Source organism: Carettochelys insculpta, chromosome 15, assembly GCF_033958435.1.
Source record: "Carettochelys insculpta isolate YL-2023 chromosome 15, ASM3395843v1, whole genome shotgun sequence".
Lineage (NCBI taxonomy): Eukaryota > Metazoa > Chordata > Testudines > Carettochelyidae > Carettochelys > Carettochelys insculpta.
Window position 1 is genome coordinate 19,805,331 of NC_134151.1, and position 288,358 is coordinate 20,093,688.

General features: G+C 44.0%; 5 protein-coding genes across 8 annotated transcripts; 4 read left to right on the plus strand and 1 right to left on the minus strand.

Annotated features, from left to right (window-relative positions):
* Window positions 1-660: 660 nt before the first annotated feature.
* Window positions 661-58,063, plus strand: LARS1 (leucyl-tRNA synthetase 1). Its single transcript, XM_075009489.1, has 32 exons — window positions 661-757; window positions 4,729-4,847; window positions 11,745-11,832; window positions 13,294-13,374; window positions 14,780-14,920; window positions 16,096-16,257; window positions 18,470-18,582; window positions 19,031-19,094; window positions 19,647-19,714; window positions 23,353-23,578; window positions 25,694-25,781; window positions 25,883-25,959; window positions 27,249-27,302; window positions 32,205-32,345; window positions 33,333-33,410; window positions 34,152-34,237; window positions 34,324-34,389; window positions 34,493-34,575; window positions 36,737-36,875; window positions 38,368-38,580; window positions 39,302-39,359; window positions 40,469-40,532; window positions 41,222-41,405; window positions 41,664-41,754; window positions 43,047-43,187; window positions 45,252-45,392; window positions 45,492-45,602; window positions 47,023-47,133; window positions 50,259-50,363; window positions 51,835-51,930; window positions 53,650-53,782; window positions 56,619-58,063. The coding sequence occupies exons 1-32, from the start codon at window positions 755-757 to the stop codon at window positions 56,822-56,824; spliced, it is 3,531 nt and encodes a 1,176-aa protein (XP_074865590.1). The 5' UTR covers window positions 661-754; the 3' UTR covers window positions 56,825-58,063.
* Window positions 58,064-64,046: 5,983 nt separating this feature from the next.
* On the plus strand, window positions 64,047-77,867 carry PLAC8L1 (PLAC8 like 1). The gene is made up of 4 exons (XM_075010000.1): window positions 64,047-64,171; window positions 68,142-68,275; window positions 76,307-76,443; window positions 77,706-77,867. Exons 1-4 carry the CDS (start codon window positions 64,047-64,049, stop codon window positions 77,847-77,849), a joined length of 540 nt encoding a protein of 179 aa, XP_074866101.1. The 3' UTR covers window positions 77,850-77,867.
* Window positions 77,868-80,977: 3,110 nt separating this feature from the next.
* Window positions 80,978-173,555, minus strand: SH3RF2 (SH3 domain containing ring finger 2). Its single transcript, XM_075009730.1, has 10 exons — window positions 173,175-173,555; window positions 133,443-133,712; window positions 130,048-130,143; window positions 126,566-126,892; window positions 107,339-107,433; window positions 104,625-104,795; window positions 96,255-96,487; window positions 93,092-93,459; window positions 91,659-91,964; window positions 80,978-81,027 (listed from the first exon to the last, which is right to left on the minus strand). The coding sequence occupies exons 1-9, from the start codon at window positions 173,553-173,555 to the stop codon at window positions 91,662-91,664; spliced, it is 2,244 nt and encodes a 747-aa protein (XP_074865831.1). The 3' UTR covers window positions 80,978-81,027; window positions 91,659-91,661.
* Window positions 156,093-208,300, plus strand: GRXCR2 (glutaredoxin and cysteine rich domain containing 2). Of its 2 annotated transcripts, XM_075009731.1 has the most exons (3): window positions 201,314-201,658; window positions 205,842-206,066; window positions 208,121-208,300. In XM_075009731.1, the coding sequence occupies exons 1-3, from the start codon at window positions 201,314-201,316 to the stop codon at window positions 208,298-208,300; spliced, it is 750 nt and encodes a 249-aa protein (XP_074865832.1). The 2 variants fall into 2 exon arrangements, 1 of the variants encoding a protein (XP_074865832.1); XR_012647616.1 differs by lacking the exons at window positions 201,314-201,658; window positions 208,121-208,300 and adding an exon at window positions 156,093-156,835 and having other exon boundaries at window positions 205,842-205,960.
* A 4,992-nt stretch (window positions 208,301-213,292) lies between these two features.
* PRELID2 (PRELI domain containing 2) lies at window positions 213,293-269,895 on the plus strand. Of its 3 annotated transcripts, none has more exons than XM_075009875.1 (7): window positions 213,293-213,414; window positions 233,905-233,962; window positions 236,317-236,390; window positions 238,814-238,974; window positions 258,304-258,409; window positions 266,200-266,265; window positions 266,778-269,895. In XM_075009875.1, exons 1-6 carry the CDS (start codon window positions 213,340-213,342, stop codon window positions 266,254-266,256), a joined length of 531 nt encoding a protein of 176 aa, XP_074865976.1. In that variant the 5' UTR covers window positions 213,293-213,339; the 3' UTR covers window positions 266,257-266,265; window positions 266,778-269,895. The 3 variants fall into 3 exon arrangements, with proteins under 3 accessions (XP_074865976.1, XP_074865975.1, XP_074865977.1); XM_075009874.1 differs by lacking the exon at window positions 213,293-213,414 and adding an exon at window positions 232,768-233,361; XM_075009876.1 differs by lacking the exons at window positions 213,293-213,414; window positions 266,200-266,265; window positions 266,778-269,895 and adding exons at window positions 232,768-233,361; window positions 259,880-259,986.
* The last annotated feature ends 18,463 nt before the right edge of the window (window positions 269,896-288,358 follow it).

Here is a 288,358-nt window from a genome sequence, read left to right on the forward strand (position 1 = left end):
AGATGTGTGCCGGTGCTTCAAAGTTTAAAACTTCGAAGTTCCCACAAGGGGGGATTTGCTTAATAAAGTGCTGCCTATGCACAGCAACACCTTATTAGTAAACTCCCAACACCCTAATTATCATCCGTCCTTCAAAGACAGGTGATAGCGTGCACAAGCTCAAGGACTAAGACCCACTCCCTTAGGTGATGTGAGACTCCCGGAATCCAGGTTTTATACAGCTGTGAGGGAGGGGTGCAAAGGAAGAGGAAAAAAAGGGGTGATTACCTATCACAAGTAGGACCAGTAGGTGAAGCAAATTAAGTTGAATCGGATGTGTCCCATTCCTAAGAATATAAAATTTCCCTTGGAATGACTAAGATAGTTGACGTCTCTGAAAAGGCCTATTTTAAAGATGGATTTAATTTAAATCAGAAGGGTTAATTTGGTAACTTGGTCCCCTATCTTTGTGGGGTTGGTCCAGCCCACCGATCAGCATCATGGGACATGTAGTCCCACGGAGTGGCCTGTGGGAGCTACACGTCAGCCAGCTATGCGCCGGCCGACGCGGTCCTTTCTGGGAATTGTAGTATACTAGGTGCTCCTGAGCATTGCACTGGTAGTGTGGAGAACTACATTTCCCGCCAGGCCTGGCGGCTTTTCTCTTGGCCTTGTGCTTGCCGCAGTGTGGCTGGGTTCTTGTAGCCGGTTCGGCTTGGAAAGGGTTGTAGGGGCTGGCTGGGGCCTTGGGACGCCGGTTGCAAAGGAGAGAACGATGGTGAGACTGGGGCTGTGTCAGCGAGGTAACGGGTGAGCGGGTGGGTGGTTGCTGAGCGCTGGTCGGAGAGCTGGAGACTAGGGGGATGTGCATTGCTCCCTAGGGCGGGAGGCTGGGGATGTGCTTTGGCCCCCGCAAGGCGGGAAGCTGGGGCTGTAGGGGAGGGGCTGTGCATTGCTCCTCTCCCCTGGTGCGGGAGGCTGGGGCTGTAGAGGAGCTGTGGATTGCTCCCCTCCCGGGGGGTGGGGAGGCTGGGGTTGTAGGGGAGGGGCTTTTATTGTCCCACCTGGAAAGGCTTTGGACTGCAAGCTCCTCATATTGCATAAATGGGGTGGGAAGAGTGCCCTAGACACGAGGACAGCCATTGGAGTCTAATGCCCTCTGTGTATCTAAATGGGTGTTCCTGTGCATGCTACATTTCCTGCCATGCCTTCTGTCAAAGGATTTTAAAACCATTTTCTAGGATTGAGTCACTCAACTTCACAAGGTTTTGTGAAGCTGTCATTGTCCCCCTTTTTTTTTTTTTTTTTTTTTACAAAAGAGCAAAAAGAGGTGCTGTGAGATCAAGTGACACACCCAGTTTTACATGGTGGTGGGCAGTAGCAGAGTCTGAGATAGAGCCTACATTGATGCTCAGTTAAGTGCTTTAACCAGCGTATAAGGTGCATGCTATTCATTGCCTTTGCCCTGCGAAAGTGACACATGCACTTAAGGAGCTCTTCCCTTTTAGTCTGTCCTGCCAGAGGATTCTTCTTGTACAGTGTAGTGACACTTATGTCATGGTCTTAAAACAGTATCAAAAGCTGTTAGGATTGGTTTGGTCAGTGTCTTGTGAAAAGCAGGACAATTTGAGTGAGAATTGGCCCTCTCTCTTGTTTGGCATGTTTACCTAGTTTTAAATTTTGGCAATTATAAACATATTTCTAACAAATTTTAAAAGTAGGGATTTGGTTTCTCTCTTCTAATGGTGACAGCTTGTCATTCTCAGGAGTTCTCAGCCTTTTTCTTTCTGAGTTTCCCCCAACATTCCCATTATCCAACAATAACTGGTTTTCTTGATTAAAAACCAGGGCAATTGCCTGGTGCCTCGTGCCATAGGGGCTGCTGCAAAGCTATTGTGTACAGGCTTTGGCTTCTCCCCTGTGTGGTGGGGCTCAAATCCTTGGGCCTCATCCTCACATGGTAGGGCTTAAGCTTTCTGCCCCTGAGCCCCAGTGAGTTTAACACTGCTCCTTCTTGGTAGGACCCCTGAAACTGTCTTATGGCCCCTAGGCAATGTTTCCTCTAACCATTTCCATTCTTATGTATATTTTACCACCCATGTAAGAATAATTTTTTTACATGCTCCAAGTAATGTGTGACTGTAATGCCAGTAAAAACAAAACCTAGCTGCGGGGGCTGGGGGTGCGCTCTGCTAATCAGCTGGGCTGCATTTGTAATTCTCCCGAGTAGCCGCACAAGCACACAGCTTTCAGGGAACACTGCCCCGGGCAGGTGGTTGACAACAACTGGTGTAAGATCCAGCCACTAAGATGATGATCACAATATCACTGTCCATTGCCCTGAAAGCTGAAAAATATTGAGAGACTGAGTATCCATTTTAATCTCAAACATATTGTCAGAATAATTGTGTATCTAGTATGACAGAACAAGAAGATGATGTCAGTAGTTGGGGTAGTTTTAAATTTTTTCATCAGGTTATATAACGCCTTTCGCATGGTTTACAGTCACTCTGTTCCTTTTAATGGTCCCCTTTGTTTCAGAGGTCCCTAAACTGTAGGGTGTGCTCTCTAGGGGGATTCAGAGGAATGTCCTAGGAGCATGGTGAGACCATTGAACGATGGGAAGGGCACAGTACCCAGCTCCACCTGCAACCCCAGATCTCAGGCCTGTACCTGCCTCTGCCCCTGGCACCAGCACTCAGCTGCAGCCCCTGACTGTGATTCAGGCCCCAGCCCTGTCCCCATCTGTGGTTTGCTTACCCCATCTGCATTTTCTCTCCTCTTGGGAGCCATGGCCCAGCTTTTGGCGAAGAGGAAGGTGGTGTAGAGCACTGACAACAGGGGTAAGAAGGGGTGCAATCCTTGAATTATCCTTTAGCATATGTGGTAGCTATTTATGCTAAACTAACTGTTCAGCCTTGTGTATAGCTGTGACACTTTACCTTTCCCAGACTTGAGGAAGACATCTGTGTAGTTCCTCTCTCTCTTGCTCCTGGAGGGGGGGAAAAAAAGCCAATAAAAGAGAGAGATTGTTTGCTTCTATGCATGTGATGAATAATCCCATTGACTTTAGTATTCATGATGTTGGACAATACACAATGAGTGTGTTTACGTGAACTAACATCAAAGTTAGGCACTACATCGAAGTAGTCTGCAGAGATTCTACATGTTTTCTCTTACTTTGAAGTTAACTTCAAAGTAAGGGAGCCCAACTTCAAAGTCCTTACTCCATTCCTGTAGTAGCAGTTGTAATAATCTTGCCATTGTACTTACGACTGTGCAAAAAGGATAAATAAAAACATTGGATGAGCATAAAATAAATCCATTTTTTAATTCATAAAAAGATTGCAAAATACTGAATTAATGTACTCTCTGAAAGAGCTCTGCGTACCCTCAGAGGTACATATACACCTGGTTGAGAACTATTGATGTAACTCATAAATTGACAACGAAGTAACTGTCCAGGCAAAAGCTGCAGCCATGATGTACTCAGAATTTCTTTGAGGCACACAGTGGCAAGGCCTTTTATATGCTACCGATGGCTACATCAAGCCTTCTGTCTTGGAAGAAGACTACTATTCTTCTATTTAGATTTTTGGTCTTACCATATAATGAAATCTTAGGGATGCAGCCGTATGTGGATCAACTATTATCACAATATTAACACCCTGAAGCTCAGTCAGGCACTGTGGTTGTCACTCATTAAGGTAAAGTCAGAGCATCAATGGAGAGCAGAAATATTTTAAATTCAGTAGAAAACCCAATTTAAAAGTATGATATTAAAGAGCTGGTAAGGTCAATCAGCAAGGCATAAAGTGGAAATCAACTTCAATCAGTTTGGGGAGAATGTTAATGGACTTGGAGTAACTGTTACAGTCTATTGCCCAAATGATTCTGTTGGGCCAGTGCTTTCACATCTTAGAATTCGCACTGGTGATGATAAAGTGCCAAGAGATTATACTTCATGCTTTATCACTCCTGCAATAACACTTTCAGCCAAAGACTATGTGCTGAATTTGTCTCCATCCTTTAAATCCATGCAAAATAAACCAACCTGTATTTTAATTTTTAAAGTTCCTAACTTCTTGGCTTCAGGGAGCACAACTTGAACCAAATCAGTTATAGAATGGTTTTCTTTGTTTTTTTTCCCCCACTTAATGTTGGGGGTGGGAACTGTAACGCCAAGTCAGTGGTAATAATTTGTGAAGTAAAAACAGATAATTTAGCAGTACGGGTCCAGAATGGGAGGCTTAGTTGTAAGTGGCTTCCTGAGACTTTTGGCTCTAATACAGAGACAGAGTGCAGTAGTTGTCTGAGCAAATGGCAGTGAGTCAGGAATTTAGGTGTTCCAACTTAATGCAAATTACTCGTCTTTGTTTGATATCCAAGAAACTGAGGTAGAAAAGTTAATGGTACTTCCTTTTAGGTAGAGAATTTGAGGATTGTTAGTATTTATAGTAATCCTCTGCAGCTGTGCAGTTTTATCCGAGTCCTAAACCCTTCACAATTTTCACTGAATTTCAAACAGGAGATGCTAGTTTTAACCACTTTAAAAAACTTGGGGGAATTGGGAGACGTATCAGCTTTTATTAGATAGCAATTTTGTGTCATCCACAATAAAGACTGGAAATCTGAGATAAAATTGTAGAGTCCAAATTACAAATGCATGCAGAACTGTGAAGGCAGAAATGTAGTAAATAGTTGGCTAACTGGCTAGATGTGTTTTTTTTTTTTTCTTGCATTGAATAGGAACGGAAAGGGACAGCAAAAGTGGACTTTCTGAAGAAAATTGAAAAAGAAATCCAGCGAAAATGGGATGATGAACGAGTGTTTGAAGTTAATGCAGCTGATGTTGGGAGCCAGACAAGGTAACACTTTTTGGGGTAGATGAGAAGTTTCGAAATAGGGATGGTTGGAATTTCTTGAATGGAAATTTTTTGGGTTGAAAACTTCAGTTTGTTTCCTCCATTCTCCATTCAACTGTTTTTACATTTTCTGAAATATTTTGATGTTTCTACATAACGTGGGAATTCCCATTGGTGGCAAGCATTAAAGTATTATGTTACTCTGTATCTGCAAACACAATGAGAAGTCCTGTGGCATCTGACGAAGTGGGTCTTTGCCCACGAAAGCTTATGCTCCAATAAATCTGTTAGTCTATAAGTTGCCACAGGACTTCTTGTTGTCGTTGCTGACGGTTTGTAAAGCTGACTTACTAGTGAGTGGAAAGAGATTTCTTCTATTTCCTTTATAACATCAGGGAAGACCCTCTCTGTGACTTAGTATACTTTGTGATCCCAGTAAACATTTGTTGTTCTTCAAATTTCATTGTGGGGTGGTGTGCAGTTTGTGCAAATTACTCCACAAATCAGATAATTGTTGATCCAAAAGGTGCAAACAATCTCTGAATGCTCAGAGAACTAGTGCAGCAAATGTATTATTTTCCTTGTTCACAGTTCAGGAGGATACACCAGCATTTACAAACCTCTTTCTTTGATATTCATGATGTTACCTACCTAAAATGTCATGGACTAAAATCCAGGGGTATTTTTTTTTTTTAAGTTTCAAACCTCAAAGGAAAGAAATAGGTCAGCACTCTGTGATAAACAGTTATACAATAGTAAAATCTTTGATCTGAAATTCCATGGAGCACTATGGTAATATGCAGTCATTCTATTTGGAAATGGAGTAAAAGCTGCTTTGCCAAATTAAGCTGTTTATAGTTCTGGCTAGCATGCAGTTCTCTTTTATTTTGGGGTTTAAGGTCCTATGACTTCAAACACTTGGCATTGTTTGTAGGTGTAACTAGCTAGAGCAGGGGACAGCAACCTGTGGCTCTTCAAGGAGTCATTTGCGGCTCTGGACGCTGCTGCTACTGACTCCTTTGTGGCTCCCTGCCCTGCTGCCACTGAAACAGTAGAACAAAATTTAATTGGTTTAATGGCTGGCAGGCCAGCGGGAGGGATCTGGACATTAAACCAATTAAATTTAGTTCCACTGTTTCAGTGGCAGCAGGGCAGGGAGCCACAGAGAGCCCCTCACTCACCCTGTTACTCGCTCCTTCAAGCTACACAGGTGCCACATGTGGAGCTGCCATGGCCTCTGCTTCCTGGCAGCTCCATGCTGGGCTGGTTCCACCTGTCCTCAGCATCAACGTGGGGCTGGATTCAGAGAGGGGCTTTGAGGCTATGGCCTCAGATTGTGGGAGTCTGGGCTGTAGCTGGTACAACTCCTGTGTTCTAGGACAGCCCTTCTGTGGGTAGGGGAAGGCAGGGTGGCATGCTGCTGTTCCCTCTCTCTCAGTGGAGCTCTTTCCCTGAGAAGGGAAGCCCCATTAGCCAAGCAGCTACATCCCTCTGATAGGCATGTTTCAGCTGAAGCCTCACCAGCAGAACCCCTCCACGCCAACCTTCTTCCCTCTGGGCATATGTGGCCACCTGGCATAGGCTCCCCAGCCAGCGCCAAAGATGGGTTAGTCCTGGGGGCTGGTTTGAGGCTGATGTGGGTTAAGCCTGGGAATGGGGCGGGGGGCGGGTTTGGGGCTGAGAGGGGTTCAGGCTGGGGAAAGGGGGGCAGGTATGTTGGATGGGGGTAAAACTTGCGGATGGGGGGGTGGATTTGGGGGCTGAGGTGGGTAAAACCTGGAGATGGGGGGAGGTAGGTTTGGAGGCTGAGGGGTAGAGCCTGGGAATGGGGTGTGTGTGTGGAGCATTGATGCAAACATTGCTCCTTCCTTCTTAAGAGCCTGTCCCCAGGTGCAGTGTTTTCCTTGTCCTCATTTGCTCTCTAATCCGGGGTAAAAGTAATGTAAACTTTCTAACCAATACAAATCATTGTGTGTGCGCTGCTCTTAAAATAGGGGTTACAAAAAGTGTGTTATTTATTAAGGACTATCTTGTATTCATATGCATTGTGGCTCTTACGTATTGATTTTGTAATCAAATTTGCAAAAATGGCTCTTCTCGCTATTTTCGTTGCAGACCCCTGAGCTAGAGCTACCCAATAACAGAGAGTTTCCAGGTTACTGGTGCATTTTGGGAAGGCCTCTACAAGCTCTACAGGTGGTCCTTTGATAGTCAAATTAGAAGTCACCCAACTAGGGTTTGCCTTACATTTGTTCTGAGCCTTGGTTCTTATAGATCATCAGGGAAGTAAATTACGAACATGAGGGCCTTCTGCTCAGACCTCAGCTTCCATTCCTGGATTCAGTCCCAGAAACTGACAGCAGGAACATCCCTCTGTGTCTTCAATGCTACAATAAAAGATAAGGTTTCAGAGACAGATATTAATAGATTATAAGGCAAAAATGAACCACTGTGATAATGACTTGTTGCATAACATGTGCGATAGGACTTCCCTGAAATAATTCTTGTTTAAAAAAAAAAATTCCAGTCTCAATTTGAAAAATTATTGAAAATCAACATTAACTGTTCAGAGAGTCCCTCAGCCAGTGCTTAAAACTTGGATGCCAGTTAGGAGCACATGCTGATTTAAAAATCTCTAACAGCTGCTGTTTAACATGCTCTTAAGTTATTGTTGCAATGGAAAGTGATAGTACTACATCATCAGGCTTTTTTCCAAATACAGAACAGAAATATTTATTGAATATGTCTGCTTTTCCTTATTGCTGTCGGGGTTTCTCTTAGCGGACAGATTTTAGATGTGATTAAAATGAAACCCTCCACATGGAGGACGTGAACCTCTGAATGCACAGATTCCAGGACCCGCCCAAAACCTTGCTGCCACCCCGGTATGCTCTGGTCCCCACTAAGGCCTCCTGGAAAGAAGTGGCTGGCAGAGACAACGAGACCAGGACAAGGGTTAAAGTTAAAACAAAGTAACTAAAATTTTATTGGAGGAACACCATCTAATTTAAAATGTGTCAACTCTAAGCGACTAACTTATAAACTTACAATAAACATTGTGTCCTTGCTGATTCCTGACAGATGTCTTTAGACTTTATTTAACCGGAAGGCAGAAAATTGGTTAGGAGAATAGATTCAGGTAAGTATATTTAGGATTAGGGTTTTAAATCCCCGCTGTGCCCTTTAGAAAGGAGGGGTGAGGTCGCTAATGTCACCCCCTACCGGGGAGACAGGGTGCTAGCCTGCCTCAAAGGGTTAGGGCTAGGAGGCTGTCAGGGCTGTCCCTCTTTTCTTTGGGGGGCCCCCGCTACTCCAGTAAGCCTAACTAGAGGATACCTGGGAGGCAATATGCTCTTCCTCAGGTCCCTTAGGGTGAACAGCAATTGGGGAGGCAGGGTGGCTATGCCTACACCTGCAATATATTTTTATATAGAGATGGGATAGGCAAAAGGGGATAAGGGAGGTTGAACCTTCACCTTATTTTTAGACAACAATTACAATAACTAAGAGTCTAATAAATACTAATAATACTAATTATTAAACAAATGTATACCCAATAAATATTAACAAAATTATTAATTAAATGTGCTTTTAAAATATCTGAAGTAATATCCCAGCCTGGGCTTTCTGGCCCGGCCTCAGGGGTCAGGCCCCCAGGTACTGCCCCTCTCCCGTCAGGGAGGGTACACAGCAGGGGAGCTACCCCTGCTCCCTCACTGAGGGTCCTGCTATCCCAGGCTAGTCTGAGAGAAAATGTCTATGAGCTCCACGTAAATACGCGGGCTGGTGAATAAAATTACGTGTCAAGTCCGGTAGTAGTTGTCACAATCAGGTAAGTTGAGGTCCAGTCCGGTGAAGTCGTAGGTAGCAGCTAGTGAAGACAAGATGGCGGCCTCAGGTTCGGTGACCGGGTACGCAGTACCCACCGTGAGGTGGGCCAGTTCACCACGCGGTCACTTCCCCGTGAGGCCGCTTGCTGCTCCTGGCGGTGGTGAGGGGAAACGCTGCTGGCGTGCGATGGTGCCGCGGTGACAGGGCGACGCTGCGTGATTTAGCTCTGCTGAGGTGAGATCAGCTCTGCTCCGACGAATCTTTGCAAAGCCTTCACCACCTGAGCGGCTGGCCTGAGGACTGGTGGACGCCACAAGTGGCCAGCATCTCCCTGTGTAGGGTGCACAGTTTGTACTGTGCTCCCAAGGGCCGCAGAGCCCTCCACAGCGCCTGCTTTTATTCTGTGTTCTCATGTATTATTCATGATTTAATTAGCATACTAAAATTCCATTAACCTGTTTTCAGTCAGGTCCTCCTGGGCTTAGAAGTTTCCAGAAATCTGGAGCCTCGCCCAATAGCAGGCCTGGAATTCAAATACCTGACTATGAATTATTCATGAGTTCAGGTTACCGGGGAAACCAACTGACAAAAAGTGACCGTTGATGCTGCTGCTAAATGGCAGCCTGTGACACTTTGGATTTTGCATGTGCCTGCACTGATTTTATATGGCCAAAGGCTTGTATTCCCTGGCCCACGGGGACGATTATGCCTAGGGGATGGTAAAAATCCCTGACAATTGCTTTTGATAATTCTCCCATTTTCTTATAGTAATGGACCAATACTATTGTTCTTAATATAATTTAACCCCCCCAAAACCACCTTATTGTCCTTAATTCTGCTGACTATGCATTTTCCATTGCGCCCTTTTGGTTTTTTTAGTAGATTAATTTTGATGATACCTTGTTTCTAATTGACCTTAGTTGCTATCAGTGCTCCCTTTTTTCCATTTGTTATATGTTGTAGTTTTATTATTTTATAGTTGTTTTCACTTACCCTCTAGGTCTGGTTGGATTTTTAACCAAAGTAGCCTTATTTCTTTGTTGTGACTTTGTGGGCATTCAGTAAAATGTTTTTAAACGGTTCCCAACTATCACCTATAGTTTTGTGTTTAAATTCTTTCCCATAGCCAATTTGGGTCATAATTGTTTTCAGCTTTGTAAAACTGGCTTTTTTAAAATACCCAGTGTATAAAATTATTAGTGTGGCTTTTATTCTTTTTGCACAGAACAAAAAAACAAGTCTTGCTGCATAAGTACAAGGAATCCACTAACTTCAGTTCTCTGAGCAGTGCCTCTTCATCTGCCAAGATGAAGTTTAATTATGTAATTCACCCATGTTAAATGTCACATTTTTTGAGCTAGGTGACAGGCCACCTCCTTGTCCCAGAGAGTTCAGAGCTTTAAAGTCTATAACTCTTTGAATTGCACCTATGAGCACTGGAGGCGTATCAGCAGAACATGTTTGTGCTTCTACCCTGTTCTCTGTTGATGAGAACAGGGTAGTTAGGAGAGACTGAGTTGTGTTTCCAGCTCTGCTTCTGACTCTGGATGGGATTTTGAAAAGTGTTAAAGTGACTGAAGAGCATAATTCTCAGTGAACAGCAGTGAACTACTGCTTCTAAATTGTGTAGGTATTTGAGAGAAATCCTTACTTTAATCTTTCTGTCACCATCAGTAAAAACAGGGTAAGTACCCATTTCACAGGGCTGCTGAAGCTTAAGCATCAGATGTGTTTTAAGATCCCTCAGGTGAAAAGCACCACAAACATATTAAGTGCTTTGTAAATCTGATGGTAAGAGAGCGCTAGCTGATAACAGCTAAGAGTCCCTAGATTTGAAGCTGGGTGGGCTGAAAGCAGAATGTAGGAGATATGAGATGTGTCCCTCAGGTGCAGAATCTGCTTCCTTTCCACTGGTTCAAAAAAAGCCTGTTAACTGAGTCGTAGATCTTAAAACATATCTCATCAGTTTATAATAGGCATCACAGCAACTTTTACGTCTTCTAGTTCTTTAAATGTATTGCAATAATTGTGACTGTTCTCATTTGAATTATAGAGAGTATTGTGTGGGACTTAACACCCTTACTTTTTCTTTAGTAAGGTGACTTACGCAGATTGTCTTCTTGTGGCTCTGAGGAGGGAGGCAGTTCTGTTGTCTTTCCGTACACGTTTAAATGTTTTCAAATTATTGTACATGAGCTCAGACAATGAGGTGGGTACAAATAAATTCACTATGAAGAATTGATAATATGACTCATACGGTGAGTGGCTGCATTCTACACTAGTTGAAGCTTGAGCATGAGCGCAGCTGCACCTACTACATTGAAGTGGTTTCCATTATAATACAGGGTTTATTGTTTCAGTGGCTCTCAATATCCTCACTATATAAAATTGTTTCAGCACCCCTGGTTCTGGGTGGTCCTCTGGATCAGCCATAAGCAATGACAGTTGTAGTAGTAGCTTGTCATAAATGCATGATAGGAAATAGCTGCTTCTCCATGGCTTTTATTTAGACCTCTTTCTTTCAGAAAACAGCCTTGATGATACTTTGTGTATTTACTCATTTAATGCATATAGCCATCATTGTTCAGTGTAGTTACTCTTACAATCTGAGAACAGAAATCCATGGCTTACGAAGCTTGAGAGAAAGAATCTCTAAACAACATTGTCAACATTACGTATTTATAACACATGTTCATAGGTTATGAGAATGAAGTGGTGGGTGGAGGAGGACTGAAAGCAAGGCAGAGGGAAAAAATGAATTTTCTAATGCTCCCAAAGTCTAGACATTATTTTGGTAGTTTTGATATGCCAGTTTCTAATTATAGCAATACATAATACTTGTTAGGAGAGTATTCAGTTTGTTTATGAAGAACTTCAACGTATAACCAAAAAGATGATGTTACTGTGGACACTTATGTTATCATAGCTGTGGGTCTTTCATGGTGAAACATGCTTGTTTCATAGATTAAATTTTTTAAAACTGTAGATGGTGCTAGCCTATTATTCTGAATTTCACTTTAAAAGCTAGTTATGGTAGTGTTTTTAATCATCTCTTTAATCCTTCCTCAGTAAAGGGAAGTACTTTGTCACCTTTCCATACCCATATATGAATGGTCGCCTTCACCTGGGACACACCTTTTCTTTATCTAAATGTGAGGTAAGAATTTGACTTTGCTACTCGTTTTTTATTTTAATACCTTCTGGGAACAAATGTTAAGCCACCAGAATGCCTCACTTAATATTCTCTTGTCTAAGCATTAACAAAGTGTTGATGCAGAGCTTTTTCTTTTTTCTGAATTGTAATGTCTTTGTTCTTATGTAAGGTGACACCAGTATAGCCACCAAAAGTAAACTGTTTTTAATCGTAGCAGATTGTGAGATGTTGGACCTTAAAACCAGATAATCCTGATTATACCATCTTGTATTTGTTGTACTCCTATTTCAAATTCATCATGATTTTAACAGCTGCTTTCTCGCACAAGTTAGAGGATTAACCTCAACACATCCTTCTTTTGTGCAAGCTCTGACACACGCATCCAAGTATATTTAAATTCAAACAGCTGTGCATGCACAGAAATCACAATCTGTGTGCATATGTGTTTGTGCACACAGTTGTTCATATTCAAAAGTAGGCCATTTTCTGAAAATTTTATAACTAGAAGGATGGTATAAAGCAATGATTTCTAGTTATGCTGGATTTCATAGTAGCATCTGCTGAAATCATACTGGATTTCAAGCATGGATGGCATAAAAGGTCACCATAATCACACCTGACATTTTCTCAGGGTTCGATGCTTGTGACTTTCTGGGCTAGAGAGAAATGATCCGTCATATGGAAAAGCTGAGAATTCCAACTTTCCTAATGGTACATAATATGAATTCTGTCTCTGAAGTTCTGATATATCTCACCTTAACTACCATTTAATTCTTCAGTGTAGGAGTGGCTCTTTGGCACTGTTCCTGGCTAAAGAGAGCATGTGATTCATTAGTATAATATTCATTGTTACCTACTTGATACTACGTTTTCCCCCCCCCTTTTTTTTTAGTCTGTGCCATTTACATACGAGCATTCCAAGGCTAATTGCTATCCCCTCTCCTTAATCTGAATATTTGTGAAGAGGAGTATTAATCTAGATCATTGTAATAATTTTGTAGCATTTTGCTGCTTATTTAGTAAAACTAGATTGTGTTATACTTTTTTATAATCTTCCTCATATACTGCGTGTTGGAGTCAACATTTTTATATATTGTTATTATGACACAGTTACACATTCTTTTCATCTTTGGAGACTCATTGCTTTACAAAGATCAATCAATCAGGTCTTGTGGGATCTGTCATATAAATATCGATCTCGCTTTTCAGGTGTGGAACCTGAGGTAGAGACTGAATGAATTGCTCAAGGTTTCATAGCAAGTCAGATGCAGTGATGGGAATATAGCTCTGATTTATATTCCTTCACTCAGATGATTAGCTAGTGTTCACTGCTTTGTGTAATTTTGACTGCAGAATGAATCTGAGTCAGATATTAAGGTCATGGTGTGTTGAATCACCTGCTATGCCTTTTTGCAATTATTGGTTCATATTTTTGATGGATGTCTTTTTTTAAACTTCCTGTAGTTTGCAGTTGGGTATCAAAGGCTAAAAGGAAAGAATTGCCTGTTCCCATTTGGCCTTCATTGTACTGGCATGCCTATTAAGGTAAGACTGCTTCAGGTTATTGAGGTCTCTTCAGCATATACTTAGGTGACATTTTCAGTTAGCCCTACACTGCATATTCAAACCATTGGTTGAAGTTATTGAAGAATTCATAGGTGCAGTTTGATCTGAAACCTGTCTGTTTTTTAAAGGATTTTTGCAGTATGAAAGCATGGCTGAATTTGAACAGAAACATGATACTCTTATCTCAAGCCAGTGTGTTCAGATCATATTTACACCTTTTTCACACGCGCATTGGTGTATTGCATCCCCCATCATAGTAGATACATACAGAATGCTCAGTACTTGGATTCGGACAATTCTGGGATGATATTAGTGTTTTAGATTATAGTGGATAGGATTAGATCAATGCCATGGTTGTTGTTCTTGGTACATTTAGGATGGAATTGATTTTCATATTATTCTCCAGTATATGCAGACAGGGAACTGATGGGGTATATCTTTGCTCTGATACCTCTTTCATATCTAGCATTCTAACATCTGGAACTCTCAAATAACCAGCATTTTAACCATAAGTAAATTTTAGTTATGTTTTCCATAAGTCCAGTACAGTGTAAGTAAATACAAATACATACAGCAAATACAAGTCTCAGTGTGGTGTTGGTAAATAAAGTACTCTGCATACATTTTTGTTTGTTTCTTAATATCTAATCTCTTTTCTTTAGTGATCTGCATTGCTAGGTATACCTCTCTATTATCTAGAATATTTGACTATCCAGCAACCACCAGGTCCTGGGGCCGCCCGATATGAAAGAGTTTACTATATACTAATTAAAGGCCACCATCAGGTTTATTATATACAGACACCTGAAGAATGACTGCTTCCAAGATCTTCTAATTGGAGTCATTTTGGTATATTTTATGTCACCAGTGCATGAAGGCATGGGAAACCTTTGATTTTTCAATAGTCTATTTTTATATTCTAAAATTACTTCATAGCTGCAAAACTTACAAGCAAACTGTCTTTGCTACATAGCTAACATTACCTATGCTTCTAGCAATATGATAACGATGAGCGGTGATTAATATATTTTTATTGATTACTGGTTAATAAGCTGTCCTGATTCTGACTGTGACTTTTCTATCTCCATCACAGAATAACATAGAAAGCGGCGGAGATTTTTTTCAGTTACTAGGCAGTAGTCAAAGTGGTGAATTAGTGGGGAATTATTGAACTAGAAGCCAGGACACCTGCAACTTGTCATGAATTTCCAGAAATGGTTCACATTGCTTTAGTTTAAAGAGAGATAAAAAACCGAGTCCTGAGAGAGGTTATATTGATGATAATTTCTTTCCAGTTCATAAATAATTGGTTAAAAAAATTAAAAATTGTTCCAGCTTTAGCAACTGAGCAGTTCTGATGGGTTACCAATGCCTATTTATTTAGGCATGTGCAGATAAGCTGAAAAGAGAAATGGAATTATATGGCTGCCCACCTGAGTTCCCTGATGAGGAGGAGGAAGAGGAAGAAATGGCTGCTCAAAGAGAGGAGGAAGTGGTCATCAGAGACAAGGCAAAAGGCAAAAAGGTATCTATCAAACCTTTCTGAAAGTATTTTTATAAATATTAAGGGTACATGGCATGTATGTGTATCCACATGAAATGTAAACATGCATATTTTAGTGTACCTTTTTTTAAGGTATGTTTTTGCTTTAATGTTGGCTTTGAAAATATGCTTTACCTATGATCTTCAGAATCTCGTTAGAATGCATCAAAGCATTGGAATGATGAACTTCTTTGACTCTTCAGTGGTTATCTGAGGGGAGTAGGGTCTGCCCCCTTGCTTGGGGTGTTGAAAAGATCACTGGACAAAGCACATGAAAACATACTGTGGGAAACAATCCTGCTCTGTCAGTGTGATGTGTTAGATAACCTAATTGGTAGTTCCGTCTCCAGTTTTTCTGATCACTCTTTGGACTAAACTGAGAGTCAAACCCTGGCTGGAGATACTAAGTACAACCATATTCAAAAGAATGGTTTATAAGAGAAATAATTATGGAGATTTATTAATTTGATCAGATATCAAAAATATAAGGGGAAGAGGGAACTTGCAGGTGGCTTGAGGGGTTAAATCTTGTTCCACAGAGAGTAATTTGTCTGTTAAATAACTTGTGAAATTTGTGAGCAAAGCACTTGGGATACAGTTGGTTCTCTCCATGTATGTGTATTTTTGAAAAATAGATCTTATCTAATTTGGCCTCTGCCAAGCAAATTATTTGGTTTGTTTCTCCACCATTTTCCTTCTTAAATTTCACCTATTTGTTCCTGGTATGTGCGAGCAGAAGAGATGATCAGTCAGAATGTTTCAGTGCAGAGCTGTTTAACATTATCCTGCATAAGTATCTCTTTACTAGACTAAGACCTCACCTGTATCAACCACTGTTTGCTAATTGCCCACACAGCATGCCCTGATTTCTGAATGTATTTAAACTGGTCTGAACTTTATTCTGCTGCATGTTTGAGTATACAAATGTGAATGTGAGGCATGTAATATGTACCAGCACCCATGGCATTGTAGCCTCATTAAACTGGAGAAAGTCAGCCAAAATATCAGTACTAGTTTGCATTTCAGTGGCTGGAAGGTGTTATGTTAGGACTGAATAATTCCCTGCAGGAGGAGGAGAAACAGTGAGAAATGCTTGAGTGTTCCTTTATTCACTATACTTTATTTATTTATTTTTATTTTTATTTTTTTTAAATAAGAGTAAAGCAGCTGCCAAGACTGGCTCTTCCAAGTACCAGTGGGGGATCATGAAGTCTTTGGGTCTCCCTGATGAAGAAATAGTGAGGTTTTCAGAGGCTGAGCATTGGCTTGATTACTTCCCACCCCTTGCTCTTCAGGACCTAAAAAGCATGGGGCTGAAGGTACATGTTTAAAATCTAAACTGCTGTTACAAACATGGATTTTCTACCTCGTTGTATAGCAAGACAGAAGTAGAAGCCAGGAATCTTGACTCGCAACTCTTGCTCTAATACCAGACAATACCCTTCTTTAACTAGTGCTACTTGACTGCTTTTTGTTTTGATAGTGTATAGGCTAGCACGGCTTCCTCTCTGTTACTAGCATTAACAGGAGTTGATGTTCAGTGAGAGGGATACTAACATCAAATATATAGAAGTGTGTTTATTGAGAGTGAAGAGCTTTGTTGTTAAAAATTAGCAGTAAGGCTTTGATAGATACTGGGAAAAGCAATGAAATGAAATTACTGCAAAACTTTGGAAAGGACACAAGTCTAACTTGTGAGCAAAGAGACCTTGCGTACTAATGCAACATAATATAATGTTTTTTTAAAGGATGGAGATTTTTGCAAAATTGCAGTATGGTTTCATACCTCTATGTATGGTCCCAGGAGATATGTCAAAGTTAGCCTTGCAGTTATTGCCATATCACACGGTCAATTCTGTGTCAAGTTGCTCTGAAGTGATGGAATTATTTCATGTTTAGGACCCTGGCTTATTAGTGACTTAATAATGGTGCAAGTAATTCATAGGTTCTGTCCTGCTATCCATGACTTCCTACTTGTTCAAATCCTGCTCTAGTGGTTGATGGCCAATAGTTGTTGCTATCTCACTTCTGTGCATTGATGTGTTACTACAGGTTGAACTTCTCTAGTCTGGCACTTTCTCATATGGCAACATCCATGATCCAGCTTGATTTTATTTAGCCAGATGACCACTTTTCATGCGTATGGCCAAGTTTCCCATGGTCCCATAAAGTTTGTTTACAGCCAACAGTCCTGGCTCTGTGTTCTGTGCTACTATTTAGCTGTAATTTACTCCTCAACATCTTCTAAGAACCCATTGGCTACGTCTACACTAGGCTATGTCTACAAGCAAATGGCTATTTCGAAGTTTAGTAATGAAGCGCTCAAATACATATTCAGCACCTCATTAGAATGCCAGTAGCTGCAGCACTTCGAAATTGATGCAGCTCACCCAGATGGGGCTCCTTTTTGAAAGGACCCCGGCAACTTCAAAATCCCCTTATTCCCATCTGCTGTTAGGAATAAGGGGATTTTGAAGTTGCCAGGGTCCTTTCAAAAAGGAGCCCAGTCTGGATGAGCTGCATCAATTTCGAAGTGCTGCAGCTACTGGCATTCTAATGAGGTGCTGAATATGTATTTGAGCACTTCATTAATAAACTTCGAAATGGCCATATGTATGGCTCTTTTGAAGTTTTGGGTTAGTGTAGACAAGGCCATTAAGTAGTGGAAGAATTGGTAATGTTGCTAGATAATATTGACCTTCTGTGGTTTAGCAAATTTTCTTGTTTGGCACTGGTCTGGTCCCAAGTGTGCTGGACTAGAGAGGTTCAAACAGCAGAAATAAAGCAGTTCCTTTAGGCAGTCTCTGAAGAAAATCTAAGGACAGAGTGTATATTGAAGACAGAGCTGCCTCAATAACCCTCAAGGGAGTCACCGCCACTCCACTGTCAGCTGATTATCTTTGTAATTGGTTAGGAAACTCTGTTTGCTTCTCCTAGCTGCACCTATTATTTTTTTTTAAATGCCATCTCCCTAAGTTTCAGTGATGGAAGTTTTGCTTGTCCATATATGCCTCTCTAGGCATGTCTGTACTGTATAACTTTTATCCAATCCAATCTTTTTTTTTCTTTCAAGATTTTGGGGTGAAAGATACTACATATCATTTACATATGATGCCCTTCATCAGCAGTCCCCCTGTAGGGTGTAACACGGGGTCCAGGTAGAGAACCTGTGGAAAATAAACTAAACATGCGGAGGAGAAAAGGAATCCAGAGGATAAAGGATATCAGAGAAATGCCTCCACCCCCTTGGTCTTACAAAAAGTGCTACAGAGCACACAGAAAGCATGATCCAGGCATTTTAAGGTCTCTTTTTTTGAAAGATCCATGGCAATCAACTGCATAGACTTTGTATATACATACAGGTGTGAAATAATCAAGGTTGGGTTTATTTATTTAGTTATTTCATATAGGTACTTTGTAGGGCTTGCATGAGTATAGCAAGTGAGTGATACAAAACAAGTATTCTGTATGCTAAGATTCACAGAAATTTTTGGCTGGGTTTGCTTACCTGTTACTTGCATATCTTTTCAGGTGGATTGGAGACGTTCCTTCATTACTACCAGTGTTAACCCTTATTATGACTCATTTGTGCGGTGGCAATTTTTAACGCTGAAGGAAAGAAATAAAGTTAAATTTGGGAAACGGTAGACATCTTCTCTTGAACTTGCTATGTCTGTACTTTAAAATCCTAACAAAAAGGTTAATGTACCTGCTTTACAAAGTTGGGTATAATATTGTGTGTGTCTGACTTACTTGTAATCACTTTGTAATTGTATACAGACTCACCCCTGCATGCCCTCTGAATGCAAATGTCCCACCAAACTTAGTGGGGCTACTAAGCTTGACCAGCTCTTCAGTCTAAAGCCCCAGTTTGGAGGGGTGAGGTTTTTAAAAGCTTGAAATATTAACATAACTTTGTTTCTGTTGGTGTAAGTGGTACGATTCTCATTGCTTAACTCTGCTACTGTTAACATCAATCGAAGTATTATTGAAAAGACCACCCAGAGTTCTTTGTGCCAAGGACCTTATCCTTTTCCTTGTTGGTAGATTTGCCAAACACTCCCTTAAATAATAATGTACTGTGTTTTTTAGGTATACAGTTTATTCTCCAAAAGATGGACAACCTTGCATGGATCATGACAGACAAACTGGAGAGGTAACGAGTTCCATTTTGACACAGTTTCTTTGTACATTGTTCATTATTTAAAAGTTACAAAGAAACATGCTCTATGATGATGATTTATTAAATATATTTTCAAGTTGACTTAACTGATCTCAGGCCATCAATACATGAGAAGCTTGGATGCCTCTAGAGGAAAAAAATTAAGACACAAACAGTGGTCAGTGTTAACTTTAGCCAGTTTCCTCTGATTGATAAGCCAACAGTTCATGTCATGATTTTCACTAGAGCATGGTTCAAGGCCCAGTGAAGTCCAATTTCTTTACTTTAGTGCTGTAATATAATAGCTTAGATAAGTAAATTATTTCATCAGTAGCAATAAATAGGATGCTGTTCTGCAGCCTGTTTCCTGCCAGGCTTGCACTGACATCAGTGAAAGTCTAGTTTATTTAGGGACTCCAGTATCAGACATGTACATAGTATTTGAATTGTGCTATTACAAATGTAGAATTGATTTTTGGGAAATGGTGCTTTTGTTGCATGAGTAGACTTTTATATTGACTGCTGGTTAATGTGTATGACTCTTAGGGTGTTGGACCTCAAGAATATACATTAATTAAAATGAAGGTGGTAGAGCCATATCCTGCAAAGCTAAGGTAGGTCTCATAAATTCATGGGTTGTCAGGCTAAAAGAAACCATTTGATAATCTACTCTTACCACCTTTTATAATACAGAATTTTAACCATTATTCTGCATTGAGCCTAATAGTTGATTAAAACATACCTTCCTGAAAGGCACTGTCTACTTTATAAATGTATTTTAGAAAGGGATCCAGTATCCCTTTCTTTTTCTTTGCTTAAAAGTAGGTCAGGAAAACCTTTTTAAGTTGAACTCAGAAGCCATTTTAAATGTATACGTAAAATGAGTAATGGAAAATATGTAGCACAGACATTTACAAGTAAAATATAATTGTGGAGTATTACTTTTTTTTATGTACCTCTCAAGTCCAGGATATTTTTTTAAGTGCACTTCCCATAGACTCATCCACTTTAAGAGCATTAACCACCAAAGTGACCATCTGGTTAGACCACCTGCACATCACAGGCCCCAGAACTTCAACCACCCTCCCCTGTAGTAGATCTACAACCTCTGACTGACTTACTGAAGTTGTCAAATCATGATTGAAAGGCATCAATTATAGAGAAACTTCCATTTGCTTTAGTTGAAACTGGCAAGTGACCTTTGTGTTATACTGCAGAAGAGGGTGAAAACCCACTAGGGTGTCTACTAGTCTGACCTGGCTAAAATTCTTTCCTGACCTAAATGGGACCATCCCTTGGACTCTAAGCATGTTGGCAAGACCCACCACCTAAACACCTCAGTAAGAATTCTTTGTAACTCAAAGTCATCCTCCTCTAAGCTGCATCTACTCTACAGTGATCTTTCAAAAGACAATCTTTGTGAAGATCGTCTTTCTAAAGCGTAACAGCAATGAAGAGTCCTGTGGCACCTTATAGACTAACAGAAAAGTTTTGAGCATGAGCTTTCGTGAGCACAGACTCACTTCTTCAGATGCTGGTCTTGAAAACCTGCAGGGCCAGGTATAAATAAGCCAGAGCAAGGGTGGGGATAACAAAGTTAGCTCAGTCAGCAAGGGTGAGGCTTACTACCAGCAGTTGATCTGGAGGTGTGAACACCAAGGGAGGGGAAGCTGCTTCTGTATGTAGCCAGCCATTCGCAGTCTTTGTTTAAGCCAGAGCTGAGGGCGTCGAATTTGCAGATGAATTGTAGCTCAGAAATTTCTCTTTGGAGTCTGGTCCTGAAATTTCTTTGCTGTAGGATAGCTACTTTTAAGTCTGCTACTGTGTGGCCTGGGAGATTGAAGTGCTCTCCTATGGATTTTTGTATATTGCCATTTCTGATATCTGATTTGTGTGCATTTATTCTTTTACGTAGAATACGTAACAGTCTCTACATAGAGAGCATTCGCACAGCCCCCGCTCTTTCAAAAGAATGGGCCAAGAATAGAAAAATCTGGCACCATAAGAGGACTGCTCTTTTGAAAAGAGGGCCTGCAGAGTGTCTACACATGCTGTTTTGGTTTTGGTGTCTTGTTTGTTTTGTTTTGTTTTTTTCAAAAGAAGGTTTTGAAAGGAGGCACTCTTCCAGATCTGGGAATGGAAGAGGGCTTTTGGAAGAAGAGCCTCATTTCTTTTGATTTCAGATCAAAAGAACACATTTTGATGTGTCTGGGTGCTCTGCGTGTTCTTTCAAAAAAGAGCCTGATTTGTCCGAACGAACTTGCTAGTGTAGATGTGGCCCTACTGTGTCATCTCTGACTGTTGGATACTTGCCAGTAGCAGGTCCCAGATTGCTTGCAGTGCCATGTTGCCGATCATACTGTCCCTTCAATAAAGTTATCAAACTCAGTCAAAAATCAGGTTAAGTTTTTTGCCCTTGTTACTTCTCTTAGAAGTCCGTTCCAGAACTTCATTCCTCTGGTGGTAGGAAATCTTTTCTCTGTACTTGTTGATGGCCAGTTCCTCTTGTTCTTATGTCAGCATTAGCACTTACTTTAAATAACTTCTCTCCTTCCTTTCCCCTTTGGGGTATTTGTAGAGAGCAATCATATCTCCCCTCAGCCTTCTTTTGGTTAGGTTTAACAAGCCAAGTTGTTTGAGTATCTTCTAATAAGGTAGGTATTCCATTGCTCTGGGAGTTCTAGTCGTCATTTGCTGCACCTTTTACAGTTTCAAATCATCTTTGTTGAACCCAAGAGGTCAGAGCTGCGCACAGCATTCCGAATGAACTGTCACCAGTGCCTTGTATAATGGCAATAATACTTCCCTTTCTTTACCGGAAATACCTTGCCTGATGCATCCTGGGATTTCATTAGTCCTATTCACAGCTGCATCATACTGAAAGTTCATAGCCATCCTGTGATCAACTGATACATCCAGGTCTTTCTCCTCTTCTGTCTCTTCTAACTTGTAAGTCTGTAGTTTATAGCAAAGATTCTTTTTGTCAGTCACAAACTGCATGACTTTGGACTATTAAATTCCATTACTTCAGTTGTTTAAGTCTTCTAGATCTTCTTGAGAGATAGTCCAGTCCTCCTCCCACCTTTGTGTAATTTGCAAATTTTAATAGCATATTTCCATTTCTTGTGCCGTGGTCTTGAATGAAAATGTTAAATACAATTGGTCCCAAAACCAACCTATGAGTAACTCACCCAGTAACTTTTCCTCCTCTCCAACAGGTTAACTTTCAGTGTGACCTCTTGTTCATCTTTTTAATTCTCACATGAATACCCATCTTCTCCAGTTCTAATTTTCCAATTCTCCAATTTTAATTCTCACAGTATTATCCACCTTCTTCCTCAGAGGAAGAAGGGCCTTCTGGAAGGAGGGTTTCCTTCTGGAAGATCCCCATGGGCCATGCGTCTGCACATGTGTTTTGGAGTCCGGAAGACCTTCTTCCGGACTCTGAATCACGTGCCCATATGCTGGTGAGGTGTGGGAAATTTACATCCATGCCTTATTAACATCTTCCGGACGGCTCATTACCACGCCACTTCCAGAAGAAGTGGCATGTGTGGACACAGCCAGGTTGTTCCAAGACCTTGCATACAATTGAAGTCCAGCTAAGGGGCCTGTAGTTTGTTGGATCAATTCTCATCTCATGGCTGTGTAGACATATCTTTTTCAACATGCCAGAATGTGTCTCTGTGTGTGCTCCTTTACATCTTGTGACTTAAGTGACAGTTTAATTTTCTTTATTTCCTGTAGCCAATATTTACCTTTAGTCAGAAGACAAAAATGCTTCCTCCAAGATTTTTCAAAGTTGATTACTTGAGATTCTTTAAAGGGGCCTGATTTTCACAAAGTGCCAAATATCCACCACCTGAAAAATCAATCTTCTTTTAAAGTGTCATAAGTTGGGCGCCCAGCTTGTGAAAGTCTTGGTTGTTGTCTTGAACTAATGGATTTATAAAACATACTGGTTGGCGTATTTTAAAATAGGTAAACCTCATTGCACGAGGAATAGTGCCTATTTTGAAATCGGGGCTGTGTAGGCCGGGAATAGAGCCTATTTCAAAATAAGCCATAGTGTGTCCAATAGCTCTATTTCTAAATAGGCCCTATGGTGTGTAAACATTGTATTTTGAAATAGCCAAGTGCTCTTTCGAAATGCATTTTGATGCCTTGTGGAACTCTGGGCAAGGGCTAGGTTATGAATAATAAGGTTCTGTAGTAACCAGAAATTTCTCATTTTAATGTGCCCTGTTTTTAGTGGCCTTAAAGGAAAAAATATCTTCTTGGTGGCAGCTACTCTCAGACCAGAGACCATGTATGGACAGACTAACTGTTGGGTTCGCCCAGATATGAAGTACATTGGCTTCGAGACTGTGAATGGGGATGTTTTTATCTGCACCCAAAGAGCTGCCAGGAACATGTCCTACCAGGGCTTTACAAAAGATAATGGAGTGGTACCTGTTGTCAAGGAACTGATGGGAGAGGTGAGCATCTTGCAGTTTATAGGCCAAGTTATGTAGTCCTGCAGGAGAGGTGCTTTGGGGACGCTTGAATCTACTGGAAGCTGTTTGGTGATTCTGATCTAGAGTAGTGCAGCTGTTCAATTTATAGTCAACTGTGTTAATGGGCCATTATTCTCAAATAAGATTGTGGCAACAGGTAAAATGTATTGCAGTATGTGAAGCGGTGACTCATTATTTTTACCATGAAGAACTAATGATTTGAGTTACATTAGTTCAGGACCTTCCTCTACCCTATGTGAGAATACCTGTTTTCTTTGACTGCTCCATGTGTTTAATGTTCTGCAATGCTTGGGTCAGGTATTCAGTATGTTCAGTTTCACAAGCGTTAAATAAAAATGCTGACCCACTGGCATTTATTCAACTTAACAATGCGGTGTTGGGTGTGCCATTAGACATCATTGTCTACCTAGAATGCCACCTGCTAGAACCTGATACACAGGATCTCCTGACAGTGTTCTTTGTATTAGTAAGTCACATGAAGGACAGAAGGTGGAATGTTCTCTTCCATCATGTTGAAGATAGAATCCATATAAATTGCAGGTGGGGGAAGACTGTTATGACACCTACCTATTCCATCCCTTTGTTAATGCATGTGCGGCTCTGAGAGTACAAGTGCTTTTACAGTCTGTCATTCAGTCTAGCTATATGTTTCTCAATTCCTTCCTCCATTTTCTTTGGAAGGCTATTTTTTCTGTCTAATAGTTCTCAGGAACTTTTTTCTGATATTCAGCCTGAGCCCTTTTTCACCTACATTGGGGTGGCCAACCTGCAGCTGTTGAGCCACGTGCGGCTCTTTGAGCTATTAAACGTAGCTCCTCCTTGGGGCTGCATGCTGTGAGTGATGTCCTCCATTTTTCCTTGGTGGGGGAAACACACGACAGTGGTGGTGGCTCCACTGAGTCAACAGCATCGAGTCTGAGTGGAGGGGAGGGGGCTGGAAGTGCCTTGCTCTGAGGGAGGGGAGGGCATTGAGTTGGAGTGTGTGTGGTGGTGGGGTGCCTGGCTGTGGGAGGGGAGGGCAATTGGGTTATAGTTGGGAGCTGCGGGTGACTGGTTCTGGAAGAGGAGAGGAGGATAGGGTTAGAGCCAGGAAGCTGGCGGTACTTAGCTGTGGTGGAAGGGGAGAGCATTGAGTTAGAGCTGGGAGGGTGTTGTGGGGGTCCCTGGCTCTGGGAGAAGAGAGGGGCATTGGGTTAGAGCAGGGGACTGGGGTTGCCTGGCTCTGTGGGACGGGATGGGTATTGAGTTAGAGTGGAGGGGCTGGGGGTGTCTTATGTCTGGGGGAGGGGAGAGGAATTGGTTGGAGGGGCTGGGGGTACCTGGCTCTGTGGGAGAGGGAGGACATTGAGCCAGGTATTTTGTATTTATTTTTATGCAGTGCTTTTATTGTATTTAAAAAGGAAAAAACAAGAGGAGCTGGTACTCAGTTGGCTCCCTGCCCTCCTCCGTCCCCAGCCAAACCCATGGCTGGGGCTGTCGAGGTGTGGCAAGTACCAGCACAAAAAAACCCCACTGTTTTTATGTATCTATTTTTAATTTTATGTATCTATATATCTATCTGTAGATTAATAGATATATAAAAATAAATATACATGGCTCTTTGCACTCTATCCGCTGCTATTTTGGCTCTTCATCTCTAACTAGTTGGCTACCCCTGACCTACACGTACACCACTAAACCATTCCATTTTGTCCTTTTTGTTCACACTTTTCAGTTATTTGGAGAGAGTCTCTCCCCACTCAACCACCACTTTATTTTGTGTGTCTGGAAACTGGGTATATTTATCTGTGCTGGCTCCAATTCTAACTTTTTTTTTTGTTTCTTTTCTCTGAATTCCTTCTAGAATATGGTACTTCATTTCCTAGTCATAAGTAAAACAGTACAGAGAATGGTTTTGATTACTTTGCAAAAAAAAATGGCTTCTGCAGTTTGTATTGTCATAAACTTTCAATGTATTTATCTGTTTGCATTATGTGGGGAACGCCAAGTAGTTTGAAGGACTAGCAGCTCAGTAAGTTCACACTCAGCCACGCTAAGACGGGGTTCTTTGTTCTAATATTTCTCCTCCTTGTACAGGAGATTCTTGGAGCTGCACTCTCTGCCCCTTTAACTTCCTACAAAGTTATCTATGCTCTTCCCATGCTCACAATTAAGGAAGATAAAGGTAACATTACAACATTGTCTTCTTGCACAAGCCAGTTTATTATATCCTATGTTTCATAATGTATATTAATTGATTTTTGTTACCTGCTTCATTTTTGGAAGGCACGGGAGTAGTCACAAGTGTCCCATCTGATGCTCCTGATGACATTGCAGCCTTGAGAGATTTGAAGAAAAAACAGGTCAGCCTCTCATTCAGCTCTGTCATGCTCATAGTTCTTTATGCATGTTCAGAGTCACAAAAATAAGTTACATTAATAAATAAAATGGAGATGATATTTTTTTAAATTTATGAAACATCTATAAATAGCCTCTAAATTTATGTGCAGACTAAATTTACAGTGTTGCAGACTATAATTTGGAATCCACTCATAAACAATATTGTAGAATCTGTTTTTCAGCATCCATTTTCTTGCAGACTTTGGAAATAATTTTGTGCCAGAATCTCATCGCTTTTATTATTAAATAGTTGGGCTTGACAAGACTCTTGATGTGGAAATCAGTGACCAGGCTGGAGGGTGATTTCTCTGGTATCGTCGCTTGGCCATTGGTCACTAGGCTGAGACTACTGTGCTTCTTGCACATGAGCCATGTTGCAGCCATTTGATTTTTATGGTACCAAAAGTGTGCTGTTTGTTTCAAAAATGAGTGAGACTGATCCCTGCTCTGAAGAGCCAAAAGTCTAGGCATGCATGTTTTGTAAATAGTGTGGTACCTGAGCACCTAACAAATGGTAATGTAGTTATCCTCACAACACTCTTGTGTGGTACTGAAGTAGTATTCTCCCCATTTTATAACTGAGGAAATTGAGCCATGTAGGGATGAATGATTTGACTGAGACTGCCTGGAAGTTGATGGCAAAATTGGGGAATTGATCCCAGATTACTTAAGTCCCAAGTAGCGGTGGGCAAATAAGGTTGAGAACATATCGTGTAACATAAAACATAGTTCATTCAGAAGGACACTGTGAAAGTGAATAAGGAAAAGTTATTTACAAGAACTAGGGGTCACAATAAAATTAATAGGTAGCAGGTTTAAAACAAATATAAGCAAGTACTATTTCATGCTGTGCACTGTCAATCTGTGGAATTCCTTGTCAGAGGATGTTGTGAAGACCAGGACTTTAACAGGGTTCAAAAAAGAACTAGATAAATTTCTGGAGGACAGCTCCATCAATGGCTATTAGCCAGGATGGGCAGGAAAGATGTCTGCAGCCTCTGTCTGTCAGAAGCTGGAAATACGTGACAGGGGATGGATCACTTGATGATTACCTGTTTTATTCGTTTCCTCTGAGGCACTTGTCATTGACCACTGGGGGAAGATAGGATACTGCTCTAGATGAACATTTGGTTTGACTCACTATGGCCATTATGTTGACACTCTTTGTTTTTTCTTTAATGAAATTACACACTATGAAAAATCATAAGTTAAACCCCTGTTTTATGGAATATTTTTTAAACATCTTCTGTAGGCACTACGAGTGAAATATGGAATTAAAGATGAAATGGTCCTGCCTTTTGAACCGGTGAGTGTAGCCAAGTGTATGTCTCAAATATTCATGACTTTGTGGATCTTGAGCTTGCATATCTTTCAGAAACTTCAGGAGAACTTTCCATCATAGCTGTGAAACGTCAGTTGTTAGACTGTGGCCTTGAAGGAGCTAAGCTCCATTATGTTGAATTTTTTTACACAATACTATTTGTGTAGCAAGTGCTACTTTGAAGCTGCAGTTTAGAGATTGAGTCTGTTGTGGGTTAAAAATGTTTTGAGATAACCATCATTTAATAGAGTATATTATCTGTTCCATGCAATGTGCTTTAGCTTTGCTAATTCTGTTAGTGCTAATGGAATTATGGTGATTCAACCATGTATATTATTTTGAGTGTAGGTTACAGCTAAATACATTTCAGATTTTCTTCATTGCTCCTACTATCTTCTGTTAGCTGCTTACTGCTCCTTGTCTGTCTCATGCACAGGGGAAAACTGGGTTTATTGCTTGCAGATGTGCAGTGAGGGGTCACTCTGGGGAATGCCAGAAATTCCTCATGAGCTTAGTGGCATTGAATTGAATTTTTGTACAGTCCCACCATATGTGATTAGAGAAAGATTCTGGGAAGCAGCAGGCAACATGTAAAAGAGCAGGAATGCAAAGACTGCTTTAAGTCTGACAGCTGCTTTTCATAGGTGTTTTCTCTATATTATCACTTGCTGGCTGTGTCTACATGTGTCAGATCTTCCGGAAGAGAGCATCTACACACCAAGTGGCATCTGAAAGAGCTGTCTGGTCTTCCAGAAGATCACGTCCACACATGTGTGCACACTCTTCTGGAAGAACAGGGCAGGAAATGCCTCAGAGAGGGTCACCAGGCTGGAGAGCACTTCTGAGCCACTGGGCATGCAGCCTGTTAAAGGGACCCCCCCTCAATAGCCCCTCCCTGCACTAGCTGCTGAGGCCCGTTGTGCTGCTCCCAGCATAGCTCACCATCCTGCTGCTCTTGCAGTAGCCCGTGTGCTGGCCGTGGACCCCCAGGTCCTTCAGCAGCACAGGCTCGCCCGGACAAGGGTGCTGGGGAGCCTCCTGGCCGCCCTCCTCAGCCTGCTGCACAAACGCAGCATGAGCACTGGGTGCTCTGATTCACCCCTGGCCCTGCTGGGTCTCCGACAGCCCGTTCCCACATCTTGTCCCACGCCACCAGCAGCAACTGGTGGGACCGGGTGGTCATGACACAGTGGGACGACGAACGGTGGCAGCGGAACCTGCACATGGTGAAGGGTACATTCAGTGAGATCTGTGCCTGGCTGGCCCCCCTGCTTTGCCACCAGGATACAGGGATGCGACCAGCCCTCCCATTGGAGAAGCGCCTGGACATCACTATCTGGATAGCTACTGCTCCGTGGGGCAGCAGTTTGGGGTGAACAAGTCCATTGTCGGGGCTGTTGTACTGGAGGTAAGCCACGTGCTGGGCCCCGGCCTGGCTTGAGAAGCGGGGAGGGAGGGTGTTGGGCCAAGGGGACCCAGGGGACCTGGTGGGAGGAACACTCAGATGGGGGCAGGGGGCCCACCATGGGACCTCGATACCCCACCCATACACAAGTCTGCTTCTGCAGGGGCACCCTGCTGGGGGGGGCATAGAGAGGGAGGAGGGAAAGGGTGGCAGGGGACCCGCCCGGGGTATCCCTGGGCACACCCACAAGCGTGCATGCTCTCTGTCCCCTACAGGTCGTGAGGGCTATCAACGACATGCTTGTGTGGTGGCTCGTGTGTCTCAGGGACCTCGATGCAGCTGTGGTGGGCTTTATGGAACACGGCTTCTCCCAGTGCTTCGGGGCATTGGATGGCACCCACATCCCCATCAGGGCCCTGGCCTGCCACGCCAACCAATATGTCAACTGCCATGGGTACCATTCGATCATGCTCCAGGTGGTGGTGGATGCTTGGGGCAGGTTGACCGATGGCTACGTTGACTGGCCCGGCTGGGCACACGGTGCCCACATCTTTCAGAACTCCTCACTGTGCCACTGGATGGAGGTGGGCACATACATTGCCCAACGGGACCTCGTCATTAGCTATGTCGCCATCCCATTATGCCTGGTAGCTGATGCGGCGTACCCCCTGCAGCCATGGCTACAGCGCCACTACACAGGGCAGCTGACCCCATCACAGGAGCTCTTTGACGCCTGACTCAGACGTGTCTGCAACACAGTGGAATGTGCCTTCAGGTGCCTAAAGGCACAGTTCAGAGGCCTCTTCACATGCCTTGCTGTGGAAGTGGAGAATTTCTCAAAGCTCGCGGCCACCTGCTGCACTCACCACAATCTCATTGAGGCGTGTGAGTGGACACAGCACCAGGGCGGGCTGGTTCCACCGCCACAGGAGTATGTGCAGCCACCTTTGGCCTCTAGCTGGCAGCTCCACTGGCACAGGGTCCTCATCCGAGAGGCTCTCAGGGAGGTCTTTACCCATGGAAACCCCTGAGCCAGGCCCCCAACACAGGTCCCCCTCCACCTCACAATGACCAGGGATGCCAAACAAAACTGTGTTGTAAATATCTAACTCAAGTAACGTGTATATATAAACAATATAAAAGTACTTCAACATAATGCAAGGGAGTGGGGTCAACTATCTACAAGGGTGGGGCGTCTGGGCAGCAGAGGCATGATAACTGAGTATGGAAGGGGAGGGGAGGGCCCCATACTTGAGGGGGATGGGGTGGAGGGCTGTGAACCCTGGCACCCACGGCTGCCTCTCCAGCTCTGGGTGCATGAACCCTGTTGGGGTGGGGAGCACGGAGAGGTGGTGATGAGCAGCCAGTGGCATGTCCTCAGTGTGGGGGGATGGTTCCTAGGGCAGGGGACCCACCACAGGGCCTACCGTGGCCAGCAGAGAGGCCCCCAGGTCTCGAAGGGCTACTGTGGGAAGACCCCAGGGAAGGAGTGCAGCGAGGGCCTTGGGGCAGGGGTGGCTCGGGCCTTGGGGAGTCGGGGGGATAGGGGAATGGCAGGGGGGCAGTGAAGAGTGCCACAAAGGCCCTGCACACCTGGAGGAGCATCCCTTCCACCTCCCCACCTGTGTCCTGGAGCCTCTTCGCCACATCATTTTGGTGCCGGAGGGTGGCTGTATATGCTGCTGCCTCCTCCGCCAGCGGACCCTTTACATCTCCTGGGCTGTGGCTGTGCACGTGGGTCGTGCCCTGCCTGGGGGACTGCCAGCACCTCTGGTCTGTACACTGCCAGCTGGCCCCAGGCTGCTCCGGTGCCTCTCCTGTCCCCGGGTTGGAGCTGTTATAAGACAAGGGGGTGGGGGGGAGATGGGGGGATTAGGGCTCCAGCCAAGCCCCTTGTGGCAGTCCCCTGGCCCCCGGGCACCTCCCCCTGGGCCGGAGCCAGGAGGCCCTTATACCGCAGGCCCTGGCACAGTGGCCTGGGCAACCCCTCCCCTTAGGGATGCTGCCACCTGTGAAGGGCCCTGCCCAGGAATGGGTCACTGGGTGAGAGGGGTGCAGTTGGGCACAGGTAGGCTGGGCATGGCTGTGCACCCTGGGTTCCCCCCTGCTCGGACCTGTGTGTGCAGGGGCTCCCAGGTTGTGTATGTGCAGGGTACACTGCAGCTTGCCTGTGGCCCCAGGGTGCACTCTAGTGTGGGGCATCAGGAGTGGTGGCGGTGGGGTGCCCCCACTGGGGAATGCCCTGTGCTGCGTGCTTACCTGGCGTGACCTCGTATATGTCCGGGGATGTCCAGCTGGACATGACCCAGGTGCTCGGCCCTGAGGCCAGGGCTATCACCAGGGCTCCCTTGGGGTGGAGTTGTCTGAGGGTCCCTGGGGCTGGCTGGTGGTCTCGCCCTCCTCCTCGGCCTCTTCGGAAAAGCTGCTGTCCTCCCACTTCCATGCGGCAGGGGGGTCTGTGGCTGCCATGTCCACAAAGTGGCATGTTGGCGAGGTGTCATCACCCTCCAGGATATCCTGCAGCTCCCTGTAAGAGGAACACCTGGCTGAGCCGGCCCATGAGTGACGTCTGCTGTCCCTGGCCTGTGCATATCCCTAGCACAGTTCCTTGATCTTGCACCGGACCTGGTCTGCGGTCTGTGCAGGATGGCCACGGGCGGCCAGGGCTGTGGCCAGTTGGGTGCAGGTGGAGGCGTTTCACCGGTGCCCTGACATGTCCCTCAGGACATCTTCCTCACACCAGAGTGCGAAGAGGTCTCGCAGCTGTGGCTCTGTCAAGGCAGGGGCTCTCTTCTTACGGGGCCCTTCCCCCTCCAGGCTGCCCTGGGGGACACCGGGGGGCTGGTTGCTGGCCGTTGAGTCTGGGGTCACGGTAGGCTGGGTGTTGCAGTCCAGCATGTGCTGCCAGCCTCACAGCCCCTGCTTCCTTCTCCTTTCTAGGTCCTTGCAGCATTAATTGCCACTGGAAGCGGGCACCATAGCGCCTCCAGGAGCTTGCTAGATTGTCTCCTGGCTCTGGCAGGGAGCTGCCATGGTGGACCGCTTCTTCTGGAAGAAGAGTTATGAGAGTTCACGTGTGCTTTCTTCTGGAAGAATCTTCTGGAAGAAAGTGTTATTCCCCTAACAAAAGCAGTGTTAGGGATCTGGAAGAAGTGGTGGTTTCTTCCGGAAGAGCACCTTACATGTGTGGATGCTCCCTAGATCTTCTGGAAGAAGTCTGTGCAAATCTTACAAGTATAAGGCTCATGAATTTTCACATAATTTTTAGATATTTGCCTTTCTTCCTCCCCTCCAAATCTCTGGTTTCAGTTCCCATGTTGGTTGCTGGATTTTGAGCATGGAAGAAAAATGCACTTAGCTCCGCATTTTCTTCAGTGTACAATTTCCACTGAAGGCTGCGAAATTCAAGAGAATTCACTGCAAGACTTGTATTGCATTCACACAATTTGAAACAAATCCTGACAATACCTTGCTACTCCCAGGTGCCCATCATTGAAATCCCAGGCTACGGCAGCCTTTCTGCTCCATTGGTCTGTGACCAGTTGAAAATCCAGAGCCAGAATGACAAAGAGAAACTTACAGAGGCTAAAGAGAGAGTGTACCTGAAAGGATTTTATGAGGGGGTAAGTATCTAGGTTTTCCTAAGTGTACTGTAACAGTTTTTATACTGAAGTTAAGAAGTCTTTGTAAGAGGGCAGATGGATTAATAAATCCTGTGACGGTACAGGTTGAACGTCTAGTCTGGTGCTCTCTGGTCCATCATGATTTTAGTTAGTTGGATGTCCACTATTATGAGTGTGGCCAAGTTTCCTGCAGTCCCATAAAGTTTATGGCCACCAGTCCTGCCTCTCAGTGTTCTGGGCTGTTATTTAGCTCTAATTTACGCCTAAACATCTTGTAAGAGCCCAGTAAGCAGTGGAAGTGTTGTTAACACTGCTATACAATATTGACCTCTCATAGTTCAGGAAATTCTCTAGCTGAGTAGCAGTCAGGTCCCGAGGGTTCTGAACTAGAGTGGTTAAACCTGTATATGGATATTTTAGGTGAGGGGAGTTGGGTTCATTGGGGTCTTTTCATGGCCCACATTTTAAGACGCTTCCCATTCAGTGAGCCTGTGTATGTGCTGAAGGGATACTGTAGAATGACAGCTGGGAGGTTGGAGATGCCTTATCTCAAGATAAGGCCCTCAGGATGGCTACTGGATGCACCTTTCGCAGGAAACAGACCAAATCATTCCAAATGCTGACTTGAGGAGGCTGATAGAAAATGACAGAAGGGTGGTTCTTTCCCATTTCAGGTTCAGTGGGTTCTGTTACAATGCCTTAAGCATGGATCCATCTAAACTATTCGGAATTCAAAGATCAGTTTCTTTTGTGCTGATGGTGTTCATGTCCAGCAAGGCCTCTGAATGTGAATAAGTAAAATGTATAAGTATATGTGTGGGAGTTAAAGGACATCTTTTTTTTTTAAGGTGAATTTTTAGCATCTCATTTTTAAGGTACATCACAATTCCAGTTTTTATTTTCTCTCGTAGCTCAGAGCTCGTAGTTTTTGCTTAAAACTTAGTATTTTTTAAAAACCTAACTTCTGCAATGGTCTCTCCATTACAGGTAATGTTGGTGGATGAGTACAAGGGGCAGAAAGTCCAGAATGTCAAGAAGCTTATACAGAAGAAGATGGTGGGCAATGTATGTGATAGTTTATATGCTGTTTTCCAGAATAATCCTCTGTCTTTCCCATAGCAGGACAGTTAAAAGTATATTGGTATGTTTCCATAGAAGCATTGTCGTAGATGCTTTTTGGACAGAGCAGTAACAATAGAATATAAAGTGATGCCAAAACAAAACATCTTATTCTTAGATAAAGAGAAGTTTGTTGTGTTTGATGGACCAAGTAGAAAAAAGATATGTCTTGTGCCTTAGTCACTGCCCACAGAATCATGGAGATAATATGGGAAAGGCTTCAGTTATTTAGTCTATTTCTCTTTTCTAGTGCAGGATCATTCCTTTCAGTTTGTAGTGTGGTGCTCTTATCTTATTTCTGTGATGCAAGGTACGGATGCAGAGTTAAACCTAATCACTCACTTCTTTCCCAGTCCCCATTTTTGTCTAGCTCTTGAGGATTTTGTGACGTTAGTTTTAAACATGAAGATTTTGTTCTTCTGTAGCAACTTTTAAATGAGTCTCTCTCACTTTGCAGCCTTATATAAAATAAGCTTCCATGTCCTCTTTGATACAGTTTTTAATGTTTTATAGTTTCAAATATCAAATCAGGAGGAGGTTGAGGCATGTCCAAGGCATCACAGTAAATTGCTGTCTGAATTGGCATTATTAATTAGGGATTTATTATTGCTAAACTGTTTTGATATAATACCTCTGTACTATAACTCCTTTAAAGGTATAAACTGTACCTCTTCTGTTTTATCTCAGGGTGAAGCAATGATTTATATGGAACCTGAAAAACAAGTTATCTCGAGGTCCATGGATGAGTGCGTGGTGGCTCTTTGTGACCAGTGGTGAGTGAAGTGAAATCACGTAACTCGTCCCTCTGCTGAGCCCTTGTGTGAACTTCTTGATTTTAATTATTTTGCTTCACCTTAAGGTACCTAGACTATGGCGAAGTAAACTGGAAGAAGCAGGCATCTGACTGCTTGAAGAATCTAGAGACGTAAGTAATGGGAAGGAGAATGGATAAAGTAGGACGGGACATGGTGTGTGCTAACAACGTAACCCTGAGAGACCAAGGATTAATAATAATCTTTTCCATATAGGTTTTGTGACGAGACCAGAAGGAATTTTGAGGCTACTCTGGGCTGGCTGCAGGAGCATGCCTGTTCAAGAACATATGGCTTAGGTAGGCAAAACATATAGCTTTTTCTCATGTGCTGTTTGAGGAGAGTAACCTCATCCATTCATGCTTTTTCTGGTGAGGGTCACAGCAGTAGCATGGAGGTTAGGGAGGACCAGACCTCCCTTTCTCCTGCAACAGGCCCTAGCTCCTCCTTGGGAATCCTTATTGTTCCCATGCCAGTCACGAGATATAATCCCTGTAGCATGTCCTAGGTTGGTTTCGGGGCCTACTCCCAGTGAGACATACCTGGTAGAATTTCAAAGGAAACTTCTTAGAGGGCATCCTTACCAGGTGTCCAAAGTACCTCAACTGGTCTTCTCAATCCAGAAGAGTAGCGGCTTTCCTCCAAGGTGCTTGCAAATAGTTGATCCCCTCAGAGTAAGCCTGATCATGCTGCAGAAAAACTTCATTTCTACTACTTGTACCCACGATCTTGTCCTTTCAGTCATTAACCAAAGTTCATGACCATAGGTGTGGATGGGTATGTAGGCCAACCTACAGACCCAGAGCTTTGTCCAAGAACTCAGCTCCTGCTTCACCAGCACAGATTGGTACAGTGTCTGCATCACTGCCAGTGCTGAACCAATCCTGTGATCAAGTTCATGGTCTCACTTTCCATCACTTCTGAATGAGACCCTTAAGTACTTGAACTTTTCCACTAAGGGCAGCTACTCCACTCTCACCTGGAGAGGACAGTCTACTTTCTTCCAGGAGAGGACCATATCTGCCACCAACCCGCCCCCCCCCCCCAATTACCGTTAAATATTGTATTAGATGTAAAATGTCTAGACAAACTGGTCATTTTAAATCTAATACACTGTCTAATTGAGTGTGTGTGTCAGAGGGGGTGGAATATTAAGTAAATAGAATAGAATTAACTCATGAGAATTTGACCTAGGACATCAAGGCTACGTCTACACGTGCAGCCAACATCGAAATAGCTTATTTCGATGTTGCGACATCGAAATAGTCTATTTCGATGAATAACGTCTACACGTCCTCCAGGGCCAGCAACGTCGATGTTCAACTTCGACGTTGCTCAGCCCAACATCGAAATAGGCGCAGCGAGGGAACGTCTACACATCAAAGTAGCACACATCGAAATAGGGATGCCAGGCACAGCTGCAGACAGGGTCACAGGGCGGACTCAACAGCCAGCCGCTCCCTTAAAGGGCCCCTCCCAGACACAGTTGCACTAAACAACACAAGATCCACAGAGCTGACAACTGGTTGCAGACCCTGTGCCTGCAGCATAGATCCCCAGCTGCCGCAGAAGCAGCCAGAAGCCCTGGGCTAAGGGCTGCTGCCCACGGTGACCATAGAGCCCCGCAGGGGCTGGAGAGAGAGCATCTCTCAAGCCCCCAGCTGATGGCCGCCATGGAGGACCCAGCAATTTCGACGTTGCGGGACGCGGATCGTCTACACGGTCCCTACTTCGACGTTGAACGTCGAAGTAGGGCGCTATTCCTATCTCCTCATGAGGTTAGCGACTTCGACGTCTCGCCGCCTAACGTCGAAGTTAACTTCGAAATAGCGCCCGATGCGTGTAGACGCGACGGGCGCTATTTCGAAGTTGGTGCTGCTACTTCGAAGTAGTGTGCACGTGTAGACGCAGCTCAAAAATGATACCTTTCTTGTGACTTCAATTGCTAAGGAGCTGTTTTATTGTTTTTATGGAAAGAAAGCAATAAAGCACCCCCATCTCCATGCACGACCTGTTTGCTCAAAGATGGCATGGAAGGAACCAGTACCATTACCTGCAGCATCCGGGGGTTTTCTTCTCAGGTCTCTCATCCAGAACCAACTTGTCTTTATTCATGGAACAGGCAAAGCAAACGATAAAAGGAACATGTGCTTCAATTTAAATATTAGAAGCTGGCTGGCTGTTGCTTTGAAAAGCTAAGAACGGTCCCCTGAAAGGATTTCCTCTGTCTGCCGAGATTATCAGTAGCAAAAAACTGCAGCTGCAACTGCTGCATTTTCCTGAGTGAGATTCTCAGAAGTGCTGAAGTGACTTAAGAGCACAAGTCCAACTGAAAGCTGGTAGGATTTTTTGCTACTGATCACTAGGGCACTTTTGAAAATCATATCATAAGTTGTAAACCCTGCAAATACAAATTCTGACCTGTGTCTGGTTCTGAGCATCCTTTTTTGGGCCTTGTAGGTACTCGTTTGCCTTGGGATGAACAGTGGCTGATAGAATCTCTCTCTGATTCCACTGTTTACATGGCCTTTTACACAGTTGCTCATTTTCTGCAAGGAGGTAATTTGTGTGGACAAGGAGACTCTCCACTGGGCATCAGGTGAGTGGGACAGCTTGGTAGAGATGGGTGTATTTCTATATATATTTCTGCTCTGACTCCCTCCAAAGGCTCAACATGTAGACTGACTCTTCAGATCTGTGCTTAGACCATTACATGTAAATAGAAGCGTAGATAAAGGCAGAGCCCCAGTTTCGCAAAGTTTTTAGACTGGTAGTGTTGGAGAAATGGGGAAGGACAGAAGTGAGTTCCACCAAGGCCTGCTAAAGGAGGTCTGTATGCAAAGTAGCCTTTTTTTTTTTTTTTTTTTGGTGAGCACTTTCTGCTTTCAAATAGAAACTGATATTTTGGAAACTGACTGATTACACTGTGGCTCTTTCAAGTACTTCTGTGTTACTTGCCAAAAATATGCTCTGTAACCTCTTACAACCTCAGCAAAGTGCAACTTGTCCTCTTCAATATGGCTGTTTCTGGGTCTTGAGTGAACAGGGACACAGGTCTTGGTCTTGATCACAAGTGAAGTCACACTAGTGATGGCAGTCGTCTTGGCAGCTTGGATTTTTACTATGCTGCATTAGCCAGTATTTATTTGGAAGGCTTCTAGATTTTATTTTCCTTCTCACTTGAATCTGAAGGGTGTTTGATATACCAAGGGTTGGTTTCACTTTTGGGGTCTGGCTCATTTGGTAAGGGTTCTGTGAAAAGAAACTGCTCAGATTCTGGCTCTGGGTTTTCAGAATAGTAATTGGGACACAAAGGATGCCCGGAGAGGTTAGGGAAGAAGAGACAGAATCAAGTTTCCAGGTCATTAAAGTGTTTGTATCCCTCTCACTTTGCAGGAGTTGAAGGGCACTGGGAGGTAGGGAGGGGCATGGCTGAGACAGGACATCCTGAGTTCTGAGCCTTGATCTGACACCAGTAGTCCTCTGTGACCATAGGCAAGGCATCTCTGAGTACATCTGCACTGCAAGAAAACCCCCACAGCAGTGAGTCTCAGAGCCTGAGTTAGATGACCATCTGTGCACCAGGTTTCAGAGATCAAGTTCCAGCCTCTGGGAATGTCTACACTGGTCTTTTGAGTCCTGTAGCCTGAGACCAAGTCAGCTGATTTGGACTCTGACACTTGCTGCTACAGGGTGTGAGTATTTTTAATGTAGCTGTACCCTCTGAGTCTCATTTTTGTCACTTTAAAATGGGCATAAGTAATTAGCTCATTGGGGCTGTTGTGAGAATTAGTTACTGCTTGTAATCACTTTGAATTAGTAAAGTGCCAAGTTTTTAAATTCAAGGGAGGTAGGTCTCATATTCTGGTTTTTTAAAAATTAAAATAAACATCCTGATTTTCAGAGATGAAAAAAGTACCCAGAAAGTTACTTGATACTCAAGTACCCCCAAGTGAAAGCAGCTGCACTTTCACTCAAGTAACTCTTCGGGTACTTTTTCTACCTCTGCTGATTTTTAAAGATAAAAATAAAAGTGTATGTGTTCTTTGGTAGTCTTAATACTTTATTAATTTGTCACTGTTCCTGTGCAGAGCACATCAGATGTCCAAAGAAGTCTGGGATTACATCTTCTTCAAGACTGCTCCATTTCCCAAGACACAGATTCCAAAGGAAAAGTTAGACAAGCTCAAGGAGGAATTTGAATTTTGGTACCCTGTGGATCTAAGAGTCTCTGGCAAAGATCTTGTCCCAAACCATCTATCATATTACCTGTATAACCATGTAGCCATGTGGCCAGATCAAAGGTAAGTTTGAAAATTATGTCAAGCGAGCATGGAAATGGGGCTAGAGTGTTCATAGTTTTGGCACCTTAGTCAATGGCTTTTGTCAGGTTGATCTGTATCTGGGACTTGGCTGATAGTATGTGCTTTTGTTAGTGGGCATAGTTACAAGTATGTGTGCAAATCATCAAAGTCACTGGCTCTCATGCTGTGATATGTGAGCTTAGGTCCCCTTCATTGGCTTCTAAACAATTCTTTAAGAAAGTGATATGTGAACCAATAAAGTTTAGGACCTACTGATCAAGATTAAAGCAAGAATGGGGCAAATTTCCTTTCCCAAGCATTCTTACAACTCATATGCTTCCATTGTCAGCAGGGTGGGTGAAACAACTGGCTTTATCCATTGCTATTGTCCCTAATTATCACTGGTACTAAATTAAATTAAAAATGTAATTGGAGAGGAGAAGGTGATCGTAAGCAGAGTGCCATTTTTTTAAAAAGTTCTGTAGTGCATTTTTTGGATTGTAGCAGCAATAAGGATTAGCAACCCTACGGTAGCTCTTTGAAGATAAAATGATAACATTAATCCTAAAGATACCCGAGTAGATGCCTTTTTTGAAGGTTTCACTAAAAAAACCATGTGCCTTCCAAAAAGAGATTACTAGACTCTTGTTCTTTTTCAAAGAAAAAAGTAATCATTTTTTAAAACAGAAGTGTACTCTGTATTTTGTGTCTTCAACTGCAGAGACAAATGGCCTGTAGCTGTGAGAGCAAATGGACATCTCCTCCTGAATTCTGAGAAGGTACAGTTGTTTTTCATCTGTGATATTCTTGTGATTTTTAGGATGGCTAGAAGCTCCTGGGCCTGCTTCAAAAAGTCTACCAGAAGATTAAGGAGAGCAGTATTTAGCATGCTGATTACCTCCTTCCATTAAATGCCTTAATTACCCATCTTCCAAAGCAGGAGCCTACCTGCCTTCCATTTCATCTGTCTAGGTTTTCTACCTTAGTGTCTGACCACTTAGTGGTCCTCCATAGATCATCTGTTTACCTCATCTGCTAATGTTTTGTAAGCATACCTGAGAGATCTGCTTACGTCTCCTTTATGGGCATGTTCCTGATGTCGGAATCTTAATTATAGTACCACAAAGTACTATATTTTGAAGTCGGGGGGAAAGGAGGAAGTTCATACAGATGAAATTTGTTTTACACAGTGTAGTTAGTACAAATGAATTAAATGTGCGTTAGCCTAAGGGCTTGACTGTCAGACACACCAATGTGACATAGGTTGTGTCTACAGTTCTGTCAGGATTGTGACTGCAGCATGTGTAGAAATACTCGAGCTAACTTTGGAATAATAATAGTAATACAGGCTGTATCAAGCACTGTCTGTCTCCAGCCAGGTCCTGAGGTATGTATTTGGGAGGCTAGCCTGTGCTGCTGCCCTGGGTTCACTGCTGCTGTTAGAGCTAGCTAGATTCAAGATAGCTCATTGTGTCTGCATGTGCTTCAGGCACATCTGTTTGTATTGTAGATTGAGGCTGTGTTTACACTACAGAGCCTGTGCTTGCATAGCCCCCATATGTAGATACAGCATATGCTGTCAGGGGGAGGAGTCCCACCAGTGTGGAGACACCCTTTCTACAAACAGTGTTTGCTATGTTGACAGAAGCCCTTTTTGGAAGACAAGAGACTGAACTGAGGCAGACTTTGGGCCTTTTGCATGGTAATGTAGAGAGCTAAGTCCCAAGCAAGCCACAGCAATCTCTCTTGTTAGCAATGATGCATGGACTTGCACCATCATAGTCTATTAGGCAGGGAACAGTTGTTTTATTTGTGTCATTCCCCTTCTATTTATCAGACTGAACAGCCTGAACATGTCAGAATTTCTTTCGTTTGTCTTCTCTTTCAGATGTCTAAATCTACAGGCAACTTCCTCACTCTGAGCCAAGCTGTTGACAAGTTTTCTGCAGATGGTAAGCACGTGCAAACTTGCATTTGTTTCAGTGATGCTAAGTTCTCAAGCATGTTGTGCCCTCTGCCAAGGAGTGATGAACTCATTTCAGCTTTGATATTTGAATTGTAAAACAGACAATGATTGTTGGCTGTTCTTTTCTGTAAGTAATCACCAAGATCCTGCATCTGTATGACTGCAGAGTACATGTTAATCCTGGCATCAGATGATGAACTGTGTGTCAGGAGGAAGGATCCTGTTTCATCAAATGCAGGGTTCTTTGGCCCCTCTTTTTGGCAATTCCATGTCCCCTTCTGAGGTCCAGAGCCTAAACAGCGATGGAGGAAAGTGCATAATTTTGCTGCTGTACTAGACTCTCATTCTTTTGTCCCCTCCCAAACCCCTCTCATTTTGGACATGGCCAAAACCAAGACCATTCTTGCCTCTTGGAGACACAATGGTTTTTGTCCCTTTCCCTCCTGTCACTAGGTGGTACACCGCCCTCCTGACACCAATCCACTGAATCCCTTTTGGGGCACCGCTTTCGCTTACACTGACTGCATGCAGCTTAACTGACTGAGTACTTGTTCTTCTAGTTTAGTGTTCTGTCTGCATTTTGATGGCCCTTCGCATGACCTGTTGGGATTCACATTTGATCTCCCTACATGCAGCTGCAGATATACTAGTTAATCCTGTCTCTCATTCCTGTAGGCATGCGTCTGGCACTGGCCGATGCTGGCGACACAGTTGAGGATGCCAACTTCGTGGAAGCCATGGCAGATGCTGGTATTCTCCGACTCTATACCTGGGTGGAGTGGGTGAAGGAAATGATTGCAAACAGGGACAGTTTAAGAAGTGGGCCTGCCAGTACCTTCAATGACAGAGTCTTTGCCAGGTACCTCTCAGAACAGAGACTTGTGTAGTTTATAGCTTTCTCATGTGACTAATTTGCACATTTTTTTATGAAGGTATTTCTGCCAAATAATGAATCCTTTTTTTGAAAGAATTGTTTGGTTATCTTTCAGACTAGTATGTTTCTGTTGGATCAATATCATTTATAATATTTCTTTACCATTATGTTTAATTATTACTGTGATTATTATTTGAGTAGGACTCTGTGATGCTAATGTCTTCTCTTCCCTTTTCTTCCTAGTGAAATGAATGCAGGCATAATAACAACTGATCAAAATTATGAGAAGATGATGTTCAAGGAAGCTCTGAAAACTGGCTTCTTTGAATTTCAGGTAGGAGGTGACTCTTTCGGGGGGGCAAGAAATCAGATCCTTATATTTTTTACTTCCTGTGGATTTTTCTTTTGATTCTGATGTCTCTGTTTGCTATTTCATTATACACTTGAATCAGGCTCTGTATTGTACTAAGAAGCAGAAATAGCTAAATTGATTAAGGATCTGAGGTCATGGTGGTCTTATCCAGGAAAGCTCATTACCTAATACAGTAAACTCTTGCATATCTGGCATTCTGCTATCCGGAACTCTCAAACAACTGGCATTTTAACAATAAGTAAACTTCAATTATGTTGCCATAAGTACAGTATAGTGAAAGTAAATACAAAAAAATACAGTTGAAGTTTTCAGTGTACAATACTGCTGTTGGTAAATAAAGTTCTCTGCATACTTTTTTATTTCTTAATATTGAATCTTATTTTTCTTTAGTGTTATGCATTTCTAGGTATACCTCTCTCTTATCCAGAATATTTGAACATCTGGCAACCTCCCAGTCCCGGGGCTCCCAGATATAAAAGAGTTTACTGTAAATAAAATTGTTAGTCTTTAAGGTGATACAGGACTGCCTTTTCTTTTCTGTTTTTTTTTTTTTGTGAAGCTACATAATAACACTGTTACCCCTCTCAGAAAGCAGCTATGATTTTGCAAATAAGAGCCTCTGATCTTAGTGGAGCAAAATGCAGTAGAAAAGGGCAAATTATTAAAAAGAGTTTTTTTTCCCTTCCCTCAGCTTGTTTTAAATAAGAATAATATGTGAGATATACAGAAAATACATCAACAGAACTGTTTGGAAATGGAATGGTTTTCAATATATTTCATAAGATATATGCATTTCTCTTAAGTTTCTGCAAAACCCTCTGATTTCACTTAATAATAAACAGAGAATACTTTACAGGATTTATTTGCGTTTCAGGAATATGATTAGGCAGGCTGAACAGCGTGTAGAATGCTTGATCATATTGAGTGCTTTTTTTCTTTTTATTTAATGGTACCTTTTATATAGGCAATCCAGAAAGATAGCACCTAATATACAATTACAGTTATCCTTGACTTTTATGTCCGTGTCTATAAATGCCTTTTGAAAGAGCCATAATAATGTAAAACCATAATGCCCTATTGGCAGAAGCTTGTACTCTTCCATTTCCATCTGTTTAAGAAAATAGAGTCCTTTTAATAATCCATTATAGGATTCTAAGTAGTGTACATTTTAAAGCAAAGAAATTGGCCTTTTAAGAAGTATTTCTTAGGTGACTGGAATTTTGAATAGTGACTGTGTTTGGCTGTGTTTTTAGGCGGCAAAAGATAAGTACCGAGAATTAACAATAGAAGGAATGCACAAGGATTTGGTTTTCCAGTTCATTGAAGCTCAGACTTTGCTGCTGGCTCCAATCTGCCCTCATCTATGTGAACATGTGTGGACACTCTTGGGAAAGGTACTAGTATGTATAACTCAAGAATGCTTCTCTGAGACTCTGCTTTTGGCTCAGGTTAATCATAGTAACCAGACATGCTTAGATGGCATTTTTTTAAAGAAAAGTCAGCGCAAAATCTAGGGCAAGAGAAAAATTAATATGCATCATGAATCACTTAACTTTGACAGCATCATCGATCTATTTGAATTGAAGGTACTGCCCCAGTTTCAGTTGTTCGTATTTAAATTTTAGGTGAAGTGTAGATTTGTGTTGCTTTTGTTATGCGCTTAATATCTGAGAAATTTGATGTTGGAGAATTCAGGCTGTAGCATGATCTATAGATTATAAGAATTTCCAGTTATCACTTTGAGGTTTGACAGGTTCTTGTCCTGTGATCAATACCAGTATTAAAATTATTATATAGTTGGAAATCCTGATATGCACTTTTGCAATAGTCACTCTATAGAATCTTGTCTGTATTTACAAAGAGTTTATTAATATATTTATCGCAGTCACAAACACTAACTCAGAAAGGCCTTTACTACACATGCCACTTTCTCCCAAAAATTTTCAGGAAGAAGGGGCCTCTGGAAGGAGGACTTCCCCCGGGGGCTGTGCTTATTATTATTATTATTATTATTAACCTTATTAATTAACATCTGTGAATACTAAGTGAAATAGAAGGTTAAGAATAAGATAGAAAATACCTAATTTCCTCTACATAAATCCATGGTATGCCCACACTTTGAATACAGTGTGAACATGGGGTCACCTCATCTCAAAAAAGATATCTTGGCTTTGGAAAATGTTCAGAAAAGGGCAACAGAAATTATTAGGGTTTGAAATTGCTGCCATTGAGGACAGATTAAAAAGACTGACACTCTTCAGTTTAGGGCAGAGGAGAAAAGTGGGTCACTCCCCGGGGGCTGCGCTTCTGCACATTGTTTTGGAGTCCGGAAGACTGTCTTCTGGACTCCGAATCATGTGACCTTATGCTAATGAGGCACAAAGAATTTGCATCTGTGTCTCATTAGCATATTTTGGGCTGTGTATTAGCATGCCACTTTTGGAGAAAGTGGCATGTGTAGAAATGGCCAAAGAGAGAGAGAATACAGAAAGTACATCGGAGCATCCATACTTACACCCATTCCTTGCAGAACAACTGGAAATGTGAAACATTAGTTTCCTCTTCTTTACCCATGGCCATTGTTTTTACCTCCCAAGAGCTATATACGCTCTCCAAAAGCTGGTGTTAGCTTGTGTTTCTGTGATTGGCTGATGTCATTATGTATAAAATCCCTCTCACACTCTACTTCCAATTCCCCTAAACTTAGGGGTTGCTTTTGGACTCGTTATTTATGCCAGAGTTCATAGAAATTGGCTTTAAGACACTGCAGAAGCCTGTATGTTCCTTGCATTACTGCTGAATATAAAAAAAATAAGGTAGCTGAATGGGCTAAAAGTGTGTGTGTGTCTTTAGTAAAATGCGGTATTTGTTAAAATTCTCACATCAATATTAATTTTATAATTGGTAGCCTGTAGATGGAGTCTTTATCCAAAGTTTGCTGACCTCAATAGAAGGACTTGTATTGACTGCAGTGGCACTTTGAGACTTGTGCTCAATACCTTGATGTCTTCCATATATAGTTGAAGGAATTGTGTGACCAAGAGTGTGACAGTGTGAAGTTTGTATGTATGACAGTGTTTGCAAGGATGTTGTGCTAATATACATAATCTTAATTTAGTCATTTTGTATGCCTGAGTGCTATGAGGGGACCTAAAATTAATGAAGTTCATTCACTTAGTCATACTGCCAATATCAGCACTTGTGTAGGTAATTTAACAATTATAGAAGTAAATTACAAGTTTGCAGATGAGTGTTAATAAACTTTCACAGATGCATGCTAATTAGAAGTATATTTCTCTACGTCACAGATGAATTATATAGGGTTAATGAGTTGGTAGTTTTTAAACGCTTCACGTTTCTCCTTTCTGTTCCATTACCAATTAAAATACAATAGAGAGAGAAGCCAACAGAATTTCTTGTCCATTAATCCCAGTGTCTGTCATTTTCATTGTTGACAGCCTGACTCCATCATGAAAGCTTCATGGCCAGTAGTAGGCCCAGTGGATGAAGTATTGGTTCGATCTTCTCATTACCTCATGGAGGCAGCCCATGATCTCCGACTGCGTCTCAAGAGCCACATGACACCTGCTAAAGGAAAGGTAAATATACAAAGTCACTTCTCCAAAAGTGTTTGTGCAAAGTTAGTAGATTCAGGGATTCTTATGAGATGATGGATGTTTCCCCTCTTCTTTCTTTAGAAGGGTAGTAAGGAGCTGCCCCAGAAGCCATCCCATTGCACCATCTATGTGGCAAAGAACTACCCACTTTGGCAATACACCACCCTGTCAGTTCTGCGCAAACACTATCAGGTGATATTCTTTTGTTGACACTTGTTGCCGTTTTTCTGTCCACAAAATAAAAGTTAATTTAGTTAACATGGCAATGAGTTACTTGAATGTAAGGAGAAATAATTGTAACATGTTTTATTATGCTTTTATAACTCTTAATTGGATTCCAGTGTTCAGTAAAAATGGCTTTTGGCATGTAATTGAGTCCGCAATATTACCTCATTATTTTTGACATCTTTAAAATAAAGAACAGCCAGCATTCCATTACTTTTAGTCTTTTTCACATGTATAGATCAGTAAAACATTTCTCTCCCCCAATAATGTTTCTAAATAAATACTGGCTATTGTCACTCATTCTGCCTTATTGTAAGAGGAGACTTAGAAGCATCAGTCCTGCTTCTCGGTGGATACAGTATTCAGCATCTTTTCAGGAAATTTTCTGAAATGCAGTCAGTTCTTCTATCTTGTAAATAATAAAAGTGCAAGGAAGTCTGGCTTAGAAGCAGCAGAACGTGCCTTGCTGAGCTGCTGGAACTGATCCTGTAATTGTTATGGTGCATGAACAATTGTTCTACTCATCCTTGAGAAGTCAATATCATAATTGATAGATAGTAGAGTTGTGGGTTTCCCTCCCCATCTGTAATACCAGGATTATATTTTACATATTGTGGGAAATAAACAAATGCTGGTATTCTAAGGGTAAACCAAACTGGAATAAATTCTACATTTTCTTTACATCAGGGTCGAAATCTACCATTGAATCCAGAGGTACAATGGTTACTGCTGACAGTAAAAGTTGCGGAGCAAATATTGTAGTGTGGAATTTGAATCTTAAAAATTAGCGACTAAACATTCTACAGCTTCATGTCTGCTTCAAAGAGGGTCTTATTACACAAAATAAAAACATACTGTGGTGAAAATCCAGACATATCTAATATTATGGATTTATGCTTGGTGCCTTATAGTGAACAAAAACATGAAGTAACATTTTCAAAACTGCCTACATCTCATTTTTGAAGTGATTTGACAATGGGACTCAGACTTTGAAGTCACTGAGATGGTCTGAAAATATCTATAGCCCAGCCTTAATGCCTGTGAGGCTGGGACTAGACAGGATGCTTGGAGAGACAAGTGATGGGAGTGAGGAATGTATATCATAAGCATATGGGTTGCCTGGTGGCATACAGTCATTTGTTCTTCAAGCCTTTTTTTTTAAGGTTTACTTTTTCAGAATTGTTCCAAGGGACTTGTAAGATCATTCCCCAAAGGATCTTGGGATCAGGTGCATTTTAAGGTGTGATTGGATACTGTCAGTCAAGGGAAGGTGTTACAGGCATGGGGGGAGTGTGAAAGAAGGTGCAGAAGTAAATGGTAAATCCCGGTGGCATGTGCTAATATTTGCTGTGCAGCATTTAATTTGTTTGTTTTTTCCATGGTGTAGCTCAATGGCGGACAATTGCCAGATAACAAAGTAATTGCCAGTGAACTGAACACCTTGCCAGAGCTGAAGAAATATATGAAGAGGGTTATGCCTTTTGTTGCCTTGATTAAGGTAGGTGTCAGCAAATGGAACCAAGACAAGGGCAAGGTTTCAGTCAGGAATAAGAGAATTATTTGAAATATAGGCAGAGTTTTTGGATGGTTAGAGCACAGGTCTGGGTATTTGGATCCTTCTAATCTATTCATGGCTCTGCCATTTGGGTGGGTCATTTGGCCTGTCGCAGGTCAGTTCATCTGTAAAACAGATGATATATCCCCAAGAAAAAGAATTGTGGCTTTTTGTTGTTTATAAAGCACTTTGAGACCCTTGGATAAAAGGTTCTGTGAGGTACCTTCAGTATGCAGTGGCCGATGTGAAATAAGCACTGGTGGCACTCTGTAGCTTGTAACTAATACAAATTTGTATAATTTGTGACACAATGTTCAAGTGTATCTCTCCTGCATACATCAAATGCATCATTTCTTCTGAGAACACAAACAAGATGGGGATTTTCAAAATCATCTTAACAGAATTCTTAATATAATTTAGATGTTTGGCATAGATCTAGCATTAGTTATTGGTTGCTGAGTTTTTAAGAATACAACAGGGCATTTGTGAGCTGGATTATTAGTCACTGTGTGTTACCAACTCTCACAATTTTATCATGAGTCTCAAAAGACTTGGGGATTTTCTCAAGGTCCCAGGTGTTTGTCATGCAGTCTTCATGACAGTCAGAAGTTACCATAAGTTTCCATCCCTCATGGTGGCACAGAAAAGCCTAAATATAAGGACTGTGAATGGTCAAAAATCAGAATCCAACATTGGGATCATCCACATCATTTTCTCCCAATCCCACATTTATTATTATGTCGTGATTTTTAAGTCAGTTTCATGATTTTGGGGACCTGACTCATGATTTTTGAAAGTTTGAGTTTAGAATGCTGCTCATGAAGAGAGGAAGCTAAGTAATGGGCTTGTCAAAATGTTACTTTTTTACCTAGACTAGAAATTAACTTGATTTTTTAAACACATGTAAGCAACAAATTCTCTTAATAGATGAATGAGTTTTACTGCAGTATACAAATGCCGGCTCATTCTCCTCTTGTGTGCCAGCACTGGTCTGATTACTCCCTTATGCTGAAGAACACAATGTTCGAAAAAATAGAATGGATAAGACCAGCTATAACATTCCCTGCTTGACTATTCTTATGGGCTAATATCTTCTTCATTAAAACGTGCCAAGGGATATGATGTCCTTTTAAGGTTAAGCTAGCTTAATTCCTTTATCCCGTGAATAAAACATGCCATATGACTGTTAGTTAGTTTATAAGGTGCCACAGGACTTCTTGTATGGGGTGTGTTTCCTATAGTGAAACAAGCCTATATTTAAAGATCCTATATGATGCCAGGATGCTGGCACTAACTAGATAGCTTGCTTTCCTCATGATCCTTGGTCATACTCACCACTTCACCTCCCTATGCATAAGACTTACCAAACAGTCTCAGCATGTATGTTTTGAAGCAACAATCGATAGTAGTTGCATAATGAGGTCTAGAAACATCCAGCCTAGATTTTTATTCCCTAGGCCAGTGGTTCTCAACCAGTGGTAAATGCATACAGACATCGTCCGGGGTGCGTCAAGTCATCTAGCTATTTGCCTAGTTTTACAATAGGCTGCAATAAATGCACTAGTGAAATCAGCGCAGCAGACTAAAATTTTATACAGAAAGTGGATTATTTATACTGCTGTATATACTTATACAATGAAATATGAGTACAATATCTATCTTCCAGTTCATTTTTCATAAATATATGGTAAAAATGGGAAAATAAGCAACTTTTCAATAGTAGTGTGCTGTGACACTTGTATTTCTATGTCTTATTTTGTAAGGAAGTAGCTTTAAGACTAGGTCCACACTGGCTGTGGAAGATTGAACACTTATATTCGGTCTTCTGAGACACCATTTTGCACATTCACGAAGCAGTGCGTTCCGGGCTCAGTGTTGACACAGACCTTCTTGTGAGCTGCAAGGATTAAGGAATGGTGGCAGGAGGAACGCTCCTGTTGACATTCTGTAGTGAAGACAGCGACCAATGTCGACGACTGCAAAATCGATTTTAGGTACACAGTTGGTGTACCTAAAATTGCGTAGCAGCCATCAACATTCCCGTTAAGCGTACACTTTGCCTAGGTGAGGTAAAACTTGGGAGTTAGCAGGACAGATCTGATTCATGACACGGGTAAAATAGTCTGCAAAGATTGAGAACCTCTGGGCCAGCAAGCTGTGCTGAGAAGCAGACTACTCAGCAACTTCAGTATGCAAAAGATGTGTTTTGTTATTCTTTCATTAGAGACATTTTCTAATTTACAAAGTGAACCAAGTCATTGATGACTTAAGCTTCTTGCCTATTAAAAAATCATGTATAAAACCCAGTTATCAATAAATCAGGAAGCCACTGCTGTCTGAAATCTGATTGTGTGGTAACACAGCTCAGTTTATGAAAGCAGGAGAGGGGCTGGAGTCTTAGCTCTGAAAGAAAAGTTCTGTTCTTATTAGAAATTTCATAAACAGGAGATGACATTCTGGCACTTTTTGAAGTCAGTGGAAAAAACCCCATTGGTTTCAGCATGGCCTTAATTTCATCTGTTTGCACTAAATTAAATATTGGAGTTTTGAGTTAACTGTACTTTAATATACAAATTAATTTATTTCCATGAAGAACTTATTGTACAAGTACTTTGGACAGGTCCAGTTTCTGCCTGCCTGTTCTGATTCAAACTAGGTTCTCAGACTGACTGGACTTCCTGCTATGAAGCTTATTGAGAGAGTTCTACAGTTTGCACATTGTAAAGAGAGTGAAATGTTCACAGCGGTTTCTCTACACTTTTAGAATTCTGTGTTAAAATGCAGTGTCACTTTTACAAGCACATTCAGCTGTACGAATGTTGGCTCTGAGGTTCTCTTCCCCTTCTGCCAGTGTCAGTATTCACTGCAGAAACAGCCAGCCATTTCACTGTCATTTGTAACTACTGTACTATAGTGTGTGGCAAAATTGGTGCTAGGAAACAGTTCTAACAATGAACAGACTGGTCTACTCAGGACTGATGCATTTAGAGTGCATTGCTTCGCAGTGTCATCTTAATTTACAGCCTTGGAGAATTTTAATGCAAATTTCTGTTATTTTGATTTGACAGGAAAATCTGGAGAAAAAGGGCCCGCGTGTTCTTGATCTGGAGCTGGAATTTGATGAACGGGCTGTGCTCATGGAGAATATAGTCTATTTGACAAATTCCCTGGAGGTTAGTCTTTATTTGGAGGCATATTTTCATTTGATTTTTCATTGATGTAGCTGGAGGTCCAGCACTTGTTGCGATTTCAACCCTACCTAAATAGCAATAGCTCAGTGTTTGAGCATTGGCCTGCTAAACCCAGGATTGTGAGTTCAATCCTTGAGGAGGCCATTTAGGGATCTGAAGCAAATAAATTAAACAAAAAAAAAAATCTTTCAGGGATGTAGCTTGGTCCTGTCAAGAGGGTGGGGGACTGAACATGATGACCTTTTGAAGTCCCTTCCAGTTCTATAAGATGTGTATTTCCATATATCATATATTAATTTCTAACTTTGGGCTCCGCTGAAAAGTGTCATGGTCTCAGCAACACTCATGCACACTAACACAACTCTCCCCCCGAGAGTATGCTTTAATTGAGAAAGTCTTATCATGAGCACACCTGATAATCCCAAGGATAACCTGGCTGTGAAGGCCCAGTTCTCTATGGCATTATGACATAAAGTTCCTGGCATAAGCCTCTTCACTGGGGGTTGGTGGAAGGCATCAGATAATATTCTGGCTTCCTCAAAAATGAGGTAATCAGCATCTCAGATGTTCCATTCTAAGACAATACCAGTGGGTGTGGTCAGAATTCTTATGCTGTTACACCTTTTGATATAGCCCTGGCATCTATACGTTGTCTCCTAAAAGGAATAATCTCCATGTCATGGCATTTAGAGCTAGAACTTGGTGCATGCTGCTTTTCCAGTGCATATTGATGCTAATTTGAGTGTGATTATGCTCTTTCATGTGATGGCCAGACTTCAGCTCTAAGGACAGGGCTATAATCAGGGGAAAGCCTGGAGACAGTTACAGGAAATCTCTTTATTTCAGGATTTCTGATCTCATGGTATTTAGATTGAGAGCAACTGAATACCTCCCTTTATAGTATGTAATGTATACAATCAGTGATCCTAAATACATTTTGAATTCAATTCTCTGAGCAAAGCACCTTGCTTACAAATTGTTTGCTGCTCCTATTGTTCCTTGTTTGCCTTTTGTCAAGGGGATTGCCTTCCTCTATACCAGTGGTCGTGCCAAGAATAGCATGTGAGCTGATTTTCATCAGCCTGCGAGGCGGGAACTCAGCCTCACCCTTCCTCTCCCATGCGGCCATGGGGGCATTGCTCAAAGCCATGCTGTCTGTGGATTAACAAAAGACCCGGTAATGCTACAAGCCACCACCTAAACAGTAGAGCTCTGCATCTTTATTTATTAATGAAGCTATTGTAATTAGGATAATTAGTGACTTTAAAAAAAGTATCACTGGCACTCAAATCATACACGGAGGTCAAAAGGTCAACTTTTGGCACTCTGCTTTGGAAAGGTTGATGACCCCAGTTCGTTATTACAAAAACAGTTCTGTTTCAGTGGCCTGGTACCTCCCATTAATTCAGAGGGATGATAGTACTTTTATTTTTTCTTTCCCAATGCACCAAAGCTGGATCATATTGAAGTGAAATTTGCTTCTGAAGCAGACGACAAAATAAAAGAAGAATGCTGTCCTGGAAAACCTTTTTCTGTGTTCAGAATGGAAGTAAGTTTATAAATCGAGAGGCATTGCGCATATAGGGTACATCACTAACTGATTTTAAAAAAATAAAATGACTTTCAATTTGAGATGTGTTCCTCTCAGAAAATATGCACACAGGAAGAAGGCTAGGTGACTCACTGTACTGGTGACTGGATATGCTGGCTCATGTTACGCTTAAAATTTTTAGTGACTAAATTGTCATATTCTTGCTATCCAGGATCTTGTGATATATGAATGTGTTCTCAGTCCAGTTCCCAGTGGATATATTTGCACATCAGAAACATCCATCCTCCTGCTTGCACCTTGGTGGGTGTTTCTGCTGGAGAAGCCTCAGAATGGATGTGTGTGGAGACTAAACTACCTTTTTGTGTTTATAAGTGGGCCCTTTTTTTAAGGGCCTAGGCATCTTGTCAGGGTAAATTTGGGGTTTGAAGTTGTGTGATCAGTAGACCTCTCCTTCTGTTATTCCAACACCTCTCATAAATGCTGAATTAACTTAAAGAAGTGGTGCTGGCTTTGTTTTTATATGTAGAATTTCACATGACTGTATCTTAAGTTTACTTTTTAGTACAGGTTGAAACTCTTTTGTCTGGCACCCTCGAGATCGGACCAGTGCCAAATGAGAGATTTGCCAGACCATAGGAGGTCGATATTGTTTAGAAGTATTACCAATACTTCTCCTGCTTACTGGGCTATTAGAAGACATTCAGTGGTAAATTTACAGCTAAATAGCAGCACAGAACACTGAGAGCCAGGCCTGGTGGGTAGAAACAAACTTTATGGGACCAAGGGAAACCTGGCCATGCCCATGATAAGGGCCAGGTTTCTGTTTCTTTCTGTTTGAACTTTCATGGCTTTTCGTGGTGGTTGTCTGGCTAACTAAAATCATGCCGGATGTTACCATATGAGTGGGTTCCAGATTAGAGAGGTTCAACCTGTAGAATCTCCCTACCTTACTCTAACTGGGAGATTTATTGCATGTGATTGAATTTGGAGAATCCCCTCACACAGAGGCACCTGAATTACACATTACAGAGGGATGGATGGTCTTGCAGCTAAAGCATAGGGCTGAGACTTGGGAGTACAGAGCCCTGGGTACTATTCCTTGGTCTGCCATGGACCCTGTGTGAGTTTGAACAAATCTCAGTTCACCCCTCTGTCTGTAAATAGAGTTATTACTCATCCTACCTTCAGAGTCTGGAAGGGAGTTTGAGCTTCACAAGCAAAGTGCTATTCTTTATTATCTGATGCATCTCAAAGTGCATTGTGATGTTGATTACAAATTAGCAGATAACTGCAATAATGTGCTACTGTACTGCCTTGCATTTTGTGAAAACAACAAAGGCGTGTAAATTCAGACCTCATTACACGTCTCTGTAGTGAAATCCTTTGAGAAGTAGAGTGAGTTATAAGGTATGTAGTTCAGTGAAGTACACTAATGCTATCTTATAAATCTTTTAAGTAGTTATAATTAATGTGGCTTCTTGGTTATCTTAAATGCAAAACAGTTGAGTGTATTGAATGTTGGGTGTAAAAAAGCAATCAGCTATAGTATTTTTTTTAAGCCTGTGATGATGCTTACATCCATCTTCTGATGTTCAGTATTCCCAAATGAAAAGTTGTTGTGTGCTGGATATCTGTTTCCTTGCCAATTGCATGCTTCCACTACGATTCTACCCACAAGAAGCATAGTTCTGTTAAAATTGTTCTACTTTCTTACAGCCCAGTGTGTCTCTATACTTGGTGAACCCCCAACCATCCAATGGGCACTTCTCTACGAAAATTGAGGTCAGGCAAGGAGATGGTAGAGATGCAATAATCAGGCGTTTAATGAAGGTGGACAGAGGAATCAAAGGTAAATCCTTCTTTGGAAGTCTAGTAATCACATTTCAACTCTGCACTCTCAGGACAATTGTGCAGTTTCTAGAATTCCCTGAAGACACTGGGAAACAGAGGAGGCAGCTTGGCATGTCTTCCTTGTCATCAGGAATCTCTTTATGAACTTTGGCCTGCTGTAATAATTGTATAGTAAGATGCAAAGAGCTCTGTACTCAGTGAATGACCCCAGAATAAAGCACGGTGCATGCTCCTTTTGACAAGTAAACTTAACAGAAGTGAAGCGTTATTGGTAGAATGTGCCTCTGATATGAACCCTTATTAATCACTGTCTTCCCTCCTTGGTTAGTCCTTTACTCTCTGCCAAAAGAGGCACCTCTCTGTCAGTGATCTGCACAGTGGATATGTCCTTGTGTCACGAATCCCCAAGAGCATGGCTTAATGGTCCAATAGTAGGCTATCTGGAGCTTCTTGCAGGAGGATGAGGGCCTCCTAGGTTAGATTACTGACTAAAGTTGCCAGGTTGCAAATTATTTTCAGTTTAGATGTTTAAAATGAATTCATTGCATATTGGTGCCTGACTTTCCAAATACTCTTTACACCCCATATCTTACCAATACCCATTCTACAGACAGTCTTTAGGGTGGCAGTTCTTTGGTACCACACATCTGAAATCTCTGTTAAGATAGTTGACGTACAGGCCAAACAATGCCAACTCCAGTAACATGATTTATAATGAGAACACTTAGCTTCTAAGAATCTAGATAGAAGCCATTAGTTCATTTCAAATAGGGACCCCTAAAAAGTTGCCTAGTGATCTGTCAGTTGCTATTGATCTCTGCTAGATTGGAACTTGTATTGGCATACTGAGCCTTTCACATTTAGGTCACAAGTCTCCTAAGCTGTTCATTACTTCATTCACTAAATGCCTTAAGTTTTAAATTTCAAACTCTATAGTGTTAAAAGAAATTAAGGATAAGTAACAAGAGAATCTTTCTGAGAGCATTTAGAGTTCATGGACAATAATGAACTGCAGTGTGGTGGCATTAAAGCAAATGTATTTTGTCACCTAGGAGCCAGATTCTTCATATAAATGGCTATAAATTCTGTTCCACCCTCCTTAGAATGTCTTAAGAGGTAGCTGTGTCATGTAAACAGCAGCAGCTAAAATGCAGGTACTGCAACCATCCTGTTGCAACTGAGGGTGGCTTTCATCAATGAAAGCTGGGTCATGGTAAAGTTAACATACATGTTAAACAAAACCAGAAGGCCCACAGATTCTGTGAAAATCTGAATCTGTCCATCTTGAACTCCCATTGTATTTTACTCGTGGGATTTCCAATACAGAGAAATTATCGCCGAAGTAACTTACACAGATTTTCTCTTGGCAACTTCCATCGTTGCTGCTGATGTTCCTCTGATTCAGTGTCCATTTTTACTACTTTGTCTAGCCATATAGTCTTGTTTCCTGTTTGACTTGTGCCTTATGTTGCAATATGGCACCCCCATAGTAAGTGCCAGAATGGCAGCCTGTGTAAGTGACAAGGAAGAGAGGAAACTCTCTGGTCTTCTACCAGCTCTGCTAATGACTCGCTATATGGCCTTGAGCAAATTCCTTAGCACTTTTGAGGTACAGAGAGGCTATCTGTACAATGGGGATAATGGCTGTTTGCCACTGGTACCATAAGGATTGATTTAATTAATATTTACAGGGCTTTGACAATATAAAATGCTTTGTAAATAGTATAATTTCAGTGGACATTTGGGAGACATTTTTAGAGGTTACATTTGCCTTTTTATTTTCAGTTAAAACAAGTTTTTTGTCTTTTTTTCCCCCCCCCCCCAGCTTACATTGATAAAGTGATTTTGTTTAGCAGTTTCTAGCTTCTTCCTCATTCACTTCCTAAAGGATGCCTTATTGGAGAATATAGTGGCCATGATGCATGTTGTTGCCAAATTGTTACATTTCAGGCTAGTGTGTTGAGGGAAAACAGTTTTCTTAAAGGGACAGCAGCTTTTTTTTTGCATAGAGAATTTTGCTAGTTCCAGAGCCAGACAAAGAAACTAAAAGCAGTGCAAACTGGCAACCAGAAATGAAGGGAAAACTGGAATTACAAGCCTGTAACACCATGGATACTTCTGTTTCCATGTGGTTTTAACAGCTTGCATTTGTAGTAAAGCTTATCTCAGGAATAAACACAATTTTATATTGATGCACTGGGAAACCGTACTTTTTAAAAAATGCTCTAAAGAAGGAAGATGTGGCAAAGTGGAAACAGAAAGGAAAATACATTTTGGACTCATACACACCATTAACTAGAGTTCTTCAGACTAGCCGTGTTGAAAGGAATGGGAATAATTGACAGTAAATCAATGATTCTTCCAAATTGTTGTTTCTGGGCCATATCACTGTTAAGCAGGCACCTGAGGAGGTTTCTGTCTGATGAAGGGTATTGGTGTGAGAGAGATTTATTTGCCAGTTAAATTCTGGGTTCATTAGTAAAGCTCTTGAGATGTGAAGTGTTGGTAGTCTGCAATAGCAGCTGAAAAAGCTGGTAGCGTCATTCAGTTCTGAGCTGTGGGCATCAGGACTTCTGGATTCTGTTCACAGTTCTGCTAGCAGCTTGCTTTGTGACCAGGTTTTATAAATGTTTTCCCCTTTGGCAAAATGGTCATAATACTTACTGCATACAGCTGTGGAAGATTAACTGGCATTGTAAGGTGCACTGTGTATTTTGAAGAAAGGTGTCTCAGAAGATCCCATTATTAAAGACATCCAGTCTGGTTAGTTTGTTTGAAACACAAACTTTTGTATAGACACCTGTGACCAAAGACTTGTTAACTCTTTTTTGTAGAGCTCTCCAAAGTAAAACTAATGCGATTTGATGATCCTGTGCTGGGCCCCCGACGTGTTCCGGTGCTCGGAAAAGAAGATGCAGAGAAAACTCCCATATTAGAGCAAGCTGTGTTCCACATTGACCTGGCTGAGAAACGGGTTCGCATCACTGAGAATGGGCTGACAGCAGATATCGGCAACACAATTGTCTATCTAGTTCATTAAATTGTAGACTATACCAGTTTGACTCTGGGTTAATATAACCTTTTAAAACTCCCGAGTGGCTTTGAAAACATCTGTAATGGACCAAGATAACTGTCATTTCTTAAAAGAAATCTAACTTTTTAGGCCCCCAAAATCTTTTAAACATGCATATAATAAACAGTTTCTTCCTTCCTCTTGGCTCTTCTTGAAAGAAATAATTTTTCAAAATGCTGAGACAGCAAATTCACCTTTTTCAAGAGGTGGTAGCTTTTTTTTGTACTAGACAAAGCTTTATATGGTATTTATATGATATTAGTCTGATCAGCTAGGTTTTGATTTCCTTATGGAGAAGACGATCAGGTTTCTTATGGATAGAAAGTGTAAAAAATTACACTTACTTACATTGTCTCACTTTTTCAAAGTCTATGGTGGGATTTAAACATAACCCATGGATTTTTATATGGTGGCTGAGAAGGAATTTTAGTGCAGATCCCTCAAAAAAAGCATATATGGAGGTTTTCCATAGTGACTATAAAATATAATAGGCAAATAAAGATATTAAATATTGAGATGTACCTCAAGCAAGGTGCTGCTAGCTAAGGCCTTGGACTTTGCTATGTTTGTAAAATTGTTTGTAGAACTGTTTTTAAGCAGAGAGATGAAGTATCCTTTTTCCTAAACACTTTGTGTTTGAACTTCCATGGCTTTCAGTGCTTTCAGGATTGCTGAATTTTTTTTTTTTTGTTAAAATGAGTTGTTCTAACATAGCTCTCTAACAGTGTTATATAAAGTGTGTTCAGCTCATGTAGTGAGAAGGCTTGAAGATCAACACAATTTGTTTCAGAAATCTTATACATAAAAAGTTTGCCTGTGCCGATTTTATATTTAAAGGTCACTGATCTCAGGCAGAAATGGGATAGTTTGTCCTGTACAATCTTTGAGTTTCACAACTTCTGATACTGCCCTTTGCTGGGCAAGTTAACAAGGGAAGATCAAATTTATAATGGGTGGGAAAAAAGGGGAATAGTGCACTAGTAGAAGACAATCATAATGAGTTAGATATTGGTGTGTCTTTTTCTGGTCTCCCCTTTCATGTTCCCAATTTGTGACGTATATTTTAATGTCTGAAATGTGCCCTCTCATCATGGCAGTGTGCATATACAAGTGTAATTAGACATATGTGATATGTCTTTATTCAGAGAACTAAAGCAATGTACCAATAAATCTTCACCAATGTAAACAAATATTTCTTTGCCCCTAATCCTTCCACAGCCCCATAGTTGAGGGCTACCCATTGGGCATACCTTAGCTTGAGTTCCCCCCTTGAATTCTGCTATCTCTGTGGAATTTGAGAAGATTGGCTCTACTTCATCTACCCTAAGTTTTATACGACAAAGCTTTGGATTGTAACTGGCAGGAGCTAGTACTACTGTTTGAGAACAGATGCTACTACTTCCCTCTGCCCATCCCTAGCTGATATAGCAGCAGGGAGTAACAAATATCTGCTGACACAGGTGAATGCTATAGATCTCCTCTTTACAAATCACTTCTACTCATAGGCACTGAGTTCTTCCACAGCCCGGGGGTGCTCATCTCACTTCTCCTGCTTCCACTCCATCCCTTCCTCCAAGCCTCTGGCCTCTTGCCCCACCTCTTCGCTGCCTCCTCTCACAAGTGTACTGTGTACCCATTCCTCTCTTTTCCTTCTGGAGCCTCCTGAACACCACCTGTTTTGTGTCAGGGAAGGAGGAGTAGGTTAGCAGACAAACAGTGGCTGGAAGCACGGGGGACAGGTGCAGAGCAGGAGCTTGGTTGATGGTGGGTGCTGAGCATCTGCTAATTTTTCCCTATGGGTTCTTCCACCCTGGAGCACCCACCAAGTCAGTGCCTGTGGTCCAACTTGTAAGGTCACAGGCTAAAGATTCTCTAGAACCTAAGTCAGTGAGACCAGTTAAAACTACTCTATATTCTATGTTCATCTCTTTGTACTAGTGCCTGTATTGTCTACGAACCATGACGTGAAAGATCGCATGGTTTCCAAGTGCTCAGAACTAAAGCTGTGCAACGAACTGAGGTTTTTTTCAGTTTTCTGGCTGTTCTAAATATTTTTCATTTCCAGTTGATCCAAAATGAAAAATCTTCCATGAACTGGAAAATTGAAGAAATCTTTGTTTTAGGTCAAGGACATGTTTTGTTCAATCCGCAGCCAAATGTTTCATTTTGGCTTTTTTTTAACTTGGACAATCAACCTATGTTGAATTGAAAAATCAAATAATTTTTGTTTCAAAGATGTTTAAACAAACTATTCTGATTTTAAAATTTCTAGGGAGAAAAAGGCATTTTCAGCCAAATCAGTTTGGCACAATCCACAAAAGGTCTTGGCTTGACCAAATTTTCATTGTTTTGCTACAGTCAGAGGTTGAAGAACTCCACCCTGCTCTGTTTGGAATTGTTCTGAACATGGCAGCACATGGAGGACTGAAGAAGTATGGTCCTTACTGCTGCTGTGTCGCAAGTCTTCAAGAACTCACATGGAATATATATGAAATATTTAAAAGTAAGCAATAATAGAAGCCATTCCCATTTTCTGCCCAGTATATGGCTGCCTCCTGCCTTGGGCAGAGTGGCAGCAATCGTCTCGTTCAATAACTTATTAGCCAGTGTGAAAAAGGTGGCTGAGGTTCCTCTCTCTCCTTTTTCTCTGGGCTTTGATTTGTTTCTCTTTAGACAACCAGGCTGCCTCCTGATGCCTCTTTAACTAGGGCTTGTCAGTAAGAAAATGAGTATTTTAACTGTGCAATTACAGAGCTGGCTGAATGCCTGTCATCACAGTGGTAGGAGACTGCTCTGAAGTGTGTATCTGCTGGAGAGGGAATTACAGCTATCAGGGCAGAAAGTTATAAATATGCAGCGAGATTCACACGATGAATGCCCTCTGCTTGTGCACTGTTACAAACCACTAACAATAAGACTTGAATTTTTTGGCCAGCCATGGGAATCAGTGTTCAGAAGACACCATGCTTCGACGGAATTATTCTCAGGGAAAAAAGAAATAGGTGTGTTCATAAAAGCAGGAGGATCAATGATGCAGGAAGTACATGTACTGTATATTGTAGGCGCAGATGTGTAAATACATGTGTATACTGCTGAGTAAGATCTCTGGTGACCTCGTTATCAACAAATTTGAGGTCATCTATACAATCTTCTGCTTTTGGTACTATCACTTATCTTCTCCCTGACATTGTGACCTCACTGAGTTTGAGATCCTATTTTCTTCTGGTCTGCCTCTTTGTTTTTGTCACCATGCTATGTGGCTTAGGGCAGCGTATATAGTGAAGTGCTGCTGGTAGAGAGGCTAGTACAAACTGAGAGTAAGTGCAAAAAGGCGCCTTAAAAGGTAAAATAGTTGGGAATGACAATTAATAAGGGAGCCAGGGAACATGAAAGCTGGTGAGATGGTGAGAATGTTGGGCCTTCTGGGGCTGAGGCATAAAACCCACTTCTGGTACCTTCTGTTGCTCAGGCTGTCACTTCTGCTATTCTTCTGCTTGCCTTCTCAGTTGCCTTCTTTCAGAAGTTTCCCACTGTGCCAATCTCTCGCCTCACCTAGAACCTAGAGTTAGACCAATGAATATCTAGTAAACATAACTAGACAGATCTCACTAGTTACAAACAAGCAGGAAAAACTTTCAAGCTTGCTACACAGACCTGCAGTGCATAATTTCATCTTTTTGTCGTGCTCTAGCTCACATCTTGTCAGTCCATCTGTAAGCTTCCATGACCAGCCCCTGGCTCCGTGTGTTAGCATTGATCACTTTTGCTCTCCAGGCTCAGGTGTTAAGTCTTGAGTATCTTTGAGCACTTTGCTGCTTCTGTTAGCACAAGACTCAGTAAATGTTGCATAGTCAAGTTACCATCTTTGCTTTAAATTCATTGTCCTTGTGAAATACAATCTGTAATTCATGGCCTCCTAATTTCACCTGGGTGTATGTTGAACACTGCAATGGGCTTGTTACACATTTAGAAGAATTCTTAGGAGTCCGTGTAAAGGGCTCTTGAATAAACAGGCCTTGCATATCACAACCAATTTGGTCTTTCAGAGGAGTTACCTCTGACACTTTTTCAATGGATGTTCTTACAATCATTCCCCTCTCTGTAGTCTCTGGGAAAGCAACCTACTTAAAGAGAACATTTGTAGGAAGTTAATGTTCACTTCCACTTCTCAGCCTTTGCTGGCTTAATCACCACATAAAATCATCTTTTTAGCCTCAGTATTATTTTTTCAGCTGAAGGGAATAAGGGGATTTTGAAATGTGTGGGGTCCCTTTGAAAAGGACCCCCCATGTAGCCGAGCTGTGCTGCACTGCGCTGCGAGCGTTCAATAGTGGTGCTTTCGAAGCACCATGGCTGGAAGCGTACTAATGAGGTGCTGAATATCCAATGCAGCACCTCATTAGTAATCTTTGAAATGGCCATTAGCATGGATATTTCGAAGATTTGTGACAGTGTAGACATGGCCATAGTGTGGACTGACACCCAGATAAACATGGCAAACTGAACTTGACCCAAAAGTTTCTAACAGTGAAACTTGTTTCTTGACCCTCCTCATTTAACAGCTTGTGTTTGTGTTAAAGCTTATTTCAAGACCAAAAATGATCTTAGGCTGAAGTAGCACAGTGAGATAGTGCTTTGGTTTGTTTTTTAAAGAAGGCATCTAAGAGGACAGTAGTTTTTCAAGCGAAGCAAAAAACTGAAACAAATGCCTCACATTTGCTCGAGGATCCTGCAGTCCAGAGAAACCAGTGGTTTTTAATTCATGAGAAGCAATTGATAACTAACCTGATTATTTTTCCTAGTCTTCTCTAGTTTTGTTTGTTTCCAGGAGATGTCACTGTTATGCAGCTCTGTGTACTGTTTCTGTCTGATAAAAACTAATGTTACTGTTGGATTCTCCATTTTAGTAACAGAGCTCTGTCCCTTCTTCAGAGCCACATTAGAAAAAGTTTAGTGAGGTGAGCTTTAACAGGGAATTGCTTTTAAAAAAAAAAAAAAGATTGCGAAGAGCACGTTTTGCCCATATTTATTTATAATGTTTCCCAATGGTCTGGAGCAGACTGACAATTAAGGCTGGGCTACTAACATGCTTTGAGGCCTTGGGCAAATTCACTTAATTTCTCTGTGCCTCAATTTCTCTATCTTTAGCTGTAATATTAAAATAATTCCTTTATCTCAGTGGTTTTGTGAAGCTTCATTAATGTTTCTGAAACTTTTGAAATCCTCTGATAAATGTGCAAATTATTATGGCTATATGACTTAAAGGCATCGCAGATTGGATGAAATCACAAGTTGTGCATACATTTCAGCAATCTAAACATAATCTCAGTGTGGAAAATAAATTTCCTTTTTCTCTGTAGCTGTCTCCAAAGTGAAACAAAGGGGGCTTTTGACCTTCCCTCCCTGACATCGGGTGCCCATTTTAGAAGATTCAAGGAACATTCCACTTTCAGCTCAAACAATCTGCAAAGCTCCTGCTGAAAAGTAATATCACTATGGGGAGTGTGGGAGGACCGCTGTAATGGAGGCAAGAAACCAAACCCTTTGGCTGTGTCTACACTAGCGAGTTTTGTCACCAAAACTCTCCGCATGTCCACACACAAAATGCATTTTGTCAACAGTCTGTCAACAAAAGTTGGCACTTCTGCTGACAACCTTCTGCCTCTCCCGGATGAGGAAAAGCACCTTTGTTGACAGATTCTGTGAACAAAAAAGCCATGTGGACACTTCAGGAGGCCTTCTGTCAACAGACAGGGCTTCAAGGACAATGAGCAGCCCTGTCTGCTGTGCTTCTGGTGGCCTGTTTTGTCAAGAGCACAGCTGGGCAGTCCAGCTGCTCTCCGCCGTCAGAGCAGTTCACTTTCGATCCGCCTGGCAGTCTGTCTGCTCTGTTGACAGAGTGGATTGCTCTCTTGATTTGCTCTAGTGTATGGCCACACTCTGTCGACAGATGGTTGTTTTTTTTTTGAAGATCTCTTCTAACAGAAATATCTAATGGCAGATTCTTCTAGTGTAGCCATAGCCTGAGTGTGTGAACTGTTGGCCTCTGAGGTGTGTGCTTGACCAATTTATGTCTGATAAAAGCTAGTGAGAAGATAAAAGGATTTGTTAATATGTTATATTCCTGTATTAGCAAAGCTTTGGGGTGACTTTGCCTTACTTGGAGAAAGTGGATTAGGCAAGTTTAAACAGAGAACAGCTTGAATTCCTGGCTGCCCTACACAGGCATTAAATCTGTTTGCACTTAATTCTGCCTGTTCCTGATTTAACTCTGTCCTTCAGACTTGATTGTGTAGAATGATCTGTTTTCAGAGCTGTCAGCCAGGATTAAACGAGCTTTTTCTCTCTTCCCTTCCTTCCATCGTCTCCAAGCCTTACACCTGATCTACAGTTTGAAATCAGTGAACTTAAGTTAATTTACCCCGGGTTAGGCATTGCTAGTCTTATGGAAGAATTCTCCCACTGATCCAGCTAACATCTTTTCAGGAGATGTAGTACCACACCAACAGAACCTACCCTTTGGTGTAGACAGCATCTTTACTGAAACTCTACAATGGTATAACTGCTGCATTTTCATTGTAGACATGCCTTTGGCAACTGTCTTCTCATATTGCTTTTGGACAATCATTGAAAGATTTCTTTAAATGCTTCTGAATAAGTTACCGCTTGTTGTATACAATAACTGTTAGATGGTCTAGTGTGAAAGACTATGGGAAAGATACTAATAGTTCTGGATCTGCTATTTATACCACCTTACACTTGTTAGCTGGAACTATTGGTCCATTCTCAACTGAATCAAGTTTGTAGAGAAAATATTTATGGGTACTGAGTAGCAACTCAATCAAGGGTAACCAGATTATCTTCCATCACTTTAAACTTCAGGTCTGTGCCTTCAGCCATTCATCATTTTAAAGGACTCTCTCATCCTCAGCAGACTTGCTTTAGAGGCAGAAGGGCTGTCTTCAGATTTCATGTAAAGACTTGTGCATGGGGGTATAGATGCATATGACTTCTTGGGGAGGACTGGGTTTCACTTTATAATCTGGAGGTTGTTTCAGATCTTGGTACCTCATTGTGACATCAGGCCTGAGCAAGCAGTTATGTCATCAGCATTCAGCTGTGAATGTTCTTGAGGAACTTTTAAATCTAACAGATGAGAATTTTTCTCTCTCCTTCCCCTCACACATAAATGAACCAGTTGGGAAGTCGCTGCTTCATTGTGACTGAAGAGACCTCATTGCCTGAGATCCAAGCTCCGCTTATCCTTTCCCTGATAACACCTGACGATGGGACCTTTTCTCTCTCAGCTCTAGGGTAAGAAATGAAGGGAGATGCCGGCCTTTAACTTCATCGTTGGCTTTACCAATAATATGGGTGCAGGGGATTTTAGCTGCGATGAGAAGTGTATGCTTACTGTGATATGGTGCTGTGTACAGGATTCAGTTAGGCCCAAGTCTAAGAAGAATCCTGCTTCTTCAGTCTCTTTTGGATTTCAGCTGGGAAACTGATTGGTCCTTTTAGATTTCCATGACCAATGAAGAGAGAATTAGTGACTGCATGGTCACCAACAAAGCACCCAGAATCCAAATTCTGATTAAACCACTCATGAATATTGTTCAGCAGTGTCTTTTGGGATAGAAAGATAGCTTGACCTTTGCTGGATTTATTCTCCACTGAGAGTAGGTACAACTTCAAATCATTAACTAAATGTTAATGATAGACACAAATCAGTTGCTGAGCGGGAATGGATTCCCCTTAGGCGCCAGCCAGGAGTGAGCCCATTTGCACACACTCATTTTTAATTTTTATGTAGTGCTTGGCACTTTCATGTGGCTCTGTGTTAATACTGGCCAGTTCTCAAATTACCTATCAAAACAAAAAAGCAGTCCAGTAGCACTTTACAGACTAACAGAATAATTTATTAGGTGATGAGCTTTCGTGGGACAGACCCACTTCTTCAGATCATAGCCACACCAGAACAGGCTCAATATTTAAGGCACAGAGAACCAAAAATAGTAATCAAGGTTGACAAATCAGAAAAGTGTTATCAAGGTGAGCAAATAGAGAGTAGAGGGGCAGAAGGCGAGGGCAGGAGTCAAGAATTAGATCAAGCCAAGTATGCAAAAGAGCTGCTATAATGACCTAAAAAATTCCCATCCCGGTTCAAACTATGTGTTAATGTGTTGAATTTGAATATAAAAGAGTTCAGCAGCCTCTCTTTCCAAAGTAGTGTGAAAATTCCTCTTCAGTAAGATGTAAACCATCAGGTCATTAACAGAATGGCCCACTCCATTAAAATGCTGGCTGCCGGATCTGTGGATTAGGAGTGTTTTTATGTCTGTTGTGTGCCCATTGATTCTTTGTCTAAGAGACTTCCCTGATTTAGCACAGCATGAGGACTGCTGTGTTCTTCCACTGCTGGAGAAAAGGGGTGGAAAAAATAGTTTCCAAAAAATAGTAAAGTGAAGATTTAACTGTTGTGATTTACTGAGGTAGCATTGCCATAAGAAGCACAAAAGAAAAAATATAAGACAGTTCAGCAAAAAGCAGTGTTGCTTCACCAGAAGTCCACAGAAACTAGTCAGCCTCTCAATTCCTTTTTATTAAGGTTCTTGCTCATTCAGTTTCAAGGCAAGTGGAACAACAATATTGAATCTAGGGAAGTTTAAGCACTGAGTGGAGCATTTTAATAAATAAGATGGTTTTAAAAAAATCCATGCAGGTCTGTTGCTGCCAGCTCTTAGTTTTTAAATGAGGATTGAACAAACCAACCTGGCTTAACTCTCCATTTATAGAAAATAAACTTGGAGTCTGATAGCCAGACTCTGGTCCCCATTCTCACCCCCGTTTGTTCTGCTACCATGTTTTACAGGCCGAGGTGGAAAGGTGTTGTGTTAGCTCTGCACTGACTGACCCCAGTGCAGCAGCCAGTGCAGCAGCTGCTTAGTGATGGTTTACATGGTCATATTTTCATAGAATTTAGGTCCAGGAAGGACCATTAGATCATCTAGTCTGACCTCCAGGTTAATACAGTCCACGTATTTTCATCCAGATGCTCGTATGTAAAGGCTAATATTCTGGGGCATATTAACAGTCATCTCATATGTAAGATACAAAAGGAATTGTCCTGCTTTACTTGGCATTGGTGCGGCCTCAGCTGAAGTAGCGTGTTCCATTCTGGCACCAGGCTTTAGAAATTGAGGAGAGCAGCAAAAATGATAAAAGGTTTAGAAAACCTGACCATAGAGGAAGGATTTAAAAAATCTAGAGACTGAGGCAGGACCTGCTAAATCTTTAGGTATGTTAATGGCTGTTACAAGGAGGACAGTAGACAGTTCTCCAGGTCCACCGAAAGTAGGGCAAGAAGTAATGAGCTTAATCTTTTAGCGAGGGAGATTTAGGTTAGATACTGTGAAAAACTTTCCAGATATGAGGGTGTATCTACACTAGGAACTAACTTTGAAGTTAACTTCAAAGTTAGGCACAATTTCCAAGTAGCCTGCAGAGAGCCTGCACATGAGTAAGGGAGCCCACCTTCTAAGTCCTTACTCCATTCCTGGCAAAGGAGTAGTGCCCTACTTTGAAGTTTAACTTCTAAGTAGGGTATGTGTGGACGCTCAATTTCGAAGTCTGTTATTTCGAAGTTGTACTTAGAAGTAAGCAACTTTGAAATTATTTTTGTAGTGTAGAAATGGCGTAAGGGTAGTTAACCTCTGGAACAGGCTTTCAAGGGATGCCATCGAATCTCTGTCATTGGAGGTTTTTAAAACAGGCTGGGTAAATACCTGTCAGCTGGGGCGCTGTTGGCCCTGCCTTAGTGCTGAAGTGGGGCTCTGAGGACCTCTCAAGGTCCATTCTAGCCCTATGTTTCTATGATTATATGAATTAAGATTGAGCTCAACAATTTTAATTTAACGTAAGCATGTCAATCCTCAACAAACTAAACAACTGTGTGCCATTGGCAGAGAACAGTAGAGCCCCAGGTACCACCCTGAGGCCCCTGCCAGGCTAGGGAATAGATCAGGTAACGGCAAGACAGAATTGACAATCTTGGTTGGAGAAAGAGGTAAAGCTTCTCCAAGGTGCCAGCCAGTCTGATATAGGGTGGGGAATGGGATGAGGATTGGGGGGAACTCTTTTCCTGTTCTCAAATCTGAGACTCAGTATGACCCCGAGCACATCAGCCAGGTATTTTAAAAAAGAGGATTATTTATGCCACCTAAGAACAACCTGATTTACCATCCTTGCTCCAGCGGAGACCAATCTCTGGTGCCTTGAAAGAAGGGGGAAGAAAATTCCACCACCTTATACGACATCTGTTCAACTGTGTACCGGAGAAAAAAGTCGTTCCTGACCCTGCAGGTGATTGGAGGAATCTCTGAAGCATGAGATCTGATTTCTTGCTCCTTTCTCCATGTTTCAGCATCCTTGATGTAAGAAGCAGGACTTAGACTATAGCATGGGGGATGCAGTTAGGAAGGGAACTGGCTGTAGCACAGAGCACTTCCCTGCAGATAACTGTGGAGATGCTGCCTTAATTTACCCCGAAGTTTGCATCATTTGCTGTAGCGTAGTCTGTATGGGACAAAGGGGGATTAAAGATACCTTGGCATGCCTGACTCTCATTTATGCCCAGGTTGCATTTTCTGGGGTGTCCCTCTTTGAAGATGCAGCCTTAGATATGCCACCAGAACAGTTGCTCATAATACTACTTTGCAAAAAACGTTGGGGCTGTCTGAGAAACCAAGCTTTGTGCTGTGTTGGAAAAGGAAAGAGTGACGATACATTTCAGCATGCAAATGAAATCATTGAACTCAGAGAAAATCAGTATTAGTAGCTTAGTCCTTGAAAATCCCCTGTGGTGAAATCATGAATGATTTCATACATTCATCAAAAGGATGAAAGGTGTGTGCTAGGAACAGATTTCCAGCCCTAACTTTCAAGTGGGAAATTGCGGTGATTTGGCTGGTGGATGCTGAAACCAGCATGAATATAGTATATTTGCTCTTGAAGTACTTGGTTTCTGATAATTTCTTTGTTTGCTAGAGACTGATGGCATGGTGGTCTGCTATATTTTCTGCCTCTGTGAGGCTAGAGAGCAGCAGCAACAGAAGCAGAGAGAAACAAAACTGCAAAAGAGAACAGCCATAAACAAAGCAAATTGGTAGTACTAAAATAAATTCTACTTTTTTTTTTGTCAAACTTGGGATTGCTTTGTTTATGAGCAGCCTCAGTGCTAAAAGCCAGACTCCCGTTTTTATTTCATTGCTTGTTTTTCAATCAGGAGCAAAAAGCCAACAGAGCCTGTGACAACTCAGCCAACTCGTGGGGTTCACATGTCCACCATCATGGCAGTCATACGGACAGGAGGAAACTGGACCACTGGCCTCTTTGATATCTGCAGTGACAAGAGTGTTTGTAAGAGTTAGCAGTGTTGATCATTGCTTTAACTCCTCCTTTGGGGAAGAACCCACGTAACATGGGGAGGAAAACAAAATGAGACTCTTAGAGTCGGGGTGGGGGTGGGGGGTATTTGACCATATTAGTGTGTAATTTAAAAAACAAGAAGCAGTTGCTTGTCGTTTTTATAGACCAGTTACCAGACACCTGAGACTGAAAGTCAAACCATTCATCATGGCTGGTTTTGGGGTAAAGAAATTAGTATTACAGAGAATCCCTCTAGATCTACAGTCAAATGATATAAACAAATGATGCTTGTGGAAGCGTCATTCTATTTTGGGTGTATTTTATTATCCCATTTTGCCAGTGGGGAAACTGTGGGATCAAGAGGTTAAGTGTCTTACTGAAGCTAGCACAGTGGTAGAGTCAGGAATAGACAATTCTCCTGATTCCAAGGCAGGTGCTCAAAGCTTTAGAATGCCAGTCACAAATGCCTTAGTTGTTCCATGTCTGTTTCTTTCTGGCTCTCCATGTAAATGACCGTCTAACAGAACAAAGTATTAACCTGCATAATGCAAGAACTCCATATGGATTTTGCAAATAATCTTTCTTACACAACCCTTTTGTTTATCTGGTGTTGGTGTATATGTAAAACTTTAATTCAGTGTGCGTTGGTGATACATTAAACCCTCAAAATGTACTATTTCAAGTTGTGTTTAACTCCATTAACGTGAGTTAAGCACAACTCAAATCCTGCTCTCCTCCAGCCCTGGCTCACCCCCCACTCCTGGCTCACCACCCTTACCCTGATTCAACCTCCTCCCTCCCCCCCATGGCCTGGTTCACCACCCCCCAAAAACAGCTTCATTTCAACCCCCCTGCATGCGGCTCTGGCTTACCCCACTCCAGTTCACACACTGCCCTGTGCAGTGCAGGCTCCCTGCCCCCCACAGCCCTAACCCACCCCAGGCTTAACCCCCCTGCCCCACTCCAATGGCCCCAACCCACTACCAGGCTTAAACCTTGCAAATGTTCCCCCCACCCTCCAGCCCCAGGACTTACCTTCCAAAAGAAGCTCCAGGTGCTCTTGCTGCTTCTCTGGCTGCAGAATGTGCATTCTGCCGGGGAAAATAGGTGCCTCCCAACTTAGACAAGGGTGTGTGGGGACACGATTCTCACCTAACTCAAGAGACTACTGTATTGATACAGATACTCTCCCTCTCAGGGATGTCCTCTTTTTATGAAAGTTCAAATATGATAACCCTTAGCTGACTTGCATTTCCCAGTTGTGTGCCTCTCCTGACCAAGGGAAACCCATCCTATCATATTGCATGGTGATTTATGATATGGGCAAACGATGGGATCAACTTGCGATCTCTGTGCTTTTACTTGTGACACTGATTACCACAACTGCTCTTCGTTCTGGAATGGTCTTTAATTGGAATGGCTAGTATTTCCATTGCATGGAGGAAGAAGTGTCCTATAGCAGGTTTGAGCAAAATGAGGTCTTGTTTATTTTCTTGCTCTGGGGGCTGAATTAAACCACATCAGTACTTGAGAGAACAAGGGAAGCTCAGTCTGAAAATCTAGATATCTCCTGCCAAATCACTTTGCTCTTGTGCATTAGGGAGTTTCTTGTGGCCATATTGTTTCACAAAATAGTTTGTAGTTTCCAGAGCCAACTCACTCAGTACTGGCTGCAGCCTTAATGCCAAGGCACCCTCCAACACCCCTTCCGCCATCTGCTCTTCTTCCAAAGCGGCAAAAGAGCTTTACATATGTGATTGCTTCCTGCAAAGAGGTTCTGGAATTTAGAGAACAATCCTTGTGAAAAGAAAGTTGATCCTGAAAAGTGTTATTTGAAGAGCAGTTACTCTCACCAACAGGAGGCCTGATATTCCCTCAGATGACTAGAATGTACTAGGAGAGATGCATGTCACTGAATTACCAGTTAAACAAATTTTGAACAGCAGCTCAGAGAGGTAGGAGGATACAGTGGCTAAGGCATTAGCTTCAGACTTAGGAGAGTTGAGTTTAAGTCCTAGCTTCCCCTCTCCCACTTAGCCTTCCTGTGTGAGCTTGAGCTATTCACTTACGCTAGGGCTACACTACAGCGATACTTCAAAAGAAGTTCTCTGGGAGGATCTCTTCTGAAAAAAAAACCTTCTTTTGAAAGATTGCAACCACACACAAAAAAAGTGGAACAAAAAATCAATCCACTCTTTGGATAGATAGTGGCCACACGCTGTCTGCTCTTTTGAAAGAATGGGTCAGGAAACGCTGCACATTGAAAAATCTGGCACCACGCAGGACTGCTCTTTTTTAAAAAAGGGCTCCCGAGGCGTCTATACATTTTTTTTCCAAAACGAAAAAGCAGTAAAGTAGCACTTTAAAGACTAACAAAATAATTTATTAGGTGATGAGCTTTCGTGGGACAGACCCACTTCTTCTGATCATAGCCACACCAGAACAGGCTCAATATTTAAGGCACAGAGAACCAAAAGTAGTAATCAAGGTTGACAAATCAGAAAGAAATTATGAAGGTGAGCAAATCAGAAAGCAGAGGGGTGGATGGGGGGAGTCAAGAATTAGATGAAACCAAGTATGCAAAAGAGCCCTTATAGTGTCCCAGAAAATTTGCATCCCAGTTCAAACCATGTGTTAATGTGTTGAATTTGAATATGAAAGAGAGTTCAGCAGTCTCTCTTTTCAAAGCAGAGTGAAAATTCTTCAATAAGACTCAAACTCTTATCTTTCAGAAAAAGGCGCTTTTCCTCATCTAGGAGCAGAAGAGGGCCTCCAGAAAACATTCTGCGTTCTTCTGATTTAATATCGAAAGAATGCATTTTGTGTGTGGATGCTCCACAGGCTTTTTCAAAAGAGCCCTGGCTTTTTATAAAAACAAAACAGAACAAACCTCGCTGGTGTAGACATAGTCTTAACGTGTGTCTGCACTGCAAAAACAAAAAAACCCTATCCCCCAGAGCCTGGGTCAGTAGGCTCTAGCTTAGTTTATGAGGCTAAAAATAAAAGTGTAGCTGTTGGGGTGTTCTTATCTTCCTTCTCCATGAGCAGATGAGTCAACAGCCTTTCCTGACCCTGGGGGTAGGGAGAGGGCAGGACAGTCCTGGAAGTGGCGGAGCCTTGGTGGAAAGAGCTAGGCCAGGGGCTGCCAGCCTTCTATGCTGCCTGACTATGAAGTGCCCCTCCTTTGCTCCCCCAGACCTCAGCACTGCCTGGAGCATGCTGCACAGTGCTCTGGTGGCAATTTAAAGGGCTGGGTGCTCCAGGTGCTGCTGCTGAGAGCCCTAGGCTCTTTGGAATCACTGGGCCCCAGGGAAGTTGTTCCCGTTGCCTAACCCCCTCCCCCGATCAATGGCCCTGTCCATGAAGTTTCAGAGTTCTGGCTCTAGTCTGTGCATGAACATCTGCACTGCCATTGTGAACACATTAATCTGACTCCAGCTAGCCTGAGTCAATAGGCCTGGTCTCTGAGACTGTGCGCAGTGGGGTTGCAGTGTAGATATACCCTTAGCTGCTGTGGATATCTCTGCATTGCTGCTGGGAGCAGGTTTCCCAGCTGGGTAGACCATTGAGCAAGCACGCTAAAAGCAGCAGAATGGGCACTGTGGTACGGGGAGTATTTCGGACCTGCAGCCAGAGTCCAAGCTCACCTGAATCCCTGAGGCTACGCTTCGGTGTCCAACCCAACCTGCTGCTTGAGCCACTACATCTGTGCTGCTTTTCTTAGCACACGAACTTGGATGGAGTTTGTCTACCTATCTGGGACATACGCTGCTATGTAGACATACTCTCTGCATCTCAGATCCCCGTCCGTAAAACAGGGATCCTAGCATGGCCATTCTTTGGGAGGATAAATATATTACAAACTGTGAGGTGCCCAGATACTCTGGTGATTGGGGCCAGACAAGTACCTTTAATGGGACAGATTTTGATAAAAAACACAAATGAATTGATAAAGGTCAGTTCACCAGAACTGAAAAGCTAGTTCAATTGTGTGATTCCTCCTCCCCACCCCACCCCGCCCCATGGAAGGATGCGGGGACTGTTGAGTGGTTAAGTTGCATGACTTGGGAATCATGAATTCTGACTCTGCTGTGGCATGATCATAAGCTCAGGCAAGTTGCTTAACTTCAGTGTCCCTCAGGTTCTCCACTGACAAAGTGTTGATGATATCGTTAGCTCTTGGTGGCATTAGACTAAATTCCTTAGTGTCTATGAAGGGTTTAGATGGCCTTAGGTAGGAGGAGTGGAATGTATTAATTTCTATCTGAAAACTGATCTTTGAACATGCCTAATAATGCTGCTATTTTTTTCAGTTAGAGAGAATAAATTTACTTGTATGGTGACTCATCCAGAAAGAGCACTGGGAGTTCCCAGTGCTTCTGAGGAGTTGATATGATAGGCAATAAAGCCAGAATTACAGGCCCCGTGCCTGTTCTCCCTTACTTTAGTTTAATTAAATAACAGAAAAGTGAAAATTCATTATTTCCAAGTTTCCATTTTCTTGGGACTTGTCTCCTTCTGAACATGTGGAAAATGTCAGGACAGTCCAGAGCTTCTAGTTTGTGTGAGCCTATAGGCTTGAATGTGGTGGGAGTAAGACATTTAAGCAAATATACTCTCTTGCCTCTTTACTCCCTTATTTCTTTTGGTCATAAATTATGTTAACTGAGCAATAGAATACATAAAGCCCCTGTACTGCAGCTGTGTTAAATTCTGGCTGCCAAACAAACTCCTTTTTGCTCTAGCCACTTACAATGGCACAACTTTGAGCCATCATGCTGGGAAATTTCAATGCAGTGGAGCTAGACCGCTGAATAGTATTTGGACCATCATCATCCATGGAGGTTAGCTGGAATAAGTGTATGCTCAGAACCAAAAAGGATTAGGCCAATGGTAGTTCCCCATTTGTCTTCATCCCCAGTGTTACAATGAGAGTTTGCATTATCTCCTTTGGTGTATGACATGAAAAATGTACCATTCCTAAATGGCTTCCTGCCATCCCTGATCAAGAGAGAGTATGTTCATATACACAACTGTATTTTTTAAACCACTTGCGTGAGTATAAGCAGTTGCTAAAAATTAAATAAGTAAATGAGCCTGCCTTCTGTCTTTTAGGCCGCGTCTACACGTGCACGCTACTTCGAAGTAGCGGTGCCAACTTCGAAATAGCGCCCGTCATGGCTACATGTGTTGGCTGCTATTTTGAAGTTGAAATCAACGTTAGGCGGCGAGACGTCGAAGTCGCTAACCCCATGAGGGGATGGGAATAGCGCCCTACTTTGAAGTTGAATGTCGAAGTAGGGCACGTGTAGCCGATCCGCGTCCCACAACATCGAAATAGTCCACCATGGCGGCCATCAGCTGAGGGGTTGAGAGACGTGCTCTCTCCAGCCCCTGCGGGGCTCTGTGGTCACTGTGTGCAGCAGCCCTTAGCCCAGGCTTCTGCGGCAGCTGGGGATCCATGCTGCATGCACAGGGTCTGCAACCAGTTGTCGGCTCTGTGGATCTTGTGCTGTTTAGTGCAAGTGTGTCTGGGAGCGGCCCTTTAAGGGAGCGGCTTGCTGTTGAGTCCGCCCTGTGACCCTGTCTGCAGCTGTTCCGGGCACCCTTATTTTGATGTGTGCTACTTTGGCGTGTAGACGTTCCCTCGCAGGGCCTATTTCTATGTGGTGCTGCGCAACGTCGATGTTGAACATTGATGTTGCCAGCCCTGGAGGACGTGTAGATGTTATTTCGATGTAGCGTGCACGTGTAGACGTAGCCTTAGTTTGACACACCACGGAATCTTGAACATGCATTGTTTTCCCTCCACTCTTTAAAAAGAAATTGTTTCTTTGCCTTATTTCTAATCCTTTAAACAGAAGGTAAATGACCAATAGCAGTGTTTCTTTGTATCTTTTGAGATTTTGTTTCCTTCCTAGCACTTCAGGTTTTCTTGTCTTTATTTTCTCTCACTTGTCATTTTCTTCCAGGTTGCTTTTGTACTTTTATCTGCTTTTGGTAACATGTCAATAGTAGCATATTATCACTATTAATTTGCAGGAAGAATACAATCTGGAGGAAAGCCAGACTGAAAGGCTCACTCTGAGCCATTTCTCTGAATTTTGTTCTGTACACAATCCTAAAGGTCAGGTCTGCTTGTTTTATGGAAAAAGGTCCATAATGCCAGTTGGAGGAATAAACAGGCATATGTACATGTTTGCAATTCCTCCACAAACCAATGAACTTAAATTGACAGTGGAGCAGCTGGAACAATACTGCTGTTATGCATGTTGTTAGAAAGCTGCTACTGATTTGACTTACTTGTCTGAAGGTAGCCCAGATAAGCTTTCGATGCAGGTATGAGGTCAAACTATCTGCTCATTTACACCGGTCAACTCGACTAAAATCAGTGGACTGTTATGCCGAGGGGGCGGGGCTTTTCAATTTCAATTTCTGGCTGGGTTGATTGGGCCATATAAATGGGTAGCAAGACCTAGCTGGCATCACTAGTGACTCAGCTGAAGATAGATCTGGGGATTAAAGTTTTGCTCTCAGCCACTTGCTGAAAGTTTCCTTCTGGATGAATAACTTTGTTTAATGTTTCCTGCTGTGTAACTTGGTACCGTTTTGCATTAATTCATTGTCTTAGCGAGTACCTTGTTCCCAGGTGACATGAATTGAGGGCTGCGGCTATATTATTTCTTTCAGCTTTTTTCATCTCCAGTGTCTAATATTTAAAATAATGACAAATTTAGGCTTCCACTGAGATTAATTCAAAAATTTCCCCAAAAGGGGCAACGGACCACAATTAACAGAAGAGAAACTAGTATATTTGGTTGAAAAATACTGTATCTAGTTCCACCAAAGAATTAAACAAATGATTCCATGCAGTGGTCTTTGGTGCTGTAGCTCTGTTATAGAGACAAAAGCTAGCCTAGAGGCTTTTACTGATCTGAGAACAAAAAACATGGCATGAAGCTCTGATAACTATGCTGTTGAATTTACCTTTTCAAGAATTCTAAAAAAGGAGAAACAGATGAATGTAATTGGGATGCAGTGCTGCCTGGGAAGCTGTGCTGCCTGGGAAGATGATATGAATACAATATATTTTAAGTTTTGCTCATTCCTCTTGTTGGTCATAGAGTGACACTTCTGCAGAGTTCGGCCCCATTTTCATTACAGGGGATCGCTGTGTTGTAGCTGCATCTTCTGACTATGTTGACTATGTAGTATACAAAAAGGCCTTTAGTGTTAGAAAAGTGTTATATAGACTACTTTTGTTAGGGTGGGTAATCTGTTGCAGAGCTGCCTGTGGTACTTTAGCCCACTGACTAAGATCCCTCTCCTTACTGATCAGCAAAACCATAGCAGCACTGGCTAGTAATGGTTGGTTGAAAATCGCATAGGTCATAGATCTGTAAATATTAGAACTATAAATGACCTGCTGGACCAGTAGTGCAATGATGGTCCAACTGTGACATAGGAGACTCACCGTGATGTTCTTCAGAAAGCTACATTTGGAGAGCGAAGCACTAGAGCAGGGGAGCACAAAGTGTGGGGCAGGCAATTTCGTAAGAGGGGCTCAGCACGATCAGCTGCTCAGTCTCAGGCTCATCCATCTCCTTAAAAATGTTGAACTATATTACTGTTTTTATGTACGTGTAGTCACATTTATATACCGATTTGATGCTTATTCTATTACATATGCTAAAAGGGTTTTTCCCCCCCCATATGATCATAACTGAAATTTCCATTGGTTTGGGTTACATTGGACAGGGTACACTCCCTGCACTAGAATATTGGGAAGATGGTCTGGGACACATATATGTTCTCCACAGAAGGAAGTCATTGGAAAGCCATCATCTCTTTGCCAGTTTAGGGTTTGCTGGAATTCTGCCAAGTTCCATTTCAAATGCTGTCATCCCACAGGGGACAAGGCTATTAGAACCAAATGAAGACTCCCAGTTTATTTTCAAACTGACGTTTGCCTCTTGTTCAGAGTAAACCTACAGCACTCCTGTGACTCTTTTTTACCAACAGGTGTCTGTGGTGCTTTGTGTAGCCCATGTCTAGAATGCAACCTTGCAAGGCACTATGGGGAGTGCCCGTGTTTCCCATTGCTGCTGGGTTCTACCTTGGCATTGAGAGTTGGCACCAGAGAGAAATACAAGATACGAGTAAGTCTGTGTGTGTGTGGGTTAGTGGGGAGGGAGGGTTTTTTTTGTACAGCTTACATAATGCTAAGAGGCATGTTCCTCCTGTTCCCAAAAGAGCCCACAGTATAAGCTTAATTTCTGTAGACGTTGGCAGATGGGATGAGCAAGCTAGGGTGTGCCACTGAATATTGATATTGTAGAAATTATGCAAATGTAAAAAGTTCATTGGGGGCTGATCCTGAGAACAAGAACCTCAGCACCTCACTGCCTTCCTCCTCCTCTGTTTTCAGCCAGGGTTTGAACAGGGTCTTTTAGCCAAACTCCTTTGTGATCTGAGAATCTGTTTTTCAGATGCCTTAATGCATTTTAAAGCAGAACTAATGCATTAAACTTACAGAATGCCCTTTCTTTTTGTACGGAGGCAAAGGCAGCATTTGATTTATAATAGAGTGCCAACGCCAAGCAACCACTCATGTTTTTTAAAGTGCTTTGGAGGAGCAGCACTGGAGGAGGCTGGGTGGGAATTGTTTTTGGTGCTGTAAATTTACATAGCTAGAACTGATGCTCTAAAATATTCATTGCTATGTAATCAGTATGGCAGAGAGCAAAGAACATTGTTCACACCAGTGGAGAGACACATAAAGGCCTGATGAGGTAGTGAATATCCTTAAATCTTATTGGCTTTAATGGGAGTTGTGGGTGCTGAGCACCTTGCAAGATTCTGGCCTGGGGGGAACAGTGTAGGAGCAGATGCAGGGTTTGGGAGGGAGTTGGGGTCTGGTGCCAGGGGCTAGATCTGGCTGGGAGGTGCTTACCTAAGCAGCTCCTGGCCAGCAGCAATTATAGACAGGCTTCCCTGCTTGTCAGCAGCCCCAGCCCACTGGCTGTTCCATGTAGCCCTCTGTGCTGGGGAGGGCGTTGCATGCTGCCTCCACCCACAGCAACCTCTCTCAGCTCTGATTGGCCAGAAAACAGCCAATGGGAACTGAGAAATTGGGATGTGCTGCCCCACCCCTAGCAAAATCTCTCAGCTCCCGTTGGCTGGTTTCTGGACAATAGGAGCTGAGAGATTTTGGTGGGGGCGGGGGCAGCATGTGATGCTCTCCCCATTCTGCAGCTGTAGGGGTGGGCTGGGCCACATTAAAATTCTTGGCGGGCTGGATTTAGCCCACGGTCCGTATCTTGCTTGCCTCTGCTGTAGGATAATCAGACACACATAGAGAGGTGGCAAAGCTGCTTCATAATCATTCTGTTTGTGTTAAGTGATCTTCTTGCCTTCCCAGGGAACCCTGTGTGAAGACTGGCTGGCAGTTCATTGCTGCTGGCCCTTTGCCATTTGCCAAGTGGCCCGAGAGCTGAAGAGGAGGGCTAAGACCCCGATCTGTGAAATAAACACTGCTCCTACTGCCAAAGATACTTTAGTTTAGAAATTTCCAGCCAGAAAACTTGATTCGTGATACTTCCCCCATTCTGCCAATTTGAAATGCCTTATTTTTAGAAGTAAAACGTGTTTGTGTCTTACAGCAAAGGCTCTTGAATACTCCTGTGAGGTTGGGCGTTATATCAGGGTTTAACATGTAGAACTGCCTCAGTGGCCCAGTTCCATGGTGCAGCCATGTCAATGTGATTCAGTGATTTTGGACCTGCTGTGACATATGCTGCCGTGATGACCTCTCTCAGTCTGGGTCCTGGGATCTGAAATCTTCCATCGGGGCATTTTGCATGCAGTTCCTTTGCAAAGCAGCAGCAGTACCAGAACCACTGGAAATGAAAAGGCTACAGGGAAATGACAATACAAGATGCACCTCCCTTATCTGGCATGCTTGGGACCTGCCAGTTGAGGGGATATCCAGGGCTCCTGCAACTAGACAGCCCTGTACTCCAGGGCTGCTGCAGCTGCAGCCTCCAGCCTTCCACCCCTGGGATTCTGGCTCCAACCCAGGCTCCTGGGGGCTGCCAGGAGGCTTCAGGCAGCTCCTGCCCCGCCACAAGTCAGGCAGGGGCTCTGGCTTCCAGCTCTGAGGTGCCACAGGGCAGGCGAGGGCTGCAGCTCCCAGCCTCAGCAGCCTCCCAAGCCCTTGATGCTGTGTGACAGGCAGAGGTTTGGGCTTCCAGCCCTGTGGCAGCCTCCAGGCCCCTGCTGATGTGGGGCAGGCAGGGGCTTGGGCTCCCAGTCCTGTGCTGCTGTGATGCTGATAGGGGCTGCAGCTTCCAGTTCCAGCAGTCTCCTGGACTGTGCTGCTATGGGGCTCCTACTATTGCACTGTCTGCTCCTCTGTTTTCTGCTAACATCCATGGTCCTACTGGACTTTGGATGTTGCCAGAGGAGAGAGTACTGGATTTTAGAGGTTCAACCTGTACATTTAAGAGAGGAAACATGATATTGAGGGCAGGACACAAAACCAGAAATGGAAAGAAATGGATTATTTCTCCAGCAACTTAAGTGTGACCCAAGGAGCAATTTTTGACTCCATTTCCCAAACATGAGACTAATAATAACTCACCCTATGAAAAGCACTTTGAGATCCTTGGAGGAAACCTCGTCAGTACTAAGTATTATTAATATCATGCTTGTAGGCCACTGAAGTTTTGCAGCAGGCATAGAATGGCAATAGATCTCACTTTATTCAGGTGCCAAAATGGTGTTGGGTGGAGGGAGGCAGCCAGAGTAGTTTTCACTAGAGTCCCAAACTCAAACCATGGTCCCTGAGTAGCTGGAAAGGGATGACCAAACTTGGCGTAGCTCTGCTAAGCCCCTGAAGCAAAGTAATCCCTTTCATGCAATCAATGGGAAAGGAATTCTATTAGTAGAATTCAGTTTATATAAAGGAAAATAAATGTTGTTTTATTGTTTCATGCAAAAAACAGCTTTCATGGCAACACAATCTTTTACAGAATGGAATCAAAGGCCTATTTGGCACTGAAAACTTGACAAACATCTATACTCTCCGTCCACTAACCTCCACCATGTTAATGAACCATTTTTTCCAGTGCACTCATTCTGAATCCCAGTCTGTCAATTACATTTCCAGTATAGGAGATGCAGTAGTCCATTCAAGTCAAGGTATCTCTATTAGTTTACAGAAAACAAACTTAAACATTAGAGTTATAAACTTAAGCAAGTAAATTTGTAGTAACTTAGAGCATTCTAAAACCATAGCCTTTCAACTGATGAAATACAAAATAAATACCTCATTGGTTAATACAAAACAAAAGATGATGATACATTTTGTTCATCAACATTTCACTTCCTCTGCTTGAGGAAAGTGAGATAAATCTAAAAACAGTTTAAAGATGAACATGTGGCTGAACTTATACAGCAGTCATTTTTAAACAGACCAAAATTATACATTCTGTCCACCTCCCCAAAGTCCTCCCATCCCATCACAAAATTAAGGAAGAAAATATATCCTACTATTTCTATTAAAAACCAAAATATTTTTATTCTATTTCTTTAGCACAGCATGGCTGTAGCATTGCACTGTAAGAGCAATTGGTTTCAATGTAGGCATAACTGGGTGACATTCCAGGCCTCTGCTAATAGGTCAGATTAGATGATCTAAAGGTTCCTTATGACCTTAAAACATATAAATTTTGGGCAGAGACTTGGTCTAGATACACCTATTTTTTCCTAAAAATGCTCTAACACATCTGACATGTCTGATGCACCTCAGACGCATGTTGAAGTGGGACTTTGCTTATGAAATCTTATGCTCCCAAAAAAATCTGTTAGTCTATAAGGTGCTGCAAGATTTCTTGTTGTTTTTGTGAATACAGACTAACACAGCCACCCCATGATACTTATGTTTTCCATGTTTGTTTTTTTTTTTTGTTTGTTTTTTTTTACTAAAGTTGACCCTTTTTATGCTTGTCAGGAGCCACACCAAACAGTGGTTTCTGCCATCACTGAAATTTAAAAACCAACCAAAAATAAAGTGTCATTTACAAAATGAAATTCAGAGTAAATGACTTGTGTAGGTCCTCACTGAAGTTTGTGGCTAAGCTCACTTGCTTAGCTGGACAGGATCAGGCCAAAACATGGACCACTTTGGGAGTTCTAAAATGTTACTTTTTTTAAAACAGCTGAGGTATTGATACAAAACAAGTATCTCTAAAAGCCATTGTGTATGAAGGAGAAAAAAACAACTTTCCATGGGTTTTATATGATTTAAATATTTATGCACACAAACTGTAATGACTCAATTTAGTAAATGATACACATTATAAATATACAGATGAAATCACTTACTTATGTGTGTAATTTCTGGAGCAAATCCAGCATTACTGCTTTCCTGAATTAGGCATAGGTTGGGGAGAGATATGGGAGTATAAATCCACAATCATGTTCTTAAAATTCTGGGCCCTGAGTACCTCAATGGCTTCTGTAATTTAAAATGGCTTTTCATGTGGTAACTCCCATGGATGGTTTCATCACTGAGAATTGCTGGAGGGCAATGTGCCGTGGATACATCATCCTCTGTGCCTCCACCGAGCTATGGGGAGAGATGGTATATCCTGCGCTACCAGAAAATCCTCCTTTATATTGAGGGGTACTTCCAGGGCAGGAAAGGTTGTTTCAGTAGTTTGCAGTCTCTTTGTGCCAGCCTGGAAGAATAAAGGGTCCACAGTGAATCCAAGAAGCTGGCCCAGTATTTCTAGCACAACAGTGACACATTTGCCTGTAGTAACATCAAGAGATTTTGTACAATAGGCAAGTGGTGTTGATTTGGCCTCACTCATTATACTCATTCTTTCTTCTTCATATCCTTCAACTACATACATTTGATGCTTCTGTTGGGTTCTACAGCTAAAAAATACTTGATATAAAGCTAACAAATAAAAAAGAGCTTAAACTGCTGAGCCCCATGCTGAAAAAACTACTCAAAGCCAGGAAAATTCAGAGGAAAGAATGAAAAACATAGGCTGATACCAGTCTTATTTTGCATTATACCTCTTTCTATTAGCAGTTGTTTATTATAGGGTATGGTAAGCTAAGGGCTGTCTATCCTCCAAATTTTAAGCCTTTAACCTGGATTTTGTAGATTTAGGTCAGATCTTTCTTTCCCCCCACAGTTTATGAAAAATGTAACAAGCTCAGGGCAGAACATGAAACACAGGGAAACAAGTGACCTATTTAAATAACTCATGACTCAAAACACAGAATGGATTTGCTGTCTAAATGCATTAAAGCTAATTGCTCTTCCTAATGTTAGTTTTAGAAAATGACCTTGCCAATTCAGGGCAAAATATTGGGTGCAGAATATTTCTTGTCATTAGGTCATGATGTGTAAATGGACTAGTATGCCCCTGTTAGCTAATATTGTTGCGCTGCATAAACACCCTAAAGGACAAGGAATGTTTGTGAACTTTGTTGCTTGTTCTGATGCAAAAGATTCCTCTTGTTTTTTTGTTCTGAGCATGCTTGGAGATGGATATTCAACAAATGTTTAATGTCCTCATATATTTACAATACAGCCCTACCAACTATGAATATTTGTCACTAGTCACCACCTAATTTTCCTTCGCATCTGACACTGTTTCTTCTGTACACTGCTTTCCCAGACTCTACCTGTCTCTCCAGTATCAACCCAGCTGGGTTGTATCTGAAAGAAGAAGCCAAGCATGAGAGGGAAGGAGATCAGCATTTTGCATTTGTACACATTTTTCTCAACTTTAACTAGCTTATCACACAAATTATGTTTGGTGTTTTTCACAAAGCCCCAGCTTCTGGAGTCAAGTGATGGAGACTAAGCTTTCATTTATTAGAAGTATCCTGCTCTACTTTTTGTGGCAAAAAATCTTGAAAATGTAAATCTTGAAGGCTCAAAACCAAGATGGCAAATAAAAGAATCCCAACTTATGTCACCCATGATTTGCATATACATACCTCATTAGCTCTTCTCAGCGCTCAATAAACATATGATTCTGAATCTACTCTCCACACAACTGATCACCCTCCTTGAGTGTGACCCAGCTATAATCCCAGCTCAAGTGATAAAATTCTCCATTAGGCTCCCCTATCATGGGGCAGCTACCATCCCTCTGCAGCTCCCTCCTCTTGTCTCAACTACAGTTGTCAAGCACATGCTAGAAGGCAGTGACAGCAACAGAGTAAAGGAAGGGATTGCCTGTAAAGTAGTCCTGCAAAATCCTATTCAGGGTATATCATGTTTTCAATCAGGAGCATGTGAGGGAATTTAAATTTCACTGCTTTTAGAAAGGCATGTTTTGTTCTTCTGCCACATCCCCAGAGCTGGAGGAGCTGTCTGCTCCCACCGTTGCCCTGGAGCTAGAGGAGTTCTCTGTCCCTCCTACCCCCAAGTGATCAGTGGAGGAGGGGGTCTGTGCCCTTGCTTGCCCTCCTTTGTGCATGCCCTCTTTTTGAGGGGTAAGGTACTCCTTTTTTGGTCATTATCTTCCTTGTGGTGATAAGTGAGAGAGCAGATTTGACTGGTAAATTCTCCCATCAGTATTACAAGGCTGAATGGTTGCCTCTTTGCGCAGACTGAGTGTAATCACTTCAGCCTAAGGGCATGGTTGTAGTCTTCAAGAGAAACTTGTGGAAACTATTGGCTAAAATGTTCTGGTTCTTGCTTTCTCTCTCTCTCTCTCCTTCCTTTTTTTGCCTTTTCTCTTCAGGAAACATGACTGCAGTTCAAGCTCAAGGGGTTAGGTTACTTATTGAAGGACTTCTAGGTCCTTGAGCAACTAGGCAGGCAATTAAAGCAGAGCTGATGAATGTTCTGATCTGAACTCCAATTTATTAACTAATCATATAAAATGAGCTGATACTGTGAGTGGAGGAAAAGCCCCATTCACGAACTCGAGAGGTTTGTTAATGCTCCCTCTGTCCCCAGTGTACTACTTTATGCATTATTCCAAGGCTCCTTACAATGCATGTCTGACAATCAAGGCACTGAGTTGATGGTGGGAGGCTCTGTGCGACCAGTCTGCTCATGTACATTCAGGTTGGTAGATAGAGAGCAATATATTTTCATTATCCAAGCCCATTAAGCTGCAGTGCATCTGGAAAGATATTCTGATGATGCTAACATTTTTTTTTCCTTTGCATCTTGTACTTTGGCTGAAAATCTGTGATTAAAATGGAAGGCAATGGAGTTAGCAAGGCAGCAAGTTTTGATCTTGCTATTGTAAGAACTGAGTGCTACAGAGACCTCCTGTGCTTCCTCTGGGGTGGGAAAGAAGACACTAACAGGCAGAGGTGGTAGGCCACAATGCCAGGTCTAGCAACACTAGATCTGGAGAACTGGTACGATGTGGATCTTTGATGGAGGGAGAAGGAGGACTTGCCCAACTCCATGTAATACCTCAACAACTATAAAAACCCACCCACATCTGTACCCAACAAATCCAAAGAATAGCATTGCTGGAATAACTCTCAGGGTGGAAATACTGTTCTGGAATAAAAGTAATTTGTTTTGTATTTCAGAATGAACTGTCAACATGCACAGCTGTCCAGCACAGCTACAACAGAGGAGTCTATTCTGCAGTGGCTGTGTTGCCAATCAATTTCCCTGTGCAGACAAGTCCTGAGACAGTTTGGCTCCTGGCCTGCTCCTGAGGCAGTGCAGCAAAATACTTCTCAAGATTCAGCAGCAAGCTATGGCTCTGACCTTCATGGGGCCTTCTTTTAGCTTGTTTTTCTGGAGTAGAAAGAAGAGGCCACGCTATACAGCAAAGACCCAACTAAGAAGGCCTGGGTGGCTAAAGATATATAATATATTTTGTAACACTTCCACAATAACATTAGATATGGGGTGGATATTAAACAGGAAGGTGGGAGTATTTTGGAGCTGGAAGGGGTTGGACAAAGACAACAGAGCAGGTCTTTAGAACTGTCGCTTTAAAATACATCCACCCCCACTTTGATCTCCTCACATCAGTATCTCTATATATATCTTGGTTATATTTAGGATACCTGTCACCATGGCATCAAAGCACTGAAACACCATGCACAAATCACTGATTGTGATATCTACTGGCCCAAAATAACTACATGTTATTTTACCAAAGTGCCAATTTCCCTGTCACTGCTCAGGACTCCAAGCCTGTGTGCGTATGTAAGCAAAAAACTCTCTCCTTTTTGATCATTAATGTTTTCACAATGCAATGGGAACAAGGTCCAAGGTCTCAAATGTTTTGATCACGTTACACATATGGCATTTGTTTAGGTGTATGCATCATTCCTTATTCAGTATCGTATAATGAATAGTCTTGGACAATGGATAATGACTTTGTAAACTCGTGTGTCCACAGGTGATAGGAAATCTCACTGAATCTCACCCACCTATGGGGAGAGGTTTACTCCTTACCCCCCCATAAAAGGGAAGCTCCTGAACAGAAGCTAATACAAGCTGAATCTGGCTAGTGTTATGTATGGTTTGGAGGAAGGACTTTTACTACATTGATTTGATTTTCAGAAGTGCAGAGCACCTGCAGCTCTCACTGATAGCTGTGAAACCTCCAGGTGCTCCACGTCTCTGAAAAACAGTCCATGAAAATATTCATTTACCCATTTTCAAGCCTTGGCATGGATGGCAGGAGTCAGGCAAGGGAGGAGAGGGCTACTTAGCTTCACTTCAATTGCACAGATTTCTAGCTGGGCACCTAGCTTTGTATCCCCAAAATGAACCATTTTCTGCTACTAATACTTAATCATTTCCATAACCTTTCTGCCTGAATGGAGTCTCTTGTGGGAAAATCTTCCCCAGTTACAGATTAACCTTACAAGGTGACTTTACCTCAGCATATGTTTGTGTCTGAAGACACCAGCGAATTAGCATATTGCTTCCTTTCTAATCTTCTTCCTTAAATCTTCCCTTGCGTGCAGATTACGGCTCAGTTTCCAAAATGACTAATGAGCTTTCCTTATCTCTTCTGAGGTTCTGAAGTTCCAACACCACAGCCTTCCCAGCCATGGGATAACTTCCAGTAATCAGACAGGATCTTTACTGGAGCTGCTGGAGGCTTCCCAATCCATCACATCAGGCTGCTGATGAATGTGGGGTGTCAGGGATCATGCTCAAGGCAAAACTGGAATTGACACCCTCGGGTCTGACTGGGGTTTTTTAGCTGAACTGTCTGGAAAGGTTTTGGCCACCAGTAACTTTCCATATAGAATCATTCGGTCCATCTAATGCAAAGCTTTAATATGTGTGTGTGCGCCACACACATTAATCCCACTAAAACAAGGAGGAGTCTTGTGGCATCTTAAAGACTAATGAAATTATTTGGGCATAATCTTTTGTGGGCAAAAACCCTCTTTATCAGATGCATCTGAAGAAGTGGGCTTTTTGCCCATGAAAGCTTATGCCCCCCAAAATAAGAAGAAGTTGTGTAGCACCTTAGAAATTAACAAATGTATTAGGTCATGAACTTTAATGGGTAAGGCCCACTTCTAGTTTCAAAGGGGCCACAGGACTCTTGGCTGTTTTGGCAGATACAAACTAATGTGGCTACCCCTGTGAAACTAATGCCACTATTTCATGTCTAAGTGCTCCCTTTACAATATTCCACCTTGTTGCAGCACATGCATTCACCCTTTTAGAAACCTAGTCTCCCCGTCTTTGAAGGACATAGCTTTCTCTCTTGCTCTTTTATGTCCTCATAGGCACCTGAGGAAGAATTGAGTGAATTTCATGCATTGGAGGAGAACCGAAATTGCTGCTCCAAGTCTTGCGGGACTGGCAAGCAAGCAGGAGTTTAACTCCCCACTTTGCAAAGAATAGTTGCCTTTGTGTTCTGTGAAAATCTTAACTTCTCAGGCTGGTACATGTCTCAGAATTCTCATGCCCGCTCCTGGGATCCTGAAAGGGAGAAGCTTTTGCTAATTAACGGCAAGCGAGTGGTTACGTTCCTGTAGAACTTTAAGGTAAATGCTTTAGGTCACTGCTGGCAGGGCCATGGGCCACATATAGTTCAGAACAACCACACTTCTGGCTCTACAAATGGTCAAGATAAGCCAATCACACTAGACTTAGTTCTGATGTGCTCATAGGAATGGGCAAAATAGTTGTTTTTTCCCCAGAGGTGTAAATGGCAAAAGTCCTTGTAGCGAGGTGCTGTGGCCTCCCCCCGACTCAGAGGCGGAGGAGGCCACTCAGAGACCCTTGTGGGCGGGCCCTGAGCCAGAACATCTGTGCCCTGCCCCCAGAGGGCAGCACCTGAGGCCAGAAAGGCCAGGGGTGGGGCTCAAGGCCCATTAAATGACTGGCCTCCAAGCAGGGCAGAGGGCTCTGACCTGGCTCCTGGGCGTCAAGACCGGGGAACCCGGTGCCAACTGGCAGGCCAGTGAGAGCTGCCCACCAGCTGCCCAGACCAGCCTAGGCAGCCACAGACCAACCTGCCGTTGGGCCAATACCCCGACTTCCCTAATCTACTGGGGCCTTCGTGCTTGCAGCGGGCCCCCTCCCCCGAGGCCCTGCTGGGGCTGGAGAGCCCACCTGTGACCAGTTACCCTGGGGGCCCAGGTGAGCATGGTCCTGAAGTCCTGCGTGACACTAGTGGCATTGAGGCCTCCGACTGTCTGGAGCCCATGGTCCTGCTCCCAGTGGACTACCCCAATGACATCGAGATGTCTGACTGGCTAGACCTGCCGAGTGCTACCTACCCAGAGGAGACCCACCTGCCTGGACTTGCTAACCAATCCGACTGAGACCCCGCACTGATGGAGGTGGAGGTAGGAAGTCGCCCGGGGGATGCTCTACCTGAGCCCATGGTGGTGTGTTGCAGCCTGGATCCCCACTACCAAGCTGAAGGTGAGAGCGATCGTTAGGGTCCTGGGCTGGGACGCAGCAGAGTGGGAGGGCCTGCGTCCCCCTACTCCACCTCTCTGGAGAGGCAGCCCCTTGCCTCTCCCGAGCCATCCTGTTTTGGTGGCTAGCTGCTTACCTGCTGCCCCGCCCAGAACTGAGGGCCAGGCTCTCTAATTGCGGGTTTGCCTCAAACCATCCCTTAAAGGGGGTAAGGACCCAGGGTTGGCCGGACGCAGAGGGGGCAAGCTGTGATGGCCCATGCCGCACAGAGGGGGGGACTGCCATGGGCCGAGGGTGCTACAGTCCCCCATTAGCTTCCTCTCTGATTTGAACTCAAGCTTCCACTTTCTACTATTTTCCACCACTTCAGCATTTGCCAGGGAGTCCATCTGCTTAATTAATTCTCCTCCTGGGTGATTTTCCCCAGTCACCTCTGCAGGTCAGGGCTCTGACATAAGCTGCTTTAGATGAGTCTTGGGAGGAGTCAGCTGCTAGAATCTGTTAGTCCATCAGCTGATTTCAGAATGGGTCCTAGAAAGCCACCTAGCCTTTTGGCAGTATGCTTTAAATCATCAGTGTGAGGTAGGACGTGAGCAGGCAGACCTGCCCAGCTATAGGTGTAAACGTCTAAAACATCTGATCTGGGCCACACCTATTAAGCTTTCCTGTTTCTGAGTGCATTTGGCAAAATCTAGTGCTTTTGGGTGCAATTTTTTTTTAAAAAAAGAGGTTATGAATCTTTAGCTAAGCATATATTGTCTCTAAAACGCTGCTTAGGCCAGGCCTACGCTATGGGGAAAAACAGACTGAAGATACGCAACTGCAGCTTTGTGAATTGTGTAGCTGGAGCCGATGTGTCCCAAATTGATTTTTCCTGCTGTCCCCACAGCAGGAGGTCAACTTCCCTTACTCCTTGCAATGGTGGAGCCTTGACGGTTTGATTTAATGCTAAATTGAACCCTGGAAGATGAACTGCCACAATGTGGATTTTCTGGTAAATGTAGATGTACCATTAGTCATGGATTGGAGGGACAGTTTTTAGCAACACCAAACAGCTTGATTTTTCCATCCATTTGCATCTTGGCTTGTCCTTTATGTCTGTGCCAATTGAGGCTACGTTGCTACTGTATGTGCCTACAGTCTCAAGTGGGTACATACTGGAGGTGGCCTCTTGATGTGGCTATAGCTTGGTTGCACAGTAGCTTGACTGGATAGAGTGCAGGTATGTCTCCACAGGCTGGCAACCATGCTCCTAGCTCCCAGAGTAAACATACCCTAAATGACAGCACACTGCACAAGGCAGTGGCAAATCGAGCTTTTTATCTAGGCCATTGGTGTCCTCTGGCCACTGACTGTTTACATTTGTGAAAGCAGATACCAGCTGCTAGCACATGTGCAGTGTGCTGAGCTACAAAACCCAGGGTTTACTGGTCACTGGAACAGTTTTTACAGAAGGAGTGGTGAAACCCAATGGACCGAACTGTAAACCCTGTGTATAGCACATACCACTTCAAACCAGGGGATGCAACAGCAACCCTAATTCCAGTACCTCTGTCTTAACCTAGCTTTTTCAAACAGACACTGGGCAGTCCCATTAGCTCTGTTATTTACAATGACATAGACCTGATGCAGTAGAGGGCATAGGAAGAGAGAGAAACTTGTTTTTCAGTGCTCTGCTTAGTCTCAACTAATAGGGTTTAGGGTGAGACCTTGGCTGTGTCTACACTACCTCCCTACTACGAAGGGAGGATGGAAAGTAAGGTGTCGGGAGATTATTAATGAAATGCTGTACTGCATATGCAGCATTTCAGTAAGCTAATTCTCCCCTGCAGCAACTTCAAAGTGTTAAACTTTGAAGTGCTGGTTTGCATGTAGCTGCAGCTAATCCACCAGTACTTCGAAGTCCCTTTACTCCAGGCACTTGCAAGTACCGGCCGGTGAGCTGTGGCTACATGCGAGCCGGCACTTCGAAGTTTAACACTTTGAAGTTGCCGTGGGGGAGAATTAGCTTCATGAAGTGCTGCATATGCGGCGCAGCACTTCATTAATAATCTCCCAACACTTTATTTACCATGCTCCCTTTGAAGTACGGAGCTAGTGTAGACAAGCCCCTTGTGAAGGTAGGGTGGGGGCAGCAGAGCAGATTGTCTTGCATTGGGTTTCTTGCTCTGTTTTCTGAAGCTGGTGGTGTCATACGCTGTTTACTGGACTAGGTGTACCAGAGATCCCAGCTGGCAATCTCTCTGTCCTGAAGGTAATCTGTTGCATTAGAATTCTGCAGACCAATATCTGTATTTAGCATTCATTGTGTTTAGTTTTAGGCAAATACTGTTTTTTGTATTATTTTTTTAAAACCTTGACAGGTTATATCTGGTTTAGTGTAAATGAATGAATTCTAATTACTGCGCTATGAAAGAGACAGGACTGTCAGACACTTTGGGTATGTCTACACTAGCACCCCCCTTTTGAAAGGGGGATGCTAATGAGACACTTCAGGATATGCTAATGAGGCACTGCAATGAATATTTGGTTATAGGAACAAGGGGATTTCGAAGTGTGTGTGTCCTTTCAAAAAGGACCCTGTGTAGCTGAGCTGCGCTATCGAAAGTGGCACTTTCGAAGTGTCATGGCCGCCATTATGCTAATGGGATGATGCATATTCATTGCAATGCCTCATTAGCATATTCTGAAGTGTCTCATTAGTGTCCCCCTTTTGAAAGGGGGGTGCTAGTGTAGACACAGCCTTTGTGGCACCAGGTGTCTCTGCTTCCAGACCTTATGAGTACACTGGGCTGGGCCAGAGGGATAGACTAAGCAGGCTGGGATGAGAAAGATTGAGTAGGGTCATTCCTGTTCTGGCTCTCTGGAGAGCAAAAAAGGTTTCATATCGTCTGACTAGTTGGACTCACTTGTGGAACTTTGTCTCATATAATTTACACTGCTAGAAGCTGCAGGAGATTTCCAAATAGTTTTAAGGAGCTGGGGCTTGTGCACTTGGAGTGGCAGGATCTGCCACTGTGATGTTTTGAGAAGCCTTGGTGTGTAGCACAGTGATAAGTGTGATGTGATAGATGTTACACGGTTTTCATTTCAGTATGTGAAAATGAAAGAGATACCATGGACCAATAGATGGCTCCATGGAGACTGTCCCAGTGATCTAGAAACCTTTCAGTGACCTATTGAGATAATTTGACTGGTTTTGTGCAATTAGCCAAGAACGTTTGGTAGTAACATTGGTTTGTGTTTTATCTTTTGGTGTCTGAGCCGGTGCAGAACCCATTGTCTGGAGATCTAATGCTCCAGCTGGAAAGGGAATGGATGGTGTTTGCACTGGCACTAGAAACAAAAGTACACACAAACAAGCCACCCTGTTGTTTTCATTTGCTAAGCAGCAGCCACAGAGGAAGGGCTGACACACTTTCCGCTTCTGTGTATCGTTTCTGTGGCTGAGAGTAAAAGATCAGCTGAAGGTGGGGATTGAGAGAGAGAAGGAAATGTATACATCTTGGAGAGGTGCAACTCTCCATCATATTGTTTGGAAAAATATTTCACAAATTTAACATGGATCCAGATTTTAAAACATCCGTTTAGGGTGTTTCCAAAACCAATGTATAAATAAGGGAAAATAGTACTGCAGTTGAATCACAGGCATCTAGGAGGTACTGCTTGTACGGTCCACAAACAAACAAAAAATCCAACCAACCAGCAGAAAAAAGATACGTCTCATATGACCGCAAGGACTCAATGACTGTCACAAACAGCTGCAGCTTAGTGCTGACTCCAGGGCAGGTTATCTCCCCAGAAAATTACCTCTTCTCCTATGCTCAAAAACCTGAAGCAAAAACCCTTCAAAGGGGAACTTGAAAATTCATCCAGGAACTTCCTGAATTTGATTTATGGGTTCTTTATCCTATAGAGCTGGGAAAGGTAATGAAAAAGAGTTTTGATCTCTGTGGGCTTTCATAGCAGAGAGGAAACCAAAAAAGTTTAACTATTTCTGATACACACATACTTCTTCCCTCTTCCACTCAGGATACAAGATAGTGGAGGACACCAGAAAACACTGGAAGGATCCACAGACCCATTCCATGTTGGTCTGTGGTGCCTGTATTGACTCACTGAGGCAGTGTGGGCTGGTGACATTCAATGGATTGCCACTGTGGCTTGCAGGATGTGGGTCATCTGCATTGACAATGAGACTCTATTGTAAAATTAGAGAGAGGTGCTGACCCCATCTCTGATCCCTAAGTTACTGGCTGGTCACCTGCAGATGTCATGAGTGTCTGAAGGAAGCCTTTCTCCCCACAGAACTGGGAGGTGCTAAATTCCTAATGGGATCACTGGCTCTCGTAAGGAGAAAAGGGGGTGGTGCTAATTTAGTGTGAGGTGTGTGGGGAGCTTGTTTTATCACGGAGGAGAAAACCCCATGGGAAAATGAAAGCAAGTAAATGAAAAAAAAACCTTTCAGTTCTCGGAAAAGCTGCTATAGTTCTTTTTGGTGGGGAAGGTCAGTTGTCCTGTCAGGGCTGATAGATCCAGTGATGATGTCTTTGGGTGTAGCGTCCTCCTCAGGTACATTGGGCTGGAACTGATTCGTTGTGAATAGAAACCTGCCACTTCAGGGCTCAGGGTGTTTGGCTCTAGCTGGGCTTCCTCTGGGGCTGCTCCCTGCTCATTTTTGCCCCCTGGGTGCTTTGGCGATGTCTGCGAGCTGTGCCGCTTGGACGGAGGTGGGCTGTAGTTTTGAAATCTCACCGTTTTCACTTGCTGAAATGAGAACAGAGCCTAGAGTTACTACTGGCAAAACACAGTGAGGCTCTTTCATTTGGTCAGCTGTAGCATTGTGCTGCTAGGATGGAGCCCAGACATTTTCCCAGCAGGAGGCTAGGTACATAACAGAGGGTGTATTAGAGTGCCTCACACCTGACATGGTGTGCAGCAATGGAGTGGCTAGAAGCTTTACAATGTGTGTACTGTGCAAGATGGGGAGCATCAGAAGAGTATAGAGGGTACCAGAATAACTGGATATCAAACAATAGCAGCAATACGAGACCCCAGAGGCAAGACTGGCGATAGGATGGGTTAAAGTGGAGGAGAACACAGGAGAGAGGCTCTGGTATGGTGGAGAGCCCTCTGTCCTGCTGGGCCATTCACTCAGAATAGATGGGCATGTTCAGAACCTGATTTCCATCCTTTGGCTCTTTCACCTGGGACTCTGGAAAGATGGTTCTCTAGCTAATGTCCTAGCCAGATATTCCTGGGCAGGCATCATTTTGTGGGACTTGTTTGGCCTTTACACAGTTATTCTGCTGGTGGCACATATGGGGAAAGTTGTCACCAGGGTAGTTTCACTCCTTGAATGAAACCACTTGGGATTTTTTACAGCAGGTATCAATGGGAAAACACCCAATCTGTTCGGCAGCAACACAATTACATGCAAGCAGAGGGAGCCAGCCAGGAGCTGCAGAAGCCTTGGCCTGACATTGAGTTCTAATAGCCATATTCAGGGCACCTTACTCATTTCTCTCTCAAACCCTCAGGGGCTTCGGGTTAAGGTCTAGGTGAAAATGTGGGGATTTGGCCATAAATGAGCAGGAGCTTTTGCAGACAGAGGACACCGTAATATTTATGCCCTCCGACTGGTTCCTTCCTAGCAACAATAAACTTGAGGATGTGGGAGAAGAAGCAAAATCCTGAGAACTTTACCCAGGCAGAAATCCCAGTCAATCGCACTGGGAGTCCTCGCCTGAATGTAAATTAAGGGTCTCCTGGGAGCTGAACCCTGGCAAAAATTCAGCTGAAATTTTAGGTCATTCCCAGAAGGATTTCCCAGATTTCCCAGAGTTGGAGAGTCCAAGTGTCCCCCTCGTTGCAGTGACTCAGCCTGACTCTACCTTTTCCGTGTTGTTCCGGGAGGTATCTGGTTTCACCAGGATGGAGGGCGGAGCAGATGAAGGTGGCTTTGGAGCTGGCTCACTTTGTGCTGGGGTTTCTTTGGCATCTGGGATCACTGAACTACACACAGAGGGAGGTCTGCTTTCAATTCCCCGTGGCACAAGCAGCAGTGAAGCATCGTGGGAAGAACTTGGCCTGGCTCCTGGGTCTGCTGTGCCAGCTCCGGCAGAGGTGCCATGTGGCTGAGAGGAGACATGCTGGTATAGCTGAAGCTGCTGGGGCCTCACTGTGAGAGATGGTGTGCGACTGAGGGAGCCGACAACCTGAGAGAGAGTGGTGGGTTGCACAGGCCTCTGCAGTGATCCATCTGGGGAGCAATACCATTTTAAAGTCAATAGGCAATGAAGGTTAAAAATAAGTAAATAGGTGCCAATGGGCAAACATGAAAATTTTAAGCAGAAGAATCAGAAGAGAGAGGAACACTTGTATTCCGTCCTCTTCCACCACCTCCTGTCGGCTGCTGAGACTGTCCACTGTCTGACTGAATTCCTACAGCCCAGCAGGGGTCTTTGCATGATTGGGGCACAAGATAAATCACAGATGAGCAAAAATGATTTTGGCCGCTCTCTGCAATTCCACAGTGGTTCCCTACACAGACTTTGCAGGTAAGAGGTAATGCTTTGATCTGAGAATGTCAGAGCTTAATGAATTCATTTCCCCAGCACGCCTTTGTTTTTTTTTACAGCACCCAACTTAACAGGGCCTCAGTTTGACTGGGGTGTCAGCATGCTGAGTCAATACAAATAGTAAGGTGTGCTACTAGATAAGTACTATTGTCCATCATTTTCCAACCATAAGGAAATGAGGCACTGAGATGATATCACTTGCTCTAGGCAACACAATGAGTCTATGATGGAGTCAGGAATAGAACTAAGTAGCCTGAGTCCAGAGACTTCTGCTTTAACCACTGGGATATACTCCCCCGCTTTGTCAGTTCATATAGCTGAACTCAGCCATGGAGTTTAAAAATAACAAAGCCCACAATGCTTCTGGCAGCAATGCATAGGACAAGCCTGTCTTTTCTTAGTCCTCCAGTATGCTGCAGAACCATTAAACCTCTAAAACTATCTCTGGCCTTGAGCCATGTTAAAAAAGCATCTCAATATTGAATTTCCATGTCAGATGGCTGCATGAACAGGTGAGGCAATGACATGTCACACACAGATTTGCCACAAAATTTTAAGCCCTTCCCCTAGACACATTGAAATAGGTGGGTAGAACCATAACCTAGAAGGATTTTATGCTATCAGGTGCTAGGGTCCACCAGCAATGTGGTATGTATCCTCAGCTGCAGCTGACTTTACAGAAGTGGCCTCACACACCCTTTTTTTTGGCAGTCAGTTACTAACCCTAAGCATGATCCCTCTAACTGAGTCCTCAATAGCTGGCCTCTCCGCTGTGTGACACATGTTGTGTGCATATGACAGGCTATTCCATCTGAATGTTTACTTTTCAGGTGGCACATTCTTTATTCCTTTTGCAATTTCCTTCTGCTTGAAAAATTGATTTTAAACAGTGCCACAGCGGGGGAATGAGTCCTTTAAGTTAAAACAGCTTGTTAGATAAATCCAATCTTGAACCTAAAAAGGCTGGCCCTGCGATTTGCGAATGAACCTCACACCTGCCAGTGAGTGTCCATAGCTCAAGCAGCAGTTCAGGCTGAAACTACTGAAAAATGCATTACTGAGTTGCTCAAATGTAGCTGGAGATTTATTCTTTGGCAGTCTGTGCTGTCTGAAATAAACCTTGTCAATCTAGTGGAAAGAATTGAGCACGCTGACAGCTGTATAAGCCCCTGGAAAGGGTCTTTTTGTGTGGTGAGCCAGGAATTTGGCTTAGCAGGAGCAGGGGGCAAAGATGGTCTTGTGACTAAGGCAGAGCTAAGAACAGGAGTTTGATTGTCATTTCCACTATAGACTTCTACTATGTCCTTATTCACCCTATATTTCTTTTCCTGTCTTAAAATGAGTGCAGTAATATTTTCCTATCTCATGCAGGCTTCAGTAATCTGCAATGGGTGGTGCTTAGCTATTATAGTAATGCCAATAAATAAGTCTTACACTTCTATAGCACCATTAGCCTAAAGAAGTGTCAATATGCCAACTGGACTGATATGCAAACACTTTGCTGCTTTCTGCTCCAATCAACCTCCTAAGGAAATATTAGGGGGCTAGTACATGGATCAAACACATACTCTGACACAGAAGGGGACATTTAACCCTCTGCTGGCATCCAAAAATCTGGTAGAGAGTTGGCCACTGCTGTCAAATGTACCCCTGATTAAGTTATTCTCAGAATTTCATCTGCAGTTTTGTGCAGGTACCAGATTAGAGGCCACACTGAAGCTCTTTGAACTATGGAAGCTTTACATTCTTAAGGAGTCAAATTGATCTCTTTGTAACTCTCCTGACTCTAGCCCTAGGGCCTCAGTATTTAAGGGCTCCTGCAAACACCACCTCCTCACACTTTAAGCACCATGGATATCAGTTAATTAACAAGGAGGGACGAGGAGTGGGGAATGACAGTGCAGCTCCAGTCAGTAAATGTTAAGCAGGCCATTAAATCCTGTCTCCTGACAGACCACCCTCTCCTCCCCACAGTCCAGCCTCCTGCAGGTTTTACACAAGGCTAAGGTCTGGCCTACATCTAAAGGTGGGATTGACAGCGCTCTGGCACTCCGGCATATGACATATCCACCCACTTGGACTGTCAGAGCTCTGCTGATCCAACCCTGGGGGAGATGCAGCCAGTTGACAGAAGAGTGCCGCCATTGACCTAGTTACTGTTACTAGGGGAGGTGGAGTTCCTATAGCAATGGGGAAAAACTTCTCCCATCACTGTAAGCTGCTTCGGTACTACAGGGTTACAGCAGCATTGCCACAGCTAATCGACTGTAGTGCCAGGTAGCCATTGCTCCTGTAGACTCCCACCCCAGCTAGATGCAGTGTATAATGCTGTCAGCTCTGGGAGCTGTAGCATGTGATTTCAGTCAGAGTGTGTTAATTAAAGGCTCCCAGTACCATTTGCCCACCTGAGAACACACACACACACACACAGACCCACCTATCTGTCCCTCCCAGAGACCTTCCTGCCAGAACTTACTCTTCCTCATACTGCCACGTCCTCGCCTCAGGGATGTTTGTCCTGAGGTGGCCGCCATAGCTACGTTTCTCAGAGGTGAGTTTAGCGCTGTGGGCATGAAGGCTGACTTCAAAGGCCTGCTTTGCTTTGGGCCATTCTCTGAGACGCTCCCCTGGGAGGAGAGGGAGGCTGTTGATAATGTCCAAGAGGCATACAGGGAAGGCATCCTGGATTCAGAGAAATTGGACGACTTCCTGCTTATACAAATTGAAAAGGGGTAAAGGAGGGGCAGAGAGGAGAAAGAGAGAGGGAGAGAATTAATTAAATATAGCTACAGAAAGGCACAGTTCAAATCCAAATCTTCAGTCCTGCAGACACGGTAAGGGTTTTGTTTTTTGTTTTCTGTTTTTAAAGAAAAGGACCATTTGCAAAATAGTGGCTCCAAATCAGAATTTTTAAGCACCAGCCCCCTATCCAACACACCATTTAAAGTTCAGCAAATTAGAAAAAGAAAATCCTTCTGGAATCCATACAGTTACGCTTTCTTGTTCCATTAGGGTATGTCTACACAGCGGCCTTATTTCGAGAAGAGCTATTCTGGAATAGCTTATTTTGAAATAACACTTCTACACACAACAGCTCTGTCCACACTAGCCTACTCCTTTTGGAAGGGGCATGTTAATGACGGATTTTGGAAGATGCTCATAAGTGCAGCCATGAATATGCTGTGCCTCATTAGCATAATGGTGGTGGCATGCGATTCAAAAATGCTGCTTTTGAAATGCACGCCACCTGTGTAGCCGGGGGCCTTTCAAAAAGATCCTCTGATTTCAAAAGCCCCTTCTTCCCAAAACCAAATGGGAATGTGGAAGAAATGAAGCTTCACTCTGTGTTTAACTAGAAACTGTTAGAATATACAAGCAGCTGCAGGGGAGATCACCAGCTGACAGAGTTTCCCCGAGCCAGTTATAGATATTTCCTCAAATACAAATTTGGACAGATGTCTATATTTTTAAAAGAAAAGAAAACAATAGTCACATGACATAGTAACAGATAAGTTTCAAAGCTTACTATCCTAATTAATGGGAGTTGGTACTGCTAGGGTCTGGCTTATCTCAAAGCTGCTTGACGTTATCAGTATGCTAGAAGCATCTGCCTCTCATCTCTCATCTCTGCATATTTTCAGCATAACAACCATCACTCCTTTCAGGCCAGGCTACAGCTTGACCAAACTTTTGCTAGGTCTCTGGTCTTTTGCTTCCACAGGAAGAAGGGGCTTTTGAAATCAGGGGTGCTTTCGAAAGGCCCCCACCCGGCCACATGGGCAGCGTGCATTTTGCAAGTAGCATTTTTGAATTGTGCGTGGCTGCCATTATGCTAATGAGGCAATTCATATTCACGGCAGTGCCTCATTAACATATTCTGAAATCCCTCAATAACATGCCCCTTCTGTATGGGTGGGGTAGTGTGGCCATGGCCAAAATGTATTTTGTAAAAGCACTTAGCTATTTTGAAATAGAGAATCTACATATAATAGAGCCTATTTTGAATCAAAGCCATTGGATGCACTATAGCTTATTTCGAAATAGGCTCTACCAGTGTCTTAACAGCCCCTATTTCGAAATAGCTATTTCAGAATAGGTGCTATTCCTCTTTGACTACATCTACACTTACTGGAGAAGATCAACTGCTCCGGTTCGATCTTCTGGGGTGCCATTTTGCACATGCACGAAATGGCACATTCCAGAGTCAACGTTGACCCTGGAATTCCTCCTGAGCTGTATGGTAGGAAGGGAGGTTGATGGGAGGAGCGCGCCTGTTCACCTTGTGCCGTGAAGACAGGCATGGAAGTCGACAGCTACAAGTTGATATTTGGTACACAACTGGCGTACCAAAAATTGCGTAATAGCTGTCGACCTTCAAGGTAAGTCTAGACACAGCCACAGAATAAGGTTTACCAATTTTGAAATAAGCCAACTGCTATTTTGAAATTATTTTGAAACAGCAGTTGTGTTATGTAAATGCTACAATAGTTATTTTTAAATAACTTTGCTGTGCAGACATACTCTTATCTAAAATGCTCTCAGCCCATATTCTCCTGCCACTCCCACACACCCACTCTGTACCTGGGCCTTCTCAGATATGACTTAGAACCCTTTGTAACCGTTCTTATGGGGTGCCAAAAGACAGGAACTTTTAGGTACTACTGTTCTACCAGAAGACCAGCTGGGGACATGCCAGACATTGTGTACATCTGCAGCATTTTCCCCACTCGCTAATGCATTAGGCAACTCAGAAGCCATCAAAATCTTACAGATGATGTCAGGTGTCTCATGTAAATACTCTTCATTAGATCTGCACTCAGCCCATGAGGTTAGAGAAAGAAAGCTTTTGTGCTGTGGTTCATTTAAAATGCTGTATTCTGCTCCAATCTGCATGCCTCCGAAGGGAAAGGTGACTGTTTTCATTTCAGGGTTACTGTAAAAATTCCATGAAGGAAAAAAAAATGCTGTTTTTGCTCATTCAGCCATTGTCCTGCAGTGAATGAGCTGGGCAAGTGAGTGCATTGGTTCACAGACATCACACTTTTGGCTTTCATACAGATCGTACAGCTTTCACCAGGAAATACTAAGGTTGCGCATGAACCTTAAGGCAAAAGTTGTGGCAGCTTTTGCGCTCCTTGACCTTTTGACTCCACGTACCCAGGTGCTGTTTGGGCCTCATTGTGAGCAGGTGTCACTCCCTGTTATTGCTCTCATCTGCTTTCCTTGCAGAGGGCATGCTGGCTTCTTCATCTAGATCTCTCACATTGCCATAAAGGCCTTTGCTCTCTCACATCAGTGTGATGCTCAAATAATCCCACCAAATGCTCCTAATTCAGAGGGAAAATTGTCCAGGGTGAAGGCTGTCTGCTAATTGCCTCTGAAAGGGGAAAGACACCTCTTTCTGACTCTTCTTTTTCCCTTCCCAGGGCTTTCTTGGCTGGTGGAAGAATGATTTATGGGTTAATAATGGAGCGGTGATTCATCAAAATAACTGGTGTGTCAATTTATTATGAGGCAATGTCCAAAGGAGGATACAGAACAGCAGCTCCAAAATTGGGGCTTATGGCTGAGGTGAGTTTAGGGTAGTCAGGCTTTGTGTTGGATTGTTTGTTTGGTCTGTTTATCACAGAGGTGGGGCCAGGCTGTTATTACAGGCTGTATGGCGGAGAAATGATCCAGAAAGATGGAGAATAATCACTGGCTCCGTTTAAATCAGGGAAGATGTTTGTGGGGCTAATGCTGGAATCAGAGTGACAGCATCATCCTCAGTTTGAATTGAGCAATTTAACACAGGGAGGTAAAGTAGGGAAAGTAAAGGAAGCCAGAATGTATCTGTCAATGTCAGAGATAAGGTAGAGGGAGGTAGGCCACCATTAGGCTATGTCAGTGTGCTAAAACCTGAGTTCCCCGATAAGTATTCACATAGTCCAAACCAAGGTGCACTCCCATAGCTGAACAGCTGATTGCTCCTTCACCCAAAACATAGCACCCTGTTCTCACCTCTTCGCATCCTGGGACACTGGTTAGAAGTGACTCACGGGGCAGAGAGCTGTCTGCAAATCTGCCACCCTGGAGTTTGTAATGTGTCTGGGACTTTCCAGGACTTTGCAGTCTCTGGGGCATACCATTTGCACAGGACTTCATGGGCATACATTAGCACAGAACTCAGCTTCTGCTATTGCTAAAGCACAGGCATCTTGGGCAGCAGGAGATGCTTCTGTTATTGATTTATCAGAATTCTGTCTTGTCTGTGCCCAGAAACTGGAAAGCAACAAGAGAACACACACCTAGAGCTGGTCTCACCTACGTTTAACGAGCAGTCAGTGGAGAGGTACTCAGTGTCTGGCAAGGTTTCTGAGATAGGCCATGACATCCTTTGGAAACTGGGAAGTCCAGGGCAGATGGGCTGCCTCGCTAGGGTTAAACCCCCATTAGACTCATTTTCCCAGGAAGGTGTGCAGGGATTTTGAACTCAGCATAAAGGGTGTCAGAAGCTGGGAAGTAGAAGCAGTTAGGCCATGTGAACCTTCCAGGACTACCTGTGGTATTTGAAAAGTAGGGGCGACAGTGAGGGGAAATCTAGAGGTCTCATTCCCCATTGCTCTGCACCAGATATGGCATTTACACCTGTGTAAAATGCTCCTAGATCAGGATGGGAGAGTTACTCCACTTTGTATTTGGGTAAATGACTGTGCACAGTGCAGGACAATGGAGCATCAGGCTCTGTGTTACACAGCTCATGCTCTGGAAAGGATGAACTTTCTCACTGGACCCACTGATACACTGAAGATGGGGAGAACTTTTCTTTGCAGAGTTACTCCTAGCACTACTGTGGGGCAGCCCATCCTGTGCCAGGTTTCCTTTCTAAGCGCTGACAAACCACATCTCAAGGGGCTGTCTATCAATATCCATAAATTAATCAATCATGTATAAGGCATTGCCAAGGCGATCATAGTCCTCTCCATGTCCATCTGGGGGGCGTACCATGCCCCTCACTGAAATGCTCCAAAAGCAGTAGTCACCGACAAGTTGATAAGACTCTCCTGGCCGATCCTGGCTTTTAGCTCAAGCTGTGGAGGCTCATGTGCTAAGCTCCAGAGGTTCCAGGTTAGGTTCTGTCTAGTGGTGTTTACACAAGCACTGTCCCTGTGGCTCCCATTGTCTGAGAACGGGGAATCATGGCCAATGGGGGCAGTGGAGGTGGTGCCTGCAGAGAGGGGAAATACGCAGAGCCACATGACCAGTCTCTTTTGGCAGTGGGGTCCCAAGGGAAGTGCCATCCCCTTCAGTGGGCAGGTTCTGAGTGGCTCTGCAGCATAAAGACCAGGAGTAGCATGAGTATAGCATGACCAGCTATGTTGGAATTTTTTCCTCTTCCACAAGCCAACTTGCAGCCTCCCAGACCTAGCTCCCCTGCCCGTCTTGTGCATCCCAGCCCGCATCCCACCCATAAGCCTGCATCTCATACCACCTCCTGCACCCCATACACCTTCCTGGAGCAAGCACCCTGCACCCCCTACCTGCTGCACCAGTCCTGACTCTCCCTCCCAGAGCCAGTGCCCCTTACCCCCTATGGCACCCTGTACCTCCTGCACTAGCCCTGACTCCCTCTCCCAGAGCCAGTATTCCCTCCTGGACTCCAACACACAGCACCAGTCCCAAACCCTCTTCTGCACCCAAACACCCTTCCAGAACTTGCAACCCTCATCCCCCACCCCAGCTCCCTGCCCTGGGCTCAGCCCAGAGCCCCCTCCCATCCTGCAAACCCTTTGGCCCTAGCACAGAGGCTGCTTCCCCTTCTGAACCCCAACCCTTTGCCCCAGCCCAGTGACATGTGGGGGTGGAGGAGAGTGAGCAAGGGAAATAGAGGGAGATGTGGTGAGCAACATGGGGCTTGGGGAAGGGACAAGGCCATTGGAAAGGGGTGGGGCAGATTGCCCTTAAATTCAAAAACCGATCTTGGGCATAAAAAGGTTGGATACCACTGTCCTAGAGCGACTCCATTAGCCAATCCTGCAGTCCAAGCCAGGCAGAATTGAGGAGCAGCAAACCTATAGGCCTAGACCCTTCAAGCAGGACAGGGCCGTATGCAGGTAATGGCTTAGTCTTGCAGTCAGAGCAGTAGGGAGCTTGTCTGTCTGAGGCCCTCATTCAGGACAGGGCAGCAATCAGTTAAGGGGCTCCAACCTATGCTTGGGCAGAGCAACACAGCAATTTGTGGGAGTTTAGCTCTCTGGTGGGCATCAGGAAAACCCTCTGGCATCCCAGCTTGGCCTGGCAGCAGAGCAATGCAGGCCTCCTGGCTTAAGGGTGGGGAGGGTGCCACCCCCTATCATGGGAGGTTAGGAGAATACAGCCCCATCCCAGCCCACGGCCCTAACAGTGCCAGAGCGGTCCACTACTGAGCCAAGGGGAAATATGGCCAAAACATGCCAGCACACTTGTATTCAGTAACACAGCTGAACCCTATTCAGCTTCCCTGGGCTCCTTCCTACACTCCCTTGCTGGGGGCATTTGGGTTAGGGGATTGTCGTTTGACTCACTGGGGTAAATGGCTAGTGTCAGTCCCAACAGCGCCCATGTTTCCAGCGTCTGGCAGATCTGGCAGTTATGCCAGGTCTCTGGCACTGTACTAGCTCCCATCTGCTCCAAGCACCAGCAGTGCAGGGGGACATCCTGCTCCTTTGGTAGCTCTCCTCAGACAGAGCTGGATGCTCAGCCTTTTACATTTCTACTTCCCGTCCTGACTCTCTGCTTCCGGTAGGTCAGCTGTCAGTATCCTGGTTCTGCCCACCAGGGGACAGTTGTGAGTCTCTCCCGGTCCACGCCCCCTCACTACAGGTATCTATCATCATAGAACCAAACACTTTGCAATCCTTCCCATATTTATCCTCATAATACCTCCCTGGAGCAGGAAAGTGCCAATTTGCTTGCATTTTATGGCTACTGCTACATGCTCCAGTGCTCTTCCCAGTACGATTTTGAATACGCGAATGATGGAATTATTCCGCAAACCAATAGACATCCTGCTAACTGTCCTCCCCATCTCTGATGCTCAAGTTGCATTTTCATGTGCATTATTTCATAGAATTAGCTCAACGAATTCCGTTTCCACCATAGCATTTGCTCTCTTAAGGGACGGGGAGTGACAGGACTGTTGCATCTGTAAACAAGGGGCTGGGCTGCTTGGATGTGATCACATGTGAAAGGAAAGTTGGTTGGTTTGGAAATTATCCTCACAGATCCTCAGCTCTTCATATCTCTCTCCCACTTAACTCTGATGTCTGTCATGTGTAAGAAAGAAAAGAAGCTGAAGCAACCTACAATGATTTTTTTCAGCAGCGACATCTCTGCTTAAAGAAAAACACCACAATGTTGGCGATTTGCCCTTGTTTAGGGAGCATGCTATTTGTGGAAACAGTTTAATCATCTTTCTGCTTCATCCCTGTTAATTGTCTACTTATCCTGAAGCACCACAGAGGGATTAAGAATGCATATATGTTGTCTCCTCCAAGCTGTGGCAGGAAGGGTGCTGGAGCAGGCTGGGGTGTGAGGTCTGGGTGAGGAGGAGTGCAAGTGTGGGCTAGAGGTGTGGGGTCTTGATGGGAGGTCAGCTACAGGAGTGGGTAGAGGAGAGGGAGGTGGAGATCCAGGAGGGAGGTCAGATGCAGGAATGGGGTGGAGGTGAGCAGTCTGGGCAGGATATAGGGTGAAGGAAGGGCCTGTTGGTGGGGATTCAGGATCTGGATGGGAGGTTGGAGGCAGGAGCAGGCTGGCTACATGGGATGGGGCAGAGGGTGCAGGAGCAGGCTGGGGGTTGGGTACAGGATCTGAGAAGAAGGTGAGGTATCCGAGCAGGCTGGGAGAGAGGATGTGGGTCAGGGCAGGAGGAGGGATGCAGGAGCAGGCTGAGGGTGGGGTGCAGGGTGTGGGCATGTGTGTGTGAGGGGAATGAGGGTGGCACTCCCCAGGGGCACATGGCTCTCCTTGGCCACATTCCCAGCCAATAGAAGTGAAGGGGGAAAAGCCTCCAGGTGAGAAGTTCCCAGTGCTGCTGTTCCCCCAGCTGGCAGGAGGGGGCAAGAGGGAGAGGCACCCTACAGAGTCACCCCTACCAGGCAGAGCCTGTGGATCTGATCCAGCCCCAGCTTGCCTGGATCCAACCTGGGAGGCTTAGGGCTCCATTTCCCCGACAGCAGGGAGCAGGTGCCGGCATTTCAGGAAGGCCCCAGGCCTGGAGCACCAGTGTGGTGTCCATGCTGCAGGTGAGGACCGAGCTGTGGGTTGGATCTGGCCTGCAGGCTCAGCCTGGCATGAGGAGGAAGTGGTTCTGCATGCTGCCCCTCCCTCCCCTGCTGACAGTGGGCTGTAGGTCCCTGCCCTTGCCTTCAAGACCTGGAGTAGACTAAGCAGGACTGGAAAGGGTTTCTGAGTACATTACACCATTGACATTTCAGATTCAAAAGAGATAACGGAAGGACGTTGCTATACTGCTCATCTGTTCATCTCTGGTTCACACAGCAGCTCGCATGAGAGCACTGGTCCAGCCAACGGGATATGTTCCTGCTGGAGGTGGCCAGCACCTCATCTTCTGAGGTGCAGTGGCACTGTGCAGAAGGGGATAATGTGAAATGAGATCCTGTTATTCTGGAGAGATGGCAGTAGGACATCACGCCAGACACCCAAGGTACTGACAGCCACGATCAATATTCACAGGGACACCTCATTGCCCTGGAGTAAGGCACTGGTCTTCTTGCAGTATATCCCCACTATGATGAGCGGATGTCATGTCACTCACTGTCCCGCCCCCTCTATAAATACGTTATTTCACACAAGGAAATCAGACCTGAAAAGGGGGACGACATAGTTGCTAGGGAAGATCCCAACTCTTCCAGTGACCAGTGACATCCCCTTGAGCCAGCCTTCATGGTACTTCCCGAAAACACGAACACCTTCTCCCTTCTGCAACTCCAGCTCCTCTGGTCCACGGGCAGTGTAGGAGTGTAGAGCAACACACCTGGTGAAACACAGGAGATTAGAGAAGTGTACACACATACCTTGGAAAAGTTGTCTCCCCAACATGCCATCAGGATAGAAGGTGACAGGGCAATCCTGTTTCTAATCGCTCTGGGAGCTGATGCTGTTGGTTGTATGCGAGCAGAGGTTATTGCCTGAAGCATCTTCAGATGGCACTCACATCTATATCTCGCTGCTGTCGTGAATGTGGAGAGGTTTTGCAGGAAGGAGATTGCTTATGTCTTAAGGCCAGGGGGGATATGAATAAGAGAAAAGCTACCAAGAATGACGAACGAGCCAGGCTTTGTCAACTTTTTTGACCCAGAGCTGTCAGTCCCAGCCAAAAGGAACCAGCTAGTATGTGTGCAGGGAGGGTGTGGTTTATGTTCTCAGACAGTAAATACTCTGCTGAAATAACTGATTAGGTACAGAGTTAAGCCTCTTCTGAGGCAGAGCAGCTCTAGAGTGCACCACTCAAAAGGTTGTGTCCAGCAGCACTGAGAGGCACCATGGGTTCCGGGGCAGGTATAAGTGGGGCCCAAATCTGCACCCCAGAAAGGGCAGGGCCAATGACGGAAGAGGCCACTAGGTTTTTTGGTCCTCAGCACTGGCCTGACCATGGCACTAGACTCCCCTTTCTCATGACTGTGTGCAGCAGCACTACCTTGGCAACTCAAAGAGGTCTGGGGGAATTTTCTTCATTTACCTCCCCACATTGGTGGGTCTGGCTGTGTCAAGGAGGCATTGTACCTTTGGAAGGCACAATGGGATCCATGTGTGGGCAACACCCAGGACTTATTAACCTGGGTGTACTTCGTGCTGAATGGGTTGGGGTTATAATTCCTCCCAGGCACATCCAAAAGGGCTGTGGGCTCCACAGAAAGCACTAGCCAGAGCGCCCCATTTGCTTCGCTTTCCCCAATATCTACTGCAAAGTTATGGCTATCTTCCATACAAGTATTTGGGGCCACCCTACCCTGTCCCACTCCTGCTTAGGAAACCTGTTCAGAGAGCTGTGGTTTTTAAAATAAACAAACAAACAAACAAACTACAATTCGAAGTGTGTAACGAGATTGCTTGGTCTCAGCTGGGGGCCTCGTGAGACTGAGTGGCAAAAACTAAAGAAAACAAAACTTCAAAAAATCTGCTCCACATGGTTTTTAATTTTATTTTTTTCTGAGGGCCTTACTGGTCTCCTAGCAGATCCATTTAGTCTAATTGCATTGGATTTTTTGTGTTTGTGGGATGTGGTCCATTGTCAAATATTAATGTGAGGAGCACATGCTACAGTGATTATCATCCCCTCAAAACCAACTATTTTATAAAAAGTAGATTGTCAAGGACTTTCGGCTAGTTTTTATAAGCAATTGTTCTCTCTCTGTTGTTCATAACATCCCTTTATAAGGTCCCTTAATAGAAGGAAAAATCCTTTTATACATGTGCAGATGGGGCTAAATTCAGACCTGCTCTAATTCCCCAGGGGTTTATTTTGTTGACAGCAGCACAACTCTTAGGCAGTTGCTTGCAAGCAAGCTAGTTTGTTACTGTAGAATCTGAGCAGTGTGGGTGTCTCTTACTAACACTTAAGACAGACCCTAATTCTGCAAGTTCATCCACAGATGCTTAATTTCAACCCCTTTAATACTTCAATTTCAGGTGAAGGATTACTCCTGGATCTAAAGCAATTCATGTGATCTTTAAAGGATCAGGGCCCATATATATAACTTTATGGATGAATGCAGCTGGTAAAGTTATGTATGAGAATAATGCAAGGTCATGACCTTATTTATATGTATTTATCTTTTCAGGAGCTAGATTTTTATTATATAAGTACTCTTAAGCAGTTGGCTGAATTCAGTCTGGTTTGTTTTTGTAGGGTTGCTCATCATGAGAGCTAGGCAGCCAACTCTTGCCCAGAAGACAGAGAAACAAAAAGCTGCAATATATACTTGCAAAGTTTAACTCTCCATGCATTATTGTTTGAATGGTTTGTTCTGAAAATCAATTAACTTTTAAACGGGTCCTTAATAATTAAAATAACTAGTTACATTTAGAGAGAATTTCAGTTTATGTAAGAAAAATGGCTTGAGAATGTAGAAATGCCCCAGTAATTCAATGGTCAGTGGAAAGAGTGAAACAGTCAGAAAGGTACAAAAACTGCTGCATGTTAGGATTGTATGAACGGAACAAAAGTAGTTAGAGTATATGAAAAGCTGCTAATATTCTAGCTATATGTTTCTATTGCTCTGTATCCTTTCACTTCCTTTAGTCAGGCTGTGAGTGCAAACATTTTATTTGGGCTCAGTGGTCTGGTGGTCAGAATGCATAAGGAAGAACTAGGAATCCAAAGAATCCAAACTCTTAATCCAGTTTTAGCTCCTTACTGGTGCCTGACCTAAGGAAATCTCTTAGTGTCCATTCTGCCTTGGCTGGATAAACCCGAAGCAGCCCCCACTGAAAATTAGATGCCATACATCTGACATAGGATTTTTCCAGTTGAGCTTCCCACCAGAAAAGTGACACAGTTTCAATGCTGATACATACATATTAGCTGATATGTGTTGCTGAAGATGTGGGAGGGAGACGATGGCCGTTGAGTGCCCCAGGGATCCTGGTGCAGTGTAATATGAAGCACTGACCTACAAAGGAAGCAAAGTAAATAGAATAAAATGACCTTGAGTTCAGGCTCCCTCCACCATTGGAACCCCACTCTGAAGGGTGTAAAACAATCCACAAATACTTGCTGTCAAAGCAAGGAAAAATACCCTGTTCAGCAAAAATGTTCTGTTGCTTCATTATTCCCATGGTTTTGAATATCAATGAACAGTTTGTGTAGTGGGGTGAGGACAGATGAAGTCAACCCCAGTTCAGTAGTGATTGTCCCCATATTTTGAGGTGCTCGTTGTCTTAATTAATTTCCTACTGGACAGATTATCTACCTTCCAAACCTCTGATCTTCACACAAGCGATGCTCAGTGGCAACATTGCTGCCCGTCATAGCAGAGCCATCCAAAGGCCGTGTTGATGTTGGAAACTTAAATTACGCCCCATTCAGCTCCCAGGGTGACCCTTCTATATCAACACTGATGCTCACAGGTGAGTCAGTGAGTAGGAAGCTTGCACAGCTATTGCCCATGCTATAATCTTTCTGTGAAGAAAAATGGGTCCAATTCTGAGGGTTATCAGCCTGGCACGTTCCACCAGGACCCCCTGCACTCACACAGGCCCTGATAATCCCATGGCTGACACTGGTTTCACAGCTGTGTTTCTCCACTGACTTCAGGGGAGCTAATTCTCATGCACACTGGTGTAAATAAGAGGAAAATCAATTCCCTATACTTCAATATGGAGGGATAGGATTTTGCCTAGATTTGGAATCCAATACATCATTTTTGGTTCAGTTCTCCAATTTATGAATGGAGCTTGTTCTGTACTTTATCACTACTGCTGCATGGCACAGAAAAATGGCCAGGTAGTTACTTTCCTATTGCTGGCAAGGTGCCAAGCTACAGGCTTATTAGCAGGGCTGATCTTGTGTTTGTGGAGATTTTCAGAACACTGATTAAACAGGATAAACATCACCTAACTGCCATGACTTTCAGATGTTACCTCTGAGCCCTAAATCCCCTAACTCTGCAATCATGGATGCTAATATAATGATGAGACCTGTTTGAGTGTGGTAGAGTTCATGTTTTTTGTTTCTTTTGTTTTTTCTCTTTCCTTCTGGATTATTCTACTGTAGGGCAAGTCTTTGATTCGCTTGTTGGGATTGATCTCCATTCCAGGCATGAAACCTAGAAGGGAAGAGGAGTTGCTAGAGTTTGGCAAAAAGTAATGTAAATTCACAACTAGGGAGAGAATGTCACCTCTGTCAAGTGACCAGGACTGTGTAATTATAATTTCATTTACTAAAGGTCAACCGAGCGTCTGGCTCTATATATTACACAAATAAGAAGACAGTAATAGCATCAGGAATTTTGCAGCAATAATAATAATACAAAATTATTGTTACCTGATATTTGTATTGTGCAAGGGATCCTAGGGGATCTAAAAGCATTTCATGCATATAACAACCTCCACTGACAGGCAGCCACTTCTGGGGTGGAAAGTGATAACTCGCTGGCAGACAGCATGCTGCAGAATAGGTAGTGGAGTCTTTCGGAGTTCATAATTCCACAAATGATGCAACTATTGTTCAGGGAACACTTTGTTTCTGCCTTGTTCCAATGTGCCAGTTGTCCTAATGCCCAATTTACAATTGTACTATGCAAGGGTGAGGGGCCTGAATTTGTGACTGTTGTCAAAGCAGTTGGTGGTGGTGATGTTTAATATGTGTCTCTGCAAGAGCTGCTGATGAGGCAAATGTTACTGCTTAGAGATTTCCAAACACTGCTGCTGCTTTCCCCACTTTGCTGTTGGACTGACAGATTCATCACACATGGGACTAGCATTCCTGGAGACTGTACTTCTGCATATCAACTGTTAGGAGATGGGCCAGTGTCCATGCTGTAAGTGAAAAGTAGTTCAGGAGGATGGCCGGAAGAAATCTTTACAAATCAAAGATTTCACCAGCTGTCGTCAGAGTTGCCACCAGCGTGGTGCTCTGCTCTCTCCAATGTATCACTCGGCTGCGTGCGTGTGTTCCCTCTGTGTGCTGCCCCAGCTCTGCAGATAGCTGACACAGCAGACTCGAAGAGAACCCCCAATGATCACAGAGTCTAGTAAGGTGCGAAGGCATGTCGGCCAGGTTTATTGCCGTATTGGATACCGTAGTAGTTCCCTGTAGATTTCTTAGTCTAAGTCAGGGCATACTACAAATATGCACCCACGGTCAATGGACTCGGCTCAGTCAGTGGCAGGACTTTCCACTGCCCCCTCGGCTGGACCCAGACCACATCCCAAGATTACATTCTTATACACAGGTACAAACAACTTACACATCACTCCTGACGTATTGAGGTACACCCTTCTACGTAATCAGGTGCCGCCTCTCACCTTGTACATGGTGGTTTGAACAAAACAACTCTATCCATCATATTACCCTTCTGCCCCTGTCATTGGGATGGGTCGGCTTGTTCTTCCTTATCTGTAGAATGTTCCAGGGTCGGGTGTTCTGGTACCGTGTTCCTGTTTCAATATGCTAGGTAGATATGTTTATGCAACATCAACCCTCTTCTTGTCAACTTCTGTGAGCAATGCATTCCTTTAGCTCACAGCTGCACTTTGCTTTCTGTTAGCAAAGTTTTGACCATTACTTTGGTTCAGGCCTAAGGCCTCATACTAGGCCTGTACTTACTACACCAGCTATTAGACTGATTTGACCTCCATCATCACAGAATCTCAGTGCCTCTCAGTCTCTAACATATTTATTCTTGCAACACCCATGTGCCATATAGGTATGCTGTTGTTCCCGTTACAGATGGGGAACTGAAGCCCAGAGAAGTGATTGTAGCACAGAGGCATAGAGAAACAAACTTTAATTTAGCTACCTCATTTCCCAGTAGCACAAAAGACAGAGCAGCACAGAGTAACTCCCTGAGTAACTAACCAGTGGCATGTAATGACCATACTGCTACCTCTTCACTGTCATAAGTACCTTACCAAACTATATTAAAGTTAGCAGAAGCACATCTGCAGGGACTGCAATTACAGCCCTGATTGCACTGCTGATATGCTAATGTGCCTGCAAACATTCGGAAAGTCTGTGCTGAAGAAGAGTTTCTCAGATCTGGGCCTAGAGCACTAACTTCACCTCCAAGTTTTGCCTTGTGTTTTATTACTCAATGAATTACCATCTCTCCCCCAGTTCTTGAAGAAAAAAGTCAGAGATTAAAGGGATATAAGCCCTTTAGCCAGAAAGGGTTGAACCTTTAAAAGTAATTTATGATCAGTTTTCCTCTTTCTGTAATGTCTTCGTTGTGTCTCTTTGGTGAATAGAAATATATTTATCTTAGCACGAGTCCTGAATAGTGTTAGGCCCCCTCCAGTTTGTGGCATTAAAAATATCTCTGGTTCTCCACTCTGTTTTTTTGTCTCTAGCCTGCTAACATGAGAAATCCTGAGATTGTCATATGCGAAGGAATGCAGTGGGATTCAAAAACGTGCATTAGAGGTAAGGTTGCTAAACTATTGAAGTACTTAGCAGCCCACATATTTCTTGGGGTAAAGCATTTTGTAATCGACGTGGTTAAGGCAGGTGTATTCCCACGCATCCATTATCTGTAATTCTTGAATTTGCCACCCTCACATCACCACACAACAACTAAAAAAATGATGCCCTCTTCCCATGGTAAATCCCTCAGTATTCAGCCTTTAAAGATTATTCAGTAAACAACATAGTAATCCTCTTGTGTCATACATTGCACAGGAGGGTTTTGAATCGTGGAGAAAGATAGGCAGATATTGGCCCCTTTTGAGAAGTATGTCAAGGTATGTTGATTGAAGAGTTAATATAGAGCCAAGTTTGCTCAAATGATAGTACATTTTGCTGTTTCTGAGCTGTTTTGTTCTATGCATTCTGAATGTTTTTATCAGAGAGCTCTGGATATCTCTCCTGTTATGGGCATGAATTTTGTGGCAGACCACAGGCAGCATTAGCAGAATTGACATCAGAGCTGGCACTAGAGCCGGTTGGGAATTTGCCCCCCACATCCCCATTGGAAAATTTTGACTTTTTTGAAAAAAAAAATTGCTGCAGTACCTCATGGTAGTTTTTAGTTCAGTTTTGCTGCAGTGCCTCATGGTTGCATTCTCCTTTGTTAGAGTTGGCTGCATTACCAAACAACATCACTCACTATATACCATAGTTTCCTTTTTTGCTGGCGGAGTGGTGCATCATGGGAGGCCCTGGCCTTGGTGCATCATGGGAGATGTAGTGTGGCTGGCGAGTCAACCCCATAGAGGAGAATGGAAACATATGGCAACCACACTGTAACTCTCATCAGGCATCACAGTAACATATCTTAACGGAAAATATTTTGTTTTTTTCTTCTGGCACAAGCTGCAAACTTTAGATTGTTGAGCATTTATTTATTTATTTATGACAAAAGAACTGGTATTTTCCTCAAAGCAGACATTTTTGGTGGGGAAAAAAGTGTTTACTTGCTAATCCAATTTTTTGGGAGGAAGAAACTATTTCAGCAATTTTTGGATGAGCTGTAATGGCTACACTTGTCTGCAGCTTCAGCAAAGAAACAAAGGATTAAGTGGGACAAGGAGAAGGAAACCTCTCTCCTGCAAAGGTGGTCCCTCTGCACCTTTGTAACACCTTGCTTTGGAGGCTCTCCAAGTGTTTTACAGTCACAGACAGATTAATGAAGTCTCACATCAGCCTGAGAGGCAGGGAGATTTTGTTCTCTCTCTTGTGCAGATGGGGAAGCTGAGGTCCATTGCATAGAGTGGTGGTGGAGAAGCTAGCATTGCTTCACATGGCACTGGATCTGCTCTGTGCATTTGGGGGGAGGGTTCTTTCTCCTGGGCTGTCAATTTCAAAGCCTTTCACAGGGACACAATTCATTTCAGAAAGAATAATAAAGAAGTTTGTGCTCTTGACCCTGAGCATACAAGGGTCTCATTTACTTAAGACACTCGTCTGTGATTCTTAAGCTTCACATAAGATGTTGCTCAGGAAGCTTTTTGTGATCCAGACCTCATATATAACAGCAGGACAGCAGAGCAGCAAACTAAAAAAGGTGATTTCACGTCTTTTTTTTTTTCTACCCTCCCAATTTCTACCTATGAAGTTAAGCTTTGTTTTTCCTCTCACGCTCTTTGTATTTGCAACACAGCATGCTTCAGAGATAGAGCTCTTGTGCTCCTGGTGGCTGGCATTCAAGTTGGCACACAGCACACAGCATCCTGGCACTTCTTCAAAGTCAGGACACAAGTAGCAGAGGGGAGGCGATAGGCAACCTTCATTAAAGAGTTTTAATTATAGCCTCCTTTTGCAGCTTTATAACTTGGTTGTAAACATTTACGCTGGGCTGAAACTAATACAAAGATCAGTTCATCTCACCACTGAAACTGAACCACTTGCAAACTGAAAAACAGAAGTCATATTGCACCATTGATGTGGCATGGTTTTTTTTCAGGAGGGCTAGTGAAAAATAGCTTCTGCAATTCTGCTGACATGGGAGAGTTTAGGTTTCCAGCATGCCTTTAAGCCTTTAATAAATTTGCTAGGCCACCTGGGCTCATGTTCTACTCTTGAGAAAAAGGTCAGAGGATCTTTAATGCTGCAAGTGGCCAGAGCTTCATCTAATCTCAAAAATAACAATTTCTTAGGAACATACCCAGGGCACTTGTTGAGTACTGACTTAAACGGAAGCACTGCTTACTGAGCTACCTACTCCATTCCCTGTAGCACATTAACCCTGGTTTTCAGTTCCTCTGTTCTGAGTTTTGGGTCTTGAGCAGAGTATATGTGTGTGTGGGCTGAAGGGTAGGAAGGGGTAGGTGCGAGGAACACAGCTAGCTGTAAGTCATCCTTTCTCTCTTTTTTTTTACTGAAGGCCTCGGGCAACTGCTCTGCCAAGCTGTCTCCAGCTGTTCTGTTTTATGACAGTTTCTCAGGTTTTCGACATTAGTTTTAGTTCTGGCCTGGACCGAAAGGAAAACCCTTTTGAAAATATTTTTGCAAAACAGAATTGACAAAACATCTGTGACTGGACTGAAAAGGTCAGGCTTTAATCTTTTTCTCTCTCAAGTCCACCGTGGACCTGAGAAACCATCCCATAGAATCCTATGTATGTTAATATTCTGGTTTTGACAAATGACTTCTTTTGAGGGGAAAAAAAAAAGTTTAAACAAAAAGTTTCCAACCAGCTGTAGGTAGAGAGCAGCCTCAGGGCTGTTGTAATCCTTTGTATGTTTGCTACCATAGGTCCCCTTTGCACCCTCGAAAACAGGATTTAATCGTGTCCTTTGCTGGCCCTCAGCCCATGTTGTCTCTTCAGCTCCTCTCATCTGTCCACAACATGCTATCCACACTGGGTGCTGATTTAAAGCCCTTATCAGGAGGTTCAGGAGGCCTTTTTAGCAGGTCATACTTGCTGGGGGCTCTTTCTGCCAATTTCCAACATAAAGTGGTCTTAGTGTAACTAAAGCCCTACATATTTGTATTACCAGTGATATAAAAGGTGGATGCTGCCATCACATTTCTTGAGCTCCCCTCTTTTCATTGACCTACTTGGCTAGCAGTGAAGGATAGTTGTGGTCTCTAGCTGAGTGCTCCCTGATGCTGCTACCACCAGACTTGCAAAGATAGGCTTGGCTGGGATCTGGAAATGAGCATTGTAGTTGAAGAAGAGATTCCTGTAGTTTCTTGTATTTTCTTGTGAGAGTGGGAGGGAAGGGCCAAGACCAGTTTCTGAGCAATGGCTTTTCTCAGTTTGGTGGATTTCACAACAGGCGGTGATGCTTACCACACGCCCAGGCAAAGTGGGCCAGAGTCTTTTACAACTGGCTTTGGCTCCCAGAGGGTGTGTGGCTTGGCAAGTGTAAAAGGAAAGGAGAGTGTTGCAGTGTGCCAACAATTACGAGTAATGGGAGGGGAGCTGATATGTGTGCCAGCTTCTCCCAGATCATTTCCGTGTATGGACTGAAATGAGTCTGACATGATTTTCCACAGAAAAGGTGTCAACGAGTCAGGTACAGCAGATTTTTGGTTAGTTGTATAGGTATCCAGTGGGGACTTTCAAATATAAGTTACTTTGTTGGTATGCCCCATGTTGTATCATCCCCACCACACCCCATCTTTGCTCTCAAGATACACATTTTTACTTAAAAGTGATTGGGATTAGGGACTGATCCTCTTCACACTATTCCAGCATCATCCAATCCCAGGGAGGCACCAAGGCAGTAATGGAGACAGACGGAATGACGAGGGATTTTTCTCTCATGCCTTTAATTTGGATTGAAATGCTCTTCCACCTCCATAATCCATCTGTTTATCAAGACAGGGAGTGAAAAGAGTATCTTTTCGGGGACTGAGAGTTTCCTTCTGAGCCATACTGTGGTTCTACTTGTTTATGAGGAGACACTACTAACGAATCTAGTAACCTTTCAATTTAAGGCAAATGGAGTATAATAAGACCTGTCCAAAAGGAAAAAAAAAAAAAAAAGGTGAGGAGAGAGGAAATCCCCGAATTTAGTGGAAAAAAGCAACAAATTTTTGTGAAGGTTTTCATTAACAATTTTCCTATTTTTAGACCACTTCAAACAATCATTTTTAATATTTATCTAAAGGATGGTGTCCTTGAGGGGGAAAAAGATATGATATGGTATATTTTTCCTTTACTCATATCTGGTTCTTTTCCCCCTTTATACTCTGCCCTGTTCCAAAATTGTTACAGAGATTGAGACCTTTCCCTCTGTGATCCCAGTCTCTGCTAACCCCTGGGAGCCTGACCACAGTCTAGCCTTTTAGTTTAAGATTCACAAGCCCACTATCTGGACTTCTGCTTGTGACTGTGTATAATATTAGATCGTTACCTCAAAGGCCAGCTTTCGCCAGAGAGCATATTTAGGACAACTTGTTCCTGCCTAGGATTGAGCAACTGCCCTGAAAGAGAAGAACTGTGAGCAACAGGGCTGGGAGATGCTGATGAGGGAAGTTTCTTTCACTGAAGGGAGAAAAGCTGCCTGTTGTAAGGCGTGGTGCCTCATGGCACTGAGTGCTCCTGGTATCTTTGTATTTCAAATGGGTGCCTCAGTGCAGACTTTCCCTTGCCCCCAGCAAGGGAGTATGTCTATCATGATGCATATCTCTCCAGCAGGCAACTCAGGCTGTTAGTGCTGATCATAACACTTTCACCCACTGCGTTTCAGATGGTGAATTTTTGCTTCATCTAAATAAACCCATCCTTCTTTTTTGATAGTAGGTTATGTAAGAACACCCACACTAGGGCAGACCAAAGGTCCATCCAGCGCAGTATCCCATTTTCCAACTGTGGCCAATGCCAGGTTCCCCGGGGGAATGAACTGACCAGACCAGATCAAGTGATCCATCCTGTCACTCATTTCCAGAGTTTTCTGGACTCATTGGAGGAAAACAGCTAGAAACTTCCAGCAGCAGTGAAAGAGGGAGAGATGAATTCCGTTCTGTCTTCTATCCTTTCTCCATCTTGTCTATCTGTAATATACTTACAGTCTGTCCACCTTTTAGGAGCTACGGCTTCTATCCAGGCTCTAACTCATCAGCTCACATTAGCCTCCCTTGGCACTCTACTCCAAGCAGCCCTTACCTCTTATTAAAGCCTTTCCTGACACAAAGCCAGACAACAAACTGACTCGAATGGCAGAACTTTTGAAAATCCCTCTGAGGTTCTTTATTGCTTACAATAGGGTATCAAGCGACTCACAACGTATCTATCCCCATCCATAGCTCAGCACCACTAGGTACAAAGACTTGGCAGTGGATTGAACAATATGGCAACTTCTAACAGGAAGCAAATGGCTGGTTCAAGGAGATGACACTTGAGATTCCTAGGTCAAAATAAGAGCTCTAAACTGTGCACTTAGACCTTTTTCTAGTTCCTGTAAATACGTAAGTTCCAATAACTTGCAGTACAGAAGACAGAGGTGATCAAATAATTGAAGCTGAAAACCTGTAAACAAAAATCTATTTGTTTTGAACCAAAATTGTGGGTTTTTTTTTGTTTTTTGTTTTTTATTCACTGGAAATAATGATGTTTGGATGTCAGACATTTGGGTAGAATAAAATTGACATTTTGAAATGAAACTGTATGTTTCTAAATGAAATGCCAGCATAGTTAGTTTAGAAAAGCCAGAATGAAGCATTTTTGGCTTATTTATTTATTTATTTATTTATTTTTATTCAGCCACAATGATTTGTTGAATTTGAACAGATTTATGAATGGTTTCAGTCACCGCCAAACTGCATTTTTGGGCTAATTTACTATTTGCTCTCAAAATCTCACCCATCTCTAACATTGGTGCCATCGAGGCATTTGACAGATTTGTAAGTGACTCCTTTACATGCAAAACAAAAAGCAGTCAAGTAGCACTTTAAAGACTAACAAAATGGTTTATTAGGTGAGCTTTCGTGGGACAGACCCACTTCTTCAGACCATATCCAGACCGGAACAGACTCAATATTTAAGACACAGAGAACCAAAAACAGTAAGCAAGGAGGACAAATCAGAAAAAGATAATCAAGGTGAGCAAATCAGAGAGTGGAGGGGTGGGGGGGAAGGTCAAGAATTAGATTGAGCCAAGTATGCAGACGAGCCCCTATAGTGACTCAGAAAGTTCCCATCACGATTTAAACCATGTGTTAATGTGCCGAATTTGAATATAAAAGCCAGCTCAGATGTTTCTCTTTCCAAAACGGTGCGATAATTCCTTTTCTGTAACACACATACCTTTAGGTCATTGACAGAATGCCCCATTCCATTAAAATGTTGAATAACTGGTTTGTGGATCTGGAGTGTTTTGATGTCTGTTTTGTGCCCATTGACCCTTTGTCTAAGGGAGTTAGAAGTCTGTCCAATATACAAAGCATCTGGGCATTGTTGGCACATGATGGTATATATGATGTTAGTAGAGGAGCATGAGAAAGTGCCCGTGATTCTGTGAGTAACCTGGTTAGGTCCAGTGATGGTATTTCCAGAGAAGATATGTGGACAAAGCTGGCAGTGGGCTTTGTTGCAGGGAAAGGTTCCAGGACTGGTATTCCTTGGGTATAGAGTGTGGCTGTTAGTGAGGATCCTCATGAGGTTGGGAGGTTGTCTGTAGGAGAGAACAGGCATGTCACCCAGGGCCTTCTGGAGTGTGGCATCCTGATTAAGGATAGGTTGTAGGTCTTTAATTGAGTCTGTTCTGGTCTGGCTATGGTCTGAAGAAGTGGGTCTGTCCCACGAAAGCTCACCTAATAAACCATTTTGCTAGTCTTTAAAGTGCAACTTGACTGCTTTTTGTTTTGATAGTGTATAGACTAACACGGCTTCCTCTTTGTTACTTTACATGCAGTGATTCCCAATCCAGAGGTGATGAGACAAGATGTATAATTTATAGGTTTTTTTTCCAGGGAGTGGGGCAGGTGCTGTCTGTAGAAAGGAGTAGATTAGATCAGTTTAAAGTCACCCATGGCTTTGATTCCTAAGGTTATGTCTAGATTGCAGGCTTCTGTTGACAAAACTTCTGTCGACATAAGTTTTGTCAAGAGAGCACGTGTCCAGACTGCAGATCTCTCAGAAGAGATCTTCTGGCTGGGAGCGTTCTGTTGGCATCCCTGCACACCTCATTCCACGAGGAAGAGGCATGTCTTGACAGGTGTTTTTTTTCTGACAATTGGCACCCTGTGGACAGGCCAAATGTTGGAAAAGCCTCTACTGACAGAACTGTCGGTAAAAGATATGCAAATCGTGCACCATGATTTGTGTATCTTCTGCCAACAGTTCCCCACAGTCTAGACACAGTCTTTGCCTGAAAATAGGCTTGTCGTCTAATGCAAGTTCATCTCCCCATCCACCACACACTGACCCCTGGATTTCTATTGCACCTTTATTTTAAGGAACTCAAGTACCTTACAAACCTTAATCAACCCTCAAGCACCCACGCAAGGCAGGGCAATATTATTATCCTCATTTTACATGTGAAGAGAGCTATAGACTTGAGAGTGTATGGTGGTGGAGAGGATTACGCTGCCATACACAGTGTTGGACCTGCCCTGTGCATCTGGGGATTCATTCACTTGGGCCAGCACATAGAAAAAATTTACATCCAACAGCAATATTGTATAGTAATAAAAGAATATATATGCTGCTACCTCATCTCCTTCCTGGAGATCATGAGAAATGTTGATCGTTGTGAGGCTACCTCAGCTGCATTGCACCTAGCCAAATACACTTCTAACAAAATGGAGTGAGGTTTTTTTTTGAAAATTCTAGTGTTTTTCACATACAATGCATATAACAGTTACAGGATTTCCCTAATATCTTCTCGTCTATTTTATATAATATATACAGTAAGAGCATAGCCCCACTAATTTTTTAGTTCCAATTAAAGCAAGAGGGTATGCTTTCGCAATGCCAACAGGTGGAACCAAATTTGGACCTCTGGAGTTTAATGCATGAGCCTCTACCACTTAAACTATAGGTTCTCAGCTAGGGCTATAGAGCAGAACTCATTATTTCTCTCTGAAAGAGGTCTAAGTGCCACTACATTGGAGAGTGAACCACACCCTGTAGGTGTATGAGTTACACTTTTATGGCCAGGTCTACAGTTGGCATGGAAGATCGAATGCTTAGGTTCGATCTTCCGAAGTGCTGTTTTGAACATGCATGAAACGGCGCATTCCAGGGTCAACGTCAACCTTGGAACTCCTTGCAAGCAGCAAGGATTAAGGAATGTCGGCGGGAGGAGCACTTCTGTTGACATTCTGCAGTGAGGACAAGGACCAGTGTCAATGGCAACAAAATTCATTTTAGGTATGCAGTTGGCGAACCTAATACTGTGCAGCAGCCGTTGACATCCCCAGTAAGTGTAGATGTAGCCTATATCTTCACTGCAAAACTAGCTATATTTTTTTTCAGTGAAATAGCTGTCTCAAGTTACCTACCTGGATGTACAGATAGACTTGGTTTTGCACTGAAGACAAAGCTGCAGTTTAGACTGTGTTAAAAAAAAAAGAGCTGGTGAAAGGGAAAATTAACCTGCTTGCGAAGAAACCTTCTGAAGCAGCAAATAAAAGTCTTGACAGATGGATCTCAGGCTTGCAATCAAGCACAACAATCCAAGGCAGGCACCCATCCAAGGCAGACTGTCACCAGCCTCTAAGAATGAACTGGGGAAATTGACAGGCCACTAGAAAGCAAATAACCTAAGCCACATGTCAGCCCAGGAATGCTTCAAGTCAAGCACCTTTTTGACCTTAATGCTTCCATTTCAGTAAGTGATCCTCTAAAATGTTGGGGAGGAAGGGGATTCTGAGCAAGAGTTTGGGTCCATCCTAAGTGAATAAATTTCAAGACTTAGCAGCTCTACTGTTATCTGTCACTTAAAACATGGATCAGAACAGTCTCAGGTTTGTGCAAAGTTTGCATCCCAGTCAGATTTTGACTTTGGTGATGGGGGCTAATTTTGTGTCCTCTTTTGGCATATTGAAATTCCAAACAAAATATTTCACCTGGTTCCCCATGGCCAACTGAACAAATATTCATGGACTACTAATGCCTGGGGCTGCCAATACAGATGGGATGGAGGATGCTAAGGAAGTCTATTAGAATTTCCTGTAGAGTACCCCACAAGCACAGGGTTCCCTGTAAGCTGAGAGCATGGGTGGACACCCAGGAGACATTCAGGTGCTGTGCAGCTGATTGGCGGAGTGCCCATAACATCCACAGCTGGCAGCATGTGTTTCTATTGGTGGTGCACATCTATACATGCCTTGGTGCACATAACATTTATTGCACCCCTGGATGGAAAAAGTTAGAGGGAACCCTACAAGGAAGTGGGGCCTGTTTTAATTTTGTTGGATTTACCTTTAGGAGAAGTATCTAGGCTCCTTGTTTTGATGGAGCCCAGTACTTGACATGATGCCAGTGCTGCTGTTTAGTGTGTGAACTCTTGATGAAAGTACTTTTGGTTTATTTCACAGCAACTTGCACAGAGATGATGTTGCAACGTACAAACTGGTGGTTTGGGTTTTTTTTTTTTTTGGTTCTAATGTTAAAATTCAGCCAATTAGAATAGACCATACCATTTGTAAAATGTCATCTCTAATTGGAATAAATCTGTGCCCTGTTTTAGGGGCAGCTCCTCGTACATGTCATCAGGTCTTGCCTGTAGCCTTGGTGTGACATCACTTATCTCAAATAGTGGGCTGGGAATACAGGGAGCATTGTATTAGGCAGTGTTCCAGTGTTTGCTTAGGCTCTCTGCATTCATATTTGGGGCATTTGTTGGTTGTATTGTCACCAGTCTTTGCTATGCCAGCTCCAGTTCAGTTCAGAGTACCTAGTGTTTTCTCTCAAGGTCAGTGCCTAGCTGAAGTTGTTCTAATAGGAATTGGTTGTCCGGGATCACTGGCATCTCTAGCCATTTTTTTTGTATGGCATCCTTCCACAGTGATATTCTGGAGAAAGGGATTTTCAGAGGCAAAGCTTCTTTTGGTTGGTGGAATATGTCTATGCAGTGGACGTGCTGGATCATGCATCTGTTCTGGTCTCTCCTTTCTGTTGAAGGCATTGTGCCTCACAGATGCCTGTGTAATCCTTGAAAGGTAATATAGGCACTGTGTATGTGTGTGTGTGTGTGTGTGTGTGTGGCGGGGGGAGTGTTTCAGTTTCTGTGATGATCCTACGGGATTCATTGAGTTCAGTATCAGTTTTGTGTACATGGTTTGTCTGTGACCAGAATGGGGCATGCTACTCTGCAATGGAATCACACAGGGTGAGTGAGACTCTGCTCACAGTACTTCAGGGTCAGCTTCCCATTTTGTGTTGGCTGTTTCTGGAATACAGTTCCTAGAGTTCACTTTTTTCGGCTTCTTGATTACTTCTTCCAATATTGAATATTTACTGAATCAGGTGAACTAGAGAGGAAGGTTTAAAGGACTGTTGACCTCTGAATAGTGACAACATAAACAATGGCTCCTTCTAAATCCACCAGTATGCTGAGAAAATTACCTGATCACTTTACTGGTAGAAATATGATTTTACATCACTCAGCATATCCAGGAAGGACTTCCCTGGGAGTTCAGTTCCTTTTGGGGCAACATCAACAGACTGGCTTATTGAGTTTCAGTCAATTCCACCTCTGCAAACCTATTGCAGGGCCTCATAGCTGCATAGATTAATTGGCTTTCAGATCTCTTATTACTGATTATATGCAAAAGGGAAAGAACCTTGCATGGGTCTCAGATCCCAGGTTGAGTTTGTAGGAGAATCCCCACTCACCCATTTCTTTATTGCAAACAGAATATGCAATGAAGTATGCAATAAACACCTTCTCCCAACCATATGCTGCCTTTTGTTCACAGTCAGCTGTCGGGACACAGTCTCACTTTAGAAGATGCACTGATGACCACCATTTCAAAAGTATTTGCTCAACATACTGATCTAACCATCAAATTTTATCTACAACTTTCACTGTCACAATTCATGACATTGACACAAATAGAGGAAATATGCTAGTAAAATTTGCGAAAGACACAAAGTTGGGGGTATTGCCAATATGGAGGAGGATTGGATAATCATACAAGAAGATAAGGAGGACCTTGGGGTCTATTACAGGAGTGGGTCAGTAAGGTGGGTGAAGTTCTGTGGCCTGCCATGTGCAGGAGGTCACAGTAGATGGTTCCTTCTGGCCTTGAAAAGTTATGAATCTGTCTATAAAACTTTGAATTTGTATTATATCCAGGTGGCTTATCTACCATAATAGTCTACCAGACATGAAAGTCCTTGCTGGGAAGCTCTTTCTGGAACAAAATTACTTATCCCTTTTGCAGCTGTCAAGTGTAGTTAATATCAGAGATCAGTCAGCAATGAAACAGTGGATGCAGAACTAGAAAGCCAACACTAACTGCAATTTCAGATCTGAGTGCATAGGCAGATCCAAACTTTGCACCTCAGACTTGTTCCAGCAAATGTCACAGCCCCAAACCCAGAAAGGAGCTAAAGAAACAAAACCCACAACCTTTCTCTTAAACTCTCCTTTCTAAAACAAACACCAATCAAACTGACCTGCTAGGAATTAAGGCTGATTTAGAAAAAAGCCAATACAGAGCCGTTACAAGGCAGCAAGGTAACATATGTGGTCTATGGCTTATGCTTTTCACAGTAGCTCACAGTGAGACATTCTTCAGTGAAATGACACTGGATTTATAAGCTGTGATACAATTTCAGTTGAATTATGATCCAACTGCAAAGCTTTACTTTCTCTCAGAAAAACATCTCTAGCATCCAAAGCACTGCGGAAGGTGATGCGAAGCACAAAATGCCTGCTGTTTTTTCTTGCATAGCCACTGCACTACCAAGAACTGGTTCAATGCTTATCTGGGGCTACCTTGATTATGAAACATGCCATATAAATCTTAACAGCCCCTTTTTCTTCTCAGATGATCCATAAACAAGCAGGGTGGTGACCTTTCACCAGAGAGTGAGGGTTTTGGGACATCTGGCCTCCTTAAAAAGTAGAGGTCTTATTCTGAAAAGTATACTTTAATAACACTGTTATATCATTACAATCCAAAACTTAGTCTGTCTTGGGACAATCTTAGGGTAAGGTGTGTAAGGTGGCAAGGCTTTCTAGGCTATGTCTACAGGGCAGGCACTATCTTTGGATATGACAGCATCCTGAAATAGCTGCCTGCTTCTAAGAAATGCACACATTCTCTTTCAGGGCAGGTTTTGAGATAACAGGTGCGCTACTCCAGCATCCCTGAACTCCTCCTTGCAATATCATCAACAACCATGGGCTCAGCGCTCATTGGTGTCTGCCTCCCTCTCTATTTCCTTCCATTTTCCCCTGTCCAGTGTGGAGTGGCTTAGTTTCTGTAGACTAGCTCCACACCAATCTACTATATCATCTACCCATTGTCTGTAGGGTCTGCCTTTCCTCATTAGCAATATGTCAGCCTCCAAGTCATAGTTTCCTACTAGATTTTAGCTAGTAAGATACAGGATTTCATACTTTCTCCAGCTTGTATAGTGAAAAAGGGTAGTTAGTTTGTCTACACAGCAAATAAAAAAAAACAATGGTATTTGGAGATAGGAAATAGGAAGGAAGATCAGTGTAGATGGGATCGAACTAGAGAACATAGAGAAGTTCACATATCTGGGGAGCAACATAACATATGATCTAAACTGTAAGAAGGAAATTGTGACTAGAATAGTGAAAGCAAGAGCGGGTTTGAAGGTGATGGATAAGATCTGGAAAAGCAAAGCCATTAGCTTAGGAATGAAGCTGAGCGTCTTGAAGACGTGTGTATTCAGCAGCATGTTGTACGGATGTGAGATGGGTGATAACGAAAGATTCGAAAAGAAGAATATTAGCATTTGAGAGGAGTTGTTATAGAAAGATGCTGAGAATAGGATGGATGCAGAAGGTCACCAACGAGAAATTATATAGGAAAATACAGCTGAAAGAGAACCTACTGCAGAAGGTTATACAACAGAAGTTACAGCTATTTGGGCATATGTGCAGAATGAATGATGAACAAAAAATCAAGACTCTGGTATTCAGCCGAATGGATGATTCAAATAGGAGAGGCAGACCCCACAGAGAATGGGTAGATGATATAGCAGATTGGTGTGGAGCTAGCATAAAGAAACTAAGCCACTCCGTGCTGGACATGGAAAGGTGGAAGGAAATAGCAAGAGAGGCATCAGACACCAACACACACTGAGCCCCTGGTTGTTGTTGGTGATGACGATGATATGCAGCAAATCAGTGTGTGGCAAACCAGGGTGTGAATATATTCTAGTTCCGTGGTGACCAATCAGTTCTGAGCAAATTAGCTGCATTAGTCTGAAAATATATTTAGTGTTCAAGACAATTAGTCACACTCTACCAGATAAATACCCACATGTGGCTAGTGTGGTGGACACCATGACTGTTGGTGCACTAACAGGCTATCTGGATGCTGCCACAACACATAAAAGTTCCATTTGTGTTTCAATCTCCTGATTCAAACAGGGGTACATCCAACAAGAGTTTGTGAAAACCCACTGCAGAATATTTAGTGTAGTGTCCACACAGTGAGTTAGAGAGTGCGCTAGTAGGGTGGGTCTACACAGCAAAGTTATTTTGAAATAACGACTGCTATTTCGAAATAACTTCGCTAGCACCCACACAATGCAATTGCTATTTTGAAATATCTCTCCCTTCCTTAAAGGTTCATAACATTCTATTAGCTTTTTGACTGCCACTGCACAGTGAGTGGATGTTTTCAGAGAATCATCAACAATGACTCCAAGATCTCTTACTTGAGTAGTAACTGTTAATTTAGAACCCATCATTTTATATATTTAGATGGGATTATATCTTCCAGTGTGCATTACTTTGCATTTATCAACACTGAATGTCATCAACCATTTTGTTGCCCAGTAACCCAGTTTTGCGAGATCCTTTTGTAGCTCTTCTCAGTCTGTTTTGGATATAACTACCCTGAGTAGTTTATATCATCTGCAGATTTTGCGACCTTCCTGTTTACCTTTTTTCCTAGATAATCTATGAATATGTTGAATAGTCCTGGTCCCAGGACAGACCCCTAAGGGATACCACTATTAACTTCTTTCCATTCTGAAAAATGACCATTTATTCCTACCCTTTGTTTCTTCTCATTTAACCAGTTACTGGACCTTTCCTCTTATCTCATGACAGATTGTCAAATGCTTTTTGAAAATCTAAGTACACTGTATCTACTGGATGCACCTTGTCCACAAGCTTGTCAGTCCCCTCGAAGAATTCTAGAAGATTGCAGATGCATGACTTCATTTCACAGAATCCATGCTGACTTTTTCCCAACAAATTATGTTCATCTGTATGTCTGACAATTCTGTTCTTTACAATATTTTCAACCAGTTTGCTTGGTTCTGAAGTCAGGGTTACCTGACTGTAATTGCCAGGATCACTTCTGGAGCCCTTTTTAAAAACTGGTGGCACATTAGTTATCCTCCAGTCATTTGGTACAAAAGCTGATTAAAATGACAGACATTTCAGTGAATAAATACATAAAAAGAGTTTACATTTGATGTTAAGGCAGAGACATGAGAGGAGCCCACTAAAACAATTACCCCCTAGAAGACCCCAAAGGATCGGCAGCTTTTTCATTAACCTAGCTGGGCTTTCAACTCTTCATTAAACATGCTAATTTGAGTTCTGACTTTTCAGGGTCTACCTCTCTGGGACTAACCTCCAAGTAAAGAAATTCTAGGGGAAAAATCCTGGCCTCTTTCAAGTTAAGGGCAAAACTTCAGTGGTCCAGAATATCATCATAGCAGTTCAGGCAGAAAAGGGAACACAGAAAGCAAGCTCTTAAATGGGTCAACAGTAACATTTATGCAAGCGCGTACCAATTCTTGCAACCTGAGGCTGTATGACTGTCTAGAAACATCAGTGAAATATCAGCTCGGAACTCTACCCATCAGTATTTTTTAATTTTACCTTCTATTTTACTTATGCACATGCATATTGGTATGGTACACATTTCTCTGCAAATAAACTGGGGCTTAGTTTGTTGCCTAAGGACTGCACTTTCCATGACAGACTTTTCAAAGTGGAAAGTCTTTTATTTGTTAAGAAAACCCTCTTTCTTCTGCCTCTGCAGCCTGCTAAAACAATGTAGGCATTGTGATCATTTAATCTCTCCTTTTATGAGTCACATTGACTCTCGTGACTCAGGAGCAGAGCTTTCAATTTCTAAAGGAGGGAGGAAGTCCCTGACTTCATAGATGACATACTGTCTTGTAGGCATTGCTAGTGCTGGTGTTTCATCTCCCTGTCCTTCTGGCTTTTTTAAAAACACGAATCCCTTAAAAGGAGTCTTTTTATGTTTTATCATCTTCCAGTAGTAGTCAAAAAAGGATCTGAGTTCCGCTAAGCTGTGGCAGGGAGTTTAAACCATTACAGATATAAATCTTCAGAAGTCTTAAAGTGCTGTCTAACGCTAATTTGAGCTTTGGCTTTTCATGTTGCTATCTGCACAGAGGAAAAAAATATTTTCACCTAGAATTTACTCTTCCATCTCTTATTTGAGCAAACAATATGCGTGCTCCACAATCAACAATGTGAATGGCTTTTATTTACCTGGACAGGGGTGCCATAGGGGAATTCCACTTTCTCACTGTTCTGGGTTGCCACAATTGGGTTACTGGAGCTGATGAGCACCGGTGAGCTAATTTCCAGGGTCTGCCGCTCTGCAGGTGAATGGACTATCCTGTTGAGGGTATTCAAGGCAGTCGTGATGGAGAATGGCCTCAGGCTCTTCCTCTTAGGTTCTGACCCCCTGCGGAAGGTTGGTGACTCTGTGCTTTTCACTCTGGGAGAGGCTGACCGTAAGGGTGATGAATATTTCAATGTGGAGGATCGGTGGCTTTTCTTTGCCTGTAGAAGTTGTCTTGCAGTCATGTTTGGCTGGGGCAGAAAGAAGAGAAGTATGATGGCACCATCTCATTCGTGAAGCTTTGCATAGACTCTAAACCTAGTGAGCATAGACCCACATTTTATATCTCCTCCTAACAAGGAGCAGAGCTGAGTGCAGGTCTACACTATGAGGAAATATTGCCTATGGTGTGCAACTCCAGATAGGTGAATAGAGTAGCTGGAGTCAACGAACATAAGGTCAAGTTGCCCTGTGGTTTCGACTGTAGAGGGTTGATGGGAGAAACTCTCCTGTTGACTTCTCTTACACTTCTCATTCCATCAGAGTACCAGGGTTGAAAAGAGTGATCAATGGTTGATTTAATGAATCTTTACTAGACCCGCTAAATTAACCCCTGGTGAATTGATAACCACAGTGCCAATCTTCGGGACGGGGCTGGGATTGGATCACCTCTCCCCTAGCTGTGGCAGGTTTGGTGCTGGACTAGGATGGGACCGGACCAGGGCTGTTTCTCCTCTGGCTGCATGTAGGTTCTCTTCGCACCTGTGCAGCACTAAATAGGCCACTGTATGGCTGCTCAGCTTACAGGGAACTTAAGGGCAGAATCAGACACTCAGTTTGTATAGCAACTAAGGACATGTCAACAAATTTAGTGGTGCAGAGGCATGGGGGAAGACTCTCCATGTTGACGGGAGAGAGCTCTCCTGTCGGCAAAATAAAATCACTCCATGAACAGAAGCTCTCCTGCCAACTGCCCAGTTCATACCTGTGCTTATGTTGGTGTAACCTCCGTCGCTCAGGGTAGTTTATTCACGCCCTGGGCAATGTAAGTTCTGCTGCTATAAACTACAGCGGAGAAATAGCATCTCTTTCAACTGGGTTTCTTTAAAACTGCTGAGCATGTCAATATTAATAGTAAAGGGCGTGAGGTGCCAATTTTTCTTATCACAATGGCTGCCAGAGAAATTAATCATGATTTACTGCTCACATTAAAGAATTGCCAAACTATGAGATTCTCACCCACTCTTTTGAAGCGGTATGTCTAATGCCTAGGATGAAAAATAATCAATCTAGCATGGAATAAGTAATTGCCCCTATGGTATCATCATTTCAGAGCATAAGTTGTTTTCATATTCACTCCTCCTCAATCCTAGACACTTTATTGAAATAAAGTTTAAAATAGGTTGTCTCGTGTATGTGTGCGTGCACATGAGATATATGTTAGACTTATCTTTAAGTACTTACAGAAATAACAGAGTTATAGATAATATTGCTATTTGTGTCAGTAATTAAAAATGAGTCTAAAACCAAAACAATTTATTTGAATTACCTTAACACTAGGGCTATGTCTAGACTAGAGGGATTTGTCGGCAGAAGTTCTAGTCAGAATATATCTTCCAACAAAACATCTGTTGACAGATCACAGCCAGACCACAGGGCACATCGAAAGAGTGATCTGCTCTGTCGACAGAACGTGTCCAGCTTGCCCAGCTGCTATCTCAGCAAACCAGCTGACTGGAAGCACTGCGGGTAGGGTTGCTCGGTGTCCTGGAAGCCCCTTCTGTTGACAGAAGGCCCCCCTGGAATGTCCAGACCAGCTTTATGTTGTCAGATCTCTATGGACAGAGGCAGTCTTCCTAGTGGCGAGTGGGGCACAGCTGTTGGCAAAAGGGCTGCCTTCTGTTAACTTAGTGTCGGCAGAACACCCATAGGAATCTGGACGCTCTGCACGTTTTGTTAACAAAACAGCTGTTTTGCTGACAAAACCCTTTAGTCTAGACATAGCCTATGCGACTACTTAAAGCAGAAACTAGCTCCATGTAATTTGCCAAGGGCCATAATTGATTTATTCCAGCTAATGCCAGATTAAGTGATTACTTGAGTTGAAATTATTGTAGGAAATGGAGACCTTTTAAAAGATCCATTAGAAGATTAAGATTTTTACTAGTGTCTGTCTATAAAGTATTTGTGGAATATGTACTGTCTTCTGTAATTTATTTAATATTATCTCCATTTGTATCTTGGTATTTTGATTTGTGTGTGCCATTTACAGTTGATAGCCCACATTAAACTTTACGGATATCATTGATGACTAAATCAGTATTAAATAAAAAATGTTGTGAAGAGGGAAACACTAGCTGACCAGGAAGATTGAGAATACAATACACAGCCCTCTCTAACGCTCTACGTTGAATTTCAGGGTGGTTGGTAGTGACTTAAGGCTGTTACTTTCTGAAGAATATTTTGTGCTATATGGAAAATCAGTGGGTTGATCTCACTGCAGTTTTTAATGGAAATAGAAACCACTGTTTGAAAATGTAGAAGAAGAATTCAAAATATTTAATACATTTCAACTGGCACTCTATTGTTTAACAGTGCTTGTTAAAATTGTTTTAATTTTTTAAATTGTGATTAATTTTTTGAATTAACCATGTGAGTTTAATATGACTAGTCAGCAGCTCAACTATTTTGCCAAAAATTTATCAAGGAATGAAAATAGCATTTTTTGGATTTTTTTTGACAAACAATATATTTGAAACAAAATTTTGAGAAATATTTGAAAATGTCATTTTGATGGTGGTAGGGGAGCAACACTCTTACATTTCTCCCACTGGACATAATTAGAGGGACAATAAAATCAAATAACTTGTCTCCCTTAAAATAAAAACAAACACAAAACAAAATATAATGAATAATTTTGAAGAATTTCACTTTTTTCAATTTTTGATCAAAAATGAAATTTTTTGAACATTTTTTAATGAAAGTGTTCAGCTTGATTGAAAGGGTTCCCCCCATCAAAACAGAATATTAGTGCAAATTTTTCAACTGCCACTAATTATTAACATCACGAAACCCATCATAGCTCATGTCACCCACACCTTTATTTATAGTGTCAGCAAAATGCCGAAGACAGAATAGGACATGAAGACTGAATTACGCCTTCATTGGTAGTTGTGGTCCCTCCCAATCATAGTGACAGGGCAGTGTCTGAGAGTATTTCCCTGGCTGCACCCATCTTGCTTCACTTCTAAAGTCACTTAAATGAGATTGACACAAACCAGAAAATTCCTTCTAGAATCATGAATCACATGTGGAGCTTTGTTCAGAATGCTTGGAGTGAATACAGGTTTCAGCTGGGTACAGTGGTAATGGATTAAATAAGTGGTTTTGAATGTGCTGTACGTACCTCCACAAACAAGATGGGGAAGATCCCTGTTTTATCACCTAACTTGCCTTCTGCCCAATTTTCATCAAGTCTGCTAATCACGGTGATGATATCACCCTGCAAAGCAGAAGTACATTGTTAGCAACCTTCCAACTGGGACAGGCAGATAGTGAGGGTGAAGATGGGTTTGACCTGTAATTGATGCAAAGCAAAATCATTAAGCTGCCTGACTGGCATATCCCTTGCAGAGAACACAGGTCTTCAGTAAAGCTCTTTGGCTCATGCTAGGTCCATATCTGCTCAGCTCGATGCTTAGCATGCATTTAACTGCACTTTAAATGCTTTGCTAAATCAGGACCATGAAGCATCAAATAATGGAATATGCCTGAAAAGCAAGTGAGCTTATGACTTTTTAAAAGGTTTCTTTCATGTGGAAATTCTTCTTTAATTACCATTCACAAATAAAATAACGAAAACAGTATTTCAGATATGCACCAAATTTAAACCATTAGACATTTCCAGTCAATTGGCTCTCCACTGTTAAGAAACTCATAGAAAACAATAATTCAAGGGTTGAAATACCCTAATATTAGTGGACCAGCAGTACTTCAAATAGAAGAAACGAAATGTTACTCAGTTTTAATATATTTGTATTTGAGCTATTCAAAATGCTTGCAGGGAGCGCACAAAAAGAAAAAAAAAATCCAAAGGTGTCCTGCACTTTGGACAGAAGAATCCTAAACACTGTTACAGGCTGGGAACTGACTGGCTAAGTAGCAGTGCAGCAAAAAAGGACCTGGGGATTGCAGTGGATGAGAAGCTGGATATGAGTCAACAGTGTGCCTTTGTAGCCAAGAAGGCTGGCGGCATATTAGGGTGCATTAGGAGAAGCATTTCCAGCAGATCTAGAGAAGTTCCCCCTTTATTCGCTCTCCCCTCCACATACACACTATAGAAAGGATGTAGATGCATTGGAGAAGGTCCAGCGAAGGACAACCAAAATGATTAGGGAACTGGAACATACGACCTATGAGGAGAGACTGAAGAATTTGGGCTTATTTAGTTTGCAGAAGAGAAGAGTGAGGGGCGATATGATAGCAGCCTTCAACTTCCTGAAGGGGTGCTCTAAAGAGGATGGAGAGAGGCTGTTCTCAGTAGTGACGGGTGGCAGAACAAAGAGCAATGGCCTAAAGTTACAGTGGGGGAGACCTACGTTGGATGTTAGGGGAAAAAAATTGACTAGGAGGGTGGTGAAGCACTAGAATGCATTACCTGGAGGGGTGATGGAATCTCCATCCCTAGAGGTTTTTAAGTCCCAGCTTGATGAAGTCCTAGCTGAGATGATTTACTTAGGGCTGGTCCTGCTTTGAGTGGGGGCATGGACTCGATGACTTCCTGAGTTCTCTTCCAGCCCTATAAGTCTATGATTCAAAAATGCATGAGACCAAACTCACATATTTTTTTCCTTTGGATTAATTTGAATAGTTGTAGAGTAAAAAAATTGATCTCAAATTCCGATTGAGAGCAGAGTGGTCTTGGCCAAATTCTCCTCCAGCCTGAATCACTTGCATGTCTGCAAAATGGGTAGATGAGGATTCCATTACAGTTTGGTAGAACTTCGGTTTCCTTTTGTGAAGGTGTAAATGAATCCACAAGATGAAGGAGAGGGGAGAATCAGGCCCCCTTTCCAGATGTTGTTAAGAAGAATAGATTACAATTTGATAGAACTTGCCATCTGGACTGTGACTCTTAAATTGCCGTATAGCAATATCTCAGGCCAGATTGTGGTTCATACTGTTATCACCTGGAAAGGTCTTATCATAGCTGCAGTTCCTAGGGTATGCTGATTAGTAGCACCCACTGATATGCAAATAACCTCAAAAGGGGAAAAGAGCAGCAGAGAGGAGGTTATGTGGGATATGCTGAGCTCTGAATCCTCCAGCCAAGGTTGGGTACACAGAGAAAGCTTCATGGACCTTTTGCAATCTGACAGGTGATATTAAAGAGAATCACTGCAGCAGTGAGAGCATACAACGTGAGCTGTCTCACTAGCATTGTAAGGCATGGGTATGTGAGTGAGTGTGCTGGCCCCTCTTCGAAGAAGCATCTGCCTGTTTTATATGTAGGATAACGCTCCGTGTGCTAACAGAGCTGTAGGTGTGGAAATGAGTGCTGTCTCCAAAAGCAAATAAATAGAATGAGTAAGCAGTGAAACAAAGACAAATAAAGCAAAAAAGCAAACAAAACCAGACGGCATGAAAGAGAGGAATGGATCTGCAGTTAAAAAAATTGTTGGCTCCCCCTTTCCCCGTGTTATTGTTAGCAATATTAGAAACCACACTTCAAAGTGACAATGCAAAGTGAGCAGCAGCAGCAGCAGATGCTTAAGTGAGAACTTACAGTACTTTCTCTTCTGGTTGTGCTTCATCCCAGTTTAAAATAACAGCAGATTTTTGGATATTTGGACTCTCTCTTCCTCAGCCTTCCCCACACCTAGCACCAATCTATCAAACCGCCAAACTTTGTCCTTAAACGACTTTAGGGTATTGCTTGTTTTTCTTACTGATTTGCAATGGCACTAAGGGCTGCATTGTCAAGTGAAAAGAAAAACGTTTACTGTCTCTGTTAGGACATTGTTGCCTGTAGGCATTGGTTTCTCAGCTAAATTTAATATGCTTCACCTAGTTTTGACATAGTAGGAAGTGTTGACGTTGCTGTGAAGCAGAGTTACCTTGAAAAATATCTCCTCTAAAAAGAATACATGCAAGTCCTGTAATTTCAGTGGAATACCCTGAGAGATTGCAAATGTCTCTAGAACCATTCTCAACTCATGCACATTCCAAAAGGACTAGTTGAATGTACTGAAGGTGCATAGACCTCTGTCCTCTTATCCGAAAGGCATTCTCCTTTTATTCTATAACAAAGCATCTTTCAAGGCAATCCGAACCAGAGTTTGGGAATACAGCAGCTAATTAGCTGATTAACTAGGAGCAATGCCAGACATTAAAGCAAGGGACTGAACATCAGACTTCTGGATTCTGTTTCCATCTCTGTCAAATTTTCACTCATTTTCTAAATATCAGTGTGTGTCCTTGGGGGAAGTCCTTTAGATGGAACTTTCAACCATTGACTTAAATGCCTGGTAATAGTTGGGTTAACACTGATCACATCTGAAAGCCCCCAACCTCTCCACTTTGCTTTATCCAGGAGTAAAACAGTGATGATACTTACACTGACTTATCCTATTGAGGTGCTGGGAACTTTAATTCTTGTTTGTATAGAGCATTGAGATCTTTAGATGAAAGGAGCTATTGACCTGCAAGGTTCCATGATGCTGAAGATGGGTTAAGAAACTGGTTAAGAAACTACCCAGCTGTTAAAATACATGCCCCTGATTGGTGGACAGGCAACCTTACCTTACGAAATGTCAGGCAGTCCTTATTTTCATTTTTATCTCTCTCTCTCAGATCAAAGTTGTAAAGTGCTCTGCACAGAGGTGGCGGCAGTGGCAGTTGTTTGATAACCTGCACTGAACTGCTTGGGAAGACCCCACTGACCCCATTGATCTCTCCCAGGTACCATTTTTCATCCAGCTGCCGGAGCAATAGGATGATATCGCCTTTATTGAACCTCAGTTCACCAGGGTTTTGTCCTCTGTAGCTGTACACGGCCCTGGCCCGGGGAACCTGCCGAGTAAGAAAAATAAATTAGCTTTTACTCATGACCTGCTGACACAGAGCTCTGATCGTTGTTGTGCTAGCTAGGCCCACCAACCAGCATGGGGAGGATGCGGTTGCTCTGGGGCCCAGTCTTTCCAGGGGGCCTGGTGGCCAGAGCTCCAAGCCCCTTTGAAGTGCTGGTAGGACTGTGCTGCCACTCTGCGCAGCTGGGGTGCGGGGTGGGGCAGCTCTGCAGTCTTGGCAGTGTTAAGGATGACTCCCCTTGGTGCTGTCCCTTCTGTGGCAATGGAGCTAGGCCCCCCTCCCACTTTGTCCTGAGGCCCACTGTGGCTGGATGGATAACCCTCTGATTCAGTTTGGCAATGACAACTTTCCTAACCGAGCAGACACTAAGCAGTTCAGATTTCTTTCAGTGTAAATGACTATGGAACGGATGATAGAATGGGGTCCTTTGCAAATGGGAGGGTGAACTGTTTTTCAAATCCTTGCATTTCCCACATCCCAGGGGAGTGCCCTGAACACTAAACTATAGAGCCTCTTTTTTGCCCAGTAACTATTACCTATTTAAACAGCTCCAGCAGAAGGGAGACCCACCTCAGAATAACCAACAGACTGAAAAGTGGGAGACAGAAGTTCCAGGCCCTCTGCTGAACTAGGCAGAACAGGGATTTGAATCAGGGGTTCACTTTCCCCAGGTGAACCTCCTAACTATTGTGCTACTGACTATTCTAAGAATCCCTCTTCCCAGCCACAACGAAAAACTTCAAAACAGCTTAGTTTCATTGCCTGATGCAGCATGGGAACTTTCAAAATCTCCAAAATTTTTGCAGGGAAAAGAAAATTGTTTCTCACCCAGCCCTAATTTTTTTCTGCTGTTTAGATGTTAGCTGCATGCCTCGGAGCCACCATGATATATTGTGTCTATGACCCACAATGAATCTGTGGGATATTTTTGACTTTTTCATTCTTTGCATTGTTGGAAATGAGATGCTCCTACAAGTTCAGAGTTCTTAGTGAATTGCATATCATTATTGCAAGAGGCATAACAATTGCTGTGAAGGTAACTGAGAATATGCCACTGGGAACTGAATAATTACAAATAAAATGTATTAAAGGAAATACATCTTTAAGCATGTGGAACCCACTGCTGCAAGATGTTATGAGGCAAACGGTGCTGTAGGATTAGCAATTTATGAGAAAAAGAAGACTAACATCAGGAGTTACATGAGCTAGGATCAACTTTATCAAATATATCAACCCTCCTTTTTAACTGTCTCAGGTTAGAAAGAAATTTCTCCCAGTGGCATACTGTTGCAAAATTGCCTAGACTAGGGTTTTTTTCACATATGTATATAACCTTTGGGTTCAGCCACTATTGCAAATTGGACATGAGACTAGATGGACCACTACAGGTTGAACTATTATAATCAGGCACCTCAGGACCTGACTGGTGCCAGACAAGAGAATTGGCCAGACCGCAGGAGATCAATATTGTCTAGCAGCATTACCAACACATCCACTGCTTAATGGGCTCTTAGAAGCATTCAAGAGTAAATTACAGCTATATAACAGCACAGAACACTGAGAGCTAGGACTGGTGGCTGGAAACAAATTTAATGTGACCATAGGAAACTTGGCCACACCCATGATAAGTGATCATCCAGCTAAATAAAATGATGCTGGATTACGGATGTTGCCAGATGAGAGAGTTCCTGATTAGAGAGGTTCAAATTGTCATCTGATATAGCATGACAATTCTTGAATTAAATAGCACCAAGATGCTGTACTAAAACTGCATTATTAAATAAATGTTTTGTGAGTCAAAACAAGAACATTCAATAAGGCTGCTGCTTCAAACAACACATTTGCCTCTGTGCTTAGCTACTGCAGAGGTCTATTGGCAGTGCTCTTTATTGTAGGTATTACAACTTTTCAGGATGCTAAGGCATATGGATTGAAATTCACACCCATTCAAGGAGCCTATACTCTAGTTAGGTCAGATGACCTTCATGGGGGTGGGGGTTGAGGGAAGTATTTTGCGGTTTGAATACAAGCTTTAACCCTTACTGCACTTCCAACTTTGCAGTTAGTTTTACACTACAATCAATCGTAAATGTAAGTGAAACCCAGACTCCACCAGTGTCATGTGGAGTGTAGTAGGACAGCACACTGTCTAATAAAGCTGCTCACCTTAGGTATGTGCACCAGCCCACAACACAAGCATAAGAAGATTAAGCTCCCTGCCTCATTTTCTGAGCTGATTCCGACATTCGTTCCCTGTGCTTCTTGCACCAAAAACTGCACACCTGGAACTGCTGTGTAGCAAGAAGCAGCCTTTGGCTTATCTGTACTTGTTTTCTTCCAGGAAAAAATCTGCAAGGTTGCTTTCAAACTGTAGCTTGGGGCATTGACGCCAGTGATGGCTCTCGGTTTGATTCAACAATCCAAACAAGCCATTGCAATGTGTATTAAATTGGATCTTTGGAGTGGATAAAATATGATCCAGGTCAGTAAGATGGATGTTTTGAGCAAACTCTGTGGTTTTGCTTAGGAGATTGTTGTCCCCTGCACTGTTCCTCATCTCTTCTGATTTCAGTAAATTTCTCCCACCTACTCAGAATGAACAGTTAAACTATAATATTAATCATTAATAAAGCATCTCCGTTTGAAATTCTGAGCAGATAAAATATAAGTAGATCCCTGTACAGATGCAAAATTGGTACCTGCATCTGCAGCCACAAAAATGATCTCTGGATATCTGCATCCGCAGATGCTGGTACCTGTGGAAAGCCACAAATTTGCAGGGTTTTTGAGGCAAAATTTCCATCCTAATCTGTAGCTGCAAAAATGAGACACAGGTATCTGCATCCGTATCTGCGAATACAGATACCTGTGGATACCTGCAGATTTGCAGGGCTCTAAATGTAATCTAAAACCAAGAGTTAAATCAGAGCACTGGCTGCTGAATTAAAAAACTAACTAATAAAAAGCCAAATGATGTGGTGTTTTAATATGAAAACAGTGTGAGAGTCACACACTCGCTGGAGACAATTAAGCCCCCCTGGCAGGACAGAGAGAGCCATTGCTCATTTCATCAAATTCCTAAACATTGGCTCTGGTGTTAGCTGCACTGATGTAAGTCAGGAGCTCCCCTTTGGGGCTTGTCTTCTCCAGAAACTGACATCAGTGAAGGATGCAAATGTAGGGAGACATGTTTGCTAACACCAGTGGGGCCAGTAGACATCGTGGACCTCTGGGCAAAGGGTAGAGTGGGTTGGGGTGCCTGGCTCTGCACCCATGGAGGGGCCAGTGCCAAGAGTGGAAGGGGCAGTGCCAAGGGTAGAGTGGGTGGGGTCAAGGGCACTCACCCTTGGTGCCACTGGGACTGCAGCATGGGGCCTCCCACAGCCATGCAGAGTGTTGACACAGTGCTACCAGCACTTCAAAGGGGCCTAGCGCTCTGACTACCACTGAAGTACCAGCGATGGTAGCAGCCAAAGCACTGGACCTCCTTGAAAGGCCAGGACCCAGGCCTGGTATCCTGTCTCCATTAGCATTCAGCACCAAATTGCTGCAGAGAAAGGTGCAGAGAACACCACAGCTCCTGAGAAATCCCCACCCTGGGATACATATTACAAAGACAAAGTAGTTTCCAGATGTGCAATAGCATTTAGAAAATCTGTGCAAGCGTTTCCACCACTTGGACTCTTCTGCCCCTTTCCTCACAGTGGCTAGGCATAGCTGCCATTCCTGTGGTCCCCAGACACATGAAATATCACCTCCTAGGGCTTCCATTGAGGCGTGAGGGGAGTGTCAAGGTGGGCCTGGAGGAGGCATGACTACGGTCCATTCCTACTCCTTTTTGTCAGTAACAGAACTCAGAGCAAAAGAAAAGTGCATTGTTGTTCCGTCTCTTTAAGGGAGGCTGTCACAGTTAGGTTTCTCCTGTTCTATCGAAGAAACTTCACAGCCTCTAGCCTTCCACAGTTAGTCAAAGCTGAGCTTATTAGGCACAATAAAGCCCCAAACGATAATGATCCCCTTAAAAACAATTGGGTTTTGGAGTCACCTTCCACATGCAGTAGAACAAATGTTCTGAGCTCCCTCCTTCCCATCTCCTTGGCTCCAATGTGCACAGCAGAGTTAAATGAAACTACCAATGCTAAAGATAGCACCAGAAAATACTTCTTCATCTCATCTTTTATCTCATTTCTGAAGCCCTAGATTAACTCTCCCCAGTTGTCAGCTTTTGCAGGTTTATGTAGGGGGAAAAACTGCACATTAAGTGTAAAGCAGGTGGTATATGTGCTTAATTCATTATAAGTACTTTTTGGAGCTTAACTTGGTTTGTTCAAATGGCATTCAATATGGTTACGTGTATTGACATTAGCTGCTCAAAAGTGATCTTCTGCCAGAGGCTGAGCAGCCAAAGACTGAATGATCCCTAGAGACAGAATAATTCTCACTGTTGTCTAGAAGTGGACTTTCCAGGTGAGGAGCACAGCATATTAATGGGGCAGTGGGGAGGATTGATGTGTGGGAGCTTCACCTGAAACTGCTCAGGCTGTGTCCATTCTATGGAAAAGTTGTGGATTTCAGTCCTTAGGGTGGTCAGGGGTTAGGTGATAGTGTGTCTCAGTGGTGAGGCACTGTACCAGGCCTCAGGAGACTGGGATTTAATTTCTGACTCTGCCACTGATTTGCTGGATGACCACGGGCAAGTCATTTCCCTCCTTGTGCCTCAATTTCCCCATCTGTAAAATGAGCATAATGACACTGACCTCATGTTGAGATCTACTGATGAAAAGTGCTGTGGAAGGGCTAAATATTATTTAAGCCAACCTACTTTCATGAGCAAAACAACATGAAATTAAACTCTGCTAATGCGAATGTGAAAAACTGAAGTCCCTTGTTCCTCCTCCAGATCCCGTCTTGCTTCTCATGCAATACCTAGTGTGCATCATCATCATCATCCCATTATCAGAGAGGCAGCACAGTCTAGTGGCTCAAGCACAGGCCTGAAAGTCCAGAATTCTGGAGTCCTAGTACAGATTATGTGGTCTTAAGTGCCTCACTTAACATCTCTGTTGTTTAGTTTCCCCAGCTATACAATAGGGATCACTGTGATGGGGGATGAAGTCTGTTTACTGTTTGCTGTAGAGAGCTCTTGGTGTTCTTCTCCTCTGAATGTGGCTATCACCCCCAAAGCAGGGCTTAAATGTTTTTTAAAACAATGTTTTTCTCTGCCAAGGGTTCATTCCCTTTTAGATTCTGCTGAGCTGCTCAGTGATTCGCGAAATTGCTCTTCTTTCACCTGTCAAAATTGAAGCTCCCCATGGCAGTAAAAAACTACTCTCCCTCTTGAGAACATAGCCCAACAGCTAATGCTTCCAAAGGGCCCATATACTTCTTTCAGTTGCAAAAGCTGGGGTCCTAATCTGTCACATACATGAGTGTGGCCTTCAGTCCCATTGATGTCAGTGTGACTGTAACCCAGGCTAAAGAGCTTGATGGAATTAGGACAAATATGTGAGGAGAATCTGGCCCTTGGTAAATGTGATAATTTGGGGGAACCTGTACCTGATTCTAGTTGCTGTTATGAAGTTGGTAATGTACCCATGGCTGAATACCCCTCTGTAAATGTGCCATTGTGGGGCTATGTGTCTGGCTGTGGCAGACTGGGGCAATAGCCAATTATTAAGGACTTTTAGCACCTGTGTAAGGTAAGAACCTGAGGCAAACAGAACAGTAATTATTTCCTCTGGCAATACAGTTCTCTTCAAATTCTCTCAGTAGGGAGGGGCGGAGCTGGAGCCCATGGAAAGGGAAAAACTCAGGGGTATATGAAGGAAATGTGAGTGTGTGAGAGGAACAGGATTAATCAAGATGGTAGAAGTTGAGCCAAATACAACCATGGCAGTGGGCTGTGTGCTGACAAGTCTCAGAAGAGGTTGCCAGAGATTTCAAGACAGGGATTTTGTTTGGATTCTGGAGGCTTAAAACACAAGGGCCTGGGCTCCTTCACAGCAGTCTGGTGAGTGGACAAGAGGAGGAGCTCAGTGGACTTGTGACAGTAGATAACTAGTCTGTTAATATGGGGTATGTGGAGATGGAAAAGACATTTTAAGCTCTTTTTGCTGCAGGATTGTTTCCCACTCTACATTTGTTAGTGCTTTCTCTGGTCTGATTTTAAATGTACTATAGAGTTTGGTAGGTAGAAGGGAGCCAGCATACAACATATCATTGTTGCAATTTCATGTTTGTTCTGGTTTTAGTCATTCAGACTGAAAATGTTTTGATTGCTTTTTGTGTGTGGAGAGCAAATCTATACAACTGCAAATCTAGCTAAAATGTGTCAGTAATAAGGATTTGGCTAGTACTTCATGTGCACAAACTAGTCCACCACAGCAGTATTCTTGGGGGGAGATTCGTTTTTCTCTGAGATCTTGACTTCAAGTTTCCTGGAGCTTGGGAGAAATGAGAAGGAGACCTAGAACTCAGGAAGAGAATGTGCCATGAGAATAGTTATGTAACTGTTGCTGCTTATTGTGGAGAAAGAAACCAGGAAACGAAGAACTTTCTGTAATAGCTTCATAACACTTTACATCTTCAAGGTATTTTTTTGAAACATGAAGCAAGTAATACTAAGGTTTAATGCCAATTAAGTAATTCAGTTTGTATTATAACACATGCTAATGGTTAAAAATGCAGGCACCTCACTCAATAATACTTGAAGTGCTCCTGTGCAAAAGGAAAGGCAGCAAAAGAACTCTGTATAGCCTTAAAGTCTTTTACAAGGTGTGACTTGTGTAAGCTCTTCCTTTTTCAGTCACAAGGGTTTGTTACTGAAACAACAACAAGTGGCTTTAATATTCTTCTTCTCAGCACAGTTTGCCTCCCTTTTGAGAACAGGATGTAAGGGCTAAATAATCTTAAATGACTTACGTTAGCCCAACAAGGTTTCATTTGTCAGATGTGCTGAGTACCCACAGTGGACACTGGCTTCAGTAGCAGGCACTGAGTCATAATAAAATATTGCCCTGTAGTTGGCAAAGTTCTGGAGCATCAGTACATTTTTATACTTTGTGTGTCTCTTTGCCCTTCTGCCCAGGGGCTCGATGTGACTTTGCTAAATTCCTTGTTCAGTTATACCCTTGCGAACCTATCATAGTCCACAAGAGTGCATTTGAAAACTCATTTTGGCACCATCCAGTGCACAATCTAGCCCTGATTCAGCCTGGAATTCTAAAACAGTGTTTCCCCACCAGGGGTATGCGTACCCTTGAGGGTACATCAAGGTCTTCCAGGGAGTACATCAACTCATTTAGATATTTGCCTTGCTTTACAACAGGCTACATACAAACAAAAGCCCGCTACTGAAGTCAGCACAATCTGAAAGTTCATTCAGGCAATGACTGGTTTCTACTACTTCATATGCCTTATGCTGAAATGTACGTACAATATTTCTATTCCAATTCATTTATTTGAAGATAAGAGGGTAGAAAGTCAGCAAGTGTTGATTAGTAGTCTTCTGTGATGTTTTTGCATGATTTGGTAAGTAGCTTTTAAGTGAGGTGTAACTTGGTGGTAACCAGAATGAATCTGACTCCTGACAAGGGTACAGTAATCTGGAAAGGTTGAATGGCACTTATTTTAAGACCTCAGATGACCTTAGGAACATGTTTCTCAACTGGTATGTGTGCCGTTAAGGTCAGTGGAAGCAGAGAGAAGTTTGAGGATACTTGTAAAAATATATATTTAAAAGGGGTACTTTATTTAAAAAAAGGGATGAGAAACACTGTCTTAGAACACAATCTCCTGAACCAGCCTGACCTCGGATCCAAGCACTGCTGTTTTAGCCTACGTGTATGAAGAACTAAGCTGTAAATTGCCCTGTTAATCTAAGTGATTCTGTGCCAACATGATGTGAAAATCCTGCCTCTTTCCAACAGTTTCATTGTATTACAGCAGATAAGCCCAATACAATCAGCTGTGGTGCTCAAGATGAGATGGTTGCAGCCTCAGGTGTCACCAGAATTCTTGCGCTTGCTAGAGCTGGCCTGAACGAGAGGCACACCAGAAATATCTATGCTTCCTGAGGATGTGTTCCATGCTCATGCAGCCTTGCCATCATTTTGCATTAGCCACTCTCAGTAGGAAATGCATGTGCTATCCATTTTAAAAAGGGGTCAGTGAGGGCCCAGGTCATTAGCGTGGTTTAAACCTCTTGAATTTCATCAAGGCTACTCCCACTTGAGATGAAGCAGTGCTCCCCAAACGATGGGGTGTGGGGGGCACATGGTGGGGCTGGAGCCACCCCACACGAGGGATGTTGGGAGGAAGCACAGCTCCACTCTAATCACAGGCTCCCTCCACAAGATCCAGCTTTTCCCCATCCTTTGTTCAGTCCCCAGCTCTGCTTTTAGCCCAAACTAACCCTTTTGAACCAACTATGCAGGAATGGTGGGGAGGGGGGTGGACAGATGACATTACTGGTAAAGTGTGTGGGGGTGGGGGTGGGGTCATGACCAGAAAAGTTGGAGCACCACTGAGCTAAAGGGATGACTGATAACTCCATTTGCTGATATCTTTTACGTGCTCCACAGACATTAGTTGCTAAACACTTTGCCTATATGACCCCATTCTAAGACTTATTGATTCCTGTGAGCACAGAGAGCAACAAAACAACATGGTCTTACAATGTGACTTGCTGCATTATAGAGCAAAATGGCATCCTATAAAATGACTACCTCCATGCAATGTGACTTTCCATGTATGGTGCGTGCAATGTCATGCCACTGGATGAAGCCATTTTGTAGAAATGTACAGAGCTGCTCATGACCACCATTTGTTGATGGCTGGGGTCACAATCCATAGTTGAGGTATCACTTATGCAGTGTCTAGATTGCTGAGAACTGTTGGCAAAAGGTACGCAAACTGTGCACTGCATTTGTGTATCTCTTGCTTACAGTTTTCTCAGGAGAGGTTTTCCCAACATTTGGCCTGTCCACATGGGGTTGAATGTTGGGGAAAATCCCTTCTGTTGAGATAGCCCTTCTTCCTCGTGGAAGACGAGGATGTTGGCAGACATCTGCCAAGAGACCTCCAGTCTCCTGACAGAAGCCTGCAGTCTAGACATTGCCTGTGCGAAAGAGGAGATATTTTCCCCATGTGTTAAACACATGTTCTGTTTGCTGGGAACCTCTGGGAGGTATTTTGTCTGCCTGAGACCCAAAGCCTCTCAACATAGCTGCTTGGCACCCCCCTCCAAAGTAAGCCATTCTTTAATGGATCTAACTAAGTCTTTATGTTCCAACATTCTTTAGAGTTGGAACCTTGTATTATTGATTGTAGAACACATTATTGGCGCTATTGGCAGGGGGACGACTCACAACAAACCTCTGCAGAATGGTTCTAGAAATAACATGAAGTTTCTGGTTGAAATTTCAAGCTCAATCACTCCCACCTGGAGCCAATTTTAAAAAGTAATCATGGAAATGCTGTTGTTTCTTCACTGAAATGAAGGTACATTCCTGTGTGGCAATGACATACAGTGCTTGATTTCAGTGTATAACTTATGCATAACACTTGCTTTGATTTCAACCTATTTTAAGAATTAAATACATTAAAAGAAGAAGGCCATTTGTTAACAAAAGACTTAATTTTCCTAATATCTCCAATTGTTTAGAACCAAAAGCAACTGTCAGTCTCCCTTGGATGATACATTTCTGCAAAGGCCCTGGTAGATGTAACTTGGAGTTCCTAGAAGTTCACTTTCACTTCAAATCTGGACACACAAAGGATCTGAAAGAAATAGAGATCTGTGCAGTGCTCCCATTAGATTTACTTATTTTACATGTGCCCTGTGGTTAAAAAAAGAGAAAAACCTAATGTGATTGCAGAAGCAGTCAGATCAGGCCTGGATGTATCTGCTAATGCAACTTAAAATGTAAATAATCTGAAAAAAAAATCAAAACTGTCATCTAATTTATTCACTGAGGAATGTCATTAGATTTTTCACTGGTATCTCTGTGTAGATGCTTTCATAGTGCCATTTGTATTGATAGCAGCTTATTCCCTTCACGCTCTGGAAACCAACTCTCTTGGTTAGTCAGCAGGCAAAATGCCTTCCGAACAGTATTAGCGATGCTTTACTGAAGAAAGCTCCAGTAACATTGTATGACTGTGGTCCTCTTAGCACCTTGTGAACACAAGGTGTGAGTCAAACCCATTAACCATTTCTGTTAAATACAACAGAAATTGTTAGTCTTCAAAGTGCTACATTTCTATTGCTTTGTTAGGCTGGTAGTGTCTGAGTGAGACACTTGGCTCTGCTAGTAGCTGTTGATCCTGCTAGAAAATGGTTAAACAGGCTCTGCTGACTTGCTGAGTCAGGTGACTCATCACCCCACCTAGAGATGTGGGTGGAAGGAGTAACTCTTTTAGGAGAGAAGATCTAAGGAGTAGGATGAGCAATCTGGAGAGAGGCACTTCAGAAGCTGCTAAATTTTGGAGGCCTTTTATATTACCTCATTGTTATTTTCCTCATTAACAAAGGCAACCCCCCAGGAAGTGGATGAATTTAGCATTTTCCTGTTGTACATATTGTAACTTGTAGAGAGGGTTGGGAATGGCACCTACTCAGTTAACTGTAGAGGCTTTTCAGTGGCGGTGGTGTGTGTGGCTCAGCTCTTTGAATTGGTAACAATCTCTCTAGTTAATCCTCCTGAAGCCACTCATCTGGGAAGGGACTCTTTGAGTGATTGCTACCATGGTCCTTGATCCATCTCCTGTACTAATTGTTGCTTTCACTTGTGATCAGCATGCTCTCCATAAGCTTATCAGTAATACCACACTATCTTTAACACTCTCTCTCCTTGAGGGATACAGTATATCTGGCCCCTATAGTTCACTTTCTCTAGAGTGCTTAGAATACATGAATATATGATGGATGCCCTCCCTGTAGTCTAATCTCACAGCCTTCATCTCCTCAACTCCTCTTTGTCTTTTCCTGCCCTCCCAGCCTAGCTTCTGTCAGATCTTGCTGCCTCTTTATTTGCAACACCTCTAAAACACAATCACTCTTCTCTGTCCAAACTGTTAAACTTTGGCATGAACATTGATTAGTTCCTTTACCTCTATCTCTCTGGCCTTCCTAGCTCCCCAGTCTATCAAAAACATTACAGATGAAGTGTCTTTTATGTTCTGACCATGACTCTTCACTGACTCCCTTCTTTAACTTTCACTCTCTTTCCACATTGTGATGTTCATTTTCACCTTCACTTTCACTGATTACAGCTTTGCTTCCACCTGCATTGGAGATCTCCTTTCCTCCCATGCTCCCTTCACACCCACCTTCTCTTCCTCAGTCCTTAAAGCTCTCTTTTTAACTCCTGCCACACATAGTTCAGTGCCTTTCCACTACACCACACTTTTCACTTATGGCTGGACCAGTGTCCCTCTTATAGTGTCACCTAGTAGCATACCTGCTTCAAGTCCCTCTTTAGGACTTTTTCTTTTGTTTACACTTCTCTAAATCTCTTCTTCAGCTCACTTGCTCCTTAACTGATGTGCAGAACCTGATACTGACTGGAAACACCTTGGGGTAGAGACTTGCTGTCACGCATGTTTTATATAATTGGTCGCACTTATGGCACTATTGACCAGATTAATTGCTGACTGAAATTGGTTGCAAAACTCTTATTAACCTCTATGGTAAAATAATAATACTTAATTGCTTATTAGTTCAGTATCTACAGTATATTCAGCCAGTCTTTCCAGAGCTGGATTTTTTACCTGTTGTAGACTTTATGGTTAATAATACATCAGGAGGCTCACAGGTGACATGAATTAGTCTTCCATTCAGTAAGGTAGTAAAGAATATCTGCATTTTACAAGACCAGTACTTATCCATGGGAACTACAAGAGTGGGACATACCTTCCTTCATCTCCATCTGCCCAGGAAATGATGATGATAATGGTCCCTAGCACTAACAGCAATTTTCATGTGCAGAATTCATGGTTATCCATGACTATATCACCTCTAGATTTGGTAACTCAGTTCACATGGGGCTAAATGTGAAAGGGCTATGGATACTCAAACTCATGCAGAAGACAGCAGGTCTCATCGTTGGCTGGACAAAACATTAAGAGCATGTAACAAAGTTCTGCATCATCCCTTGGTTCCACTGCAGGATTTAGATCAAGACCCTAATTTCAGCCTTTAAGGATCTCTGGGCTGGGATACATCAAAATCGGAAACTTTCCAGTCATGGCCTACACAAACAACTATGTATCTGTGGGACAATAAAGCAGATAGCACTCAAAGTGACTTTATAGAGCCAGTGATGAGGAGATGCTTTTTACTGAGCCTACTTCCCTATAGGGCAAACCCCCAAAGGAGGAAACCCTGAACCTGGAAGTTTAGAGATCACAGCAAGGCTCACCATTTTGTAAAATCTCCACGAAACATCTGAAAACACAGAACAATGACTCAGTAACAAACTGACAGTAAACAAAGCCTACTCAAACTGGGAATGTAGAAGAGCGGAAACCACTATGGGCCTCTCTATGTTAATTCTGATCACTGTACATGATGCTACAAGAATGCACTTCTGGGAGCTCTGGACATACCTAAGATCCAATTCCAGGATTGGACTGCTCTCGAAGGGCTGTTTAATTGACACACACAGATGCTGGTGCTTGGGCTGAATCTTGTGCTCTAGGGTCCTCCAGTCTTTGTGGGTCCCAGAACTTGGGCTCCAGTCTGAGGCTGAATAACAGCCACATGAGCCAGTCAGCTGGCACAGGACTGCATGGGTTTGTGTGTAACTGCAGTGTAGACATAGTGACAGCTCTTGTGGGGTGTCTGCCTGCTCAGAAAATTGTATCAGCAGCATCTGAAAAGAAGTTGGTTTAGCCTTTCTTGAAATGAATTAAGTGTATCTGCAGAAACTGAGTCTGAGGTACTGCAAAGTCATGAAGAACACGCATTTGGAAGCAGCGTCCACTGTGCATCTTTGAGGGTAACTCCAGATCTCGATCCTGAGGCCCCGTTCTCTAGGGTGAGACACTGAGAACTGCTGTTAAACTTCATAGTGTGTCAGTAATGGCAGAAAGCTTAACCCACAACTATTTGGAATGGTACCAGCAACAGCGATCCGCCATGTATATTGGACACACTGGACAATCTCTGTACTGAGGCTTAAATGGACTTAAATTTGACAGAAGGTGGGTCTATCCCATGAAAGCTTACCTAATAAATTAGTTTTTAAAGTGTTACTTTACTGCTTTTTTGTTTTGATAGTATATAGACTAGCATGGCTTTCTCTCTGTTACTCTTCAACACATGCAAACCTGTAAGTGATCATTTGAACCTCATGGGACATTTAAAAACAGCTGTTTTTCTACAAAAGAATTTTACTACAACATGACAGAGGGAGACATCTGAACTGGAATTCATTTACAAATTTAACACCTTTTTAACCCTGGCCTGACTAGAGGTGGCTTATCCATTACAAGGGCAATTTCTCCACCTTTAATTTTTGCAGGAATGAGATACATCCTACTTAATTTACTTCATTAACTCGTTCTACTAGTGACAGGTAACTTCTTTTTGCCTCCATGGCCCTTGCTATATAGGCCCTGAATTCTGTTTTTCCACTCCATTTCCATCTGCCGAATTGGGTTTTACCCACAAAAGCTCATGCTGTAATCCATTTGTTAGTCTCTAAGATGCCTGCTTGATATTTGTGAAGCTACAAACTAACACTGCTACCCCCGAGACTTTTTGGAAATGGAGATATATTTAAAAATCCCTAAATTCAATATTTCTTTCTCTATTTGTATACATCAGATACACACTCTCCATGGCTGTTGAGCTTTCATATAAAACGTGCAGGGGGACAGGCTTCAGGAACACTTTTTTTAATGCTGTGTGTACCATTTTCATTTATCTAGATTTCTATCTTTCAGTCAGCATTTTAAAATAAAGGACACAGCATGACTGTGCCATGAAACCTGGGTAGATCCTGCCACAGGGACAAATCCTGAGGTCTTCAATTGGAGTATTCACTTCGGGGGGAAGTTTGAGCACAGTTGGCCAAATCCTGGATTAATTTTCAGGCAAAGGCAACATTCCAATTGACTGAAATGGATAGAACAGGACCCTTACTAAAGAGCTGGGATTGTGAAAGGATATGGCAATTTCATCTCTATGTTACTGTAGAGTCACAAGTGTGCATGGCAGTTTCTGTGCATACCCAGCCCTCTCTGAGTTTTGCTAGTCTTCCTTACCAAAGTGCTAGCATTCATCACCAGAACACAGGAAGGATGAAGAAATATGGGGAGAAGGGAGGCAGTATTGGGCCTACAGCAATCACTTTGAAAGAATTGCTAAGTCTTTCACATTTTCCTACCTGAATGCTTCTAATCATTACTGAAAGAAGTGGGGAGAAGGTTGCATGGAAGGAGTGGGTAATTTCAGTATGAGTGGTAAATGCTTTGGTCACAGCTTTAGCGTGCCAAGTACGAATGGATGAATGACCTATCTTGCAAACCTTGCATGTTCTTCTTGGGGCATGCAATCATCATGGTTTGTGTTTGTAAACCTGTTTTCCTGAGATTTGAATGCATATGTGTCTATGTTCTCCCAAGGTTTTTTAGAACCCACATCTTGTAAGCTACAGAGACCCCATGCTAGGGACTATTGAAAGGAAAATCCCACTTCCTTCCCCAAAAGAAATTGGCTGACGCTTCTCCCACCCACACTCACTAGGTTTTATTTTTCAGTCTTTCATAATTTTGCCTTATGACCACTCCTCTTTTCTAATTTCTTTTTTTTTTTTTTAATTCCTCTTTTTCTGTCTTGCTCTAAGTGGAATGTGACCCTTATGTTGCACTCATGTTTGAGTGGAAAATTCAAGATCAGTGTTTGAAGGGTAGAAACTACGACCAAAGAGTTTGCCTGTACCCTGTAGTGAGTTAGTCCTGTTATCTGCAGCTAGTAAGTGGTCTTTAATGTAATCAGTGTCTGATCCTGATTTATAGCATTATTTTGAGATTTCAGGAGATGGGGAGAAATAATGCAGCGGGACAAAACTGAAGGCTGGGATTCAAAAGCTCTATGATTTATCACCACAATAAAACATCTGGGCAATATTCTGCCCCCACTTGTACTCTGTGCAGCCTCAGTCATTCCATGTGAGTTGTACAGGGTGTAAGTGACAGCAGAATGTGTACTTTCTCCAATACACCTGCATTCCAGAAGGAAGTGGGAGAAATAACTTTTTGGTTGAAGTTTTTTTTTTTAAATTTTTTTGGTGGGGGAGCAGTTATTTTGTGAGTCTGTGGCAATTATCCAAAACATCTGACTCTACCACCGTACAAAACCAAGAGGCAAATTAAAGTATATATGGAAGCAATTCAAAGCCTTTCCTGATAGCTGGGAGAAACATACTCTGTAATTATGGTAAATGAGCTAGTTATAACTTCCTTATTATTGACTCTGGATTATTATAAGATTGCCTACTCAAATGATTGGGAATCGGGGGGAAGGCACATTAAAATGCCAAGAAATAAAGACAAACCGTAATAAAGAAAAATGAGGCAGAGGAAGACTGTTTTCTTTGTTTATCCAGCTAAAAGGGCACAACCTGTCAGATCATGCTGCTTGTCACGAATGGCACTTGATGGAATTGCCTGAGACTTGGTTTCTTGAGAAATCTAACTGGGATACATCAGCATGAATGCACGATTCTTTTAAGCATCAGAACAATATGGTTGACATACTTGCAGCCCACTTCACCTACCACTTCTCTTTAATTCAATTTCCTAGGACGCTTGTTGCAAATGATTTAGGTGGAACCAAGCTAAGGAAGCTAGTGTGGATTTCCCCTTTTTTTTTCCAACACCTCTGTTCCTGGCAAAAGCAACAGCTATGTAGGTAGAGATAAAGAAATGAGCTGCACATGCCTTCTCTCGCCAGCTTGTTCTTCTTAAATACTGCAGTGTGACTGCTTTCTGTAGGGCCTCCAACCAACTGGAGATCTTACATGTATGGACAGATGACACACAGTGTTGCAAGAAGTAGTTTAAGTAAGAGGTGCCCTTCCCTCTGAGTCAGTACTGAATCCATCTCGCATTGTGACATAAGGGGCCACTGTGATCCTGAATGTAATGCCTTTGGCCTGATCTAACTTGTCACTTTCCCATCTCCTCTGTGGGCCCTGACTGAAAGGGAACAGCCAGAGAGGAATATGCTCCAGCCAAGTCCCTTTCTACCATGCTTCCCCTTTTTTCCCTTGACATAGGGTCAATGTGGTCACTAGGCCACAGAAACCAGCTATAAGCTGACTGGGGAGACCCTCTGCAAGGAAAACATCTCCAGAGGTCTTTGCTGTCCCCTTTACATCCACTTTGATGCTCTGTACATTAGAACTACATAGAGTTCCAGAGCATCAGGCCTCATGTATATGTGTTGGAGGAGATGTGGGACAAAGAGGCCTATTGGTACCTTCTCTTGGGAAATTTTTTGAAAAAATCTCGTATTTGGTATGGTTTGGCCCATTCCAAAGGGGGAGAAATGTTGATTGGTAATTATGATCTGCAGGGAATGCCTTTTGGTAGCGTGCCAGGAACCTAAGTTGAAGTAGGCAGATTACTACAATACTCCCTTCAGTGTGGTGACAGGATATGAATTAGAGGTGTTGGAGCCCCCTTCCAGCCTATGACTGCCAGAGCCAAATTCACAGTGCTTAGGATGACTTTGGCAGACTCAAACATGACTTGGTTCAGATACATTTGTATTTTTCACTCACATGACTTTCCCAGTTGCAGAGTTGATAATTCTACATGGGAAATAACCTGGAATCACTCTTGCCTGCACCTGTCTGCTCAAATATAGAAAACCATCCAAATCATGTCATCCTCTCTCAGACTGGCACATTTTCTCTGGACTAAATAACAAGAGCTGGATTCTGATCTCAGTGTCATGGATGTAACTTCTCTGCCAGTAACAGAGTTACTCTTGAATCTCATTAGCACAATGGAGAGGAGATTCAGGCCTTAAGTGTTTTTAAAATGCTGGCCCCTGCCAGAGAGCCTCTCAACAGCACATTCAAAGCTGTTCTGTCTAGTAGGTGCTGGGAAATCAGGCTGCAGTCACTGTCACAGAGGACCAGATATAGAACTGGAACATTGTAAACAAGCTGTGGAAAAACAAAACGAGACCCCCACCCCCCATGTACCATCCAAAAGAAGAAGAAGCTGAGATGCTGCAGAAAAGAGGCATAGCCATTCTTTATTGAACAGACTGGAGAGACAACGTAATTAGTTGCCCAGGTCCAAGCTGTGCTTGCAGCCCTATTCTGCTTCAAGTACTATACTATGTGTGTTGGAGCATGAAGGGACCAAAGGCAATGGCATACTAAGCCTGGCCTGTCAGTATATCTCAATCATCTTACATATTACAAGGACAATTTTCCCACCTTTTGATATTCGCAGGAATGGCACCCATCCCACTTAGCTTACTTTTTCCACAGGTCCTGTTAATGACAGGAGACTCCTGCCCCCCCTCCCCCCCGCCCCCGGCTTTCTTCCCCTCCTCCTCCTCTTTTCCCCCCCCGGCCACTCCTCCTTCCCTGCCCCATAAACCCTGGATTCTTATTTTTTTGCTCCAAATCTGATGAAGTGTGTCTTACCCACAAAAGCTCATTATAGCATATTCTGTTATCCAGATTTTACTAACCGGAATACTTGGTTAACTGGAAAATTTCATGAATGGCCATACACATGATTTTCTTTACTAAACAGACAACAAAACAAAAATTATCTGGAATACATTTCCAGTTTTAGTGTTTATTGCATAACTAGCTTGTGGGGTGTTATACAGCACTTTTAACCAGCATCAAGAGAGAATGTCTTGTATAGCTCATATAGAGGTCAGATTATGGAAATCAAAGAAATCTTTATGTATCTGGGATTGATCATTGATGCTGAGTGTGTGAAAGCAGAATAAAGTTGCAGGTACATATAGTTAGTGTTAAGCATCCCACATGTTCAAATTGCCAACTACATGTAATGTGTAGGAAGTCTTTGACAATAGGTATACCTTTTTGTTAACCAGATAATTTGATTAACCAGAATCCTCCACTCCCTGGTGTTTTTAGATCACAAAGAATATTGTTAGTCTTTAAGGTGCTACAGGACCACTTGTTTTCTGTCGGTAAATGTTATGTATCTCGTGACACTTGCCTCTGCAGCAGTGTTTTATTTCTAGAAATTAGGTATTCATTTCTAGGAGAAAGAAGTCCAAATCTGTAGTTCCTCCATATTGACTTCTTGTCCATTAGAGGTTTTTAATTTCATTTAAATGTCTGTTTTAACTCTTCTTGGTGCAGCTGGTGGAAAAGGTCAGTGGGTGGAGGGCCCAAATACAGGACAATTCATCCCTTTTAAAAAAAAGCAGGGATGCCTTTTTGGTGTCCCAAATATGGGACCCTCCCACCAAATACAGTAGGGATGGTCACCTTAGTTCAAACCATATTGAAATTTTGGAAAGCGCAATCTCCGCCCATTCTCTGCAGAGGAGTAAAGGCTGAGGGAGTGAGATCCTTGGACAGAGACTTGTAGAATGTGAGGTGAGTTAAGGGCACTGCTTACACCCTATACCTTATAAAACTATGCAATGGTGGTACTCTTAACTCACCCAGCAATATTGTCAGTCTATCCAACTACACACTCAGCCCAGCAGAAGATCCCACTGAGGAATACACAAAGAAACTACAGCATCTGCTCAAGACCCTCCCTATAAAAACACAGGAACATATTTACACAGGCATACCCCTTGAACCCAAACCAGGTTTATTCTACCTGCTACCCAATATCCATAAACCTGGGAATCCCGGACACCCCATCATCTCAGGCATTGTCACCCTCACCACAGGATTGTCTGGATATGTGGGCTCCCTACTTAGACCCTATGCTACCAGCACCCCCAGCTTTCTTTGAGACACCACCGACTTCCTCAGGAAACTACAGTCCATTGGTGACCTTCCTGAAAACACCATCCTGGCTGCCATCGATGTAGAGGCCTCTTACACCAATATCCCACATGAAGATGGACTCCAAGCTGTTAGGAACATTATCCCTGATGAGACTGAGGCCAAAATGGTGGCAGAGCTTTGTGACTTTGTCCTCACCCACAACTATTTCAGATTTGAGGACAAATTATACTTTCAAATCAGTGGCACTGCTATGGGCACCCACATGGCCCCACAGTATGCCAACATTTTTATGGCTGACCTGGAACAATGCTTTCTCAGTTCTCATTCCCTAGCACCCCTTCTCTACCTGCACTACATTGATGACATCTTTATCATCTGGACCCAGGGGAAGGAGGCTCTTGAAGAGGTCCACCGTGATTTCAACAGTTTCCACCCCACCATCAACCTGAGCCGAGACCAGTCCACACAAGAGATTCACTTCCTGGACACTACTGTGCAGATAAGCGACAGTCACATAAATACCACCCTATACTGAAAACCCACGGACCGCTATGCTTATCTACATGCCTCCAGCTTCCATCCAGGGCATACGACACTATCCAGTGTGTACAGCCAGACAATAAGGTACAACTGTATTTGCTCTGATCCATCAGACAGAGACAAACATCTACAAGACCTTTACCAAGCTTTCCTCAAACTACAATACCCCCCTAAGGAAGTGAGGAAACATTGACAGAGCCAGACGGGTACCCAAGAAGCCACCTGCTACAAGACACCTCACACGGAAAACAAGAGAACACCACTGACCATCACATACAGCCCCCACCTACGGCCTCTCCAAGGCATCATCAGTGATCTGCAACCCATCCTGAACAACAATCTTTCACTCTCTCAGACCTTGGGAGGCAGGCCTGTCCTCGCCTACAGACAGCCTGCCAACCTTAAACAAATCCTCACCAGCCACTACAAATCACAAACCAGTGGCTCTAGGCCTTGAACCAGCCCCTGCAATGGTCCTCACTGCCAATGCTGCTCACATATCTACACCAGTGACATCATCACAGGACCTAACATCAACCATACCATCAGGGGCTCCTTTACCCGCACATCTAATAATATAATATATGCCATCATGTGCCAGCAATGCCCCACTGTAATTTACATTGGCCAAACTGGACAGCTTCTATGTAAAAGAATACATGGACATAAATCAGACATCAGGGATGGTAATGTTCAGAAGCCTGTAGGGCAACACTTCAATCTCCCTGGACACTCAGTAGCAGATTTAAGGGTGGCAGTCCTGAAACAAAGAGATTTCAGAAATCAGATGGAGAGAGAAATCTCTGAGCTGCAATTTATTTGCAAATTTGACTCCATTAACCAAAGATTAAACAGAGACTGGGAGTGGCTCGCAGCTTACAAAGGCAGCTTCTCTGCCCTGGGTGTTAAGATCTCCCCATTAGACTCTGACAAAGGCTCATATCCCCCTGTCTGATCTGACTTGTTTTTTCCTCTTTTGATATCTGCTATTGATAATGGGCCATTTCCACCTTGCTTACTTGACCTTGTCAGCTCTGGTCTTCCCTTTGTCTGGGACCCCATTCTTTAAATACCCCTCTGAAACCACCCCCTCCATGCATCTGATGAAGTGGGTCTTTGCCCACAAAAGCTTATGCTCCAAAATATCTGTTAGTCTATAAGGTGCCACAAGACTTCTTGTTGTTCCCACAGCCCTGAGTGACCGAGGTAAGCTGACCCAGCTCCTAGTATAGACAGCACTAGGTTAACAGAAGAATTCTTCTGCCCAGCTAGTGACCACCTCTCAGGGAGGTGGATGAACTATGGAGGTGAGAGAACACGTCCCCTTGCTATAGGAAGTGGCTACACTGAAGCATTACAGCAGGAGTGCTGTTGCTGTGCCGCTGAGGCACTTGAAGTGTAGACACATCCTTGGTTTCAATCCTGCCAACCTTTACTCACGTCAGCAATCCTGACTCATCTGAGAAGTGCCATAGCCTTCAATTCATTTGATCTTCAGGTTTGCAGTCTCATAAGACACCCAAAGAGTGCCTCAGTATGGTAAGCTCTATACTCCTCTCTAGGGGTATGTTTACAGAGCAGACTTGCTCTGAAATAAACTGTTCCAGAATGGATATTCCAAAATAGCTTATTTTGAAATAATGCTGCTACACACAAATGCATTTCAAAATAGCAGTTGCATCATATAAACGCTTGGTTAGCTGTTTCAAAATAACAGCTGTTGTTTCAAAATAACTGTGCCGTGTAGACCTGCCCTAGGAGTGGTTTCGGTAGATTACATTTGATGCCCATGGACAGAATGGCGTATGGCAATCTGTGCTCAGGCTGCACGTAATACCCGTTGCTGTTGGGCTAAACAGTTTCCAGCTTTGTCAGTCCATCATATGTCATGTGCATTAAGGTCTCCTTTACACAAAAGGCCAGAAATAACCTAAATGGGCCTGAATAGGAAGATCTATTGGACCTTTCTCTTCTAAATGGATTTCTTTTAGCCACATTCCCTTTCCTGTCAATGTCCATGACACACACAAGCATGAAGAGGTCACAGTTGCTAATCACTGTGCACACTATACAGTAACTTACAAACTCCCATTGTCTGAGACCAGGGAAGTGTATAATATCTCGCCAGACCTACTTAACTTTTTAACAGACAAATGAAGCTGACATTGAAGTTTCAGGGCTGGCACTGTTCTAGGCTTATAGATAACTTGCTGGTTTGGACTTTGTCTACCCTAGCCTTTGTTTTAAATTCTCCCACTATTGCACTTCTTTGATTAGCAAACATTTACTTAGGTCAGCTCTACACTCTTCCCAGCATAGCTATGTTGATCAGGGGCATGAAGTGGTGCTATACCTGGCTGACATAGGTGAGATTTCTAATGCAGACACTGCTATGTGGGTACCAGCAAAACTGCACTTTTCCAGCTTGTTCCATTTGTGGGGATTGCTTTATTTTTCTTCAGGAACAAAGTGCAGCTTTGCTGTACTAGCTGCATACGCACAAGGAACTCGGCTCGTATGAGTATTTCTATTCTGGTAAAGGGCGTCTAGTGTAGGCATGGCTTAACACTGCTCCAGTCACCTGGCTATTGTTATGGATTTTTTGATGGTCATGCGCGTCATTTTGCTTTTCTTACCTGTAAGAAGCCAAGGCATGGCATAGACATGGTATGGACCATATATGGTACTTGTGTGTAGATTCAGGCAATGTGCAGAGAGCAGATGAAAATATCCGATAAAAAGGCCAGTGTTCCCAGTAAGCTGAGTGCTTGGGCAGCTGTCCAGGAGAGATTCAGATGCCAACCAGCTGATTGGCAGAGGTCCTGCAGCTTCTGCTTACAGCTGACAGTATGTGTTTCTATTGGTGATGTACATCTGCACATGGCTTGATGCACAGATGGAAAAAAACAGAGGGAACATTGGAAGACTCACGTGGAATGAGTGTGCAAATGGAAGCTTGAGCTCAGAAATAAATATCAAATTTAACAATTCTCATTTAGAATGACTTTGTTGTCACCAGTCATTATTATGATTGATATTATGGTAGCACCTAGAGGCCTCAACCAAGATCATAGCCTCATTGTGCTAGGTGCTGTACAAACACCAGTAGCACACAGTTGTTCTCCTGAAGAAATTGCAATCTGAAAAGACATGAGAGTCAAAGGGCAGGGAAAAAATATTGTTGTCTCTCTCTTTTTTTTTTTTTTTTTTTTTTTTTTTTTTACAGATCGTGAGCGGAATCATTATCTGACTTGCCTAAGGTCACACAGGAAGCTGGTAGCAGATCTGGGAGCTTGAATCCAAGTCTCATGCATCCTTGTATGGTGCACACAGAAATGGAAGGCAGGTTTTTGTTACTGTAATGACTTCCATCTGTCTGAGAAGAAGGCAAGCAATAGAACCCTACCCTACATTGCAATAATTAAACTAAATCTCCACGGCTAGCCACCTTGAAGAGGATGTTCCGGAGGTGACAGCATTTCAAAGATGGGAGAAGCAATTTGTATATCTATAGAGCTTGCATGATCACATCACAAAATTTCCAGAGCTCTTTGGATCCAACTAGTTGAAAGGAGCCATTTAAAGGTAAGTTCATTACCATCACAATTCTGTTTTTCTTCTTTTTAACAGAGTTAACATGAGCCTTGTCACAGGGAACAAAACCATCAAACTTGTCATTTCAATCTCTTCCTATAATTATCTCCTGTGAATTCAGACAGCTGAATAGTTTTTGCATTACTTCACCCCTCATGAGAAATGCGAGCATCTCCCCAGCAGCCTGCTTTTCCAGAAGGGAGACTAAAACCATGCCCCAGGGAAATTACTTTAGTAGCATTCACCAAATCTGTCATAGTTAGTTCTCATTCACTTTTAGATATTAGGTTAAAGCTGCTGCAAAGCAGCTGAAGGAATGAATGAACCATGTTCAGGGTGGGTGGGAGTGGATGCAACTTATGTGAAAGTTGATGATGTAGATTTGGCAAAGCAGGAGAAACTGGCGTAATTTACTAATTCGGTGTAAATTGGTAAGCAAGCAGGGGTGTGTGTGTGTGTGTGTGTGTGTGTGTGTATGTGTGTGTGTGTGTGTGTGTGTGTGTGGTGGGGGTGTCTGAGGCTGATGAAAAGCAACCAAAAGTAGTACATAAAAGCATGTAATAAAAAGTAAAGAGCATGTCAGTCATGCTCACTGGGCTAATTTCTACTCTGTGGCATCTGTGCATCACCAAGACAACCAATGGTGCTACACCAATGTAGATGAGCGCACTTGCTTAATTTGCATTTGATATACAACCACACCCACATTTACATCATTCGTGAATTTGGTGTCTTGCTGTTGTAGCTATTTAATGGGTGGTGACTGAAACAGCACAGTAAAAAAGATTAAAGATAATCCAATGCCCATTTTATCACAAATGATCTCAAAGCATTTTACACCCAGAAATTACATGACTCACTAGTGAAATGCGCCCATGCCTGGACTAGAACAAATGCACTTTTTAACAGTGCACCATAATACTTCACAACAGTTCAGAGTGATGACATTACAGTATTAGGTATTACTGTATCTGAAATTTTTAGGTAGGCAGAATTAATGTCAAAACCAAGTTATAATTCAGAGATTACACCAGACTCTGGCTTTATCTGATGGTTAGAAGCTCTTTTGTGAATACAGTATTATATCAATGATAGGAAAAGGTGAAGATGGATTAGGAACAAGACTGATGAAACCATCCTCTCTTCTTTCTTGGGGAGCTGGAGGGAGGACATTGGAAAGGGTTTGCCAGCAGTATGTAACATCTTGGTCCTGCAGCTTATGGGAGGCACTTCATATTTTCTGCTGGTGGTATTTTCAAGAGACAAGTGTGAGCTGTAGCCTTTGCATCAAACCTTTTTACAGCTGTTCCATTCATGGTTATTGCTATCGGATTTTTGCCATCCCTGTCAGCAATCTGGGACCTCGTTTAAATTATCCATCATGAATTTTAAACAGCATCAGAAACAAAATGTGCCAGCCCTCAATGTGCTCAATCATGATTCTTTGTGCTTTAGATCAACAGTTTAATTCTCCCCTGTGATTACTGTAAATAGTAACAGGAAGTTTTGTATTTTGCTTCTCTTCCTCTGATGGAAGAATATTGCTTGTCCCTGTAGTAATCAGTATCCTTAGATTGCTAGAGTGGGGCAAATTTGCCCCCCATTGAACCTATCACCTAGGGCAGGGTCATCAAAGTGAGAAACTGAGAAGTTGACTGTGTCCTTTTATAGTGGTTTGTTTTATAGCAGCAGCAGTCAGTAGAGATGGCCATATGCTAATATGCCACCGCTACAAAAGCTGGTTACCTGTGTAATCATAGGAATTGCAGATGGAAAAGATTTATTGGATCCTTTTGTCTAGGTCATTGGCCAAGAAAGGTATGAAACTCCCTGGCTTGGGCTATTCAGAATCTCTGCAGAGTAGAAAGTTGGCCACGTGGCAAAAATGCCAGAGTCTTTGTTCGGAGAAGTAAAGTGGAAAAGGGAATTATCTGAAAGGTCTCTGGACTCAATGGCCAGGGCCTCTCTCTTAATAGGCATTGCAGTATATGATTTATATCCCCAAGTTAATTCAGAGCAGAATATAGGTAATCATGGCCTATCCTTCTAACCATCAGCTTGGAACTCCAGATGGGCAGCCATTTGGATGTGAATGACTGAATCTCTCAGATCTGGCCCCATACACTGTATTCAGGTAGTTTAAAAGATGGACCAAAGGTCAAAAATGACCACCACATGCTTTTGCACAGACCTCCAAATCTTTTTGTATTTTGTCAACTATACCTTAACCAAGAAATGTGGACATTGACAAAAATAGTTGACTACCCCTATGTACATGGTCTCTTCATTGCATGCACTCTTGACCAGGTCCTCAGCAGGTACTGTGACAAGCTGGGTGGGTAGTTTAATTGAAGAATAATTGCCTAGAAACTCTAAATCTAGAGTGTTAGCCTGCCTAAGGCAGATAACATTTCCATGCCTGATGTAGTTTTTGAACACGGGAAGAAAGATGATACTGCTCATAGACAGGTAGGACCACCAGAAATATGGCAGGAAGTGTCTGGATAGCCATGACGTGTAGGAGGTCAAGCATTGTTGGAGCCATTTGGAAAAGACACAAAGACATCCCCAACTCTCATACATGAGAAGAGGACATTGCTATCTCTCTGGGCTCTAATGATACAGAGTATGCAGCCTGACACCACTGCCGAGATCACCCTCACAACCCCTTCTTGTCTCTCCCTAGGTCTCTGGTGTGCCACTCAGTGTTCTCTCTATTTTTAACATCCATGGGCTGAAGAAATTTTGTTACACACATCAAAGCATGGGCAGATGTGCACAGTGAATAGAAACGCCAGCTGTAGGTAGCTGTGGGCGCTTTGCTACTCAGGTGGGTGGCACCTGAATCTCTCCTGGGTGGCTGCCCAACCACTCACTTACAGGGAAAGCTGGAGCCAGTATGATGCTGGGGAAGCATAGTATGGATCTGTGTCATTCTGCTGCCCTATATAAATGGAAGACCATCTCAGTGCTACTCCAAGTGCCTGGTGAGGGAACATCTTTTGGTGTGATTGTCTCATAAATAGCCAACATTTCACGGCACATGCTATTGCTTTCTCAGTGAGGAGGAGAACTGAAGGAGAGCCAGAGAAAAGTTTAAAATTGAAGCAATGAATCAGTGCTTTTCTTGTCAAGAACTAGCCCCCAACCTTTCGGATTTCTTTGTTCTTCTTTAAGAAAAGCCCCAGACGAACAGCAAAGCTGACCCATGAGTCTGTCTTTTTTTCTTCTTTCTTCCAGCAGTGAAAATTAAAAAATCCATCCATTGGCCTTGAACGCTGTGCTTACAAACCCAATTAGCCACCAGTGTGGAGTATCTGATAGGAGAATAAAGGAGTCTAAGACTTTCAGCCTCCATGCCTCCAACTGCAGCATTTCATAGAGGAACACAGCACATTGCTGAAAGTCTGGGTTATTCTATTCCTGACTTGCCATCTGAATCTGACTCATTGCCTTGGTAACACATTAAAACACTCTTATGTGATTTGCTATTCAGGACCTAATTTTGTAAAAGCAGGGAAAGCAGCTTCTGAGATTTAGGGCAGGTCATTTTGCTGCTTCTCAGTGCCCGACACCGCCCTCATCCAACATCTTTTCTTTCAGATTCCTAATTAATTTATAGCAAACCCATGCATACTATATGTTGCTCTGTCCCTGCATGGCCTACTCAGAAAGGCACTCATACAGTGGGGATGGTATGCAGCAGAGTTTTTGCATGGAGCATAAATTGGCTTGTGTACAGTAGTTTTTGTTTCTCTACCAATTGCTTGAACACGTGTAGCGTGGTCTGCAATGGAACAGGGATAAATAGCACTGGAGTGTTTCCAAATTACTGATAGATTCAGTCATGGGACTTCTTATCGTTGAAGTTACTTGGTTCACTCACTGCACAACCAACATGGTGCTTTGCTTGTCTTCCTTCATCCTACATAGCTGGATTTGAGTTTTCTAACCAGGTAAATGATTAGTAGCTTCCTAGATTTTTAAAACCAGAAAGGCTCATTACATCACATTCTCTGACCTTCCATATAACATAGACAGGAGAGTTTTATTCTGTTACTGAGCCCATTAATCCCTACTCCCATTTTAGATGAATTTGTATGTATGACAAGGACCCCTCTTACTCAGGGTACTGCTTCCATCAGTCTCTCACCCTGTTCTCCCAGGGCAGGGATATGCAACAGGTCTCTCTGGTAGGGAGACCAGTCACTTCTCCTGGTACTCCCTCCCCGGCCATTTCTGCAGTGAATCTGGTACAGTAGAACTCTGAGATAAGTGCACTCAAGTTGTCTACTATCACTTAGGTTGAGGTGGAGTTGGTGCCTGGCTCTGGGCTGCCCACCACTCATAGGAGACAGGAAACTGACCAGCACTGCTGTGCTGGACAGTTTCCTGGCTCCTCCCAGTAATGCGAAATTTAACTTACGCAGGTTTGCGCAAGAATGCAACCCCTGTGTAAGTTGAGGGTCTGCTGTATGGCTCACTCTCAAACTTTTGCTCTCTGCTTCTCCTGCATCTCTCCTCCCATCCCCCCACTTGTCCCTCCACCATCCAGCTGTGGAGATTTTTAAAGGCTTTCAACAAGCCAACAGTGGAGTCATCTGGCCTCAATTTGTCTGAGCCAGCTCCCTCCTGGATGCTTCTAATTGCCTGCTGCCTTGTGCCTCTATTTAGCAGGTCTTTCCCCCTTTTTGGTCTGCCTTTCTCCCACTCTCAAAGAGCCCTCTGGCCTGACTCTGTCACATGTGCTTCAGTCTTTCTCCTATTCTCAGATTAAATTTTCTTGTCATGGTCTTGCTTGAGAGGCCTCTTTAGTGGGTTCCTATCGCTAAAAAATTCAGAGCTGAAACCCTCCTCTCTGAGGTTTGTTTATACCTGTGGTTTTACTATTTGCTCCCCGCAAATAAAATGACAAAATTTCGATATCTTCTTGAACACATTGCTGACTGCACTTTTCATAGCACTGGCACTGGACCTTAAAATGTAGCACCCAGTGCTGCCTTTTGAAAACCTGCTGGGTTATCCTCTTTTGCTGTTCATATTGCCCAGCTCTCTGCATTCCTTTCTGAATCACTTTCTAATTACAATGGACACAGGCCACAATTATCACACTAGGACCAGCTGCAGGGGGCAAGAGGGGCCGGCAAGGAATTATGTGATGCATGCAGCAAGCTGCGCTATTTGCTCTGGCACTGGGGAAATCATTAGCAAGTCACATGTAGCATAGCAGTGGCACCAGATTTCAGGGGAGAGGGAATAAATTCTGTTTTTTTTTCCCCAGGTCTCCCTCAGCTGGGGAATCTCCTGTTTCTTACCCACACTGTGCATGAGCGGGTGCTTCCAGGGGTCAAGTTGGTGATGGACTCCTCTGTGCTCTGCCATTCAGAAACAGACACCTCACGGGCCAGGTAGTGATGTCACTCACTGCAATTTGGCCCAGCTGGTTCTCCATCTGTACAACTGTTGGTGGTGATGAAACTGGCACTGCTCTAGTGACAGACATACTAAATTGGTGCAGAACCATAGATTGAAGGTCCCAGGCTGTGTCACTCCACCCTGCTCAGGAACCTATGGAACTTTGAGGAAGTGCAAAAGCCTTGTGGGAGAGGGACACTGGCTCCCTGACCTCCTAATTGATGACACTGGAGGATGTTGTGTGATGTTCTGGTCACCATAAGCCAAATCCTGACCTGGGGCACAAGCCTGGGAAACGGGCGGAGGCCCCCTGTCTGTAGGAGCCTTTGACTTTTGCTGTGCTAAAAATCTGGCTCTGAAGACCATGACTCCCATGGCACCTTGCAAAGAAAAAGCAAGGAGAGTGTGTCTTTTTTTTCTGGCTAGGAATGGGGAGAAGATGGTGGTCTCTTTGTTTTGGAGAGTTAGGGCTGCTGCAGCAGGCACACTATGGCCTGTGATTGAACACATCAGAGCAGGTGTGGAGCTTTTGACTTTCCAGCCCAGGAGCTGCTTTGGGAAGCTAGCGTCTGCAGATGTGAGGCCATACAGAGGAAGGAGTGTAATTATCTGTGCCTGTTAAAAGCCAGAGGGACCAGTGTCAGAGGGGCTGGTCAGCTTGTTGCTTTGCCTAGACTGACACAGCCTCTCCTGTGACGTCTGCAGTCCAGTGGCACACCTGCAAGTGTGCCAATGCAAGCATCTGTGAGTCTGATAAATGAAGAGCGTACACTTGCGGGGGGTGGGATATCTGATGGCAGTGTACATGCTACTCAAATTAATGTCTCCTACTTCTGTGCATATTGTCAGTTGATTTTGTTCATGTCTTAGTTTGGAACCCTGTTTCGTTATGTAAAGGTGTGCTAATTCTCATTTGATCCATTAGATATTTACTATTTGTAATTGTTTGGGAGTTAACTTGGATTATAACTGGGATAAGTATTCCTGGTGGTTTCCAAGGCACACCATGAAGTGTGTACAGGGACCAGCCAGGTGAAGGCAGCAGCATTTTCCAGACCTTTAGAAATAAGGGACTGCAGCAAAGAGGTGGAAAAGGGGATTCCCAAGTATCCAACACCACCACTGGGACACAGGATCTCCTTTAATATTAAGCCCATCAGGTGCACAGGCACACAAGTGAGTGTTGCCTGCTCCTGAAAAGGGGTTACACATTCTTTTCCATTGGACATCACTGGCAAGGGTGGGAATGGAAGGGTAGGAAATGACTTTATCTCTAGCTGGTACACAATGGGACGTGATATGGAAGCCAGCATGACATGAGCAGGCCCTTCAAGGGAAGAGCATGTATACTATGGCCTGCAGCAGTCACTTGCCCTGGAGAGAATGCTCCTTCATTTACAAGCCAGCATTGCGTGCATTGCCCTGAGTTAGTGTGCATATTTAGCACCTGTCCACTCCTTTCCCCTCCAAGCCTGATATGGTTCTAATTAGTAAGGACAGGATTTTGTCTCTGTTAGATCATTGCTGAGACTGGAAAGGAAGAGCATGCAAGGGGAGAAAAACTAAGTAGTACAATGGGTCAATAACTTGTTTCCTGCTGCCCTTGTCTCTTGTTTCTGGAATCTTGGGTGCAAATGCAAAGAATATTTGACAGCTAGTTTCAAAAGAGCTAGCAAAGTAAATCCTGTGTGTCAGTCCAAAAAGGAGTTGGAGAAGATTTCAGAAGAGAATAGCAAGGCACAGTCACTATATATAGGACTCAGTGTGAAGGTGGCAACGTTGGAGTATATTGTATTTTTAACTCAATAGAGGAGGTATCTGTCTATCTCCCATGAAATGCTGCAGGGGGATGTTAGCCTCCTGTTCATGCTCTGAAACAAGAAGAGAGGCCTTAGGCAGACTAGCATTTTCTGTTTCTGAAGGCAGACTTTTATACTCTGGTATGGCTATGGTCTGAAAAAATGGGTCTGTCCCACGAAAGCTCACCTAATAAATTATTTTGTTTGTCTTTAAAGTGCTACTTGACTGCTTTTTTGTTTTTTATAGTATATAGACTAGCACGGCTCCGTCTCTGTTACCTTTAATACTCTGGATATTTTTGCCTGACTCAGTCTTTTTCCCCCCCTGTATATTCCTTGCACTACAATTGTCATTGCTTGAATAGCATTTTAGTAGTGTGATTCATGAAAAGAATATCTGTGTCTGTGGTACAAGCTGGCCCTTCTACACTTGGGAGGATAAAGCTTCATGCATAGTGGTGCGCACACACACACACACACACACACACACTCTCTCTCACTCTCGCTCTCCACTCAAGACTGTCAAAAAAAGCACGTTGTATCTATGCTGTAGCTTTTCCCCTTCCCTGCAAAGTATGCTAAAAGGAAGCATATATTGCACATGGAGATGATGGCTTTTAATAGTCTAAAGCAGCGTTTCCCAAAGTGAGGTCCACAGCCCAGTACCGGTCCTTGGAGGGTGGGGGAGGGAGAAAACAGGCTTTAGAAAATCTACAGATCATGGTGCATGATCCTATTAATTTGGTACATTTTGTATTTTCCCACATAATTAAGGTAATAACAGTAAGTTAGGCAGGTTAGTATTTATATCAAGACTTATATTATTATATACTATTATTATAGTGAATAAATAAACAGTGAAAATGTGTTTAATTTTTCATTCAATTTTTTATATTCATTTTATATTTTTGGGCTGCAAAGAAAGGTACCAAAGTAACCCAGATTCCAACTATATAAAGTTTGGGAAACCCTGGTCTAAAGTATTGAGGTTTAAATTATTTACACTCTCCAGCTCCCAGCAAATCCTGTAGCTCTTGAAACATTGGGTTCCATGCAGTTTATTTGTGTGGGGAATTTTTCAGATAACATTTTTACAAGCAAATGTCTTGTGCTTTCTGGATAGGCATTAAAGAACTCATAACATTTTTTGTTGCAGGTGATGTTTGCCCTGGTTTCCTTTGTAAAAATTCCTCCTGTCTCATGATCTTGAGTACCAAGATATGCGCTATTAAATTGCTTGTGCTCTCGCATTCAGACGTGGCTGCACTTTTGTGGTGTTTGTACACTGATGCACATGTATTTGTGTGTGGTGTGCACTCATAACACATTGCTATGCATAATACCAGCAGGTGGAACTGAATCTGGAACTTTAGGGCAAGAGCCTCTATAGCTTGAACTAAAAACCAGCTGACTCCTAGCTAAGGCTGTAAAGGAGACTCAGTCTTCCTCTCTGTAAGTGGTCTAAATGCCTCTCAGAGCTGCCAAGAGTGGCCACAGTGGGACAGAGGCCTAGCTCTGTGCCCTGGAAGGGTTGGGCCCTAGAGCAATGAGCCCTCAGCATGGTCAGGATTGCAGTGCTGACCCTTCCTCCCACTCCCTCTCAGCCACATGCAGCCAGAGCTGCACTGCTGCAGCAGTTCAAAGGGGCCCAAAATTTCAGCTGCCTCTGCTGCTACTTTGGCAGTGGCTGGAGCTCCAGACCTGTTGGAAAGACCAGGCCTAGGGGCAACTATCTCCTTTGCCTTCCCACCCCATAGGCATGCCTGGTGCCACTACTTGGGACAGTGAACCGCCCCCAGCAGATGTGTGTTTACATCTGCACATATGAATGCAAGGTAAAAATTGATTTAAACACCACCACATAAATATCTAGAGATGGGCTGGAGCTATAAAATACTCTTTTCCTATGTAGTAGTTTGTCTCCAGCTATGAAATTCTTGGCTGCAGTCTGTCTGTAGATAATATTATTTCGGCAGCTCTGCTGAGGCTTGTATGCCCTTTGTGCTTGGAATGGTTTGATTTTCTTTGCTTGCTCTGTGGTGATGGGATTTGTTTTAGTATTGTTTGCTTCATGGATAGCCCCCTTGAGCTCAAGAGGCTGAAGAGCAACAGTTTGAGTATGAGTGGCAACAAGAGGCTTCTTTGCCAGGAGGTCAGAATCTAGGTAGAATGTCTTCTTGGGCCCAGCTCCAAACTCTTTCCATTTCCATGGCATTTCAAAGGGGCCTGGAACTCCAGCTACCACCACTTTTATTTCAACAGCAGCAGCAACTGCAACTCTGAGCCCCTTTGAAATGCTGGGCCTGGAGGCAACTGCCCCCCACCCACTCAGTGGGCCTGCTTGTAAGAGGTAATTGCTTAAGGCTGATGCACAGCTTCTCATGGTAGGGCAGGGAAACTACTTTCATCAGCCATCGCATGATCTTCCTCACTGTAGTTGTCTATGGACACTGAATTCATGCATCAACAAAGTTACTGATGTTTGCCTTGTAATGAGCACTCCTCACTAAAATCGCAGTCTCCACTACCATCCTCCTAAAAATGGGATGCTACTCTACCAAACCTGATCTGAAGCCCATTCATTTCAGTGGGATCCTATCCATTGACTTCAGTGGGCTTTGGATCACACTCCAAATGAGCTACGTTTTAAAATAAAATAATAATCTTGACTCTCCCTCAACTTATTCAAACTGCACATCCTGAATGTGCGCAAAGATGTCTTGCTAATTGCACCCTTCACTGGGCAAACAATGCTGAGGTAATTCCCCTGATTTCACCACATGCAAAACTATTTTCACAGATCCAGTCCGTAAGTGCTTGCTGAGATCTGGAAGACAGTAGTTTGTTGTACTGCAGGAATGTGCCGAGTGCGCCTGGTGCAGAAAGGTGAAAGAATTAAGTATGATTGGGGAGGTTTTGGGAAGGATATGGAATGACAGAAGAGGTGTGGGAGGAGGTGGTTTGTCTCCTTGTGGATATATGGCAGGGGCAGGAGAGAGAAGAGGTAGGGAAGGTTAAAATGTTAATAAAGATTCTTTAGGAGTTCTTTTAAAAATCTTGGAAATTACCCAGTATCAAATAGAAAATTTTAATAGAGAAGATATTTGCTGGATTTTTTCCTAGGAATATATCACTCTTTACCACAAGTTTTAATAGTTTGTTTTTCAGAAATCTTAAATTGAAAAGAATCACCAGTTTGAATCATTGTTATAGTTCATCTGAATGTGAACAGTGATCTAGAAATCAGTATTCTTGAAGACATTTCTCTGACCCTTCCCCCGGGTTTCCACTATTCTTCACTAAACTGTTTTTTTTTTGGGGGGGTTGTAATCAAGTAAATTTTAAGAACATTCTGAAAGCTCCTGGAGAGGGTTGAGTAAGAGGAAAATCATCTCAGGAGTTCAAATTTGTTCTACAACAGAAAATACCCAAGAAACCAAGCTGCTGTCTTCATTTTAATTATATAATAATAATGTTAGGGACATCTAAGGCTTGATCCAAAGCCCACGGAACAGCTCCCAGTGACTTCAGTGGCACTGGAAAAGGCTCCTTCAGCACCTGCTAGCACAGGGTCTTAAAATGCTTTACAAACCTCAACTAATTTCATTGTCACAATGTATCCCTGAGCTAAGTAAGTCTCACCATTCTATAGATGGGAGAAGTAAGGCAGATCAGTTTCAATCCCACTGGAAATCAGCGGGGGTTTTGATTCCAAGATCACATAAGGAGTCCAATAGTAACAAAGAAGAAGCCGTGCTAGTCTATACACTATCAAAACAAAAAGCAGTCAAGTAGCACTTTAAAGACTAGCAAAATGGTTTATTAGATGAGCTTTCGTGGGACAGACCCACTTCTTCAGACCATAGCCAGACCAGAACAGACTCAATATTTAAGGCACAGAGAACCAAAAACAGTAAGCAAGGAGGACAAATCAGAAAAGGATAATCAAGGTGAGCAAATCAGAGAGTGGAGGGGTGGCATCATACTAACATCATATGTGCCAACAATGCCCAGGTGCTTTGTATATTGGACAGACTTCTAACTCCCTTAGACAAAGGGTCAATGGGCACAAAACAGACATCAAAACACTCCAGATCCACAAACCAGTTAGTCAACATTTTAATGGAATGGGGCATTCTGTCAATGACCTAAAGGTATGTGTGTTACAGAAAAGGAATTATCGCTCCGTTTTGGAAAGAGAAACATCTGAGCTGGCTTTTATATTCTAATTTGGCACATTAGCACATGGTTTAAATCGTGATGGGAACTTTCTGAGCCACTATAGGGGCTTGTCTGCGTACTTGGCTCAATCTAATTCTTGACCTTCCCCCCCCCCCTCCACTCTCTGATTTGCTCACCTTGATTATCTTTTTCTGATTTGTCCTCCTTGCTTACTGTTTTTGGTTCTCTGTGCCTTAAATATTGAGTCTGTTCTGGTCTGGCTATGGTCTGAAGAAGTGGGTCTGTCCCACGAAAGCTCATCTAATAAACCATTTTGCTAGTCTTTAAAGTGCTACTTGACTGCTTTTTGTTTTGATAAGGAGTCCAGATTGCTACTCCTGGGCTGTTACTAGAAGACTGTCTTTCCTCCGAGTCTGCCTTAACCAGAAAACCATTTTCCTCAATATAGCTATATTCACAACATAGGCAACGCCTACATACAGTTCTATGGAGGTCTTAAATTACAATAATTTATCTTGGTAATTAAAGGACATAAACTCAAACCCTCCTATGATGTAGCCATCAGCCATTATTTCCGAGTTCTTGAATTTTTCCACTATAAACCCTTCTCTGGTTAATTGTTACCATTTTAGAGCCAACAGCATAGGGGATGGCTTAATTAGGGTAACGTGTGTGTACATGACCCGTTCATCAGCTAAGGAAATATATCAGTACTATACGTATACTGAGCTACAAAACATGTCATATTCTGCAGGACTGCCAAGGATCTTAAAGTGCTTTATAATATTAATGAATTGAGCTTTACAGCACTCTTGTACAGTGTATTGCTATACCCGTTTGGCAGATGGTTAGCCTAAGGCATGGAGAAGTTAAGGGACTTCCTCAGTTTTACTCAGTGAGGGAGTCCAGAGCAACATACAGAACATCAAATTCCCTCTTGTCTCAGACCCTGATAGTCATCAGGGAAATAGTCTAACCAGCTATTCTGATTCCAAGAATAATTTGATCTTAACTGTATTTGGTAGCAGCAAATAGCTGATTGACACCAATGAGCAGTATCAGTAAAAGGTTGTTACTTGTCCAGAGGATTACATAAAATCTAAAGGGGACAGACAAAAGAAGAAGGCGATCATAAAAGGAATTAAGCCTTTGAATGGGGGCTGGTTCTAAAAAGGATAAATTATGAAACTTTTCATCTCAAGGTGCAGATTCAGCCCATAGGGACGGTAATGGAAACCAACTGCTATTTGATAGTACCAGTGTTTTGAAATAAATCAGTGATTAATTCCACCTCTTAGTGGGGAGCTATTTTATATTAGCAAATCCTTCACTGGCCAGGCCACTGATTTTTTTTTTTTTTCAGTAGCCAAAGGTTATGTGGGGAGGGAGGCTGAAATGCCCATGTGGTACTCTCGGGGTGAGGAACAAAGATGGGGATTTTGTCAAAGGAAGTCTGTACATCCACTATCTGATGCAGGTGTCTGAAATGTGCAGCTGTTTAAGGACTTTTTGTGGCTCCCAATCCTATGATTTGCAAAGTATACTCCTCCCCTGATTATTTTCAGTAAACAGTGAACATCTAAAATCCCAGTCACGAACAGCTCATATCTCAACAGCAAACAATGGCTATGTCTACACTAGCCAAAAACGTCGAAATGGCCATGCAAATGGCCATTTCAAAGTTTACTAATGAAGTGCTGAAATACATATTCAGCACTTCATTAGCATGCGGGCAGCTGCAGCACTTCGAAATTGACGCGGCTCCCCACCACGTGGCTCATCCAGATGGGGCTCCTTTTCTAAAGGACCCCGGCTACTTCGAAGTCCCCTTATTCCTATGAGCAGATGGGAATAAGGGACTTTGAAGTAGCCAGGGTCCTTTCAAAAAGGAGCCCTGTCTGGATGAGCTGCACGGCGACGAGCCGCGTCAATTTCGAAGTACTGCGGCGGCCCGCATGCTAATGAGGTGCTGAATATGTATTTCAGCACTTCATTAGTAAACTTCGAAATGGCCATTTGCATGGCAATTTCGACATTTTTGGCTAGTGTAGACATGGCCAATATGTGATAAGCCTCCCTTTAATATGTGCAGTGCATTGTGGATGTGATACCGTATCTGTGTTTTGATTGTGTTGCTAATAAAGTCTTGATTTTGAAAAGGAAAAGGAACCTAGTGGCATTCCTGCTGTGAAGGGCAACATACATTTTAAGAAAGAACTTAAATTTAAACCTGATGTAAAATTAGCATAAATAAAGGGGGGGGCAGGAAGACAGTGGTACCAACACACACATGTAAAGTGTGAGGAAATAGAATATGTAGAAAGTTTGTGAACCTCCTGCAGTAAATATGTATTGCATAACAAATCATTGTGTGTGCGCTCTTTTTAAAATAGGCGTTATGAAAAGTATGGTTTGCCATTATTTTTTAAGGGCTGTCTCGTATTCACATACAATGCAGCTCTTGAATTTTTAAGTTTTTTACTGCATTTGGGGAGAAAAAAAAGGCTCTTCTTGCTATTTTGTTTGCTGATCCCTGATCTGATGTATTTGTTCTGTGGCTAGAGAACATCAGTTTCAAGGACTCACTAACTCTTCCCTTGCCCGTTGCTCATTCATAAAATAATTTAAAGAATGGAATGATAAAGTAATAGCAGGCGATTGATTGATTTCTTACTGGAAGGTTTGAAAGGCACAATATGCTTTATGAATATTGCAGTGCAGGCCCTTTGGGGCTGTGGTTCATTTACAGTGGTTAGGACTGGGTTTGAATTGCAGCCAAAATTTGCCTGATCTGGGTTAAATATATTTTGCAGCAAAACAGGTATGTGTGCAAGAGAATTTGGTGACTGATTTCCTCTAGGCTGACTGGCTCTGCTTTCTGATCTGGCCAGCAACCTAGTGGAATGAAAATGAAAGAAGACTACTGGCAGTGATAAGGAGAGTACACTCACTTAATAACCCCACAGGGATTGCAATAATATCCACTGGCAGGCTACCAAGAGCTCTCCAGTGGGATCTGCAGCTTTTCAAATGTCTTCCCTTTTCACAAAGAATCTGGTTTTGAGCAACTCTCACCTTTCGCTCTCTACTGTCACAAGGAGATTGCAAGTGACCAAACCGCTGTACAAATTCATTTGGTGCAGACTCCATTTGACTTTGTGATGAATGTAACAATATAATAATGGAGGCAAGTCATTTAATTTCTCCCTTTGTATTTATTTGTTTATTTATCATATGAATTTGGGCTGATGAAAGCCTGGGAACCGCCATTTACCATGGCCCAGATGAACACACAGAAAGTGGGTTTTACCCATGAAAGCTCATGACCTAATAAATCAAGTTGCCAAAGGATTGCTTGTTATTTGCGAAGCTACAGACTAATGCAATGTTCTCTACCCCTCTGAGACAGTGGTGATACAAGCTTACCTATACTGTCCCTTTGATGTATCAAAGCAAACAAGCAGTCCTGCAGCACTTTAAAGACTACAGACTTACATGGCTACCTCTCTGTTACTATTCAAGAGAAAGGCACTACATTTAGCTGTTTGGAAAGGAGATCCATCAACTATAATTATTTTGTTAGTCTTTAAAGTACTACAGGACTGCTTGTTTATTTTGTTAGAATACAGACTAACAAGACTACGGCTCCTTTGATGTATGTCAACTCTGACCTTAAAGAAACAGGTTTCTATGACTGATGGAAGTTGAGACTCTTGGTTAAGTCTGCAGTAGGATTCCATTAATGTCATGGTGCCATATTTTTCCACTGGAAATTGGAAAGAAGACACAACATATTTCTCATACACAACCCAATAGTTGACAGGGAGTAGGAAATTCAGATCACTACCAAACCGCTCTGGATTTGAACCATGGACTGGTAATAACAGCCATTTGTTCCTCCTAAACAACACAGATCTTTGTTGGCTATGTCAGAAGGCACTCCAATGCATAAACTTCTGGGGCAACTATGCCACACTTTCTCACATGAAGGGAAATCTGAGATTCATTCTTCAAAGTTCATTTTAAAGTGCCATACATGCAAGAAGAGTTTCTAACTAAACTGAGGTTGTGAGATTCAATGGGGTGCAGCTAAGAAATTGTACTTCTATAGGGTACAATATAACAAACTGTCTCCAGTTCTAAATATATACAGAAATATCCCTGTACATAAATACTCTGCGCCTGCAATTTGAAAATTTATGTCTCTGACAATCATTTTACCGACATGCCCTCTGCCTTCACAACACTTTGTTCCTGAGTATCCTGGAAAGGATTTAAATGAGCATTATATGATAACTGATATGACAGGAATCCAGGGCAGGTGTTAAAAAACCTAATATCAGACTTCTACCTCGGACAGAACCAAACCTATTTAAAAGATCAAATAACATGAGTTGAAGGTATAAGAAAAATTGCTCTGATGGGACATGGCAAAAACAACTCAGGGCTTCTAAAATCAGACTGGTAAAATCATAGAAGGGAAAAAAGACACACTTTTTAGTCAATTATGAAGTGGAAAGACTTTTCAATCTCTATATTCCGTGGTTTTGCATTTCCTGACTAAATTTTGGAGGGGAGATACACGTAACACAATATCCAATCTGCATAACAGACCACACAATATTTCTGGCCGAACTGAAACAAGCAAGCACCAGAAAACTCACCATGGAAAATTGCTTTCTTGAAATTTTTGCAACCTGATTTTCAGAAAGACTAATTATTTTGATAAGCTTTAGGTTTAGTGTTGTTGCTGCAGAGAGAAACTCAAAATAGCCAAATATCACAGGGAGACAGCAAGCAGATTTGTTATTAAGTGAAGTAATCACTCCTATTTTTAAATATTTCTGCACAGCACGAGGGTTCTCATTGCTTTTGACACAGAATGGTGTAACTTTTTCTGCCAATGAAGACATTAGGAAACATGGACTCCTTACCCCTTCCATGTGGATCCTGGGATTTGGTGCCAGCTTGTACTGATTAAGTTGTAAACCTCTTGGATCTCCCCTGTCTCTCCTGATTGAGGCAGGAGAGGTCAGGACCCGAGATCTTTGGACAGAGCCAAACCTCGTAACATTTTGTCCATATCTGACACCGTCCAGTAAGCGAATTAGGAGCAAGTTGGATGGTAAGTCTTCAATACTGGAGAAGACGAGAGTTCTGCACTCCGGGCACCTCAGCTCATTTTGGGATTTCAGGATCCCCTGGAGACAAGGCTTGCAGAAGGTATGCTGGCATGGTAGCACCTTAGCCGTGACATCTAGCTTCTCAAAGCACACTGGACATTCCAACAGGTCAAGTAAAGCAAAATCATCCATCTTTAGTGAAGAGCTCCAGTCTTATGTGAGGCCAGAAATGTCCACATGATACATTCACGAGAACATTGGGTAGCAGTTACTTCGGTACCATCAAAAATGACACTGAAATCCTGCTCTCAGAAAGCCATCCTGCATGAGGGAAAAGAGAGAGGAGGAGGAAATAAAAGAGCAGAACTTGACTGCTACTGTATGAAACCTATCCCACCTACATTGCAAAGCAATGCCTCACGAGCCAATTTGCAAATGTATACTTTGCTTTCACATCCAAGTTTGAAGTGAGTCATTTGTGATTCAGTATTAGTGAGAAGGATGGTATTCAAGCTCAAGTGTGCTGCAGGAGAGACCCAGCTTCTGCTTGTCGGGGAGGATAGAGAACGGCAGCTCCCGAATCAGGCAACCATACTAATTCATGACTGTGACCCAAAGCAGGGTGACTCAATCAAGACTGCAACATTTCTTCTCACACTCTAGGAAAACTTTGCTGTAATGCTTTGCAGTCTATTCTAATGTTAATTAAGATTAGTATAACAATACTTAACCAGATCAAGAGATGAGATCCTCTGGTAAATACCCTATAACGACGAGAGTAAATATAGTCAGTCTTAACATGGCTGTTTAGTTACACACAATCCTACATCCACCCACGTTGTTTCATTTTTAACATCTTTCCTCATTAGCTTTCTTTCTACTAGTTTGGCAGCAATTCTATTTAAATAAAAAAAAAAAACCAAGCCATCCCAATACAAACATAATTCTTGTACCTTGACGAGAGACATCAGTTAAGGAGTTAGTATTACTTTAGTGCTGGAGCTCTGCAATTTCATCCTCACCTAGGCTGGTTGCTTCAGTTATCCAAAACAGCCTGAGATGAAGTCATTCTCCCTCCCACAATGTAAAGTCACTCAACCTGTTTAGCAAATTTTACAATTGTATGTTGGTTTATACTGGAATATGTGTGAATTCTGGATACAAGTTATGGCTTGTGGAAACAAGTACACTCTCTTAACACACAGTAGAAGAGTGTGTGTGTGTGTGTGTGTGTGTGTGTGTGTGTGTGTGTGTGTGTGTGTGTGTGTGTGTGTAAAAAACGTAATAAGATTCTATTTGCCAGGAATCCTTTCCTCTCTGATACAGAAACAAATATAGTTAACCTTGACTTGTGCCACTTTCAATACCCAGATTTTGTGGGATACTTTGCCTAATAATTCTGATTGATATGTACTGGAACATTTACTCACAGGAGAGGGAGCATTATAAACTGCACAACTTCATTTGTAAACTTGCATTTGAAGATGTCTACCACAGAAAGAAGCTAGAAAAGGTTGCTAATTTTCTAGGACCACTAACCTTGCATTTGTACCCCTTCCTAGGCAAAATCAGCTCTGCACAGAGCAAAAGATAACAGCCTCTCCCTCCCCAAAGTGCAGCCTTATTGAAAACTTTACTATAACAACTCTCAATATTACTCATTGACAGATAAACTTACATGTCCAGCCTTGTTAACCCTCACACTACCTTGCCTACACATAAGCAAATTTCAGAAAGAAACTCCTTCTCTGTGTTCTGGTTATGAGATGGGTCCTGATCTAATGTTCTGATCTCAGTGGAGTTTATTTGTGAGGTAAGCAGATGTCCTGCGTGTAAAGGGGCAGTTCCATGTTTAAGCCCTGCCCTGCAGGTGTCCCAGTTTTTATTTATTTTTTAACAAATAGACCAAATGCCCCATACTTTCTGTCTCTCCCCTCTCATCCTGGGTGGGTCCTACTACTGGCTGGATCCTTGCTTGCAAGCTGCCCACCCACCAGGGGTGAGTGGCGGGGTGGTATCTAGTGGCTGATGATGAGAGTGGGAGTAGAAGGCTGGTGGATGGCCAAATCTGTGGGGTGCAGGGCCAGTTGTTCCCCCTGCTGGTACCTGAATACAATCTCTGCTGCATGCTGAATCTTGCCCACCGGGCCCACCTCACCCTGATTTCAGATGGCACTGGCTGCTTTCTGTGGTGGCTGGTGAGTGGGGGCTGGCAGTGGCCTCCGCCACCTCTGCTGCTCTCTCATCAACCCTATACAGGTTTTCCCTCTCCAGTCCTCTCCTTTGCTGTGTCCATTTACCCCTCTCAAGCCTGCTGCTCCTCTATATCCCCCAGAAGGGTACATTCTGTTCCCAGCACTGTGTGGAGAGCCAACCCCTGGTCAGATTATTCAGTTTACCAACAGACTGGCTGGCAGGCTCCTTCCATCTGCATCCCCACTGCTTCTGTCTGATCCAGCACCCTGGGAAAATTGAGGACCCTATGGCCCAGAGTGCTGTCCAGGAGGAGCCAAAGCCTCACACAGCACTGGCATAGGGAAGTTTCTTCACCCCTCAGCTAAGCGTTGCAGAGGCAGGGAGGGAGCTATTTCCAGCATATTTCCCCTGCAACACTGCAGCTTTCACAGCAGAACCCCAGGCAAGGGCTCTTCACACCCTGCACCTGCCCTAGATCCTGCCCCCAGAAACATGGAGATACATATCTCAGAGCTGGAAGAGACCTCAGGAGGCCATTGAGTCCAGTTCCCTGTGCTCAGATAAGGAACCATGACCATCCCTGATACATTTTTTTAAAAATCTAACCTGCCCCAGAACCTTGAGAGGCCCCCTCAAGGATTGAGCTCACAATCCTAAGTTTATAAGGCCAATGCTGTAACCACTGAGCTATCCCTCCCCAGCACCAAGCAGTCAGGTACCACTGGAAAATGAACCCAGGTTCTCCTGTTTACCAGACAAGTGCTTTAACCAGCTAACCACAGTGGGTGAAGGATTGCTCTGTCTGCTAGGCACCCTCCCTTGCTCAGCCAACTCTCTGCCCTGGTTTGCTGAAGTGCCAAAACACAGTTTCCCTGAGCCCTGGAGCACAAGGCATCCTTAGGGCTAATCTTTTCCTGCCTGTTCTTTAGCCAAGGAACAAGAAGTGGCTAGGTTACGTGGATGGCCAGCAGCAGCTTGGAGTTGTTAGCTGCCTTTCAACGTTGTGCCGGGAGGAAGGGACAAGCTGCTTCCAGCCACTGTGGAGCGTGGGGTGGGGCAGGAGGGAAGAGATGACCTCTCCAATACACTTTGGAATAGGGTCATTCCTACTCCTCACCTTCACCCCCTGTGGCTGAAAGCAGCTCCCATCTCCTCTTTCCCACACAGTGCAGGAAGGTGGCTGCTGGCCATGCTCTGATGTGTACCCTGGCAGAAATCTAGGGAGGGGGATCCTTCATGCCCCCAAATGTTGCCATGAGAAGACACAGCTCTGGATATTGGGAGAGGCAAGTCCAACCCTGGGGCCCAGCCAGGCATGGAGGTTGGAGAGCACTGGGCAGGAAGGGATGGGGCAGGTCACTCGGTTACTCTCATGCTTGTGTGAAGGAGATGTTTGTGTGTCACTTCTCCCCACACAAATCTTAAGATAAAAAGGTAAATAAAGACCCCAGCTACACAGTATTTCTTTTTAACATGGGCTCGGTCAATGTGACGTTAATCTGAATGTTTGTACGACATAGTTCTGACTGACTGCCATTGAACTTGCTTGAATATGAGTAATTGTACCAGGTGTTCTGTATTTAGCGTAGGTAAATATAGTCACCCTAGTTATTCTGGACTTCCACTGCTTAAGTAAGACCAGATTTTGGCTCTTCCTCTTTCTTATCTATGCAGTGGAGCTTGTTCCTGGGAAAAGACCTGAATCACTTTTAAAATTTCATTGCTATAAACACTGTAATCAAAACAAACTAGAGAAAAAAGGATAGAAGCGGCCTCAGACAGAGGCAGCAGTCAAACATAGTATAATAAGAGATACAATTTGTCATACAGGAACAGACCAGGAGACGAATACCGTGTTTCTAGCTCTGGTTATGGAGGCACAGACTAGCCAATGGAACCTGTCTTTGTTACATTTTATCAGAAGTGGGAATATACTTTCTGAACTGCTCGGGTGATTAGTTTTGTCTTCAAGCATTATGGATACAGTTTCCACATCTTTAAGATATTATATGATATCTTAAAAGCAAAACAAAACATGGATAAATGAACATACTGGTAATGGTTTTTAAGGTTCCCAAATGTATATTTAATTTAGATTGGCTATTACAGCTATGGTATGTTAAACACTAATCAATTATTGCAATAATTTTTGAGACTATATCACAGTGTTATAGACAGATTTTATATGACTATGTTATTTAGCTCAGCAAATATATTATATGCTTCAGTTAGAGTTCATTTATTGAAAATAATGGGCCATATCCTGTTGCTATTCTGGACATGGAAATCCTTTTGGAGTCACTGGGAATACAAAAACTCCCAACTGAATCTAGGTTACATAACTAACTTTGCACAAATTCTTACTTGAAGGGAAATGAGCCTCTTTTAGAACTAAACTTACCCACACTCTACCCCCACAATATTCTTATTTGAATTTCCATAGTTCCAGCTGTGACTGGGCAAGGAAATTGGACAGGATGAAGAATTAAGGCAGAGAGTTTGGGAACGAGGGCAGCAAACTCTGGGCTGAGTATCTCTGAAAGTGGGTTGCGTGGGAATGAGTCTTCTCTTTAACCCTCTTCGTGACACAGAGGTGCTCCATAGGAACTACTGCAGCTGGCAGTTCCTATGTTCTAGCCATATTTGGGTTCAAAGTAGTTAGTGGCCTTCTCCCATGAGCCAATGGGTAGGATTGTCCCAGAGGGCAGGGCTTGGGTCAACCCCACCCCCAGGCAGCACCCCCATGCTGCAGGCCTGGCCCATTCCCTGCTGTTCCCCATCCTGCCCCCTTATGCCCTCCACAGCCAACCAGGCTGGAGGTTACCTAGAGCAGGACAAAGTGGTGGGTTATGGCAGCAGCAGTAGGGGGCCACTTCCCTTTGCCTCCCTCCCCCACTCAGCAAGCTGCATGAGCAGCAGCCTGTTCCTGTCCACTATGCCCTCCAGGCCTGCTGAGTCCTGCTGTTCTGCAGCTGGTTGGGAGCGGAGGCTGCTTCCTACTGCTGTGGAGAAGTGGCGCTCAGTGGCCCAGGAATGCACAGAGAAGATTGTATTCATGTGGGAGTGACAGTATATTCTTTGGCTTTAGGCATGTCTCATAACATCCCTTTGGCTCAGTTCTCTAGCTATAAAATAGGAGAGTGATCAGTTCCCTCACCCTCTGTCTATTTTGTATATTTAGATTTTAAACCAGCAGAAGCAGGGACTTGCCTAATGGGGCCCGGATTTCAACTGGAGTCTGGAGGTGCTACTGTAATATTATTAATAATAACTCTTTGCATTTGATATAATGTTTTTAATCTTCAAAGCTCTTTCCCAACTGTATTTAATGCTGGTAACATTCCTGTGACGTAACTAACTATTATCCATCTTTTAGATCTGGGGAAACTAGGAAGAGATGGTTACATCTGCATGAGGTCACAAAGGACTTCAGTGTCACTTTGGGATTAGAACACAAGATTTGACTTGCTCCCTGCACTGTGTGAGATCATATCACCCATCCACTGATTTAGCAGTGTTCCTCTTATAATTATTATCTGGAGCTATACATCTGCCAACCCTTCCCTTTCATTTTAATGCGTGTGTTTGGTACTTATGTTGTAATTAACAAAGCTCCTCGTCTGCCAGTATGCTTAACTTTTGTGAGGTGCTAAGCACCTGCAGCTCCCATTCAAGTCATCAGGAATTGAAGGCATGGCCGCATCCTGTATCAGCTGGAAGAAGTGACCTGTGGTCATCACAAAGACTGGGCTCACTTTAGTGTAAAACTTCCATTTTGCGAAATTGCAGCTACAGCAGGAATTGTCATTCCTGCTTCGGTATATCTAGTCCAGGGTCAGTAACCTTTCTGAGGCAGAGTGCCAAAATTTGACCTTTCGACCTCTGTGGATGGTCTGACTGCTGGGGATCCTTTTAAAAGTCACTAACAGTCCTACTTACAACAGCTCCATTAATAAATAAGTTAAGAGGCAGAGCTTTAACATTTAGGTGGTGGTTGGTAGCATTAGCTGCTCTTTTGTTAATCCACAGGCTGCATGGCTTTTACCAAGCTCCCAGCTGCATTGGGGAGGATGAGTGGGGCTGAGCTCCTGCCTTACATGCTGATGAAAATTGGCTCATGTGCCACTCTTGGCACCTGTGCCAGGGGTTGCTGACTCCTGATCTGGAGCTTGAATAGATGGTTGCCACAATTTGCTGTAGCTGCAAGTCTTTGCATGTTAAATTTCTCTTTCAGAAAGCCACAATCTTTTGGTCTTTCTCCCCTGTCTCTGGTATGCTCCACAGCTGGCTTCTTTCTGAAACTAGATCAAACAACCAACAAGCCTCAAAACATATGTGTTTTGTCCCCTCTGCATCCCCACTGAAAGGTTCTGGCCTCCCAGAAAGGCAAGGTAAAAGACAAGTACAAAGAACAGCGTGAACATGCCCAGCTTTGTAGAAAAGCAGAAAAAGTTGTTATCATCAGTAAGCCGGACAAAGCCTGTAACAAATGCCACATAACAATATTTATATGTAGTCTTGTTGTAACCATATTGATGGATGAAGTTATATCTTTTATTGGATCAATTTGTTTCTCTTACCAACAGAAATTGGCCTGATAAAAGGTCACGATAGTTGGCACTTAAAATTACAAAGTACTTACAATGATGGGTATCATCACCCCCATTTTAGAGAATGGAAAAAAAGTCTGTGTGCCTTTTCAAGGTCATAAAGACGGTTAGCAACAGAGTCAGAAATAAAACCCAGATCAATCAATCTCTTTGTTCAGCCTTGCCTCATTAGCAGTTTTACATGTCATGTATATTCATGATTATACATTAAAAAGACACTCAGTCTTCATATGCTTGTGTAATCAGCATTAAAAGAACATGGAGAGATCATATAAATATGAAGTCCCATTCAGTGTTTACACACCTGCATGTTCAGTGTCAGTGAATCACTGGGAGATGATTAGTGAAAATCCTGCTGTTGTTAGGGTGACCATACTCCTTGGCTAAATACAGCACACCCTGTAGAGGGGTGTGTCCCAGTCAAAACGGGACAGGTGGTCACTGAGTCAGGCAGTGGCTGACCTGTGGGTGGGCTGCCACTCTGCTGGGTCGGGGGGGTGCTCCCTGGCTACAAGGGGTAGCTATGGCTCCCAGCTGCCCTATGCCTTGGGGCAATGGGAACAGGCTGTGGCCCTGCAGGTGACTTCCCCACACCGGTGCTCCTCCTGGAGCCATGGGAAGCTGGGAAAGGGGTGGCAGCCTGCTGATTCTCCTCCCGCCTTCCCCAGCTGTGGGGAGCTAGGAGCCAGGAGCCAGTTACAGCCGTGCTGGTCTGGCTCCCGGCTTCTGCAAGCTGCGGGGAGGTGGGTGGCAGCTTTGACAGTGTGCTCCCAGCTCCCACGAGCTGCAGGGAGCTGGGAGCCAGGTGTCAACCATGCCGGTGTGGCTCGGCTCCCGCAAGTGCAGGGACCTGGGAACTAGGCAGCAGCTGCACCTGCGCACTCCTGGCTCCCAGCAGCCAGGCAAATACAGGGCAATTAGACCCTTGGTTAAAATAAATTGGGACTCCTTCCTGGCACCCGAAATACAGGGCTGTCCCACCCAAAATGGGACAGATGATCACTTTAGCTATTGTAAAAAAATAATCAGTGCTCACAGGCAAGATAATTTTAAAGCCCTTTTACATTGCCAAATCAAAACAGATTTTCTCAGACCTCATCCCTGGGAGTTCAATGGATACAGAGATTATGTCTCTGTGTCTACAAATAGGTATTTCAAATCTGCTTGACCCCCAGTTTAATGTTCTACTAACACTACAAAGACACTAGCATTTCTTCTTATTTTTCAGAAACTGTTAAAACCCCCTATACTGCTATTCCGTTCCTGCCCACTCTTTGTCCTTAGTAACGCCTGTGCCATTTTTCACTCAAGCTGTCCAAAAACAAATGAGCTCTCAAACTGAGCATAAAGTTGGATGATTTAAGCCCCCAGTGAAAATGTCTGAGGGTAAGTTTATACTAGGGAAATAAGCTGATTTCAGATATGCAATTCTAGCTACAGCATATGCATAGCTAGAATCGTCATAGCAGAATCGACTTACTTCCCTAGTGAAAACCTAGCCTCTGTGCTCTGGTGTTGACCTCCCTTCCTCCACGTGATAGCATGGAGTACAGGGGTCAACTGTGGTGCCTAGCAAGATCGATTTTCCTGCATCTTCACCAGACGTGCACATTCAAACTCCGGAAGATCAATCCTGCCTGAGTCAATCTTCTGCTTAATACAGACAAACCCTGAGAAAGATAAGGAATGGAAATGCTTGAGCATTAACTTAGAGGAGCCTCTCTGCACTCCACCTGTAATGACAACAGCGCTTGCCAAGTGATCTGAATACATAAAGTGGGCATCTCACAATACTACCCTGTCCCACTTATGCAGTGACTGGCCAGAGTTGCAATCCCTGGACCCTCCCAAGCCCAGGGAGTGCTTCTTGTTTTTGTCAACCCAAAGTGGTGGTGACACAGAGCTTGCTTGCTGATTAGAGGAACATATGTTGCACTCTCTACATAAACATGAGCTCTAGCATACCTCTGCCTATTCTTCAGGACAAGGCTGTAACACAGGGAACAGTGTATGGGTGTCACACATATTAAAAATGTACATGTCAGAAAAAGGTGTGCCTTTGGGGGAGAGGCGAAGAGCTGGCAGAGGGCTCGTGCATGACAGCTTTTTACTTGAGAATATATAAAAAGCTTTCTCTTACATTGTGTATGGTAAACAGTTGCCACACTCCACCTCCTCTGGGGAAATCATAGAATTCTGACTCTTTTTTTAGCTTGCAGAGGGCAGGGAGTGGGGGATGCTACTTCCAAACTGCTGCAAATTATAGATCTAACAACTTTTCCTCCTACACGCTCACAAACAGAGCATACAGACCTGCTATTATTGTTGTCTCTGAAGGCTGGCATGCAATTGAGGATCCCACTTTTGTCACCAAAGTTCAAAACTGATCTCTCTTGGTGGTCACTTGATGAAGAGTAGAATATCTTCATGTCACCCTCCTATTTGTGAGTCTGTTGAAGGCTGATGAGCATGATTCTGAAGCTGCAGGTCTTATCACAGAAGGGCAGGTGTGGGTAGCTGTTGGAGGGGCCTGTGGAAGTCTTTGGTGCTCTTTTCTTCTTCTCCACTTCTTGTCTGCACTGTCGCAGGACCTCTCAAACTGCGCCACCCTCTCATAGATTACTGTACTCTACTGGGAATGGTCTTGGGCAAGGTTCTCCCAAGCTTTGACACTGTTGCTGCACTTTTTAATGCATACTTTCAGCATGTCAGAATGCATTTCTGCTGGGCCCCAGCACTTCTTTGTCCTTCTTCCAACTTGGAAAACAGAGTCTGTTTTGGGAGGTGCTGATCAGGCATCCAAACCATGTGGCCAGTCCAGCAAAGTTGTTGATGAATGATAAAGGCTTCAATGCTCGTCATGTTCGACTCTTCCAGGATATTAGTGCTTATGTGCCTATTTTCCCAAGAGATATTTAGGTTTGTCCTAGGGCAGTGTTGAGGCAGTGCCTTCAAATGACTCTTTTTGGTTGTCCACATTTCACGTGAGTACAGAAGTACGGAACAACCACTGCATGGTATACAAGAAGCTTTGTCTTGTGATAGATATCCCAGTTCTGGAAGACCCTTTATCTCAAGCAGGTGAAAGCAGAACTAGCACGGCTCAGATGATGTAGGATTTCTGCATCAGTGTGGACTTTAGCAGAAAGATGACTTCTAAGGAATGGGAAGTGTTCCACATTTTCCAGCAGTGCTCCATTGACTTCAATAGAAGGTGCATGAGATTGCTCCACTAACCCTCACTGACAGGACACCTTGGTCTTTTTGATGTTCAGTATGAGGCCAAGATTCTTGTATGCTTCAGCAAAGGCATCTAAGATGATCTGAAGGACTGCAGGAGAAAGAGCAGCAACCATGTTGTCATCTGCATGCTGGAGCTCCATGATTGAGGTTGTGGAGGTTTTGCTTTTAGCTTTCAGTCTCCTGAGATTGAAAAGCTTCTCGTTCATTCTATAGACAATCTTCACGCCATCTGGAAATTGCCATCAATGAGGTGAAGGGTCATAGCAATGAAGATGCCGAACAGTGATGGGGCAATAACTCAGCTGTATTTGATCCCCCCTTTTTGACCTTAAAGGAGTTGCTTTGGAATCCATTGTTGCTCAATACTGTGGCAAACATTGTTGTGAAGCAGCCTCAAGATGCCAATGAAGTTTTTGGGCAGCCAGTCTTTGAGAGGATGGTCCACATGATGTTACAATTGAGTGAGTTGAATGCTTTCGTCAGGTTGATGAAACTCATGTATAAGGCTTGGTTTTGTTCACGACATTCTTCTTTGAGTTGCTGGGCATTGAAGCTCATGTTCACTGTTCCTTGGTGTGGTCGGAAGACACTCTGGAATTCTGGGACAGTTTTTTCTGAGAGTGGTGGGAGTAGGTTTGTAAGGATTTGAGCTAAGATTTTCCCTACGTTTGCAAGGAAGGAGATGCCACGATAGTTTCCACAGTCCAGCTTGTCACCCTTCTTGAAGACACTGATGATCAGTGTGCTTCTTAAATCTCATAGCATCTGCTCCCTATTTCAAATCTTGAGAATGAGGAGGTGGAGTTGTTTGTGGAGCTCTGACCTGCTTTCTTTGAAGACTTCAGTGGGGATTCCATCTAGCTCAGTTGGCTTGCTGCCTTTCACTGCTTTGATGGCAGCTTGGACCTCACTCATGTTAGGCAGTGTTGCAAGATTGTACCTAGGTGGTTCCTGAAGGATTTGGTCAAGGGATTCTAGGACCACAGTGCAGGGACAGTTCAAGAGCTCATTATAGTGCTCCTTCCAGCAAATGTAAATGGCTACATTGACTTTCAAGAGTTGGGCACCATTGTTTTGTTCTCAGGGGATTAATTCCATGGTTTCTCAGTCCATAAACAGCTTTGATGGCATTGAAGAAACATGTTGTATCATAGATGTCTGTGAAATGCTGAAGTTCTTACTCCTTCTCAGTCTACCCCTGGTTTTTCAGAGTGTTTGTTTTACATTGGACTTCTGCCTGGGCCTTGGCATGTGCTTCTCTCTTCGTGATGTAGTTGATGTTGCTTTGCCAGGCCCTAATGGCTTTCTTTTTTGCCTCAGTCAGTTGTTCAATTTCCATATAATTCTTATCAAACAAGTTTTGATGTTTCCTGGACTGGTAGCCAGTGGTTTCTCCAAAAGCTCCAAAGATGGCATTTTTCAATTGACACCAGTGTTCTTCCACATATTCAGGGTGTACTGTTGCAGCTTCCTTTGGAGCGCTATCTGGAAGTCACTAGATCTGATGGGATCCTTCAAGCTTTGTATGTTGATTTATTGTCAGATCTGTTTCCTCTGACTTCTCCATTTGGTGACAATCCTAATTACCACTGTGGATTGAGTAAGGCAGTGATCGGTCCAGCAATCATCAGCACTAGTCATTCCACATGGGAGAAGGACATCATGTTGATCCCAAGCACAGATGAGATGAGATGCCAGTGCTTCTATCGAGGATGTTGCCCTGAGGTTTTACATTTGTTTTTCTGGTGCAAGAGGGTGTTCATGATGACAACACATTTTGTAAGTAGGAGGACTCTATGGGAGTTGCTGTTGCCAACCTCTTCTTTCTCAAAGGTGGTCTGCCAGAGGTCCATGTCTCTTCCAACTCCAGCATTCAAAGAGAACAATCTTGTTTTCTTTAGGGATGTCTTTCAGGACTGTGTCCAAGTGGGTGTAGAACTTTTCCTTCACATCATCTTCAGAGTCTGCAGTTGGAGCATAAGTTGGTGATGACAGTTGCTTGTTGCTTTTTGGCAAGTTTCAAGTGGAGAGTCATGAAAAGCTCATTGATGCTGACAGGGACTTCAGATAGGAGTTTTGTCAGTTCTTTCTTTTTGATGGAAAATCCTACTCCATGAATTCATTTTTCTTCCACTGGGGTTCCTTTCCAGAAAAATGTGTATCCTCTGCTGCCTTCTCTTAGCTGTCCATCTTCTGGTCTATGCATTTCTGCCAGGACAGCTATAGTAACACTGAATCATTGCAGCTCTCAGGCGATAATTGCTGTGCATCTTTTGGGTCACTCACTGTCTTGGTTGTCTATTAGAGACCGAATATTCCATGTTCCAAAGTTTACTGTTTGATTTTGACCACATAGAGGTGAAACCACTGGATGCAAATTGTTTAAGTTAGTAGCCATCTCATTCTTAGAAGCTGTCGTCTGGCTGTGGGTACTTTGTGTTTCTGGTAGGACAATTTATCATGTTGTTCTGAAGTGTTCAGTGCAACCAACTATACATAGCAGCTGTTTTCTGATAATGGATACCACACATACAACATAGACTACAAAACTTGCATGCCTGGCATATGCATTACATTTACTATAATAACATAATAGCAGAGGTGGAAAAAGTACCCAAAAAGTTACAGGAGTAAAAGTACAGCTGCTGTGTGTGTGTGTGGGGGGGATACTTAAGTACGAGTCACTGGTGTACCTCTGGGAAACTATTTGAATAGAACACACACCAACACACACACACACACACCACATCATATCACATCAAGTATCCAAAAGCAAAAGCAGCCTGACTTTTACTCAAGTAACTTTTTGGGTACTTTTCCCACCTCTAAATGACAGTGTGAAACCACAGTAATGGATACAAAAGATTAACTTGGACAAAAGAGCACAGAAACTCCCCAGTCCCACAAATCTTCCACATCAGAATCCAGTATTTCCCAGTTTATTGTATATAATAATTCTCAGAGGCAAACACAACTTGCTTGTGGTGGCTTCACTCCACAGTGATGGGAATTGGGAAACAGTAAAAATGGAAAAAGGAGAATCAAATATTTGGACTTCATCTCCCCCACACCCTTGATAGAGCATGAACTTTTCTGCTAGCAAAGGTTTGTTCCTGTGAATGTTCATAGAAAGAAATTTTGTTTCTACAGCTGCGATTAATCCCAGATGAGATGAGGCCCTGTTCATGCACAGCATAAGCATATGTGTAACTTCACACATGTGATAGTTCTACTGAAGTAAAAATAGAACTCCAAGGTGGGGTTGCCAACTTTGGTTGGATGTATTCCTAGAAGTTTCATCGCATGACAATATCTTTAATTAAAGATTAAGCTTTAATCCCTAGAGACTCCAGGACAATCCTGGAGGGTGGGTAACCCTACTCCACGCAAACTTAAGTGGCACAGGAGTCTTAGTTAAGTTCCTCACAGTGATGCATTTCTTCTTATTAGTATGATGTCTTTCTGTTGTAAAGCTAACCACAAACAAAGAAGGGTCAGAAAGATTCACTTTGAATATGAAGACTTGAGACCACTCTGTGGTGACAAGTGTTCAGTGACTTGGGTCTCTCTACTGGTGATTTCTTAAGAATAGGACATAGTTGGAGAAATCAGCATTTGGCCAGGTTTTTTAATATAAGGAGTTGCATGAATTTAAGGTAGGTGTGTATTCATTTTAGATTTAATAAAAACAGTTATATTGTACTGCATGTTAAGTAGACCTGTCAAGGGATCAGATTTTTCATCTTGTGGGAAATTCTATGATCTCCAATATTTTTTGTGATCCAAAACATGACAAAATTTCCTGCACAACAAAATTTCAACACTTCCCTGTAGTTTTGATTGAAATGTTTCATTTTGATTAAAATCCAATCTATTGAATTTAGATCTTTTAAAGAGCACAATGTTTTAAATTAAATAGTTTGGAACAAAAAATCAAAATATTTCTATTCCAAAATATCAAAATACTGGACTTCATAATTTTTTCAAAATTGATGCATTTTTATTAAAATGGAGCTTTTCTCAAAAGTTTTAATTTCAATGAAAATGATGTTTTTCAATGGAAAAGCTATTTTGAGAAAAAAATCTCTCGAGTCAACATTAAGCATATATCAGTTGCTTAATCAGTTGATTCACACATATGTGTGCACACATACTCTCGTATTTTTATACATAATAATAAAATATTTCTCTTTACAATCTGTTTTCAGTGGACATTTGGGAATGTAATGTAAACCATATGGAGGTCAGTTCAGAATAGAATTGGAATAGGTTGGCATCTGTTCAGAAGGGACATTACTTCAAAATGAAAAGTAAAGAATGCTCCCTTTGAGAGAGCATGTTGTGGATTGTTAAAGTGGTATGAAAATATATGATTGTGTAGCCAAGATGCACAGAGAATGTTTTGATTTTCTTCTGGATATTTAAAGTAGCAGGTATATACTGCAACAAACCCAGAGCCAGTAGCTTCCTGTTGCATTAGAATTGCCACATGCTGCATAGGCGGGTTTCTTTGGATGTTATGACATCAGCAGAGAAGAACCCAAAAGCAAATAAAAATCATGCCAAATTAATTAGTTTTAAATAAATAATTTTAAAGACAATCTCCTGATATTTTCAGGGGCTTGACCCTTGATTTTTGAACACTAAGGCTACGTTTACACTTATGAAAAACTTTGAAATGGCCATGCTAATGGCCAAATCGAAGAATACTAATGAGGCACTGAAATGAATATTCAGCGCCTCATTAGCATACTGCCAGCTGTGGCACTTCGAAAGTTTGCTTGGCTCGTCTACACGGGGGGTTCTTTTCAAAATCCCCTTACTCCTATCAGCTGATAGGATTCAGGGAACCCAGTAACAGATTTCAGCCCTCCCTCAAACCTGCCTGGGTTCCCTGTGCCATGTGTCCTCTGTGGACGTTAGCACAGCGGCAGGCAGCTGTGCTATCAGCCCTGTCCACCCCTACCTGGTTCCATCAGCTGCACGTCTAGACCTTTATATTTGCAGGCCTGGGCGCTGCAGAATTCAAGTTCTAATCTAATAAAATCAAAAATTCGTGGGCTTCCTGTGACCTTCTTCCTGCCCACCTGGATAGGGAGCAGTGGAGAAGGAAGGGGCCATATATAAGGGGTCACTGCATAGCTTTGTGGGATGCATATATGGGACAGTTCTGGAGGCCAATCAATTTAAATAAAAGACATGGTGCTTCCATACTAGCCTTTATTCGAAATTTTAAATTCAAATTCAAAATTGGTGCTTTATGCATCCGGTAATATCGACATTTTTTCATCAATATTCGGGCTCACTGATTGGAGCTAATGGTATTTACAATGAAGACAGTGATGTTTTAATATCGAGCTAACTCCTTTAAATTTGATTTTATCTCATAGTGTAGACCTAACCTCTGTTAAGAAAAGAACAGAATTCCAAGAAGAAAGAGATAGGATCAGCTGCCTACCCAGCTTCTGCAAGCTGTTTTCAGGTCTCCTTAGTATTCCTCTTCACAGTTCTGACCACAGACTTCAATTACTGAATTAAATAGAGATGTACATGAGAGCATGATTTGCAACAATGTAACACCTTTTATGATTCCCAGGTGTTTCTAGCTAATAGGAACACAACAATTCTTATATTCATGGCTCAAGCTTCTGTCAAAAGGGGAAGATTTACCAGCGAAGGAAGCATGTTTTTAAATCAGACTAATTGGAAAATTCCACAGTTCCTGACCACATGGTGAAGTTATGAGTTGGAGGGAGGGAGCTATGAGTTGTAATGTGGTAAAACCTCCTAACTCAGTATAGCTGTACAGTTTATAGTACAAAGGGAATTTAAACTAACTCAAAAGTGTCATTGTTCCACTGCATTAAGAGACTGGAGACTCAGCTAACTATTTCTAAGTATTTTTTTTAACCTGTTACTTTGCTATGGACAGTAACAGAGTCTGAGTTCAATCTTCCAACAGTTAATCCATACAATCCAGTGTCAATCATGAGAAGAAAGACCTGGAGAATTAGATACAAATTATCACATGTTGGTCTAATGAGAAAAGAAGGAATATAGAGAGACACAGAGAGAGATGTTCACATGGTTGAAAATTGTACTGCATTTGACAAGAGTCTAATCAGTTTCCCTGACTGGCATAGATAGGTTACATTTACTGGGCATTGGGTTATAAGCCCGCTGTAAACTCATGGGCTGTGGTTACGGTAGTGAGTTTTGCCAGCAAAACCCCAATTTTGTTGACAAAACTGGTGGAAACTTCCACACACAAAATGCGTTTTGTCAACAAAACTCAGTACTTTTGCTGGCGGTATTTTGCCTCTCAGCCTTGAGGCATAGCTCTGCTGTTGATGAGTTCTGTCGACAAAAAAGCTGTGGGGGAGACATTTCTTGACAGACAGGGGACAGAAGTTTTGTCGGGAAATCTCTTCTGACCGTGACTTTTGTTCACAGATCACTGTAGTGTAACCATAACCATCATGTTTAGGGGCTAGGCCAACCAGTTCAGGCCTAAGATCCATGGACAGAGTGCAAAGAGCCACATATTATATATTTATTTTTATCTACCCATGTATCTGTAGATAGATGTTAAATATATAATACCTGGCTCAATTCCTTCCCCCTCCCTGAGAGCCAGGCACCCTCAGCCATCCACTTGAACCCAATTCCCCACTGCTCCCCCAGAGCCAGGCACCCCCAACTCTTACCCAATGCCCCCCCACAAGAATCAGGCACCCCCCAGTTTCTCCCTGCTCTAACTCAATTGTCTTCTCCTCCCCTACAGCCAGGCAACCCCATCCTCCACTCAAACTCTAGGCTAGGCTAGACTGTGTTTTGGTCCTTCGAAAAAAATCAATGTCCATGCTGGTAAGGAAGACTTCCCTTGAACCTTGCTTACAACAGGTTGTTTTGCTAGCACAATTTACTCACACTGGAGCATGTCATTGAGAAAATGAGATTGGGGTGCCTGATCTTGAATGGAGGACTCTGCCTGATGGATGTTTCTGGGGCTGCAATAAAATGCCAACACAACTGGTCACTAATAGTGTAATCTGAGGTGTGACTGTAGCTGGCATGGCTAAAAATAGCAGTGTAGATGTGCTGGTACTGGCTTCTGCAACCTGCCCAGAGTTCCTGGTGGACCTCTGCCACTGCAGCTTCACTGCCATTGGCTAGATCAGTAATTTCCAAACTATGGGTTGCAGCCCAGTAATGGATTGGTCTGTACAATGTCAGGCCCTGTGTGGCCTTGCTCCAGGGTGACTAATAGCCCTGGGAGTGCTAATACAGGCTTCAGGTCTGTCTTGGCACCTTGACCTGCACTGTTCCCCAGAAGTGAATGGTAGCAGATCTGGCTTCTGCACCAGGGCAGGACATGAGGCTCTGCATGCTGTTCCTGCTCCAAGCACCAAGTCTGCACTCTTACTGGCCAGGAACCAGCCAATGGGAACTAAGGTGGGCTGAGCCTGGGGGAGAGGGTGCACACAGAGCCACCTGGAGCCAGGATGCAGCATGGTCTAAGCCTGCCTTAGCACTCTCACTACACTGCTGAGTAGGAGCCACTAGTATAAGCCAATGCCCAAACCCTGAGCACTAACTCCTGCTCTAGCCCAGAACCTCTGCCGGTCTGGAGTCCCCTCCTGCACCCAAAATACCTCAGCCCTGGCTTCACCGCAGAGCCTGCACCTCCCAGATGGAGCCCATACACCCCTGTGCCCCAGCCTCCTCCCTGACCACGAACCCTTCTGTCTCACCTTCCTGTCTGGAATCCCCTTCTATACCTCAGACCCCTACTTCCTGGGTCCACCTCAGAGCCTGCACTCTAGTCAAAAGACATAATTATGTTGGGTTACAGGCATCATCAGTGGACCAGGAGGAAAAAACGGTTTGAACATCACTGGGCTAGAATTACCCAGCTGGACATATTTAGCTGAAGCTAGTCTGGGTAAGCTGTTTTCAGCTGCAATGACACCTTGGATAGAAATGTAAACATTCCCTTTAGCATTCTTCTGATTGAGGTCTCTGTGAAAAGTACATTGTGAGACTAAAATTAAAATTAAGCTGGAAAGACATAAAGGGAAAGTGGGTTTTTATGGCATGGGAGAGAGAGAGTGAGAGAGAAGCACTGTTTGGTTTGGCTACTCTAATTAGCTGCCCCTGGCGAGTGGATCAGGAGTTCTGGGAGGAAAGAGAAATCAGCATTACTCAGGAGGGTAGAGAGGGCTGATCTTGATGGAGGGTCAATCATATCCGGAGCATGCATTCAGTTCCTCTGGCCAGAGCAGTTTGCCAATGATGGAGCTTATTTTGGTTTTCACAGATACCCTTTCTCATGTTGAGGGAAAGGTAGGTCTCTTTAGAGGCATTTATTTTAAAGATAAAGATGTTAGAATCTCCTCTTGCTAGCCAGCTGGCAGCATGCTCCATATGCTTGTATCCAGGTCATTGCTGAATTCTGTAGCAGTTTACGTGTCCCTTCCCTCACTCCTCCTTATATACACTAAAGGAATTTACATGTTCTCAACAACATCCAAAATAGGACACACTTTCTCATCTCTGACTATCATTTAACTAGTTCAGATGTGTTTTCTGAGTTAGGCTGCTTGCCACTTCGAAGTAGTTTTCACTGATTTCTGTTTCTGTGTGGCTTCAAGCTCATGTTCCGTATTTGCAAATATATGAGGTTTTTTTCTTCCCTGCTCCCATGAACATAATCTCAAAGCCATGATAGGTTTTAGTTTCACCAGAGATACCTTCAGTTTCTATGGATGGAAGTGGAATCTCTCATTGGGGTTGATTCTGCAAGCAGCTGAGGAAGCTGCCCTGAGCTCCCATTGATTTCAGTCTTGGATAGCATCTTGCAGTTCCCACATTGTATGTGCATAACAAGAGCAACGAGCAAGCAAAGATGAGTTGTTTTCTGGTTGTCTCACTGGGTCAGATTCTGTATTTGGTTACATTTGTAACCTTTAATAAGACTGTGTGGGATAACAGGGATGGAATAGGGCCCTCTTTCCTTCACACATGAGCAAAAAGTTTGGATATTAAGGATCACAAGTGTTTAAGCAAATGAAAGAAAAAGGACTGGCAGCTGGCAATAGTCATTCTTTGATTTCTCCCCCCACCCCAGCCCCCACTGATATCATAACTCATTTGCAAGGTTTCTTGGGAAACTGAATATATTTTATCAGGAGCTATCACTATATAGTAAGAAATTTTCATAAATGCTTGGTAGCAAGACCGGAGACTAATCATAGTACTGGATGGGATCTTGAGTGGTCAACTAGTCCAGTCACCTGCACTCCTGGCAGGACTAGGCATCATCAAGGGAAGGGGTGAGCAAACTTTTTATGTTGGGCCCCACTTTTCATCCCTGCAATTAGCAGGGGCCCCCAATCTAGCTAATGTAATCCAAACCTATGGAAATTTTGGTTATGCTCATATAAAAAAAACAAAAACCAAAAACGTTTTGGCACGTGTAAGAAAATAAGTGTGTACAATGTAAAACTTTATGAGTTGGTATAGAAATGTGAATACACACATATAAAAACAGTAACATAGTTCAACGTGTTAAATGAGATGGATGAGCCCGAGACTCAGCAGCCCATTGTGCTATATCCCCCTTACAAAATTTCACGCAACCCTGAGGGGGCCCAACCCCACTTGGTACACCCCTGATCTAAAAGGTATGGCAGAAAGAGATTGAGAGAGAAACACTGTTTGGTTTGGCCCCTCTAATTAGCTGCCCTTGGCTAGTGGAATCATGAGTTCAGGGAGGAGAAAGAGAAAGCGGCATTACTCAGTAGGGTGGAGAGGGTCCATCCTGCTGGAGGGTCAGTCATATCCCAGGAGCACGCATACAGTTCCTCTGGCCAGAGTGGTTTGCAAACGATGGAGTTTATTTTGGTTTTCACAGATACTCTTTCTCCCAAAGACCCCACTTTGCACACTAGTGGTCTACAGGTGGGCAGAATACGCCCTGTGGGCCTGATCTTGCCTGCCATAACCCTCTGGGCCAGGGCTGGATGAAAGTGTCCCATGATCCTGCGGGGCACTCTTGCAAGCTCTCTGCCTGCCGTGGCCACAGCCACACTGCTCCTGGAAGCATCACAGTCAGAGGCTGCTGGTGAGTATGTCTCTGGGGGATGACGAGAGGGCAGCAGGTCTCTGTGTGCTGTCCCTGCCCCCAGCAACATCCTTACATCTCCCATTGGCCAGTAATCCACCAATGGTCACTGCAGACTCCATGTCTGCAAGCATGAGCAGCATGCAGAAACCTGTTGCCCCCACTTTCTCCAATGAGAAACACATTTGCCAGCAGCACATGGCTGCTTTGAGCCATGTGGGGCCTGCCTGCCTGTGTGCCCCACTACACCACTGCCTGGGTTACTTGCTGTTATGGGACTCCCAGCCAGGACCAGAGCCTGCATCTTGCACCCTGTTCTGCATCCCCCATAACACCCTGCCCCAGATCAGAACCTCCTCCTGGACCCAAACTCACTCCCAGAGCTCACATACCCTTCCGCACCCCAATCGCTGCTCAGAGCTTCCTCCCGCACCCAAAAGCAATCCCAGACCTCACACCTCCCTCTATCAATAGATGAGAAAAGTGTGTCCCATGACTGCTTTTCAGGAGAGGCCCTCTACAAAAATTATTGCCCATTCCTGATCTAGACCATCTCTGACAGGTCTTTGTCTAACGTACTCTTAACTCTTAGGCAATTTATTCCAGTGCTTAACCATCCTGGCAGGAAGTTTCTTCTAATGGTCAACCTAAACCTCCCTTACTGAAATTTCAGCCCATTACTTCTTGTCCTATCCTCAGAGGTTAAGCAGAACAATTTTTCTCCCTCCCCCTTGTAACAATGTACTAGAAAATGGTTATCAGGACCATTCTGTCTTCTCTCTTCCAAATTAAACACACCCAGTTTTTTCAGTTTTCCCCTCCTAGGTCATGTTTTTAGAACTTTAATCATTTTTGTTGCTGTTCTCTGGACTTTCTTCAATTTGTTCTCATTTTTCCTGAAATGTGACACCCAGGAATGGACACAGTACTCCAACTGAGGTCTAATCAGCACAGAGTAGAGTAGAAGAATTACATTTTTTCTGTCTTGCTTACGACACTCCTGTTGATGCATGACACAATGAGGATTGTTCCACGCCCCCCAACAGTGTTACTTTTTTGACTCTCATTTAGCTTGGGGTCCACTAACGGCTCATATATACCCTTCTGCAGTACTGCTTCTTAGGTAGTCATTTCTCATTTTGTATGCATGCAGCTAATTGTTCCTTCCTAAGTGTGTTTGTCCTTATTCAATTTCATTCTGTTTACTTCAGACCATTTCTCCAGTTTGTGAAGATCATTTAGAATTTTAATCCCATCCTCCAGTGGATTTGCAACTCCTACTGTTTTGAGATTAATCACAAACCTTACAAGCGTACTTACTCTCTGTGCCATTATCTAAACCATTGATGAAGATATTGAACAGAGCCAGACTCAGAACTGATCCCTCTGGGATCGCACTTTTTATGTCTTTCCAGCATGACTGTGAATCATTGGTAACTACTCTGTGGCAATGGCATCCAAGTAGTTTTGAACCCCAGTTTATAGCACCTCCATCTAGGTTATGTAGCCCTAGTTTGTTTATGAGAAGCTCATGAAGGACAGTATCAAAAGCTGTACTAAAGGCAAGCTGTACTATGTCTACCACTTCCCCTTATCCACAAAGCTTGTTGCTCTCTCAAAGAAAGCTATCAGGTTGGTTTGACGTAATTTGCTCTTGACAAATCCATGCTATTATGTATTGCCATATTATCTTCCAGATGTTTGCAAACCAATTGCTTAATTATTTGCTCCATTATCTTTCTGGGTACCAAAGTTAAGAAGACTGGCCTATAATTCTCCAGGTTGTCTCATCTTCTGAAATCTCTCCTATTATCCATAACTTTTGAAAGATAATCCCTAATGGCTTAGATATCTCCTCAGTCAGCTCCTTGATTATTCTGGGGTGCATTTCATTAGGCTCATGTGACCTGAAGACATCTAATTTGTGTAAGTAATTTTCAACTTGTTCTTTTCCTATTTCAGTCTCTAAGCCTACCTCATTTTCACTGGCATTCGCTATGCTAGGTGTCCAATCACCACCAAGCTTGGTGAAAACTGAAACACAGAAATAATTAAGCACCTCCACCATTTCCATATTTTCTGTTACTTTCCCACCTCATTGAATAACAGCCTCACACTGTCCTTGGTCTGCCTCTTGCTTCTAATTCATATATTAGTGTTATTTGTTTATATTCATCCTTTATAATTTGACCTAGTTTCCACTTTCGATAGTTTTTTTTATTTTTATTTTTTTGATCATTGAAAATCTCCTGGTTAAGCCAGGATGGTCTCTTGCCTTACTTCCTATCTTTCCTATCCAATGAAATAGTTTGTTCTTGTGCCTTTAATAATATCTCTTTGAAAAACTACCATCTGTCTTCAGCTGCTTTTCCCTTTAGACTTGCTTCCCTTGGGACATTACCAGTTCCCTGAGTTTGCTGAAGTCTACCCTCTTGAAATCCATCATCTTTATTTTGCTGTTCTCCCTCCTTCCATTCCTTAGAATTAAGAACTCTATCATTTCACAATCACTTTCGCACAAGCACTTTCACACTTTCCACTTTCGAAATCTCAAACAGTTCCTCCCTATCTGCCAAAATCAAACCTAGAACAGTGTCCCTCCAGTAGCTTTCTCCACCCTCTGAAATAAAAAAGCAGCCTCACCTTCAAAAATCTGAGCACAAGGCACACTGCCCTCTGATTTTAGGAAGCTTTGGTTTGAGTATGAGGTGAGCAAGGTATATTTTTGTTGGGATGGACTGTATCAATTTCAATAGTACATAATATTGCTATTAAGTTTTAATTCAGGAGAAAATTCTACCTACCTACAACTACTGGGATTTTGCTTTTGTGACACTTTCATCATGAGAAAGAAAAGTGAAATGATCCTTCCTGAAGTGCCACCCTTTACCCAGTTTTCCTTGGCTCTCATGTAACTTGCTGTTGTTTTGGATCTTTTGCAGTTAGTCTTGTGACTTTACACGTAACATTTGTGAAAAATGTGCAGAAGTTCCCTGAAGTGTGATCAGTCTGGAAAAGGAACAGCCAATTACTCCCATTGACTTTGTGGTGTATGGGTTGCAGGGTTCCAACATGGATGCTTTGCACATCCAAAATCACTCTGCCTACCTTCAGGTGCCTAAACATGGAGCTGGGAGCATGGGCAGTGGGTGAAGCTGAAGCTTGGAGAGGCCCTTCCCAGCCTGTGGCCCCATCCATACTCCAACCCTGCTCCTTGTAAGCCGGGCCCCCTCCCCACTGTTTCACACCTTCCCCACTGTCTCCCTCTTCTTTCTGCTCACCCATTCCAGCTAAATCCTTGAACCCACATGCAGAAGATGATATCTGGGGAGGGGGGGAAACACTCTTCTAAAATTTCTTTCTAAAGAAAATGGAGCATGTTTTCCACTGCATGCCAGATTGTCAAGTCTGGGCACGCTGAAAGTAATTAAAAGCACTAAATTTGTGAATAAAAAACATTAGTCACAGGTTTTTTGATGTACCCTGAAGTTTGTCAGAGATTTATGCGCAGAGACTGTGTAGTAAGGGCAAATCAGTTGTCAGCTGAATACACCATTAAATATTATGGAATAAATGGTGCATTGCTTCTCTGTTTTACATTTTCTTCATTAGTACGTCTAAGCTGATTTTATATTTGTAATTTTGCTTAAGATATTATGCAGATTGCAGGAATTTTGTTTTCGCTCATAGTACCTGGGACACTGGGGCGGGGGGGTAGTGCTTCAAACCTGACTCTCTTGCCTCCGCGACAGCCTGGGTGGGAGGCTTGGGATGAAGACGAATACAAATCTTTTCTGCATGTTTTTGAAATGGATGTGGAGTATGCATACATATGGTGGGCAGAATGCCTGTTGTTTAAACTGCAAAGGAATTGACTAAAACAGCACTGGTCTAAATGGAAGACACTTTCTATCAGAGCCGGTCTTAGGGGCCAGTGAGCTGGGTGATCACCTGGGGCCACCATTTTCATGGGGCCGCCAATAAGCTGGTTCGGCTTGCTGGGCTTGGCTGTTGTATTGGCAGCTAGCTTTCCCCTGTGCTCCGCACTCCCGGGCAGGTGCTCCACTGCTGGGCCGGTCCCCGACACCCTGCCCGCACTCCCAGGCAGGCGCTATTCTCCTGGGTTGGCCCCTGCCATTCTGCCTGTGTTCTGCTCCAGGCAGGCGCTCTGCTCCTGGGCCAGCCCCCACCACACTGTACGTACTCCCAGGTGGGTGCTCTGCTCCGGGGCGACCCCCGCCATGCTGCACGCTCTAGGACTGGGCTGGCTGCTGGGTGTGGAGCTGGGGCAGAGCACTGGGCTTGGGGTTATCGTAGGGGCCACGATTTCAAGGGGCCACCAAAATTTGCTTGGGGCTGCCAATTGGCTAGGACCGGCCCTGCTTTCTATACATCAGGGGTATATGTTTAAGAGGTTTCTACTGCACAAATTTTCCTCCAGACAGCCTTTGAATGCTTAGGAATTCATTAATATGTAGGCCCCTGAGTTATCTTCCCAATGTTTCATAGAGTAGTCATTTCAATAAATGAATCTATTGAGAATATGTTCTTCTAAAAAGAGCTATTTTTCCATCATAGGAAGATAGTTTGGGAAGGATGCAGGTGTAAGCACCACTCTATGGAATCACATTTAATCACGAGGGCAGTTTATTGTAATATCAAGGATTCTAAGCCAAAAGGCAGAGATTACAACTATTGCTCTAGGTACTTGGTGCAAGTAGATTTTTATAGGATCTTTAAATGCCAGATGACAGTTATTCCCCTGATGTATTATGCACCTTAGCGTACAACTCCCTGTGCATGAAAGAAAAGCCCAAAATGCACAGCTGGGAAAGGGAACAAAAAGGCAAATATTGACTTTATCAGAGCAGGAAAGTGCATATCATTATGGCTATGTCTACACTAGGCAAAGTAAGTCGACCACGGATATGCAATTTTAGCTATGGCAATCGATGTATCTGCACTCAGCTAACTTGACTGTATCTACTGGGGAAGATTGATGGGAGATTTCTGCTGTCAGCCTCCCTTATGCCTCGTGTCTTGGGGAAGGTCAACTACTGCCCTTGAAAGGTTGATTTCACCTGTCAGTACTAGACACACAAAATTGAACCCCGGAAGATCAACCCTGAGTAGGTCAATTTTCCAGGGTGTTGTAGACATAGCCTAAGACATATGCAGATATCCTTGACAGTGCTGGCTTGAGGAGCTGCTAACTGTAATAAGGATGGAGCCAAGGACACAGTAGCTGTGTCTACACGTGCACGCGACTTCGAAGTAGCGGCACTAACATCGAAATAGCGCCCGTCGTGGCTACACGTGTCAGGCGCTATTTCGAAGTTAACTTCGACGTTAGGCGGCGAGACGTCGAAGTCGCTAACCTCATGAGGGGATCGGAATAGCGCCCTACTTCGACGTTGAACGTCGAAGTAGGGACCGTGTAGACGATCCGCGTCCCGCAACGTCGAAATTGTGGGGTCCTCCATGGCAGCCATCAGCTGGGGGGTTGAGAGACGCTGTCTCTCCAGCCCGTGCGGGGCTCTATGGTCACCGTGTGCAGCAGCCCTTAGCCCCGGGCTTCTGGCTGCTGCTGCTGCAGCGGGGGATTCATGCTGCATGCACAGGGTCTGCAACTCGTTGTCGGCTCTGTGTATCTTGTGCTGTTTAGTGCAAGTGTGTCTGGGAGGGGCCCTTTAAGGGAGCAGCTGGCTGTTGAGTCCGCCCTGTGACCCTGTCTGCAGCTGTGCCTGGCACTCTTATTTCGATGTGTGCTACTGTGGCGTGTAGACGTTCCCTCGCTGCGCCTATTTCGATGTGGTGCTGCGCAACGTCGATGTTGAACATCGACGTTGCCAGCCCTGGAGGACGTGTAGACGTTATTCATTGAAATAGCCTATTTTGATGTCGCCACATCGAAATAGGCTACTTCGATGTAGGCTTCACGTGTAGACGTAGCCAGTGAGTGTCAGGAATTAAAGGTGCCTCAGTTGGAGACTCAGTTAGGACTCTCATCAAATACTGCAGATATTTGTTACAATTATAAGTGCCTTGCAATTGGAGCTGCCATGTGGGGAGGGAAAAGCTGCACAACAGTAGTAGCAATTTCATTTTTCTTCAGCAAAGAACTAGAAAAGAGTTCAGGCAGTGAGTGTCTTGGGCCTGATTGCCCGATGGGTGGCCCATTGTAGAAAGTGAGTGCACTAAATCAGACCCATTGCGCAGACATGAATGTCTACATAAAGTGCAGCAGGATGGAAAACCAGGACTCCTGGCTCCCTTGTGGGGGTTGAGATTGCCTTTTAAAACAGGCTTGCAAAGCCCATATGATGAAAAGGTCCAGCAAGCTAGTGAGAATTACAAATGGGGTTTAAAATAAAGAAAGCGATGATCTTAATTCACTTTCCACCAAACTGCAGAGTAGGCGTGGGGAACACCTGGCCTGCAGTGCAGATCCAGACTGCATCTTGTCTGGATCTGGACCCTGAGGCTCAGGTATCCTCTTCATAGCATCCAGCCTGTGATGGGATTGGAGGTGTGGAGCCGTGAGCCTTATGGCTTAGATCAGGCAAGCTGAGGCTAAATCCCGATCATGGGCTCTCTGGGGCCTAGAGAGCAGGAAGTGGCTCTGGGGTGCACTGCCGCTCGCTGCTGTTTTCCCAGCTGGAGGAGGGGGAGCAGAAGCTGCAGTGGCTTTGGCAGCTTGCCTGGTGGCTTCTGGCCAATCAGAGCAGTGGAAGGAAACAGGGAGGAGGGGATGCAGAGCCATGTGCAGCCGGGAGTGCCACAAAGGTAAGCTGCACCCTTGTAGTCCAGACCCCAGGCACGCAGACAGCTCCTGCACCCTCTTCCATTCAGACTCCCATCTTACCCCCTTTCTGTACCCTCCTGCCCACCCCAACTCCCCACCTGCACCCTGTTCTTGCCCCCTCCCTCGCTCCAAGACCCTTCCCCCCACCCTGACCCCTTCCTTCCACACCCCAAACCGTCCACACCTCAAATGGTTCCTCTCACCTAGAACCATACCCCTAACCTGCTCCTGCACCCCTTCCCACCCAGACCCTCTACCCACAGCCTGCTCTTACACCTTTCCTCCTGTTCAGACCCCATAGCCCATCACTGGGGACCACATGACATGTTTTTTTTTCTTTTCTTCTCACTTCTATGTCCCCCGACTGATTTGTCTATGGGTCAGTGGCCCCTGACCTGGAAAAGGTTCCCTGCCCCAACTGTAGCGAAACATATTTAGGTTAAAATGAAATAGAGCTTTTTACTCCTAGGGTTTCAGAGCAGGAATGGGAAAGAGAACTATTTGCATATGCCATTTGAGTAGCTGGATTTTTTTTTTCTGGGACTGAGTCCTCTTAACTTTCAGGCTTTTCAGAAAAATACTACAAGCTGTTGGTGTGGGATATTTAGGATAATTCTGATCACAATACACAAAGAGGGCTCCCATGGCTCTAAGGTCCGAGTGCAGGGTATCCCAGTTTAATTTCATCCTTCCCACATTAACTCCTGTTCGTGTTTGTATACCAGCCCATCCATCATTCAGGGGAGCTCAGTCAAACTTACCTTATATTTCACCACCACAATTACTTTCCATTTCATGAGCATCCATCAATATTTAATACAGTGGTGTCAGCTTGACTGTAACACAAGAGGACCTAATAGAAGCCCTGAATAATACATTGTGTGGTTGGGAGAAAGTAAAGTGACTTGTAACCCCCAAAGATCTCCTTGCTGAGTCAATTTCTGGGGGTCGCTGCATGATATTCCTATCAATGGATGAGGTTCAGAAAAAGCTAAGCCAGAAGTATGAGGCAAGACCCCGCAAAGTGAGGTTCAAAATCTCTTCAGCATACAGTGGCCGCGTGTTAAAGCAGGTCTATGAAGATGGCCAGGAACTGGAGCCTCCAGAGGAAGAATCCACTTGCCGTTTTTTCCACCGTACCTCCGAGTCAGGGGACCATTTCTACAGGGTTGGAGAATCACCGGCATCCAGATTTTATTCATCAGCCAAACTGACTGCCCAAAGGATCAGTGTGTTCAAAGAGGGTAGCAAGTACAATCTCACAAGTAACACTCCTCTCTTCAGTGACTGCCAAACAAGTGATAGTCATCACAGGGTAAGTAATGTCCATGCTAGGTTTTCACACTGGCTGCAAAATGGCTTTAAACTGGGTCCATTTTTAGATTATGGAGGCTGGGTCTTTGCCTGAAGTGTCTCAAATCAAAATGTAACTAATAAGTAAAGTCACACTGCTCCACGCTTTCACAGATACGAACTGCACTTTGCAGGCTTGGCTGAGTACACAGAAATTATATGTATCGGTTACTCTATTCTGTTTCATTCCACACATAGGCAAGATTCCACACCGTAGCATCTACACATCTTGTAGTAGTGTTTAAAAAGAAGCAACCAAACTCTGTTATGGGTGTTATGTGTGATTTCTTTGTCTCTCCTCCTCTCTTCAGTGGGGGATTTCTGTGGATAACGTAAGGTTTTGATGAGGCACTATATAAACATTCACATGGTAGTGTGTGTTTGTTTATCTGACTCGCAGGCCCAAGTGACTAGGTGCAGACTGTAGGTGCAAAAGGGCAGGTGACACTGCGTTAAATTGAAATCCTTTTTAAAAATGTGGCCCAGAGTATGAACTAATTAGAAAATGATTGATAGATTTCAGGAAGTTTAGCAGCTGTGCAACACACCCTTATTGCACATCCTATGCTCTATGTCTGTGCTAGACATGACATGGTCTCAAGTTGCTGTGAGAGAGGTCTAGGTTGGACACTAGGAAAAACTATTTCACCAGGGTGGTAAAGCATGGGAGTAGGTTCCCTAGAGAGATGGTGGAGTCTCCATCCCTAGAGGTTTACAAGTCCTGGCTTGACAAAGACCTGACTGGGAGGATTTAGTTGGGGTTGGTCCTGCTCTGAGCAGGGGGTTGGACTTCAGGACCTCCTCAGGTCTCTTCCAACCCTATGATTTTATGAGTCTGTATAGACTGGGAGTTAGGCACCCACAGCTTATTGAAATTCAAAACTCCCTTAGGCTACTATAAAAATCCCAGGCTTAGTTTGCACCAGCTATTTAATTAACATCATTTTGTAGAGCTTAAAGTCAGAAGTAATCATTATAGCATCGAGTCTGACCTATAAATCACAAGCCATTAACAACCCAAATGCTCCTGCATTAGGCCCAAAGACTTAAGTTGGATTAAAACATTTCAGCCCTAAGGAAACTAAAGTCTTGCGTGTCACAGAGGGAGAATAGGATACTAGGTGCCACCAATGCCTGAGGGCCCTGCAAAGTTAGGGAATTCATTAGAGGATATACACCCAGGTAATGCCAGCAGGCAAACAATGCCCCATGCTGCAGAGGAAGGCAAAACAAAATCATAGCAAGCAAGCAAGCAAGCAAACAAACCCCTGAGTTCCAGACAATCTGATCCCAGGGAAAATTCCATCCGTAGTCCAAATCTATGTGTCAGTGAGATCTTGAGTAGGTGAGGAGGACACCCCAGCCAACCATAGCATCATAGAGCCCTAGAGCTGGAAGGGACCTCAGGAGGTCATCAAGTCCAGCCCCCTGCCTAAAAAATGATCAACCCTATGTAAACCATCCCAGCTAGGACTTTGTCAAGCCAGGACTTAAAAACCTCTAGGGATGGAGATTCCACCACCTCTCTAGATAGCATCTAGAATGTCAGCTCTATGTACGAACCACAAAAAAAAAAAAAAAAAAAAAAGCTAGTTCACTGTGTTTGGTGACCCATCTCAGCTGTGGCCAATCTCTTATGTTTCACAGGAAGCCCCAAACAAAAGAGCCAAACTACAAACTGCATAGGGCCAACTGTGCATCTGGGGAAAAATACTGTCCTGATGCCTGTGGGGGACTGGCTGAAGCAATTGCTATGGATGCATGCATCTCTTTTAAATATCTATCTTTTTAATCTATTAATAATATACAGGAATTATGTTAAACTTCTCTAGATGACTTATCGGCCTCTAACTTTCATTATCAATTATTTTTATTAGGAGCTAAGTATTTGTCAAATTCTGATAAACCAAATAATGAATACTACACAGGAAGTCAGGCTGTACTTTCACATGTGATATCATAGCTATGGTAAGATAATGAACACACAGGACTGAGTGCAGTAGTTGATGTAACAAGTAGATGCCTAAACTTTATGAGGAGTGTTCCCTGGGAAGAAAAACAGAATAACTCAAAAAGATGACGGGGAATAGCTCATGTGGTGGCTTGCTATTATGATACAGAGCCTTTCACTGGTAGGTCATTGATTCAAATCCAGATCAGGTTGATAGGAACCAGTTGTCACCCAGCATTTGTCAGGTGGCAGTGTGTGATGGCGCATACTCCTTTTTAAAAGCTGACCAGACATTTCCACGGCCAAATGTAACATACTTAGAAGGACTCTGTGGGCATGTCTACACAGCTCAGTATTATACCTTTGTGAGCATCTACACAACACAGCCACTATTTCGAAATAGCAGTTGGCTTGTTTTGATATTGGCAAACATCTTTCCACAAGGAATAGCACCTATTCTGAAATAGGCATTTCAAAGTAGGGGCTGTGTGGACAGGGAATAGGGGCTATTTTGACATAAAGCTGCTGTTTAGAGAGGGAATAGGGGCTATTTTGACGTAAAGCTGCTGTGTAGACATAGTATTTCAGTATATCCTAATTGGAAATAGTTCTGTTGTGTGTGGACACGCTATTTCAGAATCAGTTTTGCCTATTTTGGGGCTTCCCTGTAGGCAGAATAAGCTATTCCGGAATAACTCTGTAGTGTTGATACACCCTGTGGGTCCTGAGACAGAGATACCTTGTCACCGCTATGGAGCAGTCAATAGTGGCAGAAGGGAGAAACTTGTTTTACTGCCTGTGCTATTCTGTGACTGTGGATAAATGGGGAATGTCTGACTCCAGACCTGCCAATATGATTAACAAGGAACAGAGAACTGGAGGGAAAAATGTTCGAAATATGTTGAATATTGTAAAATGGTTCCTTGGGCTCCAGTAGGAATACTTCAGAGAACAGCCTATTAACACTCTTTGCTAATTAAACCCTTGAGATGAACATAGTGCTACTGTAGAGAGCTCCAAGTTTAATACCGCTGACCTATGTACCAGGCATGTCGTTAATGCATGGTTGCCAAACCACCATGAATAGAGCAATGTATAGGGCAGTGAAAAGGGCATTGGAAGACATAGATACAATACATTGAAACCACTGCCTCGGTCTGTGTCTTTAAGTTAGTCACCTAGCTGCTCTATATTTAGTCTTTCCACCATCAGTAGTAGTTTTAGTAAGTACCCTATCCAAAATACAGCTGGTACATTCTATCAACATCCATTCAATACATAGTTACCATACTTGTATAATAAATACACAGGTTTTAAAATCCACCACCAAAAGGAAAGGATTTAAGCTAATCTGAAAATGTTGTGCTTCTATTCGCTCTGTTACCCAATGCTTGTCAGATGGCAATGTCTGGTGGGATTTGGCAGTGCACACTCCTTTTTAAAAACTGAACTGCTGTCTCTGCACGCCCAGTATAACGACACCGAGAAGGACTCAGTGGGTCCTGAGACAGAGACACTTTGTCACCCCTTTGGAGTAGTCAAGGTACTGAGAAAATGGTGGTAGGGAGAAGATGAGCCAGCCCTTCAAATGGTGCAAATCAGTGTAGCTCCACTGGCCAATTTGTGTCACCTAAAGGCTTTGTCTAGTATCTCTCAAAAATGTAACATTTCTTTATGGCTTGCTGTTGAGACGCAGATACCTATGTCAACACAATGGCTACGTCTACACTAGCCTCAAACTTCGAAATGGCCATGCAAATGGCCATTTCGAAGTTTACTAATGAAGCGCTGAAATGCATATTCAGCGCTTCATTAGCATGCGGGCGGCCGCGGCACTTCGAAATTGACGCGCCTCACCGCCGTGCGGCTTGTCCCGACGGGGCTCCTTTTCGAAAGGACCCCACCTACTTCGAAGTCCCCTTATTCCCATGAGCTGATGGGAAAGATTCCCATTGACTTCAGTGGGTTTTAAATGAGGCCCATAGGATGAGATTTTCAAAGGAGTTCTGGGCTAGATTTTCAAACACTCAACACCCAGAACTGGAACTACAGTTGTTAACGGAGTTAATCACCCAATGTGCACTCAGTGTGTTGGTCTCTTTTTAAAATCTGCAGAGAAAGCCTGCTGGGAGAACTGTAGAGCAGTATTTGCTGCTGCCTTAGCCTTGTATGATGGGATGTTTCCATTTTACAGCCCTCCCCCATCTTAGATTTTGGCAAGATTGTGATCTACACTAGTAACCTGAAAATTATCCGCACACCAATGGACAAGAAAGAACTGATGAGAAAAATCATCCAGAATGAGGGCTCTGCTGACTGGTCCTTCATGTGCCGAGATGGGAATGAAAGGGATGGTCCTCAAATCAATGGGCATGTGGAAGATACAGAAAACCAGCTTGCTCTCAACCAGTCAGTTCAGGTAAGGCAAGACCATTTCTGCTGTGTCCTCCTAGCCTGGTCAGGACCTTGACAGCTCCTACATCAGCCCCCCTTCAAAGCCCACATAGCTGCAAAGTTACCATTTCTTTCAGCTGGAAGCTGGACTCATTGGATGTGCCTACACATCAAAGTTATTTCACAATAACATCCATGCTTCCAGGGTTTTGTAATCCAAAATAGGCTCTATTGTGTGTAGACACACTATTTTGGAAATAAGTTTTGCTTATTTCAGGTCTTCCATGTAGTTTAGAGTCATTATTCTGAAATACTTTATTTTGGAATAATAACTCCAGAATAATCTATTCTGGAATAATTTCGCTGTGCATACATACCCATTGGCACCATTGTTGCTCCTACATCAACTGTGGGAGATCACTATTTATGCAGCAGGGCATCCCTGACACCCAGAGTTGGGTGCTGTATTTCTGTAGTGGTACTGTGTCCTCAGTCTTCTCCCTAGTGAAACCAGTTGGCCTTCCATTGACTATTATGGATCTTAGATCAGGTCATTTGCCCCGGCTCCCAATGGTATGAGAGACCAGGCCTTAGAGTGGACCCTGAATCTGTGGATGACAATGCAGAGTGCTATGAATACATGACTGAGCCAGCCTGGAGGCTGTCATGGAAAATTGAAGGCAGATATTTTCCAAAGCGATTTGTGGTTTCAGGTGCATCTGTTTTTGGATGTGGAATGAGAGGCCTCTAAAAGTGGCTTGATTTTTCAGAGGGTGGGTGCTAGAATAAGAGCATCCTGAAGGTGACTAAAATCACCCCACACTGCAGATATCTTCACCCCCAATCAGTAGCATGTACAGTATTATGGAACTTGCTTTGGTTAGAAATGGATAGAGGGAGACCAGTTTTTCAATGAGGTCATCTAATTCAGGGATTGAAATTCCACATTTACCCTACAAAGCTCTGATTTGTTTTGTGACCCAGTTATTTGAGGCTACTGCCACCCCTACAATCTGTGGAAAGGCTCAAGTTAAAGCTCCCTCAACACAGACAGAGGGAGCTGCCAGAAGGGATATCTTCTTGAATGGTTTAACCTTGCAGAAACTCAGCAAAGCCCAATGATTTTTCCAGGTCACTGGGGATGCAGAGTATATGTTAAAACGTGAGGTTTCCATGGTTAGGACTGGTTCTTTTTGGAGAGTAATGGTGACCCAGCCTATCTGAATAGATTGTATTGGATTTTGTGCCTGCTCAGTGCTCTGAAAGCTCCTTCCTCTTCATCGTTGTCTTCATCGTCTTCTTCATCATGATTATGATCATCAGCATACACCAGTTTGAACTTTCCACTCAGCACCTAAAGCATATATCTGGCACCAAACTACACCATAACTTAGGCCCTTAAATTCCATAGCTTGCTCTGTAATGCTATGCACAGTAGAAGTCCACAAATGATGCAAATACCCTCCTTTCTGCAGTGATGCATTTCCCCAGTGAAGATACTTAATGATTTCTGGGCTCGGCAGAAGCAAAGTATTTTGAGAGGAATTTGAAAGTGAGCACCTGGCCTGTATGGAGGGGGGGGCAGTTGCAGGTGCATAGGATAACATGCGGCATGGTGGTGTGTGGGGGAGGGGGGACAGAGAGGAAGGAGATGAAAAAATAGATGAGACAAGGTTCACTGGTGGAGAGACTGAGAGGTGGTGAGAAATGCCAGCAGAAATGCAGAGCTGTGCAGAGTCTTGAGGGAGCAGGAAAGAATACTGAACTTCATTGCATTCCACACAGCTCATAATTATTATTTGTGGAAGCATCACGATATGCCCGGCATGTCCCACTAACATAGGAATACACAGTCCTTGTCTTGGAGAACTCTCTGTAGGCAGAAGAGAATAGTGGTCAGAGACTCAAGCAGGTAGCAGAAGGCAGAGCAGTGTTATCAAAGTCCTGGGCTATTATACTGATCTGAGGGGAAATTTCCCCTCTATTGGGCTCTTCTGGTGACAGCTCTGCTACTTTGCGTGTTACTAAATAGCTGTCTGGTGTTGAATAAAGGATCTTTATTTGATTCTTTCATTTCAGGAAGGAGAGATTGAGCATAACTGCTCACAGTGTAAAGGATCTGGCTCAGCTCCCTGCTCTCTCTGTCACGGAAGCAAGTTTTCAATGTTGGCTAACAGATTTAAGGAGTCCTACAGGGCACTCCGATGTCCGGCTTGCAATGAAAATGGTCTGCAGCCTTGTCAGGTCTGTGCCCAATAATCATATGTACCATCCCTCAAGTACCTATGCACACCCGGATCAATGTTCCACTGAAACCTTAATACAGGTTATTGAGTCTTCGCTTAAGAAAGCAACCACTGTATAGTAGCAGGTTATTAAAATGTGGAAAGCATGCATTGTGCACACCAATAAATTTACTTTTAAACCCATTCCCATTACTGTTACACCCCTCACACATCTGTTTGTTTGTACATGCACTTGTGTCCTCTCATAAATTAGGCCTCACTCCTGCAAACAATTACACATTGTACATGACACATGAGCAATCCACTTAAGTCAAAGGGACCACACATATTTGTGAATTAAGCACATGCTTAGCTCTGTAGGGTGGGAACTGTTTACTTTGTGCCTAGTACAGTGGGGCTGTAAAGTTTGTCTGTGCCCTCTAACTGTGCCTGTAACAAACCAGTAATACTAATAAATGACAGAAGCAGCAATACGTTAAGCATGTGAGTAACTTGTCATCTTAAAAAATATTTGTGTAAAACTATGTTGCATGTAGACAAAACCTCTTTTTAGATTTAACTTGGAGGACATTTTGAAACGATACTTTATGGTGCAATTCACTCTGCCCTGCAGTGGATTTCCTGCAGATTTCAAATATAGTCTTATGATACGCAGCAATTCTTCCAGTGCATGATTTAAGTAGCAGACTAAAACCTTTCTCCAGTTCTGAAATCTTATTGAAAAATTACCACAGGGAAATTAAAAATAGAAAAACTAAAGCATTTTATAGTCCAAGCCTGAGTTCCCCTCAGTTCCCACGGATGTTAATGGGAATTGCAGGTGTCAGCACTGCTCTGGATCAGGCTATTAGTGAATAGGCCTCCTGTTGCTTTGTATTAATCCCATGTTGTAATTTGCAAAATATAAACTCTAATTAGTTTAGCTCAAGCAGTGACATTAAATAGTCAGCAGACTACTAGTGGCAGCACAGGACACAAGGGGTTCATAAAAAGTGGAGGTAAAGAGGGGAAGTGGTTTTTATTTTCTAAATGCTTATGACATTTGATGTTCTTGGATAATGTTAATGAAAGTTTAACTTGCGTATTACCTCCGAGACTCTGAATTAAGAGGCTTGTTACATCCTCAAAATGCTGAGGTTGCAAGCCTGGACAGAGCAATTTATGGCTGGTTGTGTTTTGGCATGTGTATTTTATGTGTTTTCTCTGGGACGTGGTTTATTAGAAACAAAGCCACCACAGTTTTCAGATTTTCTGAGTTTTGTAACTGATAGCAAAACTGAGCTTTTAAAAAAGTGCATAATAATATCACAGATCATTTAATTTCCTTAACATGGTGCAATGCCATGCTATGCTGTAAATTGGAATGGCTGGGGCCCTGCTCTGTGTATGATGGAAGAGTAGAATATATTCCAAAATCTATAATATTCATTAAGCAAGTGTTGTTGTTTTACCAAAACTGGAAGATGCCTGTGTGGGATTTCTTTTAAAGTGGAGAAACAGGTGCACAACAGTTACGAAACTGTCCTTGCAGATAGAGGGCTTGAAACTAATGGCGTGGACATCATGACGACTGGAAATCCTCTATCAACTGCAGCCTTCACCCACTGTAACATTATGACATTACATAACAATTTTCCCTCCGTTGTGCAGTCATCCTCTGTCTGCTTTGCTGCTGAGGACTTCTTGGAGAACACTTTGTTTGGAACCTCACCATTGACCATTCTGCCTTGGGTGACCCAAAGGGAGTGCCTGACACGGGCAGCATCACTACACACAAGCCTCTTTGCTCCATGGAGGGGGTCTACTGGCACCAATCCTATGCAACATATTTATAAATTATCTGGATAAAGGGGAAAATGGTGAGGGGGCAAAATTTGCTGATGGTAGTAAATTACTCAAGATAGTTAAGAATAAAGCAAACTCGAGCTTCAGAAGGACCTCACAAAACTAGGTGACTGGGCAACAAAATGGCAAATGAATTTTAATGCTGGTAAATGCAAAGTAATGCACACTGGAAAAAAAGAATCCCAACTATACATACAAAATGATGGGCACTAATTTAGCCATAACCACTTGAGAGAGATCTTAGAGTCATTATGGATAGTTCTCTGAAAACAGCCACTCAATGTGCTCCAGCAGTCAAAAAGCAAACAGAATGGTAGGAATCATTAAAAAAAGGATAGAGAATAAGACAAAGAATACCTTATTGCCTCTATATAAATCCATGGTCTGCCCACATCTTGAATACCAAGTGCGTATGTGGTTACTTTGTCTCCAGAAAGATATACTGCCACTGGAAAAGGTTCAGAAAAAGGCAGCAAAAATGATTAGTGGTTTGGACCAGGTGTCATTCAAAGCGAGAGTAAAAAGACTGTGACTTTTCATCTTAGAAAAGAGGAGACTAAGTGGGGATATGATAGAAGTATATAAAATCATGACAAATCTGGAGAAAGTGAATAAGAAAAAGTTATTTACTTGTTCCCATAACATGAGAAATTAAATTAATAGGTACGAGGCTTAAAACAAAGGGAATCTTTTTCTCACAGTGCACAGTCATCCTATGGAACTCCTTGGCTGTGTCTACACGGGCACAAATCTTCGAAATAGCCATATTTTGAAGATTATTAATGAGGCGCTGAACTGAATATTCAGCGCCTCATTAGCATTAGGACACTTCCGGCCACAGAGCTTCGAAAGCCCCACTTTCGAAAGCGTGCGGCTCGGCGCGGCTACACGGGGGTCCTTTTCGAAAGGACCCCACACCTTTCAAAATCCCCTTATCCTGATCACTGATCGGAATAAGGCAGTTTCGAAAGGGGCGGGTCCTTTCGAAAAGGACCCCCATGTAGCCGCGCCAAGCCATGCGCTTTCGAAGTGCTGTGGCCGGAAGTGTCCTAATGCTAATGAGGCGCTGAATATTCAGTTCAGCGCCTCATTAGTAATCTTCGAAATATGGCTATTTCGAAGATTTGTGCCCGTGTAGACACAGCCCTTGTCAGAAGATGTTGTGAAGACCAGGACTTTATCAGGGCTCAAAAAAGAGGTGGATAAATTCATGGAGGTGAGGTCCATCCATACTTCTTAGCTAGCAATGGTGTCCTTAGCCTCTGTTTGTGAGAAGCTGGAAATGGATGACAGGAGAAGGATCACTCAATGATTATGTGTTCTATTCACTCCCTCTGGGGCATCTGGCATTGGCCACTGTCCAAAGATAGGATACTCGGCTAGATGGACCCTCGGTCTGACCCAGTGTGGCCGTTCTTATGTCCTTTTGCATTTGTGTTTTAAAGCACACTTCTGTCTTCACATTTTGTTTGGTTTTCATTCCCAAATGCTTGAGTTTTGTTGGCTTTATTTACAATTTCACCAGTGTAAAAATAAATAAATAAATAAATAAATTTTGCCTGGTAATCTGAATAATTGTAACAAAAATGGCTGAAAATGTAAATTTATGATGTAAATATTCATTGTTCTTTCTCTTTGGTCAGATCTTTTCCCAGCGGTATTATCCATGCTCCTTGTCATCTTTTCCTTGTCTCTGCTTCTCCTTGTCAGCAGTCTCCATTTACTGACACCTTACTTTAACATCTCTATTGTTCGAAACACTGGATCTAGTACTGAGGTTTATTCTTTCCCATTTACTTCAGTAGGAACATTGTCTAAAGAGTATGGACTTCAGGCTCTGCATCTGTGTACATTTTGAGACAGGTGAATAAATTACACAAAATATTAAGTACTATGTTATACAATGATTTGGGTTTATATAATTTGTTAGCTTTGCATATTGATTCAGCTGATTTTGGTTATACATTACCCTGAGTACCTTAATAAATGTTCTCTTAATTTACTGAGTAAATGGTGAATAATGTGTTTGCTTTTCTAAATTCCACATTTGTATAGAGACAGTGGGATTACATTATATTTATATTGGGCATGGAATCCCGTCAGAATACTTGTCTAGTTGTATTAGACACCATATACGGTACCTATCCTGTCTAGACTGACTGTTGAGAGATATGATTTTGACTTTAAATTCTGTGTGAGTGTAGCAGTCTTTTCTCCTCTCTCTGCTTCCACTTCCCCGCTCTTCTTGTGTCAGTATTGGCTATTTACAGGGTAATCACTTCACTCTTGTTAGGTGACAATATAAAACATAGCTCTTGCTCTGTGGGGTGGGCAAGGACTACCTGTTCATTCAGCGTTTGTACAGAGGCTGGCATAGTGGGACTCTGGTCCATGACTGTGGCTCCTGGCTGATACAGAAATGCAAAAAATATGAATGATCCATAATAATGGGGCCCTGGTCTTGGTTGGAAGCTGTAGACACTACTGTACTATAAATGAGAATTATGATGAGGAGGACAAGCCACATAGGAAGGTGGTAATCAAAGGTGAAATCTTGATGTATGATTTACATTTGTGCTAGCTTTGTTTAATTAGTATAGTTACAATAAGTGCCAGCTGTCTTTTCCACCTCCAGTCCTCAATCTAGCCAATGTTACCTTGAGGATTTCTTGTGGATGTGTGTCCTGGGCAGAAATCTGAAAGAAGTGAACCTCAAGGTTGCTACCATGTTCCATGCACACTGAGAGGCATTGAAGAAGGAGCAGAGATATTGGCATAAACTGAAAATCAGGTAAATGTGACTGACACCACAGACACAGCGGAAGAGGCGGGGTTTTGTGATAAGCCACGAGAGAAGGAGCAGAGTAAGGATGGCCCTGGTGCAGCGGCCAGCTGCTATGCTGAAGCTCAGGCAGCTTTGCCTAGCAAGAAGCAAACCCGGGCTGCGGCCGTGTGGGGCTGGAAATGGATCAGCCCCAGCCGCCGAGGCGGGCCCAGGCGCGTACCCATTCCACACACGCTGGGGCACTCAGACCAGGTCTCCCCGCCCGCAGGGAAGCTCCAGGGAAAGGGGCGTGGTCTCCGGGCAGGGGGCGGAGCCGGACCAAGCACATCGGGCTATAAATGGCTGTTAAAGGCCGGCCCGGGCGAGGGGTGCAGCTCCGCCCCCCAGTCTGCGAGTTGGGAAGTTTGCCGCGGCCGCGGGCTATGGGGGTCACGGTGGACGTGCACCAGGTGTACAAATACCCCTTCGAGCAGGTGGTGGCCAGCTACCTCCGCAAGGTAACGAGAGGGGCGTCCCGCCCCAGCTCAGCCCCCCGCACACCCGCTGCCACCGCTTCTGCTCCCGCGCTCGGCCACGGCCACGGCTGCAGCCCCAGCCCCTCCCTCGCCCGCGGGCAGCGCCCTCGGCCGGTCTCCGCGCTGCGAGCGGGGGCCCGCCGGCACTTCCTCGTGGAGCTGGCGTCCCCGCCCCCCCCGGCCTCCATTTTGGGGCGAGCGGGCGGGAAAGCGCCCGAGCGTGACTGGGTCGGTGCCGCGCCGGAGGCACGTGGCGTTTGAAGCGCTTATTTCCGCCCCTGGGGCGCCGAGGCCGGGATCCGCCACGCCCCCGCCCGGTTTTGCAGGGCGGTAGCACTGCAAGTGTCGCCCGCCCGCGCCCCTCTCCCCAGTGGGGGCGGGGGGGAGTTTCCTGTCCGGAGCCCCCTTCCCCCAGCGGCCGGGGCCTTAGTGATCTGGGGGGGAGGTTGGTTTTCCGGCCTAGCAGCTGCTGAAGTGTCGCTGCCTTTCCCTGTGCGCCGAGCACCCGGAGCTCGTCCCTCCGCTCGGGTCCGGGGGCGCTCGCGCCTCTGACGTCAGTGGTGCTGCGTGTGCGGGGCGGGCATTCCCCATCCCGAAGAAGCGCGTTGACGACGGGCGGCGGCGGTTCCCGGGCCACGCTGCTGGGCCGCTCCAAAGCTAGTAACCGGAGGAGCTGCGGGTGTTGCAGGGAGCCTGCCTGCTCGTGGGATCACAAACACAAACCGCAGGCTGGCGGCGGAGCACCCGATCCTCCCATGATCAGGGGTTTCCCAAACTTTATATAGTTGGAACCTGTGGGTTTTTTTTCTCCCCCAAAATATAAATAGTGAAAAATTATTTTTTTTAATGTTTGTTCACAATAATAAAAGTACAGGAGTGTGTAAAATACTGAAGTGCCTAAACAACAAGAAGTCCTTTGGCAACTTACAGCCTCGCATATTTTGGAGCCTTGCATGTTGAATAGTAACGGAGAGGAAGCCCTGTTGGTCTATACACTATCAAAACAAAAAGCAGACTCGCCTAGTAAACTATTTTGCTAGTCTTTAAAGTGCTACTTGACTGCTTTTTGTTTTGATATTTTAGCACATAAGCTTTCCTGGGCAAAGACCTGCTTTGTCAGATGCATTTGGGGGGTGGGAGCAGAGGAGAGTCTAAAGGAGGAGTCACAGTGGAGATGAGGACCTGAGTTGACAAGGTCTGTTCAGTCACAGAAGATGTGGCCCATTATCAGCATTTAATGTGGAGTTGTGAACACCAAGAGAGGAGAAATCAAATCAGTTCAGTCAGGGAGGATGCGGTCCATTATCTGTAGTAATGTGGAGGGGTGAACATCAAGAGGGGGACAACAGGCCTTGTCAAGTCTGGCCTTCCCCTTGACTGAAATTCCCTCTTTAAACTCTCCCCTGAACCCCCCCCCCCCCCACACTCATGCCTTTGGTGAAGTGGGCCTTTTCCCACAAAAGCTTATGCTCCAAAATATGTGTTAGTCTGTGAGGTGCCACGGAACTTCTCATTTTGTTTTTCCAGATACAGACTATGGCCACACCTCTGATACATGTCATCATTAAATGCCTAACATTGTTAATTATATAGAAAAATATGAAATGTGCCAAATTAATGATTGTGTGTGAAAACTTGTGTATTTTCTTAGGACTAGTATATTTTATTTTTTCCCCCTCAAGGATGGGTACTGGGCCACATTTTGGGAAATGCTGCTCTAAATGGTTAGTGTTAAAGCAATTTGCAGTGCAAGCTTCTTCCCTGGCCTGCCATTACAGAGGAAGGGAGTTTTTAAAGGAACTGCTCTATTAAGTGCACTTTCTTTAAGGAGTTTTCAATACTTATCAGTATTACTGTATCATTTCTGGAGTTTTTTGCCAGTTATGGTTATATGCTCTTCTGGAAACATACCCATACCTATCTCATAGAACTGTAAAGGATGTCCAGAGGTTGTCCAGTCTCATGCATGCAGAGGAGGACCTATCACTGTCCCTGACAGATTTTTTTTTTTTTTAAACTATTTGCCTCAGATCCCTAAGTGCCCCCCCACCCCAAGGATTGAGCTGATAACCCTGGCTTTAGGAGGCTAATGCTAAAACCGCTGAGTTATCCCTCCCTCTCTCCTTCCCTTCACATCATAGAAAAATATTCCCTCCTGTGTTGCTGTGGGAAAGACTCATCCTGTAGGCAGGAAGCACCTGGTTTGCATAGGGAAACAATGAAATATAGTCATCAAATACCCAAAGTAAACTAAGAAAGGTGTGTGTGTGTGGGGGGGGGGGAGGGACAGAGCAGAGGGAGGAAGAAATATTTATTCTGAGTCATAGTAATCTTAGTTTTCAATATCATATGCCAGAGATTCTTAAAGTATTGTGCAACAGCTAATACATGATAAATGGGGAGCTGGGAGTTTGAGACCCAGATGAGGGTGGAACTTGAGCTTCAATTTCAGACCTGGTGACCCCTTCAGGGTCCTGATCATAGTTAGAGAACCATTGCCATATGCTACTTACAGTTAAAAATAGATAGGAGTGACTTAAATTGCCATTGTTCCTTCAACTATTTCTTGTAAGAGACCTCAGTCTTAAATTTGTTTGACTTGGTGTTTATGCTGCCTTGTGAGTGGAAGGAGGTGGAGAGCTGCTATTGGGTAGAAGAAACTGATAATTGTGAGAACTCCCTTTATTCTGTTCCCCAAGAATTGTTTCTCACTTGAATGAAAGCACACTTCTGTGCAGAGCAGTGTTCTCTCTCACCAATGTTGCCTTACTGTTTTCACTTACAGTAGCTGTTTCTTTGTGATCTTACTCACATATCTAATCTATACCTGATGCTTTAGTGCAGTGCAGGTTGGTTCCTGATAAGTAATCAAAGAGTTGCATAAGGGATGAATGGATAAATATTCCAATCAACTAGGGGGGAAAAACATTTTCAGGGCTATAACTAAGCTAAACTAGGAGATGTTGTAAATCCTACTTTTCTGTGGGGAAAGTGACTTCTCCAGGTAAACATCTGTAGAGTAGCAGCCACCCCCTCTTTTTACTTTATAACAGAAGCTGCACTCTTGCAAGTGCATTCCGATAAGTATCCTGCTGCTCTGAGCCAGAACAAAGTCGGAAACCCTGAGTACTGGGTTCTGTTGACAGAACATGTCAAGATTGGGCCCTTACATATCTGTGCTCAGGGGAAAGCTGTTGTATTGAGCTTTGGGTTTTCTTTAAAAACAGTCAATAAAAATGTTCCCATGCTATAACATGAATGAATAAATAATAGTGAAATCATTTTTCTTTGGCTCTAGACATCTTCCTCGAGAACCTGTAAATCTATTGTTGCCGTTAGTCTTTTATATCTGAGATAAGAAACTGATTGTTCTCGCTGGGTGTGTTTTGCACTAGGAACTAAGTAACATGCTGCTGGCCTGGCATGGGAAGGGGTCCTACCATGGAGGACAGAATAAGCCTAGTCTCCATAAAACCTCATAAATAGGATTAAAGAGTACCTGTCTGAGAGCATTATGGAGATGGGCAGGGAGGAGACACGTTAACAAACTTATCTGGGGCGTACCCCCTGTGTAGGCAGAGTGAACACAGATCACACCCAGTCAGCTTACCCACTTGCAGCATGATTTGAAAAAGTGGACTCCCCAAAAGTGCTCTCCCCACCATTATGATGGCCCTCGGTGACATCAGCTGCTCCACTTGCCTGTGGAGCTTTCTCCTCCTCAGCAATGTTCTGGTTGTTGCTCAAGTCTGCCTGAAGAGTCGCTTGGGATGTGTCCACATGCAGTTTTGGCACAGTGTGTCCTCCCAGCATCCCTTGCAGCTGCTCACAGAAGCCTGTTGTTTGTGGCTCTGATCCATACCATCTGTTCGCCTCCTTTTTGTCTTCTGGTACACCTGCCTGAGCACTTTTATTTTCACGTGGCACTGCTGGGTGTCCCTGGTGTAGCCTTTTTCCAGCATACTGCGTGTGATTTTTGGCATAGGTATCGGCATTTGTTCTGCTGCTTTGGGGTTCAGCCTGATCAGGTTCCTTTTCCCACACAGCAATCGGAATCAGGATCTCCTGCATGCTCCATGCTGGAGCTCATCTGTGACCCTGTGTGTTGATGGTCCAACCTGCTGTTTTGCTCATCATGCTGGCCGAACGGGACTTGAAATTCAAATTTTCCTGGATGTTTTCCTGTGTACCTGGGGAGCAGCAGAATGCTGGCCAGAGCAGTCACAGTGCCCCAATGTGGGAGACCTCCTGGAATCCAACAATGTCTGTTTTCACAGCATAGTATCTACAGTACCCCAAAGCTGATCAGTCAAGTTCAAATTTACTGTTACTTCGCTTGTCAGTCCTGAGTACAGAAATAGACTTTAACATCTCTTAAAATTGGAAAGGGCTTGGTGTGGTGTGGACTCATTGTTTAGAAAATTGACCTAACATGGTTAAGTTTGACCAGAGGGGATAACTGTAGACCAGGCATCAGCATCTTATCTCGGGCTAATGCCAGTTGCTTTAGGTAATGAGCAGAACAAGCAATCAAGTGATCCATTCCCAGCTTCTGGTAAACAGAGGCTAGGGACAAGTCACCGTGCATCTAAACTCTTCTGTTGCTTAATTTTATTCACAGGAACAAACAACTTGAGGCTGAATTGTAACTCTGACCCTCGTTTCATTGCGCTCAAGCCATGATTTTTGTTCCCCTTGCAAGAACAAAGGGGAAATTAGAGTTGCACCCAAAATGTTTTTACAACGTGTACTCTTAAACATTATAATGACATTAACACTAGAGGAAAAGGCAGGGTTGCACAAGGCATCTCCATGACCCCAGTCACAGGGTAAAGCCTTAATATAATGGACTAAGGTGGCAGGGGAGAGGTGGTTTGCTATTCTGGAAAGTCCGTTGTATGGGAGGATTTACTGCCCATCCATGCCTGCCAGGCTCTTCTAGCCTTCTTCCTCCCCTGGCCCCTACCCCACCCCCAAATAAACCCTGCCACTCACTGGAGCAGCTGCTGCTGGGGCTGCCTAACTGCACATAGCTAGAGGTACCCAGCTGTGTATGTACACGTGGCAGCTCTGGTGGAGGAGGTGATGTCTCCTCTAGGCTACACCAGTGGTAAGTCTTAACTTTTTGGCAGGAGGGGGAGAATTGTATGGACCCTAGTGGACTTTGGGAACAATGGAGGGGATGTGTGCTGTTCCCAAAGTCTGCCAAATTGGGGTCTGTAAAATGAGGGTTTACTGTGACTGTTTCTACAGAACATCTTATAAAAGGTAGAGTAGAGAACATTCTGCAACTTGCTTTCCAAATATGTAAACTCTTGCTAGAGCCACATATGGGCTCATACCTTTTAATCTGAATGGGCAGAAATAGTAGCTTGCACATCCCTTGGGATCTATCAGAACAGAGCAGCTGCAGTCTCCTTAAGTAACACAATCAGCCCTGAGGAGAAACAAAGATCTGCGCATGCACTTAAGCAAAATCTCACTATCAACTTCTGTGGTCTAAGGTGGGTAATGCTGTGTAGCTAACAAACTGCACTGAATACCCCAAAGTTTATGGCTACAAAGTCCAATCCCATAATTGTCTGAGAATATGCAACTTGCTGAGGCCCTGCAAAGTTCTGTCAGAGCTAATAGGGTGGTTTTGCGCCAGCATAACTGTCGGTCTGTGCACAGTCAACCGCAGAAAGGTGGTGAACCAAAATCACTTTCTGATCCCTGAATGAAGAGTGGGCTGAGCTGCTGGAATGAAGATATTCTACCCTCTGGTCCCAAGGGTACTGCTATGTCTATGTTGTGTGTAGTTTTTAAATTGGGGTTCTGCCACCTCTTCTTTTAAAAAAAACAAACAAAAAAAAAAAAACAAAAAAAAATCAAAAAAACAAAAAAAAAAACTTAAAGGATATTAGAGACGAATTGTATCGGGGTAGCTGTTTTTAGTCTGTATCTGCAAAAACAATGAAGTCCTGGGGCACCTTTTAGACTAACATTTTTTTGGGAGCATAAGCTTTCATGGGCAAAGACCCACTTTGTCAGAATTATTTCCCAATAGTAGTAATTAGTTTTTTGCACTATTATGATTTTAGACAGAGAACGATCAATCAGTTTCATATCTCGGATGCAAAAGATGGCAGATGCATCTGATGAAGTGGGTCTTTGCCCGTGAAAGCTCATGCTCCAAAAAAAAAAAATCTGTTAGTCTATAAGGTGCCCCAGGACTTCTCATTGTGTTTTAGTGGTGAATTATTGCTCTTGTTTCAAGAATTCTTTTGTTAAACTTGGATAGGGCCAGGAGAGCCTCTTCAAGCCAAGGGAGAGTCTGACCACGGACTTAAATGGGGGTCAAGATTTCATCCTGTATAGTTCACCAAGGAATCCCTGATTGGATATGTGAAATAAGGGCCTATAAAAGACATGGTTACACTTCTTATATGTTTATATTATGGATTAGGGATGTTAACATTTAACTGGTAAGCCTCACCTTAAATGGATGAGGCTAACCAGTTATGGTTAACTGGTAGGGGCTGGAGCAGACTGCTCCTGCAGCGTGCAGGAGATTGCTCTGAGCTTGGGGGGCTACCATAGCTAGGAGCATTCCAGCCCAGTCAGAACAGCCTGCAGCTGCAGTGCCCCAGGAGGGGAGTGGCTGGGATAGGGGAAGGCACAGCTGGGGAGATGGGCCTCTGTAGCCACCTGTTCCCCACCCCACGCACAGCTGTTGTGGATGGGGTCTGATCTAGTGGGGGTGGAGCAGCCTCCTTCCACTACCCCAGCTGTTTAATTGGTTAATGGCTAACTTTTAACCAGGTTACTGATTAAATAGAATTTTACATCTCTGTTCTGGCTCAGTACTAAATTGCACTGTTGCTGCAACAGTAACACTCTGTATTCTGAAAACAAAAAAAATAGCTTGTATGGAGTATGCTGAAATTCTCTGTTATTCCAAAATCATTTTTTCATAAACCTCCATATCGGAACAGTGAACAGCAAGTGCAGACAAAAATGCACAGTGTGCAGTTTTTCCTCTTCTGTTGTATTAATCTTCCCCAGCTGTACCTCTTACACACACACCCCACATACCCCTCTAGGACCTGCACATTGCTTTCTGCAAAGTTAGGAAAAAAATTGTCCCAGTTCCCAAAGTCTTGTTTTGTAAGGTCTGCACACTTGAATAGACCTAGTTAATAGCTTCCTATTTAGGAGGGATAGCTTAGTGGTTTGAGCATTGGCCTGCTAAACCTCTAGGGTTGTGAGCTCAATCCTTGAGGATGCCACTTAGGGATTGGGGCAAATAGATGTCTGGAATGGTGCTTGGTACTGCCAAGAGGGCAAGGGACTGGACTTGATGGCCTCCCAAGGTCCCTTCCAGTTCTAGGAGATGAATATGAGTTATGTACAACAGTTACACACATCTCCTAGAACTGGAAGGGACCTTGGGAGGCCATCAAGTCCAGTCCCCTGCCCTCTTGGCAGGACTAAGCACCATCCCTCCAGTTAACTCATCCAAATGAGCTGTACTTTGAAATATATACAGATGTTCACTACAGATGCAGAAAAGAGACACAGGCCCAGGGTTACTTTGTTTTAGCTGATTGGCTTAGGTGTGTGACAATTTGAGGTTAGAAGAGAGGCATCGTTAGCATTATTTCCTGTTAAGGTTTTAAGCCAAGGACAGGTTGCAAATAGAAATAATATTCTATAGTATATGTCTGCATGACTTCAGAGGAAAGTCCATTGGAGGTAAAGAATGAGCATAATTATGGCAGCTAAAGGCTAGAACAGAAGGTTAAAATAATCCTCTCAATTGTGACCAGGCAGGGCATTCCTTATGTTAATTAGGAAGTTGATCCAGTGAAAGAAGTAGTTTGAATTAGCTTCATAATTCCCATAGTGCAGGTACACTATTTTCTATTTTGCCTCCTCCTTTTGCAAATAAAACATTTTGCTGTTCTGGAGTTTTTTATTGCGTTAACATTAGTTTCACTTCTTCAACCTATCTTACTTACAAAGATGTTACAGTTGGAATCTGTCAAAGGTTGTTCCATGCCTAAATCACTGAATTCCCATTGGCTCTTAACAAACATAGGGAGCCTCCCTTCCATTAGCCCTTCCTAAAATTGTAGCATGTTGCTGGGTTCTAAGTGTATATGGGCTTAAATATGCTATCTTGAGTTGCTCATAAAACCTATCCCCAAGAGTCAAATTGAATTTTGTTTTTGTGAACTTGGAGAGGGAAGAAGGGTTGGTCACGCAGAACTATTGGTTTGCATTACCAATGCACATGAGAGAGGGGGGAAAAAATCTGCTTCTTCTAAAAACCTACTTAGTTTGTAAGATTGGATCATGATCATCAGGTAGAATCAACTTAAGGTACGGTAATGGGAGAGAAATGTATGACAAACATGATTCCACTGCAGACATTAATATATATTGTTCTTGTGCATGAATTAAATAGCACGGCACATGGTATTTTATCTCTGCGAGATGATCTTGCAGTTCTAGGTCCAAGTTTTAGAATTGCAGCAAAGTGGAGATGCATTTAATAAAAATAATTACCACTGCTTTGGTGGGCAAAGGCACCAACTCAGCAGCTGCCCCATAAGCAAACATTTAGTCTAAAAGTGAGGAATGGTGTGCTTATTTTAAGTGTATCTATGTGCAGCAAGGTTTATGTGGTTAGCGATTATCACAGGTTATTTGCAGTGCCATGAGTTTGCTAGACTTATTAAAAACAGAAAATATATAAAAGTAAATGAATTGCAAAAACACTTGTGAAGCCTGACAAAGTTGAACTGATTTTTGGTAATGTCAGCATTTCATTTCTCTGAGATTTAAAAAAAGAAGTGTCAGAATACTTATTTTTATTTTTGCCAGTTTTTGATGCAATTTTTGGTGTTTATTGGAGCTCCATTGATCTTGCATGTAAAATTAACTCTTCTTTGCTTTGAAATATTTTATTTTTGCATGTTCCATTGCATGTAACCTGCATGGATTTCTCTCTGCAGCTAAACACTCCTAGGCAGAATCTATACATGCCCTTCCGGTTCAGATGCAGCATGTTAATGAGGCACGTTGGAACAGGTTAATGAGGTGTTGACATGCATATTCAGCACCTCATTAGCACAAAGGTGGCCAGTTGCATTTCAAAAGAGCTGCTTTTGAAACACAGACTGGTTGTATAGATGTGGGCGCTTTTGAAATAAGTGCCACACTTCAAAGTTCCCTTATTCCCAATTTGCTTTCAGAATAAGGGAATTTCAAAGTGTGGTGCTTATTTCAAAGTGCCCACATCTATACAGCCAGTCTGCATTTTGAAAGCAGCTCTTTTGAAGTATGGCTGGCTGCTATTATGCTAATGTGGTGCTGAATGTACATGTCAGTGCCTCATTAACCTGTTCCAAAGTGCCTCATTAATATGCCCCTTTCAAAATGGAGGGGCATGGGTAGACACGGCCCTAGAAATCTATTACCCAGAAATTACTCATTTAAATAAATATCACTGTGGCTAGACTATATCCCTTTAATTCTGTAATTTATTTTACATGACTTAATCAGTTTACTTAGGATCATTGTTGGAATTATATCAGTTTTAGAAGGACAACAAAGTGTACGCTTTTTTTTTTTTTCTCTCTTAGTTCCTAAAACATGGTGGGCAGGCTACATGTTGCCCTTTAGGAGTCTAGGTGCAGCCTGCAAGATGTTTTGTTTATTGTTGCCCACAGACAGGGCTGCCAGTTTGCAGATGGAAACCAGCAAAAACTCTTTCCCTATCAGTATTACTAAAATGACATGTACATAAAGCCAGGGCATGTGAAATGAGGTGAGTGCTAATTGCATTTAACATTGACTGTGAGCTGTACACTACTTTTGTATTCAATTGAACTGTAGGAGTGCTTCAATCAGCTTACCCTGCAAATTCTAGATATGCGAGTGCATCTAGCAAAACTATCCTATCTCTGGAGACCATCTTGGTTATAACAATCTTGCAGCCTACTGAGATGAACAAGGGTTACTTGTGCAGCCTGATCACTTTTCTAAATGGATGTCTTATCTGAAAAGAGTATGCATGATTAAATCTTGTGGGGTTTTTTTGCTGTTTTTAGAAGTTGCAGGACTTGCAGAAAGACAGCATATGAGTTAATTATGTATTGTGCATTGTTGGCATTCAGCAACATGAAGAATTGTTTTCAATAAATAGCAAAACAGGGTAATAACCAGTACAATGCATCAGTGAAGATTAAGATCAGGTTAAACACCTGTCAGGGATGGTAGAGATCAGGGGTTCCCAACCTGGGATCCACGAGGGTGTTGCAGGGGGTCCATGACAAAAATAAAATAAAAGTGATCTTAGAAAATACATCTTAAATTTATTTTTAAATTAGGTATCTTCTAATAAAGGTAATTGCTCTCCAAAATTCTATCTTGTGGTTTCCTTTTTCATTTAATGAAGTGTACATATGGGCTCTAATTGGCTTTGGAAGTCGGCAAACAGTTTGGGGCGGGGTAGTCCAGGGAGCTGCGCTAGTGAAAAGGTTGGGGACCACTGGTATAGATAATACTCAGCCCTGCCTAGAGTGCAGGGGTCTGAATTAGCTGACTTGCGGAGATCCCTTCTAGTCTTATTTCTGTGTCTAGGTTACTGAGAATGGTGAATGAATTTTTAGCTGAAGTGTATAAACCAGTGCAGCATATTGGAAGTATATTCTACACTGGCTTTGGCTACAGTTCTGAAGCCTTGATTCTTAGATCTTCATGGAGCCCACTGACACTAAGGAATCATTAAAAATAATATGAAATGCTTATCTTTTAAGTCACCTCCCTTTGCCCCTCTGTGTGCAGACAGCTTTTGCAAAGTCAGTTTCACTGTTTTCCTACTTAATCAGATAATTTCTCTTGGTGCTTGGGGTCTTTCATACAGCAGTAGAGCTCTAAACAGAGTTTTAAGATAGGAACATCGTTCTCTGAAACCATAAAAATTGACAGTGGAACTCTAGTCTAAGGCAGTTGCAGAGTACGACACCATTTTACAATCTCTTTGCTTGAAACGCTGAGTATCCTTAAATCAGTCAGTCAGTCAGCCTAACAATGACTCTATTAATTTTCCATTAGGCAATATCAAATCCCCCCCCCGATCCAAACACACCTCCCCACCAATAATACTTTGAGGTTTTTATGCATTTGTCAGAGGGGATTTCAGCATTGTACAAAGGTGGATAAATAGTCCCAAAATGAGCTACAAAAGTTGCTTTGGAGGAAGGCAATGGAGAAACAGAACAGAGTCTCTTCCTTCCGGGATGTTGCTCCAGTCCTTGATATTGCTGCAGCCATTTGCTGTCGTACACTTTGCTAAGATTCAGTTGAGACGATCATTTTAAGCAGTTGGCTTCATATACTGAGAACTTCATTAAATGGAGTGAAACGAAGCAACTGCCTGGCTACATTTCTTCCCCACTTCATTTTATCATTAAATCCAAGTGGCAAAATAGACCAGTTACCCTGTCACTGCCCCCCCCGCCCGCCCTTCCTTTTTTTTTGGCTTTTCAAAATTCACTTTTCTCTTCCCCATGATCCCATTCTGGCCTGAGTGAAAATACTGGGTGGTATATTAGTGACAGAGTGGTAGCCATGTTAGTCTGTATTCTATCAAAACAAACCAGCAGTCATGTAGTACTTTAAAGACTAACAAAATAATTTACTAGGTGATGAGATTTTGGGGGACAGACCCCCTTCTTCAGATCATAGCCATACCAGAACAGACTCAATATACAAAGCACAGAGGTCCAAAAATTAAAACAAAAAAACAGTCCAGTAGCACTTCAAACTAATAAAAGTTATTGTTTATTAAATTATTTTGTTAGTCTTTAAAGTGCTACTGGACTGCTTTTTTGTTTTGATAGTATATAGACTAGCACGGCTTTCTCTCTGTTAGGTCCAAAAATTGTTATGTTTGACAAATCAGAAGAGCAGAGGGACTATGTGTATGGGGGTTAGATTAAACATCAAAGTATGTAAATGAGTACCTGACCCATTATAAGGGCCCTTTCACATACTTTGATGTTTTATCTAACTCTTAACTTCCCCATCCCTCTGCTCTTCTGATTTGCCAACCTTTGATGATAATTTTTGGATCTCTGTGGTTTATATATTGAGTCTGTTCTGCTATGGCTATGATCTGAAGAAGTGGGTCTATCCCACGAATGCTCATCACCTAATAACTTATTTTGTTCGTCTTTAAAGTGCTACATGACTGCTTTTGTGGAGTAGATTGTTTCAGTGCCATCCTAGAAGTGCCCACAAGATGGCATCAAATCATTTCACGGGGATGGCAGAGGTAAAGGAAACAGTCATGCTTTCAGTACCAAAAAAATTTAACTTGGAATTAAAGTTGCTGCACTGCATATGCTACCACCAGAAAAACAAGCCACTACCAATCAAGTCGTCCAATGGCCCATACAGAGGGCTGCTTCTCACCTGCATGACCATGGACCTTTTTAAAATCCAACTATGCAGATTGTTCATCACCCCATGATGAACTGAGCATGCTCTACCTGAAGAATGCAGCGACGGAGACAACTGTCCCTTTAATTGCTCTTGGCTGCTGCAAGTCATCGGGGCAGCCAGCATGGAAAATGGAAGTGGAAGAAAGATGGTCTCTGTAGCGTGCTCAGTGTGTTACTTGCTGGGCTCAGACAGTGAGGAGGAAATGGATACTGTGATGTCTAGAGGGCTGAGAAGTGCAGGGCAGGAGAGGAGGGGGGAGCAGGAAAGGAGCTGGTGGTGGATGGGACTAGAAGAGGTGGGAGATATATGGGCACAAAAGGGGAAAGATCAGGATCTAGGTTTCAGGACTCAAGAGGAAGGACAAATGTCTAAAGGCAGTATGGTAATGCATATGCCAGTGGTTCCCAATTTTCTCAGTACCATGGTGTACTTTAGGGAGATGAACAATTTCATGACAAACCCACTTTTTGCAGCTGAATCAGTTGTTCATAAACATCATATTTACTTATATTTACTATGGTTACAGTCTTACTAGAGAAGTTTGCAACAGAGTACTGCATTAAACAAGGATCAAATGCATTAATATTTCAAATCCACCCCAGAATATACTGTCACAGACAGCAAGCACAGACATCTTCAGAATCTGCTCAATGCCATGCTAGAGAGACTAACCACTGAAAGCAGCTCCACTCCCCACCAACCCATTGGAGCCAGGATGCAGCATTTAAACTGGGTCCCAGCTCCATCAGGCTTCTGCCCTTCCTTCCTCTTGCTGCAGCAGGGAGTGAGGTCGCGCTCCCAGCCAGCTCATTCAGGCTGGGAAACGGTATTTCAGCTGCCTTCTGGCACAAATGGGGTCCTGTGGGGTTGTCAGCTTCCCCCAAGGTGGCTCTGCAAAGAGCCACAGGAAGGGGACATTGACAAAATTTCCCGGCACACTTGGACAAGTCTCAGGGCACGCTGGTTGAAAACCACTGGCCTTTGCACAAGATGGCTGAATTAAGGTTGCACAGATGTTAATTCTGGCACTTTTTAAAACTTTTGCAGCAGTGACTTCTCTTGAATTTGCTGCCTTATTGTTCTCTTAATGTTTGGGTTTGTTTGGAAGGAAAATATGACTAGAGAGAGGAGTGGGGTCCTGCCAATTATTTTGTGATATTTAGCAATAACCCACAACAAAGGGATAACGTTGAACAGGTTGTAGTAACAAGATGCACAAGCCCCCCTTGATCAGTGGTTTGCGCTGACTCCAGCACAGTTTCCCCTTTCCATTGTCCTCACTCTCAAGGGTGGGAGCCCTGAGCTGTGGTAGGGATTGATGCCTTGGGGCTAGTTGGCTGTTCCCTAAAGTCACTAGAAGGCTAAGGAAATACCCAAACTGAGATTTTTAAAAGATTCCTTCTGCTTTTGTATTTGAAAAGCCTCAGGAAATATAAGCCTGAGGGGTGGGTTGGAGGGAACCTGATTGGCTTAGAAGTCAATTTTGGTGTGACTGCTACATTTGCTGAACCATTCCATCTGCTCATAGGCCCTAAACGCCATTTCTTACATTCTGCTGTGTAGGAAATTGAGTCTGTTTCTGTTTTAACTACTTGGGTAATAGTCTGCTATTTAGTGAAAGATTTATGTAAATTGCTTTTTGTTTCACACAATTGGGCCTTGCACTCTGTAAGTTACATTGCTAATGTAATTATACAAATGCTTGTCCCATTTCAAAGCAGCATGTTACATAGAAGTCTTTGATTTTACTACAAAATAAGAATCTACAGATTTGTGCTTCCTTTTAAAAATCCAGCTTTTACCCCGAGTAGCAAAATTAACTGTGGTTACTGCAGGTTAGAGCCTATTATGCTATTGTTCTGTTTATTTAAATCTGGGTGCTCTACCACTTGTTATGGGTAATCATTGCTATTACTTCCCTACCTCCTCCTACTCTTCATATTTCTTCTAAGGCTAACCTCTGTCAGCATTATCGGGTTTGAACTAGACCATTTACTTTTGAGTAGTGTCGAACTACAATGATTTATCTTGTTTTTGATTTCCATCATCAATTCATCTGAACGTTGATTTGCTTTTAGCAATGGGCAATATAGTTCTTTTGCCTTCTGAAGCTCTTTGCCAAGATAGAGTCCAAAGTGGCCCAGATCTGGTCTGCAGTAGGAGGTTAGGTTGAACTTAGGCTGATTTTTCCAAACAATCAGCCCACACTATGGGTTCCTTTCCACTGACTTTGAGGGCTTCTAAGATTAACTTTTGTACTCTGGCCTCTCATGAGGAGTAATGTGAAAATCAACCTTCCATGGTCGACTTTAGTGTAGTATAGATGGAGCGTTGTGAAATTCTATGTTCTTGTCCTCCTGGAAGTGTCCCACAGTGCCCCAATGTGACTACTCTGGACAGTGCTTTTCAGCTGTGCTGCTCTCCAGGGCTACATCTACACGTGAAGCCTACATCGAAATAGCTTATTTTGATGTTGCGACATCGAAATAGGCTATTTTGATGAATAACGTCTACACGTCCTCCAGGGCCGGCAACGTCGATGTTCAACTTCGACGTTGCTCAGCCCAACATCGAAATAGGCCCAGCGAGGGAACGTCTACACGTCAAAGTAGCACACATCGAAATAGGGATGCCAGGCACAGGTGCAGACAGGGTCAACGGACGGACTAGCGCTTCCGGGGCAACAGCTAGCCGCTCCCTTAAAGGGCCCCTCCCACATACACTCAGCCTGCACAGCACGCGGTCTGAGGAGCCATAGGCACACAGACCCTGGGCGCCGCAGTCATGGACCCCCAGCAGCAGCAGCAGCAGCTAGAGGTCCACCCAGCCCTCCCGGCAGGAGCAGGGCTTGCCCTGGCCCATGCCATGTGGGAGGCAGCTGAGTACCTTCTTGCCCCAGGGGAGGAGATGCCCCCAGGGCAGCAGGGCTCAACCCCTACCCCTCCAGCACCCCGCTCCACCCCCCCGCCTCACACGCCGGCGGCTGTGGAGCTACCCCACCAGCACCGACTGGTGGGAGCGGCTGGTGCTTGGGGAGTGGGACGATGACCACTGGCTCAGGAACTTCAGGATGAGCCGGCAGACATTCCTGGAGCTGTGCCAGTGGCTCACCCCCGCACTCAGGCACCGGGACACTGCCATGTGGCGTGCCCTCCCTGTGGAGAAACGGGTCGGCATCGCTGTCTGGAAGCTGGCCACTCCGGACAGCTACCGATCCGTGGGGCAGCAGTTTGGTGTCGGAAAGGCCACCGTCGGGGCTGTCTTCATGGAGGTAAGAGAACCCACAGGGGGAGGCCAGGGCAGGGCAGGGCCACGCACACCCTGCTCACCCCTCATTGGGGCTGTCCCATGTGCTTTCTCTACAGGTCGTGCGTGCCATCAACGCCATGCTCCTGCACAGGCTCGTGAGGCTGGGGGACCCACATGCCACTGTCGCCGCCTTTGCCACCCTGGGCTTCCCCAACTGCTTCGGGGCTCTGGATGGGACTCACATCCCCATCCGCGCCCCGCATCACAGTGGAGGACGATACCTCAATCGGAAGGGCTACCATTCTGTCATCCTGCAGGCCTTGGTGGAGAGCCGGGGACGTTTCCAGGACATTTACGTGGGCTGGCCTGGCAGCACCCACGATGCCCGGGTTTTTCGGAACTCGGGCCTGTGCCGCCAGCTGGAGGCGGGGACCTACATCCCCTAGCGGGAGATCCCTCTGGGGGACACCACCATGCCCTTCTGCCTCATCGCAGATGCGGCCTACCCCCTCCGCCCGTGGCTCGTGCACCCCTACACGGGCCATCTCTCCGCTAGCCAGGAGCGCTTCAACGAGCGCCTGAACCGTGCGCGCCAGGTGGTGGAGCGCTCATTTGGCCACCTCAAGGGACGCTGGCGATGTCTCCTGACCTGCCTGGATGCGGGCCCCAACAACATCCCCCAGATTGTGGGTGCCTGCTGCGCCCTGCACAACCTCGTGGAGAGCAAGGGGGAGACCTTTCTGCAGGGCTGGGCCGCGGAGGCCGGCAGGGCACACGTGCAGCCACCTGCTGCCCCCAGTCGGCAGGTGGACCCAGAGGGGACCCGGGTCCGGGAGGCCCTGCGGGCCCACTTCGACCAACAGGCCGCGGGGTGAACTCTGCCCAGGCGCCCTACTGCCCGCCCCTTCGTCCCCCACACTCCTGCCCCAACGCCCACACCATGGAGCACCCCACCGCCCCCCCCCCCCCACTTGTCCTGGACAAATGACAGCACGAACTTGTGGGTGAACGTAAACTTTTTTTTTGTCTTTACGAAACTTTTTTTTTGCATGTAAATAAATAAATATGTGAAACACAAACCAAAAAGGAGGGACAAATGTTCAACCAAAGCACGATGTGCACAAATAAAACAATACAACAACAAAGCAAAGAAGTGTGCGCCATCAACAAAAAAGAAAAGCAGGGAGGAGAACGGGGAGAACTATTTACATGGGGGGGACGGGGCAAACGGGGGCACCAAAAACAAACAGTCAAACTATATACAACAAGGGGGGGGGCACGTCCCGGGCCCCTCGCCCCTAGAGCCCAGCACTGGGCGTGCCCCGCCGTGCCTGCAGTCTGGTCCGCGGCTGGGTGGGAGCGGGCTGGACCGGAAGGTATCGGTGCCGGCGAGTCTCAGGTGGCTCCAGGGGTCCCTCGGCGCTGTGGCCCTTGCGGGTGGGTGGTGGGGCGACGGCGGACGGCCCGGCGACGGCTGGAGCAGCTGGTGGTGGGGCTGCAGGAGCGGGCGCGGCGGGCGGTGGCTCGGCCGGTGCGGCATGGGGGGCCAGGTAATCAACCAGCCGGTTAAATGTCTGCATATAGGCCCCCCATGCCTCCTGGCGCCAGGCCAGCGCCCGCTCTGGCAGCTGGAGGTCCGTCGCCGCTGCCGGTAGTAGGCGCGGGGTCCGCCGTCTTGCCCTCCGCGGGGCCGGTCGTTCCTCGGCCGAGGGGCTGCCCTGGAGCGATGGTCCCGGAGGGCTCTCCGGGACAACTGAGGCCTCGCCGGCGCTCTCTTCCGGTCCTTCGGATGGTGCAGGTGCAGGACACGGGAGAGGAGGGGGGAAGAAGAATGGAGACAGGCGTTAGTGTGGGCCCTGAGCTGTGGCCTTTGTCCCCCCCGCCCTGTGCTGCAGGTTCCCCATCCCTGTCCCCGGGAGATGCTGCTGTGATGGATGGGGCTCAGGGGTCCCCCTGCCCTGCACCCCGTCCCCTGGTGGGAGCGACTCTCACTTCACCCCGCAGGGTCTGAGAGCAGGCGAGCTTTCTTAGGCCACAGATGGCCAGTTTCTGGCAGGAGTGACAGCACCAGCTGTCGGAAGAGACAGTCCTTCCAACCCGTCGTGGGGAGAAGACCCCAAGGGGGGCCCCTCTGGGATGCAGCTTTCCCCCTCCTCTGGCTGGCTGCCTACCAGCTCTCCCTTCCCCTAGCCTCTACCTGTGGCCCCCGCCCTTGCCCCCCAATTCCAAGCCAGCTCGGCTCCTCCCTCCTGTTTGTTCAGGGCAGAGGTGTCACCTGCCAGCTGTAGCGCCAGGATCCTCCTTTGGCCCTGGGAGCTCCTCGGCTCTTGTGGCTCATATGTAGCCTGAGTCTCCCTTTGGCACTCCCCGCACTCCATCACATGCTGCTGCTGCAGGGTGTCCCACCCCCTCTGCCCGGGGTCCCCTCGAGGTTCCGCTCCCCCCGTCCCGGGGATGGGGCATGGCACTGTCATGCAGGGTGGCGGGGGCAGGGGCTGATGGCTGCAGTGCTGTGAGGGCCATGGCCCTGGTGTCCTTGGGGCCATGGCCATGTGAGCGTGTGGGGGGCCCTGGACACATCTCTGTTACCCCCGCCCCTGAAGCCCAGGGGTGTCCACCAGAGAGGGGTACCTACCTGTGGGTCCGCTCACACGGTCTGGAGATCCCCGGGGGTCGGAGGCCCTGCTGCTGCTCCGGGATGGCAGGAGGAGGATCTGCAGGCTGGATTCTGCGGAGGAGGAGCCCCCCTCCTCCTCCTCCTTCTCCTGCCGCGATGTCCCGGGGATGGCCTCCGGGGGGGGCCCCCGGGGTGCGGGGCTTGCCTCCGGGTCGGACTCCGGCTGCTGGGGCTCGTCAGCCGAGGTGTCAAGGGTGGCCGGAGGGGAGGAGGTGTGCTGGGGGCCCAGGATGTCCCTGAGCTCCCTGTAAAAGGGGCAAGTGACGGGGGCAGCCCCAGATCGGCTGGCGGCATCCTGGGCCCGGGCATAACCCTGCCGCAGCTCCTTGACCTTACTCCGGACATGGTCCGGAGTGCGGGCAGGGTGACCCCGGGCAGCCAGGCCGTCGGCCAGCTGAGCGAACGCATCCACGTTCCGCCTCTTGCTCCCCATTACCTGGAGCACCTCCTCCTCGCTCCAGAGCCCCAGCAGGTCCCGCAGCTCGGTCTCCGTCCAGGAGGGGCCCCGCTGCCGCTTCCCAGACTGGCAGGTCTTCTGGCTGGGCTGGCTGCCCTGGCTCCCCTTGGGGGGGGTCCCCTGGGGGCGCTGGGGGGGCTGCCGGCTCGCCATTGCCACTGGCTGTCTGGCTGAGGGCTGTGCAGGCTGGCCGCGTGTGCAGGCAGGAGCCTGCACATTGCCTCAGCTTCCTGCACAGGAAGGAAGGGGGAGGGGACCTTTAAGGGGCCGCTCCACACGGCCACCAGTGAGCTGAGGGGCTGGAGAGAGCGTCTCTCAACCCCCCAGCTGATGGCCGCCATGGAGGACCCGGCAATTTCGACGTTGTGGGACGCGGATCGGCTACACTGTCCCTACTTCGACGTTGAACGTCGAAGTAGGGCGCTATTCCGATCCCCTCATGGGGTTAGCGACTTCGACGTCTCGCCGCCTAACGTCGAAGTTAACTTCGAAATTGTGCCCGACGCGTGTAGCCGCAACGGGCACTATTTCGAAGTTAGTGCCGCTACTTCGAAGTAGCGTGCACGTGTAGACACAGCTCAGGTGTGCAGGAGATGGCTCAGGAAAGTTTGAATTTCATTTCCTGTTTGGACAGTACAGTGAGTGGAGCAGGCCACACACCTCAGCAGCACATCTGGCCATGAATTCCCAAGGTTGCAGGCGATCTGCAACCTGGAGCGTGCAGGAGATCCAGGGCCTTATTGCTGTGTATCGGCAGAATTAAGAAGCAGCAAAAGAAATGCAACCAAGATTTCACAGGGCATGGAGGGAGAAGGACAGAGCAGGGATGTCCAGCAGTGCCAATTGAACATGAAGGAGCTCAGGCAGGGGTTCCAGAAAACAAAGGAAGCAAACAGACATGCTGGGTCATCACCACAAACATGCCCCTTTATGAGCAACTGCCTGGGATTCAAGGATGTGTGGGGACCCCAAACAGTCTGTGGATACCTACCCAGAGAGTCCTCTTGCAACACCAGGGAAGACGTGGAGGAAGAGGAGGATGACAGTGGTGAGTGGGAGAACGGAGCAGCTGATCCGAGACACTCAGGAACTTTTTTTAACTTTGGATCTCAATCCCTCCTCTCAGGATATTTCACAGCCGGACCTTCGTGGTGTGGGAAATGTGGCGCTGTCAAAGCAGGTCTCATTTGGTATTGCAGAGCTTCAGGGTACAGGGGGGAGGGGAAGCAATTCATAAAGTTCCATGGAGGTGACCTTACATGTGTGGAAGTTTTGTAGCCGCTGCTGATTGTCCCATACTTGCAGAACAATGCAGGTCTACCAGTCTGAGCTTGTTTCATGGCACCACAACAGCTGCTCCACTGGAAGGTGAAACAGTTTCAAATAAGTTTCAAATTCCCCCTTCTGAGCTAATCTAAATGGCCACTGCACACTCTTGACACAATCTTGCTCTTTTTATCCATTTAGAGTTTAATGAAAATGCTCGCTGATTTCACAAGTAAATGTTAGGTTTCTATTACAAGTATAGTAATGTTTACACTGTTACATAGTGACCAGTATAGTAATGCTTGCATTGTACATTTTTACCTAGTATCCCAGTCCCATGGAGAAACACGTCACAGCTATAAAAACTATGGAAGAGAAAACAGGTAAGCTACAAACTTTTCTATTTGCATATGGTGCTACTTAAATCCTATTTATTCATTATGTCATCATTATTACTATGTTTCAGAAATGCCATGGGCCCTGGATCCCATTATCCCAGGGGCTGTATGAACACAGAACAAAAAGACAGCCTCTACGCCAGAGAGTTTGCAGCTTAAATAAACTCTCTCTTAGATTGTGAGCAACTCAACATGACTTGCCTGTTCTCCTTCTACTGCTAGCTGTCAGTGTATAGGTCCATTCCATTTCTGTAATGACACTTGCAACTTTTGTAGGACCAGTGAATTTTTCCTTTGACTTTTGTGGACCTAAGAAAAGTGATCCAAATCAAGAAATGCTTGGTTTCTTTGGTTGCACCCTCTGTGTGTGATGGGAAGTATAGTTGTCCCATTTTATAGATGGGGGAAACAGAATCACAGAAGGTCAGTGACCTGCCCAGTATCCTAAAAGATAATACGGATGGTAAGAAATTGAAGCCAGATTCTCATCCCAGTTGCTTTGATGGCTGGATCCTCTAAAATAATGTAAAGCATTTGGCTTTCTCCAAATGCCAAACATTTCTGACACTGCCTGGAAAAGGGAGACTTGCGGAGGTAACACAGTTTTGGTGAGACAAATGGGTAGGCAGGCATGGTTTTTTAAGATATTTGTATTTGTAATTTAAGAGATTTGTTGACAGGGCACTGTAAAATAGTCAATTAAGCACAGTGGTGGACATACAATGTGTATATGCTTGGGAAATTTTATTTTAAAAGATGGCAGGGTAAACATGCATATACAAGACCACTTTTGTGCCAAAACAGACAGTGGTTTTTATGCTTTTGGAAATGTACTCATTTTGGGGTGAGGGAGTGAAGAAAAACTTCACCTTATGGTGCTGTTGTCTACAAGTATTCTGCCTAATAATAATAGAGAGATTTGGAGACTCCTTTTGTATCTTAGATTAGTCTGATACCTTGCTGGGGAAGAGATGTGAACAAAGGAAGTGAGTTTATTTTTACACCCTTTTCAGTTGGATGGGAATATCATGTAGAGTTCAGCTCTCGCTTCATACAGATGACTAGTGATCGTGGTGCCTGAGAGATGTGCCACAGACTTCCTATGTGGCCTTGGGCAAATCATTTACTCTCTCTGTGCCTCAGTTCCCAATCTGTAAAGTGGCCAAGTACCTGAGATAGATATCCAGGATGTGTTTTTAATTCCAGTATTCTGCTTTGTCTGTACGAGTGGTATCACTGCTCTGCCCCTGCACAGAGAGACTAGAATACTGGCCCTGATACCTGCTAACATGTACTGGAGGTCAAAATCATACCTGTAGGCATTAAGCAGTCCTTTTCTTGGAAATACTGTTTCATATGCCATGTAGGCACCTCATATTTAATATGTACCCAATGTACCATTAGGGCCCTTTCCCAGGAAAGCAACTCTCAGATGTTTGAGAGAACATTATTTTGATTAGTGAGAACTCTCTTTTAAACCAGGCTGTCTGCCAGTTGGCCTCTTCTTTTGTAGCATATTGAGGATCTGGTTCATTGAATATTAAAATGCGAAGAGATCCTGAAAGCCAGTCACGTTTTTGGTCATGCTTAATAACTATAATTTGATTTCTTTTTCCTACTAGACAATCTTCATCCTTGTCACTGGGCCCAATTCAATATAAAAATAAATGAGTAGTCTTCCAACCACTTGTGTAGATCTCAACTGCTGTTTAAGAGTGGGGGAGTATATTCTGTGTGCTTGTAGCATGTACTTGAGAATATTAAGTGGAAGAACTGAGTAAGTGAAAGCAGAATTTTTGGTTGGGGCATGGACTGACTGCCAAACAGTTCATACATATTCTGGTTTTTCTCGAGCCCCAGATCCAAGAACAGAGCACCTGTGGAAATGAACAACTTTACTGCTGTGATCCAAATCCAGCTTCGACTTCAGTGCTGTCATGCCCACTCATGTCAGGGCTGAGTTTAGCTGTGTGTGCAATGCTTTCACCCTTACAAGTATTAGTATGAATGTTTGTAAAACTACCATATGTTCCCTAGCTTTAGGGGGTGCTACAGTGCAGTGATGGGCATAGATGCCTTCCTTAGCAGACTGAACCCAGATTGTCGGCATCTTTCTTGTTTACCATGTTGTCTGGCAAAGGAGCAGGAATACTATGATAGCTCTAAATAATAATAATAATAAAAAAGACAGTCTAACCCATTGTTAGTTTCCTAGCCTTCCTGCCTGCAGTTTGATTCTCATGCTAGCATTTCTGATACTTTATTTCTATTAATGAAAGGCAACATTTGCCATGGTAGCTCTTCAGTATGTCTTATTTATTCATTTTCTTTATTATCAGATTTGTCCACAGGGATTACTTACAGAAGGAGAATTGCAACATGTCAGAATGTAATTCCAGAAATATTAAGAAAGGTAATTACTTTAAATCTAGGTTTAGCTTGGCTTTGGATTATGTTGATATTTTTAAAGTGATACTTAAAAAAAAAAAATCCAGCAATAATCATGATACAGGTTCCTGTTGCAATTTGCATGAAAAGATCAGATTTCCCATTAACTGTTTAAACCAGAAGAAAGATAAAACTTTGTATTTGAAAAATAATGAAAAGGTTCTATATAAAGGAATCTTGCATTTCCTTTTGAAGGACAAAATTGCCATCTTGTCATCTCCCATATCTTATGCTGTGCATCTCTTCTGTACCTGTAAAATAGCCAAGATGAAGCCTATAACAATTTAAAATGGTTTTCTCTTACTGAAACCTCTGAAAGCAAGCTGCTCTCCTTTTATAGGAGCAAATTATTGGAAAACCTTGGAATAGATCTGTGTGTAGTTGTTGTTAAAGTTTTTTTTTTTTGCGTAATTATATGTGTTTTATAAAATGTATGCAATTGCCATTTGTAGTGTGAACTGAGGGTTTTAAAACTGAGGGTTTTAAATAAATGCTATTCCAAACTTTAGATTTTGCAAAACCTCTTCAGTGTTGTCAGCCCTTTTGTGATATGTTTGTTTTGGATAAAGCTCCAGCTTCCAGAGTCCTGTAATTACTTGAAACTGTTAACTTTTGTTTCTAGCCTTCTTGGTAGAAGGGAGATTCTTGAAAATATGACTCAGGTGCACTTTGGAGGCTCAGAAATCAAAACACAAGTAAAAATAACCCCCCAATTATTACCTTAGAGACTCTCCTATGGGGGATTTTTGGATGCCGGGGGGGAAGATTGTGCAAATATTTTCAGTGCTTCAGATAAGCAATACTGAAATGCTGCCAAGGATTTTAATTTAAATGCCATTTAAAAACTGTGGGGGAGGAGTGGGGTAAGGGTGGGGAATGAACATGGAGTGTTTTTGTGATCCTAAAGTGTTGTGTGGTTGAGTTAGTTAGTGAAACTGTTTCATGGACTGTTTTCATGGTCATAACTGAAAGAAATGCAAAGTAAACAAAAGAGCATGACAAGTGAGAAGTTCGTTATCTTTAAAAGAACCCTTTGGATCACAGACACTTGACACAAATCAAAACCAACATTTATAACCTGGGAGTTCCACTTCCAGGCATCCCAAGAAATATTCTGTTTAGAAAATGCATTGTGAGTGGGAGAACAGATGCTGCAAATTCCACGTAGGTGAGCTAAGGAATATTTTATTATGCTGCGATGATGAGAGAGCTGTCACTTGAATTTACAAGTAGCACTGATGTAGTGGTGTCATCAGTCCCAGGATATTTGAGAGATGAGGTGCGTGAGGTAATATCTTTTTATTGGACCATCCACTTCTGTTTTGAGAGAGATGTGTTTTCAGGCTACAGACAGCTCTTCCTGTCTAGCACTAAAACTTGCCTCTCTCATCCACAGGAATAACTTCAAAAATAGATGTTACCTCTGTCATCTTGTTCAGTTAAATTTCAGTTGATGAAAAAATAGCTTTTAATTTTATTACCCACTTGCAATATTTTAGTTAGTACACTGCACAGAAAATATTTCATTGCATTATATCTGTGCACTGATTATATCCTCCATATGTTGGATCTTGTATAACAAAAAACTGCTGTGTTCATTTTGACACAGCAGTGTTTTGTTATACATTTATGCATATTACATCTGTGTGTTTGAAAAGTAAACTTCCATGTACTGGACAGAATGTAAAATGATCCAGGGGCCCTTACCCTAGTATGCCCTTCGTGTGCTGTCCCTGGGTAGATGGGAGAGAGCAGAATAAAAGAATTCTAGAAGCAACAGGTCTGGGTGTAGAGGAATTCTCCTAATGCAGGAGTGGAGAAAGATAGTCATAAGCTGTTTTCTAATGATCCTCTGAAACTCCACGGTAGAGAACACACCTGGGCAGGAGGAATGCAGACAACTCCTAGCTCTGTGGGGATTCTGGACAGTGTGTCCAAAGGCAGCAGGCAACAGTCTGCTGTAACTTAAGTAGCTCATCAAGGGTAAGTTACTTCAGGGGCAGCGCAGCCCAATAATAGGAGGGAGCAGAGGTAGAAAGTTTATGTTGCACATCTTAGTTTGTAGCTGATGGTGCTTTGCAAACACCAGTCTGTAAATGGGCCCTGTTAGAATCTATCATTTCAAACAGGCCATAACCAGTTAGAAATGAAACATGATCATTCATCTAGCAGTCAAGAAATGTGCCTTGGAGCTGAGCAGTTTGCATAAATCTTTGAACATTTGCGTGACCTTGTTAAGGTCCATGTGTATTGTTAGGGACTGGCTGCAGCTGATGTGCCTTCTTTCTCAACTGTTAATCCTCTGCTTTAGCATATAAGGATACACATAAATACAATATGAAAGTGTTTGTCTTGAAATTTGAAAGTAATGGTCCTTATGCTTGACAGGTTAGTGTCTTGAAAGTGTCTGACATCTACTTAGAGGAAGAATCTTGGCTAAATATGCAAGAAAGAAATATGGTTATGAAGTCTCACTGCCTTACCTGGACACAATATGCATCTCTAAGTGAAGAATCTGTCTTCAGGGAAAGCCTGGAAAATCCAAATTGGTAAGGGCTACTGCCTGCATGTGAATACTGTTTTGGGTACGTGTATCTATATAATGGAATGTCTCTTCTACCCAGTTCAGGGCAGGGGACGGCAACCAAAAGAGCAAAAGGAGCCAATGAGTTGTTTGTTGTTGGGCTTTTAGACATTCGCTGTTTATTGAAAATAATCAGGAGGTTTTTTTTTTTTTAACTTTGCAGTTATAGGCTACGTCTACACGTGCAGCCAACATCGAAATAGTCTATTTCGATGAATAACGTCTACACGTCCTCCAGGGCCGACAACGTCGATGTTCAACTTCAACGTTGCTCAGCCCAACATCGAAATAGGCGCAGCAAGGGAACGTCTACACGTCAAAGTAGCACACATCGAAATAGGGATGCCAGGCACAGCTGCAGACAGGGTCACGGGGCAGACTCAACAGCCAGCCGCTCCCTTAAAGGGCCCCTCCCAGACACAGTTGCACTAAACAACACAAGATACACAGAGCTGACAACTGGTTGCAGACCCTGTGCCTGCAGCATAGATCCCCAGCTGCCGCAGAAGCAGCCAGAAGCCCTGGGCTAAGGGCTGCTGCCCACGGTGACCATAGAGCCCCGCAGGGGCTGGAGAGAGAGCATCTCTCAACCCCCCAGCTGATGGCCGCCATGGAGGACCCAGCAATTTCGACGTTGCGGGACGCGGATCGTCTACACAGTCCCTACTTCGACGTTGAAAACTTCGACGTTAGGCGGCGAGACGTCGAAGTCGCTAACCTCATGAGGAGATAGGAATAGCGCCCTACTTCGACGTTCAACGTCGAAGTAGGGACCGTGTAGACGATCCGCGTCCCGCAACGTCAAAATTGCTGGGTCCTCCATGGCGGCCATCAGCTGTGGGGTTGAGAGATGCTCTCTCTCCAGCCCCTGCGGGGCTCTATGGTCACCGTGGGCAGCAGCCCTTAGCCCAGGGCTTCTGGCTGCTGCTGCGGCAGCTGGGGATCTATGCTGCAGGCACAGGGTCTGCAACCTGTTGTCAGCTCTGTGTATCTTGTGTTGTTTAGTGCAACTGTGTCTGGGAGGGGCCCTTTAAGGGAGCGGCTGGCTGTTGAGTCCGCCCTGTGACCGCGTCTACATGCGTCGGGCGCTATTTCAAAGTTGGTGCCGCTACTTCGAAGTAGCGTGCACGTGTAGACGCAGCTATAGTGTCCTTAAAGAGCTGCAGGTTGCAGACCAGTTGCTAAGAGTCATGTGGGCTTAAATTATTCTCTCTTTGCCTTCTGAGCTGGTAACTAGAGATGGCCCCAAACTCTAAATGAAATCTTTGCGTCCAGCTCCCTTGGGTGGCCGAAGGGAGAAGGGGAGGAGTCTGCATGCTGCTCTGCCCCTCTATCCACATGTGATTCTCCCATTAGCTGGGTCTAGGCAGGGGACAAGAGTGTGATTCAGGAATACCCAGCAGGCTGCTTTCAGTGGGTGACATGGCGCATGCTTCTTCCTTACTACTCAACCGCCTTCTCCTCATGTTCCTCACATGTCTGTGCTCGATCTGTGGGGGATGTCCTGCAGCAAACCACAGTCTGTCGTCCCATGGCCAGAACCCCGGAGTTAGGTGTGCGTATCCCCATCTCCAAGTGCTGGGGATGAGGCCGCATCTCCATCCCATGTCACCGCATCTCACTCTGTCCCTCACACCTATCCATCCCAGCACTGTACCCCTTATGTCATACTCCCTCTCAGATCTGCCCCCCGATACAGCCCTGTTCACTTCCATGCATGGCTGGACTCTCATTATGTTGCTATGCACACCCCTGTGCCAGTGTTCCCTCTGACTTTTCCATCCATGTGTGGGGCATGTGTGTCTGTGTACCGCAGGTAGAAACAGTGGCTGCTGGCTGTGGGTGTTCTGCTAATCAGCTGGATGGCACCTGAATCTGTCCTGGGTGGCTGCCTGAGGGAACCCTGCCTTTGCCCCTATATGCTCATGTACCTTTAGCCTTCTGCTTCCCCTGGCACCTTCATACATCCCACATATCCCCACACACATTCTCCTTTCTCCTTCACTGCCGCCCTTTCATCCTCACCCTGCTTTCATCCTTGGGCTCTTTTCTTCCCTTCTTCTTTCTTCTCTCCTCCCCTCCTTTCCCATCCATCTTACCTCTCCCTTCCCTTCTGAGCTGAGTGACTTAGGCAGCCCCTGGAAAAAGTGTCTGTGTAGGCAAGTATATGCACGCATGCATTGCATGTGTGTAAGAGACTGTGGCTTCCTCTAGGGAGGTGTCTGTATTATGTGTGTGTATCTGTGTGAATAAAATTTCCAGCCTAACTCTGACTCTTGTTCCTTTTGCTGTGGTGTCTTGTGCACAAAATATTGATATGATATGAGATATATTCTTTTTATAATGAGTTTTGAAAAGAGAAGGAAATTCAAAAAAAAAGGAAGTATTATTTCTGAAAAAATGAATGTCATTGACTAATAATGGCTGAAGAGCCAATGTATCATACATTTCTCCCCACCTTTGTTAGGCTACATTATACATTCTTTATTGCAGACCCTTTTATGTGTATGTCCTACTCCTACCACACTAGAGCCCTGATATTAGTTGGGGACTGTGAGGCCTTGAAACTAGAGGCCAAAGGTGAAGAAGTACTTCATTTTCAACTTTGTGCATTGGTTTCTCATAAGCCACAAACAGAATAGGCAAGCCCGAATGATGACAGCTGCACTTTGCTGCCATAGGGTATTTTGTAGAAATCAGGGCCGGAGATCTTTAAGTTTAACAATTCCCATTCAGTGAAATAGAAAAATCTAATGGCAAGATCTTATCTGGATGAGTTTCAGCACTGTAAAGGATGGGTGTGGTGGAAATTGCATATGAATAAGCGGAGAACTTATGCAAAGGAAATGAAACACTTTTAATGATGTGCTTAATATACAGTAAACCCTCAATTTAACAGACCCCGATATATTGGATGCTGTTTGCCAGACCTGCCCCCCCAAAATAAATGCCGGAGACTCACCGGAGCTGCCCCTGGGACTGGAAGAGCTGTTGGAATGGCTGGGGCTGAAGGCGCCAGAGGAGCTAGGGGGCAGGTGCTGTGTCAGGGTTCAGGAGCTCTCCTCCTCCTCCAGCCCCGTGTGCATGGAGCATGTTGGTGCCTGGCTGCTGCTGTCTATAATAGCACTGAGCAGCAGCCATGGTGTTGGAGGCTGCTGCCCACAGACCGGATGGGGGCAGCCACACTCCACCTTTGCGTGCTTGGAAGCGGCAGCTGGAGGAGCTGCAGCACTGAGAGCTGCAGGAGATGGAAGGAGCCCAGCCAGCATTCAGCTCCTCTCCTGGTGATTGGGAGAGGGAGATGGAGGTGTGAAGGGAAGAGGTGGGGCAGAGGACAGGAGTGAGTGATGGGCTGGGAAGGTCAGTGCATCATCATACAGTATAACCATTCGGCTATAATGGACTTTTGGCATTAACGGACCCTGCTTCCCTCCATTAGTCGTTTAAATCGAGGATTTACTGGACACTCTGAAATGCATATTCAGCGCTTCATTAGCATGCGGGCGGCCGCGGCGCTTCGAAATTGACGCGGCTTGCCGCCGCACATCTCGTCCAGACGGGGCTCCTTTTCGAAAGGACCCCTCCTACTTCGAAGTCCCCTTTATTATTGGGGAGTAAGGGGACTTCGAAGTAGGCGGGGTCCTTTCGAAAAGGAGCCCCGTCTGGACGAGACGCGCGGCGGCAAGCTGCGTCAATTTCGAAGCGCTGCGGCCGCCCGCATGCTAATGAAGCGCTGAATATGCATTTCAGCGCTTCATTAGTAAACTTCGAAATGGCCATTTGCATGGCCATTTCGAAGTTTGGGGCTTGTGTAGACACGGCCTGCCTCTGCAAATTTCCACTACCTGCATCTGACGAAGTGGGTCTTTGCCTGCGAAAGCTTATGCTCATACATTTCTGTTAGTCTATAAGGTGCCACAGGACCCCTCGTTGCTTTTGCAGACCGAGACTAACGCGGCTACCCCTCTGATACTTACTAGCTGTTTGCTTAGCACTAGTATTTAGCTTTAGAGCAAACATGTCTGAGACCTGAGGTTATGTACAATCTCCTCTGCTTCCGAGTCATAAGACAGCTTTCCAGCCTCGAGTAAAGCAGAATTGGGGTTAACGTGGACTACATGTCATGTCTTCATTTTTTATACCTACCACTTAAATGTGCCTTTTGCTATGTGGAGGTTCTAGCCCAACATGTAATCAAAGGTTATCAGCCACACTGGTAAGTACCTGCTTGATTTCATCTGGGAAATATGGAATGTACACAAAATGTTACTCTTTTTATACCTTGCTCACAGACAGAAAAAAACCCCCAACCTCCTCTTTTATAGCTATCCTGTCTAATATTTTAAGACCCGATAGGTGGGTAGCTTTTTTTCTGGAGGAGCCATTTCTTGGCGGGAGGTCCAAGGATTGCACGGTTGCTTGGAAATACTCAATGAACACAATTTTGAACCACAGAATTTTGCTAGAGGGCTATACTAAAATTTGAAATTGGCATCTTTGTATTATTCTGTATTCTGGGCTTACATATCGAACTTTCTGTCAATGGCCCACACTTTTCTTAGTTAGGTTTGCTTACAGTGAAATGGACATTCTGATGAATGGACTTACTAAAGTCATGGTACTTTCCACAAGTACTTCAGAATCCCCTGAAATGCTGTGCTGTGTCTCACTTTTTGAGGAATGTGTCTTCTTCTCCACTGTCTCTTTCAAGTTTTGGAGGAGATCTGGCTCTCCTTTGTCCAGTAGTGAAATGAAACCAAAAGACGGGAGTACAACATAGCTCTAGTCCTCTGCATTCTGAAGTCTCAGATGGTTGCATGTGTTCCCTTTTCCCCACGTCCCATTTTAACCAATAAACACTAAACTCTAAAGATGAATCTTACAGGTTAACATTGACTCCCACTGCACTTTTCACTCCTTCCCTCCAAGCTCTGGGAGGGAGTTTGCAGTAGCCTGGAGCCCCTTCCTGCACCCAGAGTCTCTCCCAGAGTTTGCACTCTGAGTGGAGGAGGGAGCTCCGGGATGTGGCAGCATGTTGGGTGCAGGATAGGATGAGGAGTGTGGGCTCTGGGAAGGACTGTGGGTTGGCGTTGGATGGGGACACAGAATGCAGCCAGGAGGGGCTTATTACAGGTGGCTCCCAGTCAGCAGTGCGATGGTGGCCACCAGTAATGTAATCTCCTCCCCCCCGCCCACTCTCCAACAGGCTGAGGTAGAGCTGGGCCAACTCCTTCGGTCCCACCCCTCCCTGGCTGCGTCATTCTGCTCCCTCCCCAGCCACTATGGTGAATGTGTGTGTGTAGCAGGGGGAGGCAGACACTTTTTGCATGTGCCAGGGTCCCCCAGCTAGTACCCCAGGCCACCCAGTGACTCTCGCTATGCCAGCTGCTGGCTGGCTCCTTGCCTCTCCTACCTATGGTGTTTTTGGGGGGGCATGTGCCTCCTGTTTTCCCTATGTTTTTCCCCAGCAGACAATGGAAGCTGCTTGGACAATACTGGGGGCAGGGGTCTATCTCACCCTAGCAGCAGCATGGGGCCAAGTAGAGGCAGCCTACTAGAGGATCATGATTTAGTGGCAGCGGCTTCAGGATCTAGGCCACAGCAAGGTCCCCAGCCCCTCCTGCTGCACTGCAGCAGGGCTTCAAGCCCCAGGACCCCTTGTCACACTGGCTCCCCAGCCCTGCTGGCCTGCCCAGTTGCTGTCCACTAGTCTTAGCAGGGCTGCCAGCCATGAGCTCAGCTGATGTCTCCCTTGCCACTGGCCTGGCTGGGCTCCCAGCCACCAGCCCTCCACCAGGACGCTTCTGTATGTTACATTTGGTGGGGACTGCTCTTGTTGGAGTACCAGACTTGATGGATGAGTGCTCTGAGATCAGCTGATCACATTAAAGCAGACACGATAAAACAACTGCCAGTGGATCAATCTCTGCAGTGCCAGTCCATCATGTAGTGAGTACAAGCCCTAAATCTCTTGTCTTGAGTAGGTCTGCTGTGGATTTATACCAAAATAAATGAGATATGGCTGAGATCAAGATGACTTATTGTTTGGATTAAAATAGTGCCAAAGAGCTCCAGTCTGGGATCAAGATCTTTGTGCAGTATGCTTTAAGAACACAGGTGCAAAAGACAGTCCCTCCCTGAGGAGCTTACAGTCTAGATAGAATCTGCCTAGCTTAAAAAAGAGGAGTTCAACCTAGAACAGGTTCAAAGAAGAGCTCCTGGGAAGATCTGAGAAATGGGGAGTCTATATAACAAGAGGAAACGTAAGGAGTTTTGGCTTATTTACCCTAATAACAAAGAGGGCATTGGAGGAAGGCAGGAATATGATTAGTGCTCTGGTGTATTCAGCGAGCACAGCACCAGAGAGGTAGGAGGTTTATTTAAGGCCAATGTTGGCACAGAACAAATGGGCATACACTGGCTATCAGGGAGTTCAGGACTGAAATTTGATGAAGGCTTCTAAGCATCAGAGTGAAAATCTGGAACAGCCTTCCAAGGAGAATAGTGGGGGCAGCCCCCCAAAATTGGTGTAAAACACAGCTTGATAAGTTTATGGTGCGATTGCTTACAAGGACATATGGCCCATCTGCAAAACTGCTGATAGGAAATATCTCTGGTTGTTGGGGATGGAGAGAGTTCTTTCTTCATGGGTTCCTTTCCAGGAAGAAAAAGCAATACACCACATTGTTTGCAGGTAGAGCGTGGAAACTGGCATATGTGTGCACACACACCTGTACCTGGTGCCAGGTTACTGGTGCTCATGCCAGTCTAGTGACCAATTAGGCTGGGCATGAGGAAGGATCTGGGTTCTCTCAGTTGTGGTCCCATGCTTTGAAGTCGTATTCTGCTATAGTGCATAGTACATTAACATGGGGTGAGTTGGTAGAAATAGGTACACTCCCTCAGCCATAGGTTAGGGTCTATTATAGGCAGGGCTGTCCTAATGTGGGGGGCCTAGAGCAACCTGCCCCCTACTTCTTCCCCATGCCACAGGCTCTACCTTTTCCCCAGTCCACTCCCACCCTGATTCCCTCCCTGACCAGCCTGGTGGTGGTAGCAGCGGGTGGCTGCCTGGCCTGGGCTTTGTCTCTCCTTTCCACCTGCTCCACTCACCATGTGGTGTGAGTGACAGCTTGCCCTGCTCTGCTCCACCATGCTGTTCCAGCCCGCTGAGTGCTGCTTCTCCATGGGTGGCTGGGAGTGGAGGCTGGCTCCCACGGCTGTGGAGAAGCCGGGCTCCGCAAGCCAAGTGGCCACATCAGCATGGAGCAGGCGGCTGCTTGGGCCACGTGGTGAATGCAGGGGTTGCAGGGTGAGGCAACTCCCTGCTGCTGCCTCCACTTGCTGCCCCCATCCGCCCCCATCACCTCACTTTGCCCTAGGTAATCCTTCCACCTCTTATCCATAGGATTTCTGGGGCGGCCGCCATGAGGCCCCCCAAAGTGAGGGGCCAGGCACAGCCATCCCACTTCGTCCTGTGGGTGCGATGGCTCTGATTACAGGAGTGAGTGGGTGAGGTTCTGTGACCTGTGTCCAGGAGGTCCAAAGTAGATCATGATGATCCCTTCTGGCCTTAGAGTCTGATTCTTTGAGTGTTTTTTAAACTTTATAGCTGCGTCTACACGTGCACGCTACTTCGAAGTAGCGGCAGTAACTTCGAAATAGCGCCCGTCACGTCTACACGTGTTGGGCGCTATTTCGAAGTTGAAATCGACGTTAGGCGGCGAGACGTCGAAGTCGCTAACCCCATGAGGGGATGGGAATAGCGCCCTACTTCGACGTTCAACATCGAAGTAGGGACGTGTAGACGATCCGCGTCCCGCAACATCGAAATAGCGGGGTCCTCCATGGCGGCCATCAGCTGGGGGGTTGAGAGATACTCTCTCTCCAGCCCTTGCGGGGCTCTGTGGTCCCCGTGGGCAGCAGCCCTTAGCCCAGGGCTTCTGGCTGCTGCTGCTGCAGCTGGGGGTCCGTGCTGCATATACAGGGTCTGCAACTAGTTGTTGGCTCTGTGTATCTTGCACTGTTTAATGAAAGTGTGTCTGGGAGGGGCCCTTTAAGGGAGCGACTTGCTGTTGAGTCCGCCCCGTGACCCTGTCTGCAGCTGTGCCTGGCTCCCTTATTTCGATGTGTGCTACTTTGGCGTGTAGACGTTCCCTCGCTGTGCCTATTTCGATGTTGGGCTGAGCAACGTCGAAGTTGAACATCGACGTTGCCAGCCCTGGAGGACGTGTAGACGTTATTCATCGAAATAGCCTATTTCGATGTCGCAACATCGAAATAAGCTATTTCGAAGTTGGGTGCACGTGTAGACGTAGCCTATATATCTTATCTCATGGGCGATAAGGAAGTTCTAGCCTCGTTTTACAGGTTGGCAAGTGAAGCATAAAGAGATTCCTGTCTGACCTTGGACAAGGCAAAGTATGTAATGGAGCTGGGAATAGAGCCCAGACCTTCCTGAGTCTTAGCATTGTCCTTCCTCTCCAAAACAAAGGTGATGTTTCTGTTCAGATACACACGGTTACAGTTCTGTGAAGTGTTGCATATTTTTCTTTTCTTGTGAAATAAACTCCTGTTTGGAGGAACTCACTAGGGCCCTGAGTTTGGAAAGCTTTTAACACCTATTGGGCACCACTGTAAGTAGCTAATGCAGCATTTGAAATGGCATGATCAGGCAAATGGGTGATAGGTTGTGAAATTACGTGGTTTGAATTACTACAGGTTCAACCCATGGGAACCAGTGACTCTGAAAAACACTTGGGCGTTGTGGTGGATAGCTGCCCAAATATGAGCTTCCAGTAGGACCTTATAGCCAGAAGGGCTAATGCAGTAATGAGTTACATAAACAGGGGACTCTTGAGTGAGTGTAGAGAGAGAAAATTTGGCATTGCTGGAGTGTGATTTCTGGTGCCCACAGTTCAAGAAGGATGCTAGAAAATTGGTGAGGACTCTGAGAAGAGCCATAAACCTGATGAAAATCAGGCTTGCAGTGATTGAGGTCAGGTCTATTGAGCTTAACAAAGAATCATAGAATCATAGAACACTAGGACTGGAAGGGACCTCAAGAGGCCATCGAGTCCAACCCCCTGCCCCAATGGCAGGACCAAGTACTATCTAAACCATCCCTGATAGCCATCTATCTAACCTGTTCTTAAACATCGCCAGCAATGGAGATTCAACAACCTCCCTTGGCAATTTATTCCACTGTTTGACAGCCCTGACAGTTAGGAACTTTTTCGTAAAGTCCAACCTAAACCTCCCTTGCTGCAGTTTAAGCTCGTTGCCTCTTGTTCTATCCTCAGAGGCCAAGAAGAACAACTGCTCTCCTTCCTCCTTATGACTCCCTTTTAGATGCCTGAAAACCGCTATCATGTGTCCCCTCAATCTTCTCTTTTCCAAACTAAACAAGCCCAACTCTTTTGACTTTTTTCATAGGTCACATTCTCTAGACCTTGAATCATTCTTGTCGCTCTTTTCTGGACCCTCTCTAGTTTCTCCACATCTTTTTTGAAGTGCAGTGCCCAGAACTGGACACAATACTGCAGCTGAAGCCTAACCAGCGCAGAGTAGAGCAGAAGAATGACTTCTGGTGTCTTGTTCACAACACACCTGTTAATGCATCCCAGAATCATGTTTGCTTTTTTTGCAACAGCATCACACTGTTGACTCATATTTAGTTTGTGGTCCACTATAATCCCTAGATCTTTTTGCTGTAGTCATTCCTAGACAGTCTCTCCCCATTCTGTATGTGCGAAACTGATTGTTCCTTCCCAAGTGGAGCACTTTGCATTTGTCCTTATTAAACTTCTTCCTGTTTACCTCAGACCATTTCTCCAATTTATCCAGATCATTTTGAATTATGACCCTATCCTCCAAAGCAGTTGCAACCCCTCCCAACTTGGTATCATCTGCAAACTTAATAAGTGTACTTTCTATGCCAATATCTAAATCATTGATGAAGACATTGAACAGAACCGGTCCTAACACAGACCCCTGTGGAACCCCACTTGTTATACTTTTCCAGCAGGATTGAGAGCCATTAAGAACTAGTCTCTGGGTACACTTATCCAGCCAGTTATGACCCAGCTTATAGTAACCTCATCTAAATTGTATTTGCCTAGTTTTTTTTATAAGAATATCATGAGAGACTGTATCAAATGCTTTACTAAAGTCTAGGTATACCACATCTACCGCTTCTCCCCTATCCACAAGGCTCGTTATCCTATCAAAAGAGAAGGATAAGGGGTTACCTCTCCACATTCCAGAAGTACCAACACGGAGGAAACAAATATTTGATAGTCTAGGGGAGAAAGGTATAAAACAACTGAACAGCTGGAAATTAAAACATGACAAATTCAGACTGGAAATAAGGTATAAATTTATAATCTTGAGTAATGTGTATGTTGTAGTAAATTTACCAAGGATCATTTGGATTCTCCATTACTGGCAACTTGCAGATCAAGATTGGATGTTTTTTCTCTTTGGTAGGAATTATTTTTGGGGAAGGTCTGTGGCCTCTGCTAAGCAGGAGTCAGACCATAAGATCACAATGGTCCTTTTTGTTTTGGAATTAGAGTGATGCAGCACAGGCAGGACAAAAATTATAAGGGCTATTAGTCCTTGTGCTTGAGGTGACATGTTGGTAAGCAGCTGGATTCAGGAAGTAATTTCTCCAGTGTTACCATGTTACTCAATTGACCGGGTCGCCCAACCCCGACTATTTGCAAGCACCTACTGTATGCTATGGTCAGAGAGAGGATGGGGATGGTCTGGTTTGTTACAGTATGGCTGTTTGTATGTTCCTAAAGCAAAGTGTTGTTAGGCTTTGAGATGTTTTGTATTCTAGCTAATCAATCAAGGACACCTCTTATCTGGTGAACTTTGCAATGTTCAGATTTCACAACTTTCATTTCCCTGCTACCTCTCAGTCCCTGCCCACCCTGAATTTTAAAATACTCAGGCATCTGTTTTTGACAGACTGTTTAAAAGCTGTCCTTGTTACAGATGTGGGGCTGTTTGTGTGTGAAATTACACTTTGCAGAAGTGCTGCACTGAAGTTGCAGAGCCACCCCTCTTGTCTACATTCCAAGCAGAGAATTTATGCAGGTCCATAAATACTGGAAATTTAAGACAGCACAAATACTCTGACCATCTATCCCTGCTTTTAAGAGTTCTGCCTGTTTCCAGAATGTGGAAGGATTTTTAAAAGAGGAGCTAGGGCCTGAACCCCCACAAAACAACCTTTATTTGCTATTCGGCTTTGAAAAAGAGTACCTGAAACCTCTCAGCTGAATCTTACTGGGATTATTTGACCCAGAAAGGACTGGAGAATTACACTTGTTCCATTAATATGTGCATGTTTGCAACTTGTTTTTAAAGCTCCCCTTATTCTCACTTTAAACCAATTTTTACTGAAAGATTATTGGGTTTTACAAAAATTGTAGCTCATTTTATTTCCAAATTTCACCCTATTGTGTCATTCAAATTTTATTTACGTGCACACTAAACTAGTTTTATTAGGAAAAATACAATACATTGCATGAGGTGATGTATTATGATGACACAATACTCTGTGTGTTTATGTAAAGCTGCCTTTTGAAGACTATTACTCTAGGTTAGAAGACACAATAAGCGAACAGGTCCGAGTGTGAGAAGTTTGTACACATGTGAGCATACTTTGGAATCTAATGCCCATCACGTACGCATTTCAAGCTGTTAGCAGATGACAGTTTAAAAAATTTGACACACCAAAATTGGAAGAAAATGGAAATCTGTATTGCAATAGAAATAGTCAAGACTTTAAAAAAAACAAAACAAAACAGAAAACAGGAGAAAGGGGAGAAGCTGACTAGCTGCACTGCAAGCAGTGTGGCTCAATTATTAAATGTAAATACTTAGAGGTTAGTCGTTGCAAGTGTACAAACAGCTTATTCAAATAAAACTTTGTTGAGGATTGGAGGTGTATTATTTTCTTAAATTCCAAGGTGGCACTATGGTTTGAGGTATGTTTTAGCTCTGTAACAAACCACACATTAACGCTTTGAGCTCTGTTAATCCAGAGACTGAAAACCGCCCCCCCGCACCTCGCCCGGGCCCCCATGTAGTTCCATCCACCAAAATAAACCCCAGTATTTACTTGGGAAAAATGTAAATTTTTTATACTGATTTTTCACTTGTTTTTTGTCATTGTGGTAATAAACACTGATATGGTACTGAGGGGAAATTAAGTAAAATAAGACCTGAACATGAAGTAATCTGAACACACTTCATGAAACCACAGCTTTATGTAAGTATTTCTATTGTCTTGGTGATTCTACTTTATGAACAGAGAGAGAGGTTTATAAATATTGTGCAGTTTGTGTCCCTACGCTTTAACAATTCTGATGTGATGTGTTAAATGAGGCTGCTAATTCTATAAGGTACCAAATTCAATATTACACCAAGGTCTTTCATCTCAAAATGCTGCATAAAACTTGCGTACAACAGCACAGCTGTTGCTAGAAGATGGTAATGCTCTTGTGCAGACCAGCAACAGTGGGAAGGGAAGTCTTGCTCCATTTATTACTTATGTTTAGCTAAGGGTTCCTTGTGCCCTTCAATGTCTATGCAGGACCTTGTTTTACTGAGTGCTTCTCTAGAAGATGCTACGTTAAACTGCATGGAACTCAGTTATCCATTTTGGAGGCATGATTGACTGAGTGAACTCCTAGGATTTTAGACTTGCAGTTCAGCTATAGCAGACAAGAATCCAGTACATGTAGTCCACGCTCTTGGTGGTGAATGCTCACACTTTCAATTTCCAGTAGCTACAGATGCATATGCTTAGATTAATGAAGAGTAAGACTCAAGCAGACTGTGTGTATAGTTCCTCTGGGCCAGTGGTTGTTGACAAAGGGGCTGGAGCACCTTATGGGACCATGAGCAGGTTTCAAGGGTCCACCAAGCAGGGCCACAATTAGCCTTGCTGAGGACTCAGGGCAGAAAATCCCATTGCCTAGGGCTGAAGTCTGGTGCTCAAGCCCCACCACTTGGGGACTGAAAACTAAGCTTGAGCATCCTAGCTTCCTGAGGGCCCCTGTGGCTACCCTCTAATGTGTCCCCAGGTTTTAGATGGAGAAAACAAGCTATTGTGGCAGAGGTGAGACTTGATGTTTCTATAGTGTGGTGGTGAATAGGCTCAGAAAGGAATAGTGTTGAGAATCGCTAGAGTCTGACCCAGACAGATCCAGTGATTTGGCAGTTGGGGGGGGCATGGGTGGGGACAAAGGAAACAGTTGCCCCCAGACCTGGCCTTTCTACAGAGCTCTGTGCCACTGCTTGGAGCAGGAGGGACAGGGCTGACTGCCTTAAGCCCTGCCCCTTCTGCTCTGGGCCCTCCCACTTCCGGGGGTGCAGAGCTGGGCCCCTTCCCACAGGCCCACGGTGGCTGTCGGCGTTGCTGGCTCTAAACCAGTCACTCCAAATCTCGAACAAAATTTCTACTTCCTATAGCCTATCTGAACTGCTGATGACTGATGGGAGGAATCTTTCCCAAGCCCTTGAGCGCTCCATAGTTGTTACTTTAGCCATGACAACACAATAGTCTTTGCTACCATTTTCTCATTCATTGGGGATGGTAGATCTCCTACCATTTCATCCTGGACCTGCTGTCCCAGGCTGTCCTTCTGGTGGTGTGCAAAGTCCCTCTACAGGCTCATCAAATCCTGCTCGACCTTGGTACTGTGGAAAGGGCAGTCATGGAAAATGGGTACAGCTCCAATGGAATGGGCAGGATTTTGCTCATTACATACCAAAGCAGGGATCCCTGCAAATTTTGCTGTCCAATTTATTTTTAATTAAGTAGTCAAGGATATTCAGGATTATGTATTTTGGCAAGACTTGTAAAGTTTAAGTCAGTGAGCCAAATTTTCTCCTGGCATTCTGTCATTGACTTCAGCAGAGAATTTATCCCAGAAGCCTTGGGTACGTCTAACAGCTACTGTCCTTTCATGATTCCTTAACACATTGTCAAGGAGCAAGAGTCTAGGAGTATATCTACACAGCAAAGTTATTTCAAAATAACAGCTGTTATAAGCTACATCTACATGGGGACGCTACATCGAAATAGCTTATTTCGATGTAGTGACATCGAAATAAGCTATTTCGATGAATAGCGTCTACACGTCCTCCAGGGTTGGTGCTGTCGACGTTGGGCAGCACCACATCGAAGTAGGTGCTGCAGGGGAGTGTCTACATGCCAAAGCGGCCCATATCGAAATAAGGGTGCCAGGAACAACTGCAGACAGGGTCACAGGGCGGACTAGCACTTCCGGGGCAACAGCTAGCCGCTCCCTTAAAGGGCCCCTCCCAGACACACGCAGCCTGCACAGCACGTGGTCTGCAGAGCCACAGGCACGCACACCCGTCAAAGCAGTATGGACCCCGCAGCAGCAGCAGCAGCCAGAGGTCCACCCACCCGCCCCTGCAGGAGCAGTGCTTGCCCTGCTCAATGCTATGCAGGATGCAGCTGACCACCTTTTATTCACAGAAGAGGAGCTGCCTCCAGGGGAGGAGGAAGCAGCCCCAGACCTTGCTGCCCTCTGCCCCCGCCGCACACGCCGCCAGCTGTGGAGCTACCCCATGAGCACCGACTGGTGGGAGCGGCTGGTGCTCGGCAAGTGGGACAACAAGCGCTGGCTCCAGAACTTTCGCATGAGCCGGCAGACATTCCTGGAGCTCTGCCAGTGGCTCACTCCTGCACTGAGGCACCAGGACACCTTCATGCGGCGTGCCCTCACGGTTGAGAAATGGGTCGGCATCGCTGTCTGGAAGCTGGCCACTCCAGACAGCTACCGATCCGTGGGGCAGCAGTTTGGCGTGGGCAAGGCCACCGTCGGGGCTGTCCTCATGGAGGTAAGAGGACCCATGGGGGGGGGGAGCCCTGCGGGGGAGGCAGCCCGGGCGGTGGGGTAGGGCCAGACACACCCTGCACACCCCTCACTGGTGCTCTCCCATGTCCTTCCCCTGCAGGTCATCCGTGCCATCAATGCCCTGCTCCTCCACAGGCTCATGCAGCTTGGGGACCTGGATGCCGCCATTGCGGGGTTTGCCAGCCTGGGCTTCCCAAATTGCTTTGGGGCTCTGGATGGGACCCATATCCCCATCCGTGCCCTGGAGCACAGCGGAGGACGCTTCCTGAACAGGAAGGGCTACCATTCTGTGGTCCTCCAGGCCTTGGTGGACAGCCCGGGCCGCTTCCTGGACATTTATGTTGGGTGGCCTGGCAGCACCCACGACGCCCGGGTGTTCAGGAATTTGGGTCTGTGCCGCCGGCTGGAGGTGGGGACCTACATCCCCCAGCGGGAGATCCCTGTGGGGGACACCACGATGCCCCTCTGCGTCGTCGCAGATGCGGCGTACCCCTCCGGCCCTGGCTCATGCACCCTTACACGGGCCATCTCTCCGCTAGCCAGGAGCGCTTCAACCAGCGCCTGAACCATGCGTGCCAGGTGGTTGAGCGCACTTTTGGCCGCCTCAAAGGGCGCTGGAGGTGTCTCCTCACCCGCCTTGATGCAGGCCCCACCAACATCCCCCAGGTTGTGGGCGCGTGCAGCGCACTCCACAACCTGGTCGAGAGCAAGGGGGAGGCATTCTTCCAGGGCTGGGCTGTGGAGGCTGGCAGGGCTGACGTGCAGCCACCCGCTGCCCCCAGTCGCCAGGTGGACCCCGAGGGGATCTAGGTCCGGGAGGACCTGCGGGCCCATTTCGAGCAGGCCATGGGGTGAACGCTGGCAGGCCCCCCACTGCACCCCTCCATCCTCCACAACACTCCCTGCCCCCACGCCCACACCACAGAGCACCCAAGAGCACCCCCCCACACTTTTCTTGCAAATAAAAATGGACCTGTTGTTTATGAAAGCAAAAAACAGTGAATTCTCTTATTATTAAAACTACATACACACATATAGTAAGAACAAAGGGGGGGAACTATTTACATGGGGGGGCAGGTACCATATAACAGAACAGGGGTGTAACACAAACTATATACAAATATATATGATGGGGGATATGTACAAAGGGGGGGGGCACGTCCTGGGCCCCGCACCCCTCTACTGTCCGGCGCCCGGGGTTGGCGGGCGTGACTCTCGTCTCGGCCTGAGCCCTGGCCGAGGCTGACTGGGGGCCGGGCAAACCGGCAGGTATGGCCGGCGGGTGTCAGCAGACCCCAGGTCCCCCTCGGTGGAAGGTGCCAGGGTGGCGGACGGCGGTTGGAGCAGCGGCGGGCAGAGCGGCAGGTGGCGCGGCATGGGGGGCCAGGTATTCCACTATGCGCTCGAATGTGTGCATAAAGGCCCCCCATGCCTCCTGGTGCCAGGCCAGCGCTCGCTCCTGGAGCTCCAGCCGCCGCTCCTCCATCCGCAGGCACCGCTCCAACACCTCCAGCTGACGCCGGAGGGTCGCGAGCAGCTGGGGGTCCGTGGCCTTCCTCTGGTGGTGGTGGCTCCGCCGTCAGCACCGCTCTGGGGCTGGTCGGTGCTCTGCCGAGGGGCTGGCCTGCAGCGATGGCCCCGGTGGGCTCTATGGAACCACGGAGACCTCGTCGGCACTCTCGGGGCCCTCCAGTGGTGTAGCTGCAGAACACTGGGGGGAAGAAGAGTGGAGACAGCTGTTAGTGTGGGCCCTGAGCCGTGGCCCTTGTCCTCCCACCCCTCTGCTGCTGGTTCCCCATCCCCGTCCCCGGGAGATGCTGCTGTTGCTGATGGGTGTCCCACCCCCTCCCCCCTGGGGTACCCTAGGTTCCGCTCCCCCCATCCCCAGAGATGGGGCATGGCACTGTCCTGCTGGGGGGGGCAGGAGCTGATGCACTCTTCTGAGGGACATGCCACTGCTGTCCTTGGGGCCATGGTCATCTGGGCATGTGGAGGGCCCTGGTCATGTCTGTTGCCCCCACCCCTCAACCCCGGGGGTGTGCACCGGGGGTTACATACCTGATGGTCCGCTCCCACGGTTGGGGGACACGCTGTGGGCGGACGCCCTGCTGGAGCTCCAGGACAGCAGGGCGATGTGCAGCCCCCCTGTTGCTGGAGAAGTCCCCCTCCTCCTCCTCCTCCGGCATCCCAGGGGTTGGCTCCTGGGGGGGCCCCTGGGGTGCGGGGCTTGCCTTTGGGGCAGACTCCGCCTCCAGGGCCTGCTGGGGCTCATCTGCTGAGGTGTCAAGAGTGGCCCGCGTGGAGGAGGTGTACCAGGGGCCCAGGATGGCTCTGAGCTCCCTGTAAAAGGGGCAAGTGGCGGGGGCGGCTCCAGATCGGCTGGCTGCATCCCGGGCCTGGGTGTAACCCTGCCGCAGCTCCTTCACCTTACTCCTGACGTGGTCAGGAGTGCAGGCAGGGTGACCACGGGCAGCCAGGCCCTCGGCCAGCCGAGTGAATGCATCCGCGTTCCGCCTCTTGCTCCCCATTACTTGGAGCACCACCTCCTTGCTCCAGAGCCCCAGCAGGTCCCGGATCTCAGCCTCCGTCCAGGAGGGGCCCCACTGCCTTTTCCCAGGCTGGCTGCTAGCCTGGGAGCCCTGGCTCTGCTTGGGGGGCTGGCGGGTGGCCATCGCAGCAGGGGTGGTGGCTTGGGGCTGCAGGGAGGCGTGCAGGCAGGCCGCGTGTCAGTGCTGCCGCCTGCATGCACGCTCAGCTTCCTGCACAGGAACGCAGGGGGCGGGGAGCTTTAAGGAGCCGCTGCACACGGTGACCATAGAGCTCAAGGGCTGGAGAGAGCGTCTCTCAACCCCTCAGCTGATGGCCCCCGTGGCGGACCCCGCTCTTTCGATGTTGCGGGATGCAGATCGGCTACGCGTGCCCTAATTCGACGTTCAACGTCGAAGTAGGGCGCTATTCCCATCCCCTGATGGGGATAGCGACTTCAACGTCTCGCCGCCTTACGTCGATTTCAACTTCGAAATAGCGCTTGCCCCGTGTAGACGTGGCGGGCGCTATTTCGAAGTTCACGCGGCTACTTCGAAGTAGCCGGCAAGTGTAGACGCGGCTATATTGAAATAACTGTCCTAGCATTTACACAATGCAACTGCCATTTCTAAATAATTAGCGATTGGCTTATTTCAAAATTGGTAAACCTCATTCTATGAGGAATAGCGCCTATTTCGAAATAAGCCATAGTGTGCCCAATGGCTCTATTTGGAATAGGCTCTACGGGCATAGATGCTGTATTTTGAAATAACTAAGTGCTATTTCAAAATGCATTTTGTGTGTATGGCAGTGGTTTTTTTCTATACCAGTTATTCTGGAAGAGCTCTTCCAGAATAGATTATTTCAAAATAAGGCTGCTGCATAGACATACCCTATTACTGTCAGGAGTTTCTTGTGTTCCATGGTTACACCCAGGTTTGCTTCTATCCCTCCTTAATGTTTCATGGGAAACATTGATTGTTTCTGACAGCCTGGAGGAAATTCCTTCATGGTGGGCAAAGAAACAGAAAATGTTTCCTTTTGAAACAAGAAATGAGAAGGGAAAAGATGCCTGGCAGGAACCAGTCTCTAAACTAGTGAAATTCTCACATCACAAAAGCCGTCTCACTGGAAGATCTCACACTTGATACAACTTCTAATTTTAGTTTTGAAAGCCCAAGCAAGCTGAGGGAACGTTCCTTGACATGGTCTGAATAAAAATAGTGCTGGGCTTTTTGTACTAAAGACACTTTAATTAAACTCCCATCACAAAACAATTAGGACAAATTTGCAGTACTTAACTAGTCAATAATTTAGTAGCTGGATCTCATTAATAGACTTCTCCCTGTGACTGTGTTGTTGTAATGATGTGGCATCACCAGCTGTGCTACAAGAATCAATATATGATCGATATTTTCCACAAGCTTTTTGGTGGTGGTTGTTTTCCAGAGCCATGAAAAAGAAATATAAATACATCTTGACTGGGAACTAGTATTGCCTGAAAGCTGAGCACTGAGGTAGCCACATGAGAGATTCAAATGCTGCCCAGCTGAGGAGTGTTTCATTGTGGTGGGCTACATCTTACACCAGCTTTCATTCCCTCTAAATCTTATACCAGCTTTAATTTCACAATAGCAAAGTTGTTTTGAGGAATAATGTGAATGTCTCCCCAGCGATGCTCCTAAACTGTTGTTCTTTCTCTCCCCTGCCCACAAGAGTACCCTCTGATCCACTTGTCTTAATCAAAGCAGTGAATTTTGATTTTTATTTCCTGTGTCTTAAGTATAGCTTGTTGTAACATTACTGTTTGTCTGTGCATTTAGAGAGAGAAATATGATTGTTACATTCCTGTTTCGTAGGACAGAGTTCATCCAGAAAGGCAGGATATCAGTTACAGGAGCAGGGTTGCTCAATTGTGTATTGGAAGCTTTTGCTCAAACCTTTCTTAATCAAGGAGTCAAGAAGGTAGGTTTAATTTATTATTTATATTTGTTCATAAAATTGTTTTGCATCTGCCTGTTCTGACTAGCCCAAATAATCCAGTTTGGGTTTTAAAATCCTATGGTGTTTAAAATTGGTTTGTTCACCCATCATACAAAAAAAAATGTTGGCCTTTGTCTTTTATGGTAACTAACAGAACAAGAGTTTGAATATGTAATAATAATTTTCCAACTATATTTTTAAAGACTTAAGGTGCACTGATCTTTCATCATTTTCTTTTCCTGTAACTAACATTATTCTATTTTCCTGCTAACATTTCATTGCACCAGTTAATATACTGTAATAAGAATAGCTTGTAGTTTTATATCATGTTGGCATCCAGTCCTCTTACAGTTATAAATGAACATGCATATCTGGCTGCACTTTTTTCCTGCAGCATTGTTGGATGCTGCCGGCAGCTTTATATGTTTACAGTAGCAACAGTCATTCTCCTTGTAACAGTTTTGTATGGATCAATAATCGTGTCTTTTTGGAAACATTTATGAAATGAAATAAAAGCCACTCTGGTATCCAGAAGTGTATCCAAAAGGATTCACACATGGTTTAGTTTGAGGAAGGCACGTCATATTGATAATACAGGTTTACAAACAAAGTCTCATGCAAATTATTCACCCTGAAATTGAATGATGTAGAATTCCTACATTTATTGGTTTGGGGAGCAGGAAATGTTGAGGTCCAACTTGTTCTGTATACAATTTTTCATCAGCTAGAAAGGAAAGGGATGCTTAATTAAACCGTCTGCTGAAAAATGCACATCTTGAGTATTTTGGCTTTTATGATGTATGTAAGAGTGGGTGGGTGACCAGTGGTACTGTATTTTCAGAGTAGGCTATAAATCTTACATAACGCAAAAAATGTAACTGACCTAAATTTACCATTATTTAGGGCGGTTTTTTTTTACCAGCAGTAGTCTGACTCTTGAAATTGACTTGAAGGACCCACATTATCCAAGGTTCATTGAATTGACTTCTAATTTGGAGCAGATACCCATCACACACTTTCAGACTGTAGGATTTTTCAGAAGTACTTTTCTGGGCTGTCCCTGTCCCTCTATTCTCAGAGCGTTGTGTTTTGTATTCTTGGCACTGAGTTTGTTCAAGGTGGGCATTAGACTACACCCAGGGTATGTGTGGTCCAGTGTTCCCTATAAGCTGAGCGGTTGGGTGGCGAACCGGGAGAGATTCAAATGGTATCCATCTGATTAGCAGAGTGCCGATAGCCTGCAGCATGTGTTTATCCTCGTGGTGCACATCTGCACGTTTCTTGGTGCACATAACAACATTTGGTCTGCACATGGATGGGAAGAATTAGAGGGGATATTGGTCTTGTCCCCACTCTGGTTTGTAATTTACCTGGGCAAGATATCAAGGTGCAGCTGTGTGGTGTAGTGCACCCAGTACAGGGACTTGGATGTGGAATCTCTGCTGTTTGCAGGTGATGACGTCCTTTTTGTGACTTCAGATATGGTCTCAGGCATGCGCTTGATTGATTTTCTCCTGAATATGAAGCAGCTGGGATGAGAATCAGCATCTCCAAATCAGAGGTCCTGGTCCTCTTCCTGAAGAAGTGGATTATTCCCTCCAGGTGAGGGGGAGTTGCTGCCTTTAAGGGAAGAGTTGAAGTATCTTGGAGTCTTGTTCATGAGTGGGAGCATGAGGCTGACCAGCAGATGGGTGTGATAGTGACAGTGATGTGTGTTGTGGTACTGATCCATGGTGGTGAAGCAGGGAGCCGAGTTCTCAGACAAAGCTCTTGTGAGTTGACCTGCAACCATCTCCATCCTCGAGTGTGAACGTGGGGTAGTGACTGAAAGGAAAAGGTTGTTTGCAAAGGTGGAAATGAGGTTTCTTTGCAGAGTGTCTGGGCTTGCTGCCTGGGGCAAGGTGAGGAGCTCAGGGATTTGGGACACCATTGAGTAAAGCCAGACTATAATGAGAGGAGCCAGCTGAGGTGGTTCAGGCACCTGATAAAAAATTAGAAGTTGATTTTGAAAATATGGCTCCAGGGTCCTCTTCTATGTTGCATAGTTGTGTAGTTACCTAATAGGGCCCTGCACAGGGGCTCAGGGCTGCCACACACGGAGTTGCTGCAGCTGGGGGAGAGCCCTGTCTTCCCTGGCTGTGGTAGGTCCCTGCTGGGGTCGGAGAAGCATGTCTCTCCCTTGGCTGTGGCAAATTAGAAGGGAGAGAGATGCACTCTTCTGGCCCCACCAACAAGGCCAGATTGAGGGGCCACATCCCCTAAAGTCCTTGTGTTCTGGGCTAGCCTTTCTTGTGGGAGAGGGCAGCTCTGTGCACTGCTGTTCTTTCCCCCTGACCGGCACTGCATCAGTGTGAGTGCTGGGAAGCTCCGTCCCCCCAGCTCTTGTTGGCTGAGAATTGCAGCCAACAGGAGTTAAAGGGAGGGGTGGTTCCTGTAGATGAGTGTGGAGTAGCACAGATCCAGCTCTCTCCTCCCTTCCCTACCCCGCCACCAAACAGGAGCTGTCCCAAGTACACGCCATGCGCCCCAATTCTCTGCACCAGCCCCAAACCCCTTCCACCATCCTAACTCCCTCCTATACCTTGCACCCCAACACTGAGTGCACTCTCGCACCCTGACCCCTGCCCAGACCCTCCTCCAACCCCAAATTCCTGCCCTGAGCCCACTCCTAATCCTTTGGCCCTAGCCTGGATCCCCTTCCTGTACTTCAAACACCTCATCCCCAGCACCACCTCAGGGCCTGCACCCTAGCCACAGCTCCCATCCCCAGAAGCCTGAGCTCCCTTCCACATGCTGATCCTCAGCCTCCTCCCCACCACAGATCGTCCATGTGCAGAATAATTTTTGTTATGTGCACCAATATGGCGATGACGTGCAACCTGTCACCTTCACATTGGTGCACATAATGAAATTCATTGTTCATATGAACATAAATTAGGCATAGACATGGCTCCAGGTGTTACTCTCAGAGAAATATTTCAGCCTGTGATTTCCACTTAGGCTATTCCTTGCTACCCGGGGAAAATAAAAAAAGAAAAGCCTTCTCCTTTTAAGATAACTATAGTCTGTTTTTCACCTTTTATATTATAAATCTTTATTTCATAATAGGTAAAACCTTTGGCACCTCACGCGTATATCACCACTTCACCACATATCACCACAGTGCACAAAATACAATCCAGATCAGAAGAACTGTTCAATGCTGCACTGGAACAGCTTTGAGAATTTAGGCCATGGCTGCAGACATGTGGATAAGAAAAGCCCAATTTAAAAAAAAAAAAAACGACTTACACGTTTATGTACCTCTGGCTTCGAAGCTCTTTTTGACAATGCAGCCTCTCCTTGGTAATGTTTGCCTGCAATTCATCTCTGTATGAGATTTCTTTAAAACCCTGGGGTGGGAGCTGGGTATGAGGCAGTTCTAATTACACTTGGCTAAAATATGGTTACTTTCAGTGACAGAAAGATAATCTTTTAAAGCAATGTGTAATTAATAAATGACCACTCCTGCATTTTAAAGGTTCCCATAGCTTTGGGTTTACTGTGCTCCCAAAATCAGCACCAGGCAAAGATTAATTCATATATATATTGTTCAGAATTGTGCCACTAGTCATTCAATTAATCCTAAAGACAGAATCTTGAGGTCCTTAATAAAGAGAGTCATTTTACCCTTAATGAATTGCCTTTTCCTGCATTGGAGAAGACATTATGAAATAATTCATTAAAACCTAATAAATCTTCTGGAAGTGCAGCTTTGTTTCTGCACTAAATTCGTATCATATAGCTAAAGCCGTTCAAAGTTGTTCATTATACCTGGTGTTTCTAGTGCTTGTAATAAATAGATGTCTAATACTGTCAGGATTTTGATGGGTAACATACACATTCATACTCCCTTTTCTACCTCTGCCACTAGTCCGTTTTAAAATCCTAAATTTTTAGTGATTTTATAATTAGAGGATAATGAAGGAGTGGTGGAAAGTGGAATTGAGGGACTGGAGGAAAAAGCATTGAGAGAGAGCCTGGACTTCAGATGGCGCAGAAGAAAATGCTGCCTTAATATTTGCAATTTATGAATTGACTACAATCAGGTGTCTGTTTTCCCACACAATCAGTAGTCAATATCTCTGAAATTTCTATTGTAATAGAGTTGAAGACACTTCTTTATTCATGGAGCACTAAAGAAGGTGATTTTTATTCTTTTTTCCAGTATATTTCATTATGGAGATATGATCTCAATAACTGTTAAACTGTACTTAAAAAAAAATTGAATGACTGTGAAACGTAACTCAAATGCTGACCAAAAAGTGTTGGGAAATAAGCCACAAAGTGTCAATTATTCTTTTTGTTTTGTAGAAGTTAGGAGTTGGAGCTGAAACTCAAAAGTGAACTTTAAGTACAGAGAGATGTTGGGAGTTTGTTTTTTTGTTGCCCTAGGGCTTCTTTGTGATATTTTGACAGTGCAAAGGGACTCCAAACAACGTAAAAGTGTACAAGGGGTACCCTTGCTAGCATAGACTGACCAGATAGCATAGGGTGTATGCAGGTGAGAGGGCAAGTCATTACAGTCACTTTCATGCTATGTTCAGCAGTGTTGAGACCTGGGGATGGTGGCTTAAAGCACCAAACAAAGGAGTGGAAAAATGGGGAGCTGGGACGGGGATGAGCAAACTTTTTACATTGGGCTCCACTTTTCATCCCTGCAATTAGAGTAGCTTCCCACAACCTGTCTAATGTATCCAAATTGATGGAAATTTTGATTGTTTATAAAAACTTTTGGCATGTGTAAGAAAATAAGTATGTAGAATATAAAAACTTTACTAATCAGTGTATAAATATGAATACACATACATAAAAACAATAACATACTTCAACATCTTTAATTAGATGAATGAGCATCAGACCCAGCAGCTAATTGTGCTGTGCCCCCTTGATGAAGTTTCACACCCTGAGGGGGCTTTCCCCCAACTTTGTGCACCACTGCTCTAGTGAATGGTGGTGTATCTACTTATGGAGGCGCATAGTCAGGGTAGGAGATAAAGAGTGTAAATAATTTCCCCCCGAAGATTCCTCAGCAGGGGGGTCAGGGGTGGAAATTGTGGCTAGTGTGCATCTATCAAAGACTATCTACAGGAATAATTCAAAAATCTGGATAGATATTCTCTAGGAATCCCAGACAGTAAACCTTCTCATTGCGGCACTTGTCAGATAAAAGGGCTCTCCAATATGAGAACTTTCTTCTCCAGTTTATTAAATATGGTACAGACATAATAGTTGGAAGATGCTCACTAGCTTGCAGGAGAAGTGGTGGCCAAGAAGTAATCTTAATCTTTATTTTAATGAAGGATAAACATTTCTAATAGTTTGTAGAATCGTTGCTGATCATCAGCAGAAGTAACCACAGACATTCTGCCATTTGTATATTAAGTGTAAAATGACCATTCATAGCAGTATGTGTTGATTCAGATTTTATCGTGTCTCATAAGCCCTTCAATGTTTGTATTAGTGTCCTTTCTTGGAATATTTTTAGATTAATTTTTTGATGCTAATAACAAATAAAACACATAGTGGGTGGAAATATCAAAACATGTTATTTTTATATAATGAATCTAAAATGATGGAGTTACAGTACTTGGCAGGGAAATCATAATCAAATAGTTGTTTAATTGAACAAATGATTTTGCAAAAATAATGTCCACAGATGCTATTTTCTGAGGTTAATATACTGTAGCAGAAATTGTTTTAAGAAGTACCATCAAAGAAGTTCATCCAAAACATCCAGGTTGCAAAGCTTTGTCTGGGAATTGAGGATGAATTTTACATTCAGCTGTGGATATTGTCCATCAGAATCAAATTTATGGTTTCTATTTAGGATAAAACTCTCCAACATACCATTTAATCTCATATTTTATTTAACATTTGTAGAGTTCAGTAGTTGTACGTGGTACATTATAGTCATGATCTCGTCCAAAGTAGCTTGGAGTCTATATTAGCTGGTAGTTTATAGCCTAGGTTAAAACTAAGATTCACAGCATGGCTGTTTCTTTGTTTTTGAAGAGTCCCATAAATTGCCATTCATCAGACTTTTCTGATTTGTTTTGTTGTCCGACCTCTGTTTGTTTTGTACCTTCTTTGATATTTGATGCCCTTTGTGGGATTTTTGGCAATGACAAATTGATACTCAGAAGAGAAAATATCACTCCAAAAATTATGCTTTTGAGTCTTGGAATCCGTACAGCTCTCGAAGCTCTTGACTGGTATGCGAACTAATGCAGTAGAGTCTAGGTATTTTCAGGATGAGATTCTTGCAATAAAAATCTTTATCTTTGAAAAAATACTTTTTATGGCTTGTCAATCAGAAAAGCTTTTAAGATGTATCTATAAAGGTGGACAGATTAATGGGTAAGCAATGTTTGTTCTGCATTTCAAGTGCATCATTGCACTGTAAGTAGCATAAATTTAGCCCCTTTAAGCCTGATCTCCTGGGGCTGAGATTTAAGTGTTTGAACTTTAGTTGAAAGGAATATATTGATTAGCCTTTGATTTAGTCATTCTCCACTGGAAGGTTACTCAGTAATGACTTGTACCTGTCCTTTAGTATTTTTACTCATTTTATAGATTCTCTCCCCACCCCTCAACAATTCTGCTGAAAAGACTTCAGTGCTATGAGGAGGAGAAACGAAAAAGCAGCTGTCATACTGTGAACATAATTGATTCAATACATGACATTTTTTCAATTCCCAAGGCAAACCTCTGAGTCTTCACTTACGGCAATTAATGCTCTATTCTGTGAATGGTGGCATGCTTAATTTAGACTGATGGGCTAAGCTAGCCAGTTCTTGTGTCCTATGGAAAGAACAATTGCAGAAGGCAAGCTATTATATATCTAACATATCACCTGACGGTTTTTTTTTTACATAGAGCTCAGTAAAGAAGTGGTCTTAAACTTTTTATTCAAACCAGTATTGCTTTATATTGCCCCCTGCGACTTGAACTAAACAAGTAGTTTCTCCACTTGTTGAACAGGAGGCTACACAGACTGAAATCTATGGCAGAATTCCCATTAATTTCAGTGGGGCCAGGATCTGAATGTATAGTAGCAAACCTGGTCTCGATGGATGTACTCCATTAGGCTCTTGCATCTTTATCACCTCTCTACCTTCTTAGCACTTTAATAGCCTCAGTTGGTTAGCAAACAGGTGGACTGTAAGGTCTGTTTTTTGTCCTTTGCCTCGGAGGATGTGAGCATGGGGTAGGGCTGGTTAGTGGTGATGTGAGAAGTGTATTTGGAAGCTAACTTAGTATTCTTGTCATTGACTTGTTTGACCTGGGCTGTGTGTCTTTGCTTGCGTACCATCTTCCTAGAAGATTCAGGAGCTCCCGAAGTATCGAATGATTATAGCGAACTAAAAATTTGAATGAATCACTCAATAGAATAGGTTAATGTGTGTTGCCTACGACTTTGCCTGTCCGGAGAGTTAACCCCCATTTCAGCAGTCAGTGGCAAGTAATCAGTTGTCTTGCTCTGTTATAGCCCTTTCGTGTAGACCAGGCAAGTGTCATTTATACTAATGGTGCTTGCCCCAGTTATATAAAATATATAAAATTACAATGGAGTTACTGTAATTTATAATAAGCAGTAAAATGTTTTTTCCAGACCTGGACCATCATGCAGTTATTTGGATGATCTGAACAAGTAATCTGCTTGCCTGTTGTAGTGCCTTTTTTAATACATGTGATATATGTAGGTAGTTATTTGCCTGTACTCTTTACAGGGCATTAGAATAATGGAGACACTTCTTCAAGAACAGTGTGGGTGTCCATTTTCCTGAGAATGAGCTGTAAGTGTGTCATTGATTTTAAAGATTCACAATTCAGTATGTATATATTTAAACACACACAATGCATTATAAAACATAGTTTTTTAAGTTGATAATTTTTGTTTATATGCATTTCTTAATTAATATACTCCACATATTTCTACATGCAGACTTTATAATTTCTCATCCAGTTTGAATAATATCCAACACTTACACTGATGTCACGAAAAAATAATGAATTGTTACTCTGTGAGACTTGATAATACAGCAGTTAATATCATGTTGATTAAGACCGCTTTTGTATGCTGTCCTTTTCTCCCCTAATTTATCTATCACTAGACCATGAGAGTGATAGCCAGATGTTAGCTTTGTCTAAAGATCATTATTGCTTGCAGAAAAGAAATCTCTTCAGAAATTGCTCATAGAGGCAAGATTTGTCTGACTGTAAAAGCAGCTTCAGAATGAGAGCAAATAGCTATTGATTAGCTCCTAATAAATGTTCTTCTAAAAACTGTTCTGTATGCTTTTTACAGGAAGAAGAGTGTCATCTGAGCAATATATCTTTATTGCTGTCACAGTTTCCAGGGACCTTATCCAAATTGTATTGGTAACAGTTCATTGAGGAAACGGTATTCAATATGCATCGCTTGGAGAAAAGATTACAATAATCTATACATCTTTCAGAGATGATTAAGGAAAGATATGCTGTTTAAAAGAACTCTGATCCCGAGAGATTCTGGAGAAGCAGATGTAAATGTGGAAATAATGTCTTCATGTGAATTTCTGATATAATTTCCAGAGACTAAGCATTCACCAAGAAAATCAACATCAGCAAAACACCTCCAAACAAACCATAAATAACTCTTTTTTGCTGTGAAAAGATTTTCTACCACGTCAACCTGAGCACGATTGTCTTGAGCCTTTGTAAGAAGGGTATGAATGTACCCAATTAATTTTAATAGTTTTATTTTGTAGCTTAGCTGTTAAGGGCAGTGATTCTAGTCACAGAATGCAGAAGCATCAGTGGAAAGGTGTACCATTGCAATTCCATGCAATTGTGCAGACTCGGCATCTCTCTGTAGGTATTTGGTATTTCTAATGTGTCTGTGAAACTGAAAACAAACAAAAAAAATTAAAGCTTCTTTTGAGGTGAATTCTCTTCCTTCTGAATGTGAGCCAACACAGTGCTTCCCTCTTGAGCCTGTAGAAACAAGGAAACCCTAGTTCTGAGAGATGTGACTGCCTCCAGTTGGAGTCATCACCCCACTGAGGAGAAACCCAATGCTGGCAATTAGTGTCAACTTTGCTAATTATTTCACTGCTGAGACTTCAGCAGAAACCTGAAGCCAATATGCCTGTACCAGCGTGTTAGAATAATCTGAAAGGATGTCCCATGGATATAAAGCTATAGATTTCAAAGTGAAAATATTTGATTGTTCCCCAAATGTTTTCTGTTTTGAATCAACAAAGAAGTTTATGGCATTTGAAGGTCTGTTAGTAAAATTATTAAGGGAAAAGAGAGCTCAAATGGAGGAGGAATTAATTTTGAAAGGGCAATTTTATTTAAAACCCGTTATTAAAAATACAAGTAATATAGGACCACATTTGGATATCCTTTCTCATGCTGAACAGACCTCATGTCACAGAGTGCCATAAGATCTGTGGGAGTCAGGTGACACTGAGCCCATGTCTACACAATGAGATAGATTCAATTTTATTAAGTTTGATTTTGTAACACTGGGTTTTATCAGTTTGAATTTGAGTATCCTCACCTCCCCACAAAGTCCCCACAAAGTTGAGTTACTGCTGCCACACTAAAACACTAAACAATGACTGTTGCAGCAATGCATTGTGGGAACCTATTCCACAATTCCTTCAGCCCTGTAGCATTCTGGATTTTTTTTGGTTTTTTTTGCTGATGCAGTATGATTAAAAAATGCCCGTCAAGTGGTTATGGGTATGTGATTACTTCTTCTCACATTGCATTGCCCTCATTCCCCTCCCATGGAAAGCAAACAGACATTTGTTCAGAAGGAACAAAGTAAAAGCAGGGAATCCCAGGTGAAAGAAAACCAAAAGGCTGGATTCAGAAGGTGACTGAACCATGTAAACTGGTTGCTGAGCTGCTTTTCACCTGTTGAAAGAACACCTTCACATTATTCCCTTTAGGTATGACTTTTGCCTGATCAGCCAACTAGTGCACCAGGCAGGCTACTGCCATACCATCATGCCAGAATGACTCTGTGCCCTGGGATTACGCTGGTGACTGTGCCATCTCAATTGCCCCTGCCCCCAGCTCCTCTGCCTGCCCCCCCTTGAAACTGTGGATAACCATAAACATTATCTCTGAAAATATTATGGGAATAGATTACAGCATGTGATATCCGGCCCCACATACCATGAGGGTGAGGGATGTAGTTGAAGGGCCGGTTGATAGGGTCCCTTCAGGGGCTATCTGCCAGTACCCCAGGGCATGCTGCCCCACTGAAAACAGCAAAGACCAAGCTCCCTGACTTGTGGGACCTACAAGGAGCCATCCAGTCTCCCTGTCTGCCCACCAGTGACAGCAAGCTCCCAAAATGTGTGCTGTGGGGGAACTTTCTCTTATATTTGAAAGTTTTATGAATGATTCCTGATGGCATATTGCATCATTATATATTCCAGAGAGCCCCACTCCAGGAACATGAGTAGTGACAAGTAGCCTGACTGTCTCCAATAGGACTACTCAGAGGCCTAGAGTTAGAGACGTAGTTTCCTGGATCTTAACCTTTATGAAACAGAGACGGAAACAGAAATGAGCAAATACATTCTGCACAGCTGTTACAAACATTAAAAATTGAAAGTTACACTTCTGGAAAGCTGGGCCTTCATTTTGCAATTCATAAATGCAATATTTTGTTATCACAAAAATCTGATTGTTCATTATACTTAAGGTATGACAGAGAACATGCTTCTGAGGAAAGGGTGGACATAAAAAGACGACCATTTATGAAAGTGAGTTGATAAAATGGAGTAAAACACTGATGTTTTCTGTAGTATGTGCACTCCTTTTTTTGCTTTTGGAATGGTGTATGTTGAGTTTTTTGCATTTTGTAGTTTTCAGAGTTCATCGTAATGAGTGTATTTTTTGGCTTTGTCCCTAAGTAATTTTGCAGTTTGTGAATGAATAGTTTTAGGTACAATTGCAGGGAAAAAATCTTTGAGGATGACTGAGACTGGAAGATGTAGGAGGAAGAGACATATCTTTTTCTACATGGTATGTGTCCTGTTAGATTCAGTGACAGTGTTGAATCTCATGAGTTAATCTCTGGAGATGATAGCTCTGCTTTTTCCCCTCCTGGCACTGTTTGTCCTGTAAAATCATAATCCTGTAGATACCAGGTTGCTGAATAAACTAACGTTATTTTAGAAGTGCAGCATTAAATGTTTTCTGTAGATTCACATAGGAAGAATATATAGAATCTAGTAGAAAATCCTTTACCCACCCAAAGGCTGGTTGAGAAAAAAAATATCCCAAGTCATAAGTAATTTTAGTTTAATATGTCCCAGTATGAAAGTTTTTTTCAAAGTGTATTCACTGACTGACTGATGATTGAAAATAGTTGCTCAGATATATTATCGTGGTGAGTGGTAATAAATACATAGTTCTTCTTCGAGTGGTCCCCGTGGGTGCTCCACAATAGGTGTCGGGCTCGTCCGGCGCCACAGATCGGAAATCTTCTAGCAGTTTCTCCTGGATCGCGCATGTGCCGGCGCGCGCCGCCCCCCCTGCGCGCCCCCAGCCGCGTGCAAGATCCGGTCCCCGCCAGTTCCTTCTCAACCGCCATCGGCTGCAGACGGAATCCACTCAGGCTAAGGCCAGAGTCAGATTACTTAGTGGTTTTTCTTTTCCACGTGTGATTAGTTTTTCGGTTATTAAACAAAAAAAAAAAAAAGAAAGAAGAGAGAAAGCAAAGACAAAGAGAATACCAGCAAAAAAAAACAAACAAAAAAACCCGCAGGCCGGTTATCACTCTTTGGGGTGGAAAGGCACGGATTAAGTGCTAAGTACCCTCTTAACAATAAAGGACTCACCACAATGGCCTCTTCAGGTTTTAGACCGCGTGAGTCATGCCGTGAAGCTATGCCGGCCTCTGTGGGGCATAGCGAAGGCATCCGACGCCTGGGGGAATTACAGGCTTCCCGGCCGTGTTCTCACTGTGCTCTGACACCTCCCCGCCTTTAGTGCAGAAATGGAGGGAACTTTCCCTGGCTCGATCCTTGCTGTGCATCTGCAGCGAGTGGGACGAGCGGAGCACACAGCTACCGGCCGCATATTCAGGCGGTGGCACCGTCACAGGCGGCACAGACCCCCGCGGCACCAGCGGTGCAGGGGTGCCAGGCACGGAGCCTGCAGGCACCGGAGGGGGATACCCGCGCGGCACCGCAGCTGACGGTGCCAAGCGCGGCGCTGACAGCGGGGCCGAGATCCCCGGCAAGGAAAGGGGAGGTGCCAGCCGCACAGTGGAGGGGCAAGGCAACATCAAAAACCCGGCACCGCAGTCCATCTCTGGACAGGGCTGTGCTGCTGTTAGCACCAAGCGCTCCCCCTGTGATACACACGCCGCACCGAAAGCCTGTGTCTCCACCGGCCCATCAAGGGAAAAAAAAAAACAAAAAACTCCTTCTCCGTTCCTCCAACCAATGTCACCATGGCTTGGGCCACCTTCACCATTTCTGGGATTGGATCCCCTGGAGTACTATCACAAGCCAGTTTCACCTCTATTGGTGTCGTCGCGGAGGTCTCGCTCTCCCAGACATCGGGGGCACACACCCCGTGAGTGGTCCAGGTCTCCATCTCCAGACCCTTGCCCATGCTGCCATGGTTGTCCTTATTATGCTGGACACAGACAAACCACAGGCCTGCACCCAGGGGCAGGCCCCCCCCAGCTGCTCAATACCCCCGTGGGTGCTCCCTATCGGGGACGGAAACACAGTTGTCTCAAGGGGAGTTAATTTTAGAACCCCGAGACTTTCCTTCACAATCCTCCAGCGAGCAAGTGTGTCATCGCCCATGGGAACCCGAGGGTTCGAGGGAGGTTTACCTTAGGGGTTCCTCCTCATCCTCCCCAGATGAGGCCATGGCCCCCGGGGATGTCTCTCCCCGGGATGTCCTTAAACAGTTTCAGGAGCTGTTTTAAAGGGTGGCTTTCATGCATGACATTCAAACGGCAGAGGTGCGGGAGAAACATCACAAACTCCTGAAAAATTTGAGACCCCCGGCTTCATCCAAAATTGCTATTCCACTGGACGAAGCCATTCTGGAGTCAGCCATTACTATATGGCAGACTCCGGCCTCTGTTCCGCCTACGAATGAGAGAGCGGATTTAAAAAAAACAAAACAAAAAAACTTCGTCCCAGCAAAGGGCATGGAGTTCGTCTTCAGTCACCCACAACCAAATTCTTTGGTGGTCGGGTCGTCCCAGCAGAGGTCAAAGGCTTCTCAGTACAAATCGGGGGATCGGACAAAGATGCTAAGAAGCTAGAGCTGTTTGGCAGGAAGGTATATTCCTCTCCTATCCTGCGATTGAGAATGGCAAATTATGGGCACACCTAGCAAACCATAATTTTGGTAGTTACTCCGGGCTTACTCCCCTCATGGATTCACTTCCGGAAGACAAAAAGCCAGTGTTAAAGGCGATTGTTCATTGCGGACGGGAGCCCAGATTGCCCTGGACGTGGCGGACACGGCGGCATGTTCAACGGCTACAGCAGTGGTCATGCGTAGAGAATCCTGGCCCCAGACGTCGGGTATCTCGAGGGACCTACAGGCGAAGATCGTGGACCTTCCCTTTGATACACAAAAGCTGTTTGCAGACTCAACCGACTCGGTCCCTCACTCCAGTAAGGACTCGAGAGTTACACTTAGAACCTCGGACATTTATACTCCCCCATACGGGGGGGGGGCGGCGGGAATTTATCCTCAGCAAAGACGCTACGCTTACAACCACAGCATGCTCAATATCAACGGGGCTACGGCCAAAGGCGCTATCAATAGCGGCAACAGTACAGAACTCCTAGGCGACGTTCTCAACAAAGCCGTACGCCCTCAGGTCAGGCCTCAAAGGCAACAAGTTTGATGGGTATGTCGGGGGCTGCACTATCAATACCCTCGCTCAATGCCACTCTCATCTCATGTTCCATCATTTCCTCAGACCGTTCCACTCCCAATGGCAAAAGATCACCACAGACATATGGGTGCTGGAGATCATAGCCACGGGTTACGCGATCCCCTCCCAGTCGCTTCCACCGACGAAGCCTCCCACCAGGCCTCACCTCAGGGACGCTGCCACAAGGCGAGGCTCAAGCAGAAGGTGACTCACCTTATGTTCATAAGGGCGGTAAAAAGAGTGCCGGAATAATTCCAGGGGAAGGTTTTTATTCACGCTACTTCCTACCAGAGAAGAAAACAGGACACCGGAGGCCCATCTTAGATCTTTGGGGCCTCAACCGTTACTTGCGCAAGCAACGGTTTCGGATGATCACAGTTGCTTTGATACTCACGGCACCAGATGATGGAGACTGGGTTGCAGCACTTGACTTACGAGATGCTTACTTTCATATAACAATCCACCCGGCACACAGATGCTTCCTCCACTTCACGATCGGCCAGGAGCGCTTCCAGCACAGGGTTCTTCCGTTTGGCCTCTCCTCAGCCCCCAGAGTCTTCACCAAAACCTTGGCAGTGGTGTCAGCCTACCTGCACAGACAGGGGGAGTTTATTTTCCCAGATCTGGGCAACTGCCTGCTGAAAGGGGACCTCGAAGGCAGAGGTCTCACGCATGATACGCGTCACAGCAGACACGTTTCTTCGCTGGGTCTAGTCATCAACCTCGCAAAGTCAAAGTCCGAACCCACACAACATATAGAGTTTATAGGGGCACGCAGAAACTCTATCACAGCAAGGGTGTACCTACCCGACGCCCACTTCCGTGCAGTCAGTTCGCTGGTGAAAGTCATTACATACAGCCCCACGGTGCCGGTCTTAATGTGCCTACAGCTGCTGGGCCATATGGCGGCAGCGATGTTTGTGGTACAGAATGCCAGGTTGCACATGTCAAGCCTGTAGCATTGTCTGGTGAGTGTTTACAAACCGGCATCCCACACTGTCCACAGGGTGGTGTCGCCCACAACAGAGGTGCGCAGATCCCTGGCGTGGTGGGAAAACCCCGAGAATCTGCTAGTGGGGGTGCCTTTTCACCAACTACAAATTTCTATTTTTCTTACCACCGACGCCTCCCACATGGGATGGGGAGCACACATTGGCAACAAGGTAACGCAAGGGCTATGGTCCCCTGCGGAACTGGCACTGCATATATCCATACTGGAGCTCAGAGCAGTGTTCAACGCCTGCAAACATTTTTGAGATTACCTACCTGGCAAAGTAGTCGGGATTCAATACCGACAATACCTCCGTTATGTTCTACATCAATCGACAAGGAGGAGCACGATCCCATGCCCTATGTGCGGAAGCACTCCGATTGTGGAATCGGTGCATCACCAACAACATAACGTTGAAAGCCTCGCACTTGCCGGGCGCTCACAACGTGAATGCAGATCAGCCGAACAGGCGCTGCGCAATCATGCACGAATGGCAGACCCGCTCTGATCTGCTACAGCACGCTTTTCGTACATGGGGGTTTCCCCAGATCGATTTGTTTGCCACCCAGTAAAAAGAAAAAAAAAAATGTCCCCAGTACTGCTCCAGGCCAGGAGTGGGGCGGAGGTCCCTGGGAGACGCATTCATGTTTTCATGGAAGGGCTCCCTACCTTACGCATTTCCCCCACAGCGCTTATCCACAAGGTCTTGCACATAGCCAGAGGGGAGAGAGCTCGCATGATACTCATAGTCCCGCTTGAGATAGGCAGCAATGTTTTCCCTTGCTTCTGCGCATCTCGGACCACCCACTGCTCCCTCTACCGGTGGCGCTGGACTTACTCACGCGGGCTCAAGGGTCCATAGTGCACCTGCACCCTCAAGGTCTGCACCTACAAGCATGGCTAATCCATGGCTCAGCTCCTTAAAGAGCACATGTACGGAGGGAGCACAACAAGTCCTGGAATGTAGCCGAAGGACCTCCACCAGGAGGACTTGCAACCAGAAATGGACTCGATTCACAGCCTGGTGTTCCACCAAGCAGTTAGCTCCCCTTGACGTCACTATACCTGTAATACTAGAACACTTATTGGACCTCAAGAGAGGCGGGTTTTTCTCTATCCTCGCTAAAGGTCCACCTCGCCGCTATATCAACCTTTCGGCATACAGAGGAAGGGCCCATGGTATTTGCCCATCCTATCGTTACCAGGTCCTTGAAGGGGCTGGTAAACCTGCACCCCCCCTCGGAAACCACTTCCACCATCGTGGAATTTGGACTTGGCGCTCAGCATGCTATCGGGTCCACCTTTTGCACCATTAGCCACAGTTCCCATACGTCTCCTTACGATAAAAACAACCTTCCTTCTTACGACTATGTCAGCCTGCAAGGTGCGTGAGCTCGCGGCAGTGATGGCAACGCTGCACTGCACAGTATTCTCAAAGGAGGCGGTAACCTTAAGGCTGCACCCAGCCTTTGTTCCAAAAGTCTCTTCGGAGTCCAATCTTAACGACCCAATAGTTTTACCCGAAGCCTCACAGCTCCGGCAAGGAGGCACGCCTGCATCTCCTAGATGTGAGGAGGGCGTTGGCCTTCTACACAGACAGAACTAAGTCCTTCTGGAAAACGGACAGGCTTCTAGTCTCTCTCTCGCTCCCGGGTCAAAGGGAGAAGGTCTCTCTTCACGAAGAATCTCAAAGCACATTGCGTCCTGTATAAAAATGTGCTTCGAGCTTCGAAAGGCTCCTTTGCTGGCCCCGCCCAGGGCTCACTCCACCAGGGCGGTGGCGGCGTCAACAGCCTTCTTCAAGGGCATCGCGTTAACAGACATCTGTAGAGCGGCGACCTGGTCATCATATGACACCTTCGCCAAGCATTATGCCCTGCCTCGGGTATTCCAAGAGGATACCCATCTGTTGACAACAGTCCTCTCGGGGACAAGCTGCACATAAACCGATTACCTACCTCCTTACTTGGGTTACTGCTGGGTAGTCACCTATTGTGGAGCACCCACGGGGACCACTCGAAGAAGAAAGAGAAGTTACTCACCTGTAGTAATGATGGTTCTTCGAGATGTGTCCCCGTAGGTACTCCACCACCCGCCCATCCTCCCCACTTCGGATCTCTGTCTAGTGTTTTTCAGGAGCATCCGAGGCGGTTGGTCAAGGAACTGGCGGGGACCGGGTTGTGCATGTGGCCGGGGGTGCGCGGGGGGGGCGGCATGCGCGATCCAGGAGAAACTGCTAGAAGATTTCTGATCTGCAGCGCCGGGCGAGCCCGACACCTATTGTGGAGCACCCACGGGGACACATCTCGAAGAACCATCGTTACTACAGGTGAGTAACTTCTCTACTCTTTTGTAAAAGTATAGGCCAAGATTGTCAGTCCCACTGTGTCCTTAGTAAGTCCCTAAATGACTGGCTTAAGTTTTTTGTTCCCCAGGAACCTAAATTATGCATTGCAAAGTCTGACTAAAGCCTCACTTCAGTCATTGGAAAGAAATATATTTGCTTCAAAAGGCTTTGTATCTGGCCCACACTTTTGATAATCCTGGCCATAAGAACCCCTACAGTCGTGTCTCCCTGTACTTGAATCTGTCCTCTTCCGGATGGTGTTGCATTTGCCATCCAATGAAATCTTTTAAAATTCCGCCCCCATGCCCTGCCCCTTACTCAAGACTAGTACACCTGTAGTAAAATAGTTTTGCTTGCATTGTCTGTGGAACTTTTGTCATTCTAGATTTAAACTGTGCTTCGAGGCTATTTAGAAATTCTGTCTAAGCATTGCGCATTGCTTCTAGCGGTTTTTGTTACTGTTTGGTTTTTAAAATCTTTTTTTTTTTTTTTAAATTCTGGTGTAGATTGTTCTAATGCTCTAAGGGAGAAAGTTTCATATGCAGTTAAACAAGTTTCGTGAAGGAACAAAATAAACCACTCACAAAACTAATAGGAACAACCCTAAGTAAAATGTTGACTGTAAGCTCTCAGCAGTGAGTCTGTGTAGGTGAGGAAGTGTAAATTGTATTTCAGAGTGAGGTAGATCATTGTGTATTTACATTGTGTTTATAAGCTTTGTCATGATAAGATGAAAATTTGTAAATCTAACAGTAGTAGCAATCCTTTTTGTTAAGGCATTCAATTAGTACCTTTCAGATAGCTAATAGTTTATGGAGCCTTAGCAATCAGTTTTGTATTTGTTTTTAACCAAACCAATAGCAACTGCAGCGTATGAAAGAAAATCATGAATATGGAACAATGATTCAGGGACTTTGTTTCAATCAGGTGATCCATTATCAGTTTAGCCACACAATGAGGAAAGGTGCTATACTTTTTAAAATATATTTTGTGTGTATGAATGTCTTTTAACTGAGGGATACACAATGTTCTTTTATTTTGAAACTTTACTACACTGTGAATATTTAATGTTTTATGATACCATTATACATATGCTATGTGATTATTTAAAAGCTACTTTGACACATATCAGAATGTAAAATGCCAGCTAACGACAACAGCAAGTGACACTGCCTCTCTGTATGACTTGGAAATAGTGCATCCCATTACATTGCAATTCTTTTATAAAATAAAATCATTTAGAACTCCTGTTTCCAGGCTATGCTCTGTTCTGTTTTGGAGGTTCCCACCAATGGGCTTGCTCACATACATGGGAAATAGAACTACATTTTTGTTTCAGCTATACCAGCCAAATAGAATGAATTTTCCAGGTGTGAATTTGTGCAGTTTGGCTACTGTAGGATTGGTCCTATGAGTACTTACTCTTGCACCTAATTCAAACTGAAGTCAAATGGGACTAGCTATGCGAGCAAAATTGTGCGTTTGCATGTTTACAAGATTGGGCCATGTGCTAGAATTACAGGTGGCTTAAATTTGCATTGCTCCATTTTAAATCGTTGGACCTATCTCAGTTTATCAACTGAAAATTTGGCCGCACTATGTCTGGTGAGGAAAGCAACCAACCCATGTATATTGAGATAAAGCACTGAACTGTTTCTAGTTCTGTTTTTCTCCTTGTTAGGTATTTGAACTCTTACAATTTTTATTGTTGGTCATTGATAGTATTTGTGAAATGCGAGAAGCACATTTCACAAATGATCACTGTACAGTGTTGGAAGCATCAACACAAAGTACCATGATTGCTTACAACAACTGCTTGGAAATTGCGACTAACGTTTTGAATCTCTATCAATAGCTATATTCTTTCAGTGGATTTTTTTTAAGCCAAACACATTGGGATCATGATCTAATCCCCAAATTTCCATTTGTTATAAAGTCTGCATAAGTACATTGAAACACTTTTGATCTTGGGGTAGATGGTCTAAAAATCTTGCAGTGCATGTTAAAAGAAAATTAGACCAAATTTAAAGGTGAGTTACATTTTATACCCTCCAAGGTTTGCAATTATTGCCCTCTTTGAGTTATGAAGACAAATTCTAAAATGGCGATAGCACCATTGTCTCGCTGAATATCAAGTGAGAGAATAGACCTTTGTGATACAATGGACAGAATATTTAAACCAGCGTTTCTCCAGCCCTAGAGAGATCATGAAAGGCAATTGTATTATGATCAAAATCAAATAAAATCTTGCTCCCCTATCCCCTCATGCTGATAAATTATACAGGTATTGATAAACATTATACAAATTTAAAATAATTGTAAAGGATTTTGAAAAATTCTGAGTTTCAGTATGGGTTCACCAGCCTGAAAAGATTCAGAAATGCTGATTTTCTTTTAAACAATCCAGAAAAAATTTCTACTATGCACGTCACTAAAATATCTAAGCCATGTACAGTACATTTACCCAATGAAGTCTAGTCCAGTTTGTGTGTGTTGCCTGCTTAAGCTCTCATGAAAACAATGGGTTAGAGAAGTTTTACAGCTGTGCCTCAATAAAAGTTAGAAATTCACCTGCTGCTGCAGTTTCTGTAGTGATGGGTTTCAGGAATGCTGTGTCCCTTGGTGCACTGGTTGAAACGTTTTGCTGCTGTTACTATACCCTTTGCCTTTTCTCTGATGAGCAAAATCATTAGTCACTGGAAATCAAAGAAACTCTTGTCAACAAGTCTGAAGAACTCACTTTGTGGATTCCTAAGGGACTTCAACAGAAAAGAGGATCTGACAGATTAGTTCCATGGGGAAACTACTTACAATAGAGAAAGGATTGGGCTGGATATAAAAGGTCACATTTATTACAGTGTAGTGTGGGGTGAATGGTATAAAAGCTCCATATTTTCACAAGGAATAATTTAAAGAGCAGGAATAGCAATTCCTAGATTTAATTAAAATCAGAGAATAACATTGCAAGACATTTCTGGTGGCCATAGCAGATAGTGTTTCTTTTGTGAAGCACATGTGGAAGTTAGAATTTTAGGGTGTGTCAAAGACTCTAGTATTATTTTTGTACCTTTTAAAATATTTTTGAGACTCTCTGAGCAATTGGGTTATGATAACCAAGGCAGGCTTATTTCAGAAACAAAATGTTCTCTCTGCTGTAAATTATATAATTTGTATGACTTATATTGCCAGTCCAAGACACAGGTAAGTATTTTCAGATAAATTGAGGGAAGTGAATGTGTAAATATTTGTTCTCTCCTCTCAAATGCTCAGGAAATCTTGTCTTATTAACAATCATAACATGATGAGTACACTTTTAATCTCCTGGTTAGAGATTCTTGTAACTAGAACAGAGTGATAGAGGGAGGACATTATATGTAAGTAAAAGGATCCAGTTGGAACATGCGAACAAAGATTTAACTCACTTGCCTCATGTTTCTTCCATGGACTCAGTCCCTTTTAATTAAGGAACAAATGTTTCCACTCTGTATTCCTCAGCAGTTCTGCAAGTGTGTTTGTTTTTACACAGGTGCAGTGCCCAGAGTATTCTTACTGCAGACAAGGCTTATATTCCTTTCATAAATGAGTATTAACTGTGTGATTTAAGTAAATCTGTTCATATAGGTGTGAACAACTGCAGTGTAACTTATGGACATGAAGCTGGTATGCATATAAGATAGGAATTTGATCTTGGATGCGGATATATGAGTTAATGCATCAGTTCTCAGTATTCACTGCACTATGACCCTCTTTTGACAACAAAAATTATTACACGATCCCAGGAAGGGAGACCAAAGACTGAGCCTGCTAGAGCCTGGCTGTTTGAGCCCCACTGCCCTGTGAACGGGAGATAGCCTGCGTTCTGAGAAAGTGAGAGGAGGTTGCCCCTCCTGTGAAGGAATGGAAAGAGGGACATAGGCGAACAGTGGGAAGCCTGAAAGAGACAAACTGAGTCTGTGAGAAAGGGGAGAGGTCACCCACAGAGATTGAGGGAAACCAGGTCTGACTGAAACTAAGAATAAGTGGACAAAGTGAAGTTCAGCAGGACAGACAAAAGTGCAGAAGCTCTTTTTTAGTTTAAAGCTGGCTGGCCATGTCAGCATTTCTGATGGTGTGCTCCTGATCATTGGTTCTGGTCATTGGCTCACGTAGTCCTGGAGATCCAGAATAGCAGAACCAAAGGTCCTTCAGATCCTGCATGTCTTATCTAATGTGCAGCCCTGCAAACATGCACTGATAGAGTTGAGGAAGTCAAGAGAAGGGCAAAGACTGACTTAGGTATATGGCAGCTAGTAGGGAGAGATTTGGGGAAAGGGGAACATTGAACTAGTTAAATAACCCATAGAAGAATAACTGAGCACAGAGAAACCTATTGTTATAGTCTTTAAGGTGCCACATGACTACTTGTTGTTTTTGAAGATACTCAGACTGAGGATCTTGAGCACCGAGTGGCTCTTTAGTGTCTCCCCTATGGCTCTTTGCAGCTCATGATATTAATACAATGTGGGATTTAATTATTAACCAATGAGGGCACTTTTCTTATGTTAACCAATTAATTTAGTGAGAATTGATAACTTATTTGATGTGAGGAAATAGATAAGCGCACACTATTTACCCTTTTGTGCTGTTTAAATATGATTATATATTATTAAAGTAAATGAATCCACACTACTGTGGCTCTTGAGAGAAATGTTGATTTGCTTGTTTGGCTTCTGAATCACTGAGGTCTGAGTATCACTGATTTGAAGGCTATGCTTAAGTACACTGAAGTGTATTTTCAAACCATTATACATTTGTTTCATTATGAAATTCTTCACCTATTTAATGTTATAGGTAGATAGAATTCAATTCCATTTTTTCTAAGTTTAAGTAAAATCCCCATTTTGTTGGGGTTTATTTTTTGACAGCCTCTTTATTCATTGATAGCCAAGATAATGCATCTTTTTTTATCACAGTTCAGCACTCCCCTCCCCTGCCTTTCACCTGCTGGGTAACTTATACCAGTACTGTGACTGTTACTAAATCATGATCAGTGGTTTTGGGAAGAGGTGACATTCAGCTGTGTTTCAAGCTAGAACACAATTACCTTGTTCTGAAAGGTCTATTTACAACCTGTAAATGCTGGTATGTTTACTGTTACCTTCATAGAAAGAATGTAGGGCTGAAAGGGACCTCAAGAAGTCCACGCCAGTTCCTGTATTGAGGCAGGGCGAGGTAGACTTAAACCATCTCTGGCAAGGGTTTGTTCAACCAGTTCTGAAAAACCCGAAGTGGTGAAAACAAAAAAGCAGCCTAGTCACACTTTAAAGACTAACAAGATAATTTATTAGCTGAAGTGATGGCAATTCCACAGTTTGCTGTGATAGTTTCTTCTGGAGCTTGACTAGCCCATATAGTTAGAAAAAAAATCCTAATATCTAACCTATTTTCCCTTGTTGCAAATTAAGCCTATTACTTTTTGTTCTACTGTTTTGTTCAGTGGGTATGGAGAACAATTGTCTCATCCCTGCTCAGTCTTCTTTTCTCAAGAGTAATCATAACTCATGTTTTTCCAAACCTTTGATCTCTCTTTCTCTCTCCTCTTGACTTTTTTTTGATCTGTCCATATCTTTCCTAAAGCATGATGCCCAGAAATGAACATGTGAGCTGAAGCCTCACCACTGCCAAGCAAAGCAGGATAATTACCTCTCATGTCTTAGTCTTGTTAAAACACCTGTGAGAGGTGGACAAGCTTCAGAGGCCCCCTGCTGGAGGCCATGCAACCCTGCTGCACCATACACCACAAGAAGGGCAGTATAGCAGTCCTCCAAGCTTCCTGGAACAGTTGTAGGGAGCAATAAGTAGGGACCCCAGCAGGCTAGTATAGGAAAAGCTACAGGGCCGGAGCTGGGTTTATACATACCTCAAGAGGTCAAGTCTAGTCCCCTGCCCTCTTGGCTGGACCAACCACCATCTCTGACAATTCCCCCCCCACCAGCTTAATCTATTTGTCCCAGACACATAAATGGCCTCCTCAAGGATTGAATTTACAACCCTGGGCATAGCAGGCTAGTGTGCAAATCACTGAGCTATCCCTCCCCCCATACCTTGCTAGAGCTGGAGGAGTGGACATGGGGATGATGTGCCAGCCTGGCTGCAGGGACTCCTCTAGGACAAGGTCTTAAAGAAAGGATGAAAGTTCTGGAGCCGTGATGAAGTGGCCCAAGCATTATAGCTGGGATGCCCTGTATTTAAAGGGACATGGTGGATGACTGATATCTATTGGGACCTTGGAGTGGAAGCTGGAATAGAGGGTGGGTTTGGGTTGTCCCTTTCCCCTGCACTACCCCCCACCATTGGAAAAGTGCTCTGGAGCCTTGAGGGGACAGTTTCGACCAGGGTATTAGGCTGATTGAAAAGTGACCCTCAGGAAGGGCTGCAGACCACAGGATGTTACAGAGGGTGCTGAAATAAGCTCCATCTTGGACTTATACCCTGGGAGAGCTTTGCTTTGCCTTTGTCACACAGGCAGAAGGTGGGTGGCTTGGAGAGTAGGCTGAGTCACTGAGGATCCACCCCAAACCAAGAGAGAGTACAGGCACTTGCTGTCAGCCAGGGAGAGCTCTTGAGAGGTGAGTGCAATCCACTTACAACTCCCCAGCATGATATTAGCCCTTTTAGCAGCTCTGTCAGGTTCTTGACACAGATTCAGTTTGTGAACCATGAATAACCCCCGCATCCTCTTCAGCACTTACTATCTAGCCAGTTATTCCTCTCTTTGTAGCTGTACGTTTGATTTCTTTTTCATTCATCAGTGAAGTACTCTCTACTCATCGTTACTGAAATTCATCTGGCTGAATTCTGACCAGTTGTCTAATTTGTCAAGGTCATTTGGAATCCTAATCCTGTCTTTCAAAGTGACTGCAACCATTTCCAACTTTGTGTCACCTGCAAATTTTTTCAACTTACTCTCCATTCCATTATCGGGTTGGAATATGTTTGGAGTCTGAAGCTGTCTACACACAAGCAAGTCCTTTTGGAAAATCCAGCCCTCTTCTGAAAGAACAAGCTGAGCGTCCACACACAAAATGCACTCTTTTGTGTTCCTTTTGAGACAATGTGGCGCTTTTTCCAGAGGCCCTTTTCCTCTCCCAGATGAGGAAGAGCACCTTTTTCCAGAAGATTCTTTTGGAGAAAAAGCATGTGTAGATGCTTCAGGAGCCCTTCTTTCAAAAGAGCCGTCCTCATGGTACTGGATTTTTCGATCCCTGGCCCATTCTTTTGAAAGAGTGTGGGGCTGTGTAGACACTCTGTTTTGAAAAAGCAGATTGCGCTTTTGATCTGCTTTTTTTGTGTGCCTGTACATGCTCTTTCCAAAGAAGATCTTCTAGAATGCCATCGTTCAAAAGATCACTGTAATGTAGATGCGGCCTGAGTTTTACATGTGGAAATGGTATTTTAGCTGATGGGGTGGCTGTTGGTGATAACAAGGATCGAAAAAGAAAACTGACTCAAGTGTCTTGAATCTTGGTGTCTAGATTATACTAAATGTATTTTTTTACTAGGTCAACCACGTGGTGGTTTACCCTTGTCTTCAGAGGAACCCAAATACATGTTAGATTATTAGAGTTAGAGTTGATGAGACTATTTTAAGATTTTCAAGACCATTTTGTATTTCAAGATTTCACACTTAAAACAAATTGGGAAAATGTTTGGATGCTTTCACGAATATTTCACTTACCCATCTCCAAGGAAAAGAGCACAATGCACAACAGCTGCTACCCTGTCCCAGGAACTCTGCACAGCTGCTCATAGTAAATGGAATTAAAAATAGTGCATCCAATTGGAAACTACAGATATAATCTAGGATGTGGCACAATGCAGTTAGTTGCTGTTTAATTTAGTTCTTACAAATTCTCTGTAGAAGTTAGCACAGGTATGAATAGGATGTCCTTTAGCTCTTCTCTAGGTCTTACCTATGATGACAAAATAACTGTTCTAACGCGGAACTGAAAAGGAAACAGTAACACTGGAACGTATTCATTCTTCTTAAATGAGTCTCCACATCATCTTTATTTTGAGGAAGTAGTGAGCACCATGCCTATTATGTATGTTGCTCAATAAAGCCCCAGTGAAGGAAAGAACTGAAGCGTATGCATCAGTCCCACTTAAGTCAATACGTTTCAAGGATGTGTACGTTTTTCAAAAGTGCGTAAGTTTCATTTTCAGAAGTGCTTTGGATTCTTGCTCACCTAAATCCCATTGAAAGTCAGTGGGACCTTGGCTCCTAATGCTTTTGAAAATGAAACTTAGGCTGTCAAGTCACTTAGACACATTTTTGAAAATAACACTTGCATATAAAGTTAAGCATGTGCTGTACATGTTTTGCTGATGAGAAATAGGCAGGTAGGCTTGGGATCCCAAAGTCTATTTTCCTAAATGGCAGAACTGTCAAAGAAGGACAATATTACCTATATTCACAATGGTTTCTTAAGCAGCTTGATACACAGCTGTGTATTTCAGGATAGACTATAAAATATGTGAGAAGAACTGCTGTAGATTTGATCTCAAAAAGGTACAATTAACAAAAATATATCATTTCATTCTTTTAATTATAATGGTATTGCTGTTCTATTATAGATATTAGCATTTCCATTAAAATATCCTTTCTTTTGTCTAATATGTGACACTTAGCTCTTGTAAATGAATATTGTATACAAGCTACCAGGGAGAATGCATTTTTTACTGTTTACAAAAAGTGTTTCTAAAAATAGGTCCCCAGACTATTTACTTTGAGGTCAGTTTTATCTTCTTTGCTGACCTTCATTCCTGACACTGTGCATGAACCTCAATATATTTATTTTTTAAAAACTACCAAGCGGAACTAACTGAATATGAATAACACTAAGCACATCTCAGGATCTTTGACTGTTCTATTCCCCTTCTCCCTGCTGTAGGCAGTCTAGTCTAATTTTGGCCTGGGCTAAAATTTTCACATGGTTCCTAAACACTTAAGTCAGTTTTGAAAATGGGACTTAGGTTCATCAGCTACTTCAGTCCTTCTGAAAATGTTACTCCTTGTTTACATAGGCAATCATGCTTGTATATGAATTAGAACCAGTGTCATTTCTAATTTTTTCCATCTGGGGCAGGATAAATTTTGTGTGCACCAAGGCATATGAGGATGTGCACCACCTGTAGACACAAGTGTGGGTGCTGTGCTAATCAGCTGAGCAGCACCTGAATCTCTCCTGAGTGGCCACCCAAGCACTCAGCTTACAGGAATGCTTATTAGAACCTAACTTTAACAATAGCTGACATGCTGCTAAGTATGCCTGTGCTAAGTAAGGCAAGGGCAAGCCTGGTTCAGCATTGTGTAAGCTACTGGTGATTAAATCCTTGTAAAGACGATGGAGAGCTTGCTGCTTATTTAGTGGCAAGGTGCCAGGAATGTGTATATTAGTGTAAACATAATTCTAAAGTCACCATATCATCTAAGCATCAGAGAGGGGAACCAGGTTGTTCTAAACCTGGAGTTTATGGATGCCTTGTTTGCTTGTTACATTTGTCAGCTGTCCTCTTTGTTTGACCACTAAAGCAAAGGATTCATAGTTTGTAGCCTATTTACTTGTTAGTGCTGTGGCAGGGTACCCTGGGTCTTGTCAGGGTCCCATGCTTCTCCTTTCTTGCTGCCAGGGTTAAGCTGTCCCCACCTCTGCCAGCATGGGTCAGCTAGTCAGTCCTTTCCCCCTTTGCAACTGTCAGGGCTTCAGTCTCGCTGGGGGAGGGAAGCCCAGCACTGTGCCGTTGAGCTACTCCCTCTGCTGTCTTTCATAACTGTTGCTTGTTCTCCTTATCTGTCTTCTACCCACTTCACTCTCGTCCTCTCACACTGTGTCCCCCCCCTACCCTGACTTCGACCAGTTTTTAAGCCCTGCCAGCTCTGCAGTGAGATCAGCTGGCCCTCATTGATTAATTGCTGCCACTCCCCATTGCTTCCACCTGGGAGCTTAACTAGCTCTTTCTCTTCCTCCTTCAGCCCAGGCTGTGGCCTGAGTGGCCTTTCACCTTTCCAGTTGAGGTTTGCTGGCCCAACCCTGTTAGAGTGCAGATTTACAAGGAGTCTTGGGGCACTCATTGATATTCAGCTGGTTTAAGTAAATCTTCTTGAGCAATGTTAGCACGCTAGTTACCCAAAGGAATTCGCTCTCCTCATCAAGATAGATCTAACTCTTCATTTCAAGCCTGTAGAGCACTCAGCTGGTAAGCAAACTGTCAGTCTTGTGGATGTCTCGTCTCCTTTTGAAGAGTATGGTCAGCCATTGGTGAGGGAATATTTCAGAGCATGCTGCCTGAATGAAAGCAGTGGGCAATGGTGTCCCTCTGTTGGTCTTAAAAAATCCTGTGTGTAAAAGATGTTTTGCTTTCTAAAACAAAAAAGGGCACAATTGATTGTACAAAGGTGTAGCCAAACAAGTTCCCAGTGTGAAGCGTAAGTGAAAAATGTTGTATGGGGGCTCTTGAGGGAGTGTCTGCATTTAAAAAAAATCTGATTTGAGAACTTTCACTAGTTGTTGACTGGGTCGCTGGTCTGTTTCAGACAAACCCCGTGGCTGCAGATCCTGTGCTCTGGTAAGTCCCCTTTCTGTGCCTCCTGGGATGGAAATACACCTTAAACAGCCCCAGGGAAATTCCCCATGTGCAGGAATGGGATAGAGGAGGAGAGCGTGGCTGAAGTGGTCTGTACTGAATTCAGCCCACTGCTTGTGTGGGTACTTCGTAGCTCTGTGGTTTCAACTGTAACCACAGAGGCTCAGTCCTATGCCTAATCTGTCAATTAACGGGCATGGAAAAGCCGTTCCCTCAACTATGGAGTTACTCTATAAAATAGAATGTGCATGAAAAATTATCTAGGGACACTTTTGTTTTCACATCTACAAATGCAAGTTACAACAGAGAGAGAAAATAATCCAGAGCTAGTGTCCTTTTGAGACTCCCCCCTTGAGAATGTTACTTGTTTGTGTGGTGAAAGGATCATCTCTTCAGTTGGGATGTGTAGGGGCTTGGTATCTTTTCCTTCTTTGCTTCAGCTAAGAAATTGATGAAAGTTTCTTTGCTGTTGAAAGCCTCTTAGTACAAGACAAAACCTCATGGTAAAATAGAGAGGATAGAGCCGTTCTCCCACCACTCCATAGGCATGGATACGTGTCTGACACACACTTTCGCTTTCAACATCATTGGGGTTTGGGAGTGTTTATTTACTACAGGCAATACGTGTTAGGAAACTAAACTTCTTGGGCTCTGAGCTCTCTGTACTACTAAGCTGTGCTCAGCACAGTGCCAGAGGGTGTAAACTAAGGTGCCAGTTCTGTTGCAGCTGCATTTGCCCTGCTGTAAGTTAGAGGGTTGCTCTCATTTAAGACAGCCTTCAAAAGTCCAATAAACCAGCCCGGGAATGATGAAGTGCTGTGATGCTCTGGTCATGCCCTCGCCTTTGGATTGACACTCCCTTTAGGTGGGTACTGCACAAGGAGGTGGTATAAAGATATCTGTTCCGTCCAATGTCACTTCAGGATTCCCACCACAGCAGGCAAATCCAGGCCTGTGCAGTTTTGCCTGCTTTGTGATCTAATCTTGGATATGAAGCATTAAAATTAGTCCACGGTGAGGGGAGTCTAGCCCATACTACCTGCCTTCTACACCGATATGCCAGTACAGATTGAACCTCTTTCATCTGGCACCCTTATGGCCTGACTGGTGCTGAATGAGAAGAATTTGCTGGACCACAGGAGGTCAATATTGTTTAGCACATGAACAGCACTTGCACTGCTTACTGGGCTCTGAAAAGACATTTTGGAGATAAATTACGGAAGACTGAGAGCCCGGACTGGTGGCTGGAAACAAACTTGATGGGACCACAGGAAATGTGGCCACTCCCCTAAGTGGTTGTCTGTCTGACTAAAATCATACTGGATTATGGATGTTGCTGGAGCCGGGAGCTCTGGATTAGAGAGGTTCAACCTGTAATTCAGCTTTCTAGGTAAATCACAGCGTAGCATCCAAGAATACGTTAAGGCAAAGTATGCTCCATTACACTGGTGTAAATCCAGAGACATCCGACTCTGTTCGGTGGCGTTATTCTTTAATAGCCTAGGTATAATATAGTGCAAAATTTGGATTTGTAATATCGTCAGTTTCCAGAGGGTTTTGTGACTCCTCCTTCACCTTGTGCAGCCACCACTCTTCTTTCATGATGGTGGCATCTGAAATCTGTGAAGTCCATGTCAAACAACATCCCAGCTGTTGGCTCACTCTGATATGGCGGGTGGTGTTTTCACTCCTTGCCTTCTGAAAGTCCATTGTTATCCTAAGTTTGAGATTATGCAGGACACGTGTTTTGGCCCCTATCTGCAGTGCTGGGCGGTAGTGGAGATGTCGACTTCTCCCTCCACTGCAGTACGCAGTACTGACTCTGATTCCCCATGCTGCAGTGCTGCTTCACTGTAGAAAACTACCTGTGGAGAGAGGGACAGGGGAGAAAAGAAGAACTGGGGGAGAATGGGACAGGCAGATTCTCCTGGAAGGTGAGTGCTCAGGTGTCCACCCAGGAGAGATTCAGGAGCCAACCAGCTGATTAGCAGAGAGCTCAGA

Coding starts and splice junctions, on each gene's coding strand:
- SH3RF2 (XM_075009730.1), bottom strand. CDS start 173,555: ATGGATGATTTTGCTTTACTTGACCTGTTGGAATGTCCAGTGTGCTTT. Junction 96,488..104,624: donor TATGTCGTCCCCCTTTTCAG/GTCTGATTTCCT, acceptor TTGTATAAGCAG/GAAGTCGTCCAATTTCTCTG. Junction 91,965..93,091: donor CCCGGAACAACACGGAAAAG/GTAGAGTCAGGC, acceptor TTCTCATTTCAG/CAAGTGAAAACGGTGAGATT.
- PLAC8L1 (XM_075010000.1), top strand. CDS start 64,047: ATGAACCAGTTGGGAAGTCGCTGCTTCATTGTGACTGAAGAGACCTCA. Junction 64,172..68,141: donor TTTTCTCTCTCAGCTCTAGG/GTAAGAAATGAA, acceptor TTTTTCAATCAG/GAGCAAAAAGCCAACAGAGC. Junction 68,276..76,306: donor CTGCAGTGACAAGAGTGTTT/GTAAGAGTTAGC, acceptor TTTTACCAACAG/GTGTCTGTGGTGCTTTGTGT.
- PRELID2 (XM_075009874.1), top strand. CDS start 233,269: ATGTGTGGGGACCCCAAACAGTCTGTGGATACCTACCCAGAGAGTCCT. Junction 233,963..236,316: donor AACTATGGAAGAGAAAACAG/GTAAGCTACAAA, acceptor CTTTATTATCAG/ATTTGTCCACAGGGATTACT. Junction 258,410..266,199: donor TTAATCAAGGAGTCAAGAAG/GTAGGTTTAATT, acceptor TACTCTTTACAG/GGCATTAGAATAATGGAGAC.
- GRXCR2 (XM_075009731.1), top strand. CDS start 201,314: ATGGATGAGGTTCAGAAAAAGCTAAGCCAGAAGTATGAGGCAAGACCC. Junction 201,659..205,841: donor CAAGTGATAGTCATCACAGG/GTAAGTAATGTC, acceptor TCCATTTTACAG/CCCTCCCCCATCTTAGATTT. Junction 206,067..208,120: donor CTCTCAACCAGTCAGTTCAG/GTAAGGCAAGAC, acceptor CTTTCATTTCAG/GAAGGAGAGATTGAGCATAA.
- LARS1 (XM_075009489.1), top strand. Junction 39,360..40,468: donor TCCTCCTGAATTCTGAGAAG/GTACAGTTGTTT, acceptor CTTCTCTTTCAG/ATGTCTAAATCTACAGGCAA. Junction 51,931..53,649: donor TTTCTGTGTTCAGAATGGAA/GTAAGTTTATAA, acceptor ACTTTCTTACAG/CCCAGTGTGTCTCTATACTT.